Source organism: Fundulus heteroclitus, unplaced genomic scaffold, assembly GCF_011125445.2.
Source record: "Fundulus heteroclitus isolate FHET01 unplaced genomic scaffold, MU-UCD_Fhet_4.1 scaffold_61, whole genome shotgun sequence".
Taxonomy (NCBI): domain Eukaryota; kingdom Metazoa; phylum Chordata; class Actinopteri; order Cyprinodontiformes; family Fundulidae; genus Fundulus; species Fundulus heteroclitus.
In genome coordinates this window covers 1,043,910-1,293,467 of record NW_023397044.1, presented here as the reverse complement: position 1 = coordinate 1,293,467, position 249,558 = coordinate 1,043,910, and the positions used below count along the sequence as shown (strand labels likewise).

Here is a 249,558-nt window from a genome sequence, read left to right as displayed (position 1 = left end):
ATGGTCAAGAATTTCCCCTCAGCAGCAACACTGAAGCACACAGAGGTTCCCGCTGCGTCTTTACGCACGATCCAGCTGCTGATGTCTCCCTCTTTTCAGCTCAATGCACTTCTAGACTGTTACAGTTTATAACATTCTCATCACCTTTCACAGCGACAGGTTTCTCAGTCAGTCACCGCGCTGATCAGACGAATCTCTATTGCTCTCGTCAGTGCGCTCTGGGCGGTGAGGTGGGCGGATTTTACCCCCGTGCGCTGCGTGCGAGGGATAAACAGCGGGAAAATGCATAACTAAATACTGTAAAGGGCTCCTATAAAGGGAACGGGGGTACGATGAAGCCCCTGATGTTACAAGTTCTTTAAAATGACCCTTAAAAGTGCGCACCTGAATTAAAGCGCGAGGCAGCACGCCCACCGAAGCGCCACTGATTCTATGTTGTTAAAAATAAAATAGCATGAAACACAGCTACTAACTCTCCTATTGACTTTAACTGGCACACGTTGCTACCAATGTGAGGGAATTAAACGTAGTGATTCACGTTTTGAATGGTGAACGGTGATAAAAGCACCTGCTCCGAGGGAAAGGAGGGGGGGGGGGGGAAGCGCGGAGGCACAGAAATATGGTGCATGTAGTTAAAAAATGCAGAATTAAAAAAAACGAAACGTATAAACAGACCAAGTGGCGTTTTAAACTGCATCTGGTTAGCAGAACTGTTTTATGATCCTGCGTGCAGCCACAACTGGTTCTGAATGAACCGGTCATCTGACAGCAGTTCTCCCCCCGCCCCCTCCCCTCCGGTGTACGCGGTACAGGACCTTACCGGCTCACTTTCACCACTGTTAAGACTAAAATTATTCATAACTCTGATCACTCTTCCTGCTGCTCTGTTAAAAAGAACTGCAGCAGGAATTACTGATGGCCACAAGCTGTGAAAGAAGCCGAAACAGCTCAGCAGAAGGCGGAGTTTTGTCGTCAGCAGCCCAGATGGGCTTTGTGATTTTTATGCGTGAGAAATTCCATGTTTGCGTGTGAAATGTCATGTGTTGCGTGTGAGCGTGTGAAGTCAGTGAAATGCGTGTGTCACACGGTCAATGCGTGAGAGTTGAGAGCTATGGTTGTTAACTATAAATAACTGCCGAATTGGTCAAATTTCAAGTAGAGGACTTGCTGTATATTTATGACTTACCTTGTCACTCCTCAGTGCAGAAATACATTCCTCCGACAAATGACGACTTCTTAAAAAGTAATAAAAGGCGCCCCTCCGTCTCCCCTCTTCTCCATGACACTCAAATATCCCGCGAGCTGATGCCGGGTTATTGCGTTGTTATGAGACGAAAATTATGTCGTTTAAGCAAGATAAGTCTCTCATTAAAACAAGAAACTTTGCCGTTAAAGGGAGAAAGTTATATAGTTATAGGAAGTTGCCTTGTCAGCCGTCTGTGCGGCATGTTTACAGTGTCCTCCACAGATGGATCTCATGGCTGATCCAAGGTCGGTGGTGTGGGCGAGAACCCGATAGGGGGCGTGGTCAATTTGCATATTTTCGAAACATTTAGATATAACATTTAACATTTAGATATAGATTTAACATTTAGATATAGATTTAACATTTAGATATAGATTTAACATTTACATTTAACATTTAGATATAGATTTAACATTTAGATTTAAATTTAACATTTAGATATAGATTTAGCATTTAGATTTAAATTTAGCATTTAGATTTAAATTTAACATTTAGATATAGATTTAACATTTAGATTTAAATTTAACATTTAGATATAGATTTAACATTTAGATATAGATTTAACATTTACATTTAACATTTAGATATAGATTTAACATTTAGATTTAAATTTTACATTTAGATATAGATTTAACATTTAGATTTAAATTTAACATTTAGATATAGATTTAAGATTTACATTTAACATTTAGATATAGATTTAGCATTTAGATATAGATTTAACATTTACATTTAACATTTAACATTTAAATTTAAATTTAACATTTAGATATAGATTTAACATTTACATTTAACATTTAGATATAGATTTAGCATTTAGGTATAGATTTAACATTTATCTTTAGATTTAACATTTAGATTTAAATTTAACATTTAGATATAGTTTTAACATTTAGATATAACATTTAACATTTAGATATAGATTTAACATTTAGATATAGATTTAGCATTTAGATATAGATTTAACATTTACATTTAACATTTAGATATAGATTTAGATATAGCAGCCCACTGACCCTGAGTGAGAGACAATTTAAAGGCTCAGGAAACCTTTGCCAGTGTATTGAGTTGATTAGGGTGTGACACCATTAGTTTCCGATAATTAACTTTTTCACAGTATTCAAATTTTCTGAGACACTGAATTATTTTGGGGTTGGGTTCTGATAGTATCGTGTTGAAATAAAGACCTGGAATATATGACGCTATGTGATTCTATATGGTATATGAGTTTTCACTTTCTGGCAAAACATATCACACTTTTATATATTATTCTGTTTTTTATTATTATTTTGGTTTTGATTTTTTGAGATGTACCTGTAGGTTAAATTTCCTCCAGTGTTTCTTCTTGTCAGCTCCTTCTCATTTTTGGCTGCATCTGAAAACGTCTTTTAGATAAAGCAGTCTTTTGCCAAACTGGAAGTTTGTCAACAGTTGCCATGATAAGTGCTGTCTGAATAGTTCAATCAGTAAGGAAGGAGTTAGGAAAAGGAGCCTGTATATGCTTCCTCTTAAGCTCCTTTAGCATAGGAACCTTGCAATGTCCCTTATCGGCACTAAGGGGCTTAAGGAATCCCACGATCCTTTGCGTGACATGATATAAGCACAGCTAACCTCACAGAAATTAACAAAAATGGCTGGAGAGAAGAGATTATAATTTTTTTTTGGCCAGAGAGAAGATAGCGTGCACTTTTAAGTAGCACCAGTTACTCTTTTACATATTACATGACTTATTGGTCATCGATGTGGATAAGAGGGCTTTGGACATCTATGCCATCTTGTCTACAGCACAATAAGATCAAATAGCAATGTTTCAAATCAAAGGAAGCAATAAAATCAGCAGCTGTGATGTGATATACATATGTTAACCTTGAAAATTAAACTGATTATGTTGTAAACATCATTTATTTTGCATTTAACACTATTTTCTAATCAGGGCACACCATCAAGCAAAACAGCTGCAATGCTGTCATTACCTGTAAGTTTATTTATTTTCTAAATGCTGTCAATGTAAGCAAGGTGTGTTTGTAACTAAAAACCAGGTTGACTGACTGATGAGCCAAACTGCTGTCAGCTGCATGTTTTTCCTGTTGGGACAGGGGAACCAGGAACGTTATGTCGCTGGCAGCCAGCAGCATGAGGTTCCCGTGTTGTGGCCGCGCAGCTGCAATAAGCTGTCTGCCATGCCATGGTCTACTTGGCTTTGTAATTTGGTCCCACTATTTGCATGATGAATCGTGTCACCAGGTTAAATCCTTTGGTCAGCTTGACCTCACCTGTCCAACATCCTGCAACAGAAATACACTAGCCATGATACCATAATAGTGGATTTGTCATGGAGTGTTGCACTGAGAAGAGAGGTGTGGATGGAGTGGGGAAGGTGTGTGGGGCATGTTTGACTGGTTTTCGAAAAATGCTTGTTGCCAGTCAGAGTGAAATCAACTAGGTATATGTCCTAACTGCACCGAACCCTTTTACTGCGAAGGAAAATCTGGCCTGCTAAAACAACAAACTACAAAATGGTGGCATTATTTTTTTTAATGAAATTCTTTGGAGAATTTACATATGCAGCAATATCAACTACATGAAATAGTTTATAGAGCTTTTCATGTCATTTTTAAGAAGACAATTAAAAGCAATTGGACTGTTGAACTAGAAAGTCTATAAGTTTACATGCCTTCACATCTTTTGGTTTGTGTAATGATGTATATGATTGGCACAGCAGTCTGAAGCTTACTGTTGTCCCTATGAAAGGTCAAGGAATAGGAGCTAGAGACAGAAGCTATGAACTATAATTAGACATTTTTGGATGGAGCCATTCTCTTTTCCTCAGCTCTCAACCTTTCATTGATCTCAGTGTTCCACATTTTTCATCTGATTGCCACACATGATTGTCATGCCAGTTAGTTGCTGTAGCTCTTTGCCAAATTCTAATGATCCCTTGTGCCATGCATATGTCCTGCTGTTGCAAGTCTTAATTTCTATTCATTAAATATTGTTACTCAATGACTGAATGCAGAATTTAATTAATCTGTGGGGCTACAGCTGTACAGGTGCTAGGGAGTTTGTCCTGTAATTGGTGGGTTGCAGGTTCAACGCCTGCTGCAACCGTCTCAGTCATTGTGTCCCTGGGCAAGACACCTCAACCGCTTTGCCTTGACGTTGGTCATAGGGCCCGATGTATAGCAGCCTCACTTTTGTCAGTCTGCCCCCAGTGCAGCTGTGGCTACAAATGTAGCTTACCACCGTCAGTGTGTGAATGTGTGAGTGACTGAATGTAGTGTGAAGCACTTTGGGGTTCTCTTGACTCAAAACATCAAGTGTTGTGCAATTATACACTGTTTAAAGTTATTTAATGTTTCATAAATAACTCTCTGTCTATTAAGTATTGTCTGGTGATGATCAGCTCTTAAGCTGATATCAAGACAACGGTTGAAAGGGATGAATTCGAGCACTAGCGATCTTTTAACAGCAAAACCTGCACACACATAGAATAAAAGGAGTGACAACTTCTTTTCAAGTCCAAGAATTTAATAACAGAAATAAAATGAACATCCAGAGAACATCACTATGTAATGTTGTTTACCTGAATTAGCACAATATTTCGATTAATAAATCCTCTCTACTAGGCTAGTGAAACTTAACTAAACTACTAAGCAAAATTAAGATAAAAAGAAGCTAAGCTAAGAAACTATTTACAAGCAAAAACAAACAAAAGACAAAACAAAAATGGTTGGTCATGATCAGTGAATCCTGGTTCACTGCAGATCTGATTAATATAAACATGGAATGTATTTAAAACATTTGCCATGCATTTCAATCCATTCACAATGCAAAGCCCAAGTTGAACAAAACATTATTTGTTAAAATAATATTCTGAGGACCGGCTTGTCCTGTAAAATCATTTAATTCAGAATCGCTTGCCTTTGTTTATGTGATTCTACCTCCGCCCGCTAGGGGGGGCGCTACAGCGATCGTCGCTAACCTGGTTAAAACCTGTAGTTAATCTGGGTGGCATTAACCTGGCCTCTGGTAATAAAGTAAAAAATCTTGGTGTTATTTTTGACCAAGACATGTCATTTAAATCCCATATTAAACAGGTTTCCAGAGTTTCCTTTTTTCACCTCCGGAATATCGCCAAAATTAGAAACATTCTGTCCAGGAGTGATGCTGAAAAACTGGTCCATGCATTTGTTACTTCAAGGCTGGACTATTGTAATTCTTTACTGTCAGGAAGTCCACAAAATGCAGTTCAAAGCCTTCAGCTGATCCAAAATGCTGCAGCAAGAGTTCTGATGAAAATCAACAAGAGGGATCATATTTCTCCAATTTTAGCTTCCCTTCATTGGCTTCCTGTTAAATCAAGAATAGAATTTAAAATTCTTCTTCTAAGGTATAAAGCCCTTAATAATCAAACTCCATCATATATCAGAGCTCTGATTACCCCGTATGTTCCTAACAGAGCACTTCGCTCTCAGACTGCAGGTCTGCTGGTGGTTCCTAGAGTCTCTAAAAGTAGAATGGGAGGCAGATCCTTTAGCTATCAGGCTCCTCTCCTGTGGAACCAACTCCCAGTTTTGGTCCGTGAGGCAGACACCCTGTCTACTTTTAAGACTAGGCTTAAAACTTTTCTTTTTGACAAAAATTATAACTAGTGGCTCATGTTACTCTCAGCTACCTTTTATAGCTTTACTGCTATAGGCTTAGGCTACTGGAGTATATCAGGATCTAATTTTCTCACTCTATTGAGTTCTACTGTTCTTCAATTATGCATTATGTGTTGTCATTTCTGCTTTAACTTTCTGTTCTCTCTCTTTTCTCTTCATAGTAGGTACACCTGGTCTGGCGTTCTGTTAACTGTGACATCATCCAGAGAAGACGGCTCACCCGCTACTACCATCTAATGTAGAACAGATTACTAGATCAATGTGTGCTTCTGTGCTTTTTTGTTTCTCTTGTTGTGTCTCTGTTCTGTCTTCTGTAACCCCAGTCGGTCGAGGCAGATGACCGTTCATACTGAGCCCGGTTCTGCCGGAGGTTTTTCCTTCCCGCTAATGGGTGGTTTTTCTTCCCACTGTCGCTTCATGCTTGCTCAGTATGAGGGATTGCAGCAAAGCCATGTACAATGCAGATGACTCTTCCTGTGGCTCTACGCTTCCCCAGGAGTGAATGCTACTTGTCGGGACTTTGATGCAATCAACTGGTTTCCTTATATAGGACATTTTTGACCAATCTGTATAATCTGACCCAATCTGTATAATATGATTGAACTTGACTTTGTAAAGTGCCTTGAGATGACATGTTTCATGATTTGGCGCTATATAAATAAAATTGAATTGAATTGAATAGTTATCAAATTTGTCTTGAAAACCGGCATTAATATACCATATTGATGCGGGAATAAGGCAGATAACACCATCGGAGGATGGCGGAGCAGAACAGTTACGCTTTATGCTTTAAAACAAACTCCTTTTGAAATTTCTGAAACCGGATGTTAGCAAGGCTAATAGCAGCTTGGCTAGCGCGAGCTACCGGTTAGCCCTTTGTTCTTAACACCATGGGTCACAAAGGTTTACAAATCGTTTCCCAATAAACCTTTTAACTTCACCCTCATCTCGCTGCCCAAACCTGTCCTTTTCTCGTGTCAGTTCTGTTCAGTTTGGCCATTCACGGAAGGGGCGTTGAAGGTGTTGGTTTCTTCTTGGCAGGCTAGCGTTTAGCCCTGCAGCATGATGTGGCTAATCACAGCGTGGGAAGGGAATGGAGGCCTGGTCTGAGCACGTTCTCTGAACCGGTGGCAGTCCGATTTGAGCAGATTTCCTCAGAATTCCACAGCTTTCCGCTCCACCTTGGCTCGCTCCCCTGTATAGGCTGAGAAGAAATACACAGAGCTGTTTCGCATGCAGGATCTTTGCTCCTGCTACCGGTGATGATGTTAAGACAGCAAACTTAGCTCTGTGTTTGCGCAGACATGTTGTTTGTCCGGATTCAGTCAGGTCCTCTGCTAAAGCAGGCAGTCGAATCTAGCAGACCCTGGATCAAGCGTGGCTGGTCCAGGCAATCTTTTAGATGTTCCAGCAGATGAGGCCATATGGCCCCATGGTTTAGGCCTCCTCCCTTGTCCTGGAGAGGTGATCTGTGCAGCTGCTGAAGAGGTCTGCAGAAGTGGGGGTCTTTGTCTGTGGGAGGAAAGTTTTATCACCAGCAGGGGACCCCCTGGTGAGAGAAGGAGGGGCTGTCCCCGCTGGCTCTCTCTCCTCTGTGGCTGTGTCATCAGAATTCAATCTGATTCAGTCAACCATTTTGATGATCCTGGCGGTAATATCACAACACAAGTAAAGGCTATTTACCATTTAACAAAGCAGTTGGCTTGGGCAACCTGAAGCACATAACTGCTATATTGGAGTAAGGCCTTATTCATACCTTACTATCTACCTGATTAGAAATCATGTGATGTAAATGTTGTCACCTGATTTTGCAAAAGTCCAAGTCATAATGTGATTTAAAGTCCTGTACATGAACAGAAAAACATTACACACATAAGAAAAAACATCACAGACATAGAAAAAAACAAAGCAATAGGCTGAATAAATCCTTGACTAGACTTCTTTCATACATTAGCAAACATACAGAAGAAATAAGCTAAGTATAATCTTGGGGATTTCTGATCTAAAGTAATTATGTCCAACGTTTCCAAAGCTACAACTAGAGTAACTTCTTTTGTTTCATTGTTTCACTGGAACGAGCTTCTTCACTAAAAATTCAAAGCTAAATTGTTTATATTCATAAAGCTAAAGCTTGAGGTCTCTGATCTAACCTTCCTGATACTACAGCTTAAACAGAAAGCAGCATAATAAGGGAAGAAAACACAGTAGAGGCTATGTGTGTTCCTGTGTGTTTTAGTGTAATCAGATCCCATGTGTGTGTGTGTTTGTCTGTAAACTGTCCCAGATAGTATTTGCAGCCATAGTCCTTGATAGTGATGGAACGTTATCAGGCAGTCCAGTGTGCTCGGTTATAGGTCACAGATGTCACAGAGCATCTCGTTTACATAACATACAGGTGAAATTAAGATAGCAGGAGAGCCAGTTTGGATAGCAGCATTTGTTTTGGGCAGGCAGACTCTTGTTTTTCTGTCTGCCTTAAAGTCTCACTGGTACATCTCAATGGCGATTTCAAAAAAGCCAAAATTGTGGTCTGCCAGAGTCCAGCTTCAAGCTTTCTCCAAGATTGTTCCCATTCTGCCAGCAAGCTCAGAAACTGCAGCTAACCTGCAATTCTGCTTACACAGCATTTCAGTCGGAGTACTAGTAGCGGCCATATCCCTCACATAGTTCACGTAGACTTGACATGGGCTAAAACAGCCGCCAAATTTTCAGAATTTCTTGATACCCCAAGTAACTGCTAGCTCCAAAAAGCAGAAATTGTGTTATCATAAGTCCAATTTTGAACATATTTTCAACATCCTCGTCCGACAAAATTGACAGATACACAATTCTCTTCCCACTGTGTGTCCAGCTGCACATGTCCCATCGGGCACAGGGGCTCTCTTTCGCTCAGACTTCTCATTGAGAAAATGTTATAAATTGCATTGAGAGTCCAGTTGACCAGATCCATGATTTATATGTAGTTTGAAAGATGCCATCCATGTGTCCTACTTTTGCAAGTCTTAATGTCTATTCATTAAATCTTCTTACTCAACATGCTGCTCTGAAGTTCCTGTTTGCACTTTGGTCCTGCCAACAACCCCTCACTCAGGACAGTACTGGAAGTGTACAGACTGACAAATAACGGTTAGGTACTGATAAGACAGCCTCTAGTTCTTCCTGTTTCATTCACTACGGCTCGTCTCACCCGGTTTGGAGATTTGGCAGCAAAGGAAGAAAACAATTATAAGAGATAAAACACTTAAAATATACTCATATTTATTACAACTGGAATTAAAAAGGGAGACAACACAACGTAATCTTACAGCTCATGTAATATAACCCGAAGTCTGTTCCAAGCGTTTGTAAGCTATTGTCTGCTCGATGCAGCCCAGGAGCCTAATTTTAATTAGACTGAGTGGCCCCTCCCGAAATGTCCGAGGAGGGGTAAAGTCTCTGCAGACATTCAATCTCCAGGCGCAGGCCCGTTCTCCCATGCCAACTTCAGGAACTAACTTTTAACTAGTAGCCCAGGTGTTTTCTTAGGAGTTAACCGAAATAAACATTAAGAACCAAAAAAAAGCTTTCAAACCGTGTACCATTTTGAAAGGTCCCCCATAAAACCTCCCGTGCTTCTTTGTGCCTGGTATGTACAAAAGCTTGAATGAAAAAGCTAAATTGTGATCTAATGATGAGAATTTAGGTAACTTTTACTGCTTTAAAAAATACACGAAAAATTATTATATATTTCCATAACAGTATAGTCCACTATTGTGCTCATGTGCTGTTGATGACCTGGTCAAAACACAATCTGTAAATGACTACAAATATAAAAGGACGCGATTCAGAATAATTATGGACCATTTATTAGAGGAAAAACAAGACTGAATACAGACTTTGATTAATCTGTGTGGCAACAGCGGCGCAGGTGCTAGGGAGTTTGTCCTGTAACTGGCGGATTGCTGGTTCAACCCCCGCTCCAACCGTCTCAGTCATTGTGTCCTTGGGTAAGACACCTCACCTGCTTTGCCTTGATGGTGGTCATAGGGCACGTTGTATAGCAGCCTCACTTTTGTCAGTCTGCCCCCAGTGCAGCTGTGGCAACAAATGTAGCTTACCACCGTCAGTGTGTGAATGCGTGAGTGACTGAATGTAGTGTGAAGCACTTTGGGGTCCTCTTGACTCAAAGCACCATACAAGTACAGGCTATTTACCATTTAACAAAGCAGTTTGCCTGGGCAGCCTGAAGCACATAACTGCTATATCAGAGTAAGGCCTTATTCATACCTTACTATCTACCTGATTAGAAATCATGTGTTGTAAATGTCGTCATCTGTACTATTCCACCTGATTCTGCCAAAGTCCAAGTCAGAGTATAGTGTCAAAGGTATGGATGAAGAAAACTACATGTCAGAACATGAGCAGAAGTTGAAAAACGACATTTTACCTTGTTTGGTTCCTTTTATCTTCTCTACTAAGTAGATGGCACACATTATCACCCTAAGAGGCTGTAGTGACAACTTTATATCTCTGAGTGTAATAAAGCTGTTCAACTATAACAGGAAAAGTATGAATAAGTGTACTTGCTTGTCCACCAGAACAAAGTGACTCACAGAAATGGATTAGTGCAGCATCTTTGAGCTATAACTGAATTCAACACTAAAACCAAAGTGATCCTGCACCAAGAGCTGTGACAGGTACTGCTTGATTCATATACTCTTACCTTATCTTGTGGTGAATTTGGCAGCACAATAGTTTGCTGGAACATTTGGAGACTTTTCTTGACATCAGTGGTGTAACTGATGCAGGTTTATTGGCTGGGTTCCTCAAAGACACCTTTTCAGCATGGTGACCACTATTTTTCTTGAGAGGGCTTGAGAGAATAAAGCCAGGATGCACTCTATAACTAATGCGCCAACATACAGGCTAAACATTCACACATCTGGAGGTGTACAATCTTCAGTGTGGGGAGGGCAAGTCATTAGTGGTATTGTAATAGGGAAAAAGATCTTGTTCAAAGGAGCAGGGCTTACAGCTCATCATTGACATGAGCAATGTATAAGAAAAAACTCTGTTCCAGTCCTTATGCACGATGTTTAAACATGTTCAGTGCTTTAAAGACGAGCACCAAATACAAGTTGGCAAACAGTTCAAAACATTTTTGTATTGGCATAAATTTCAGGTGATGAGCCTATTTTTAAAATCTGATCCTAGAAAAATCTGGGCATACCATATGCTCCTGCAGCGTTAATACTTCTCTAATCATAACTGATTCCAACAATAAAAATAAGTTGTCTTTTTAAACAGCATTTGAATGTGCAGTTTAAACTATGCATGGTATGACTAACTGCCTTTCGTATTCAATATTGTTGTGAATAATGTAAGTCAACTTGAAATTTGCATAAAACGTGGACTATGTGGACATCAATCTTTTTAACTTTTCAAAATTAAAAGCAAAATGAATTCAAATAATGAGTTGCAGACATTATTTGTAAACATCTTTAAATCACGGCCTTCAACACCTTTTAAATACATCTTTGTAACCAAATGGTTTCTCCCTTTCCTGTTGTAGCATTCAAAAAACTATAGATGTGGCTTTTAAAAGTCATGTTAACGTCTCTTTATTTCTCTCCCTTGGGAGAAATTTACCTTGGACAGAGGGCTGACACTGCACAAAGGGATGGAACAGAAAGTGTTTGTCTAAAAACATGAGGACTTTAACTGTCTACCACTTGGTGTGGCAAAGTGACAGATGAACCATTAATAAAGGAGCCTTGTTTATCTTTTCCTTTAAGAAAATAGGTGAGCAATTCCCCCTTTCCCTTCACAAAGATAGGTCCTCTTCTCACAAAGCGGAAGCCATACTCCTTCAAAATATTGTAGCAGTCCTCCACTACCTGGGGGGAAAAACATTAGTCTGATCATCAAATAAAGATACAAACATTCAACACACAGTTTGAAACATTGCTTGTGTTTGGAATGCAAAAAATCTAAGGCAAGGCAAGGTTATTTATATAGGACTTTTCAGTAACAAGACAATTCAAAGTGCTGTACATGAACAGAAAAAGGAATAAGCTAAATAAATCCTTGACTAGACTTCTTTCATACATTAGTAAACATACAGAAATACCTAATTGTTTCTATTAATTAGAAGAAATAAGCCAAGTATATTCTTGGAGATTTCTGATCTAAAGTAATTTTGGCCAACCTTTCCAAAAATACAACTAGAATAACTTCTTTTGTTTCATTGCTTCACTGGAATGAGTTTCATCACTAAAAATTCAAAGCTCAATTGTTTATATTCATAAATCTAAAGCTTGAGGTCTCTGATCTAACCTTTCTGGTACTACAGCTAAAACAGAAAGCAGCATAGTAAGGGAAGAAAGCACAGTAGAGGCTGTGTGTGTTCCCATGTGTTTTAGTGTAATCATATCCCGTGTGTGTGTTTGTCTGTAAACTGTTCCAGATAGCACTTGCAGTCATAGTCCTTAGTAGTGATGGAACGTTATCAGGCAGTCCAGTGTGCTCAGTTATAGGTCACAGAGCGTCTTGTTTATATAACATACAGGAGAAATTAAGATAGCAGGGAAGCCAATTTGGGGATGCACAGTGGCACAGTGGGTAGCGCTGTTGCCATGCAGCAAAAAGTTCCTGGGTCCAAGTCCATGCTTTCTGCTTGGAGTTACATGTTCTCCCTGTGCATGTGTGGGTTCTCTCCAGGTACTCAGGCTTCCTCCCACAGTCCAAAAAACATGACTGTTAAGTTAACTGACCTAGGTGTGAGAGTATGCGAGAATGGTTGTTTGTCTCTGTGTTGCCCTGGGATAGACTGGTGACCTGTCCAGGGTATACCCCGCCTCTCGCCCATTGACAGCTGAAGATTTGCACCAGCACCCCTCGTGACCCACCGTGTGGAAAGAGGCTCGTGTGTCTTCCAACTGCACATGTTCCTCTCTTCTCGTTGAGAAAATTTGATAAATTGCGTTGAGAGTACAGCTGACCAGATCCATGATTTATATATAGTTTGAAAGATATGTAAAAAGAGGCTCCAAAAAAGACTGACAGAAGCAGGCAGGGAACTGGGGGAGGGAGACACAAAAGGAGAGAAGGAGAGAAAAGAAAAGTGTCCGCCTTCACCAAGAAGCAGGAAAAAAACAACAACTTTAAATGACTTAACGGTGACCATTGCTGCGTTGCTTTGGGATTAATACAATATTTTAGATTTTAAATGAATGTTTGACATTAAAGAAATATTATACTGCAACTGAATGTATAAAGGTGGCAGCACAGTGGCGCAGTGGGTAGTGCTGTTGCCTTGCAAGAAGGTTCTGGGTTCTAGTCCAACCCTGGGTCTTTCTGCATGGAGTTTGCATGTTCTCCCTGTGCATGCGTGGGTTCTCTCCAGGTACTCCGGCTTCCTTCCACAGTCCAAAAACATGACTGTTAGGTTAATTGGCTTCTCTAAATTGTCCTTAGGTTGTTTGTCCTGTCTGTCTATGTGTTGCGGTGTACATCACCTCTTGCACAGTGAACGCTGAAGATAGGCACAAGCAAGCACGCAAGCACGCAACCCCCGCGACCCAATGAGGGATTAAGCGGGTCGGAAGATGGATGGATGAATGTATAAAGTAACAAATTACAATCCTGGTTACAAATGTGATTAAGATGGTTTTGAGGACACTGTGAAAATGCAACTCCTCAGTTTGATTTTGCTCTAATTTTAGGACAGACAATATAATCTCATAGGGGATTGACTATATTATCAATTTAACGTAATCACAAAACTGATTTATTTATCCTTTTTTCCCTATAATTTGAAATTGTTCCAATTGTTCCAACATGGGATAGAGATTGACATCGCACAGTGAAAACTGTGGGGTATACAGTCCTATATAAAAAAAGTCCAGAAGTCAATGTATTCTTTTGAAAACTTAATTTTAAATTTTATTTTCTCAAACATGTATGCTTCAGAGATTTAGAACAGTTTTTTTGCTTACTGCGTTCACTGCATGCTGCATACTGTTGCATTACAAGAACCGGTTCTTGTAATATGCTGACATCATTCTGCATATCTGTTCATATATTTACATTCCATGTTTTTTTTCTGTATATTGGACTTTTACTTTATTACACATTCTAATTTTTTAGAACTTACCAAACCATACCATGCATATTCATAAAGCTCTCCTACTGTAGGTGCTGTTAAACTGCTGAGATTGCGTTAAGGCGTATTGCGTCACTTCCTGTTTTCTGTTGCTGCGGTGTGAATTGTGATTTGGTGTTCCAGGCTCTCGATTTTATCTTAAATCTCTTTGCTATGACATCTCTCTTTTTCTAACACACAAGCACATTTAAAACACATTCTCTGTTGCTGCACTTCACGTTTGGGAACTCCTTGTGTTTCACATGGTTTACTTTTCTTGGGGTGGTAAGAGGTCGCTAGCCTAGCTTTAGCCTTACTATGGCTTCCTCACCTATCCTTCCGTTAGCTTATCTATCTCTAAGTCTCCCCCTCTATCTTCCTCTCTGTGTCTGATGTTTAGTTACTCCTCTGCCTCCTTTAGTGATAATGGTACGTGTAATAAATGTAGTGTTTTTTGGAGCTTTGGAGGCAAGGGTGTCACAATTGGAGGCCAGGCTCCACGCTGATGAAGAACCAGCAGATAGCCGAGGCCCCTTAGCTAGTGCAAAGCCCCTTAGCTAGTGCAAAGTACCCATGAAGCAGGGTATACAGGCCGACTGAGTGACAATACGTAGGAAGCATAGTTCTACATCTTAACCACTGGGTCACCACCAACCCGTCTGGGTTTCTAACAGATCTTCCCCACCCACCGACACACCACCTGGAAGTCGACTTTGGTAATTGGCAGCTCCATAGTCAGAAACGTGGCACTAGAGACACCAGGGACCATAGTCAAATGCCTGCCAGGGGCCAAAATGGGGCGACATCAAATCCTATCTGAAACTGCTGGCTACGGATAAGCATAAATATAGTAAGACCGTCACACTGGTGGTAATGACACTCAGTTATGCCAATCCAAGGTCACTAAAGCTAGTGTTGCTTTGGTGTGTAAGTTTGCTAAAACAATGTTGAATTCCATCATTTTTTCTGGTCCCCTGCCTAATCTGATCAGTGATGACATGTTTAGCCGCATGTCATAATTCAACCACTGGTTGTCTAGGTGGTGCCCTGAAAACGACTTGGGCTACATTGATAACTGGTTTCATTATAGTAGATAATTATCAGATAATGCTGCATCAAACTTTAAAGAGTCTGTCCCCCTTTTAAGTTCCTCAGTATCAAAGAAATACCCAGCAGATGGCAGCAATGTTATATCTTCCCCTTCACAAATCGATGCTATTGTGGACGGTGTTTCTTCCACATTGTGATTTTCATTAGGCAACGTAGCCCCCTTGGAAAAGAAGGTAATTATTCACAGGAAGCTGGCTCCCTGGTTTAATTTAGAGCTGCATTATTTGAAGCACAATGATAGGGAAATTTGAGAAAAAATGCCGCTCTACACATCTAGAGGAATCCTACCTAATCTGGAAAAAAAGTCTACTATTCTGTATAAAAAGACCTTCTGCAGAGTTAGAGCAGTATATTTTTCATCATTAATAGAGGAGAATAAAAATAATCCTAGGTTTCTCTTTAGTACAGTTGCCAAACTTACACAGAGTAAGAGCACTGTTGATCCTTCCAATCTCTTAGCAGTGATGACTTTATGGGATTCTTCATAAATAAAATTGATTCTATTAAAAATAAAATCATTGGCTACCTGTATGTTAGATCCGATCCCAGCCAAGCCATTCAAGGAAGTATTCCCTTTGATTAAATACCTCATTTCAGATGTGATTAATCTATCCTTAGTAAATGGATATATACCACAGGCTTTTAATGTAGCCGTTATTAAACCTTTATGTAAGAAACCATCTCTTGATCTAGATGACTTAATAAATTACAGACCTATATTTAATCTTCTTTTCCTATCTAAAACTCTTGAGAGAGTGGTTGCTAATTAAAGATGTGAATATTTACAAAGTAATGACCTATTTGAAGAGTTTCAGTCAATCTGAAGTCACTCTCTCCTGACACACTTTCTTCCTCTTTATCCACTGTAATCTCTAGCTCCTGTCTTCCCTCTGATTCCACTGTCACTGATCAGGTCCGTTTTTACAACACTCTCTCCTCCTGCCTTAATCAGTTAGCCCCTCTTAAAACTGCTACAGTCTCTTTTTCCATCTCAGCCCCATGGTTAACCTCTGAACTCCACAAACTCAAAAAGAATTGCAGTAAATTTGAGCTTCTCTTAAAAAAACCTGGTCTCATTGTCCATGTCCAACCTTATAAACATTCTGTCAACACTTACAACTCAGCACTGTTGTGATATTACCGCCATAGTCATCAAAATGGTTTGACTGAATCAGATTAAATTCTGATGACACAGCCACAGAGGAGAGAGAGCCAGTGGGGACGGCCTCTCTCTCTCTCTCAGCAGGATGCCTGCTATAACACCTTCCTCCCACAGACAAAGAGCCTCTCTCTCCTGCAGCCCCAGACTTCTTCAGACTTTCTCCTGACAAGCTGCTCAGGCCACCTCGTCCTGGAGCAGACCAGGGTCCCGTTCTTCGTTCTCATCTGAGATCAAATGAGACATCCAAGATGATTTCATCCGGCTAATCATGATCTGGCTAATTGGGTTCTTCGAACACACCTGTTGTTTATGATTAGTATGGCTAGACTGAGTTATCTGAGATAACTGTGCGTTCATGCGTCGCTTTAAAAGGGGAAATGTGTCGATAGTAGAAACAATGATCAGCAACGCTGCTATTGGCTGTTCAGCATGAACAAAGAACGCCCACAGTTTTTCTCCCAAGCAGAACACAAGCTTTTAATGGAAGGTTATGCCGAATTTGAGTCATTAATTAAAACGACAGGTAACACCTCAAAGTCTGCTAAAGCCAGGAGACAGGGCTGGCAAAAAATAGACAAATTAAATGCATAAGTGCTGTCCTACTGTATGTATTTTTGCATATTAATAATTTCATATTTACTTTGTTCTCTTTTGTCAGAGCCTCCATGCGACCCACTAAAACATAGGTACGACAAGTAAAAGTGAAATACAAGAATATTCTATAAAATTGTAGCCTTTAATTATTATTCTTTATTTTAAAAAGCCACTTGTTATGGCAAAAGATCCAATATCAGTGTCATTCCTTAGACACTGGAAGTAAAGGACGCATGCAAACTGGGAATTTTAACAAAAAATTGTTTATCTATAAAAAATGAAGTTTTTCCTTTTCCAAGTCATACACAGTTTGCACGGTAAAACTGCATTGCTCTGTGTCTAGATTATCCATCCATAGTTTTTTTCTAATACAATATACAGCTCGACAGGAAGCAGGCCTTTGAAAGTAAAACTAAACTTCACAATAAAATGGCCTGAACAAATCTTCTTACTGAATATAATAAAAATAAAAAAGCAAACCATCATACAAATAACTTAAATATTTTCTATGTATGGCTCTAACACAACTTTTTCCTCTTTAAAAGCCACTGTTAAATGATGTGTTTGTCTGTTTGTAACAGCCACCAAGAAAAATCTCTCTTCAATTACACTGTCGTTCTGCGCTAAAGGATCCTGTCTATTGCGCAATACGCGATTAATTCAAGAAGCTCTGAAATTATTCTTGCACCTTTCGCAAATGGTTGCCGTCGTAAAAATGGACAAGACAAGACAGACTTCCCATCTCCTCTGCTTATAAAGCTGCGATCTAATCCTGTTTACATGAAATAAGCCTGCTCGCGAACAATCCAAGATCATACAAATTGTCAACAATCAAATCCAGCTAACTGAGTTAGCGACGTACGAAGAACAGGCCCCAGAAAACCATTTCGGACCATGGGCCCTGCACAGGCCTGCCCGTTACACAAGCTGAAGGAAGGTGCCTGGACCAGCCATGCTTGATCCAGGGTCTGCTAAAGTCGTCTGCCTGTTTCAATAGAGGACCTGGCTGAATCCGGATAAACAACACACTGGGACAGAGCTAAGTTTCACTCTGATTACAGATTACCGAAAAACAGCTTTGTTCATTGTTGTCAGCTGTTGCAGGAAAGCAGACAAGAGACTGTGGATGCCTCCCCTCACCAGACAAGCTGAGCGATCAGACTATTAAATCGGGCTGCACCCAAGTCAGAGAACGTGGCAGAGACCAGGCCTCCGACCGCGACCATGCTGTGGGTTAGCTCATGGCTGCAGAGCTAAACGCTAGCCTGCCAAGACAAACCAACGACTTCCCTGCTTCCAACGCTTCTTCCTTGGAATGGCCAAACTGAACAAAACTCACACGAGGCAAAACACAGATTTGGACAGGAAGAGCTTTGGGAGAAGTTAAAAGGTTTATTGGGAAATGTTTGTAACTTGTTTGGACACATGGTGCTTTAGAACAAAGGGCTCACAGAGGTAGCGCACGTTACCTTAATGCTATTAGCCTCGCTAACATCCGGTCCCGGACATTTCAAAAAGAGGTTTGTTTTAAAGTACAAAGCTTAATCGTTCAGCTCCGCCATCTTTTGATGGTGCTATGAACCTTATCCCCGCATTAATATTGAATATTAATGTTGGTGTAAAGGCAATTTTGATAACTTTATGCTGTAACCTTTTAGCCATCGATTTGCTACAGCGACCCCAGACGCCCGGAGAGAGAATTGCATTAACAAACTCTGTCATAAGGGTTTAAATGATTTTACTGGGCAAATCAGTCTTCAGAATGTTTAACTTGGGCTTTGCACTGTGAATGGATTGAAACACATGCCAGATGTTTTTAACTCCATTCCATGTTTTTAATCAGATCTGTAGTGAACAAGGATTCACCGGATTATTCTGATCATGACCAACCACTTTTGTTTTGTCTTTTGTTTTTGCGTGTAAATAGTTCCTTAGCTTGGCTTCTTTTTATCTTCATTTTGCTTAGTAGTTTAGTTACGTTTCACTAGCCTAGTAGAGAGCATTTGTTAATCAAAATATTGTGTTAATTGAGATAAACAGCATTGCATACTGATGTTCTCTGGATGTTCATTTTATTTATGTTATTAAATTCTTGGACTTGAAAAGAAGTTGTCACTCCTTTATTCTATGTGTGTGCAGGTTTTGCTGTTAAAAGATCGCTAGTGCTCAAATTCATCCCTTTCAACCATTGTCTTGATATCAGCTTAAGAGGTGATTATCACTAGACAATACTTAACAGACAGAGGGTTATTTAATAAACATTAAATAACTTTAAACAGTGTGTAATTGCACCACAGGACTCAAATCTGCCCGCTCCAAATTCTACTCAAACATTATCCATTCTAATTTCTCAAACCCCCACACTTTATTTTCTACATTTACAAAACTCACTAAACCACAAGATAACATTGCCTCCACATTCTCAGTAGGAAAGTTCAATAACTTCCTGATGTAACTTTCTCATTAGAGAACTTTAAATCTCATCTCAAAACCCACTTATTTAAACTTGCTTTTCTGTTGTATGATTTTTTGTATATTTCAGTTTTTTTTGTTGGAAAGCATCTCTGAGTGTCCAAAAAAGCGCTATATAAGTTTGATGTATTATTGTTATCATTAAAATTATTATTATTATTGTTATTATTATTATGGCCTGTTGTGGAAAATTTTATTGATGTATGTAACTCTGATCATATCTTCTCTGGATGCACCTGCATAACTTTCCAATGTGAAAGAAGCTCTCATGCTTACAGATTTACTACTGTGTTTCCACATCCAAGGACACAGAGAGGAGTTGAGTTAGATAAGAACTGGATCATACCAGTGGCTGCACTCCTCTGTAATTACTCCCATTTTCTTTGTTAACCCAGAATGTATAAAAGTTAAGTGTGTTCTTTTTCTCATTGCTCTGTTTCCTGACTGCGTTGGGGGACAGAGACACTCAAACGCTCATGCCTTTGAATAAATAACTTAAAGACAAACGATGCATCATTTGTTTTCATGAGGGGTGTGCTCACTTAATTGATAATTATTAATATCCATTACAGGCCCCTTACAGTTTGAAATTCTTACTCTTTAGTAATTTTGTTCTCTATAATTCAGTTTTTCTGTATTTAGAAATATCACAACTATTGTCATCTTATTCCTATGTGTAAAAGAATCAGACTTTCTTTACAGCTGTTATCAATGTTGACATTGTAACCATACCATATAATTCACACATTTAAACTACTACTTAAAGAATAGGTTTAAATTCTGCAACATATGAACATTCCAGTGGCTTAGTGGCCATTTTTGAGACTGACTGCAGAACTGAAAAGACAAATTGTTTCCCATCCCCTCACCACCTCAACCTCGTATCATTGAACATAAAGTATGCTGCGACCAGATAATCAGTTCCCAAATATGGTTTCTGTTGGTTTCTATTGTCATCTAGGCTGTGTAGAAAAGTGAGGCGCAGAGCCGAAAGGGCTGCGGCTATACTTATAGAATTTGGGGATACGACATAAAAGTGCTATTTCCTGTAGGCTTAAGACTTGCTAGTGGGTTAAAGGTGAAGCAGGAGTCCATGCTTCACTGGGTCCACTTGGAGCACAAACATAAAACATCTGCTTGGAGAACAACTTCAAACTCAGCCTTCAGCATGTGCACTTATGCACTTGGAGGCGCCCTGCACAAATAACGTCTGGTCAGGTTGGAGGTTAAGATGACAAACCTGATGCTGTGACAGGTGATGACAAAGGATAAGAAATGTAACAATCTACAAGAGCAGGAGCAGATCAGAGAAAAACTCAGCAGCAGGACCATTAACTCTAATATTGTGTTTAATAAAAGAAAATAGCAGAAGTTTTCCATTCATTAAAAAACGGTTTTGTGTGTCCTGTGTGTCTGGATTGATGATGCGACGGCAACCATTAATTAGTGACATTGCAACTTACAAATAAACTCACTTTCAACTACAATTATTTGGCCCACCAATTTTTTATTAGGCCTGACAGAAATGCAATTTCCGGCTACAGCACTGCTCCGGATGACCTAAAAACAATCTTTAATATTTCAGAAACCAAAGCAGCACAAACAATGATTTTAATGGCGGCCTATGTAAACAAGAGACTGGAGAAAAACACAAAGATATAGTGTGTAATGTCATACCATAGTCCATCTAAAAGATACCTTTAGTTCTTCACAAAACTATTTTTTAGTTCTGTTTATTTAAAATAACAAAATTTTTCTTGTTACTCCTTTGAAATGGTTATCATTTTACCACCAACGACTGCAGAGAGGTCTCAGTCAACAGGGGTTGAGAAGCTCTGCTCAGCTGTCACATTTGACATGACCACCGTCACTGATACACGAATCAGTAGAATGATGATAAACAGGGATATATCTGTTTTGTCAGCTGTAATATTTTCTTATGAAACTCAGACATAAAATGAAAGTTTTGTGTTCTGTTTTGCAAAACTACTGTCAAAAAACAACCTTTTTTCTTTGTTTTTTAAATAATAATTAATATTGCTTCCAAGAAAAAGTCATATAGCAGAAGTTCTCTGTTTATTAAAAATGGTTTTGTGCATCCTGGGTGTCATGAGAGTTTATCTGAAGGATTTGATCTTCCTCTTTCTTTGACAGTAGCTCCCAAATCGCTAATAATCCACACAATCTACTCATTTAAATATGCTGGACCAAATCTGTTTTGCATGTCTTATCCACTGGGGACGCAGTCTATGAAGATCAGGTGGAACACGCCCACTTATTGCTCACAGTTTTCTTTCGGTCCACGCAATTTCAGTGCCCCTTATTTGGAATCTTTGAAGATCAGGCCCTTTGATGTGTGAACATTGGATCTCAGATTTCTTTGTCTACTATACTTCCTTCCTCTAGCATACAACGGATATCACAAAACCTGTTTTTACTGACATTCTGCTCACATTTTAAGACATATCATGTAAAATGATCTATTATTATGAAGGTATTAATAATGACTATCAGCTGATGTTGTCTTAATGACCATATTCATAGCTCAAATGATGCTCAGATGAGGTATACAAGCTAAAACCTCGAATGTGCTTTATGTTTTCTATGAAATATTTACCTACTTAGGTCATTAGGTGTACACACATGAAAAATTATTATCCTTTTAAAAACAATTAATCTTAATTTTTTTAATTTAAATTTAAATTTTTCCTATATAGGATCCTAACCCTGTATTTGTCAAATTTTAATGTTCTTAAATTCAACGGTTTTCCATATAATTGGAATAAATGTAACAATCTCTAAATTCTTCTTCAGAAAGCTGAGGGCTGTACCTGGATGTTTCCCATCACCCCTGTGGACTCCATACGACTCGCCACATTCACAGTGTTTCCCCAGATGTCATAGTGGGGTTTCCGGGCACCAATGACACCAGCTAGCACTCCTCCTTTGTTCAAGCCTATGGGACATGGGTCACATGTTATGAATTAGATTTTTTATTTGTCACCTTTGCTTTTTATTTAGATCATTTCAGGGTTGTGATTATTTTTGTGTTTCTTGAAAAACAGCATCCCATTCGTGGTTTATTCTATTCTATTAATTATATTTAATTCAATTCAGTTTCTTTATGTACACCAATTCACAATACATCATCTCAAGGTACAAATTATACAGACAAATTGGTTAAAAATTTCCTATCTAAAGAAACCCAGCAGATTGAATCATCATTGACTTGCAGCATTCACTCCTACTGAATGAGCATGTAGCGACAGAGGTAAGTCACTTTAATTGTCATTGTCTTTACAGCAATCCCTCTACCATGCATGTGGCTCCCACTTATTAAATTCAAATCAATTAAATTTTATTTATATAGCGCCAATTCATGTCATCTCAAGGGACTTTACAAAGTCAAATTCAATCATATTCAAATAGGTCAAATGTGCTATATAAGAGAACCAGTTGATTGCATCAAAGTTCCGACAAGAAGCATTCACTCCTGGAGAAGCGTAGAGCTACAGGGAGAGTTGTCTGCATTGTTCATGGCTTTGCAGCAATCCCTCATACTGAGCAAGCATGAAGCGACAGTGGAAAGAAAAACTCCCCATTAACGGAAAGGAAAAACCTCCAGCAGAACCGGGCTCAGTATGAACGGTCATTTGCCTCGACCGACTGGGGGTTACAGAAGACAGAGCAGAGACACTACAAGACAGACAAAAAAGCACAGAAGCATACATTGATCCAGTAATCTGTTCTACATTAGATGGTAATAGCGGGTGATCTGTCTTCCCTGGATGATGTCACAACTAACAGAACGCCAGACCAGGTGTACCTACTATGAAGAAAGAGAGAGCAAAAAGTCAAAAGCTGAAATGACAACAGTCATTTTAATGTAATGCAATACAAAACTGGAGAACAGTAGAAATCAGTAGAGTGAGAAAAATAGGCCCTGATGTCCTCCAGTAGTCTAAGCATATAGCAGCATAACTATAGAGGTAGCTCAGGGTAACATGAGCCACTCTTACTATAAGCTTTGTAAAAAAGGAAAGTTTTAAGATTAGACCTAAAAGTAGACAGGGTGTCTGCCTCACGGACCAAAACTGGGAGTTGGTTCCACAGGAGACGAGCCTGATAGCTAAAGGATCTGCCTCCCATTCGACTTTTAGAGACTCTAGGAACCACCAGCAGACCTGCACTCTGAGAGCGAAGTGCTCTGTTAGGAACATACGGGGTAATCAGAGCTCTGATATATGATGGAGCTTGATTATTAAGGGCTTTATACGTTAGAAGAATTTTAAATTCTATTCTTGATTTAACAGGAAGCCAATGAAGGGAAGCTAAAATTGGAGAAATATGATCCCTCTTGTTGATTTTCATCAGAACTCTTGCTGCAGCATTTTGGATCAGCTGAAGACTTTGAACTGCATTTTGTGGACTTCCTGACAGCAAAGAATTACAATAGTCCAGCCTTGAAGTAACAAATGCATGGACTAGTTTTTCAGAATCACCCCTGGACAGAATGTGTCTAATTTTGGCAATATTCCTGAGGTGAAAAAAGCAAACTCTGGAAAGCTGTTTAATATAGGATTTAAATGACATGTCTTGGTCGAAAATGACACCAAGATGTTTTACTTTATTACCAGAGGCCAAGTTAATGCCACCCAGATTAAGTGATTGATTAAGAAGTTTATATTTTGAGGACTCTGGTCCAAAGATTACAACTTCTGTCTTTAAAGTCATCCAGCTTTTGATGTCACCAAGACATGACTGCAGTCGAAGTAATTGATTGGATTCATCAGGATTTATGGATAAATATAGCTGAGTGTCATCAGCATAACAGTGGAAATTAATCCCATGCTGTCTGATAATTTTGCCAATCGGAAGCATATATATAGTAAAGAGAATTGGTCCAAGGACTGAACCCTGTGGTACTCCACAAGTGACCCTAGAGTTTGAAGAAGATTTATTATTAACATGAACAAACTGGAATTTGTCCAATAGATAAGATTTAAACCAGCCTAATGCTTTCCCCTTAATCCCTACAGCATGCTCAAGTCTTTGTAGGAGAATATTGTGATCAACTGTATCAAATGCAGCACTGAGATCTAACAGGACAAGTATAGACACAAGTCCATTATCTGAGGCCATGAGAATATCATTGGTGACCTTCACCAGAGCTGTTTCAGTACTATGATGAGCTCTGAAGCCTGACTGAAACTCCTCAAGTAGGTCATTTACATGTAAATATTCACAAAGTTGATTAGCAATTACTTTCTCAAGAATTTTAGATAGGAAAAGAAGATTAGACATAGGTCTGTAATTTACTAACTCATCTTTATCAACAGATGGTTACTTAAGTAAAGGTTTAATAACAGCTACTTTAAAAGCCTGTGGTACATATCCATTTACTAAGGATAGATTAATCATGTCTAAAATAGTGCCACTGATCAGAGGGAATATCTCTTTAAACAACTTGGTTGGGATTGGGTCTAACATACAGGTAGAAGGTTTAGATGAAGATCAAACTTTAGATAGCTCAGAAAGCTCTACTGCTTCTAAACAGTTCAGACACTGCGCAGGTTCTAAAGATTCCTCCACAACGCTGCCTCACTTACTGAGGACGAGGTAATCATGTTTGGGAGGATGCCAATCATTTTATTTTTAATGGAATCAATTTTATTTATGAAGAATCCCGTAAAATCATTACTGCTAAGGGAATGGAAGGATCAACAGAGCTGTGACTCTGTGTAAGTTTGGCAACTGTACTAAAGAGAAATCTAGGATTATTTTTGTTCTCCTCAATTAATGATGAAAGATATGCTGCTCTAACTCTGCGAAGGGTCTTGTTATACAACAATAGACTGTCCCTCAAGATTAGGTAGGATTCCTCTTGGTGTGTAGAGCGCCATTTTCTCTCCAATTTCCTAACATCGTGCTTCAAGGAACGCAGCTCTGAATTAAACCAGGGAGCCAGCTTCCTGTGAATAATCACCTTCTTTTTCAAGGGAGCTACATTGTCTAAGTAATACTGTTAACAAAGACATCTACTTGTGAATGAGAAAAAACAACATTGCCACTATCTGCATGGCATTTCTGCAATACTGACAATATTAACAGGGGGACAGACTTGTTAAAGTTTGATGCAGCATTGTCCGATAAAGATCTACTATAATGGAACTCTCCTTTGGGGGTGGAGAACTCAGATTAAAAAATGATCAGATAAGACAGGGTTGTGAGGAAATACTGTTAATTCTTCACAATTAATGCCATATGTCAGCACAAGGTCTAAAGTATGGAGCCAAGAGTGCGTCGGTTTATGCACATTTTGAGCAAAACCAATTGAATCTAGGATAGTTTTAAAGGCTACACTAAGATTATAACATTCTGTGTCACCATTAATGTTGAAATCCCCCACTATAATAACCTTGTCAGTGTTTATCACCAAATCAGATAAGAAGTCTGACAACTGATCCAAAAACTGAGAGTAAGGGCCCGCTGGATGATACAAAACAACAAACAGAAGAGGTTTTATTGCTTTGCAATTTGGATGGGGGAAACTGAGGGTTAAATGTTCAAAAGAACTGTAGTTATTAGTTGGCCTGGGACTAATTAATAAATCAGACTGAAAGATGGTTGCCACTCCTCCTCCTCTTCCCACAGATCTGGGAATGTGGAAATTTTAATATTTGGAGGGACCTCCATTCATGGGCTACTGTTTTCACCAAACTTGGCCTGCCTAATGCCTATCATTTAGTCCGGATACACCAGGGAAATGAGATTTTGATCATTTTGAGTGTCTTGTAATGCCTTTTCGGCTCACTAATGCCCCAGCAGTTTCTCAAGTAGTGGTAAATGATGTTTTCTGTGATTTCATTAATCTCCTTGTGTTTGTTTAGCTATAGAATATCCTCATTTCCTCCAGAAACCTTGCCAATCACAAGAAAAATGTCCGCCAAGTGCTCCAACGGCTCTTATAAAACACGAAATGCGAGTCTGCCCATACTGCAGACACGTAAACAACTGGAGGTTTTTGGGCTTTGCCAATTTCTAGCACAGATTCATAAAGAACTGCAGTCAATTTGCAGCACCTCTCACAATTCATCCTTGAAGTTAAAGTTTCCGATGTGGGGGTCGACGCTGTGCTTTCTCAATGCTCTGACTCTTATTCTTAGCTCCACCCTCGTACCTTTTTCTCTCGCCAGTGTTTCCCCACAGAGATGTGGGGTACTGACAGCTCCTGGCCATAAAACAGACTTTTGAGGTGCAGCAGCATTGGTGGAAGGGTGCTGAACATCATGTGCTGGTTTGGCCGGATCATAAGAACTTGTCATATTTACAGTCTGCTAAATGCCGTAACTCCCCTTAGTCCTGCTGGTCTCTGCTCTGTTTGTCGCATTAACTTTTCCATTTCTTACCATCCTGGATCTAAAAATGTCAAGCCTAACACCCTTTCCTGCCAGTTCTACGTTGATGACGACAAGATTCCTGCTTCCATTCTTCCACCTGGTTCTGTCATCAGACCCCTGTTCTGGGGGACTGATATCATCAGGCAGGCCCAACAAGAAGAACCAGACCCTGCGACAGGTCCTGCTCACCGTATCTATGTTCCTTCATCAGTCAGAGCACGCCTTAGTAATTGGATCCCCACTGCGAAGTTATCCACGTACATGGTCCCACATAGACATAATTTTGTCACTAGACTGCCTGTCTCCAAAGGTATGACCACCATTCTTTTATTTACTCATTTTAGCTTCATCTAAACCTTCAACTTGTATGTTAGATCCAGTGTGCGATTTGCAAAAAAACAAACAGAGGGGGGGATTATTTAAAGTGTTTTATAAATGAACATAACAACAAGGTTATGTGGCCTGCATGCTGTCTGGCTCGAGACAGCATGCAACCTGTCCTGGGAGGGAGGGTGGAGAAATTGGCTGCTGCTGCTTCTTGTCTTGTGACGCTGCCTGCAAATCTTCATCATCCACAAAAAGTTTGTCCTGTAACATTACCATGGCTGTTTGTCCCGTCATCTACTCTTGACCTTTTCTGTTGATTTCTGCATTCAATATGGCGGCCACACAAAGTAATACGTCATGACGACCAAGCCCTATTAACGGCGACAAAAACAAAAATTAAAAAAAAAATTGCCGTTGTGGTCTAACAAAGTTGATGCGTTAAAACTGACAGCCCAAATTTATATACATTTTTAAAAATCCATAATATTACTTATTCAGACCAAAAGGGGGGGACTTGGGGGGAATATGTTTCTTCCCCAGGGATAAAACATGAATGACCAGAGGGGGGGACATCACAAACAGGGAGGGGGGGGGGGATTAATCCCCCCCCCCCCCATCCCCCCAGCAAATCGCACCCAGGTTAGATCCAATCCCAACCAAGTTATTTGAGGAAATATTCTCATTGATTAATGCCCCCATTTTAGACGTGATTAATCTATCCTTATTAAACGCTTATGTAGCACAGGCTTTTAAAGTAGCAGTTATTAAAACTTTACTTAAGAAACCCTCTCTTGGTCAAGATGACTTAATAAATTAAAAAAGCCAATGCAATGCAGACGATTGTCCTCTGTGGCTACGCGCTTTCACGAGGAGTGAATGCTGCTTGTCAAGACTTGATGCAGTCTGCTCGGCTTCCTTATATAGGGAACTTTTTGACCAAACTGTCTGTACTGTACGATTTGATTGAATTTGACTTAATAAAGTATCTTGAGATGACATGTGTTGTGAATTGGCACTATATAAATTGAACTGAATTGTATACATTATGTCTTGTTGTGTCTGTGTGTTATGTGTAAGCTGTGTGCATCCTGAGCCATTGTTTGTCTATTCAAAATGTCATTATGCTAATGTCTGCTGACAATAAACATTGTTGATTCTGGAGTAAAGCCTGTCAGTCAGCCTGTGACTTGGGATGGCAGTCACTTTCTAGCGGGACAATGACTGGAATCATACCGCTAAAACAACACTCAGTGGAATGAAAGAGGAAATGTTTAAATTTTTTGGAAAAGCCTCAAAGTCCAGACCTCATTCCAATGAAGAATCTGTGATTAGACTTGAAGTTGTTGTCCACAATCAAAACCATCCAACATTAAGGAGCTGAAGTAGTTTTTAATTCCAGGTGTAAGGAAAAAAAACATGAAAAATGCTAAAGGGGTGGATACTTTTTCAAGACACTGTAAATGTAACACACAGCTACTTGTCGTGCAAAGAGTTCAGTCTACATAACCAATCTGTCTGTATGATTTGACTGAATTTGAAAGTGAATTGGTGCTATATCTATTAACTTGAATTGAATTGAAATAACAACAATCAGCAGAATCATTTAAATACACATTGCCATTCATAAGGTGCTTTGCCTAAGAACCAAGACTCAAGTCAAGGATTGTGCAAAACGCTAAAAGCCTATCTATCTATCTATCTATCTATCTATATATATATATATATATTTTAGGGATGCACCGATATAACAAATTTGTTGCCGATATCGATATCAGATATTAATATTGCTGTTATGGCCGATAACCGATATTTAGCGATATTACACTTTCATACACATACACACACGTACCATATATATCCATCCATCCATTTTCCAAACCGCTTTATCCCTCATGGGGTCGCAGGGGTTGCTGGTGCCTATCTCCAGCGTTCACTGGGCGAGAGGCGGGGTACACCCTGGACAGGTCGCCAGTCTGTCACAGGGCAACACAGAGAGACAAACAGGACAAACAACCATTCACACACACACTCACACCTAAGGACAATTTGGAGAAGCCAATTAACCTAACAGTCATGTTTTTGGACTGTGGGAGGAAGCCGGAGTACCCGGAGACAACCCACGCATGCACAGGGAGAACATGCAAACTCCATGCAGAAAAACCCAGGGGTGTACTTGAACCCAGGACCTTCTTGCTGCAAGGCTACAGCGCTACCCACTGCGCCACTGTGCAGCCCCATATATATATATATATATATATATATATATATATATATATATATATATATATATATATATATATATATATATATATATATATATATATATGTATGTAGGTATATATATATATATAGAGAGAGAGAGCGAGAGAGAGAGAAAGAGAGAGAGAGAGATACTGTATAAAGATATAGATATACATCCAGGCAGGTTTCATGCATGCCAAAAGACATAGGATAACTAAAAAATCAGTTTTGGTCCGTGAGGCAGACACCCTGTCTACTTTTAAGACTAGGCTTAAAACTTTTCTTTTTGACAAAAATTATAACTAGTGGCTCATGTTACTCTCAGCTACCTTTATAGTTTTACTGCTATAGGCTTAGGCTACTGGAGTATATCAGGATCTAATTTTCTCACTCTATTGAGTTCTACTGTTCTTCAATTATGCATTATGTGTTGTCATTTCTGCTTTAACTTTCTGTTCTCTCTCTTTTCTCTTCATAGTAGGTACACCTGGTCTGGCGTTCTGTTAACTGTGACATCATCCAGAGAAGACGGCTCACCCGCTACTACCATCTAATGTAGAACAGATTACTAGATCAATGTGTGCTTCTGTGCTTGTTTGTCTGTCTTGTTGTGTCTCTGTTCTGTCTTCTGTAACCCCAGTCGGTCGAGGCAGATGACCGTTCATACTGAGCCCGGTTCTGCCGGAGGTTTTTCCTTCCCGCTAATGGGTGGTTTTTCTTCCCACTGTTGCTTCATGCTTGCTCAGTATGAGGGATTGCAGCAAAGCCATGTACAATGCAGATGACTCTTCCTGTGGCTCTACGTTTCCCCAGGAGTGAATGCTGCTTGTCGGGACTTTGATGCAATCAACTGGTTTCCTTATATAGGACATTTTTGACCAATCTGTATATTCTGACCCAGTCTGTATAATATGATTGAACTTGACTTTGTAAAGTGCCTTGAGATGACATGTTTCATGATTTGGCGCTATATAAATAAAATTGAATTGAATTGAATTGAATACAAAGGATACAATACTGTGATGATATTGATTACATTTAAGTCAACATTTTACTTGCTCATTTCTTTTTCAAGATGTCTTTACTACTGAGAATTAGCATCTGTGCCAGTAAAATTTAGAATGAGTGTAGACATAAAGGACTGTTGACATTCACAAATCTTGTGAACTGAGATAGGCAATTTTTGCACTGTTTTTCGTTGACACGGGGAAAAAAACAAAGCAGTTGCTTGAGATATTGTACAGATTGATAATGAAACGATGATTGCTTGACACACTATTGTGTAACTCTGAATAAGCTTTGATTGTTTTGCACAAATCTGGTCTGGCATAGAATCATTTGGCCTTACAATACAAGCATTACTAATTCCTAGGTAAAGTAAAAGCCGTACCAATGCGTAGCATAAAGTTGTTGAAAGACTGGTAGTTGATATTCATTAGTGTCACTTTCATGGCCAGAGCAAAATCAGCCAAGTCTGCAAGGTGCTGCCAGCGCTCTCTGTCAGACTGCTCTTCCTTCTGTAAGACAGAAACACAACAGGTCTTAGCAAAATATGGATCACAATATGTGAAATGCCAATGAGAGTGCATTATGATTTGCAATTTAGTATCAAATATTGAACTTTTACTTAAAATGCTTGATGTATTTCAATTAAATATACTTTGTAGATCGCAGAGGGAATTGAAATCAGAATTAACTTTATTCACCAGGTTTGTGGATACACATCAGGAATTTGAGTTCAGTTACCAACACTCACATCATAAAAAAGACAGACAACAAACTACGATATATAACAAAAACATTTTGCAGGGAAGACTTAGGAAACATCAGTATGTATAAGAGAGCAGAAGTATGTTTTATGTACACAGTTATTTTAAGGCATAGCTGTAAGAGTGTAATAATTATATTACAGATAGTGATTACAGAATAGCTGCCTACCTTGGATTTAAGGTGTTCATTGTTTTCATCAAAGACAGGGCCTAGTAATGAAACTGACTCTGTGTTGGTTTGTTTAGCAATTAGCACTCCGTAGATTTGACCTGAAGGTAAAAGTCTAAACAACCTATGTCCAGGATGTGTTGGGTCAACAGTAGGGCTGGGAAAAAATCGATTTAATCGATGTTGGATCGATTCCAGTAAAATTTTACAAAATCCATGTGTAGGTAATGAGATCGATTAGTTTTATAGTGACGTGAGTGACGTTGACGTTCAAGAGCAGGCGTGGGCAAATGCAAAATGGCCGACGCAAGTAACGCACCGCTCAGCAAGCCCTCCCAACTGAAGTCTGACGTCTGGAACCATTTTGGATTTAAAATAACTAAAGAGAATGTGCTGGATAAAACTAAAGTGGTTTGCAAGATCTGTCAAGCGGAGGTCAGTTATTGTAGAAACACTACAAATCTCCGAAATCACCTGACAAGGTATAATGCTAAGCTAACATCCGACAACAAACCTTCCGGAGCTAAACAAATGAAATTGAGGGACTCGCTTGCATTACCAGCAGATTCTCCGCGGACCATTAGGATAACAGAGGCCATCGCAACTTTTGTGTGCAAAGATTTACGCCCCTACTCGGTAGTGGAAAATGAAGGCTTCAAGCGGCTCCTTCATGTGCTCTAACCACACTACGTTATGGTTCGCAAACATCTGACAGAAACTGTTATCCCCATGATGTACACACGAGTGAAAGACGACATCCAAATGAAAATGCAGTTAGCAGAGCGAGTCGGCATAACTTGTGACACATGGACATCGCTGTCAACTCAGTCCTACATGACGGTGACTTCCCACTACATCGATAACGAGTGGCGCCTCGCGTCTTATGTGCTGCAGACCACCGAAGTTACTTCGAGCCACACCGCTGCAAATCTAGCCCATATGTTGACGGGGGCCATACAGAAATGGGGGATGACCAGCAAACAACCAGCAGTTGTTACAGACAATGCTGCAAATATGGTTCGTGCAGTGGAAATAACGCAGCTGATGCATGTCGGCTGCTTCGCACACTTGCTGAACTTAGCCTCACAAGCAGGTCTAAAAATCCCCGCTGTGACACGTCTGCTTACTCGTGTGAGGCGTATAGCAGCATTCTTTCACCGAAGTACAACGGCAAGCTACATACTGAAAGAAAAACAGAAGCTGCTTCAACTACCAGCGCACAAACTAACACTTGACGTGGTGACAAGATGGAACAGTGCACTGGACATGCTGGAGCGCTTTTTGGAGCAACAACCAGCCATCTCTGCTACTCTCCTTTCTCAAGAGGTGCGCAGGAATGAAAAAGATTTGTGCACCCTAACAGAGGAAGATGTAACAACTGCTGAGGATTTGGTCCGGGTGTTGAAACCGATGAAAGAAGCTACGTTGGTGATGTCGGAGGACAAGCAGCCAATTCTTTCCGGCATCGCCCCACTGCTCGCCCTGCTTCAGGATGCCTTCACCCCCAGCCTAGAAGACAGCGCTGTAGTCCAGGACTTAAAAGCTGCTGTAAAGAATAACTTGGGGACAAGGTATGTATTTATTTTTTTTTACTTTATGTGCCTTTTATAGTTTTTTAGTTGTAGGAGTCAGTGACCCATATTCCATCATGTACTTATCCTCACTCAAACTGTTACAACACGTTTTTTCCTAGATCTGATGGACAAAAGTACACCTTGTATGCAGCGTCCGCGTTCGATCCTCGCTCTAAGGCCCTTCCATTCCTGTCTGCTTCAGAACAAAATGACACCTTCTCCAGGCTGCAGGCAGAGGCTGCCACTACTGCACTTGATGTAAGTATTTAGTAATGTTTTGATTTATTAAGAGTGTTTTCACTGATGATTAAAAGATTGGATTAGAAAGAACATTACTTAATTTAAGAGTTAAATTATGCCCAATATTTTTTTTCTGTCCAATTCAACAGCAAGATGGTGGCAATGATACTGATAAAGAAGCTGAGGATACTTTGCCCAAGAAGCCAAAGAAATCCTGCACCTTGGAGTCTCTCCTTGGGACAGTCTATTCACCAACAGTAAAAGATCAGGGACTGAAAACTCCAGCAATAAGGGTGTGATGGCCACACCTGCAGCCACACAGTCGGTAACCTCACATACCACTTTTTCACTTTAAGTTTGCACATACTGAAGTATACATACGTTGATTTGTTTGGTTTTTAGTGTGTCAATATTGAAGTATATTAGTTCTAACTGTAGCGCGCACATTTGGTTAACTTTTGTATATTTAATTTTGTTACATGCTTAACATCTGTTTGTTTTCTTTATTTTGGTGTTGTGGGGAGTGCCTTCAACTGGGCTGAAGCAGAGGACTCTGGCTGGCACACTCCAATCCCTGATTGACTCACTGATTGGGTGGTACCATCTGGAGTTCCACTAGGGGGGAGAAGACCATGGAGTCCTTATTTTAATTCTGTGGCATAATCTTTCTTTTGCTTTTGTGATTTATTTATTTTGTTAATTTTTAGTTATTAGTCATTTAAGTTTAATCCTTAAACCAACTGTGTTTAGTTATCTTTGTTGTTGCGTAGATGTTCCCTTTCCCTCTTCCTCAGTGTGTTAGTCTGGTCTGATCAGCCAGTATTTAAGCCCCCTTTGTTTGTTGTATGTCAGGTCAGTTTGTTTGTTTGAGCAGTTAGTTTGAGGTTTTTGTTATGTTTAACTCTGATATTTTTGGCTTGAGTTAGCTTCTTTATTTGACCTCTTTTAAGGGCCCTATAATTATTGTTTGAAATTTTTGTTACTTTGGGGAAATAAAACCCAGTTTTTTGAAAGTTACAACTGTGTCCTCATGCTTGACCAGCTCGGTCCCTCACAAAGGGCTGAAGATGAAGTTAGAAGATACAAAGCTGAAAATCCTGCTGGGTCTAATGAGAATCCTTTGATCTGGTGGAAGTTAAACGAAAGGGAGTATCCACTGTTGGCTCGCCTTGCAAGGCATTATTTTTGTGTCCCAGGGACCAGTATTGCATCAGAGAGGGTATTTTCAACAGCAGGTGACATTGTCACTGCAAAAAGGAGCTGGCTAAGCACAGATCATGTGAATGAACTTATTTTTCTTCACAATAATCTCACAATTAATGAGAAGTGAAAAGAAAGACAATAATTTGACTTAGCAGTTCAACTTGTTTTGTATTTATTTGCCAGTATTTTTTGGCCCTTAAAATAGAAAATCCCTTGATGCAAATTGCAGTGTTGTAGTTAAAGTTAAAAGGTAAATACTTTTATTTATACAAATTTGCACTTTTGAGACAGTTTTGTTTACGTTCCCCAGGAGTGAATGCTGCTTGTCGGGACTTTGATGCAATCAACTGGTTTCCTTATATAGGAAATTTTTGACCAATCTGTATAATCTGACCCAATCTGTATAATATGATTGAACTTGACTTTGTAAAGTGCCTTGAGATGACATGTTTCATGATTTGGCGCTATATAAATAAAATTGAATTGAATTGAATTGAACATACCACGTTTAAACTGTCTTGTTTGCAAGTCTGCACTTTGTGTTTAATGTGAAGTGAAAAAATAAAATACATGTGTATTTTGCAACACAGTTGAGCCACTTTTATTATTGTAAGAGCAGATCGAATCGAACTTATTTGAAATTAATTGATTCATAGCTGTATGAATCGAAATCAAATCGATTCAGGACTTTGGTCAAAATACCCAGCCCTAGTCAACAGCTATGTTATCCTGGGCTCACACTGAATACATTGCACATACAGCTGTGGCGCTGCAAGGAACAATCTGAGGCGTGCAGGGAAGATCCCTAGCACCCCAGTCACAGACTATTTTAATCACTTCCCCCTGGTAGGAGGCTGCGGTCCATCAGGACCACAACCTCACGCCACAAAAACAGTTTTTTCCCATCTGCTACCAGCCTTATGAACAAGGCCAAGAGCCGTCTGTGAAACTGGACACTGCCTCTCTCCCCCGTTCAGGACTTACAAGCTTCTGCGTTACATTAACGCACAGTTTACTGAGTGTATATAGCTTCTGTCTGTATATATATCCTTTTTTATTTTATTGTATTTTTATTTTTTGTCTGCACCATCAACACCAAGTTGTAAGTGCAAACCTACTTGGCGATTAAACTTCATTCTGATTCTGATTTATTCTGATGAACCCAAATAATTTAAAAGGTACATACAATTGTGGGTCTGATTACTGAGGGCATGCAGCGCTGCACAAAATTCTGCAAGAAGGATGTTTGACCGGATGCTGCAGTGGTCCCCGGATAAAGCTCCTGTATTTCACGAAACAAACAGGAAACGTTGGGCGCTAGACAGGGTAAAGTCCCTGTAAATTGTTGTAAATTTCAGAATAAAATCACTGCACCAACTCACACTAAGTTGACTAGTGTAAACAAATCGGTAACACAGAAACATGAGGAAACAGAGGAATTTGGAAGATGAAATAGAATATTTATGTGCAAGGATAACAGGTTTTGTCCTAGAAAATTAAACCATAGTTATTTATTAATCATTTATGAGGGATAGCAACTTCTGTTCTCACAAGTGCCGTTTTCGCAGCTGGAGCCACAACTGGCCGCTGTTTCTCTTGGAGCAGTGTGAGTGGGGATTTGCGGCAAACGGAAACTGGATCAAGATTGTAAACCACACCGTAGTCAGTGTGAGCCCCGGGTTAGCTGTCCTTTGCTGATCATGAATTGAAGGCAAAGTCAGTCCTAGTTATTCTCTCTGCAGTTCTAATAAGTTCATTGCAGTTTGGACCTCTCTTGTTTTATAAATGAGTTGAACCACACAAAGATAGATGAGCACAAGACAGACTATATGATGGCATTGCAGAAGGTGATTAGTAGCTTCTGTTGTAAAATCAGCCAAAAGGAAAAAAAAAACATAAGATCAAACTCTAAGGCTTATCTAAGGCAACAAAAAAATGTAAGAGACTGCTGCAGTAACCCCATCCCAAGTGTCTGTTCTCACAGCAGGGGGCCCACTGTATAAAGTCCCCTGGCCATGGAAAAAAATGCTCTCTTTTCGCCTGCTGCTTGAAGCAGCATAGGGGAGCCCCGCTCATCTTGTTTGCATACTGTTCCTCAATAGCAGCATTGGAGCGATGAGCCATCACATATGCAAGCTGATCCAGCTAAGGCAGCCTGCCCTTTCAACATCAAAACTTAAACAGCAGACTGCTGTGATACAGGTTTGTAACCTTTCTAAGCTTTTGCAGGAAAGTTGAGTCAAGACGGCGCAGACCGGTCTCCTGTGGCTAAGCCAAGCTAAGAGAAAAGCTGATCTGAAGTCACCCGGTGCAACCTGTGCAGACCCGCACAGGAAGCCTCAAGACACAGAGATAACTGTCACGGTCCGAGAGCCAACCGCAAACCGAGACGACACCACCATCCCCAACCCACCCGCACACCCTCCGGACCATACACAGGGAAGAAAAGGGAAAAATAAATAAACCCTCACTCTCATGCAGACCCCTCTTCCCTAGATAGAACCAGCACCAAGAGCCACCAAGAACCAGGACCGAGACAAGGACCCAGACACAGAGCCCACTGAGCATCCCTCCCCCCACCCCCACCCCCCCTCCATCCCAACGAGGAAAAAATTCAACTAAACCCACCACAAAACTAACATTCAACAAGTCCAGCACCATCTTTGTGATACATAAGGAAGTGAAAGCTATGCAAACTATTTTTCCCCAAAGTGCTATAATCCAAGTTACCCAGCAAGCAAACTGAGGGGGAAGGGGAAATTTTACTTTGACAAGTCCTTACATATGTGGACCCAGAACCTCTCGGTCCAGATATGTAAGGATGTGGTTATGTACAGAGGTACAAGTCAGGAAATGGTTGTAATGACTGAGGAAGGAAAATGGCTGGAGTTGACCATGTGAAGATGGCAGAGACAGACCAGATGATGGTGACGGAGACAGGCAGATGACCAGATGAATAATGGCTTGAAACAGGCTGACAGGGTAAGGACGGGTGAGAACAGATATGTAGCCTGGAGAGAGCAGTTCAAAGGTTTTGGCATAGACCAAAGTCAAAAGCAGTCCTGGTCGTGACCAGAGCAAACAGTTGAGTTACCAGAAAGGGCAGGGCGAGCACTTATCCTCACAGAAGAACAATAAAGCTGGTCATGCACACAAGCACTAGATGAGTAATTAGTTAGGACAGAGCAAGCACATACAAGATATGTCAAAGATATGTGAAGCTGATTATGGTGACTGAGAAGTGGCTGAGAGGAGAGTGGAGTATATGGAATAGGGAAGAATGAGTCAATCAGCCCCTATGACACAAACACAAGGCCCAATTCATGACAGAACCCTATCCTCAAGGGTGGATTCTTGATGCCCCAAAAACAAACAAACAAAAAAACAAACACCAAATATGCTATAAATGTTCAAAAACAATCCAGATAGAATGAATAAAAAGTTTAGACAGGTGACTCGAGGCAGACCTTGGTGTAGCAGGATCTATGGCGGGCAGCCTGGAGGCAGACCTCGGCTTAGCAAGATCTTTAGAGGGTGGCCCTGAGGCAGACTTCAGCATAGTAGGATCACTGGAGGTCTTCGCCGGTGAAACAAGAACTCTGATAGGAATCCCTGAGGACCTCCCCGACGGAGAAGGGCTCAAGGCTGCCATTGGTGATGGAGCAGGAGTCTCATTTATTAAGCTTGGGTATGCACAAAATGAGGCCTGAAACCTGCATACGTCACTTTCCATGCAAAAGTTGGGATTTATAAAAAAGAATAAAAAAAGATGTGTTGTGGAAAATTTTATTGATGTATGTATTTCTGATCATATCTTGTCCAGATGCACCTGCATAACTTTCCCATGTGAAAGAAGCTCACATGCTTACAGAGTGAATTATTGTGTTTTCTTTAACCAAGGACTCAGAGAGGAGATGTGTTAAATAAGAACTGGATTGTACCAGTGTGTACGCTCGTATTTTCTCAGATGAAGGCTACTCCCACTTCCTATGTTAACTCATAATGTATAAAGGTTTAGTGTGCCCTTTTCCTCTCGCTCTGTTTCCTGACTGCATTGGGGTACAGACACATTCAAATGCTCTATGTCGTTGAATTAAATTTGCAAAGACAAAGTTGCATCTTTATCTTAATTAAATGAGTAATGTGCTTGCTTATTTGATAACTATTAATATCCACCACAGATGTAAAAATCTGCGGTCCTCGCAGCAACTCTGACCCATGCGTATGCTCATTTTGGAGACGGGAAATTGCCGATGCAGATGGTATAGTGGTGAATTGCAGCCAAACTGCTTGATGATTCCCCTCAGATGCTCAATTTCACTCCATATCAGACTTTAATTGTAAATTAACTTCATCATAAGCATTCAAAACCGCTTTGCAATTCATGCTTGCGCTGGTGACACATAACTACACATAAGCACCCTTCAAGTAAATAAAAGAATGCTTATAAGCCGTCTAAAATGTGAAATAAAGGTCCGCACATTTCATCTGGGCTTTTTACCATCCCATTCCTCTCGATGATAATCACCGGGGTGAGATTAATGGATAAACTGTGACAAGGTGTGAGGCAATGCTGTGCAGTAGATACATTGGCACTGCTAGAAGACCTGCAATTGGAGGACTTAAAATGGGAAGGTGGTTTCAGCGATCAAATGTTTTCTGCCCCATGATGATGGCTGGCCAATATGCTGCTTTACACTATGAGCATTGCATTCTGCAACTACAGGGGACCATGGCTACATTCTCCAAACAAGGCGCAGAGAAGGTGCGCACTTAGCCGAGCATCCGCATCCAATTAGCTTCCTAAACAGCTTTGTGTGTGTGTGTGTGTGTGTGTGTGTGTGTGTGTGTGTGTGTTTTCAGGCCTAATTTCACTGGCCTGAAATTAGGTGTTCAGGCCAGTGGCAAGGAAGTTGCTCTCACTCTCCTTTATGCCCACTTGATGGGCACTTTTCCATGGTCTATCCGGCTGTAGGAAGCTCAGCACTGAGCTTCTCTAGTAGGGTTGTGATCTGTGCTGTGGAGGCTGTAGCATACTTATGGATCTTTTCAGTGTGCGATTTACAAAAAAAAAAACAGAGGGGGGGATCATTTCAAGTGTTTTATAAATGAACATAACAACAAGGTTATGTGGCCTGCATGCTGTCTGGCTGGAGACAGCATGTAACCTGTCCTGGGCGGGAGGGTGGAGAAATCGGCTGCTGCTGCTTCTTGTCTTGTGACGCTGCCTGCAAATCTTCATCATCCACAAAAAGCTTGTCCTGTAACATTACCATGGCTGTTTGTCCCGTCATCTACTCTTGACCTTTTCGGTTGATTTTTCGGGCCGAAATATGACAAAATACTTGTCATATGTTGACGTTCATGCTGCCACATGTTCTCATTCATTACTTGGTTAGCTAGCAGCTGCTCTTTCAGGTAAATAGCTAGATCCAGTAGGTTAGCTTGCGCCATCTACTGTACTGTCTGGACTCGGGAGTGGGTATTAGTTGTTGTCGCTTTGAGCAGAAAACGTGTAAAAAACAGACAACAAAAAATTAAATTAACAAATGTGAAGGACACAAAACATGTACTTATATTAGGGCTGTCAAACAATTAAATTTTTTAATTTGAATCGATTAATCATATAAGGCCTGTTTACACTACACTTTTTTAACCGAGCCGAGACCAGTCCAAGCTCGGTAACCGAGATAACTCTTGTGTGTAAACGGTCAGCAGACTGAACCGGACCGCGCTAAACATAACCGGACTGCGCTAACTGCGGACCAGTTCCCTAGTAGGTCTCGGACTGTTTTTTTTTTTATCTCGGTTACCTGATAACGAAGAGCGCATGAACAGACCGCGTCATCCCCTTACAGTCAGCTGACTGTCTGCGGGTTTTCCGGCGTATCTGGCTGCACGTCCCGATTCACACTCCATTCAGACAAATTTCAGACATTCATAATAATACTAGCTTCCCCACCGTGCCACACGGTTTCCAGAGATGATTCTGCTTAGCAGTGTGATGAACCTCATTGTCTGTTGTTGTTTCCTGCGTCTGCAAATCCTTATTAGACGTTTGTTTGTCTTATCCACGTCCCAAAAGCCGACTCTATGTCTAACCATAACATCCTGAATGTTACGGGTGCCGCCATTGTGATTTGCCCGTTCCCGCCTTCAATTCCAGAGAGATGTAGTACCGCAGATCGCCACTAGGAGGCGAGGAGCAACCAAGGAACCGAGATAACCGAGATAACTCTTGTGTGTAAACGGCCGTTTTTATCCCGGTTAACTGATCCAAGCTCGGATTGGTCTCTGCATTTTTAGGTGTAGTGTAAACGGGCCTATAATGTCGATAGTTAACTCGAGATTAATTGCAAATTAATTGCATGTTTTATCCTTTTATTTCTGAAAGTGTAATAGCCTGTTTGGGCATTTTAATATGCAATTTTGCAATAAATTACACTAATAAAATACATGCTTGTACAAAAAATATTTTTATTTTGTTATTTTCCAAGCACTTTTGAGAATTGGAATGAAAACATCCTAGTGCCAAATGTTAAACTCTGGACTATAATGGCTAAATGACTAATCATGACGCCCTGATGTTTACATAATGTGTAATTAAATTTGTGAATAAACACCTATTTTCATGCCGATATATATTTTTTTTGCCTCTTAAACAAACATAGACATGGTATTAGGCATATACATATAAATTAATAAAAATTTTACATCTCAATAAAGTCATAAGTTTTATTGTTCGTGTTTTTTCACTCTCTCTCACACACACATCTAATTCTGAGCTGTCACACCAACAACAACATTTTTGCTTGCTGCTTATATCCATATTCATAGAGTTTAAGCCTGGAAAAAGGTTTTAAATTTCCAGGTCATTCCAGTCTTACACTTTGCTTGCAACTGGGCAGGAGCTTAGTACCCTGAACGAGACTGTTTATCAACTGTTTAGTAACTCCAGGTCCTTCGTTTGGCAACGTAATTCAGCCTTAGTTTGTCAAATAGAGAGAAAACAAATTAATAAGCATTAAAGTACGGTTTATGGGTTGGTTTTCTGCAATGTTATCAGCATAGCTCTCAACTCTCACGCATTGACCGTGTGACACACGCATTTCACTAACTTCACACGCTCACACATGGCATTTCACACGCAAACATGGCATTTCTCACGCATAAAAATCACAAAGCCCATCTGGGCTGCGGACCACAAAACTCCGCCTTCTGCTGAGCTGTTTCGGCTTCTTTCACAACTTGTGGCCATCAGTAATTACTGCTGCAGTTCACGTTAACAGAGCAGCAGGAAGAGTAATCAGAGTTATGAATAATTTTAGTCTTAACCAGTGGTGAAAGTGAGCCGGTGTTATGCTCAAAGTGCATGCCTGCCGAGATGTGCATCCCCTGTCGCGGGAGCGTGCCTCGCTCTGTACAAATGAATATCGACGGAAAACGAATTAAAATACGACCAACGGAGCGACTTGTTCTTATATTAATTATATAAAAACGTTTAAATGTACTTCTAGTGTGAAAAAAACTGTGTGTATTTGGCAGATTCGTTTACAAAAGTACGGGTGTTATGAACAACATTAAATCCAAAGTTTTTATCCGAGGTACGGCTGATTTATTTGTTGTGGTCTCTTGTCATTCACACAAAACAATAAACCGTGAGAGCCGACGTGAGTTTTGAAACTGCAAAGCTTTGTCCTAAACGGAAGATCAGACTGCTTCTACAGTAAACAGCACAGCGTTCATAGACCAGTGTGATGCATTCGCGACTGTCAGAAAGCTATGGTGCATTCAGGGGCATGGGACATTTCAAACTTACAAGCAAAGAGGCATAAAACGGAATAGAACTTAACTCATACAATAATCTATTTATCCAGAAACAGTGTGGGCTTTCTTACAATACTGAATGCTCTATAATTGTATTTCTGTTATGTTTTGATTCTGCACATCTGCTAGCTTTTTATTCTGAAAAATCTATAATACTACAGCAGCAAATTATCAAAGTTTTTCAAAAGCCTGTTTAAAAGCTCCAAATGGGGCTTCAGATCATAGAGCGACAATTGTGCTGTCATTGTTTTACAGGGCAGAATTTGCATTTGCTGACCCTTGTCCTTTAAGTACAGATGGATATACAGGAATACAGTCATACAAGTGTCAACTCCTCTGAGATAGCAGGGGATGCGTTTTTTGGCAATGGGGCTGCCAAAAAACGCATCCCCCTATGTTTTTAATCTAAAAATTGTCCCACACACCTGAAATTCACACTAGTAGTTCGGAACACACGTGTAAACACGTAGAAAATGTTACATAAACTACAAGTGTATATTTCTATGAAACAGCAGGGGATCCGTTTTTTGGCAACGGGCTGGTTATAAACTGTAACTGTCTAGAAGTGCATTGAGCTGAAAAGAGGGAGACATCAGCAGCTGGATCGTGCATAAAGACGCAGCGGGAACCTCTGTGTGCTTTAGTGTTGCTGCTGAGGGGAAAATGTTGACCATAAAGACTTGATGAAACTCAGCCTGATCCACCAATCAGGTTATAGATCTACAATGATAAACAAACCCATAGATGAATGTGTTACAGTGTAATAATTCGGTGAATAACTTAAAACTACTTAATTCTATTCCGTATTATTTGAACAATTGTGTGTTTTTTATGTTTTAATCCATTAACTGAACAATAAGGTATTAATACGTCTCTTTCTCTTTTTACCAAAAGTAATACATGTCTACTTCAATGTCTGGTGGGATAAAAATGAGATGGAGTTGAGACTCCACCGGCTATTCCAGGGTCCGGTTAGCCCCGCCCCAAACAAGCCCCGCCCCCAAAATTAGCATAATCTCACTCTTAACTTTTGATAAAAGCTGAGAGGTCTGGTTATCAGCATGTTAAAAACTCATCTTCAGAACCAATGTCTGCTCAAACTGGTGACCTGCACCAAGTAATCTACTTTCAGCAGTTATCACCGGTTATTGCACTGTAAACTGCAGAAAATACGTGCAGAGTTGCTCTGTCTGCCTTTACTACCGTCGGCTCCTATGGCGGAGGGATATTTCAGGTGGATACAAAGTGTCTAGTGCAGGCAGGTCTCTTAATAACCGCTGTTTCATCACTTATTTTAGAGCCCAAATAAGCGATTTCCCTTTCAGAAACGTGCCCAAAAAACCCGCAACCAGTGACTTATGAAATTTACAAGCGCCTTTAGAATAAAACAAGTCCAAAGTCACATGAAATAAACAGTCTGTGCAACAGTTTGCGCGGGTCTGTTTTGCTACAGTCTCTAGCTCTCTTGAAACTACGGAAAGCGCCGAGGATAAAAGAAACACAGTGTGGAGAGCACTGCGGGGAAAAACATTAGCGAGCGGTGTGTGTGTTTGACGCGCAATTAACGGCGACAAAAAATGTCGGCGCTGTGGTCTGACGCGTTAATAACGTGTTAAAACTGACAGCCCTAATTTATATAATTTTTTTAAAATCCATAATATTACTTATGCAGACCAGAGGGGTGAGGAATGTATCCCCCCAGGGATAAAACATGAATGACCAGAGGGGGGGACGTCACAAACAGAGAGGGGGGGGGGGGGGGGAAATCCCCCCCATCCCCCCCAGCAAATCGCACCCAGGATCTTTTCCATGGAGTCCACTGGGCCATATTCCACTCCACAACGTGCTGTTTGAGGATTTTTCGACGCACCTTTTTCCCCTAAACGGACGGATTTTTCGTTCCCTCTCAGGATATGGTGCAGTTTTATCCAGTAGAGTAGAGCTCTTATGTCAGCCAATTGCTAGTCAGGGATTGGCCATGGATGGGTGTGGCCAGCCAGCCGACAGCAGAGAGGGGAAAAACAACGACCGTGATTTGCAGACTTGGCAAAATGGAGAAGGAAACACTCATCTAACCAGTCTTTTCTGTGCATGGTAAAGAGCAGAACTGCCTTCTGCAGGAGAGATGCAGAGATCCCCCCCCCACACACACACACACGGAGAGAGAGAGAGAGATGTCAGAGCCTGATCTATGTTTTTATACCGTTTCTCACTATTTTTTCAGTTAATGCCACACTGCTTAATAGCAGCAGTGCACAAAACGGAGATGGGGCTTAAAGATACTGCGTTACTGGGTCTGTTGAAAACTAAAAGCAGTACAGTGGAGCGGAGCTCAGGCAAAACGAGTAGAGTAGTGCTGGCAAGACAGGAGCCATGGAAAAGTATGAAGGTTATTTTGTTCCAGAAGTATTTGTGCCTTGTAAGCATGGATTTGAAGTTGTAGAGAGAGTTTCATTCCAAGTTTTGTATTTGTAGAATAAAGAAAAATAAAATAATCACAAGTACAAATTTTCTTTACACCTGTTCAAATTATTATTTATATTTTTTTTCTTGAACACAAATACCAATCAATAAATACAACTGCACGAATCTGCTGCTGTGAGTCACAAATTCAACATTACAAGTTACGCCTTAATTTTCACTTTTGACACAAATGTCTCACGGGCAAAAATGAGCTGTGACTTGTGGGTAGTACCCTTGATCGGACAGCAGGGGGCGCTGCCTGCTCCTTCAAGTCTGTACTAACCGGAAATACATAAAATGGCCTACTGCCTTGTTGCCTTCCAAGGACCCTGCCCGCAAATGCCTTCGAAGGACAAGGCTGTCACTGTCACTACCCGATCCGTGGTCCGTGTACCTTCAGACCACCAAAAACGGAAACTACTTCCATTTTTCCATTTGCAAATCAAAACAGAAAACAAAGAAGTTTTTTCTTTCCTGTCACCACAATTTAGAAACGAAAAACCAGAACAACTTAATGAAAAAAACTGCCCGTTTTTGAATTTCGGCAATTCATTTTTCCATTTTCTTCTTCAGATTGAAAGACAAAGACGGTTTCACGGCTGGCCCATAAGTGCAGGAAAATATTTCAAAATAAAAGCATAGATGTACGCGTAACATAATGCAAGCCTGAAGACAAAAATAATGAAGCATAGAGATGTCTTTTGAATGAAAAGAGGACCTTTTTACGTTGCAACATGATAGTTTATCGTAAATACGTGAGCTTTATTACGCTATTGTGTGTTTTATTGTCGGCGGGTGGGGTAATGTCTGGGTAGGATGGAGGTTGAGATGAAAACCTGTTGCTGTTAAATGTGACAACAAAGATTATGAAATGTAAAAATCTAAAATTGTAATGTTCTGGCTTTTTGTTTACTATTTGTTTGAGTTAGCTCTTCCCTACCTCAGGAGTCATTTGTGCTTTTTGTTTCTGGTTCTGGAGTCCTGTTTATTGTTTGTTATCTGGTCTCTGTATTTGTTCTGTGCTTTGTTTAGTTTCATTATTATCCCCGGTCTTAGGTTTATTTTCCAGTTCATGTCAGATCTGTAATTGCTCCCACCTGCCTAAGATTAATTAGTTTGACTCCGCTCACCTGTTTGTCCATTTATTTAAACCTCACTCAGTCCTCAGCTACCTGTCGGTTCTTCACCCCTTATCTCTCATGCATCCACGAGAGCATTCCCTTATTTGGTAAGAGTTTCCCAGCACCTTGATTCCGTTTTTAGTAATCTGTTCTGCTCATTTCCCTGTTCAAGTGTTGCCTGGATGTCTGCCTTTCCCGTCATTGGATTTTTGCTCTGTTACCTGCCTGTCTGCCACTCATCATCAGCTCCTTCAATACATTTTGAGCATCATATTTTTGTGTTTGGTTGAATACCGGGTTCATCTCATCAGTAATTCATTACAAAAATAGCATGAGTATGGGGAAAACGCAGCAGGATTATGCGTAATGATGTACCCACTGCATGCTTTAAGTGCTGCGGCACTTCGATTAAGCAGCGGCGCCCATTTCTGAGTGATGTCATGTTCAGAAGCGAAAATAATTAATCTGACAAGCTGACACATCACCCCCCTACGGAGCCCTCTCTGGGACATGGGGAGTTTTTTTTTTTTGCGTTACCTCGCAATACTTTTGCGTTACCTCGCAAGGTTTTTGCGTTCCCTCGCAAAGGTTTTTGCCTTCCCTCGAGGTATGGCTGATTTATTTGTTGTGGTCTCTTGTCATTCACACATAACAAGAAACCGTGAGTGCCAACTGAGTTTTGAAACTGCAAAGCTTTGTCTTAAGCGGAAGATCAAACGTATATCTACACAGCACAGCGTTCACAGACCAGTGTGATGCATTCGTGAGCATCAGAAAGCTATGGTGCATTCAGGAGCGTGGGGCATTTCAAATTTATAAGGAAAGAGGCATAAAACGGAACCGAACAGAACTCATACAATAATGTGTTTATCCAGAAACAGTGTGGGCTTTCTTACAACACTGTTAATTTTTGATTATGCACATCTGCTAGCTTTTTATTCTGAAAAATCTAATGTCCCATGCTCCTGAATGCATTCGCGAGCGTCAGACAGCTATGGTGGCAGGCATGTACTTTTCGGAAAAATGCACTTTGCGAGGGAACGCAAAAGTATTGCGAGGTAACGCAAAAAGAAAAAAATTCCCCTTGATTCTTCACTGTGTTTTGGAGAGGAGTTCTGTTAACTGTGACATCATCCAGAGAAGACGGCTCACCCGCTACTTCCATCTAATGTAGAACAGATTACTAGATCAATGTGTGCTTCTGTGCTTTTTTGTTTCTCTTGTTGTGTCTCTGTTCTGTCTTCTGTAACCCCCAGTCGGTCGAGGCAGATGACCGTTCATACTGAGCCCGGTTCTGCCGGAGGTTTTTCTTTCCCGTTAATGGGTGGTTTTTCTTCCCACTGTCGCTTCATGCTTGCTCAGTATGAGGGATTGCAGCAAAGCCATGTACAGTGCAGATGACTCTTCCCCAGGAGTGAATGCTGCTTGTCGGGACTTTGATGCAATCAACTGGTTTCCTTATTTAGGACATTTTTGACCAATCTGTATAATCTGACCCAATCTGTATAATATGATTGAACTTGACTTTGTAAAGTGCCTTGAGATGACATGTTTCATGATTTGGCGCTATATAAATAAAATTGAATTGAATTGAATTGAATTGAAGTTATCCATCACCTTCGGCAGCTTATGCAGCATTCTTTTCTGGACAATCAGCTCAGCGGTTCCTGTAGAGAATCCTCAGCACAGGACCAGCTTTCTGGATTGTTTTTTTTCAGCAAATGAGCAAAGAATTGCACTTTCTAAAACAGACTTAAAAAAGATAGGCAATGCAGCTTATCTAGCTATTGGTTAGATTGGATCTCAGTTTTCCTATGAATAAGAATCTCCATCTATAGGCTATTCAATAAGGGAGATTGTAACACTTGTTTAGTAAAAAAGGATTTAAAAATTAAGCAAGAGGAAGCACTGAGGAACTCCGGTGAAAGCCGCTATAGATGCTTTTCTGCCAGACAGGCAACTGTTTAACTTTTTAATTATCAATTTTTGTACGACAAATACGAAATATATGAGGCATTCTATCCCCGTGGCAGTATTTGTTTTTATTTGTGGGTGAAGATAAATCAATTTAATCAGTAAAAAAAATCTCAATTTCCCTGTTAGCTTCAACAATATGTACTGTTCACTAAAATCAAGACACATATGGACAGTAATCCTATGCGAAGGTGGGTTTTTATGCGGTAAGATCACTTCCTAAATAGACTTGTACATAAAAGGATAGTTGTGTCCATATTAGTCAGAAGTTGTGCATAACAAACATTTGTAAACTCATAATAATTTAAATCATATTCAAAAGATACAACATACAGTTTAAATAGTTACAACTTCAATAACTAATAAATACAAATTTCAAGTTTAAATTTGTGCTTTACTCTTTATGAACACAAACAGCAGCGGCTGCTTGAGAATACGGATGTTTTCTTTGAGAATACGAATTCACAACAGTGGTCTGACGTCACGGTTTCCAAGGCTGGTTAATGGAGCACAGAGTGCGAAGATAGGAGCCGCGCATGCGCTCTTCAGACTGACCGTCTCAGAATGCAACGCGGCCGCAGCTTGATTCCAGACAGTCCAGAGTGTCTGATCCATACTCCATTCTGGAAGGTGGCGGTAATGCACCTATAAGTTGTTTGCCAACTGCCATTAAAAAAGGAGAAGGAGAAGAAGATCAGGAAGAAGAAGAAGAAGACAGCACAGAGATCACAGTGGTAAGTTAAACACTCCCTTTTCTGCTGCTGTTGTTCTTCAAAAGTACGTTTTCAGATCGTTTGAGGCGGGAACATTATACTTTTAAGCTTCCCTATTTACAGAGTTGGTGCGTAATTTAAAAAAAGAGTCTGATTTATTTGTTTTATGTTTATCAGTCTGATGCGTGTTGCTTTATTAACTCAATAATTGCTGGAATAAATTGTAAATGTCTCCCAAGGATGACAGCAGCATATAAAATAGTGCTGGACGATAATTTAATAACAATATATATCAGTCGAAAAACGTGTGGCACAATAAGGAAAAAAAGGGTCGATAAAAGTTGGTTATAGAGACAGTTTTCCTTCCTTCCTCTTAGCCTATATTAGTTGATGCTGCAGTCACTGCTTCCTCTCAACCAATCGTAATCGCGGACCCAGGCACGCTGTCACAAAGCCCCGCCCTCTCAAACCACAACATAGAGCATGTGAATATGTCGCAGCAAGGAGCAGCGGAGGAAATTGTCCCAAAACGAGGTTTTACTAGTTCGCCAGCCTGACGGAAATAAACCACAGTGAACTGTAAAATTTGCAAGGAACTGGTAAAAACAAAGTCTGGTAACGCAACCAACTTGTTTCATCACGTAAGCCGCTCACTGCTGCAGCAGCCCGAGCTGTGCAGCCCCGCGCGACTCCGCGTCATCTTCTTAGGAATCTTCTGGAAGTTCTTCCAAAACAAAGCAGGTATAGCAGCTAAACTCGGCTCCCTTCTTTGTGATAAAATGACAAAGCGTCCAAGTGGCGTAAGTACATCAGGCATGCAGTAACGTGCTTCATAGTGATGGATATGCTGCTGTTGTCTGCAGTTGAAAAACCTGGCTTTAAACAACTACTCGCCATTCTTGATCCGCGATATAATGTTCCGGGCTGCAAGTTTTTCTCTAACAGCGCTCCCTAACAGCGCTGGTCACTTTAGTTTATTCTTTGTCAGTATTTAATAACATCACCCAAGTCTCTTAAGTTGAGTTATTTTTCTTTTAAAAAAATCAGTTATGGTTAAAAATGTTGGGTAAATAAGAATTTAATTGGTATTGAGTGTTTGTGTGTGATATATTAAAATTAAGTCATTTAGCAATACTATAAGAGCCAGGTTTTAAATCTTTTTGATAATTATCTATCCATCAATATGCATTTTTTTATCAATATGCTTTTTTCTATGTTGTCCAGCCCTAATATAAAATCTATAAATAAATAATAATAATAAAAATAAATTCTATAAATGTTTTTCCTATCTAAGTGAGTTTCCTCTGAGTGAGGACACGAAGAATTGAGAGGAGAAAGAGGGAAAGAAAACAATAGTAACAATATATGGGAAAAAAACAGATATTTATTTTAGACAAATGTTTTAACTTTGGAACAGAATGAAGGTGTAACATTCATTCAACATCAACAAATTAACAGTTACTAACGTGGTTTAAAACAAAGAAATAACTTCTATTAACATCTTTTACAAATAGACAACACCTACAAACATACAATTAAAAATAGTTGGAATGGAAATTAATTTACTGATTATTTTTACAGGTGGTGAAAAAAATTAAATGAAGCAGCATGTGGACATGACTAGAACTGATCTAGGTTAGGTCAGATGTAGTCATGTTCACTTAAACATGCAGCCAGCTGGAGCCGCTCCCTGTCTTCAGCCGCCGGATGGCCGTCCTCCTCTGGGTCAACCTCCTCGTCCTCCACGTCCAGCTGGTCCCCTGCCTCTATACAAATATTGTGGAGGATGCAGCAGCCGGCGATTACTTTTGGGGAAAACGTCAGGCGGACCTCCAGCACCCTTAAGAAGATGAAACGCCACCGTTTCTTCAGACCACCAAAGACATGCCCAATGATGTTTCTCGCCCTGGCGTGGTGTCTGTTGTAGCGTGCCTCCACCTGAACTGTACCAAACTTAAAATGAACTTGTAATTTAGGTAATATGCTGATATGTCTTAATCTTCTATCCAATTAATATAATCTATGTATCAATTGTGTGTCATTGTTGGCTCTATTTAAGGACAAGAAGGTAAGAGATCTTACTGGCAAGCTGTTTCCCTATAGAATGCACCGCAGGCCAGCCAGTAGAGGGTCACCAGCACCTCTATCTCCTGTGGCCATCCATGGGCCTTCTGGATGGGCAGCAGCTGAAGGAGGAGGATGATGGTGGTCCTTCTTAGCCTGACGGCTGGTTTCAGGTCCCCTTCATTAAAAAATATTTGGAGGATTGGCACAAAAGTGTTTATCCTCACATATTTTGTTTCTTTTTCTTCCTGTAGATAAAAAATGCCAAATGTTAGCATAATTGTTTTTTCAATTCTCACCTTTTCACACCATAAAACTATATGTGGTTAACATGCAGATTATTATAGTTCTCAAGAAAGAAAACGTCAAATGTATAGTAGTAAATGAAACAAATGGCTTCCCTTCTCTGGTATTTCTACCATTTCACTGAAAGAATTAACTGAACTAACAGCACATAATTTATAGATTAATCACTGTAAAGGTGGGCAGACAGAAATAACTTTTCCTTAATGAACAATGCTGTGAAAGTTAATAGGTGCAACAAAGTAGCTTAACTCTACTCCCTTTACTGTTACTAATATATAAAAATTATGTTTTCATTTTAATTATTTACAGAAAAATAGTCACAATTTCAACGTGATCACATGTTTAATACCATCCTCAATGTTGTTTTTTTAAAGATAAAAGTAGGAAATAGGCTGTCAATCTTAAAAAACCTACCAGTTGGCACAGACGCTCAACGTCGGACTTTTTATTAAAATGACACATTAACTCTGTAAAAAGGCCACATAGGGAAGCTTAAAAGTATAATGTTCTCGCCTCAAACGTTCTGAAAACGTACTTTTGAAGAACAACAGCAGCAGAAAAGGTAATGTTTAACTTACCACTGTGAGCTCTGTTTGCGCTGTCTGGAATCAAGCTTCGGCGGCGGTGCATTCTGAGACGGTCAGTCTGAAGAACGTATGCGCAGCTCCTATCTTTGCAGTCTGTGCTCCATTAACCAGCCTTGGAAACCACTGTTGTGAATTCGTATTCTCAAAGAAAAAATCTGTATTCTCAAGCAGCCGCTGCTGTTTGTGTTCATAAAGAGTAAAGCACAAATTTAAACTTGAAATTTGTATTTATTAGTTATTGAAGTTGTAACTATTTAAACTGTATGTTGTATCTTTTCAATGTGATTTAAATTATTATGAGTTTACAAATGTTTGTTATGCACAACTTCTGACTAATATGGACACAACTATCCTTTTATGTACAAGTCTATTTAGGAAGTGATCTTACCCCCATAGTTTTGCTTGATGAGAAAAATATTCACCAAATAAACTTTGCTTCTATATTTTTGGTTTACAGCATCTGCTTAGTCTTTGTGTTTCATGTTACACCAATAAAACACACAATAATGCAATAAAGCTCACCTCTCTACAATAAACTATCATGTTGTAATGTAAAAAGGTCCTCTTTTTATTCAAAAAACATATCTACGCTTCATTATTTTTTTTCCTCAGGCTTGCATTATGTTAGGCTTTTATTTTGAAATATTTTACTGCACTTCCGGGCCATCCGAGAAACCGTCTTCGTCTTTCAATCCTAAAGAAAAAAAAAGGAAAAATTAATTGGCGAAATCGGAAAAAGGTGCCGTTTTTGTCATTTAGTTTTTCTGGTTTTTCGTTTCTAAATTGTGTTGGCAAGAAAGGAAAAACGGCTTTGTTTTCCATTTTTGATTTTAAATGAAAAAACAGAATTAGTTTCCATTTTTCATTTTGGTTTTCTGGAAAAAAAAACAAATTGCCTGAAGGTACACGGACCGTAGACAGACCACAGATCGGGTAGTGACAGTGACAGCTACGTCCTTCGAAGGCATATGAGGGCAAGGTCCTTGGAAGGCAACAAGACAGTAGGCCATATATGTATTTCCGGTTGGTACAGACTGACGGAGCAAGCAGCGCCCCCTGCTGTCCGATCAAGGGTACTACCCACAAGTCACAGCTCATTTTTACCCGTGAGACATTTGTGTCAAAAGTGAAAATGAAGGCGTAACTTGTAATGTTGAATTTGTGACTCACAGCAGCAGATTTGTGCAGTTGTACTTATTGATTGGTATTTGTGTTGAAGAAAAATAATATAAAAAATAATTTGAACAGGTGTAACAAAAATTTGTACTTGTGATTTTTTATTTTTTATTCTACAAATACAAAACTTGGAATGAAACACTCTCTACAACTTCAAATTCATGCTTACAAGGCACAAATACTTCTGGAACAAAATAACCTTCATAAAAAAGTCCCATTAGGCTCCCTCCAGCCACAGGAATGTGCTTCATACTGTTCCAAATCAGCTTTCCTGCAAAAGCTGAGAAAGATCACAAAAGCTGGTTTCTTTAGAGGCTGGTTCCTTACTTGAATATCTGATTCCACAGAAGACAGACTTTAGCTACTTAGCTTTGTTTCCAGCTTGAACAAACAAACATGGTGGCCTCTTCAATGTGGATGTCTTGCGGCCCACGGACAAAAAGAGTTTTTCTCCCATCCTGCTGATGGACAACGGGCAAAACAGCCTGGTGCAAATGGGCAGCAACGCCATCATCTACCTGCTGCAGCGGGCGCTCACCCACCTAAAACCACCGGAAGCGCTGTGAGAGTCATGTTCTTTGACTTCTCCAGCGCTTTCAACACCATCAGACAGGTGCTGTTGAAGGGGAAGCTGGAGGACGCAGGAGTGGACAAGCATCTTGCTGACTGGACCATCGACTACCTCACTGACTGCCCTCAGCACGTGCGGTTGCACGGCTGTCACTATTCGACACTGTTTTTTTAGACAAACAAAATCAGTTGATTGCGCTGACCAACTTGTAAAGTGTGAAAATAGTCTTTAGGGCCTGATAAGACGGCAAAATGTCCAATAGCAGTCCCTTTGCAAACGATATTAAATAATATGTTCAACTATGCTGATGTATTTTGGGTTGTTTTGAGGTTATGATAAACTTTATTGCCATAAGGGGTTTTATACACCGATGGGACATTAATGTTTGTGTTTTCTAGTCCACTCATTACACGAAATACGTTCTATACGTTTCTTTTTAAATAAGTGTTATAAAAATATTATTCTGAAGTCACTATGGCCGCATACCACTCGGACATAGGAGGCCTGCAGACATGATGGCTGTGTATAAGATCCACTGTTTGCTGATTGCAAGGCCAAATGTTGCGCAAATGCTGCGTAGAATGATTATTGTCTAGGATAGACTGTCTCTGTTTTGTCTCATGCCAAGGCCACTGTGCAGTATTAGGGGGAGCCGAAAAAGCGAGACAGGCAGAGACAGGGGAGACGAAGACTGCAGCGGGACCGTGGGGTGCGATTACTTTCCATCTATGTGATCTCTGCTCTGTTTCTCAATAAAAGAGCTGGAACTTCATCACCGCCGTCTCTTCATTGAGTAAAGATGGAAATTCAGTTGTTATTGTTTAGAATTCCCATAACACATGAGGAGAGATGGGCAGCTGAGATCTCGCGAGAGCTGTGAGCTGTGCGTAAGTAAAATGGCGGCATACATGTAGTTCAAAATTAAATCCACTCAGGTAAGTAATAACCAATAACTGAAAATTAAACAAAGTAAAGTTTAAACATTAACAATTGTCTCATTTTCACGAGGGAACAAACTGGAAGAAGAGACCTTGACGAGCCTGGAGAGCTACCTGGACGAGTGTTTTGACAACATCGTGATGGGGAAGAAAAAAATGCCGCAGCCACAAACACACCTTCACTCAAACGAACCCGGTCTAGCTCTACCGGTGCCTCAACTTCCACTCTGTCCCCCGACAGGAGCTACAGCGACGTCCTGGAATCAATCGACAAAAAGCTTTACCAGCCTGGACGCTCGCCTCGCCTTGGTAGAGGTGCTCCACAAAGAGTTTCAGGCTCTGAGAGAAGCGGTCGAATTTAGCCAAGCCCAGCTAGCTTCTGTTGCCGCAGAGAATGAGGGGGAAAGTCACGGAGCTAACCGAGGGGTTGACGCGGCTGACCGGTGAAAATAAGAAGATGAAAGAATCCATTCTGGACATACAGTCGCGAAGTATGAGAGACAGCCTCGTCTTTGCAGGCATCCCGGAGCGCCAAGAAGAGGACCCTGAGTTTGCTATACGTGGGTTTCTCCAGCAGAAGCTGAAAATACCGGCGGATCAGGTAAAAAACATTACCTTTCATCGCGTTCACCGGCTCGGAGGTAAGAAACCCGATAAAATCCGCCCTCGTCCGATTGTAGCCAAATTTGAGCATTATAAACAAAAAGTGTTTGTTAAAAGCTATGGCCGCGAATTCAGAGGAACGGATTTCAGTGTTAATGACCAGTTTCCTAAGGAAATCCTAGACCGTAGGCGAGTGTTATTTCCATTCAGAAAAAAATACATTAATGATGGCGTCAGAGCTAACGTTGCAGTTGACAAACTTTATATCAATGGTCAGTTGTTCAGGGATCAGAAGATCACTCCTTGGCTTTATTAGATGCACAAAGGGTGGATTTATAGCTTGTCACGCTTGAAAAAAAAAAATGTGTTCGGAACACGTTGATAAAAGAAATAAACGCACAGCTCAAGAGCACATTGGCACGGTATGGTTGTTAGTCACGGTTGGGTACACGAGGCATGGGTGATGGTTATTTCTCTTTCATCTTTTCTCACTCATTGCACTTTCTTAATTCTCTGTCTTTCTTTATATTATTCATCTGCTCCTTTCCTGCTGACCAGGAAATCACAAGCACGTCAGATGATGCTACCTGGGTCTTTGTATAACTATTCTTCTGAGGACATGCACTTTTCAACTTCTCACTTTCACCTATGATGAATGTAAAGTTTGTGTCATGGAATGTGCATGGAGCAGGCACCAGGGAAAAACAGCTAAAGATCTCTAACCAGCTTACAAGATTAAAGGCAGATGTTGTCTTATTGCAAGAAACCCATAAATCAGATACAACTGTAAGTGATCTTAACTCACCTGAGTTCCCCAATGTGTTTGCTGCCTGCTATAACTCTAGACAGAGAGGAGTAGCAATTTTAATCCACAAAAAGGTTAGTTTTAAAATATTAGACAAAATTATTGATCCCGAAGGTAGATTCATAATAATTAAAATATCTATTCATAACCAGAAGTTATGCATTGTTAGTGTATATGGTCCAAATGTTGATGAACCTTCGTTCTTCCACAAACTCTTCCATGCACTTTCAAAACACGGGGATTGTTCTCTAATTATTGGGGGTGACCTCAACTTTGGTCTAAATGAGGAAATAGACAGACTGAATACAACAGGGTCTCAGCGTAGTTGGCAGTCATTAAATATAGTCAAACAATACATGAGTGATTTTGGTCTTTGCGATGCATGGCGTTCTCTTCATCCTAATAGTAAGCAATATACTTTTTTTCAAATGTTCACCACTCGTATTCTCGTTTGGACTATTTCTTAATCAGCAGTTCGCTGCTGTCGGACGTTTCAGATGCTGTAATTCATTCTATCACTATTAGTGATCATGCTCCTGTTACTTTAACCCTAACAAATAAAAAAAATAACCCCACAAAACAAGAGCTGGAGATTTAATACATCGCTGCTTAAAGATGAAGAATTTAATACATTTTCCAAAGAAGAGTGGGTTTCATACTTAGAACACAATGAGCTGCCAGGCACTTCAGCATCTATACTTTGGGAAGCAGGGAAAGCAGTGATGAGAGGCAAAATAATTTCATTCTCATCTCACAAAAAGAAGTTGAAAAACAAGAAGATTCAGGAATTAGAAGAAAAACTTAAGTTACTAGAAACTTCCCTGGAAGAGGGAAAGTTGGGTAAAATCCGTAAAATAAAACTAGAATTAAACCAGTATATTGAAAAGCAAAACAAATTTCTAATAGAAAAACTTCAATTAGAAAATTTTGAACATGGCAATAAGTCAGGAAGCTTCTTAGCTAATCAGTTAAAAATAAATAAAGAGAAAACGACTATATTTGCAGTTAAAGATTCCAATGGGAATACATTACATGATCCAGAATGTATAAATAACACCTACCGTGATTTCTACAAAACTTTATACACATCACAGATAAATCCATCAGACAATGTCATCAAGCAGTTTGTGAATAAAATTACACTTCCTAAACTATCAGATAACCAAAGAACGACACTGGACTCACCGCTGACAACAGTTGAAGTTCAGGAAGCTTTAACAAGCTTGCCCAATAAAAAGGCTCCAGGCCCAGATGGATTCCCTACTGAGTTTTATAAGGAGTTCTGGAGTATTCTGGCACCAACGTTTCACAGAATGTTGCAAGAAATTCAGGAAAATGGCAGATTTCCAGCTAATATGAACTCTGCCACCATCAGTCTTCTGCTTAAGCCAGGCAAAGATCCTAAGTTGCCCAACAGCTATCGTCCCATATCCTTAATCAACGTGGATATTAAAATAATATGTAAAGCTTTTGCAAAACGATTAGATAAAGTCACTCCTTTCATAATCCACCCAGACCAAACTGGCTTTATCAGAGGAAGGCAGTCATCCACAAATACACGCAGATTACTTAATTTAATAGATTATTCCTACAGTACAAATAATAAAACTATTATAATGTCTTTAGATGCAGAAAAAGCATTTGATAGAGTAAATTGGAATTTTTTATTTGCTACTCTGCATAAATTTGGTTTTGGCAATTTTTTTATAAATTGGTTAAAAATTTTATACAGCTCTCCTACAGCCTGTGTCAGGACAAATAATCAAACATCTTCCAGCTTTTGTCTCCAGAGGGGCACTAGGCAAGGATGCCCACTTTCCCCCTCACTTTTTGCCATTTTTATTGAACCTCTAGCAGCAACAATTAGACAAACAAAGGTTATTAAGGGTAGGGTAGCTTCGATTAAAATGATGGTCTTACCTAGAATTAATTACTTATTTTCAATGATCCCCAAAAAACCATCATCTGACTGGTTTAAATCTCTAGACTCTTCAATCTCTAAATTTATTTGGAAAGATAAACCGCCCCGTATCAGCTTAAAGACGCTACAGAAAACTAAAGACAGATCTGCCAAACTTCCATAAGTACTACTTGGCAAATAGACTACAATATATCACTAAATGGATAAAGCATAATCCTTTAGACGAGACCTGGATAGATATAGAACAGAAAATATGCAATAATATCATGATTTCAGATTTGCCGTTTATTAGCTCAAATATAAAACGGCATACATGCTTTAAAAATATCAATATCAGCTCTACTCTGACAGCATGGTGGGAGTTTCTTAAAATGACAAAGTCGTCACTTATCCCATGCAGTCGTACACCCATCTGGAACAACCCTGACATCCTACAAAATAATAATATGATAAACTTTACATACTGGAAGAATAAAGGTATTGAATATCTGGAACATTTACTTGATGGAACCGAGTTCATCAATTTTTCCAAACTAAATATGCAATATGGCATTAGTAAAAATAAATTTTTGGAATATGAACAACTTAAATCTATAATTAGAAAAAAATTTAAGCATATTAAAGGTGGTTTACAAATTCCAAGTAATATATTAGAGTTCCTAGATTTAAACCCCCCCAAACTACTGTCTAAATCATACAGGACACTGACTAAAATAGATGATTCAATATCTCTTCCTATTATGAAATGGGAAGAGGATCTATCAGTCAGCTTTGAACAAAACTTCTGGGCTCAGATATGTCTAAGAACTTTCAAATTGACTAGAAACACCAACTTACAACTAATACAATACAAAATCCTTCACAGAGTACACTACACAGGACAAAGATTATTCAAGATGGGTCTGGCACGATCTAATATCTGTCCACACTGCATATGCAGTCATCCTGATAATTATATTCATGCGTTATGGTTATGCACACCAGTCCAGAGGTTCTGGACACAGATATGTAAGGACTTATCAAAGTGCTTGAGCTGTAAAATTACACCTTCCCCATCAGTTTGCTTGCTTGGTAATTTTGAGGAAAGCCCTCTGGGGAATAAAATAGTTTACATGGTTTTCACTGCACTATGTATCGCAAAGAAAACTATCCTCATGAATTGGAAAAGTAAGGAGAATCTCAGTATCAATCAGTATAGAGATCTTTTGTTGGATCATATTCATCTTGAGACAGCATCTGCATCCACATCTGTTCGATCTCTTTGGGCTCCTTTGATTACCTCATGGACCAACTCCCAGTTTTGGTCCGTGAGGCAGACACCCTGTCTACTTTTAAGACTAGGCTTAAAACTTTTCTTTTTGACAAAATTATAACTAGTGGCTCATGTTACTCTCAGCTACCTTTATAGTTTTACTGCTATAGGCTTAGGCTACTGGAGTATATCAGGATCTAATTTTCTCACTCTATTGAGTTCTACTGTTCTTCAATTATGCATTATGTGTTGTCATTTCTGCTTTAACTTTCTGTTCTCTCTCTTTTCTCTTCATAGTAGGTACACCTGGTCTGGCGTTCTGTTAACTGTGACATCATCCAGAGAAGACGGCTCACCCGCTACTACCATCTAATGTAGAACAGATTACTAGATCAATGTGTGCTTCTGTGCTTTTTTGTTTCTCTTGTTGTGTCTCTGCTCTGTCTTCTGTAACCCCAGTCGGTCGAGGCAGATGACCGTTCATACTGAGCCCGGTTCTGCCGGAGGTTTTTCCTTCCCGTTAATGGGTGGTTTTTCTTCCCACTGTCGCTTCATGCTTGCTCAGTATGAGGGATTGCAGCAAAGCCATGTACAATGCAGATGACTCTTCCAGTGGCTCTACGTTTCCCCAGGAGTGAATGCTGCTTGTCGGGACTTTGATGCAATCAACTGGTTTCCTTATATAGGACATTTTTGACCAATCTGTATAATCTGACCCAATCTTAATCAATCCCTTAATCTGGATGGCATTAACTTGGCCTCTGGTAATAAAGTTAAAAATCTTGGTGTTGTTTTCGACCAAGACATGTCATTTAAATCCCATATTAAACAGGTTTCCAGAGTTTCCTTTTTTCACCTCCGGAATATCGCCAAAATTAGAAACATTCTGTCCAGGAGTGATGCTGAAAAACTAGTCCATGCATTAGTCTTATATATATATATATATATATATTATTATTATTAATTTTTTTTTTGGGGGGGGGGGGGGGGGGTTAAAGCCAGTAGGCTTGGGGGGTGGGCTGGGGGAGGTAGAGGTGTTGGTCCTGGTGGGTGGTTGGCTGGCGGGCCCTGCGGCCTCTCACCGCTGGAGGAGAGGCCTCCTTAATAGGGCTTGTGAATAGATACAACAACGGTTCTGCTTTCCTGTTAAAGGGGAGTTTTGCTCTCCACCATCGCTTTATGCATGCTCAATATGAGGGATTACTGCAAAGCCATCAAGAATGCTGACGACTGTCCACTGTGGCGCTACGCTCTTTCAGCAGGAATGATGCTGCATATCAAGACTCAATGCAATCTACTAGGTTTCCTTTTTTTTTCTCTTTTTTTCCCTTTTTTTTCTTTTCTTTTTGCTTTTTTTTCTTTTCTTTTTTTTCCTTTTTTTCCCTACTAGGTTTCCTTAGATAGGAAACATTCTGACCAGTCTGTCTGGATGATTTGATCGTATTTGACTTTGTAAAGTGCCTTGAGATGACATGTGTTATGAAATGCCGCTATATAAATAAAATAAAATTTAACTGAATTAATGAGAAATAAAGAGATCTGCTTACCTTCATGCAAATGTAACCATCGTTGACATCAGAGGTGACACCTGATGCTGCCATATAGGTGCTCCCAATGGTCTTGATTTTTGTTATGTAGCGGAATTTAGGCTCATCCAGCAGCTGGTATTGATACAGATGACAAGTTAGGGGATGGTGTTAGCAAATCCCAATGTCCAGAGTTTTTAGGAAAAAGCTAGTGTTTTCCTGCTTGAGAGGGAGATCTACGACGGAGTGTTAGGGCCACACATGAAGGGAATTTTTTTTTGCCATGACGAGATTAAACTCGACATGTATACTTTAAAGTCGCCATGTCGACATTAAACTCAACATTACGAGAATCTCAAATTCAGAACTGCGAACCCGGGTAAGCATCACTAGGGAAAGCCGTTACGTTATTGGTAGGCCACCGCTTCCAGTGATGATTGTACAGTTGCACCACGGCAAAGACTACCTTCACACTTAATTAAAACGCAGAGACTGCAGCTGTGGAGCGCGGTTGCGCTTTTCTCCAAACTTTGGAATGTCGAGATTAAAGTCGCCACGATATATCAACTTTATTCTCGAAATGGCGAGTTTAATGTCGACAGGGCGACTTTCAAGTCGACACATCGAGATTAAAGTCGACATGACATTTCAACTTTATTCTCGAAATGTTGAGTTTAATGTCGACATGGCGACTTTAAAGTCGACATGTCGAGTTTAATCTTATCATGGCAAAAATATTTTTTCTCTTCATGTGTGGCCCTAATACTCCGTCGTAGAGATCAGAGTATAGGTGATTGTTGAGAAGGAAAATTACAATTAGATATGCAATAATACATTACATTTGAATGTCTTATATTTTTACTTCCAATTACATATTTATCTATATGAGTGTACTTACAAGGACCACACACAAGGCTAATAAGGATTACCTTTGTGCTTAGACATTGTTCATGAATTATTAAGGACACCAAAATAAGGATAAAAGGGAGAAATTAGTAAATACAAATTTCTCTAGTAGATATATATACACGTTTATAAATTGTGCATGCCACTTCACATTAGAAAGGAAATGTTTTTACGCTGCTAAAAAATTGCCAGACTTTCCAAAGTAAATGTTAAAATATGTTATATAAAAAAAATGAAACAGACCAAAATCATAACTTCTCCAGAGTAACACACTGAAATGAAAACTTTAATAAACTTTAACAACAGAAAATAATTCATCCCTTTGGAATTTGAATCTTTAAACCTTTATAAGAAACTATATATTTAATCATCATCTTTATTAATGTCAGTTATACAAAAATGTAAAATTCACACAAAGGCAAACAGGCTTAAATCTGAGGCAACCGGGCTTTCGTTCAGTTCTTTCTGAAATTGTTTGACACGTATCCAGGAGTCTTTGTAAATTCTGGATGGCTTGCACTTGTGCAACCTGTAGTTGGTGCACTGCTGTTTTTAAGGACATGGAGGCCCATCCTCCTACGCATCTGCGCCTAGGAGGATGGGCCGTTTTCAGGCTGTTTCCAGAAAGAACTGATTGAAAGTCCGGTTGGCTGCCTGTGTGCTGTTGCGATGAGCTGGATAACTGATCACTTGCACAGGCAATTCACACAAAACGATATCACTCCAGGTCCAAAGTACAGGACATGATAGTCCACATCACTTGAACTTTTACATTAAAAAAACCCTTAATAAATTCAAGTTCAAAATTGACAATGCCAAATCTTAAGGGCGTAATCAAAACATAACACTTACACTATCAAAGTCTGAGATGATCTCGTTGAGAAACCGTAGGCATTCAATGCCACCATTATTGATGCTCTCTTCTGTGTAAAAGTCAGAGAAGTTGGGAATCGAAGCAAACATAACACCAATCTCATCGTATGACTGGCTGTACAATTCCTGAAAAGAAAAAAGAATTTAAGTTTCCTTAGTGTTTTGAAATATAGTTGTGGAATTTTAGAATCAGTTTTCAATTGATATTTTGGTGTGTTGTAAAACCATGTGATCTACACAGTATAATTTATGTTAGGATATGTTGGGCTTTTTGTTCTCTCTGTTATTTTCATGATTTTAAGTTTCAGTCTTTAATTGTTTTTGCAAAAATGCCATAACAGAATATGAGAAAAAAAGCTAAATTTAAAGTTAAACTGTATAGTTCAAGAGAACAATTTATGCATATGTAATATGCAGATATTGTGCAAATAATAAGGAACAATCTAGATATAGAATGAAATATTTAAGCAGTTGATTTACAGAACAATGTAAGGAATTGTGCAATGTGCATGCATCAATAAACAAACTCCCTGAGGAGCTAAAAGTGTGCACAGTCTCCATTAGCATACAAGAGACAGTTAAATAATTCTTAATCGGACCAAGAATCTGTGGAACCAGGAGGTTTATTTGATTTTCAGGAGAGAACTATTACCATCACAGCTTTGGGAAAGTAGCTGTTTATAAGTCTATTTGTTTTTGTTGTTCCTGAATTGTCTTTTTGATGACACACACTGTGGCGAAAAAGTTTATATTTAACTCAAAACGGCAAAAGCATCCAACCAAGATTTTCACATTTGATATCTGTTATGCACAGATACTACCCTAACTTAGTAAATTAGTAAATTTAAAAATGTTCAGAAAAACCCCTGCAAGTTGTTCAGCACATGCTTTGTGTGTCCAATCTGACACCATGTCTGGACCTGCAGTCTTGTTGATGTTGATCTTCCTTAAGGTGAAGGTCACTTGGTACAACTCCAGGACAAGAGACTGCTGCACATTTGGCTAAGGAAGATGTTTAGACCTTTCACTGCTTAGAGAATCAAAGAACACAAAGATACTAGCTGCATTTCCATCCAAATGTTCATGCAAATTTTGAGTGAACTTTTAAAATATTGCAAAAAAGGAAAAGCGTACCAGACATATTTCTATCAGCTGTTTTATAGCAAATTCACCAGGCCACACAGCGTAATGTCGTTATACATTGACATTGGCGGTAATAAACAGGAAGTGGCAGTCGCTAACTTGCACAGACCAAAGATCAGTAACGAAGCGGGGCTTTAATGAACGTGCAGATTTTTTTTTCATAGGTGAGAAATGCTCACGTCTCTTAGTTGGTACAAACGTACCAGTAAATTACCAGTTTTTGAGCGTTATTGGAATGTCTGGGAAGACGGTGGCAGCAGAAACAGCGGATCATTCATGTCAGGAAAGTGTTCGCTACGTCAGAACTGATTCAACAATTGTGTTTCCATTTGATCTTTAGCACATTTACATTTTTTTATAAAGTCAAAAACCACCTCAAGTAAGAGTAAAAACTGCTTTGGAAGATTTAGTGAGTTAATTAGAATTTTGCTGTTTCCATCGACTCTTTCTAATGCAATACTTCAAAATGCCCAAACTGCCACATTGTACAGTTTATCAACCCAGTCTCACTGAAAATCATGTAATAGAGACGTTGCTCCAAAGACGGAAACATAGGATTGTCACAATTCTACTCTTCAATACCTTTAAGTCCTATGTTTCATTTGGCCTATTAATTTATATTGGCTTGCAAGATGGCGTTGCCCATACTTTATGTGGAAAACTCAAGATTTAACCAGCAAACAGGCTTAATTCTGAGGCAACCGGACTTTCACTCAGTTTTTCTGAAAAAAGTCAGATTTGCACCTGACTTGGAATTCGCCTAGGAGGATGGGTGCTTTTTTCAAGCAGTGCCCCATTCTGTAGTTGGGTACTGCTTAAAAAACAGCAGCACCCCACCTACAGGTTGCTTAAGTGCAAGCCGGCAGAATTGACAAAGACTCCTTGATTGGTGCTGAAACATTTTTCGAAAAACTCAGCAAAAGTCCGGCTGCCTCCAATTTCAGCCTGTTTTCTGTTGCGATGACCCGGATAGCTGAGAATTTGCACAGGTATGCTGTGTTACAGTTTGGGAAAGAAACCCTCATGTTGGTGCGAGAGATTGAGTGTATTTCCAGAAAGCTTCCAGGTTTCAGAACCCACCTTCGGTTCAGCCTGAGATGCAGACAGCAAAAACTGGTTCCGAACAGCATAGACCTCAAGTCCTCTATAAGAGGGCAAAGAGCAGAACAGATCATTCTGAGGGCGCAAAACCAGCTGCTCTATGGCATGGTGTTGCCCTCAAGCAACAAAGCACATATCTAGATTTCACACAGCCCCTTTAATTCTTTTTATTATTATTTTTATTATTTTGGGAGAGGGATACATGTTTTTGTCCTTTAAAAAGAGGAGTTGAAGTTCCTGTGAGGGACAGTCCTTTCAAGACGAGGAACACAGTGGTGGTGCACAGTGCCATCAATTGGTAAGTTGAATTTCACTTTTCCAGATGTTTATGTTTATGTTAACTTTAAATTAAATTATACATATACATATACATTCATATGCACTATACACTCTTTTTATATTATATTTTATTGTCTGTTTGTATTCTATCTTCAATGGCTCTAATTCTGCCCTTTGTACTCTGTATAAGCTACTGGAACCAGAATTTCCCTGAAGGAGCAATCCCAAGGGATAAATAAAGTTGAGTCTAAGTCTAGGTCTAAAAAGGTGTAAAGAATCATGTTTGATCATTTTAAAACTTCGTTTTTCATTAATTTACTGCTAAAACTGTGTTTTTTTTTGTTCGTTGACTCAGGGTAACACTATGCAGTTAGGACATTTTTGTTCAGAAAATATCACTGTACAGTGTGGATATGTGCTAGTTTCAAAAATATTGACTATAATCAATTTTAGGAACTTTAACTAACACTTACAGGAGATGGAAGGAAGAACCTTTTATGAGCAGAAGGTGGAAGTTAGGGTCACTCCCTCAGATAGTGAGGTTGTAGAGCGACAGTGGAGACAGTGAGTAGATGGTAAATGCACTTGTATTGCACCTTATCAAGTCAAGAGGACTCCAGAAGGCTTTACACTCCATTTAGTCATCCACCCATACATTCACACACCGACAGTGATAAGCTACATTGTAGCCAAAGCTGCCCTGGGGAAAACTGGCAGAACCAAGGCCGCCATACATCGGCACCACCTGGCCCTCTAACCATGCCAGCAGGCAATGTGTGTCTTGCCCAAGTACACAATGACTGAGACAGTCATGGTTCAAACTGCAAGGTTTGCAAACTCCAGGAACTCCCTAGCTCCGTGCGCCACCATCATATCCAAATGAGGAAGGGTGGATCCCTACATCGATCAAACAAGGTTATCAGGCATAAGGCCCCCCAAAAATGAGATGAAATATTTTTTCCCCAAGTAATAAAATGTCATGCCATAGAGGGCTAATTTATGTCACCTTGTGGTATAAAAGTCTGTGTTAATGGTACGGGGGACTTGGGTTTTCTTCCCAGTTTGACATGAAATTTTTTTTATTCATATAAATGTGTCATGATCTTGGCACTAGTGCTGGTCTGATTCACCATTTGACACACCTGTGCAGCTCCACCCCGTTTTCATTAGCCTTCACCTGATCCACCTGCACCTCTGACTATTTAACCAGCTCTCAGACCAGTCACTAGTGTCAGATTATTACAAGCCACCGGTAAATTTAATCCAGCGTTCCTAAAGCCTGCCTGCCTGTTACCTGACCTGTTTCCAACTTCCGATTCTCTGAGTCTGCCAAACCCCTGTCGAACCTGATTGTTGTACTGTCTGGATCTCTGACCTGTTTCTGTGCCCTGACTCTGCCCCCGGATTCTGCTATGGATTTTCCCTGGACTTCTGATCACCTGGCTTTGATCTGCTCTCGGATTTCGGACTCTGTTTATTCCCCCTGACCATCCTGCCTGATTCTGCTATCACGGTTCTGACCCTGTGCCTGTTTTCAACCACCAATTTCCTGCCAGTCCCAGAGGTAAGATCCTTCAGAATCAGAATCAGAATCAAGTTTAATTGCCAAGTAGGTTTGCACATACAAGGAATTTGACTTGGTGTTAATGGTGCAGACAAAATAAGAATACAACAAAATGAAATTTAATAAAATGGATATATATACAGAAGTTATATACACTCAGTAAACAAGTTGCCCTGATTGGACTCTGGATCACATTGGACTTCATCAGCAACGTCTCCAACCAACAGGAGCCTTCACTCACCCTCCCAGCTTGTTTCAGGATTGTGAGAAGTGGTTCCTGTCCAGGCCCTAGTGATTCACCCTTGACCTGCAGCATTTTACATCTCAATAAACTGTTTTTAAACACTGTCTGATCTTGTCTGGCTGAATGCTGGGTCCTCTGTTTCCATTCCTTACAAAATGCCATGTTATGCTACATTATACTATGTAATATGTTCTAATAGATAGGTCACAGGGTCTGAGTATAGCTTTGGCATTCTTCATTGTATTACAAAAGTAGTTTTGAAATGCCTAACAAGCTTAAAGGGCTTTTTCTGTGTTTTAGTACTTGGCAGCTAATTTGTTTTTCCTTTGCTCTAAAAAATAGATGTTATTTGCCAGATGTTGAACCTTATTGTTTTTCAACTTTTAACATCTTTTAGGAAAAAATAATTCCATTATATTAGCTTTTAAAATCTCTAATGTAAGAATATTTTTGGATTAAATTTAGACCTATCAAGTGAGCTGCAGGAAGGCCACATTTTTAAACATTTATTTCTGAAAATATATATATTATATAAACCTTACAAAACCTAAATAATTAAAGGGACAGTGGATGATCTTTTTCACTTCAAGTTCAAGAGCCGGCGGATCACCTTATCTGTTGGTTGTCCCACATGCCAGCTATTGTGATGTGATCACGTTAGCCAATGTGCATGCATACTCCTTGCTAGTTTCTGCTTGCTGGCTGTGCACTTCTAGTGCTTATGCCTGTGCAAATGCTAAGCTATCTGGGTCATTGCAACCGCAACCAGGCTTAAATCTTAGCTTTCTCTCAGTCTTTGTGAATTCTGGTGGTTCACATTTGAGCAACCTGCAGTTGGTGCACAGCTATTTTTAAAGGACATGGAGGCCCATCCTCCTAGGCAGATTCTCAACTCAACTCAACCCAAACTTTATTTATAAAGCACATTTAAAACAACCGAGGTTGACCAAAGTGCTGTACAGAAATCACAGTTGCAGAGTATAAGATAAAAACTGAATGCTAAAATACATAAACACAATGCAAAATGAAAATTTAATGCAGATAAAATATAATAGGATAAATGTTTCAATTTAAATAAAATAAATGTTAAAATAAAATATAATTTTGCCAAATGTACACCTAGACTTGATTAAAAGCCAGGGAGAAGAAATGTGTTTTTAGAGAGGATTTAAAAACCTCCAAGGAGCCTGCTGATCGAATATGCCATGGCAAGTTATTCCACAGTCTCGGTGCCGCTGCCATAAAGGCACGGTCACCTTTGGTTTTAAGTCTGGTTTTAGACATGGCCAGTAGCAACTGATTAGAGGATCTCAGTGTTCTGGCCGGGACATGAATTTTGAGAAGAACCAGTTTTTGCCTGAGTTTTATTAGGCTTGAAATTTACTGCTATGCAGAGGCGGGTAGAGTAGCCAAAAATTGTACTCAAGTAACAGTAGCACTACTTCAACATATTTTTACTCAAGTAAAAGTAAAAGGAAGTTACTCAAGAAAGAGTAAAAAAGTATTTAGTAAAGAAGGCTACTCAAGTACCGAGTAACTAATCATAACAGCTGATGATTTAATGTTTTAAAAAATATGTATCAGAACAGGCAAAAAAAAGGTTATGTGCAAATTCAAGCATTTTAAAGTAATAAATAAAAAGACAGAAACAACCTTTCTAAACCATTTTTTCAACATTAAACTTGAAAGTAATGCGTACAGTGGTTAATGTATATACAGTATGCTAGAACAATGCAAAGTACTTCCAATGACAATGTCTACTTTTTACTATATATTCATTTACCTCCAAATGGCTCAATAAGCTCAGCAGGAAGGAAATAGCATTAAAATAACAAAGCTCATGTACAGTGGCGCCTCCAGAGATTTTTCATAGGGGTGGCCAGATGGAGGCACTTAAATTCTTGGGGTGGCACACTGAAACTAAAAGCGATGATTTCAGGATTTTATTATACTGTTGTAGTAAAGCTGCCTGTAGAAAACTATCAGAAAGCCTTAAGTAAACACCTACTAATATCTTTAGGTTTATTGTTTGATTTTTAATGTTACTATTGAACTAATGTGTATGGACCAATAACAGTACAGTTAACAATTCCTTTCTATTGTGTAATTATATTAGGAATAAGGTGTAAATTGAATCCTTTATTGAAAAACAGAACACTTAGTAGGGGAAAGTAGATACTGGCAGATACAAATAAAAGCACAATAGAAGTTCAAGAAGAGCAGCTGCCTCGCTGGCAGTGCATAATGGGATGAAATGATAAACTGATCTTACTACAATTTACACTGGTGTGTGGGGTGGCCAGGACATGGCAAGCGGTGCCTGTGGCCACCCTTGGCCTCAGCCCTGGTGGCGCCACTGCTCATGTACAAATAAGTAGTCTCACTGTGAGATAAACATTAGGTTTGTGTCTCTCTGGTGCATTTTTGGTTAACACAAGTATGTTCTTTATTCATGATGCTACTCACAGATGGTAGAGTAGGCAGAAACTTGACTCAAGTAAGAGTAGCAAATCTTGAGCAACAATAGGACTTAAATAAAAGTAAAAAGTACAGTACAGTAAAACTATTCCTCAAAGTACATTTTGCTCAAAAAGCTACTCAAGTAAATGTAGCTGAGTAAATGTAACTAGTTACTACCCACCTCTGCTTGTATGTTGTGTTTGGAGAAAATTCTCCTGAGTTTCTCAGAAACTCCTGACACATATAGAATGACAATGTTGTTGCATTGCTTTGTTTTTTACTTTTTTTTCGAATGTTTTTGCATCACTAGGTATTGCATTCTAGGTAAATTCCTTTAAAAACAGCAGTTCACCAACTGCAAGTTGCTCAAGTGCGAGTCACCAGACTAAGACTCATGAATAGGAAACATATTCAGAAAGAACTGAGCGAAAGTCCATGTTTGCAACAATGTTGTGCAACATTGCAACAGCAATGTTGCACAACATTGTTTAAAGCCACTGAAATGTGAGACTTTTACAGGCATCAAGGGACTGCCCATCACAGCAGGGGTGCCAACCCTATGTACCAAGCCCCCTAGGATTTATCTCCCTCTTTTCCGGCCACATGGGGTTCACAGACTCGCCACAAATGGAGGCAGAGTCCAAGCTAAGTACATCCCAGCCCTGTCCCAACATCAGAGCTTGAACAGCTGACTACCATGGAAACAGGCTGTTTATGATTTTTCTAAGCTGTGCAGGAAAGAAGCTGACCTGGGACTGAATCACTTTGCTTTGCTGATGTGCTTGGATGTGATTTACAATCATAATAAACCTTATTTCCATAAGGGTTTTATACACCAATGGGACATTAATGTTTGTGTTATCCGGTCTGCTCATTATGACCAAATAGGGCTTAAAGGTCTTTTTTAAATTAGCGCCGAATGTCCACTAGTATAGCGCTAGTTAGCCCCTCGTAATAGCTTACGGCTACCACCAAGTAAACTACGGTTCGTTTTAAACTTGAAGTTTGTCTCGTTATGCTCCCCCATCATTCGATTATTACAGCATTAATAGGGAGCATTAATGTGAATTTAATTAATAGAAATCAAGTTTCCTAAAGGTTAGTGATTTCTACTTCGCAAATCATTCTTTGAAATGTTATTTCCTCAAATTATGTTTTAATCTAACTCAGATTTGCATTGTGAATGGGTTGAAACACATGTCAAATATTGTTCTAAATTAGTTAAACTAATTTGATCTCATTCCATATTCTTTAAGATGAACTTTGGTTCTCTAACTTGGATCTCCAGTGAACCAGGATTCACTGAATCATTCTGATGATGGTTTTCAACAGTTTTATTTGTTTTTTGTTTCTTTTGTGTGTACGTAGTTCCTTAGCTTCTTTTTATGTTGATTTTGCTAAGTAGTTTTAATTAAGTTTAGAAATGATAAACTGGTCTTATATCATGTCTGGTATGTGCTGTAAACTGAGGTTTACAGGTAAAAGTGTAGTAAAAGCATTTACAACGATAAAGGTCTTACCTCATCCCTTTTCTTGGAACCCAGGAAATGTCGAGCCACATGTTCAGGTAGCATGTTTGTTACTAGTGCTTCATTCCAGCGCCTCATTTCATATACTTTTTCCTTCTGTTCATGGACTTCTATCTTCCACAAGAAAAGAGTGCGAGCAAGTTTCTCCACCTTCAGCCATGACAGTTAATAGTAGCATCAGACATGTATATCCAGTAGATTTTAAGGTTGATAAAGACATTCCTTACATTACATGGTTATGTGTATTTTACTTATACAGTGCAGGGCTGACTTTGCTTAAAATGATAAAGGGAAAGAATAAAAGAAATCATTAAAGCAGCACTGTGTAACTTTTACTAGTGGCTAAAAGGCGCTATATGCTAAATATCAAGTAGACTGTCATAACATAGAAAGGGTTACGGCTGTCTAGGTAACAACCTTCAACTTACATAGGATAGGTTTTGAGAAGGGCACCCCCTGTGGACCATCTATACGTGGAAATGACTGTATATTGACCTGAAAAACTATTTAAAATATCTCAACTTAAGCTCATACTTGGGTCAAAACTTACTCAGTGCTGCTTTAACATAATGTTCTGTAAGCTTTTTAAAGACTTTAAGAGATTCAGCATAAATATTTTTGATGTAAATGGAACTCCTAAGATTGCTATTGAAACATTAAAATTGCACCACAGGTATAATTCTAATCAGTATGTATATATATATATATATATATATATATATATATATATATATATATATATATATATATATATATATATTAGAGATATAATCAATTTAATCGAATAATTCGAATTTACAATTCATTAAGATTTCACTTTTGGAAAATCTGGAATTTATTTTGCCAATGCACTAATTGGGCTTCCATGAAGAGAACATCATGCACTGCTAAATATATGTATGGGAAAATATATTATCAAAAATATTGTATGGACGAAACTTTTTTTTAACATAATACGAGGAGTTTTAGTTCACAAATGTACTTATTTGTTAAAGATAGTTTGAAGTTACACAAGTAAAGTGAAGCCTGTTCTTAGCTCACTGTGTAATACCACTACCTGCAAACATTTTGTTATACTATTTTCATTGTTTACAATGGCAGGACCTACCGTTTTGTTTAGCATGCATGCTTCACACCTTGTTCTTAGTTGCAAATTGAATTCAGGTCAACTCCCAGACAAAATGCTTGAAATGAAAGCAAGCTTTAAAAATAATTTATTTAATTTCATTTTGTGAAACAAAAGGACGAAAAAAAAAGATCAAAGACATTTTCTATCGCCCAGCCCATTTTCTCTTGACCTGAAACCTGGCAGATATTTCTTTGCCTGATAAAGCCACCCATAGAGACTTTATCTAGACTGTGGCAGTTTGGCCATTCACACTGTATCTGGTTCTCCTTGAATTTTTTTTTACGGCTCTCCTTTTCTCAAGCTCAGGTCCTCTACCAGCTTCCTGGGAGCTTGAGGATTCTTCTTAGGATATTAGCTGTTCTTAAGATTGCGCTCTTCTGGACTGAGATGTCTGATGTTTCTCCGGGTATCTGTTGGAGCCACTTATGCAGAGTGGGGGTTACTGCCCCGTTTGACCACGGGCACTACTGTTGTCTTCACCTTCCAGGCTCTTTCTAGTTCTTCCCTGAGCCCTTGGTATTTCTCCAGTTTGTCGTGCTCTTTTGTCCTGACGTTTTCATCACTCGGGCTGGCCACATCGATCACAACGGCTAACCTCTGCTGCTTATCAATGATCACAATGTTCAGTTGGTTGGCCATTACCATTGTGTTTGTTTGTATCTGGAAGTCCCACAGGATCTTAGCTCTGTCATTCTCCAACACCTTGGGTGGTGACTAGTCTACCTAGCCAATAGGAAGTTTAGTTTCCAGTGTGTATCTACCAATCAGAATGCAGACTGTCGCAGTAGGTACCGCCCTGCTTCCCCGTGTCTGCAGCAATGTTAAGTGCGCTGGAGAGATCTGACACGAGGATGAGACTGCAGAGCTGTGCAGCGTGAGAGTCTGTGTTAAGACGGTTATAATTCTGGATATGAAGTTGAAACTAAGCCTTTGCAATTAGAATTAATGTTGATCATTCTAAGCTGGAAATAGCTGAGCTGAAGTGCCCCACCGGACTGAGAACCATCATATTGTTGTCCCAAACGTGTTGCATTGATATCGGTCAGGTTTTTTTGTTATGCTGGATTGTTCCTGAGGTGGATTCCTCCTGTGACTGATGGCGAACCTTCCAACCTGGACCTAGAGAAAGAACTGACTTCCTTCTTTTCCATTTCGAGTTCTGCTGCACCCTGCGGTGTGGTAGAACTGTATCACTCACATCTTCATGCACAGTTGGTTATGCACGAGGCTACTGACTGACATTTTTCGCTTTTGTTTCATTCTGGGACATTGGACACTATTTTATTTGAACAAGTTTTATTTTGGACGTTATAACAAACTGCTGTGTAGGACATTCTCCTCATGTGAATGATGCTGAGTCAATTCTGAATTGGAACTGAATTTGAACAATCTGTGATCTATTACAAATTAGAATTCAGATTACCAGGGTGCACCCAAAATAGCTAAAACTGAGAATTAGCAATTGGCCAAGTATTCCTATTATTTTATGTATTTATTGTGTGGAATTTATTTTCATAATAGTGTGTCTCATACAACTGTTTGTCAATTTTATGGTTTATGTCACTAAAGTCGTTCTTTAAATTCATCCAACTGCCTTTGTTGTCATTTAAACACCCCAACTGTGCTCCAATAGCCGGACCTATTGGCCCACTTATCTAAAATATATAATACTCTTCTCTACTGTGTTACATGTACAGCCTGTGGATAAAGGATTTGGGTTGGAATCCACCATGCATGGTAGCTTTCATGTCTTAACATCAGTGGTCTGGATTTCCTCCTTTACTGGTAAGGCATAACTGTTTTATTGCCTGGACCTTGTTCTTATCATTAAGCTGATTTCTCATAACTCGCCATGCTTGTTGCAGGTATTTGTCTGTTGCTGCTTTCCTTGTGGGCACTTCATGCCTGCCATGTACTTGTGGTATTTCAAGACACTTATAGCTCTCTTTAACATCTGCTATTCTCCCTTCTGGGAGTGCATTCCCCTTTGAGTGGATTACCTCTCCTCTCTTTCTCACCATCTGCCCACATTTCTCCAACCCGCATGACATTCCGATGTCCCTGCTGTTAGCGTACAGCTTTATGTCATCCCTGTACAGGAAGTGAATGATAGTGGCCCCATTTCTGATTCAATATCCATAGCCAGACTTGTTGAGTATTTGTCAGATGGGGTTCAGGCGTATGGCCTCAGTTGGCAATAAAGGCTCTCAGAGTGCTGCTGACCTTGTACAGCTTCAGGCATTCCAGGATCCATGTGCATGTGGCATTGAATTATAGGTTTTCTCTGATATGACCTTTCTAAACCAAAGCTAAAATGGGAGAAAGCTTGAGGTCTCTGATCTGCCCTTTCTGACACTACAGCTATAACAGAAAGCAGCAGAGTAAGGGAGAAAGCACATGGGGGGGGGGGGGGGGGGGGGCGCCCATGTGTTTTAGTGTGTGTGTGAGTTTGTCTGTAAAATGTTACAGATAGGTCTCACAGCCATAGTCTGATTGTGTTGACTTTATCAGGCAGCCCAGTAGCTCTGTTCCAGGTCACAGATCTCCCAGAGTGTCTTGCTTACATAACATCCAGGATAAATTAAGATTGCAGGTTAGCCAGTTTGGGTAGCAGCATTTGTTTTGGGTAGGCAGACTCTTGTTTTTCTGTCTGCTTTAAAGTCTCATTGGTACATTTTAATGGCGATTCCAAACAGCCAAAATTGTGGTCATTCTGTCAGGTTCAAGTGTCCAGCTTTCTCACAGATCGTTCCCATTCTGCCAGCAAGTTCACAGCTGGCCTGCAGTTCTGCTTGTTGGTAGCGGACATATCCCTCACATAGTTCAGGCAGCCTTTACATGGGCCAAAACAGCTGCCAATGTTTTTAGAATTTCTCGATACTCCAGGTAACTGCCAAGTCCAAAAAGCAGAAATCCTGTTATCATAAATCCAATTTTGAACACATTTTCAATATCCACGACCCACTAAATGGACAGACACACAATTCTCCTCCCAGCATGTGTCCAGCTACATATGTCCCATCGGGCACAGTGGCTCTGCTTCACCCAGTCTTCTCATTGAAAATTTGATAGTTAGTGTTGAGAGTCCAGCTGACCAGATCCATAATTTACAATATTAAAAAAAGTGTACTGTGATGGAAAATTTTCTTTCTCTGTTTCTAAGTGTAATCCTTGTGCAAAACGATGGCATTTATGGTCTAGCCAGCAGCCTGCGTTTACAGAAGTGTAAGATTAATCAGAGTTCAGTTTATCAGTGTATGCTTACATGGTTGTAAAGCATCCTTAGAACTTTATTATATCTATGTGGGAAGGGAGAGCTGAGTCCTTCCCAGACCTTTAGGTTGAAAGTTAGGGGCCAGGATGGAGCTGTTATCTTTCACAGAGGGGTTTGTTTCTCCATGACAGGCTTCTCTGTTGTTACATCTGTTTATTTTAAAGGACAAAGTATTTTCTTACTGGGCAAACATTCTACAAGCTCTATGTGTGAATGTGTCTCAAATGCTGTTCTGCTTTCTGACAAAATAAACCAACAGACAAAACCAGGTTTTCTCTGATTATTTAATAAAGAAGTATCTCAATCCTTTGATAATCCCTTTTTTGATAACAGTACCTTTGCACACTTAGCTGCTATGATGCTATGACAGGAGCTACCATGTTGTGGAGAGACAGGGTATTGGCCGATAGTTGGTAGTGGCCGTCCCCTTCTGGGGAATTTCATTATCAGGAATGTTCTACCCTCTGTCAACCATTAAGGGTGGATCCCATTCGTTGGCAGTTGGTTCATTTGTGCCGCTAGGTGTTCATGGACAGAAGCCAGCTTACCCAGCCAGTAGGCATGGACCCGCGGCCTGGTTCTTGAAATCCGAGAGTCTTTGTTGGATGTCTGTCATTGTGATGTTCACTGGACTTTGTTTCCAGTATTGCTCAGTCTCTTACCTTGGTGAGTTGGCTCATGTGTAAGTACCCTGCCACTGGAAGTACACAAGTGGTTCAGTGGAGAACAGCCTGTTTATTGTTCTGGCTTCTATCTTCTTTGTCTATCTCTTTAGTCTGGCAGCCTCAGGTATGGGCATCTGTTTGTATTTCTGGGGAATTCCCTTTCTCGACCCTTCGGTTCTGAGCATCTCAAGGAGTCACAGGCTCTTCTGAATTTAGCCATGATCTTATCACTTAGGTCAGATGTTCTCCCATTGAGTTGTACTTGCATCATTGGGGCTTGGTACCCAATCTCTGGGGGGTTGATGTAAACCGCCCCTATCTGACTGTGTGTCCTAGTTTCCCCTTAATCTAGTGGTGAAACTATTTCTTGGATCTCTAGTTGTGAAAGCAGCTGCCATTTGTAGATGTTGGAACATTGAGTTACTAGCTGTTTCGCTGTTAGTTTAGACTGTGGGTATCAGAACATCCATGTTTCCCACAGTCTTTACATATAGCCCCGTTGACTTGTGTACTGGTGTAGTAGCATTCCAATCATGCTTTATTGTCTTCTCTAGTCCATAGTCTTTGTGTTCCAGTAGCCCATTTGTCATCAAAGTGTTTTGTTTCCTAAACACTTGACATAGACCTTGTTTCACCGAGCGACGTCTGAGCCAGTATGGTTCTCTGTTTATGCGCTCTCATCATGTATATGATATGTGATTCATATACACATCATGTATATGAGGTAGGCAGTTAGCCTTAATGGTAATGCCCAGGGACCAACACTGGATCATGTTATAAGCTCACTATATACATATATGCATATACAAACTATCTGCGATAGACTGGCGACCTGCCCTGGGTGTACCCTGCCTCTCGCCCATTGACAGCTGGAGATAGGCACCAGCAGCCCTCACGACCCCAGCAGGGATAAGTGTGTCGGAAAATGGATGGATGGATATACAAACTGTATTAATATCTATGTCTATCTCTCTCTCTCTCTCTCTCTCTCTCTCTCTCTCTCTCTCTATATATATATATATATATATATATATATATATATATATATATATATATATATATATATATATGCACACACACACACACACACACACACACATATGCCCTATGCGGGATTAGAACCCGAGAGAGAGAAAGAGAGAGAGAGCGAGAAAGAGAGAGAGAGGTTGATTAAGACATACGTGCCTCTCACACTAAGACAAAATTATTTGCAACTCAAGATTATAATACTTTTTAAATTATGGATGCCTTCTTTGCTTGTGTGGGAAATATATATCCTTGGGTTATAATGTCACGTGACAGGTTTAAGGCCCATGACACTGGTTATCTGGTCAATTGCAACTACCTTGCCATCAGTTTCTCACAAACATTCAGAAGGCACTCTTATATTGCAAACAGTAAATTACTATAACAGTAATGCCCAAACCTTTAAACATGTAGTAAGAACTTGTGAGGAAAACATTTTGTAGGAAATGTGTAGGATAAAACTATTTCAAAATTGTTGTTGTTCTTTAGTATTTTTCAAACACAATTTAGGTTATCTGTTTTACTGTTAGTCCAGCTGGTGAACATCCTTGTGATTACATTACAATTCTGTACAGAGAACATTTTTCATTGCAGTAATTGATTTTGGTAGTTTTCAAATACCTTTAGTAAAGTTCCGAACAGGTTACTTTAATATGTCCTCTGCATGCATGTGGACTTACATGTCTGGAGAAGTAATAGAAGCTGACCATCATCATGAAGATCATAACTGTCATTGTGAACTTGGAGGGAACCATGCCCGAGCTGGAAAGAAATGTCATAGTATAAGCATATCATGCTGAAAACTTTTTTTTATATCAGAGATGCTACAGTGCAAGTTAAAGGATGAATGTGATACACTAGTCTTGTTTTCAATTATGCAAGGGAGCGTAGCTTTCTGCAATAATTTTGAGGAATACCAGATTTGTGTAACTTGATGAAATATCAGAACTTGTGCTTAAAACAAAACGGAATTTTACTTAACATGACAATCTGTGTGGAAGCTCTTACATGTGCACAATCTAATGTCACAGTCTTCATGATGCTCCAAAATGTATAATTTCTAATGCTTTTTAAAGCATTCTCAGACCAGAAAAATGTGCTTTCTTTCCAAGTGATGCAAGAACAAAATTACAACATTCTTTTTAGCAGCTCTGGTTTGGACCTTTTTGCAGCTTGTTCTTGGCAGATTTTTTAGATAGACCTTTTATGCAGTGTCTCACAACTATTACACATAAATGCTACTGTGGTAGGGACCTGTGATGAATTCCAAAGAACTTGCCACTTAAGTTCTGGTAGAGTACGAAATATTCTTAACAGAAATAATTTGTTCTTGTTCCTACAACTTCAATTTACAAAACACATTTTCCTGTTTATGTGGTGTAAATATTAGCCTTTACTGTCAGAGAAAGTTGCCTTAATGGTATTTACCTGTATTCTTGGAAGCGGACAATGTCGTAGTGGTCAAAGATGTCTTTCCAACTGTAGATGTTAACGATGCCAGTTGTTGCTGTTATGAGTAGCATCAGTGTAAGCTTCACCATGTGACTGACCTGAACAAGCATGGTGGTGGCGATTAGCGCAAGCACAGCAATAAAGCTGTAATATTTAGGATTGTTCAGGCACCCTCCAAGGCTGGACTGTGAAGATGTGGACAAAAATGGAGCCACTGTGGTGCTGCCTGAATCTGGGACACGAGCTGCACAACTGAGCTAGATATTAAAGAGACATAAAGGAAAATTCGCTGTTATTTCTAAATGTTTACTTTTTCCACCACTATCCTTTGTTTTAGAGCAGCAATACACAAACAGATGTTTTTCTGATGAGGATTCTGTTAGCGTTTTCTAAATAACTGACTAGATGCATGGGCATTTTCTCTGTAAACTAGATGAACTTGCATAAATTGCTATATGTATCTTCAGGGGGTAGAAATAGGCAGAAGCAGCCTACCATATCTAGAAGGTCTGCCATGGTTAAGATGAAAATAGCTGCCATGGCCCAGGTGTTTCTAGCCCAACGGGTGTGGTCAATCCAGGTTGAGAAATACACCAACTTTTTGGGAAAGACCTTAAACAAAAAAGCACATTTAAAAAAATCAAACCTTTGAGTTCCAACATTTCTTGTGATTACTTACAACACTTAATGATAGTACATTGAAACCAGCTTCTTTTATTTATTTTTCAAACAATCTAGCTTTAAAGCCATACAAATGTGGACATGCAACAGATCCTGGACATATGATGGAGCTTGGCCGTGCATGGCTCTGGAAGTAATGGTTAAAATTTTAAAATGCACTGTAATATGAATCGGAAGCCAATGAAGAGCTTCAAAGTCATACTAAGTAATTTTTGAGCGGCACTCCCCCTATAGGGCCTTTTAAAAATAGCAAACACTCCCTCCTCTCAGCATGCCCCACTTCCACAGCACACTGTCTCTCAAAGCAGAACAATGGAGAGTAAGCGAGAGATGTGTCTATGTGGACCAATAGACATGGCGGCTCACTGTCAGCCCAGCATTGTGGGTGAGTCCATTTTAGCTCTTGTTTATTTAGGAGAAGGAGAAGGCCAAAGGAAGAGACAGCGACAGAGACAGGAAGATGTGTGTATGTGGACGGATTGTGGAGTCACTGGCTGGCTTGCTTTCTGTAGCTCAGCGGGAGCGGGTCTATTAATAACCAGTGGCTTAGTTTGTTTCCCAAATAAGAGACTTCACAGTCAAAAACAAGCCCAATAGACCGCAACCTGCGACTCATGAAGTTTCTAAGTGACTTAAAAAAAAACAAGCCGGATTTTTTTATAATATGCAGACTTGGTAACACTGTTATTGATGCCAATGGCCTTACATTGGGCTTCCGTAAAGCTGTCTAACCGTGAGAACGAGAACAGAGCCGTAAGACCGCCTCCGTTGCGGAGGCATGGAAAGTTGCAAGTGTGGTTTTTCGGTCAGGGACACTAGCAGGAGATGACAGACCCCTCAATCGTCTCTTAAACACTTAGATTACCATCACTTGGACTTATAATAATAATAAGAATATAATATGGTAAAAATGTTACTTCAATGTTTGTTTTGTTTTCTAAAGTCCAGACACAAGTAAAGTTGAAAAGAAACACATTACAATATTGATTATTTTGTTTATTTCTTTTTTATTTAGAACTGATTAGCTGATTGTGTTTTTGACAAATGAGTAATTAGTAAAGGGTCAAGGTGCACCCTTCTGGAAAGTGTGAACCCTTTGAATTTTATACTTACTCCCTGTGAACATGTCCATGTTTTGTTTTGAGGAACTGAGGGCTCGCATGACATTGATTCATCCAAAAAAAGGAAACACCTGAGTTTCCTGAGTTTGTGTTGGCAATAGCATGATGCTCTGTGAATTCAGGAATATGGTATCTTTTCTCACAATTCAATTGAAGGGTGTGATTTTTTTCCGGGTTTTCTCTCTAAATTTTGAAGCACCAGAGGCTTTTACTGACCTATCCTTCAAGATGAATAGGGGGTTTTCACTGACGTCACTGGCCAACTTCCGGTCCGCCATATTGGGTGGTTCACTTCCTTATCTCTAGTTGTCGTACACGTATTATCGTATCGCGAATGGATAAGTACGCCAGCGGGCTAGAGCGACCAGATAAGGACGTATACCTGAGGAAATGTTCCGTGATCGACCATATGGACCCATATGCCCTCCACGGTGCCTTGTTTAGCCGTAATCCAGATGCATTACCTGGTGTTCGGTGAAAACCCTCTGCACACTCTTGAGGAAATGAGAGCTTACAAGGGTCTAGAGGCTCACAACCAGTTCACATCTGGTTATGTACATCAAGGAAATCGCCATCATACGTGGACGGGTGAGTTTTAATAAGATGGTAAAAATGTAAACGATCCGACGCAAATGCGTCGCATGCTTCTGCGGTGGCTGACGGCCGGCGGCCGGCGGTGCGCGAAGGCGCTTGGCTGCAGGGCCGCTCGATGCCGCTCGCGGCTTTAATTATTTAAGCAGAACAATGACCAGTGCAAAATTAAGTTGTATTTACCGTATTGGCGCTAGGAGCTGCAGATCATAAAGCCAGCAAACAGTGGGAACACAGCAACTCGTTCAAAGGTAAGCTGTGCTCAGACGGGCTCTGGCACATGCTAACCGTTAGCGCTAACAACCACTCACGCATGTAATGTACTTTTAACTTGCTGCTATGTGTTTCAAAGGTTTAGAACACACTCTCATTGACATCGGGATACTGTGGAAAGTTATGTTCGGTCGACTTACAGCCGCGATCCAAGCGAGCCGACGACTCTTTGTTATCACTAACAGTTGTTCTCCGTGGTTGCTCCTCCAGGCAGGAAAGCGGTGGAAAATTAATCTGTTTCTATGTTTTTCCCATGGCGATCATGTGTTGCGCTGTTACAGCCCACAATATAGCAACGGTTTACCATGGTTGAAATCAAGTTAAGGTGAAATTAATCAAATTAAAACACGGCTGAGAGAGGGAGTACAGTACGGGGTAGTCATAGGCAGTAGAGGCGGCGGAGGCAGTCAACACGGCAGCCGCGGAAAGTAATAAGTCATGACGCCCAAGCCCTATTATTAATATATTCTTCTTACATGTTTTAAATACTTAACAGTTAATTACCTGTGACAAAGTGAGCACCGCAGACTCTGGCGTATTCCAGCTTAACACCGTCCAAATCGGACCTGGATATCCGTGTCAGCCATAGGTGACGGCGTTGTTCAGATAGCTGTTTTGTTTTTTCACACTGATTCACTATTACGGCTAGTAGGCGATAGAAAGAGCGTTGTTCTCCACCTCCACGGGCCGTGCAACCAACCATTAAACACGTTTTCCCCATTGTTCACTTCCAATACTGCCTAAGGCGTCATACAATGCAGGTCAACGGTGCGAAACGACTGCCACCCAATATGGCGGACGCGCTGAGTAGTCACGTGAGCGTGACGTCAGCTGAAAACCCCCTATTCTCGTATGTTTATGAACACATGAGAATCTATCTTGTACCTTTCCCACTTCAACCATTTGTAACCAAACAAAAAATGCTCCCTAGCTGCTGCTATCAGGCCAGCTGACAGCTTTGCTAGGGCCCGGGACAACGCAGTCTTTTTGCCCCCCCCCCCCACACCTGCCACCACACACACACACACACACACACACACACACACACACACACACACACACACACACACACACACCAAAAAAAAAGTCAACTTAACTGTATACTCAACCCATCAATTGAATTGAGTGTACTGGTTGATCTTTTCTTCATAAGAGAATAGCAAGCACTGCAGGCAAAATATGGCCTTTTTTGACCTGCTGTATATTAGCCAGTCCCTAAGCTTGATGTATCATGAAACTGTTGACATTTCTGGTTTTGTGATTTTTACTTTATTATTACAATTAAATAATAATAATAATAATAATAATAATAATGTTATGTTCATAGTGTTTTTTTCCTCATTCACCTCTTATATCTTTCAATCCTTATGTAATTTTGTCTGTGTTGTGTGCACCTGCCTGTTGTTTTAATCCTATAAATTTCCCCGTCGTGGGATAAATAAAGGATTAGCTAATGTTACCTTATCTTAAATAACACTTTTTAATGGGATATATGTACTGGGTTCTTTCAAGGTCCTAATTACATTTTCTGTGTGGGCTCCAGTAACATATGATAGATAATATCTACTTTGAAAGTTAACATGAACTGCTGCTGAAGATGACCACTCTTATCTACCTGGATGTTCTCAGGAGGACTGAAACGCCTCAGTCAGTGACGTCAGTCTGTGGGTCTGGGTCTGTCGAGGCAATGAGAGAAGTTTCGTCTCCATTCTCCGTTTCTGTCGCGCAATGTTTTCTTGCTCATTGTTTTTCATGTGCTTAGATAAATTTGCTGTGTTTCCACTGAATTTAACCAGCTTTTTACAAAACATACAGCTTGATTACATTTACGGTATTAAAATATAGCCAAACGGCGCTGTTTTTCCTCTTCATGTTTTTCCGCTCCTGTTGTCTCTCTCCAAGTCTGAGCAGCAGCTGCGCGGTTGTTTGTGTGTTGAGTGAAGAGAAGCTGAGTGGGCGGGCCAGGCTGAGCCTGCGTGCTGATTGGCTGGCGCTACTGAGCCATGTACGAGAAGGGAGGGGGAGAAGCAAAGTGCAGTGACACAGATGCGGAGACGTTGGTGAAGCTGCTGCATTCAGACTGACTGACACTCTGACCATTTTAGTGGTGAGTCAGAGTGTCAGTTTTGCCCCACCCTCCCCCCCTCCCCTCTGTCCTGGGCCCAGGACAACTGACCCGTTTGCCCCCCCCCCCCCTGTCGGCAGGCGTGGCTGCTATCACATCCTTTTTTTATGAATCCTTGATTTAATCTTTGAAAGAACAGCAAGAAATGCCTTGACTAGCTTACCTTCTTGTGTCTTCTCAGGAACCCTGCTGCTTACACTTTAATTTGATACAGTGATTGGCCAAAACCAACCTTTGGTAGGTGGGCAGTAAGTGCACTTTGACTAATCAGCTCAGAAAGTTCAGCTGAATGTCCCTCCTGTCCCCAAACAGATTCGATAGAAGCAGCCATATATAATGTGCAGAACATAAAGTACTAATCTGGCTTGCAAGTATAGACCTTTATACTTTATAGTAGAATGGGAGGCAGATCCTTTAGCTATCAGGCTCCTCTCCTGTGGAACCAACTCCCAGTTTTGGTCCGTGAGGCAGACACCCCGTCTACTTTTAAGACTAGTCTTAAAACTTTCCTTTTTGACAAAGCTTATAGTTAGAGTGGCTCATGTTACCCTGAGCTACCTCTATAGTTATGCTGCTATAAGCTTAGGCTACTGGAGGACATCAGGGCCTATTTCTCTCACTCTGCTCAGTTCTCCTACTGTTCTTCAATTTGCATTGCTTGTTGTCATTCAGCTTTTAACTTTTTTGTTCTCTCTTTTTTTTCTTCATAGTAGGTACACCTGGTCTGGCGTTCTGTTAGCTGTGACATCATCCAGGGAAGGCAGATCACCCGCTATTACCATCTAATGTAGAACAGATTACTTGATCAATGTGTGCTTCTGTGGTTTTTTTTGTCCCTCTTATTATGGCTCTGCTCTGTCTTCTGTAACCCCCAGTGGGTCGAGGCAGATGACCGTTCATACTGAGCCCGGTTCTGCTGGAGATTTTCCTTCCCGTTAATGGGGAGTGTGGTGTATTTACCCCCCATGATTTACCTGACTTGGTACGGTCCTGGCAGCCGGGACGTGCGGGTGCTCTTCCTGTGTTTGCCATCAGTTAGCACATAATAAAGAGACACGGATTCAACACAAGCCTCCTCTGTTTATTAAGACACAACAGCTGGCGATGAGGATATTTTTCGGAAGAGAGAGGACGTCAAGTACCAGTACTAGTGAGTACTATGGCTCAGATTTAAATGTGGTCTATTAAATATAAGGTCTCTCCCTCCAAAGACTTTTTTAGTTAATAAATTGATTTCTGATAATCAGATTGATTTGTTTTGTCTCACAGAAACCTGGCTACAAGAGGACTACGTTAGTATAAATGAGTCAACTCCCTCCAGTTATTCAAATTTCCACATTCACAGATCTGTGGGAAGAGGAGGAGTGGAAACTATCTTTCAGTCTCCTATGGAACCAACTCCCAGTTTTGGTCCGTGAGGCAGACACCCTGTCTACTTTTAAGACTAATCTTAAAACTTTCCTTTTTGACAAAACTTATAACTAGAGTGGCTCGTGTTACTCTAAGCTACCTTTATAGTTTTACTACTATAGGCTTAGGCTACTGGAGGACATCAGGATCTAATTTTCTCACTCTATGGAGTTCTACTGTTCTACAATTATGCATTACGTGTTGTCATTTCTGCTTTAACTTCCTGTTCTCTCTCTTTTATCTTCATAGTTGGTACACCTGGTCTGGCGTTCTGTTAACTGTGACATCATTCAGAGAAGACAGCTCACCCGCTATTACCATCTAATGTAGAACAGATCAATGTGCGCTTCTGTGCTTTTTTGTCTCTCTTGTTGTGTCTCTGCTCTGTCTTCTGTAACCCCCAGTGGGTCGAGGCAGATGACCGTTCATACTGAGCCCGTTTCTGCCGGAGGTTTTCCTTCCCGTTAATGGGGAGTTTTTCTTCCCACTGTCGCTTCATGCTTGCTCGATATGAGAGATTGCAGCAAAGCCATGTACAATGCAGACGACTCTCCCTGTGGCTCTACACTTCCCCAGGAGTGACTGCTGCTTGTCGGGACTTTGATGCAATCAACTGGTTTCCTTATATAGGAAATTTTTGACCAATCTGTATAATCTGACCCAATCTGTATAATATGATTGAACTTGACTTTGTAAAGTGCCTTGAGATGACATGTTTCATGATTTGGCGCTATATAAATAAAATTGAATTGAATTGAATAGATTGGCAAAATAGATGACTTCAGGCCAGAGGTTGAGCTGTGGACAGCTTATATCGAGCGTCTAGAGCAGTACCTGGAAACTCGTGGTGGTGTTGCTAAGTGTAATTGGTGCTAAAACATACGGACTTTAACAAAACTTGGTACAGCCCAGAAAACCTAAAGACAAGACGTTTGCAGAGATTGTGGACATTTTGAAAGAACACTATGAACCAAAGCCCATATTAGTTGCTGAACTATTCCATTTTAATAGATGCAACCAAAAGACAAGTCAGACTGTTGCCCAGTATGTCGTAGAGCTAAAACAACAAGCAGCTAACTGTGATTCCGGTGCGTCGCTGGATTCTGCACTGAGGGATCGGTTCGTAAGTGGAATTACAAACGAAGCGTGCCAGAGGAGGTTACTGTCGGAGGACCGGCTGACCTTCGGCAAAGCTTTTGAGATTGCTCTCAATATGGAGACTGCAGACAGAGACACTTGACGGCTGAAGGGGAATGGACTGGTGAGGCAAGCATTCACAAGGCGAGGCCAGTAAAAACAAATATGTGCTACAGATGCAAAGGAAAATATCACAATGCAAGTGAATGTCATTTCAAAGATGTCATGATTTATGTGAACCCGAACACAACCACACACAAGCAGAGCTTAGTTTAGAGAGTTTATTGAAGGTGGTGGATAGTGGAGGATGGATAAACCAACAGTCTGTACCGGGCTGGAGCAGTAGGATGGTGATGGCAGGAACTGGCAGTTCGGCAGGTGAATACTTGCAGTCCCGAGCAACAGCAAGACATCAGGGTAAATACTTGAAGGACTGGAGTAACAGCAGGACATCAGAGTGAATACTAGCAGGACTGGATTAACAGCAGGACATCAGAGTGAATACTTGCAGGACCGGAGACGAAGGAAATTCAGGCTGGCATGGAAAAGCTAGGCGAGCAGTCATGAGCAGAGGTAAACAGACGAGCCGACAGGGAAGGGCGAAATGAGGGAGGTTTAAATAGTAAAGCTGACAGGTGGATTGAGTCCTGGCTTGATTAGTGGCTGGCAGGTGTAGATGATTACTGAGGTGGAGAGGAGACTGGGGTGTATGGAGGGTGAAAAGTGCCCTGAATATGTGCATGGTGCTGCAGACAAGACTGCACCATGACAAAAGAAACTAAATGCCATAATTGTGGAAAGATTGGACACATTAGGAAAGCATGTCGAGCTAAAGTGCAAAAGAGTCATGGAAAGAGTGTGCCAAGCAGGAGCAGCAGAGAGACAAAGTATGTGACAGCTGAGGAAGACCCAGAAGAGGAGTTAGCCATATTGACTGTCAGTGCTGAGGATGATGAAAGATATAAAGCAACATTTGCAATAGACAATGTTGATTCAGAAATGGAAATTGACACAGGAGCAGCAAAAAGTGTAATTTCATATCCTACATACTTGAAAAGGTTTTCCCACCTGCCTTTGCAGCCGGCTAAAGTGAAGCTCAAAGCTTACAATGGAGGGCGTATTTGTGTTTTGGGACAGCTTGTAGCAAAAGTGGTGTATGAAGACCAAGCTGTGGATTTGCCACTGTTAGTTGTTAGAGGACATGGTGCATCACTGTGTGGAAGGAACTGGTTGACAAAACTCCGGCTTAACTGGCAGCGGATTAAGTACGTGGGTGAGCCAAAACACCTATAACTCAATGTGCTTTTGGATACTTACAGAGATGTAATCAAGGAGGAGTTGGGCACATAAAAAGACATTAAAGCTACCATTGTGGTCAAACCTGAGATGCCACCCAAATTTTGTAAACACAGGCTTCTTCCTTTCACGATGAAGGAAAAGGTGGAAAAAGAACTCGAAAGAGTGGAAAAGAGTAACATTATTACACCTGTGAGACACAGTGAATGGGAAGCACCAATAGTGCCAGTGGTAAAGAGGGACAATTCTATTCGCCTATGTGGGCATTACAAAAGGCCCGTTTACACTACACTTTTTTAACCGAGCCGAGCCGAGACCAGTCTGAGCTTGGATCAGTTAACCAAGCCAAGACGACAGTTTACACACCACACTATCTCGGTTCCTTGGTTGCTCCTCGCCTCCTAGTGGCGATCTGCGGTACTACCGCTCTCTGGGATTGAAGGCGGAAGCAGCAAAACAAAACGGCAGCGGCCATAACATTCAGGATGTTATGCTTGATATTGTGATATTTCAGCATTTGCGGAGAGTAAGGGGAAGAAGGCAACCATTGGTGAATTTATTTGAGAGAGTTGGCTTTTGGGACGTGGATGAGACAAACGAATGTCTAATATAGATCTACAGACGCAGGAAACAACGACAGACGCTGAGGTTCATCACACTGCTAAGCAGAATCATCACTGGAAATTGTGTGGCACGGTAAGGAAGCTAGTATTATTATGAATGTCTGAAATTTGTCTGAATGGAGTGTGAATCGGGACGTGCAGCCAGACACGCCGGAAAAACCGCGGACAGTCAGCTGACTGTAAGGGGATGATGCGGTCTGCTCATGCGCTCTTTATCAGAAAACCGGGCCAGAAAAAAAAAAACAGGCCGAGACCTACTCAGGAACTGGTCTGCAGTTAGCGCGGTCCGGTTATGTTTAGCGTGGTCCAGTTCAGTCTGCTGACCATTTACACACAAGAGTTATCTCGGTTACCGAGCTCGGACTGGTCTCGGCTCGGTTAAAAAAGTGTAGTGTAAACGGGCCTAAAGTGTCAGTAAACCAAGCCCTGGAAGCAGATACGTACCCTTTACCACGTTTGGAGGAACTACTGGCAACACTCAGGGGGGGAAAGTACTTCTCAAAGATAGATCTGGCAGCAGCCTATCAACAAGTGCTGTTGATTGAGGATTCCAAGAAGTACACAACTATCAACGCTCATAAAGGACTGTTTATGTACAACAGGCTTCCTTTTGGAATCAGCACAGCTCCTTCGATTTTTTAGCGCATTATGGAAAACATAATGAGGGGTTACCAGTGGTGGTCTACCTGGATGACTTGCTCATCACTAGACGCTCCATAGCAGAACATCTGAGCAACTTGGAGAAGGTCCTGCAACGCCTTCAGGAAAATGGCCTGCGAGTAAAACGTTCCAAATGTGAGTTTAACAAGCCACAAATTGAGTATCTGGGACACGTCCTGGATGAACATGGAGTCCACCCCTCAAAAGAAAAGGTGAGGGCAATACAGAACACGCCTGCTCCGACAAATGTGAAAGAACTTCAAGCGTTCCTGGGACTTGTTAACTATTATGGGAGGTTTGTGCCCATGCAAAGCACAGCCCTAGCTCCACTTTACAAGTTACTGAAAGACAGTGTGACTTGGAGATAGACTGAACCGGAGCAGTCAGCATTTGAAAAATGCAAACGTCTGCTGACAAGTGATCGGGTGGTAGCACATTATTCCTGCCACTCACATTAGCTTGTGATGCATATGGCATTGGTGCGGTTATACAGCACACCATGCCAAGTGGGGAGGAACGACCAGTAGCTTACGCTTCCCAAACGCTGTCACCAGCAGAAAGAAAATACCCCTGGGGTTGATTTATGGAGTCAAAAAGTTTCACCAGTACCTATGGGGTTGGCATTTCACCTTAGCTACAGACCATCGACCCCTGCTGATGCTTTTTGGTGAGCACAAGAACCTGCCTACCCTAGCTGCAGCACATTCAAAGGTGGGCTATCATATTGTCAGCAGATGATTACCACATTGTTTTCAAAAAATCAGCAGAACACAGCAATGCAGATGGGCTCTCTCACTGTCCTCTGCCAGAAACAAGCGACACTGGAACAGCGTTGAGGGCAGTATACTCACTGCTAAATGAGCATTTGGAAGGAGCTCCACTAAATGCTACCCAGGTCGCTCGCGCCACACGCACAGACATGGACTTGTCAAGGGTTTACAAATATGTCATGGAAGGTTGGCCTACTGTTACAGATGAGAGTTTAAAGGCTTATCACACCAAAAGGAACAAGCTTTCAACTGAGATGGGTTGTGTTTTGTGGGGAACCAGAGTGATTATTCCCTCAAAAATGAGAAAGGCTGTGTTAGACAAGATTCACTCTGGCCACCAAGGAATCGTAAAATCCAAGGCTTTGGCTCGCAAATATGTCTGGTGGCCAAATCTGGATCATGACTTGGAACAGGTCTGCAAAACATGTGAAACCTGTCAGCTGGAACAGAAGATGCCACAGCATGTTCCACTGCATCCCTGGGAGTTCCCAGGTGAATCCTGGAAAAGGCTGCATATCGACTTTGCCGGACCTTTACTCGACAGCATGTTCATAATTGTGGAGGATTCATATTCAAAGTGGCTGGAGGTATTTCGTATGCCGCACATCACATCACAAGCCACGGTGACAAAGTTGAAGAGACTGTTTGCTTCATATGGACTGCCTGAACAAATAGTCACAGACAATGCAACCACTTTCACATCCACAGAGTTCCAAATGTTTGTGAGACAAAATGGCATTTTGCACACAACAAGTGCGCCGGGACACCCTGCCACAAACGGTTTGGCTGAAAGATATGTGCAGACATTTAAAGTAGGCATGAAAAAGCTTGCCAACCGCTCATGCAGCATTGAGGACAAACGTTAAGTGTTTTTGTTACAGTACCGGGTGACTCCAAACTGCACAACAGGTCAGTCTCCAGCAGAATTGTTCTTGCACAGACACATCCGTACCAGACTGGATTTCATCAAACCTAACATCAAAGGGACTGTCCGCAGGAAGCAGTTTCAACAAAAAGCCCAACATGACTTCACTGCCACGGACCGCTCTTTTTCTGTGGATGATGCTGTGTATTTTCGAAACACAGGGGGAGGAGTTCACAAGTGGATACCAGGACAAGTCATAAGACAAACTGTTCCAGTCAAACGTTACACCTGAACTAAGTGCTCTGGAATCGAGGATGCACCCTCCTGTTTCCCCAGACCTTCCAGTGGTGGTGAGGCATTCCACATGACCACGAAAGACACCAAAACGATATCTTGAGTAACAGGCATAACGGTTATGCATGTTATGGGGTTACATCTGAGTTAGATGCAGAGGTAAAGAAAATAAAAAAAATGTCTTGAATATAAAGTAAATACATATTTGGGTTATTTTTTGAATCTACATGAAAATGCATTTAAGTTGGAATAAGTGATCTTTGTGTATTTTAGTTAATGTAGAATTTTTTTTTATTCTCATCTAAAAAGGGGGATGATGTGGTGTATTTACCCCCAATGATTTACCTGTCTTGGTACAGTCCTGGCAGCCCGAACGTGCGGGTGCTCTTTCTGTGTTTGCCGTCAGTTAGCACATAATAAAGGGACACGGATTCAACACGAGCCTCCTCTGTTTATTAAGACACAACAGAGAGTTTTTCTTTCCACTGTTGCTACATGCTTGCCCAGTATGAGGGATTGCTGCAAAGCAATGGACAATGCAGACGACTCTCCCTGTGGTTCTATGCTGCTTCAGGAGGAGTGAATGCTGCTTGTCGGGACTTTGTTGCAATCAACTGGGTTCCCTTAGATAGGAATTGTTTTTGACCAATCTGTATAATCTGACCCCATCTGTATAATCTGATTGAATTTGACCTTGGAAAGTGCCTTTAGATGACATATTTATTGAATTGGCGCTATATAAATATAATTGAATTGAATTGTGCCTATTTGTTTATGATTATTATTAACAATTTTAATTGGATAATATAATTGATATCTTATTCCAATCAAGGTAAAGCGACAATGAAAAATGTATCCAAGTAATTTTATTGGACAATCCGAGCTTGGGGCCTTTTGACAGACTTAGATATATAGATAAAACATGTTTATAACATAATTTTATTGGTAAGGGAATTGGTCTTTTTTACAATATATATATATAAAGAACAATCCTATCCCACTGATTATTGTGAACAGAGCTCCACAGCGACATCTGGTGCGGCCAGGCCCCACTGTCCCCGTATGCAGAGAAGCCACTGTTAGAGACAATACGATCACATATAAAAACCACAGACGACCACAGCTAAAATTGTTAAAATCTATTAAACCAATAATTCCCTGTTACAGTAATTATTCTGTTTAATACTAATATTACTTGAACACACCACCTACTGAATGAAAACAACATAAAAGAGAAAAATGACAACAAAGTAAAACAGTAAAGTGATGAAACTTGAATATAGAAACATTTAGGCATTTTTCTAACTTAAATAAGCCTCACTTAATTAAGCATTGAATAATCACCATTAAAACAGTAGCATATGATGTAAACAGCATTGAAATGGGTCTGGCTAATACCTGGATTGATGTGATTGTTCTTCCAAACACAGCCCTGATGCTATAATGAGCTTCAGCTGCTAAGATAAAAGCTAAAAAAATGGTGACTGCTCATCACTTAGCTAACCACAGTTATATTTTAGAAACCACAAGCATGTGGAGATAACTGAGGGGTAGCTAACTCGAGACAAAGGCTAATAGCTGACCAAACGAATGAACTTCTGTGTGAAATCCAAAAATAAGCAGAGCGAGAGAGAAGAAAGCAGGAAAAAAGTGACCGGGATTTAACAATAACGTTCAGAATAATGCTGGAGCTGACGGCGCAGCTCGTCCATTATAATGATGATAAATCCACCCAGCAACCAAATCTAGGATTTTCATGAAGTCACTGAACATTTTTAACACAGCAGTTTCTGTTTAATTTTCTATAAAACAGATTGTTATGTATTTATCAGATATTTTGTATTGTTCCAAAAAGAGATCAGTTGGTCAGACAAAAAGTTTTTTTAATTAAAAGGTAATTTAGCATTCAGGATACCATTATTTGGCAGAGAGGAGTAAAAGCTTGGGTTCTTACAAACAGGTTCAACAACAGCATGTGTATAAATTGTGGTGACATATTTGCTTTTGAGAAACAGATTGATCCACTCTGCAGGAGCCAATCAGATCAAAAACTTATGAATGAAGAATAACCACGAAAGTGAAGAAGATGAATAAATAGCAGAGAATATATGGAGCGGAGAAAATTTCCCTGATGTTCCCAATTTACTGATGTGAGTTACTGATGATAAAAAAACTAAAATCACAACTTATGGTATGATTATTGTTATTTTTTTTACATTTTCAACAAAAAAAGTTGTAATTTTTTTGTTGGAAAGAATCAGTATCAACTTTATTTGCCAGGTATGTTTACACATGCAACAAATTCTGACTTAGGATTCTGGATTCTGAAAATACAAGTATAAGTGCTTATTTATACAAAAATACTGAGTTATTAATACAATAACACAGTAGTAAAAATCTAACAGTCTGGAGTATGGAAAACACATATGAATGCCGGCAATAAAGGGATGAAAAATCATTGAAAAGTATTCAAGTGCGAGATCCAATTTGAGCTTCAACCGTCATCTTTCCCAAATGAACACTCCAAGGTTGCTTACGTTTATCACCAAAATGGCTTCTTTCACCCCTCTTCCAAACCATTTGGTCTCCCTGTCCAAAATCTTTACATCATTGAGTGCCTTTTGTTCTTGAGGTGCAAGTGGACTGCTGAATCTTGCCCCGAGCTGTTGGCCCTCCTCTACTGTGCCATGCGTTTATGTAGCTCCTGTTTAGTTTCCCCAATGTAGGAGTTTGAGCAGTCCTCACCGCATTACACAACGCCGGTTGGCTGTGGTTTGGGTGTTCTGTCTTTGGGATTAACCAGTTTTTGTGAGAGGGTGTTATTAGGTTTGAAATTTACTGTTATGTTGTGTTTGGAGAAAATTCTCCTGAGTTTCTCAGATCTCCTGACACATATGTTCACATTTAGTCCAAAATGGGCGCTGCTCTGCTGGTGACCTGGGTGCATGGTCTGCTGCTTGTGCGTGATTATTGTGATTAATTGCGGACTTCTGTGTGACCTGCACTGGGGATATATGACTAAGAAAAAGGACTACATGATGGTGTATGTTACAGAAACTTTACTGCTTACTTTGCAAATTTTTTTTAGTAAATTTTTAATCAAATGTCAAGCGATGCTGATGTGGTAAAGGAACAGACAGTCTTTGTCATATTCAATGGACGAGCCTACTTTCTCTGTGGCATTTTGGGAAGAGACTTGTTGATCCTTTCGGGTCAGTCCATGGAAATGTACCAGAGGAAATTAAATTTACTCAAAAACAACGACTCCAGAAAAGAGGCAGGAGAGGAGGCGTCCAACTGTGTTTGCGGAACAGAGGAGGTCGACCGCCTCTACCGTCTATGATCCTGCGTAACGCGAGGTCACTCTGCTACAAGATCGATGAACTACAAATTCTGGCGAGAGAATGTTTTGAGTTCCGGGAGGCTTGTATTATGCTGATCACAGAAACCAGGCTGCAACCAGACTTTCCCGATAATTATGTTGAAACAAAGGGATTTTCACACATACGCACTGACTGTCATGATTTTGGCACTGTTGTCTAGTCTCTTTCATGTCACACACCTGTTTAGCTCCACCCAATCCTCATTACTTCAGATCTGTTCCACCTGTCCTCACCAGTATTTAACCAGCTCCTAGACAAGACAACAGTGCCAGTTTATTTCGACCCTTGTGTGAGACTTATTCCAGCGTTTGTTATTGTGATTCCTGATCCTGACCTGTTTGCCTTTCGACCTCTGAGCCTGCTTGTTCCCGTCTGATTCTGTTTGCCCGATCTGACTTCTGCCTGACCTGACTACCCGCTGGATCTCTGCCCTCTGTGTATCGAACCTGGAACTGTGACCCGACTCCGTCCTGGATTATCCTTCGGTACCTCACTGGCTCTCTGACCTCCCGGCTTCGACCTTCAACCACGTCCCCGACTTCGCCTTTGGCTTCGCCCTCCCGGTTATCCGTACTGGATTAACGACCCGTCGCCTAGGATCTACTGGATCGGAACTGGACATTAAGACCAGGTTAGTGACCGACACGTTTGTGTGCAAACACTCCCAGATAAGCGTGGTCACTAACCTGCTGTCTCCTCCTGCAGAGGATCCCGCCTCCGGGTCTGATTTCAATAAACTGTTAAACTTGAACTGTTTGTCTGCCTTGAATACTGAGTCCACCTGTTCTGAGCCTGACACTGACAGGAGCGAGCTGTTGGGGAAGCGAAGAGGGGGCGGGGTCTGCTTGTATGTCAATGACAGATGGAGCAGGCAGTACGCAGTGAGAACGCAGATCTGCAACCCTGACGTGGAACTGCTGTGCGTGAGTTTCAGACCTTTTTACCTACCTCGTGAGTTCAGCAACATTATTATTTGTTCCACCTATGTTCCTCCTGGAGCCAGTGCCCCTCTGGCCGCAGCATTGGTAGCAGACTGTGTCCACGAGCAACTGCAGCACACCCCAAATGCTCCAATTTTCATCATGGGAGATTTGAATCACAGCAACTTAAATATTGCACTACCAGGATTCGAACAATATATTGACTGTGCTACTAAGCAAAGTCGCACATTAGATAAGTGTTACTGTAACATAAAATATACTTATATAGCCACAGCCAAACCACCTTTATCAAATTCTGATCACATTGTTATTCATCTGATCCCCATATACAAAACTGCCCTTAAAAGCAGGAAACCCCAAACTAATAGTTCATATCTGGTCTGATGACAGCATAGAAACATTTAAAGGCTGTTTCTACAGTTTCTACAATCTACAGATTGGAAAATATGAGGAGCTGAATTTGGACACTGCCACCGATGTAATCACAGATTATATTAAATTCTGTGTTGACATTGTTATACCAACAAAAGAAACCAAGATCTACCCCAATAACAAGCCTTATATCACAAGGGAGATTAAAGACTGCATTAACCGGAAAGAACATGCTTTTAAGAACAATGATCAACTACAATTAAAAACTATACAAAAGGAGCTAAATCAGAAGTTAAAAAAAGCAAAAGAAGATCATAAGAAGGTTATTGAGGAAAATGTGATAGCAGGATCCTGCCAAGGTTGCCCTTTGTCACTGATTCCGTTCATAACTTTTATGGACAGAATTTCTAGGCGCAGCCAAGCTGTTGAGGGGATCCGTTTTGGTGGCCTTAGGATTGCGTCTCTGCTATTCGCGGATGACGTGGTCCTATTGGCTTTATCAGGGCGTGATCTACAGCTCTCACTAGAGCGGTTAACAAATCTGAGACCATGGTCTTGAACCGGAAAAGGGTAGAGTGCGTCCTCCGGGTTGGCGAGGATGTGCTACCCCTAGTGGAGGAGTTTAAGTATCTTGGGGTCTTGTTCATGAATGAGGGGAAGATGGAGCGGGAGATCAACAAGCGAATAGATGCGGTGTCTGCTGTGAAGCGGGCGCTGTACCGATCTGTTGTGGTGAAGAGAGAGCTGAGCCAAAAGGCGAAGCTCTCGATTTACTGGTCGATCTACATTCCTACCCTCATCTATGGTCATGAGCTTTGGGTCATGACCGAATGAACGAGATCCGGGATACAAGCAGCAGAAATGGGTTTTCTCCATAGTGTGTCTGAGCTCTTCTTTAGAGATAGGGTGCAGAGCTCAGTCATCCAGGAGAGACTCAGAGTACAGCCGCTGCTCCTCCATGTCGAGAGGAGCCAGTTGAGGTGGCTCGGGCATCTGGTTAGGATGCCTCCTGGACGCCTCCCTGGTGAGGTGTTCCGGGCACGTCCCACAAGGAGGAAACCCAGAGGTTTAACCCTAAGACCCAGGACACGCTGGAGGGACTATGTCTCTCAGCTGGCCTGGGAACGCCTTGGGATTCCCCGGAGGAGCTGGCCCAAGTGGCTGGGGAGAGGGACGTCTGGGCCTCGCTACTGAAGCTGCTAACCCCATGACCTGACTACTGAAAGTAGTCATCCTGTATACACACTCTTACAAACAAAAATTATACAGGTGGATTTAGATAATAGCTAACTCCACTCTCTATTGCCAGCAAGTAGAATAATGTCTATCCCTTGTGGGGTCACGAGGGGTGTTGGTGCCTATTTCCAGCTGTCAATGGGCAAGAGGCGGGGTACACCCTGGACAGGTCGCCAGTCTATTGCAGGGCAACACAGAGACAAACAGGACAAACAACTATTCTCACACACACTCACACCTAAGGAGAATTTAGAGAGGACAATTAACCTAACAGTCATGTTTTGTGGACTGTGGGAAGAAGCTGGAGTACCTGGAAAGAACTCACACATGCACAGGGTGAACATGCAAATTCCATTCACAAAGACCCACAGCAAGGGTAGGAACCCAGGACCTTCTTGCTGCATGGCAACAGCGGTACCCACAGTGTCACATCATGACAACAATTAAAGGTATATCCCCAATATACCTCCTTCGGTCTAAGCTACCAGAGAAAAAACAAGCCACAGGGCAAAGAACCCTAATTTTACGCATTGGATCTGTAGGTGGAATTCAACACTTCTGTAACAAGAAGAGCACAGAGGTGTTGATTTATAACTCTTTGAACTATAGCCTGGTGTCTAATGTATCAGACATCCTTCCAAGGATTATAAAAGAACGCTTGACTGTGGCAAAACTCATAGTACAAGCTGAAGCCTTGAGTGACGCTGTCCAGATAAGAGAAGTCTCAAAATCTCTATTCCCACGGCGACCAGTCCAGACCGTACCCACCTCCTCTTTTTGTCCACAAAGCCTATAAATCTCTTTCTGGATTTCACAAACATGAAAGATTTTTTTTTAAGATTGGCCTATAGTTGACATTTGATAACCCTATCTCTGTGACTAAACCAGCATCTGCCAAAGGCCGCAGAGCCCCCGATCCTCTTCCTCTACATTTCAAGGAACATGCTTGTGCTCAGGACTTTCAGATGACCTCTCTGTGATACACAGCAGCACCTAGCAGCCCTAGCAGCAACCCTATCAGACATGATAGTTTCCAGTGTCAGTTTGGGCCTTTGGTCAGAGATTATGGAATATCTGTGATGATATGTGGCAGAAATAAGAAAAACAAAAGGATAACAAACAAGAATACTCTATCATACTTAAAAGTCATAAATTGTCACATGCAACTTACCACAGAAAGAATATTAATATAACACTAAGTCATATAAGATGGCTTTATTAAACATTAGATCTCTGTCAGGAAAATAACTTTTAATCAATGACTTACTGACAATAATAAATGATGTTATGTTTTTAACAGAAACATGGTTACATGAATTTAATGAATTTCTAATGAATTTTTTACGTGAATTTAACAAATTTTTCCAAGATGGCGCTGCGCAGGCAGCAGCCAGTCACATCGGCTGTATCCCTTCTTTTCCTACTTTCTCCTTTTTATTGTGTTTTCTGGATTGCTTGTATATTACTGAATACCGGATCAGGTATTCTGAGCGTAGATGCCCTGAAGAAACCAACTTTTAGTGATTATTTTTTTGTTACTTTCGGCACATTTCGATGCCGCGAGTGGAGACCCCTTTGTCCGCGACTCCGAGCGTCCCTTGATCTACACGAGGAACCAGCTTCTCGGACTACGTGACTCCTCGTGCTGCGGCCCCGCTCATCACCACGCTTAGAAACTATTCATCCATGCAGAAATACGGAGGAGCCGGAGAGGATGTCGGGGCGGGAGGACGAAGCGGAGGAAAGGTTATTTACCATCGGTTGTCACGGGAAACGTTAGATCTCTACGGAACAACACCGAGGAACTCACAGCACTAACCCGTTTCCAAAGCAGGTACAGAGACGCTAGTATTATGTGCTTCATGGAGACGTGGTTAGATGGATCTGTCCCGGACTCAGTGGTCTCTCTGGAGGGCTTTAAACTTATCCGCGCAGACAGAACTTTTGCGGGGAGCAGAAAAAAGAGAGGAGGAGGGCTGGCGGTGTTTGTGAATGAGAGGTGGTGTAACGCGGCGCATGTTCACGTGAAGCAGCAGATATGCTGCTCGGATGTTGAACTTCTCGCAGTGAGTTTGAGACCTTATTACTTGCCGAGAGAGTTCGGCCACGTGATCATGCTCTGTGTTTACATCCCTCCCTCCGCGGACACCGCCGCAGTGTGTGAGTGGATCCACGCCGCTGTAAACAATATTCAAACACAGCACCCATGCGCTCTAATGCTCATCACTTGGGACTTCAACCATGCCTCCCTCCGCTCCAGCCTCCCCACGCTCACCCAGTACGTCACGTGTACAACAAGGGACAATAAAACGCTGGACCTTTTCTATGCCAATGTTAAAGACACCTACGCCTCCGCCCCCCTCCCCCGTCTGGGACGCTTAGACCACAACCTCGTCTAACTGCTCCCCCACTACATTCCACTGGTGAGGAGACAAAAGGCACAGAAGAAGTCAGGAGCGCTGTGAGAGTCATGTTCTTTGACTTCTCCAGCGCTTTCAACACCATCAGACCGGCTGAGGTCCTTTGAAGTGAGCCGGCCTCTGCTAAAAACCTTTCTATGACTCTGTGGTGGCCTCAGCCCTCCTCTACGCTGTCGTCTGCTGGGCTCCTGGCAGTGCAGAGCGGGACAGAACGAGGCTGAACAAGCTGGTGAGGAAGGCCACTTCTGTCCTGGGCTGGACTCAGTGGAGGAAGTGGCTGAGAGGAGGGTGTTGTCCAAGTTCACATCCATCATGGACAACACCTTCCACCCGCTGCATCAGACTGTAGAGGAGCTGAGCAGCTCCTTCAGTGCAAGACTTAGACATCCTGTCTGTAAAAAGGAGCACTACCGCAGGTCATTCATTCCTGCTGCTATCAGACAATACAATGCTGCACTGTAACTGTGACCATAACATCAATAATCCTGATGTAGTGACTTCTGCTGCTATCAACACCTGAACATAAGTCAGTACACATGTATGTATGTATGTACAAATGTATACACGAATGTATATGCACATATATATATATATATATATATATATATATATATATATATGCACATATATACATAGGCGTATATATCTATACGCCTATGTATGTAGGCGTATAGATATATGTATATATATATAAGTATATATATATATGTTTATATATATATAGATCACTATGAATGTAAATAAGACATCATATGCCCATTCCTATTTCTTTTTGTATTTTTTTGGTATTCTTTTTGATCCATTGTATATATGAAGATTCACTGTATATAACTGAATGCACCTTCCCTACTCTGTACCTTCTTGTATGAGCCGATGTGATGAGTGAATTTCTCAATTGTGAGATCAATAAAGACTATCTTATCTTATCTTATCTTAATGAAGTCGACTCCTCCAATCTACAATTTTCTTTGTGAGAGCAGACAGTAAAGGAAAGGTGGAGAGTAGTAACACTGTTTAGTGTAAAAAGGTGTTTTTGGGAAAATTCGACTCTTGAACATTTGGCTCTTCAGGTAAAGAGTTTTTAATGATCTTAGTGACCTCCTATCTGTGATATGTGTTGATTACAACTGTTTAATTATTGTGGGAGACCTCAACTTTCAAATTGACAACCCTGAAGACAGAGATGCAAAAGAACTGTGTGACACACTTAGAAATTTTGGTTTAACTCAGCATGCCAAGGCACAAAGTGGGACATATTTTAGACTTAATCATCACTAAGGGTCTAAACATTTCTAAACACCCTAACCGATGTTTCCCTATCTGATCACTTTTATGTTACCTTTGAAAGCATAATTTCCAATGACTCATTTAGAGACATCATAAGAAAACGCACCTTTAAGGACAATGCCATGGAAACTTTTTTCCAAGCTTACTCTGCAACTTGAACCTTATGCTGCAACTCAGTAGATGAGCTAGTAGATAAGTTTCGGTCTAAAGTCTCAGATATCATTTACTGCATTGCTCCAATTAAAGTGAAGGTTGTTTCCAGGAAGAAAAAATCTCTGTGAAGAAGTGCTCCAGCAGTTAGAAGTGAAACATGTGCCGAAAAGCTGAACGCTGGTGGAGAAAGACTAGACTCAAGGTTCACTATGACTATAGAGATATAACTTAAAACTGAAAAATGCAAGAGAATCTTTCTTCTCTGAGAATATCAACAAAAACAATAATACTTGCGCTTTATTTGCCACGATCAACAGGTTAACAAATCCTCCTGTGTCCGTGGCTTCTGAACTCCATTCCACCAAGGCCTGCAATGAATTTGCTAACTTCTTTATTTAGAAAATCCTAAAGATTAAATGATCAATCTGTACATCCATATCAAGTTCAGAACCAAAGCTGTCTCCAACTAGAACTTATCTTGACAAAATGTCCCAATTCAGCCAAACAAACTACAAAAGCTTAGAGGAAATCCTTCACCAGCCAAGTTACTCCTCCTATTGCCTTGATGTTTTACCCACAAATTTGGACAAACTACTTTGGCAGAAGTATAGACCGAACTCAAAGCTCCCTTTTAGCAGTAAGATTATTGAAAAAGCTGTGTTTCAACAATTACACACCTTCTTAACAATGACTAGTCGCTCTGACATTTTCCAATCAGGTTTCCGTGCCCACTAAAGTACAGAGACTGCCCTTGTCAAGGTGTTTAATGACATCCATATAAATGCAGACTGTGGAAGAATCACAGTGCTGGTATTGTTAAATCTTATTGCAGCATTTGATGCTGTGAATCACTCTATTCTGTTAGAGAGCCTGGAAAACTAGGTTGGCCTTTCTGGGACAGTGCACGACTGGTTTAAATCCTATTTAAAGGACAGGGACTTATTTGTGTCAGTAGGTAACTTAACATCAGAGGTGACAAAAATCACATGTAGGGTTCCCCAAGGGTCCATCCCCAAGGGTCCATCCACCCAATACCTACATGCTTCCTCTAGCTCAGATCATAAAAAAACAACATCATAACTTATGCAGATGACATACAGCTCTACATCACCATGTCACCAGCTGACTATAAACCGATTCAAGCACTGGGTAAATGCTTAGAAGAAATCAATGCATGGATGTGCCAAACTAGAGGAGCGATCAAAAGTTAGCACACAGCTTCAGTTGCTTCAGCTAGGAACCACTGATCAAGCCTGAACTAGAGGAGCTGAGCAGCTCCTTTAGTGACAGACTTAGACATCCTGTCTGTAAAAAGGAGCATTACCGCAGGTCATTCATTCCTGCTGCTACCAGATTATACAATGCTGCACTATAACTGTAACCATAACTGTTATAACTAATGTGCAATAATCTATTTAATACACTGTGCAATAATCCTGAAGAAGTGACTTCTGCTGCTATGACCACGTGAATATATGTCAATACATATATATATATATATATATATATATATATATATATATATATATATATATATATATATATACTGGGTGCGATTTGCTGGGAGGGATTTACCCCCCCTCTGTGTGTGACGTCCCCCCTTCTGGTCATTCATGTTTTATCCCTGGGGGGGGGGGGGGGGGGGATACATTCCTTCCCCCCAATGGTCTAAATAAGTAATATTATGGATTTTTAAAAATGTATATAAATTAGGGCTGTCAGTTTTAACGCATTTTTAACGCGTTAGACCCCAACGGACGACATTTTTTTTGTCGCCATTAATTGCGCATCAAAACACACACACCGTTCCCTAATGGTTTTTCCCCGCCGCGCTCTCCGCACTGTGTTTATTTTATCCTCGACGCTTTCCATAGTTTCAAGAGCGCTAGAGACTGTAGCAAAACAGATCCGCGCTCACTGTTGCACAGACTGTTTATTTCATGCGACTTTGGGCTTGTTTTCTTCTAAAGGCGCTTGTAAATTTCATGAGTCAAGGGTTGCGGTTTTTTTTGGGCACGTTTCTGAAAGTGAAATCGTTTATTTGGGCTCTAAAATAAACGATTCCTAAGTCAGGAAACAGCGGTTATTAAGAGACCTGCCTTTACTAGACACTTTGTATTCAGCTGAAATATCGGTAGTGAAATATCGGTAGTATGAATGTAGATTACTTGGTGCAGATCACCATTTTGAGCAGACATTGGTTCTGAAGATGAGTTTTTAACATGCTGATAACATTGCAGAAACTCAACCATAAACCGTACTTTACTGCTTATTAATTTGTTTTCTCTGTATTTGACGAACTAAGGCTGAATCACGTTGCCAAACGAAGGACCTGGAGTTACTAAACAGTTGCTAAACAGTCTCATTCAGGGTATTAAGCTCCTGCCCAGTTGCAAGCAAAGTGTAAGACTGGAAAGACCTGGAAATTTAAAACCTTTTTCCAGGCTTAAACTGTATGAATATGGATATAAACAGCAAGCAAAAATATTGTTGGCGTGAAAGCTCAGAATTAGATGTGTGAGAGAGAGAGTGAAAAAACAAAAAATAAAACTTATGACTTTTGTTTATATTAGGCATATACATATATGTATATACCTAATACCATGTCTATCTTTGTTTAAGAACCAAACAAATATACTGGCATGAAAAAAGGTATTTATTTACAAATTTAATTACACATTGTGTAAACATCAGGGCGTCATTAGTCATTTAGCCATTATAGTCCAGAGTTTAACATTTGGCACTAGGATGTTTTCATTCCCATTCTCAAAAGTGCTTGAAAAATAACAAAATAAAAATATTTTTTGTACAAGCATGTATTTTATAAGTGTCATTTATTGCAAAATTGCATTAAAATGCCCAAACAGGCTATTACACTTTCAGAAATAAAAGGATGAAACCTGCTATTAATTTGCATTTAATCTCGAGTAAATAATTGACATTATGTAATTAATCAATTCAAATTAAAAATTTTATTCGTTTGACAGCCCTAATATAAATACATATCTTGTGTCCTTCACATTTGTTAATTACATTTTTTGTTGTCTGTTTTTAAAGAGAATTAATATGTTTTCTGCTCGAAGCATGGAAGTAAACTAATTATCACTCCCGAGTCCAGACAGTACAGTAGATAGCGCAAGTTTAAAAACAATAGTCTAACCTACTGGATCTAGCTATTTACCTGAAAGAGCAGCTGCTAGCTAACCAAGTAAAGAATGAGAACATGTGGCAGCATGAACGTCAACATATGACAAGTATTTTGTCATATTTTGGCCCGAAAAAGAAACAGAAAAGGTCAAGAGTAGATGACGGGACGAACAGCCATGGTAATGTTACAGGACGAACTTTGGTGGATGATGAAGATTTGCAGGCAGCGTCACAAGACAAGAAGCAGCAGCAGCCGATTTCTCCACCCTCCCGCCCAGGACAGGTTGCATGCTGTCTCCAGCCAGACAGCATGCAGGCCACATAACCTTGTTGTTATTGTTGTTCATTTATAAAACACTTGAAATGATCTTCCCCTCTGTTTTTTTCGCAAATCGCACACTGTATATATATATATATATATATATATATATATATATATATATATATATATATATATATATGTGTGTGAATGTCAATAAGACATCATATACCCATTCCTATTTCTTTTTGTATTTTTATTCTTATTTTCTCTTTTTCTTTGATCCACTGTATATAAGATTCAATATATATATGAAGATTCCCTTTTTATAACTGATGCACCTTTCCTATTTTTGCACCTTTTATTATGAGCCGATGTGGATTTCTCCAAGTGAATTTCTCCAATGTGAGATCAATAAAGCCTATCTTATCTTATCGTATCTTATCTTAACTCTGGGAGTAGTGATGGACTCATCTGGAAAACTAATCCATTTATTGCAGCGGTATTTTCACAGGTCTGCCTAAAAAGTCGATCAGACAGCTGAAGCTGATCCAGAACGCTGCTGCCTGTGTCCTTACTAAGACTAAGAAAGTAGAGCACATCACCCCAGTGCTCTAAAATACTTCTTTTAGTCTATAGATCACAGGATGGCTTAGCACCTAAATATGTAGTAATATCGCATTCATTGAAACATACATTACAATGAAATTTGCTTTCTGCATTTAACCCATCCTCTTGGGGAGCAGTGGGCTGCCATGTGTGGCGCCCGGGGAGCAATCTGGGGTTAAGGGTCTTGCTCAGGGACCCAGAATGTCAGGACTGGGGATTGAAGCGGGGATCGACCCGGGTACTTGCAACCTTCTCTGAGTGCCCCCCATACAGACAGACTTGCTATCAGTATATCAACCCTCCAGACCACTAAGGTCCTCTGCCCCCAGCCTACTCTACACACCTAGAACCAGAACCGAACACAGAGAAGCAGCATTTAGTTCCTATGCTCCACTTATCTGGAACAAACTTCCAGAAAACAATAAAAGTGCTGAAAGCCTGAGTTCTTTTAAATCAGCATTAAAAATACATTTGTTTAGGATTGACTTTGACTGTTCTAGTTAAACTGTTTTACTGAAACATCATTAGTTCAAGTTTGTAGTCCGTTTTTTTAACATTTGCTTTTATTTTCCAATTTCCCACTTGCCCTCGCTGCAGAAAAACTTCAACAAGACTTCATCCTTCCTGTAGAGTCTCTTCCACTGCGACCATATGGCTTTGCTGGCCGGGCTACATGCCGCTATACTGGCCCAAGCAGGACATTTTTCCCTTTTATCCATCCATTCCCAAACAGGTCCTATGTCAGGGTCGCTCTTTTGGGCAACAGCAAGCTGCTTGTTTGTCCAACTACAGAACAGATTAGGCTCAGGTGCATCACTCACCATGTGGATACTGGAACGAGTGGATTTCTTACTGTCACCACTTATGCAGCTTCCTCCTACCCTCACCAAAGGTCACCCTGGGGAAGTTGAAAAATCAGTTCTGACTGGCGGAATATGGGCTGCTTCACTGAAGGTCCTACTGTGGTGATGATGTTCCACGACATATGACCCAAATAATTTGGGCCAGTGGAGAACACATTGTAACGGTTACTGCAGGTGAACCCAATATTTAGCCAGACACTGAGTTATTATTAAAAGGTTTATTGAGAGTGCTGAATAGTGGAAGGTGAGGCAGGCTAGCAGTGACAGTCTTAACCGATGAATCCTGGTTGAGTTTGGCTTGGCTTGGTGGGAGAGTCTCGGCAGATGGTGCAGCAGGCAGAGATGAGCCAGATGAGGCAGGTAAGGGGAGACCAGACTGAGCGATGTAGGATGGAGAACCACCAGAACAAGCAAAGCAAACAGCAGGAACTCACGGGGAAAAACAGGCAGAACTGCAGCTCGCAGAATAGGTGATCCTCTTAGGAGCAGAGTCCAGTTGGTAGGGCACACATTAGCTAGTGGAGTAGTAGTACATCACACAAGGCGATCCTACTTGAGTCGAGTGGTGAGGAGCAGGAAGAAGTAAGATGTTCTGGCAGGGATTAGTTGGCATAGGCAGGTATATATGGGCTGGTAAACAGGTGATTGGAGTAGAACCTAATTACTGTCAGCAGGTGGAGTGATGTGGGCTAATTGACTGGAGCAGAGTGGCTAAGAGGTGACAGGCTGAAGAAAAGTTCAAAAGCAAAACAAACAAAAACCCAAATCATGACAATGCCCCTTCCTGAAGGGCGGATACCAGACGCCCTTAAAAATAATCTCAAAAGTTCAAAAAACCCAAAACAAAAAACAACCCAGACAGGGCGGGTGGAGGGAGGAAAAGGACGGGGGACCAGAGTCCAATGTTTTGAAAGGAACAGACCAAAAAACAACCCAAAAAGGGCAAACTAAGACTCTCTGGCGTACATCCTTGTGAACGACCCCGGCGGAGCCGAGTCCCTGGCGGACATCCTGGTGGACAACCCTGGCTGAGCAGAGTCTCTGGCGGGGGTCACGGTGGACAACCCCGATGTGGCAGCCTCTCAGATGGATAAGTCCAATGACCCTCTAGGTGGAGCAGGAGCCTTGGCATCCAGCGATGGAGCAGGAGCCTTGGTGACCTCACTTGGATCCCCTCTATACAGAGGGTATATATATATATATATATATATATATATATATATATATATATATATATATATATATATATATATATATATCATCAGACATCTCACTCTTCCAGATTGAGATGCCTGATGTTTCTCCAGGTATCTGTTGGTGCCACTTCTCCAGTCTGAGTTTACTGCCCCAAGTTCTCCGATGACCAAAAACAATACAGCTGCATAGCTCAGTTGGTAGGGTTTGTGACTCCTATGTGAGAGACTTGAGTTTGAATCCCATATGGGGCAGATATATAATGGGGCTATATTGTGGACTTACATCATCTAGTATTAGTGCTTGGGAAAGACCATTAAGGCTAACTGCCTACCTTATAATGTATATGATGAGAGCACCATAATTGTTTTACCTTTGTGACTGAATGTATGGGTCAAAAAGGATCATCATCTTGGCATATTTATGTTCCCTCACAGTTTGTGCATTGGATCCATTGGATCCAGTTTCTAATATTCAAATAACCATCTATCAGAGTTCTCAATTCTGTAATAACCTGCTTAACTGTGAAAAGAAAAACAAGATTTATTGGGTTGTTTTTTTGTCACATGTCGATGTGCCTCTGGGCAAGGCACTTAACCCCAAGTTGCCTACCGAGCTGTGTATTGGTGTATGAATGTGTATGCGTTAGTGAGAGCGATTGGGTGAATTTGGCTCTAGTGTACAGCGCTTTGAGTGGTTAGTATGACTGGACAAGCACTATACAAGTTCAGTCCATTTGCCATTTTATTGTTGCAAATCTGTACATGGAGGAGATAGAAAAATTAATTTTAGCGTCCTTTTCAGTGACACCACCAAGCCATTGGTAAACGCATGTTGATAACATCTGGGTTAAATTTAAATCTCAAGAAGTCCAACATTTTATTCATCATTTCAACTATATGGATAAATATTTAAAGTTCACATGAGAAAATATAAAACATGGCAGGTTGGCTTTCCTGGACTGTGACATATCTATCTCAAATGGAGGACGGTTAGAAACTTACATGTCCCGCAAACCCACCCACATAGACTAGCACTCGCAGTTTGATTCCCATCACTGACTGGACCACAAGTTGGGACTCATCAGGACCCTGTAAAACAACGCAGACAATGTCCCCACAAACCCAGGAGCCAGGAAGAAGGTGAAATCACACACAAGGCAGGCCCTAGATTAATGTGGTTATCACAACTGGGCTTTTCTCAAAGCAGACAAAAAACAGGACTCACAGCCATCCATCCAGTGAAATGGAGACCCCCAAACCCAGACCAGTTGTCATTCTATATGTTGGAGGAGTTACAGAGAAACTGAGATGTTTATTTTCTAAGAATGGCTTTCCAAAACACATTACTGTAAAGACTTGTTGACCCAAAAGATTCAGTCCTCCAGCACAATCAGAGTAATGTTGTGTATGCTGTTAAGTACCAGGAGGACTGTGACCAGTTATACATCAGGGAAACAAAGTATCCACTAGCCAAAAGGATGTCCCAGCACAGAAGAACAACATCACCAGGGCAAAATTACATTGCAGTTTGAACTCATCTGCAGGCCAGTGGTCACTGTTTCAGGAAGAACATTGGTTTGAAAGGTGATGAGAACTCAGTTTTTGAAGGAGGTGATGTCCATGTGCTCGGGCTCCGGGATGATAGTAGTGGTTTTAAGGCAAGCTGGTACAGTGGTATTTAGAAGAGACCCATTGAAAGTGTCTGTAAGAACACAAGCAAACTGATGAACAGAGTTTCCAAGTTTCCAGCTGGGGTTTCCATCTGGACCATCTGCCTTGTCAGTCTTAACAAATCTTAGGATACACACAATTTCCCCTGCCTTGACGACCAGGACAGTGCTACACGTTTCCACCTTATAGCACTCTCTCTCTCTCGAATCTCACAAAAATTTATCCAGCTTTACTTCCAGTCATGTTGGTGTGTCCCTGCTACCCCTGAAGTTTGACAGATCCTGGATTCCCTGCCACATGTGTACTAGGCAAAGTAGGGCTTGACTTTCTCTTTATAGCACATTTTCGCTGATTTTATGCCCTATTTAGGATTATGTTTGGCAGTGTTGCACATTTCTATGCTACCAGCCCTATAGGTCATTTCCTGTTCTTTTAAAAGATGTGGTACTTCCTTAGTCACTATGCTTTCATATTTTTCAAACACTCATATACGTGTTGATTTTGGCACTCTACACAGCATCTCATGAAGATTACTGATGTTGTGTACTCTTCTAGGTCTAGATTCCAGAACATACTCCAGTCAGTGCTCTGGGAGAAGTTCTGAATATGCAGTTATGATGTAGCAACTTTGCAAACTTAAACTTTGTTTAAGTTTTGAGGTTTTAATAATTATAATTAATCCTTGTGGTGGGTTTTTATTTGTTATGGATAGGGATATGCGCATGAATTAAAACAGGTGATCTGAAAGGCTGAAAGTTAGAAGACGCAAGGTTCTATAGCCTTTGGGGATATTAAAATTAACACACACCAGACTCTGGGTTTTAAGTTCACATGATTAAACAGAATGGTTGCTATGCAATGTATAGAGATTTTAGAGCATCTCCTTTTCAGTGCAGACACAAAGTTTATAAAAGGTACAATAAACAGTTAAAACACTAAACATTAAAAATACTGCAGGTAAAATATAAAAAAAATAAAAGTATATTTTTACCAGGTGAAAACTGATGGGAACAGCGGTAAAAATGTATTGCACTGTTAAAACAGAATAAACAGACAGCAGCATAAGTGCCAATGACAGTCTATATTGTACATTGTACATTATGTTGATTGATGGGATTGTTGCATGTGGGTGTTCAGGGTGGTGATGGCTCATGGAAAGAATTTGATTCTCATCATGTTTGTCTGAGCTCTGATGTATCTGTTGCACCTCCTAGAGGGCAGCAGCTCAAATAGCTGAGAACTGGAGTGTGAACTATCCTTGATACGATACGATACCAACTTTTTTTATAAAGCGCTTTAAAGAAACTATAGCTGGAAAAAACTGCTGAAACTGCATAGCTGTACACTATAAAGAAAATCAAAAACAATATATGAATATGGCATTGGGACAATAAAAGATTAAAGACAATTAAAACAAACAAGGTCAAAAAAGTCTTGCTGATATTAAAAGCCAATAAAAATAGGTTTAAGATTAGTTGTTTTTAAATAAACAATCAAGAAGCCTTTCTAATGTGCAGGGGGAGGTAATTCCACAATGAAGAAGCAGCAGTACTGAAAGCCCTGTTCCCTCAGTGCTTCCTCCTGGACGTCGGCACCTGAAGCAGCTGCTGGTCAGCTGACAGGATAGGCCAGGAAGGGAAGTAGAAATGAATAAGCATACTCTGATTGATGATTTACTCCGTTGTAATAAAAAACACCAGAGACTTCCTTGACAAGGACAATCCACAAATGGAAGCGCAGACATAGGGTGAGAGTGCTAGCTAGGCTACAATGGAACCCGTATGGATTACGGCCACTTTGTCTCCAATGCCAAGCCAAATGAAGTGGACAAAGTCAGATTTTTTTAGTGGCTGAATCAGCCGCTCAGAAAAGCTGTGCTTCAGATCGCAAAAACAGCACAAGTGAGGCTTAGCTGTTTTTACAAATAACCAGTCACCAGACATTCAAATGAAGGTTGTGAAATGTAGAGCATTTCTTTTTTACATTGATACAATACAACAGCACATTTCCAAAGATCTGTAAAAATTAATCTGGCAAGCCAGATTGATAATGTGTAGCACTCTTGGTTTAGTTTTACATATTATCAATCTGGACCTGCTCCACTTGAATCTGTCCGGGGAAAAGAGGGATGTTATTGCAAAGCAACACCTAGTGCTCAACTACAAATGTTTGGTTTTAGCCCATAATTGGTATCAAATGAAAATTTCACAAGCAGCAAGTGCCATGAAGAACTACAAGTTGTACTGGTCAAGGCACTTCTTGCTGTTCTTCTTTCAAAGATAAAATCATGGATCCTGAGAAAACTGATGTGATAGCAGCAACAGTGTGTGCATCCTCCTGCGCTGCTATGTTTATTTTGGTTCGGGCTTGACACCTCTTGCTTTTGTCACATCTGTATGTCCCGCCTTAAACCATAATACTGCAACGTGATTGGCCAACTTGTCCTGGGTCACTTCTCGAAAGGTTGCGGCGGGAGTGGGACAAGAGGGATTCTCGTGTGTTTGTGAATGCACAAATACAGTGAGAATTCAGCTTGCAGGCATGGTCATGACACATCTTTATTTTCCTGAGAAAATGTTCAAGTCTCGTAATAAATTAGTTTTGATGTTATATCATTCTGCCTTGAACCTGCATCTTTCTGTTAATTAAACAGATTGTCAAAACATGAAAACTTTCTCTGTGATCCCTTCCCCTTAACTGCTGTGGTTGTGGCTCAAAAGAAGAAAACTGCTACATGATGCAAATAGTTTGTGTAGTCAATTTTGTGTAGTCTTGTTGCTGAATTGAGGGGAGAAATAAACTAAACCAAAGCAAAGCAGCTGCAAAATATATACTGCTCAAAACATAAAGGGAACACTAAAATAACACATCCTAGATTTGAATGAATGAAACATTCCTATTAAATATTTTGTTCTTTACATAGTTGAATGTGCTGACAACAAAATCACACAAAAATTACCAATGGAAAGCAAATGTATTAACCCATTGAGGTCTGGATTTTGAGCCACACTCAAAATGAAAGTGAAAAGACACACTACAGGTGGATCCGACTTTGATGTAATGTCCTTAAAACAAGTCAAAATGCGGTTCAGTAGTGTGTGTGGCCTCCATGTGTCTGTATGACCTCCATACAAGGCCTGGGCATGCTCCTGATGAGGTGGTGGATGATCTCCTGAGGGATCTCCTCCCAGACCTCGACTAACACATCCGCCAACCCCTGGACAGTTTGTGGTGCAACGTGGCATTGGTGGATAGAGCGAGACATGATGTCCCACTGTGCTCAATTGGATTCAGGTCTGGGGAACGGGCGGGCCAGTTCATAGCATCAATGTTCTTGCAGGAACTGCTGACACACTCCAGCCACGTGAGGTCTAGCATTAGGAGGAACCCAGGGCCAACCGCACCAGCATATGGTCTCACAATGGGTCTGAGGATCTCATCTCTGTACCTAATGGCAGTCAGACTACCTCTGGTGAGCACATGGAGGGCTGTGTGGCCCCCAAAGGAATGCTAACCCACACCATTACTGACCCACTGCCAAACCGGTCATGCTGGAGGATGTTGCAGGCAGCAGACTGTTCTCCAGACTATGTCTCATGTGCTCAGTGTGAACCTGCTTTCATCTGTGAAGAGTACAGGGCGAATTTGCCAATCGTTTGAGCAGACACATGCACACTTGTGGACTGCTGGAGGTCATTTTGCAGGGCTCAAGTTCTAGTGCAGGGTTGTTGACCTCTACGGCCTCCTCCACGTCTCCTGATACACTGGCCTGTCTCCTGGTAGCGCCTCGATGCTCTGGACACTATGCTGACAGACACAGCAAACCTTCTTTTCACAGCTCGTGTTGATGTGTCATCCTGGATATGCTGCACTACCTGAGCGACTTGTGTGGGTTGTAGACTCCGTCTCATACGACCACTAGAGTGAATGCACCGCTAGCTTTCAAAAGTGACCGAAACATCATCCAGAAAGCACAGGAACTGAGAAGTGGTCTGTGGTCAGCACCTGCAGAACCACTCCTTTTTTGTGGGTGTCTTGCTAATTGCCTATTGTTTCTACTTGTTGTCTATTGCACAACAGCACGTAAATTTGATTGTCAATCAGTGTTGCTTCTTAAGTGGACAGTTTGATTGATTGAAGTGTGACTGACTTAGAGTTACATTGTGTTAAGTATTTTATTTTTGAGCAGTATAAATTGATTCCATCACTTTGCAAATCAAACCATTATTGTACTAAGTGACAATGACCCTTGTACATAAAAGAATCAAATACATTTATTGAGGAAAAGATGAAGAAAACAGAGAAGGTACCTAGATAAAAGGGGAGATTAGGATCTAGTTTTCTCACTCTATAGAGTTCTACTGTTCTTCAATGATGTATTGCGTGTCGTCATTTCTGCTTTAACTTTCTGTTCTCTCTCTTTTATCTTCATAGTAGGTACACCTGGTCTGGCGTTCTGTTAAATGGTAAATGGACTGAACTTATATAGCGCTTTTCCAGTCATGTTGACCACCCAAAGCGCTGTACACTATAGCCACATTCACCCAGTCGCTCTCACTAACGCACACACATTTATACACCGAGACGCAGCTCAGTAGGCAACTTGGGGTTAAGTGCCTTGCCCAGGGGCACATCGAACTGGTCATCATCCAGTTAACTGTGACATCATCCAGAGAAGACGGCTCACCCGCTATTACCATCTAATGTAGAACATTAGGTAACAATGTCTGGATTCCCTACTTAAATTTAATAAACACAATAATAAACTCTGTAAGACCGTCCGGATAAATCTAAACTGTTTTAGAATGATAAGGCAGCATATACCTGTTAAAGCAGCTTTGCTGTTCTTGCACGCCATGATACTTTCTCATTTATCTTATTGTGTTACTGTATGGGGTCAAGCCTCCCAGACAACAGTTAAACCTATTTTATCACTATACAAAGAAGCATTAAAAAATTATGGATCAGAAACCAACTAGATGGCATTACTGTTTGATTGTACAGAAATATAAGCTTTTAGATCTTGATAGTTTTATTAAGTTTTCTTTTCTTAAGATGATTTTTAAATGCACAAACAATATAGCTCCAGCCGTACTCTGTTCTTTTGTGACAAAAATAAATACACGGAGAGTTAACACTAGGAGAGCAGCGGGTGGCAACTGTATAGCAGAGGGGCGCAAAACCACTTTTGGACAGTCAAGTTTCTCAGTGATAGGGATCCGTCTTTGGAATGATTTACCAACGGAAATGAAAATAGAAACTGACCTGAAAACATTTAATAGAAAGGTGAAACATTGGCTGAAAGAAAATCAAATATGTGAACATGAGTCATTATGATTATGTTGGATGTAAGATGTTGTTTTGTGTAATGTTGTTAGGATTGTATACAATGTTAATGGTTGTCTTTTATAATGTACTTTATATATGATTGTGCAATGTGAGCTACGTTTTAGGAAAATGTATTTTATAAAGGCCTGACTGGGGACTGGGGTTGCAAATTAGCCTATAGGCTAGAAACCTTTCATGCAACACATCCACACATTTTGTTATGGCTCTGCCTATTACAATTATGAATGTAATAATGTGCTTGCATTGTCCCTGACAAAAAAAAAAAAAAAAAAAAAAAAAAATCAGATTACTGGATCAATGTGCGCTTCTGTGCTTTTTTGTCTCTCTTGTTATGTCTCTGCTCTGTCTTCTGTAACCCCCAGTCGGTTGAGGCAGATGACCGTTTATACTGAGCCCGGTTCTGCCGGAGGTTTTTCCTTCCTGCTAATGGGGAGTTTTTCTTACCACTGTCGCTTCATGCTTGCTCAGTATGAGGGATTGCAGCAAAGCCATGTACAATGCAGACGACTCTCCCTGTGGCTCTACGCTTCTCCAGGAGTGAATGCTGCTTGTCGGAACTTTGAAGCAATCAACTGGTTTCCCTTATATAGGAAATTTTTGACCAATCTGTATAATCTGACCCAATCTGTATAATGTGATTGAACTTGTCTTTGTAAAGTGCCTTGAGATGACATGTTTCATGAATTGGCGCTATCCATCCATCCATCCATCCATTTTCCAAACCGCTTAATCCCTCATGGGGTCGCGGGGGTTGCTGGTGCCTATCTCCAGCGTTCACTGGGCGAGAGGCGGGGTACACCCTGGACAGGTCGCCAGTCTGTCGCAGGGCAACACAGAGAGACAAACAGGACAAACAACCATTCACACACACTCACACCTAAGGACAATTTGGAGAAGCCAGTTAACCTAACAGTCATGTTTTTGGACTGTGTATTTCGGTTGACACAACAGGATTTGAAATGATAGGGTAAGCCTGAAGTTATGATCCCCTTTGGAGACAGCCAAGTAGATCACTGAAAGGAATAATAGTAAAAGAAGAAGATGATGGAAGATTTAAATAAAAAAGAAAACAAGGGATGATAATAATAGTTTTTCAGTAATTTAATCAAAGCTTTAATCTTTAATTTATAAAATTAATTTTGTTGAGGAATTTTAGATTTTCTTTCTGTTTTGCCTGAACTTTTACTTATGATAGAGTATGAACAAAAATGTCTGCAGAGGTTTGCAAAAATCATGTAGGTAGAGTAAAATCAAGGACAGATTGATATTCACAGTCAGATATCAGTACCTCCTGACTATGTCTATTGTATAATCACTTTGGGCTAGTGAAATTACAACATATAATGCAGTATTGGTTGCTTTGAAAAGCCTCAAGCACTGTTTACAGTAAGTCTATATTTTATATGGTCATGGAATTGACTGGCCTACTTTGTGTCGCCTAAGCAGAGACCATCCAAGCAGCTGTCAATATCGACCGGCTTGGTGGATGTCAGTAAATTAAATTTACATAACTAGACAAAATCAAAAGTATTACATAACACCAAAAACAATCCAACAGTTATGTTGTATACCAAGCTAATCTTAGTCAGTGATAATGGTCTGGAAGTAGGTTTGTCACTCACTCCAGGAAAGATGGCAGCAAGAGAGCAGATTGTCAGGATAAGCAGCAAAGTTTCTCCCACTGCGAATGTGATGTAGTTTATAATTAGCCTGTTTAAAAACAAACACCGAAAAGCAAAATGAGACAGATAGCAGTTAGGTAAAAACATTCATGGCAATTTTTCACAAATCTGCATATAAATGTAAAGGGAAGTGATTTTGATGTGAAACTCACCTGGGATCTATAAGTGCCTCCATCACTGTAGTAAAGAGAAGGACAGCACAAGAGCAACAGAAGGCAGCACCACTCTGCTTCTCCTTCTCAACAGAGAAACGAACCTCCAGGTCTGGATCCACAAACCTCAAGGAAAGCCTGTTGGTGTGTTTTCCCTTCAGACTGTCAAGATATTAAAGGTTCAACAGTTTCGATAAAATATTTAATAGTTTTTTGTTACCTTATATATTGTTCTATCTACTCTAAATACTTAAAAAATTCAGAGTAATACGTTTTTCTTAAGTTATGTTAACTACTAAGCAAAATTTAGATAAAAAAGAAGCTAAGGAACTATGTAGACACAGAAGAAACAAAAAGACAAATAAAATGGTTGAAAACCATCATAAGAATGACTCAGTGAATCCTGGTTCATTGCAGATCTAAGTTAGAGAACCAAAGTTCATCTTAAAGAACATGGAATGAGATTAAATTAGCTTGACTAATTTAGAACAACATTTGGTATGTGTTTCAACCCATTCCCAATACAAATCAGTTAAACAAAAGATTATTTGAGAAAATAATATGATTGGCTGAAAACCAGTCCTTTTAGGACACTTGATTTTATTAATGCAATTATTCCTCCGGGAAGCTAGGGGCGCTGTAGCAATCGGTCGCTTGATGGGTTAAACCTAAATTTATACAAAACACCATTAATTCGACATTAACCTTCCCTATTAATTATGTACTAACGCTCATAGCACTATCGAATGATGGGGTAGTGAAACAAAACAAGCATTATGTTAAAACGAATTGTAGTTGTGTTGACTCAGTGGTACCACTATTATCTAAGAATAGTGCTATGCTAGTGGACATTCGGCACTAATTTAAAAATACTTTTAAGTTCTATTTGGTCATGATGAGCGGACCGGACAACATAAACATTAATATCCCACCAGCGTATAAAACCCTTATGGAAATAAAGTTTGTTTTAACAATAAAAACCCACTCGAACCACATCAGGAAAGCATGGTTTGAAAGAATGCTAGCGGAAGCTATCTTGTTAGCTCGGTCAAGCTTTGAAAACACAGTAAAAGTGCATTAGGTAAACCATTCTAAACTTTCCCTGTGTCGTGATATTGTCTTGGATGAACCACAGCACACACACACACAGAGCTGGTTTCCAAAGTTTATTGAGACAGCAGGTAGTGGATGATGAAGCCAAAGTCATTTACCAGACGGAGTTTGCAGGGGTACGGGAAACTGGCAGACGAGAACAGACCGGAGCAGACAGGAACAGAACCAGGAGACGAGCATGAACGAGACAGGCATGGTGTTCAGGAGACTGAGACGAATCGGCAACCGGGACAAACTGAAGGTGAGTCTTATAGTGGTGAGAGCAGGTGGAGCGGGTCCGTGGCTGATTGCAGTCCTGTCAGGTGTTCCCAATCAGGGCTGCACTGAGGAAGAAGTCGGGGAAGTGTTCAGAATGCAGCCTTTAGGCTGCATCATGACAGTACCCCCCCCTCAAGGTCGGCTTCCAGACGACCCATAACCTCCTCGACTGGGCGGGTGGAGGGGGGTATCCGGACGGCGGGAAAAACAAAACAAAAAGCCTGGAACCTTACGGGCGCAGGTACTCAGGAGCGCAGGATCCCTTGTCGGCGCAGGAACCAAGAGGACGCGGGGAAGGCGTCGGAACCAATGAGCGCAGGATCCTCTGGAAGCGCAGAAACCTTGAGAGCGCCGGAACCTTTTGAGAGCGCCGGAACCAGACGAACCAGAGGCGAACGTCGCAACACAGCGACCCAGGCGAGACGGATCCAGAGGCGAGGCGTCGCAACACAGCGACCCAGGCGAGACGAACCAGAGGCGAGGCGTCGCATCACAGCGACCCAGGCGAGACGAACCAAGAGGCGGGGCATCGTGGACTACGATCCCGGCGAGACGAACCAGAGGCGAGGCATCGCAACATAGCGACCCAGGCGAGACGAACCAAGAGGCGGGGCATCGTGGACTACGATCCCGGCGAGACGAACCAGAAGCGAAGGCACCCACGGAGATCTGGGGCTGAAGCGAAGGCGAATCCAGAATCCGGCCAGCTCCTGTACCAAGCTCTGTGTGTGACCGGGTTCATCCTTTGGCCGATTCGTTCTGTCATGATATTGTCTTGGATGAACCCGGACACAGCACACACACACACACACAGCTGGTTTCCAAAGTTTATTGAGACAGCAGGTAGTGGATGATGAAGCCAAAGTCATTTACCAGACAGAGGTTGCAGGGGTACGGGAAACTGGCAGACGAGAACAGACCGGAGCAGACAGGAACAGAACCAGGAGACGAGCATGAACGAGACAGGCATGGTGTTCAGGAGACTGAGACGAATCGGCAACCGGGACAAACTGAAGGTGAGTCTTATAGTGGTGAGAGCAGGTGGAGCGGGTCCGTGGCTGATTGCAGTCCTGTCAGGTGTTCCCAATCAGGGCTGCACTGAGGAAGGAGTCGAGGAAGTGTTCAGAATGCAGCCTTCAGGCCGTTTTACTTTTGTTAAGAAGTCAAAGAGAAGTGTGAACACGTTATTGTTCAGTTCATGGGTTAAAACTGAAAGTTACACAAAACTGTTCTCCCGTGATTGTTTCAACATACCAACACTGCCTGATAAGATGAGAATCACTGCTGTTTAAACTCCAAGTAACTCAACAAGTAAACGGCTCGCTAGTCGTTTCAAGATTTCTGACAAAAATACAATTTGTTCTGCTTGTCGCTAATCTCCAGAAATTCTGTTTGCTGCCATCAAAACTCCACCTTCCCGAGTCCATTCCAGCTGTCTGCTTTATTCTTATGAAATATGGTTTGTTTCTATATAGACCCGCAGGAATGGATCAAATAAAACAGACCCCAAATGTACAAATAATCACTGAATAAAGTGATAAAGTATTGTATTATTACACTCCTTTTTTTAAGAATGGAGAACTGGTTTTTTATTGTATTCTATTAAAGAGTACCACTCATGCAGAGTGCCTCAAGGCTCCATGCTTCTTCCTCTTCTCTCTTTACTCGTCCCTTAGGAGTCAGTTATAGAAAAAAACAGTGCTTAGCCTTCTTTTTTTAGGCAAAAGACAGTCAGACTTTTATGACTAAAAAGGAAAATAGTTGCTCTAAAAATAAACTTCTCAAAAGTTTATGTTGTCTGGGTGCAGTGATGTCTCTAACATCAGTGTTGACCTGGGACCTTAAAGTCAGTATCTGACAGTGATACTTGAGAATACAGTAATCTTAACTTTGATGTACAGTTAAAATCTGTCAAGTCCAGCTTTTTCAAACTGAGACAGCTGACTAAAGATTTTAATCTATGCTTTAATTACAAATTGGTTAGATTCCTGCACGGCTCTTAACAAAACACTTGTGGCTTTGCAGCTGGTCCAAAATGCTGCTGCTCTTCTTTTAACTGGTACCAGAAAATGAAAGCACATTTCTCCAGCGTTAGCAGCAATTCATTGGCTACTGGTCTCATTGAGACTGATTTAAAAAAAATATATATTTATTTCATTTGCTTCATGACCTTTCTTTTTTTCCCCATATTTGTATTAGAAAGTAATGCACATTACAATAATAGAGATGTGTATCCATATATACATCCTTTTCACATAGGGTATCATAGCAAGTAACAATACGTACATATTGGCACCATAAAGGTACTGTGCATCTCGAAGACTTGAGAACAAGGGATATAGTCAAACTTCCAGGGTGTTTTTGTAAATTAAGTGGTACGAACAGTACACCATGCAACTAAAAGAAAATAAAACGAAATAATAAACATCGTAATAATAACAATTAAATAACAATAGATCTTAATAAGCTATAATTAAATATAAATAAAGCCCCTCAGAAGGAATAAATTGATAAGTTAAATTAAATCTAAATAAAAAAAAATAAAAATAATTAAATAAACAAAAGAAAACAAACAAACAAACAAAAGGGGGAGGGAGGGGTCAATCAGAAGGAAAGGACTGAAGAGAGCGGAAGAATGTAATAAAGGGAAGCCATTTGTCATAAAATTTACCAGAATTACCGTCCGTCCGTCTTCTTCCGCTTATCCGGGGTCGGGTGGCGGGGGCAGCAGCTTCAGTAGGGAGGCCCAGACGTCCCTCTCCCCAGCCACTTGGGCCAGCTCCTCAGGAGGAATCCCAAGGCGTTCCCAGGCCAGCCGGGAGACATAGTCCCTCCAGCGTGTCCTGGGTCTTCCCCTGGGCCTCCTCCCGGTGGGACGTGCCCGGAACACCTCACCAGGGAGGCGTCCAGGAGGCATCCTGACCAGATGCTCGAGCCACCTCAACTGGCTCCTCTCGACATGGGAGAGCAGCGGCTCTACTCTGAGTCCTCCCCGGATGACTGAGCTCCTCACCCTATCTCTAAGGGAGAGCCCAGACACACTACGGAGAAAACTCCTTTCAGCCCCTTGTATCCGGGATCTCGTTCTTTCGGTCACGACCCAAAGCTCGTGACCATAGATGAGGGTAGGAACGTAGATCGACCGGTAAATCGAGAGCTTCGCCTTTTGGCTCAGCTCTCTCTTTGCATAACCAGAATTACCTTTCACTGAATATCGGATCTTTTCTAGCTTCAGAAAAGACATGGTGTCATTGAGCCATTGGGTAATAGAAGGGGCTTTAGTCGACTTCCAATGCAAAAGAAGGCGGCGTCTGGCCAGTAATGAGGTAAATGCCAAAATATCTTGTTGGTTAGGGGTAAACCGGTTATGGTCTTCTCGGAACCCAAATATGGCAATGTGGGGGGAGACTTTTATGAACACAGAGAGTATTTTTGACATGGTATCAAAATAATTCAACCAGAAGGTGTCATGATGCAGCCTGAAGGCTGCATTCTGAACATTTCTTGCTCCTTCCCCAGTGCAGCCCTGATTGGGAACATCTGTCAACCTGCAATCAACCTTGGACTCATTCCACCTGCTCACACCTCTATAGGAACTCACCTCAGTTTGTCCATAGTCATTGGTTCATCTCCAGTCCTCTGTACACCATGTCTGTCTCGTTCCTGTTCCCGTTCCTGTCTGTGAGTTCCTCCATCCCTTCAACCTCGCCTGGTAAATGGACTCTGGTTTTCATCATCCACTTCTTGCTGCTTCAATAAACACTGGAAACTAGCTCTGTGTGTGTGTGTGTGTGTGTGCTGTGTTCTGGGCTCATCCAAGACAAATCATGACAGAACGAACCGGTCAAAGGATGAACTCAGTCACACACAGAGCTTGGTGCAGGAGCTGGCAGGACTCTGGATTCCTCTCGCCTGGATCGCTGTTCTGCGACACCTCGCTTCTGGTTCGTCTCGCCTAGGTCGCTGTGCTGCAACGCCTCGCCTCTGGTTTGTCTCGTCGGGATCGCTGTTTGCGATGCCCCGCCTCTGGTTCGTCTCCCCGGGGTCGCTGTTGCGACGCCAGCCTTTGATTCGTCTAGCCTGGGTTGCTGTTCTGCGACGCCTCGCTTCAGGTTCGTCTCACCTGGCTCGCTATACTAAGACGCCTCGCCCCTGGTTAGTCTCGCCAGGATCGCTGTTCATGATGCCCCGCCTCTGGTTCGTCTCCCCGGGGTCGCTGTTGCGATGCCCGCCTCTGGTTCCGGCGCTCTCAAGGGTTCTTTGCTTACAGAGAGTCCTGCGCTCATGGGTTCCGACGCCTTCCCCGCGTCCACTTGGTTCCTGCGCTGACAAGGGATCCTGCGCTCCTGATTTTCTGCACCCGTGAGGTTCCTGCGCCCGATGGGTTCCAGCTTTTGTTTTGTTTTTGTCCGCCATCCAGATACCCCCCTCCACCCGCCCAGGCAAGGAGGCTATTGGTCGTCTGGAAGCCGACCTTGAGGGGGGGGGGGGGGGGGTAATGTCGTGATGCAGCCTGAAGGCTGCATTCTGAACATTTCTTGCTCCTTCCCCAGTGCAGCCCTGATTGGGAACACCTGTCAGGCTGCAATCAACTTTGGACTCATTCCACCTGCTCACACCTCTATAAGAACTCACCTCAGTTTGTCTATAGTCACCGGTTCATTTCCAGTCCTCTGTACACCATGCCTGTCTCGTTCCTGTTCGTCTTCTGGTCCCGTTCCTGTCTGCCAGTTCCTGCATCCCTTCAACCTTGCCTGGTAAATGGACTCTGGTTTTCATCATCCACTTCTTGCTGCTTCAATAAACTCTGGAAACTAGCTCTGTGTGTGTGTGTGTGTGTGTGTGTGTGTGTGTGTGCTGTGTTCTGGGTTCATCCAAGACAAATCATGACAGAAGGAAGAAAGTAATGGACAAAAAAAGAACATATGGGATAAATTGCAGGGTGAGGCATGACATTTGTCACATTTGTCTGCGATATTGGGATAAATTTGTGACAGTCGAGTTTTAGAAAAATGGAGTCTAAATAGTACTTTAAACTGGATAAGCGTAAGACAGACAGACAGACAGACAGAAGTTCGTTATAAATTTTAGAGAAGGGACTTTTGAAGTGGGTCATGGTTTAATAGCTCCTCCCACTGTTGAGTTGGAGGTGCAGAAGGGAAGAGAGGAAACAAAATTTTAGCGCAGTGTCTAATTTGAAAGTATCGAAAAAGATGAGAAGGTGGCAGATGAAATTCTTCTGAGATATCTACAAAAGTACGAAAAATACCATCTTTTTAGAAGTCTTTAAAACACTTCAGGCCTTTATTATGCCATGCTAGGAAAGTTGGATCTGTAAATGAAGGTTGAAATAAATTATTCTTTAGTATAGGAGTTAAAGTGGATACTGACTTAAATTTGAAATGCCTCCTAAACTGATACCACATTTTAAGTGTGGAAAGAACCACTTGATTGTTTCTATAGCCAGAAAGGTTGGATGGGGTAGAGGAAGTAAGTAGGGCAGATAAGGATGATGAACCACATAACTGTGTCTCCAAGTTGCACCACGGCAGATTCATAAGTTTGAGCCAGTATGAGATTTTTTGAATGTGTACCTGTTATAAGAATTATTATTCTGAAGTCACTATGGCCTCACACCACTCGGACAGAGGAGGCCTGGAGACCTGATGTCTGTGTATGAGATCCACTGTTTTCTGATTGCAAGGCCAAATGCTGCAGCTGCTGAGGGATACTGATTGTTTACGATAGACTGTCTTTGTTATGTCTCAAACCAAGGCCACGGTGCAGTATTAGGGGAAGCCTGAAAAGCGAGGCAGACAGAGACAGGGCAGACAGAGACTGCAGAGGAACCGTGGGGTGCGATTACTTTCCAACTATGTGAATCTCTGCTCTGTTTCTCAATAAAAGTGCTGGAACGTAATACCACCGTCTCGTCAATTAGTAAAGATGGGAACTCAGTTACTATTGCTTAGAATTCCACCCAAAACTCCCATTACAGTACCGCCCAATAATAAAATTGGAAATTTGGAAGTGCCAGTCCACCATTGAATTTACATCTCTGAAGTGTGGATTTTCAGATTCTGGGAGCCTTTCCACACCACAGGAAATCAGAGATAATCTGATCAATTGTTTTAAAAACTGTTTGGGCAGAAAAAGTGGGAGAAAATGAAACAAAAACAGAAATTTGGGCAAAATGTTCATCTTAACTGCGTTAATTCTTCCTATTAATGAAAGTGGTAGACTTCTCCATCTTTGTAGATCTATTTTAATTTTAGATAATAAAGGTGAGAAATTAGTAGAAAAAAGAGAATTTAATGTTCTGGTAATGTTGATCCCGAGATACCTAAAGCCAGTCAGGTTTAAATTGAAAGGGATATCTGACTGTGTGAGCTGTAAGGCTGAAGCGTTAATAGGATAGCATTCACTTTTAGAGATATTCACCTTGTAGCCAGAGAATGAACCGAATCTCCGGAAAACAGATAAAATTGTGGAAATGGAAAGAACAGGATCTGAGACATATAACAATAAATCATCAGCATAAAGTGACAACTTAAATTCTGTGCCCAAACGTGAAATCCCAGTAAAAGTCGAGGAGGATCTCAAAAAAATTGACAAGGGCTCTAACGCTAGTGCAAACAATAAAGGAGAAAGGGGACAGCCTTGTCTGGTGCCACGGGATAGTGTGAAAAAACTAGACTGGATGCCATTAATGGAGATATTTGCTTGTGGACATGCATAGAGTAGGCGTATCCATGAAATGAACCCATTGCCCAGTCCAAATTTATTTAATACATTAAATAAATAGTCCCATTCAACCCTGTCGAATGCTTTTTCAGCGTTAATTGAAATTACTACTTCGGGTGTTGTTGTGGTAGCTTTAGAGTAAACAATATTTAGAAGCGTGCGGACATTAAAGAATAACTGTCTCCTCTTAATAAACCCAGTTTGCTTGTGTGAGACAATAGTTTGTACAATGTTTTCCAGGCGCGAGGCCAAAGCTTTTGCAAAGATCTTGGCATCTGTATTTATCAATAAGAGTGGTCTATATGAGCTGCAGAGATTTGGATCCTCATCTTTTTTCAAGAGGAGACTTATGGAGGCCTGCCTTAAAGTGGGAGGAAGAGTACCATGTTTTAATGATTCCTTATAAACAGCATGCAGTAAGGGGGGCAGTTTTTCCTGGAATCTCTTAAAGAATTCCACTGACAATCCATCAGGGCCAGGAGCTTTGTTATTTTGCATGCTTCTCAAAGCACGTGTGATTTCTTCAACCGTTAATGGTAAGTCAAGTTTCTTGGCAGCATCAGGACTTATCATAGGAAAATTGAGACAATCCAGGAATGAATTAATTTCAGTGGTGTCTGGTGGAGACTCCAACATATATAAAGAGGAATAAAATTAGTGAAAAACCAAATTGATGGCAGTAAGATCCTTATGCAATGAGCCAGATGAATCTTTTATCTGAGGAATCATATGTGAGGCTGCCTGGCGACGAAGTTGATGAGCCAGGAGACGGCTTGCCTTATCGCCATGTTCATAATATCTGGAGCGTGATCGTAAAAGACGTCGCTCTGCATCACTAGTGGTGTTGAGATCGAATTTAGTCTGTAAGTCAACACATTGTTTAAGTAAGCTAGGAGAGGGGCAAGAAGCAAGTTGTTGGTCCAAATTGGTGATATTAATAGAGAGTTCATGTAATTTAGTTTTACGTGACTTATTCAAGTGGGCAGAGTAAGAAATGATTTGTCCCCGTAAGTATGCTTTTAGTGATTCCCACATCAATGAAGGGGAAACTGGTTCCGTATCGTTCTGATTTGTGGAAATATAATCATCAATTTTGGTTGCAATAAATTCTGTAAAGTTATTATCTGAAAGGAGTAGTACTCCAAGGTGTGGAGTACCTGGGTCAGAAATAACAATAGGGTGATAATTAACAAACAGTACCTTAGAAATTAGTTTAGCGTCAATAAAGTAATAATCAATCCGAGAAAAATACTTATGCTTTTGTGAAAAAAATGAATATTCCTTGATACCAGGATTATAAAATCTCCAAGGATCAATGGAACCGTTCTTGGTTGCACAATCTGAAAGTGAACTCGACATTGAAGAAGGTGTCAGGGTTTGTGGGTTAGAGCGGTCTAGATTGGGATCAATTACACAATTCATGTCTTCTCCAATTAAAAGAAGGCTTTTATTCAAAGAGGGGAGGAGTTCAAATGCCTTATTCATGAAATATGGATCATCAAAATTGGGAGCATATATATTAACTAATAAAATGGGAGTATGAAATAGTGTGCCAGAAACAATTAAATATCTGCCATTACTATCTGCTATGACCTTGAAAGCTAAGAACTGAACTGATATACCAATTAAAATGGCAACCCCTCTGGCTTTAGAGTTAAAACTTGAGTGGAACACCTCAGAGAGCCATGGGCATTTGAGCCTGACCTGATCTTTAGCGCGCATGTGGGTTTCTTGTAGAAATACTATGTCGGCTTTAAGACGTTTCAAATGAGCCAATACCATTGATTTCTAAACTGGACTCCCCATGCCCTTGATGTTCCAACTTAGGAATCTCACAGAGGGCCCAAAGTGTGACAAATTAGGAGTACTAGGAATGGTGGCGATGAATTAGATTCTTAGAAATGAGATTGAACCGACTGCACACCCCAGGGAGGGAGGGAAGGAGAAAAAAAAAAAACGTAACACGAACATACCGCCCACCCCCAATAGCACTTACATGACCCCATCCCCAAACGATGGGGAACCCAGTGCTAACTCCACAAGGAGTCAGTTCCCAAAAGTAAACACAAACGGCATTTACCAAAACTAACAAACTTCAAGTTAAAGTTGAACTCCTGCAAGTCTAGCAACATTTGTCGAAGGTAAAACCAATCAAAACAAAATTAAACTGAATACAACAGTGTGTGTATGTGTAAATGGTAAACTGAAAAGAGGAAGCAGATTAAAAGAAAGAAGTGATACATGTTAATATTAGCTGTCCCTGCTTCCTAGCTGTTGTATATCATTACTTGGTTCTCTTACATACTGAGCGAATCGATGAAAGCGCTGGCCTCTTCTGCTGATTTAAACTCCTTTTCAGCACCGTTGTGGGTGATCCGGAAGCGCGCAGGATAGAGAAGACCAAAGCGAATCCCCGGTATTTCGCGGAGCCGCTGCCGAACATCATTAAAGGCGGCCCGAGCATGAGCCGTTTTCGGAGTATGGTCGGGGAACACAGAAAAACTTCAGTATGATAGTGCAGAAGGGCGATTATAGGACGAGGGCGTTCTCCGGGTCTCGGCTTCGGCTGGGGAATACGATGAGCGTGGTCAACAAGAGGCTCCTTCTCAAGCTTAAAAGCCTCCTTAAGCAGGGCTGAGACGGCTGTGGCGGTGGAAGAAGTGGGAGAATCCTCGGGAATTCCCACTAAACGTATATTATTGCGCCGTGATCTCGTCTCAAAATCTTCACATTTATTGTCTAGTCTAATCAGCTCCTTCGACAGATGCTCCACTTTAACCTGTAAGGTAGTGATGTCATTGGTGCAGGTGGAGAGCGTTGTTTCCATTTCACCTACGGTGTTTTTCACAGTGCGCACCTCAGTCTGGATGGTAATGATACTCCTAGATAACTCCGACTTAACAGCCTGGAGCTCAGTTTTGATGCTCGACAAGTTCTCAGTCAAGGCAGCTTTGAGCTCAGTTTTGAAAATAGTCGCCATCTCAACCCGGAGTGACGAGAGCAGCTCGGCCTTAAAGTCGCAGGGAATGTTTCCTCCGGCTTCAACCTGGCTGGTGGAAGGGTCCCTACAAAGCGGGGATGCGGTGTGCGAGACAGGCCGCGATGGTTGTGTAGGTGGTTTAGCTTTCGGAGGCATTTTAGTCGGCGAAAATACAACGTTAAACACGTAATATAATAGTGAGAGAGCACACACTGAAAAATAGCGACAAATGGTGTGCCTAAAATAACATTTTTAATGGTTGTTGCAGGAGCTCAGAAGAACGCGACCTACTCTATACGTCGCTAAACCAGAAGTCTTCATGACCTTTCTTACCAGGATCTGTCAGATCTGCTTACACACTCCCTCTAGTTTGCTCAGGTTTGCAGAAAGTTTTTCACAAGTCATCCAAAAAACAAAGAGTGCAAAGAGGTAACCGCACTTTCTTTGTCATTTCACAAAACTGTGGATTCAAGTAGCTTTACATATCAGGCAGGCAATTTCACTTTCTGTAATTAATGTTCTCTTAAAACAGATTTTCTTTCTCATTTTAAAATGTTAGCTTTTGAAGTTTTTATTGTTTGTTTTTGTGGATCTGCATTTTATTTTACATTTTGCTGGCTTTAACTTTTTATTCTGTTTACTAGTTTTTAGATTGTATAAATAATGTGAGTTGACAATATTATAGGATTTTAAAAAGGGGAAAATATGGTTGTTTTAAAGTTCTTAAAAAAACGTTCAACATAATACAATCTTTTTTTTTCTGACTTTAACAAGAAAATATTACAGATGATTGTAAAAGGCACAATCTGAATTGTCAGATTCATATCCAGGCAATGAAAACACCCCCGATTATCATTAATCTATGGGTTTCTTTATCAATGTAGGCCTATAATCTCAGAAACTCAGGCTGAGTTTCATCAAGCCCATATAGTCCGACATGTTCCCCTCAGCTGTGACACTTGGAGCACACAGGGGTTCAAGCTGCGTCTTTATGTATAATCCAGCTGCTGATTTTCTTTCCTCTTTTCAGCTCCACAAACCTCTAGCCTGTTTAGAACCTTTTTCGTCACCTTTCACAGTGACAGGTTTCTCTTAGTTACCGCACTGACCAGACAATATATCTCCTCTATGGCGGAGGGCGCTGTAGTCCGTGATTACGCAAGCCGAAGGTTGAGTTTGAAGTTATTGACCGAGCACATTTTGTTTGCGAAATGATTACATTCTGCTTCACCTTTAGCCCACTAATAGCCTTAAAGGTTAAATCCTATAGGAAATATAGCACTTTCTGGGGTATGCACTGCAACCCCAGATTCTATTAGTATAAGCTGGTTCCTAAGTGACTGTAGATTTTTTTTTTTTTAGCATAACTATGTCATATGTCAATGTTAAATGTATTTATATAACACACTATCCAAATACAAAGTGTACAGGTTTCCTCATGCAGCACTTTTGTTGCACTGTTAACATAAACTACACAGAATATTGTTCTTGTGACGAGTTGCATGAAAAAGAAAAACTTTTAATAAAGCCTCAAGCACTGAAATAAGTTTAATTGGCTGAACTTTTATTCTTTAACAAGCTTTACTGAGTGACTGTATTTTGACAGGATGCTGTCTCCTCATGGTGTGGGTCAGTTTGTATCATTGCAATCTTGATGTGATGGTTTGGAACGTGGTGTTTTTGGTGGTCAACTTCATGCATTTATTCTTTCTTCTGTACAAGCGCAGACCGGTGAGTTCTGCATCCCCATACCCTATACTCTGTTTTGCCATACTGTGTTCAGACTGGTTCTATGTATTTACTACAATTGGGCAAGAATATAGATACTGAAGCACAGTCTTGGGTTTTTCCATCACTGTCTAGACTATGAACCTATGTACCTCAAACATTTGATAATTAATTATCATTGGCTGTTCATGCAATTATTTCCTGAAATACGTCTCTTAGCAAAGAAGCACTTCATTATACATTGCATTCTTCACATTGATCTAATTCTGCACACATGCATTACAAAGATATTAGCCAAAAAACACCACGGTTATATATCAATGTATCAAGCATCTTTGAGCGAGAAAACATTCGTTTTAAGTCCAGGAGAGATGGTGACACTTTGAGTTAAAGTAGCTATAAGTAATAATGACTTCTAGTGCTGTGAACCAGAACAAAATATACACAATGCCTGCCATGGACAACAGCCATTTATTCAAAAGACCATTGCTGCTTTGAGACCCCACTGAATTTTTACTTACACAGGATAGGTATATTATGTTATATTCTGTTACTAGCTGAATTGTTTGCAGGCTGGTGCTTTTTTGCCAGCATAAATATCAAATGCTGCACTCTATTTTGGGAACCCTCATGATTGGCTCAGGAACCCAGAAGTAAACACAGGCTACACACTGCCAAAGTAATTCTGGACGGTACCTCTAGGTTGGAACCCTTTTCAATGTGACCATTTTAATAATCTTTGAGTTTAATTTAATTGGATTCTCTACTCCCAAATGTAGGTTTCATTATAGTAGATCTTTAGCAGACAATGCCGTAGCAAATTTTAAAGAGTCTGTCTCCTCGGTATCACAGAAAAACACAGAAGAGGGCAGCAATTTTATTTTTTCCCTTTCACAATTTGAAGCCCTTGTTGATAGTCTGTCTCCTCGGTGACAGGGAGACAGAGGTGACGTTGACCCCAGTCGGTGCAGACGCTTCAGTGGGGTCTGGCCGGGACTTGGGGAGCGCTGTGGCGGTGATCTTACGCTGGCGAGCCTGGTGTCTGCGCTGGAAAGTGTGTATAATTCACACTTTCTTTATAGTTTGGCCAATCCTGCAACTTATAGTGAGGTGTGATTTATATATCAAAATAGAACATGTTTTGAAATGGTAAATTATACTGATCAACATGAACCAAGGAGTAAACATTACCGTCTATAGCCTCAAGATGGATTTCTAGGCTTGTGAAAATGATATGTTGATCCTGTACCGCTTAAAAATGTATTGAAACTTATAGATAACAAAGACTAAACACACACTTGTATGTTGTTTCGCTGTTTCAGTATGCATTCACGCAGCAGAGCGTTACGTTGTGCAGCTCGAAGGGGGAGCCCAGACAGTGACAGAACCCCATTATTGGCCTGTCCGTTAGCTTAAAGGTATACTATGCAACCGGGGTTGATTTTCCAGCGAGGCTCCCCCCCAGAGGGCGAAAGTAAAAGTGCACTGTCGTAAAGATGCTCAGCTGTTCTGGTTTCTCCATCAAGCCAGGCGCGGTTGTTTTGAGCTTAGCAGACAGGCGAACGCAACGAAAAGTGGAAAAAACTGCAGTACAAACAATGACTAACACAGTGAAAGTATGAACATCCAGCTTCCCGCAGCGCTATCTTGGCGAGTTGGCCGCGGCGCCCGCCTCGCCAAGCCGCCGCCGCCGCCGCCGCCTCGCCAGTTTTATTATTATTATTATTATTAGGCGCCCGCCTATGCATTGAAAATGCATGGCGGAGGCCTTATGCTATGCACCTAATAAGGGTTTCTTTATTATTATTATAGTACCGTTAATACAGCCCGAACCGTAGGGTCTACCCCCACATACTATATATCGAAACGTTTGTCTCGACGCCGCGATCAGGGCTTTTTGTACTTGACGCCGTTTCGGCTTACGGTTGGAACAAAATTCACCAAAAACCATTTCTTCAACACAGTTGACCTTTCAAAAATGCGCGGCCTAGCACGGCACTGGTGTTGTGGGGGAGTGGGTTAGGTGTCATGCTGCAAAGCAGAAGATCGTAGGTTCGACTTCAAGCTGTGCCAATTTCAGAGAATTACATTTTCACCTAATATTTCATTTCCCTTTGGCTTTAAAAAACGATTTTTTCATTTAAATCATTAGCCAGATTAATTTATCCAGCATATATCTTAAATATACCAAATACAATATTTCATTTCCCTTTGGCTTTAAAAAACGATTTTTTCATTTAAATCAACAGCCAGATTAATTTATCCAGCATATATCTTAAATATACCAAATACAATATTTCATTTCCCTTTGGCTTTAAAAAACGATTTTTTCATTTAAATCAATAGCCAGATTAATTTATCCAGCATATATCTTAAATATACCAAATACTACATTAAAACAATCAAATTCATCACAATCTCTTTAATCTTACATATGAAAAGTTATCCCTCGAGCCCTGACGTCAATAGTCCGTCGATTTAAACAAAAATACGCCGCACAGTGCCGGGGTATCGTTAGTGTGTTCAGCTTGAATCAGCAGGTTAGGGTAGCAGGTCGACCGCCCCAAGATGGCGGCCGTAATTCGAGGGGCGCTGTGTATTATTCAGAGCAGACAACAAGCAGTAGTCTTTGAGTTCCGGGTCAGAGGTGAACTCCTCCATCTTGTGGCTTGCTGTGCTGTGCTGCCGTTTTTCCTAAATTACTGAAGGATATTGTTGAATCAACCCAGAAGAAGGGTGTTCCATTGGGTGTTTTCCTTGCAACTACATGACGGTGAGTCGTTTATTTAATGTCGGTTTTATATTATCGTAGAAATGCGGTGGCTAGGCTACACGGCACTGAGGGATGGCAGTAAAAGCCTAACAGCAGCGCGATCTCTCCTGCGCTGCAGCGCCGGTAAAGAGCTGCGTGAAGCTGACACCCCACCCACAGAAAAAACTCTGTTAAATAGACGGAATGGTTAGTGCTTCGTTTGTGCAGGTTTGTGCCGTTAAAATTAGCGTTTGTGCTGTTTTGGTTTTGAAGATATTAAAGAATATTTGTTAAGGTCATCCAGAATTCACCATCTCCCCATTTTGCTTCGAATCCGATCAAACTGGGCTACATTTTTTAGTGCTTCGTTTGTGCAGGTTTGTGCCGTTAAAATTATCGTTTGTGCTGCTTTGGTTTCGGAGATATTATGAATTTTAATTTCAACCGATGACGTCATCCCAGCCCGCCGCTTCAAAATAAAGTGCTACGGTAAATCATATGTTATTGCCGTCACTGGAAAAAACGTAAGTCTTTTTAATATATTTCTACTGATCATCTACCGAGCCTCCCCCCACCCCACCCCCCCTACAGCATTCTTATAAAATGATTTATATATTCCTGCTTATTGGCAAAGATCTCTTGGGACACATGTTTTTGTTTGTTTTTTTAGTTTCCTGACTGAGGGGAGAGGCTGGAACAGTCTCTGTGCAGGATGGCTGGCGTCCTTAATGATGTTCCTCATTTGTGTAAAAAGATGTGGTCAGATCTACCGTTTGGTCTCAACACTTTTCTCAAGAAAGCAGTTATTAATTTAATATTTTTCTTTTATCATGCAAGTTGTTTTAGCTGCCATTGTAAAATGTGTGTTATATTGTTTTGTACTTTATTCCTGAATAAATATTGCGATTTATTTTGTCTCATTTAAAGAACTTTACTTTAGATAGCAATGTCAAGTGACATTGCCAAAAAAGGCATTTCATTTATTAGAATGTTCAACTGCAACAAAATTGCAACAGCAAGAACTACCCCCCGGCCAATACAGCACCACTCACCTGTGGGAAATGGCACTACACACCATTTTTGTCAAATGTTGAGTTCTGGGCCCAGATTTGGTGAGGCTTAGTTGCTAAAGAAGGCCGATCTGACACATGGCCTTTGGTGAGCTTTGGTGACATTAAGTATTGGCACCCTTTTTGAGGAACTTCCCAGTACAGGATTTGGACCAAACTAACAGAGTACAATCACCCGGTGATACTGGACATAACCATGTTAGCGGCTAACGCTTAGCATGTTGCTAACCGGAAGTAGCTCTAGGAAGGTCTCACCAACTTCTGCTTCACAGAGCTTGTACTTCCTTTAGTAGTTTGTAATGCCTTTAACATTTTTATTCACATATTTCATTTTTTCATGCTACATTGAAGTATTTAATCATGTTTTAATAACACCAATTTTCCATGCTGCTTGGATGCAGACCTTCTCCTGTCGGCTGTTTTTTTTGGTGAGGCTTAGTTGCTAAAGGAGGCCGATCTGACACATGGCCTTTGGTGAGCTTTGGTGACATTAAGTATTGGCACCCTTTTTGAGGAACTTCCCAGTACAGGATTTGGACCAAACTAACAGAGTACAATCACCCGGTGATACTGGACACAACCACGTTAGCGGCTAACGCTTAGCATGTTGCTAACCGGAAGTAGCTCTAGGAAGGTCTCACCAACTTCTGCTTCACAGAGTTTGTACTTCCTTTAGTAGTTTGTAATGCTTTTAACATTTTTATTCACATATTTAATTTTTTCATGCTACACTGAAGTATTTAATCATGTTTTAATAACACCAATTTTCCATGCTGCTTGGATGCAGACCTTCTCCTGTCGGCTGGTTTTGACGAAGACAAATCCTTTTCACACTCAGAAGATTTGATTTAAAATCCCCGAGTGATAAAAGCCTACGACCAAGGAACTCGGAAGCTTTGCCTTTGACGGTTACGTGCAGAACTACCCCCCGGCCAATACAGCGCCACTCACCTGTGGGAAATGGCACTACACACCATTTTTGTCAAATGTTGTGTTCTGGGCCCAGATTTGGTGAGGCTTAGTTGCTAAAGGAGGCCAATCTGACACATGGCCTTTGGTGAGCTTTGGTGACATTAAGTATTGGCACCCTTTTTGAGGAACTTCCCAGTACAGGATTTGGACCAAACTAACAGAGTACAATCACCCGGTGATACTGGACACAACCATGTTAGCGGCTAACGCTTAGCATGTTGCTAACCGGAAGTAGCTCTAGGAAGGTCTCACCAACTTCTGCTTCACAGAGTTTGTACTTCCTTTAGTAGTTTGTAATGCCTTTAACGTTTTTATTCACATGTTTCATTTTTTCATGCTACATTGAAGTATTTAATAATGTTTTAATAACACCAATTTTCCATGCTGCTTGGATGCAGACCTGCTCCTGTCGGCTGGTTTTAACGAAGACAAATCCTTTTCACACTCAGAAGATTTGATTTAAAATCCCCAAGTGATAAAAGCCTACGACCAAGGAACTCGGAAGCTTTGCCTTTGACGGTTACGCGCACCACCAGGCGGGCGCCTTCTTCAACTTCTTCAGAAGTTGAACGATTCTAGTTATTATTATTATTATTATTATTATTATTATTATTATGTTGGCGAGACGCTACCGCCACCGCCTCGCCAAGCCGCGGCCGCCACGGCCGCCGCCTCGCCAAGCCGCAGTCGCCGCAGCCGCCTCGCCGCCGCGGTAGCGTCTCGCCAACATGCGGTTCTTTGTTCAAGTACTTTATATATAAAGTTATATATAAAGTATTTGCAGCTACAACTCAAATGTTGTAACAAAGCTTCTAAATCGGACCCTGACGTGCAATTTACGCCGCAAAATACAAACACAAAGCAGTTTGATTTGTATCCGATTTGTGTGACGAGCGAGGGAGAACTAGTGAAGCAGCAGGGGCGTGCATACATAGACACTAGGTGGTGCTAAAGCACTAGGAAGTTTGCCCTTTATCAACGAAAATGCCCTTTTGAAACACGTTTTTTTTTTTTTTTTTTTTTTATTATCAATATTCAGGGCAGTCAAAAGTAGCCGGTCAACATTTCCCTGATTATATAATGGAGCAATATTTGTGCCTTCTGGGTGAGCGCGGAGCAGACCCTGGACTGGAAGCAGTCTTCTTTTTTTTTTTTTTTTTACCTCGGAGTGGCCATCGTCCTTTTAGTACTATCTTTGATGTGTCAATCATACAATTTAACCAATCAAATCAACGACTGAAGGCAACATGCTAGCCAATCACAGCTGGAGAGGGGCGGGACACTGAATCATAGCCTTCAGTCGCCGCCGCAGTTCAGCTGTGGTCACCGTTGGTGTCGGTAGAGCGGGATGGAAATTTGGTCTGATTACCAAACAATTACAAGAAGTAACAACGAAGCAGAGAGCGAGCTGGAAGGAGCGCTATTAGTTTATGTTTGAAATGTCAGCACTGAAGTCTAAACTGGCGTAAACATTCACGCTAGGAGGGTTAGCTAGGGGACAGCTAGCAGCACAAGTAGCAGAACCAAGCACTAAAACTGCCAATCTGAAGAGACTTGAGTTACTTGCAGGTAGAAGGGAACTCTTGCTTTGTTCTGCTCCTTGTTCTCATAGCTGCTGTAATTACAGAACCTGTTCTAGTCAAAATTGTTACTTCAGTCAGTGTTCAGTAGTGATGGGTCCGGCAACACCGATGCGTCAGCGCATGTGTCGGTCTCATAGAGCGAAACCCGTGTCGATGTGTGTATTGCTACGGAAAAGTCACGTGACCGATACAGGAACTGTTTCGGTCACGTGACCAATACAGCACCTGTTTCGAACTGACTGACGCGCCAAACTGTTTCTGTTCCCTCTAAGTTGCACGCGTGTGCATTCGCGCACAGCAGCGCGCACAGCAGAGCTATGCTGCGCAGTAAAGAAAATCCAAGCTGAACTGTAAACAAAATAACGGTTAATAATGGTTAATTTTTAACTATTTTGCAACTCTGGTGTGATGGTGTTGTACCACAGTCTCGCTCTGTGAGCGCCAGGTGCTGATCGGAGCGCACCACTGATGGATGGGTTCTGCAACGCTTTTTTGGTTGGGCGGGTTGCGCTGTGCGTCTTTGTTCTGAGCGTCGTTTCAGAAAAAAACGGCTGATCTACACTGAGTAGAAAGTTGCTACTCTGAGTAGTTTTTCCTCCCTTTGTCATACTCAGCATGTCCGATTTCAGAACAGATGATATCAGTCAGGTAACTAAACACAGCGCCCGATCAACCATTTGTAAAAAAAATAAAAAAGCCAGTCCACAAGCATCCTCCTTCACATTATTTATTGACTGTATCTAAAAAAAATCAAATATATGTTTAATTCAAATGAAAATATATAATAATACAATGCAACATACAATGATTTAAATTGTATTGTGTATACTTGGTCATCAAATCAGTGTCAGTTAACTCTGTCAACCAGGTTGCCTGTAGGGATTTTTAAGGTCCAGCAGGTGTCAGTATTCAGTGACACAGTATCGGCACAGTATCGGCACAGAGTTGCAATGTGTCGAAACGTTTCATGACGCCTCATCGACCCATCACTAGTGTTCAGCCTTGCACAAGCGCTCATGTTTATTAGCGTGTAGCTTATGCTGGACTTTTGAGTTAAGACACAGCGCTACAGGTTACCCTATGTTACTGTTAGTTTCCAGTAACCCAAACCAGCATAAAACCTGCCCAACTTAAAAGAAAAAACAAGGCCAAATCTCAAACTCTCTCATGTTAAAAGAAAAAAACTATTAAACACAAGAACATGCCATTAGCACACAACTGAGCTGAAGCAAAGAAAAAAAAACTGTGCATATGGGCTCCAAACAAAATGTACAATCAGACAACCAAATAACACAAGATCTCTTTAACAATCAGGATATTTCACCCAGAAAAAATAAATTATAAATAGCTTCCCAACATGAGTTGTAAATCTACCTTTAATATGAACTTAATTTCTCTCAGTATAGCTCAATTAAACATTTCTCTTACACGCAGTCATGAAATATTTTTAAGTTGATAAGTAGAACTCAACCCCTCTTGGGCGTTTACATTGACCAAACACTTGATTAACCATTATTCTTTTCTTGTTTTATTATAACAATCAATATTATTCATTATAGCTAATTTTCATTGACGATGTCAGATCGACAGATTCAACATATTTAAAAAACTAAATAATGACTATTTTGATATATTTTGTTAGTAATTCTTTCTAAAAGCCCAACAAATGTTATGAAAAGCTTCCGAATTTTTTTACAATCTGCCCATAAGCTATTTTTTTCCCAGCTCAATGTGTTCAAAAGCCTAATTGGTTGGAAACCTGCCTAATTTGGCAACACCGACTACACTATTGCTATTTGTTTTTTACAGTAGTCACAGAGCCACTGTTCAGTCTGAAGTATATATATATATATATATATATATATATATATATATATATATATATATAAAGTGCACCCTCCTACCTGGTAGTGTGTAGCCTGCTACTGTAAAAAAAGTTTGACTGCCCTGAATATTATTAAGATCTTACTGAGGTCGGTTTTGAAATTATCTTGTGAAAACCTGAGCCATTAAAAACGACTGAAACAATGCCCCGAAATGAGCCACCTCCTTGCGCACACCCGACCAGCCTATCTCTCTTCCTTTGTCACGTGAACTCGCGCGGTCGCCTGCATCTTCTATGGAGAAGATGAGGAGCAGCTTAAGACAGAACTAAAGGTCTTCCACTCCAGCTTTACTTCAAAGAACCTACAAGAAATATGTTCAATACTGAGGGAAAACAATGGCCAGCTGATCTTTCCTGCCTTTGTCAAAATGATCCAAATATATGCAACATTACCAATGACGACAGCTTCAATTGAAAGATCATTTTCCAAGCTGAAAATCATCAAAACTAAACTAAGAAGCCTGTGTGGAGAAGAAAGGCTCTCTGACCTTCTTCTGCTTGCCATTGAAAAAGACATTGAGGTAAACCACAACGAGGTCATCAACATCTTTAAAGACATGGCACCAAGGAGCATGCTGCTTTAAAGTAGTACGCTTTAGTCTGTTCTGTTGGTGGTGTGACTTTTTTCCATTGAAAACTCACATTTAGTGAATGTTACAAATAAAAGTCAAATTTCATTCAACATGCGTGTGTATTTTATTATTATTATTTTTTGATAATTAAGTGTTCCACGTGCGGTAAAAAGTGCCCTCCCCCCCTCCTGAGCACCTGCCCCCCAAAATGTCTGTGCACGCCACTGTGAAGCAGCACAGATTAACAATAAGTCTAGCGCTCCATAAAGATGTTATTAATCAGAGAAATCTTTCTGATTGTTTCACAGCAGTTACCTTCAACAGGTAAACACGCCCACGGCAACACACCTTGGCTCCCCCAGCCCGTTTCTGTCAGAATATACGCTAAAACTGCCTCTTTAAAATTAACTGCACGGTGCAGTCTGCACCTGTCTGAATCGCAATGCAAACTATTACAGATCTGTGCGTGAGCATAGTCAAGAAATCGCGTGTATCACCACTGATCCCCCCAGGACCAGCGGTAACTAAAGTCCCTTAAATGAAAGTTGCGTCATGGGCGTTCCATTTTTTTCGGGTCACGTGATCTCATGCGGCCATTTTGGGTCTAGGTTCAGCTAAGCTGAGCGCGTTTACAACACTGCGAGCGACCGATTTCTTTTATTTTTCTTTTATTTTTTCTGATTATTTCGAGTATTTCTTTATTTCGAAAATAAGCCACCATGCCAGGGTGTTGTGCCCACGGCTGCAGCAACAGCACTGATAAAGGGACGCGGATGTTCCGTTTTCCAAGCGATGAAGAGCGGCGTTTATTGTGGATCAACGAGTCAGTCGCTTGGACCAAGAGACGAACAAAACTTGGAGACCTACAACAAACTCTCTGAGTTGGCGCAACTTTCATTTAAGGGACTTTAGCGGTAACCACAGCGGTGTGCGTGTCATGCGCGTCAGAGCTTGTCACCGGTTCAAAGTCACAGCACCTTGAGCAGCAGCGCTGTTTGTAGGCGCTGCGCGATCCATAGAGACCGAGTCACTCAATTTAATCTCATGAATAAAACTTTCGGCCCGAATAAAATTCTTCCTCTGCTGACGTAAACGACGTAAAGTCTCACCTGTTTCCCTGATTAAGTCTCACCTATTTCCCTGATTTCAGCCTATTGAGCCTATTTGCGAGAATTATTGAAGCAGAGACCACAAGCCACATGCACATATACAGCACAATGCGGATTTTTCATCTTAAAATGAAGCGTAGAAGAAGATTTCTTCTAAATAAATACATTTTCGTGTTAATGTATCGTTCCGTTATGACACCCAAGCACCAGACCGAGGTTTTGCTGCTAACACTTTATTTTTTTGGACGAACAGGACAGGAAAGCTGTCACTCCCCGAATCACGACTCCTCTCCCTGGAAGCCACACATTTCTTGCGGTATGACCCACTGATCTCTATTATACACTGGAGTGCTAATCGCTGTTAGAACGAGTCACTTTTAATGCCACCAGTCGCCATATTGGTACTCCTTATTTTCCTCCATTAACAAGGGAATATGTGCGCTACAGCATTAAATAACGGGATTTTCTGATGTTCGGGGGGGGGGGGGGGGGGGCTTAAAACTTTTAAAATGTCAAATGCCATATACTTTTATGTTATGTTCTAAAACTGAAGTACTGAGAAAGTCATGTGCTGAAATATTTTTCATTTTATTTATTTATTTATTTATTTATTTATATATGTATATATATATATATATATATATATATATATATATATATTAGGGCTGTCAAACGATTAAAAATTTCAATCGCATAATGTCGATAGTTACCTCGAGATTAATCGCAAATTAATCGCATATTTTATCCTTTTATTTCTGACAGTGTAATAGCCTGTTTGGGCATTTTAATATGCAATTTTGCAATAAATGACACTAATAAAATAGATGCTTGTACAAAAAATATTTTTATTTTGTTATTTTTCAAACACTTTTCAGAATTGGAATGAAAACATCCTGGCTCCAAATGTTAAACATTTGTTTACACAGTGTGTAAACAAATGTGTAAACAAATACCTGTTTTCATGCTGATATATTTTTTGCCTCTTAAACAAAGATAGACATGGTATTATACATAAACATATAAATTAATAAAAATTGTACATTTTAATAAAGTCATAAGTTTTGTTAATTTCTTCACTCTCTCTCTCTCACACACATCTAATTCTGAGCTTTCACACCAACAACAATATTTTTGCTTGCTGTTTCTATCCATATTCATAGAGTTTAATCCTGGAAAATGGTTTTAAATTTCCAGGTAATTCCAGTCTTACACTTTGCTTGCAACTGGGCAGGAGCTTAGTACCCTGAATGAGACTGTTTAGCAACTGTTTAGTAACTCCAGGTCCTTCGTTTGGCAACGTGATTCATCCTTGGTTTGTCAAATGCAGAGCAAAAAAATTAATAAGCATTAAAGTACGGTTTATGAGTTGGGGTTTCTGCAATGTTATCAACGTGTAAAAACTCATCTTCAGAACCAATCTCTGCTTAAAATGGTGATCTGCACCAAGTAATCTACTTTCAGCAGTTATCACCGGTTATTGCACCGTAAACTGCAGAAAATACGGGCAGAGTTGCTCTGTCTGCCTTTACTACCGACGGCTCCTATGGCAGAGGGATATTTCAGCTAGATACACTCAAATGTAGTGCAGGCAGGTCTCATAATAACCCCTATTTCGTCTCTTATTTTAGAGCACAAATAAGCGATTTCACTTTCAGAAACCTGCCCAAAAAAAACGCAACCCGTGACTCATGAAATTTAGAAGCGCTTTTAGAAAAAAGAAGGCCAAAGTCGCATGTGTCCGAGGGTAAAAGAAACTTTGCGCTCACTGTTCTGTTTTGCTAAAGTTTTCTAGCACTCTTGAAACTACGGAACCGCCGAGGGTAAAAGAAACACAGTCCGGAGAGCGCGGGGGGGGGGGGGGGGGGGGGACATTACGGAACGGTGTGTGTGTTTTGATTGTCGGCCTTAAAATGGGTTTACGTTAACGCCGTTAATAACGTGTTTAACTGACAGCACTAATATATATATATATATATATATATATATATATATATATATATATATATATATATATATAATATGAATAACGTAAAATATTTCAGCACCTAATTTCCTAGTAGTTGATAGTGTTAGTACATCCACTGACTGTAGAATTACCTGTGAAACGTTTTCACACAGCAAGAAAACTGCTTGTTGTTGCAACCAAATCCTATGGGATTCTGTGAGAGTAGGGAGTAGCAAGATGGCGGCCAGTGACTTCAGTTTTTCGGCAAAATCAGCACTCTAGTGTATAATATAGCTCAGTGGTATGACCCCCAAAGCAATCTGATTTAAAGGAACAGTAAGTTCAATTTTATATAGCGCCAAATCAAGTGTGCAACTGCATTTAGCAATAAAGTCTAATAGGGATCATTACAATACATTTTTATTGATTGATTAAATTAACAGTTTTTTGAGCTTTCCAAAACAAATGCTTAAATACACATCTTTATTGTGTGGCATTAGTGTAATTGAATAAGTTACCTTACCAGATTGTTAGTTTTGTATTTTGTGAAATAAACTTCAAAATAAATGCAATTTATGGTCCAATACGAATTATATGTTATTTTTCCTCTTTATGACACATTTTTGACTGATGCAACTTATATTCCAGAGTCCAAAAAATACGGTATATATACATATGTTAACCTTGGAAGATGTAGGCATGGATTTGACTCGGCATCATCCATGTACATTTCCATCACGTGATGACGTATGAGAGAAAAGGCTGTCCCAAATCGGCACCTAAGTCCAGATGTCCTTTCCTACTGACTAAAGAGTTTTATGGTTGACCTCATGAAAAGTCAAGGAACAGGAGCTAGGAACTATAATTAGAACATTCTAGATGTATCCCCTGTCTATGGTATGGAGTTGGAAATGTAAATGGATAAAACTAATCTCTGTACAGGCTTTTTACTTGCTAAACCAGGATTACCTATCTCAGATGAATTGCAAGGGATTGTACGTGAATTAGGACTCTATAGGTTCTTTTTTAAATCCCCTTGAAAAAATTGTTTTATACTAGCCTTATATAGATAATGCAAACTGAAGGAGCCAGTTGACCGATCAAAGCTAAACTGCTTAAAATCTAACTGGTTGCAGTGTTTATGATTCTCAGCTCCCTTTTGTTAGCAGCACATGGACAGAGAAGCCAAACACTTTATTTTGTAGTCTTTAATATAAAGTTACATCATGGATAGAAATTATCTTTCAACATCTCAACACCTTTTAAAAATTTTTATTTCTTTTTTTTTTAATTACAAAAAAACCCTTTTTCTCATTTGGAACTCAAATATCAGATAATTTAGTATCCTTGAAGGTACCTTGTACAGGATTGCCTTAGGATGTCAACTAGTGATGGTTCCGGCAACACCGATGCGTCGGCGCATGTGTCGGTCTCATAGAGCGAAACCCGTGTCGATGTGTGTATTGCTACGGAAAAGTCACGTGACCGATACAGGAACTGTTTCGGTCACGTGACCAATACAGCACCTGTTTCGAACTGACTGACGCGCCAAACTGTTTCTGTTCCCTCTAAGCTGCATGCGTGTGCATTCGCGCACAGCAGCGCGCACAGCAGAGCTATGCTGCGCAGTAAAGAAAATCCAAGCTGAACTGTAAACAAAATAACGGTTAATAATGGTTAATTTTTAACTATTTTGCAACTCTGGTGTGATGGTGTACCACAGTCTTGCTCTGTGAGCGCCAGGTGCTGATCGGAGCGCACCACTGATGGATGGGTTCTGCAACGCTTTTTTGGTTGGGCGGGTTGCGCTGTGCGTCTTTGTTCTGAGCGTCGTTTCAGAAAAAAACGGCTGATCTACCCTTAGTAGAAAGCTGCTACTCTGAGTAGTTCTTCCTCCCTTTGTCATACTCAGTATGTCCGATTTCAGAACAGATGATATCAGTCAGGTAACTAAACACAGCGCCCGATCAACCATTTGTAAAAAAATAAAAAAGCCAGTCCACAAGTATCCTCCTTCACATTATTTATTGACTGTATCTAAAAAAAATCAAATATATGTTTAATTCAAATGAAAATATAAAATAATACAATGCAACATACAATGATTTAAATTGTATTGTGAATACTTGGTCATCAAATCAGTGTCAGTTAACTCTGTCAACCAGGTTGCCTGTAGGGATTTTTAAGGTCCAGCAGGTGTCAGTATTCAGTGACACAGTATCGGCACAGAGTTGCAATGTGTCGAAACGTTTCATGACGCCTCATCGACCCATCACTAATGTCAACGTTTATTACAGCGTGCCTTTATTGGCTTTCCACCTTGTTGCCAAAACAGCCTGGCTACCTCATTGTGACAAAAGTTAGCAGACCGGTTCAACTGAAACTGCTACCAGTAAAGATACAGGTAACAGATATTGTGAAATAGCTGCAAAATAAAGATGTGGGTTTTTTTGCTATTAAGAAAGAAGGGCAATCACTATCCTGACCAGAAGAATTTCAGTATCACTGTAGTGACTTATGTTTCAAAAGGAGAAAATGTACTTACGCTTGAACTGTCTCTCTCTCCAACAAAGCCTCATTAAGCAGTTTGTTGAGCTCTTGCTCATTCTCTTGAGCATCAATCACCCTTTCAGCCAGATCCCGCAGCCGAAGCCTTCTCCTTGGATTTGGGAAAGAGGGATTCACAACCTGGAGTCCAACAACAATAAATACATTTGTATTTCACAACTGCATTTCACAACAATGTATGTCATTGTTGTAATTTTTATTTCTTTGCTGGGCTATTCATGTTTTAGTTAAAACCATGTTAAAAGAGAACCAGTGCTTAAATGAATGGTACGATAAATGTAGTTTTCATTGAATGTTAATGCTTTGATTCTTTTTTAATTAGTGTATAATAAATATACCACATAACGTTGGAATAGATTTATACACTTTTGCACATATACAGCTGTATTTTCTTGTCTATCAAATCTTTTAACAATAGTGTATGGAAAAGAAAAGAATGATATAGAACGATTCTTTATTTAAAAGTGAAAGGTGGACTTCCGGTTATGGCGGCCACGTGAGAAGACGAACCGAACTCCGCCCTGCTGCTTCTTGCTTTAACAAGGGAAAAATAACCACTGTTCACAAAAGATTAATGCAAAAAAAAAGGACAATCTGATGTATAATGCCTAGCTCAACTAAACAACATAAAGGGAAAAGCGAGGCAAAGATTGAGCCAACAGTCAAATATTAGATTTTTTTTGTAAAATGGCTTGAATATTGTTCAGTCATTTTCAGTGTGGTCCTTGTTAATCATTATACCTAAATATTATACCTAATTTTTATCAATTAAAGTGGGTTGATTATTTTGAATTGCTAAGATTTCACATTTTTCTATGTTCATCTTTAAGCCTGAAGCTTTTGAGAAAAAAGAAACTGCTAAATTAACTAAATAAATTTGATTCATTACAAATGCAGACCGTGGGCTCAATGTAGTTTGTTTGAGTGGCGTTGCCATAATGTGATGTCATCGGGAGGCGCAAGGCCCATGGAGAATTTCTTTGTAAAATTGTCCGTTTACAAACCGCAATCCCGCTATAATTACTTTAGTAAGTTGTCCAGACCAATCACAATGTTTTGCATAATTGTGCAAACGTCAAACCAATCATGTATAGTGACGTCATCAGAAGGCGCAGGGCCCCAAGCAGATCTGACCACCCGAGCCGATCTGGTACCTACACCAGAATTACTCTGGTAGTAACACTTCTTAAAGCGGAAATAACATCAAGGCATTCAATGAAACGAGTCGATTGTATTTACAAGGGTTGCCCTGCGCTGTAGTCCGTGTCCTGCTTTTGGAGCAGCCTCTGGTCCGCTTGGCATTCCCATATATATTTGACTGCTCCAGAGTTCAGTCCCACTAAGCCGAGATCTAGCTTTTGAGGCAGACCCAAGTTAACTTTTTTGGTCTGCGTTAGAGTTTGACTGCACATTCACACCTCCCAAAACAAACCAAACCTTCTGCGCAAACAAACCAATCCAATTAAAGCGGACTAAACAGGGCTGGTGTGAATTAACTCCTTTTCTTCTTCCTTCCTAATCTCTCTGAACTTCCCAGTATAACTGACCCTTTTAAAAATTTGTATTATTTAGTCAGGCCTTTACTTAAAAAGTAGTTTTTTCTAATTTCTTTTATCATATTTTATTGTTGTGAAGCATTTTGTGATTTAGGGGCGAAGGTGGTGCAAGAGTTAGAGAATCTGTCTTGTAACTGGTGGGTTGTGGTTCAATCCCCCGCACTGACTGTTTCAGTTGTGTCCTTGGGCAAGACAGTTCACCCGCATTGCCTGCTGGCTGAGTTGCCGATGTATGGCAGCCACGGTTCTGTCTGTCTCCTCCAAGGCAGCTGTCGCTACTAACATAGCTTGCCACTGTCAGGGTGGGAATGTGCGTGTGAATGCGTTAATGACTGACTGTAGACTGCTTTGGGGTCATCGGACTTGATAAAGTGCTACAGAAGTACAAGCCATTTTCCATTTATATCTGTGAAAGGTGCTAAATACTACAATATATTTAAAATTACTTAGGCAAAGATACACCTAAAAATTGCATTTGCTTTTGGGGCTTGCTGTGAGTAGTGATGGATGCACAGTTAAAGTTGATGGTAGGAAGAACTATGATTATACTACTAAAAGTGACTGAATACATATCACGGTTCTTCCTCAACATTATAAAAATAAAACGTTCTATAGTTGATGCTCTTTAGCCTTCAGGTTATGCCATGTTCAGAACGGAATGGTAAATGGACTGAATTTATATAGAACTCTTCTAGAAATACCAACCACTCAAGCACTTTACGCTATAGCCACATTCACCCATTTGCACTGACTAATGCACATACATGGATACGCAGATCGATAAGCAACTTGGGGTTAAGGGCCTTGCCCAGGGGCACATCTACATGTGACAGGAGGAGATGGAATGCACCTATAACCTTGTGATTGCAAAACAACTGCCAGCTGAGCCACTAATCTTAAACACATACATAAAAGCAAAACAATTCTACATTTATCAAAAGATCAAATCCGACTTGGTTACCCTTGTGTCCAACTCTTCTGGTTCCTCAGGTGCTTTGTTGCAGGTTGCCTCCACACTGCCATTACAGTCTGTTGTGTTGATTAATAGTGGGGAATTTCCATTAGAAGAGGATACTGAAAGCTTCTGAAAAATAAGCAAAAGGTAGGTCTTCTGTGATTTTGAGTGAAAACTTTTCAACTGAACATATGTGTCATTAGGTCATTAGGATTTGATGTCTTGTATAAAAAAATTCTAAACCTTATAACTCAATTTCCAAAAAAGGTTAACATTATTAATAAATAAATCTCTCCTTCCTCCCATACAGATTAATTATAAACAAGCTAAGAACTGGGAAGACTTTTAAAAATCTGAATATTAGCTGCGAGAGTGTCTGGAACTAACCACAGGACTGATTCCACTTTTTCCCAGATGAACTTTAGGAACAGCCACGAGGTAGGTCTCAATACCTCTCTCCCTCAAGTAGTCACAGCGATCACCTCCATTTCCTGGCTCCACATCAAATTCTCCATGAAGACACTCCATAGTACTTTGTGAGATGTGAACACGACTGATCCACAAACACAAAAGAATGAAACATTAGATAGATACTAATACATAACCTTCAGATAACTTAGACAGAACATAACTGCTTAACCAGGCGCAAGCAACAGGTCAAAACTACAAATCTAGGGCAAGATATTGCACACAACTACTATATGTCTGCATAGAAGGAGCAGAAATAACAGTTTTACAGAATTGTACTGTATTATTAATCAGGCAAGCCAGATGTATCAAGTGTAGCACTCTACGTTCTGCACATTTTCAATCAAAATATTATAATTTTTGATTCAGTCCTTAACAGTTGAGGCGGGAGCAGGACAAGATGTGTGTTTGTGAACGCATAAACACCGCAAGAATTCACCTTGCAGGCAAGGTTACCGCATTATTCGCTTGAGTAAAATACAATTTGACTGATTAAACAAAAAATATTTAGTTATGGTTATAAACAAAAATTTTAGATTTCCAATGTTATAATAACTAAATAAACAAATTATAAACTACAACCAAAACATGTTTAAATTTGCATTTTGCTAAAAATACTGACTGGTGCTTTTTAAGAAACCATCCAACATTTATGTAAAAAAAAATGTCAATAGGAGATAGGCTTTTAGAGTTTTGTCTTTTAAGGAGCATTAAACGATATTTCACCATTAGGTAATGCTTGAGCACTGTATGTAGACCAAAATAAAACCCTACCCCTTTTTTCCCTTCTCACGCATCTCCTTCTATGTGCTTATTTGTAAAGGACAAAAACACAGCAAAAAAGCATCACCTTTCGGAGGAACATTTAAAGTGAAGAAGTAAGCAACTCATAACTTTATATTACTGTTAGTAAGAGAACATTTTGATCTGCTGGTGTGCTCTCCACCATGTTGCCCCAACACTATGATGCTCTGACGGGGGTATTTTAGGGCAGGGCAGGCTAAGCCCTGAGTGGCCGCTGCTCACATGCGCGTACATGCACACACTCACATGTACAGTCATTGTTCGGCCCGGGTATGTCAACAAGAGACGGGAGGACAATGCAGAGATCTACGGTGTGATGTCATACCATAGTCCATCTGAAACATTACAATTAGTTCTTCACATCATTATTTTTTTAGTTCTTTCAATCTAAAATATTAACATTTTGCTTATTGCTCCTTTAATGCTTCTTCAATTGAGAATATTGACTCCAGTCAGTGGCTCCTTTTTGTTTGTTAGTTGAGACACTATGGATAACCAGGTAAATTTTCAACATTTAGAAAACCCATACATGCTTACAGTGTTAAACTTCTACACTGCCAGTCCCCTTAGCTAATTATTTTAAGACATTTTTATCATGCTCCAAACAGCTAAAATGTTTGTTTTTTGGCAGGCTTCTCTATTATTATTATTATTATTATTATTATTATTATTATTATTATTATTTTACTTTTTTATTATTATTTATTTATTTTTTGGCCCAATAGCCAAATTTCGAGAGAAGACTGACTTTTTGGCTTTTGGTGAAACAGAACATTTCCAACAGCTTTGACTTACTGAAATACATACAAATACCATTGCAAAATAGTACAATTCAGATTTGTTTGTGAAACCTTTACTATTTACTACAACATTCAATTCAATTTTATTTATATAGCGCCAATTCACAATACAACATCTCAAGGCACTTTACAAGTCAAATTTAATCATATCATTCAGACAGATTGGTCAAAAAGTTGGACAGTCGTCTGCAATGTCAGTGGCTTTGCAGCAATCCCTCATACTGAGCATGCATGAAGCAACAGTGGAGAGGAAAACTCCACTTTCATAGGAAGGAAAAACCTCCAGCAGAACTAGGCTCAGTGTGAGCGGCCACCTGCCGCAACAAACTGGGGGTTACAGAAGACAGAACAGAGACATAAAAAAGCACAGAAGCAAACATTGATCTAGGAATCCTATGGTAATGTTGAAACATGCTGTTTTTTGTTGTCCAGTGGTCATTATTCATGTACTTGAACTATCCAATGTATTAGAAATACCTAATATTTTCCTCTTAATGGTATAGGGGATGATTCTTCCAGAAATGTAGGTAGGAAAAAGCCAAGTCACTTTTTGAACAACTGCGCACGTGCAAAGCCATTCTACCTGCTCCTGTGCTCCTCAGGGAACGGCTGAGTGTTCTTCCACTCTCAGAAATTTTCAAGTAAGGTGAGAGCAGTGGAGCTACAACAAATGGCTGAAACTGAAGCTCACTGGATACACAGACACTAAATGTGCACAAGCTCAGCAAGAGGAAACTAGTAAGGAACATGTTGCCGTTAGGTGAGCACATCATAAAGATTGGCTTATGAGACCACTAAGATGATCCCTCTGGAATTCGAAGCTGAAAGAAGATCGTCCACTATACCTTTAATGAAGTTTTGATAAACATTTACTAAACAAGGGATTTTTGCAAATAGACACTGATGATTATGATTGAATATACTAATTCAAGAAATAAATATAAATCTGAAATGCAAAAGGTTTCTTTGGATAAGCAGGACTTGCTCTTACCCTGGAATGCCTCCAGCTTCCATTTTGTTGGCTACTGTGACGTCTGTTGACCAAACATCATACTGCCAACGCTTCTGTCCCAGCACTCCACCAAGGACTGTCCCACTGTGCACTCCAACCCTCATGTCAACATTGGTTTGAGTTTTCTCTCGAACATACCTAGGGTTGTGAACAGAAGTTCCTTTTATATTCCAAACACTGAAAACCGCTAGAACAGAAAGACTTATAATTTCTCAACTATATAATTAATCTGAATAGTGCTTTAAAAATATACGCATCACAAATATTTGACCATGTATGAAAAACATTGTATCACATATCACATAGGTAATATTTTTGTGCAAGAGTCAAACAAAGACATAATAGAGATTAAAAAAGTTTCATATTCTAGTAAAGCAATTTATAACTGCCAAGACTATGCTGCCTCCATAGTAAATATGCCACATCACACTAGGTTCACTACATTACAGAAGAACAATATGGGTGAGGTTTTCTGATGATTTTTTATGTTTTCTGTTTCTACCTCCCCATATGACTTGATAAAAATTATTCACAAAATCTGTTGCCTGCTCAGGGACCCATTTTTAGAATATCAGTGGAATAAAGATCTTAAATCACTGAGTGCATATTAGCCTGACCAAAATGTTGCATCATAATCAATTGGGATAATGATCTCTTTGTTATTCGTAGACAGTCAATAACTTTCCATCAGAGTGATCAATATAACACTGTGGGCAAAGTTACTAACAAACTCCATCATAGCACAGTGTATCCTAGCTGCAGAGAATTAATGGAGAGCGTTGATGTAAATGTGCTTATTTGGTTGATTGTTTAAATATGTCTTACATTTTTTTGATATTTTGTAGTTGAACTAGCCTCAAATTCGACTTAAACACAAACTAGTTGAAAAACAAAGATCCATTTACCCCGTTTTACTTAGATTTTGATATCTGCTGTAGTTTTTCTTTGGAAAAGAGTGAATTATCAATTGAAGAAAGCAGACTAAAGACTACAAACATGACAGATAAACACTATCTGAAATTTTTGTCCATAAGAACACAGAAACTGAAACAACCCTTGCATTTCTATCCAATGTATTAGAAATACCTAATATTTTCCTGTTAAAGGTATAAGAGATCTATTGTCTGTCAAAGTCTCAGAAAAAAATGTCTGTAGAAGGTTACTTGTTAAAAAGTAATAAAGAAACAGTGCTAAAGTATCGCAAATCACAAAAGTGCCAGGCTAGTTTTATGTGGTAACAGTTCTTTAAAAAGTATTAAATACATTTTTTAAATTTATTTAATAAAATAAATTTAACCAAGTCACCCAGGGCTGACTTGGTTCAAGTCAGCCCTGGGTTTTTCTGCATGGAGTTTGCATGTTCTCCTTGTGCATGCGTGGGTTCTCTCCGGGTACTCCGGCTTCCTCCCACAGTCCAAAATCATGACTGTTAGGTTAATTGGTCTCTCTAAATTGTCCTTAGGTGTGAGTGTGTGCGTGAATGGTTGTTTGTCCTGTTTGTCTCTGTGTTGCCCTGCGACAGACTGGCGACCTGTCCAGGGTGAACCCCGCCTCTCGCCCAGTGTACGCTGGAGATAGGCACCAGCAACCCCATGAAGGATTAAGCGGGTCAGAAAATGGATGGATGGATGGGAAAATGTACTATTCACTATAGGGAAATCTTGCTTAAAAGTGTTACACAATAAGCATTGAGTGCATTTAATATTTTTAAGTAGGATTATGGTGATTTTGTTTTGCTGGTTCCGCCTTCAATTTCAGAGAGCGGTAGTACCGCAGATCGCCACTAGGAGGTGAGGAGCAACCTAGGAACCGAGATAAGCTTGATGTGTAAACGGGTCGGCTTGTCTTGGGTAACTGATCCAAGCTCGGACTGGTCTCGGCATGGCTCGGTTTTTAGATGTAGTGCAAATGGGCCTATAGGGTTAGGCTGCTAGTGGACATGAATATTTATTTCTCTCACTCTGCTGAGTTCTCCTACTACTCTACAATTTGCATTGTCAGTTGTATTTCAACAAGGGCTGTCAGTTTTAACGCGTTATTAACAATTATTTTGTTGTGCGTTAATCGCGCGTCAAAACACACACACCGTTCCATAATGTTTCTTTTACCCTCAGCGCTTTCCATAGTTCCAAGAATGCTAGAGACTGTAGCAAAACAGAAATATCCCCCCGCCTCATTATGCGCTGGAGCGCATCCTGACATAGGAGCCGACGGGAGTAAAGGCAGAGTAGATTACGCGGTGCAGATCACCATTTTGAGCAGAGATTGGTTCTAAAGATGAGTTTTTACACCCTGATAACCTTGCAGAATCCCAACCCATAAACCATACTTTAATGCTTATTAATTTGTTGTCTCTGTATTTAACTAATGCTGAATCACATTGCCAAATGAAGTACCCTTGAGTTACAGTGTGAGCGCATGAAGCTGTGCTAAACAGTTCTCTTTCAAGGGTATTAAGCTCCAGCCCCAGTTAAAAGTAAAGTGTGAAACTCTGGAATGACGTGAAAATTTTAAACTTTTTTCCAGGCTTTAAAAAAAACTGTTTGAACGTGGAAATAAACAGCATGCAAAAATATACAAAGAAATTATTGTTGTTGGTGTGAAACCTCAAGATTAGATGTGTGAGCGAGAGTGAAAAATGAACAATAAAACTTTAATAAAATGTAAAATTAGTATTTGTCAGGATTCTGCAGGCCGTGCTGTCTGCGCGCCCTGTTCTCTACTAACTCTCCTCCACAGGTGACTGTAGTTGACAGGTGGGCGTGGCCCGCACCTGCAGCTGGTTTCGACAGCTCCGGTGGAGGTTTAAAAGGAGCGCTCAGTCAGATGAAGGACGCCGTAGTGTTAAACCGTTGTGGTATACTTAGTGGCCACTGTCCTGTCGACAGTTCTCTGTTCCTGTGAATCTGATACTATAGATTCGAGTTCTAACCTTTTGTCTCCTGTTTCTCACAGTTTGTTCGTGCTTCCTGATTCCTGGATCAATAGCCCATTTGAAAGCCCCAGGCTTTGTATTACCCCAGTAAACAAAAGCTGGACAGTTTACGTCTGTCCTGTTTCTATTAGCTAGGGGCCATTTATGTAAATCAACACAATGACGTATGGGCTGTAGTGATGAAAAACTGCAGTATCACTAAGGTCAGCAGGGGACAGCAAGAAGACGGCGGTCAAAAAGACAAATACAGAGATCCTGCCACTCATGCTGGCCTGGCACTCAAGGTGGCACTCATCCGGACCCCGGGAGAAACAGGGGAACGACACACAACTGATGGCGTTACAGAGAGAGCGAGAGTGTCAAAACAGCTTAAAATTAAATCAAAACACCAAAAACATCAAGCCAAGATTTTAATTTTTGATTTATGTTATGCTCAAATATCCTCCACCAACTTAGTAAATGCCTTGTTACAATTGAAAGCCTCTTACAATTGAAAGAGCAGCAAAACAATATCTAGAGAGGGACGCTATGTAGTCCTGTCTGGATACGTGTATGGAGAACAGGTTGTTTTTGCACTTATATATACCCTAATATATGAAGCCTCCTTTATCCCACAGCTTATTTCAGATCTGGAAAAAATTTCCTTTCATACATATTACTAGGTGGGGACTTTAATTGCACACTTAACTCAAAAATGGTTACCCCCCACCCCCACCCCCACCCCCGGCTACACACTTGCTCCCGTAAAAGTGTAAAAATGGAAAAATTATGTAAAGATTTAGACTTACAAGACGTTTGGAGGATACTTCCCCCTCTAGATAAGGACATTTTTTTCATCATCTCACAGATCCTTTTCCAGCTTAGGCTACGTTTCATCTTCAAGATATGTTTTGAGCAGAATACTAAACCGTGAAATTGGCATAAAACTTCTCTCTGAATACTACCCTATTAGTATAACTATTTCACCCCAGTATAGAGACCTAGCTTATAGACACTGGATGTTTGATACCACCCTATTAAGTAACCAGTCTGCTATTGTACATATTACATCAGAGTGGAAACAGTTTATCTCTATAAATAAAACACCAGATATCAATCCCTGTAACCTGTGGGAAACTGGCAAAGCTTATATGCGTTGGACAATAATATCTTATACATCAGCACAGAGGAAAGACGCACTCAGAAAACAACTGGATCTAGAGACGACAATCAATATGTTGGAAGGTCAGTTTAGGATATTTCGTAGTAGCTCCTTGGCAAAACAACTAGACCCACCACGTTTCGACATGAACTTCTAACCAGGAAAGAAGAAAGACAGGTTTTCTTGGCCAAGCATAGATTATTTGAATCGGGTAATAAACCAGGCCGATTACTAGCTCACCTGGCTCATGGCAGATCCGAGGCTACAGTAATTCTCTCTCTCATAACAGAAATGGAGTGCGGTGTCTTAAACCATCTGATATAAATGAAGTTATGAAACTGTTTTATAAGGACCTCCATAGCTCTGAATGCACATCTGCCCCTGAGATGAGAGCCAAATTTCTTTGTGGCATAAAAGTACCACCTTTATCAGATACACAGAAGGCAGAGTTAAGCAAGCCTATTAAGAAAGAGGATGTATTACAGGCCATACGTGTACTTAAGACCAGGAAAGCTCCGGGCTGGATGGTTTTGGCCCAGAATTGAACAAAAAGTTCAGTCAAGTTCTGGCTGGTCCACTCACAGACATATATTTTGATTCTTTTGAAAGGGGTGGTCTCCCCCTACATTATGCTCAGCTAATATTTCAGTAATTTAAAAAAAAAGGTAAAGGTAAGCCCCCTGATTTGCGTGGATCCTATAGACCGATCAGTCTAAATTCTGTTGACAGTAAACTTCTGTCCAAAGTATTAGACAGTCGATAGGAGAAACTACTCCCCACACTTATAAACCCAGATCAAGCAGTTATTTTTATGGACGCTATTCTGTTGTTTATTAAGCCGATGTGTGACAAGTGAATTTTTCCACTGTGAGATCAATAAAGCCTATCTTATCTTATCTTATTCAACCAGCAATGTCAGAAGACTTCTGAATATTAAACAGTTTACCTCACAGTGCAGGCAGAAGGCTCTGGCCGTCTCTCTAGATACGGAAAAAGCCTTTGACGGGGTTGAGAGGGGCTATTTGTTTGCGGTTCTTGGGAAATTCAATTTAGGGGGAGATATTCTTAAATGGATCAAAACTATATATCACTCACCTACAACCGCTGTCTTAACAAATGGCCGTCTATCTAATAGCTTTCCAATCGCAAGGTTTTTTTTTCAGGAATGCCGTTTTAGCCCATTTCTTTATGCCTTAGCACTAGAACCATTGGCAGAAACTATCCAATAGCATGAGGATGTTAATGGCAGTGGTGTCAAAAGTACACACATTTGTTACTTAAGTAGAAGTATAGATACTGCAGTTTAAAAACACTCTGGTAAAAGTTGAAGTATCAACTTGACCTCTTCACTCAAGTAAACGTGAAAAGGTATGTGCTCCAAAAACTACTTAAAGTATAAAAGTATAAAGTAACCTTTAAAAAAATGCCACCATATGAATTGAAAGCTTAATTTAAACACTGATTGGCCCAAGACACATCATAATCATTAACCCATTAGTAAGGAGCAGTTTGTAGAGAGAGAGAGAGAGAGAGAGAGAGAGAGAGAGAGAGAGAGAGAGAGAGAGAGAGAGAGAGAGAGAGAGAGAGAGAGAGAGAGAGAGAGAGAGAGAGAGAGAGAGAGAGAGAGAGAGAGAGAGAGAGAGAGAGAGAGATTCTGCACACACAGTGTTTGGAAATGAGAATGAGCTCTACATTACTATAAACAAATCCCTTAAGAGCTCTTAACAAGTTCTGAAAATGGTACAGAGTGGGAGAGTGCCACAATTTTGCATTCAAACTAGTCCCATCAAAAAAACAAAAACTTCAAATCCTGCTGCATATAACATGGTTTCCCCACAGTCATAACTGACGATCAAGACCCCAAGACAGCATACCCGATCAGACTACCAGAATGCTTTGTTGAGCCTCAAAAGAAGCTGATTCTCAAAGTTCTTGTGATCAATACGTGCCCTTTTTGGACAGAAGATCAGTCCCGCTACACTAAACAGTCTCTCACATGCAGCTGAGGCGGGGAGTGCAGTGTTGAGCCTCAGGGAAAGGTTGCAGATAGCTGGGAAAGTCTTAAGTGCATTCATTGTCTCCTGGGGAGCCAATGATCTGCATTGGATGGTGCACATTACGTGAAATAAATATTTATAAATATTAAACTGAAGACAAGAGTAACGAGTAACGTTTGTTTTAAAAATGTAAGGAATAGAAAGTACAGATACTTGTGTGAAAATGTAATGAGTAGAAGTCAGAAGTAGGAAGAAAAATAAGTAATGGAGTAAAGTATAGATACCTAAAAAGTGTACTTAAGTACAGTAACGAAGTACAAATACTTGACACCTCTGGTTAATGGTATAAAAATAGGTCACTTAGAACTAGGGCTGGACGATAATTCAATAACAATATATATCGATCGATAGACGTGTGGCGCGATAGGAAAAAATAGCGTCGATAAAACTTCGATAGAAAAAGTTTTCCTTCCTTCCTTTCAGCCTATCATGTTAGTTGATGCTACAGTCACTACTTCCTCTCGACCAATCGTAATCGCGGACCCAGGCAGGCCGTCACAAAGCGCCGCCCTCTCAAACCACAACACAGAGCACGTGAATATGTTGCAGCAAGGAGCGGCGGAGGAAACGGTCCCAAAAAGAGGTTTTACTAGTTCGCCAGTCTGACAGAAATAAACCACAGTGATTTGTAAAACTTGCAAGGAACCGGTAAAAACAAAGTCTGGTAACGCAACCAACTTGTTTCATCAAGTAAGCTGCTCAGCCGCTCACTCCGCACGCGCTGCTGCGGCCCCGCGCGACACCGCGGGCATGCTGCTGTTGTCTGCAGTTAAAAAACCTGGCTTCAAACAACTACTCGCCACTCCGCGAGGTATAAAGTCCACGATATAAAGTTCCGGGACGCAAGTTTTTCTCTAACATTCTGGACATTTTTCCTGATTTCAGTAATATCTCTTGATAAAAGATAAACCATGCCATTAGGAGCTCTAAATCCCACAGATCCACAGGAGAAATTCCAATTTAGATGGTTAAGTTCTTGTTTTACGTACTTGGGGATAAAAGTATCTCCAAACCTGAGGGATATGCAAAAATGAAACTTTGCTCCAATCTGCGCCTCTGTCAAAAAAAATCTGGAGTGTTGGCGGGACTTATCTTTGTCAAAGAACGGCAACTTAGATCTAGAAAGAGCTAACATTTCTGTTTGTACATCTCTGTATTAAATGTGCTATCTGGAAGGTTTGGGTGGGCTGTGTTTTTGTTTGTCTTTTACCATGCCTGTGTTCTAAAGGAAAATAATAAAATGTTCAATAAAAAAATATCTCCCTCTAACTTAGTAAACGCTTTATAGTGACTTTTCAGCCGCGATGAACATGATCCAGTCTGCCAGATATACCAGACTGTCTGGCCGAGTAATAACGCAGCTGCAGCAGATGTAACAGTGCAGAGCCTTCCCGGCCAAGTTTGCCGGACAGCAGGCATCTGCTGCTCCCGACAAGTCCAAGCAGCAGATATTAAAATTGGCCCATAGTCCTGATGAACCGACTGCACAGATCAAGTTTGAAAGTGTACTTTCTCACCTAAATCATCTTAAAACAACTTTTTGAGATAAATTAAGGTTATAAATGTGTGAGATTTGTAAACTTCCTATCTCCTTGCTCCACCCTTGTGGTGGACAGTTTTTCTTACTGCATGCAACCCAGCCATTAAGCAAAGCCCTGAGAAACCAAAGACATACTGTGTCGGTTGGGGGACTACAGCTCCAGGAAAGTAAAGCGATGGTAATTTTAATTTGTTGGGTAAATGTGTATGGAAACGCTACCCGTAATTTGCAAAGCCCTGGGCTCCCCCAAAACCCCTGGCCTTTGTGTAGCAATGGAAAGGGGCTATTGAGTGCTTCTGTGCTTTTTTGTGTCTCTGCTCTACCTTCTCTAACCCCCAGTTGTTCACAGCAGATGGCCGCTTACACTGAGCCTTGTTCTGCTGGAGGTTTTTCCTTCCTGTTAAAGGGGAGTTTTCCTCTTCTCTGTCGCTTTATGCATGCTCAGTAGGAAGAATTGCTGCAAAGCCATCAACAATTCAGACGACTGTCCAGTGTGGCTCTATGATATTTCAGGAGGAGTGAATCCTACTTGTCAAGACTTGATGCAATCTGCTGGGTTTCCTTAGATAGGAAACATTTTGACCGATCTGTCTGCATGAAATGATTGAATTTGGCTTTGTAAAGTGCCTTGAGATGACGTGTTGTGAATTGGCGCTATATAAATATATATATATTTTTTTTCAGAATTAAAAAGTTGATAAAACAATTTTGAAAAAACGTATATTTTTGAAGGGGAAAACATTTTTTAAATATGTGACTGGTCACATCAAAACAAGGAACAAGCCATTCTGGGGCCGTTTGAGATATTTACAGATTCTGAAATATTGGAATCTAAGCTTTCCAATGATTTCAAACTTGTGGAAATCAACAAAGATTTGAAGAAGATTTGAATTTGAATGTTGACACTCTGTAAAGAAGATTAGTGGAAAAAAATCAGCCGTCAAAATTTCTTTAGAATCACCCTCAGCTGGGGGTTTCACGTTTTTTTCAGTTTATGCTCTGCCTACTTGTTCCTACCTTTGCTGTGGCAGGTCACATATATTTAGGTGTAAATTAATATAAAAATAGGTAGAAGAAAAAAAATACTTGTAATAAATATACAGATAGAAAATAGAGTTCAACAAAAAGGGATGATTTGAAATCAAATTGCTTTTAGGCTTTTTATAAAGTATCATTGACTGAATGGGCAACATGGAAACAAACTACAGAGTGGGCATCCATTGTGCCAGTTGTGTCCAAAGCCATTTCGGACAACCTTGTGGGTGCCAGTACCAAATGATGCTGATTGGCAGGTAATTGCTAGGCTTTTAAGTGGAATTCCCCCAACTGTGTGGGAGCAATAGATGGGAAAAGTGACAATTCAGGCACCACATAATTTAGGTTTCCAGTATCTCAACTACAAGAGAAAATACTATGTTGTCCTTTTGCAGTTGTTAGGTATGTTTTCGGGTGTTGGATGTTGCAGCTTTTGGTCAGAACAGTGATGGACCCTTGCTGCTTCCACCTTTGGAGAAGCCCTGAGAGGAGAGAAGCTGCATCTCCCAGAAGATGCTCTTCTCCCAGGCGCCAAACACCTTGGGTCCATGCGTCATGTCTTTGTGGGAGATGAGGCTTTCCCCCTCGAGTAACTTATATTAATTACGTACAGTAGGGATTCCCAATCCTGGTCGTCAGATACCCATTCATATAAGTGAGGTGTGTGTCTAAAACAGGGGTGTCAAACTCATTTTGGTTGAGTGGCCGCATACAGCTTAATCTGATCTCAAGAGGGCCACACGAGTTAACTCATTGCAAGATTAGATAGAACTAATAAATGTGGACTTGTTGATTTTTATATTAAGTTAATTTCACTTTTACACAATATATTATGAATAACCTCAGCGTTTTTAAGAAAAGTGTGTGCAATTTCAACAATACTTTTACTCAGTTAAACATTTACTTGTGCATTATGCATAAGAACTGATCACAGTGATTATACAATGTTGAAAAACATTTATTCACCTTTTATGGAACTTAAAACAATGTCCTGCATGACAAAATACATCAAACAGATAAAAATTAAGAAATGATTTGAATTTTTCCACACCTGAAGCTTATCTGCTAATTAAAACACAGCGCCCCTCGTGGACAATATAGGAACTGCATATTTTCAATTAAACGAAGTACATGTTTTTTTCAATAATTGTTTTATTATTTTCTTCCTTTTATCTTGTCCACTTGTGAAAGTCAAATCTGATGAGCTCTTTGTGGCATCTTATTGCCACATTGCCAGACAGGACACTGGGAAAAAAAAAAAAAAAAAAAAAATTTTTTTTTTTTTTTTTTTTTTTATAATGATAATGCATTTAGCCACAGGGCCGGACTAAATTGTTCGGCGGGCCGGATCCGGCCTGCGGGCCGTATGTTTGACACCCCTGGTCTAAAACATACAGAACATTTAGGAGCAGGGTTAGGAACCTCTGCTCTACAGTGTGTAGAGTAGAATAATTAACTTTTTCTTGGGTCCTCTGAGTTTGAATCTGAACAAGAACAATCTTGTTTTCAATTTACATGCAACATCACATTTTATTAAATTGCCTTTCCATTTTTGGATTACCTGTTTTGTAGCATTGTGTTGAATATTAATCACTTTAAGTATTGGTTTATATTAAATTGTATGGTTTTGTAAAGGTAAAATTCCCCCTTATTACTGCTGAAGTATAAAAACGGACTGTGTACCACACTCGACTCGCTGATTTGCACATTTGCACATTTGTATCGTATCCTGCAAAATTGCTGCTGCACCTTACCCAGAAACGTACTGCAAAACTGTTTACAATGCAACTGTCTACTTTTAAATCACTGCTGCACCTTACTGCATATTTGTTTACATTTGTTTTACATTGTTTAGATTTTCATCTGCCTACTGTTCACTGCTGCACTTTATCCGGAAGTCAATTGAAACTTATCCTGTAAGTGACTGCGATTTATCACTGCACTTTATCCTGTACTGTAATTCACTGTCAGGTATCCTGTAGAGTTACTGCAATCTTTCTGAGCTGTGTGAAAACGAAATTTCGTTCTGTATGCACTCTGTGTATACAAAATGACAATAAAGAAAGTCTAAGTCTAAGTCTTATTTTGTTATAAGGAGGAATGTGCTGAGGCCATATCCTGTAAGAAACCTCTCCCAACCTAAGAGGATCCACTAGCACCTATCAATAGCCAGACATGTAGTTTAGAATGTCTTTGGGATTCTTGCCACACAGTGAGTAATCTATCACCAGGTGATGGAGGTCAGCCCTGAAAATGTGAATACTGTTTTGAAGGCTACATATGGCCCTTCAGAACTTCCAGAGGTGGAACTCCACAGCATAAAGTCCCATACCATTTGAAAAATGTGGCATCCCTGCACTACAACGGGAGAGTGGGCACCAACGCCACCCAAGAGGCTGTAGTTGTATGGGAGGCCTTTAACATTTACACTCACCGGCCACTTTATTAGGTACACGTGTCCAACTGCTCGTTAACACTTAATTTCTAAGCAGCCAATCACATTGCGGCAACTCAGTGCATTTAGGCATGTAGACATGGTCAAGAGAATCTCCTGCAGTTCAAACCGAGCATCAGTATGGGGAAGAAAAGTGATTTGAGTGACTTTGAACGTGGCATGATTGTTGGTGCCAGAAGGGCTGGTCTGAGTATTTCAGAAACTGCTAATCTACTGGGATTTTCACGCACAACCATCTCTAGGGTTTACAGAGAATGGTCCGAAAAAGTAAAAACATCCAGTTCTGTGGGCGGAAATGCCTTGTTGATGCCAGAGGTCAGAGGAGAATGGCCAGACTGGTTCGAGCTGATAGAAGGGCAACAGTGACTCAAATAACAACCCGTTACAACCAAGGTGGGCAAAAGAGCATCTCTGAACGCACAGTACGTCGAACTTTGAGGCAGATGGGCTACAGCAGCAGAAGACCACATCGGGTGCCACTCCTTTCAGCTAAGAACAGGAAACTGAGGCTACAATTTGCACAAGCTCATCGAAATTGGACAATAGAAGATTGGAAAAACGTTGCCCGGTCTGATGAGTCTCGATTTCTGCTGCGATAGTCGGATGGTAGGGTCAGAATTTGGCGTCTACAACATGAAAGCATGGATCCATCCTGCCTTGTATCAACGGTTCAGGCTGGTGGTGGTGGTGTCATGGTGTGGGGAATATTTTCTTGGCACTCTTTGGGCCCCTTGGTACCAATTGAGCATCGTTGCAACGCCACAGCCTACCTGAGTATTGTTGCTGACCATGTCCATCCCTTTATGACCACAATGTACCCAACCCATGATGGCTACTTTCAGCAGGATAATGCACCATGTCATAAAGCTGGAATCATCTCAGACTGGTTTCTTGAACATGACAATGAGTTCGCTGTACTCAAATGGCCTCCACAGTCACCAGATCTCAATCCAATAGAGCATCTTTGGGATGTGGTGGAACGAGAGATTCGCATCATGGATGTGCAGCCGACAAATCTGCGGCAACTGTGTGATGTCATCATGTCAATATGGACCAAACTCCCTGAGGAATGCTTCCAGCACCTTGTTGAATCTATGCCACAAAGAATTGAGTCAGTTCTTAAGGCAAAAGGGGGTCCAACCCGTTACTAGCATGGGGTACCTAATAAAGTGGCCGGTGAGTGTACTTCACCTCCTTCTTAGGTGAAATGCCCTGGCAAAACAACACAGCCTGACATGCCTACCTGTAAGTAAGTAAGTAAGTAAGTAAACTTTATGGTTGTTATCCTGTGAAAGGTGCTATATAGATAAAGTGCTTTACAATAAAAACAACCACAAAATCGCACAAATTAAAAAGTAAAACAGCATAAATGCAACACCATAGCATAAACTATTTATAAACTAGTTTAAGGCAAACTGGAAAAAACGGGTCATCAACTACTTCTTAAAAGAATTACCAATGTCAAGACAGCACAAAGATGAATGCAATGAATTCCACAGTCTGGGGGCGACAACTCTAAAAGACCAATTGCCTCTGGTCCTGAGATTAGTTAGTGGAACCAGTATTTGGCTAGGGGAATCTCAAACTACGTGAAGGGGAATATGGTTGTAGAAGGTTGGAAGTAGCTGGAACTTGGCCACTTAGTGCTCCAAAAGTAAAGACAAAAATTTTATAATGAACTCTAAAATGTACCGGTAGCCAATGTAAACAGATTGGCTGGGGTAATGTGCTGTCTCTTTCTGGTGTTGGTTAAAAGTCTTGCAGGAGCCTTCTGCACAAACTGCAGATGGCCAAGAGCTTTCATTTTCAAACACAGAATGTTACAGTAGTCAAGGATGAAATAAACTCTGATTCAGCTTTTAATACCAAAATTTCAAAGCTCTGAAATATTTCTCAGATGAAAGATGTAGTTTTTGATTAATCTGTGAGGATGACAATCTAGTGACATGGCAGAATCAAAAATTATGCCAAGATTTCTGAGCCTTGGTTTGACAGAGAACATGAAATTCATGCAGTTACTTGAGAAAAGCTCGTTCAGAGCAAATTATTTGTTTGCAATGGATAATAACATTGAGCACAGCGATCTGAATCGAAGGTGACAGGCTGTTGTTACCAACAGCTGATAGTGGAACTGACAGCAAACACCTGGAGCAGTGACGCTGCCACGTATCACCCATGGCTGCAGAACAGTAACCTGACAAAAGCCAGACGTATGTTGCTCCGCCTAGCTCCACTCACATACATCTGGGACATCGCCCATAGAAAGTGATTTCTCCAACCAATTTTATGGTCTGGCCAATCAAGACGCAGGGCTGGCATTTCATAGATGTGATGTAGTGGAGACGCGACCATGACGTGAGACTGTTTTGATAGCAATGGCGGCTATCTACCTAATATTGTTTCATTAAAAGAACATCAGGGAACACCTCTGAAGGCTTTTGTTGGTGGAAACGATGTTTTCACCCTTCTCCTGACCGGATTTGACAAGTTTTGTTTTCCGGGGCGCGTCCGCGTCATTATCATCTGGTGAGCTTGTCTCTGGTTGTATCACCTGTCAGTCCCTTATCTGGTCAGCCTATCTCAGTCATCATCACCTTGATCAGCCTGTCTTACCATTACCTCAATTGCTTGTCATCTCTCTTCTAACAATAAAACTTTTAAGTTCAACTCTATGTCTGGCTGAATCACCGGGTCTTCAACTTCTGGGGGTGCCTGTTGAGAGCAAGATGCTGAAGGATCGTGGTAGGCCACTGAAACTGCAGGGGCATAGAAAGATAAGGTAGATGGGTCCTCCTGGGACACATCAACACCTACTAGGTGTAGCAGGGTTTCACAGGATTTGTCAGAGGCCAGAGATGCAGGGGAAGGTGGGAAGCTGGGAGATACTTCGCTCAGGAATAGACCCACCCAGGAGCAACACAGCTGCCAGGACAGTAACCCACATCTGCTGGCATCGCAATAGCCACTAGAGGCCACCCAGGAGGCCCCTAAAGCCCCACCCCAGCAGGAGCCACAGGCCCTGGTGCCAGACTCACCAGACACCCCACCCTGGGAACCCCCCAGACCCAGGCAACCCCCCACTCTAGCCACAACACAAGTGCTTTCATCTAAAGTCCCATTTACACTACCCTTTTTAAAACGAACCAATGCCGAGCTCGGTCCGAGCTTGGATCAGTTAACCAAGCTGAGCTTGGTTCTGACGACCGTTTACACATCACGCTATCTTGGTTCCTTGGTTTCCTCGCCTACTAGTGACGATCTGCGGTACTACTGCTCTCTAGGATTGAAGGAGGAAATCAAGCAAATAAAAATGCCGGCGCCCATAACATTCAGGCAGTTATGTTTGGTTATATTTCGTTGTTTGCGGAGAGTCAAGTGAAGAAGGCAACTTTTGGTGAATTTACTTGACAGACTCGGCTTTTGGGAAGTGGATAAGACAAACAAACGTCTAAGAAGGATTTACAGACGCAGGAAACAATGACAGACGCTGAGGTTCATCACACTGCTAAGCAGAATCATCACTGGAAACCGTGTGTCACGGTAGGGAAGCCAATATTTTTATGAATGTCTGAAATGTCAGCTGACTGTAAGGAGATGGCGCTCTTTGTTATCAGAGAACCGGGCCAGGGAAAAACCAGGCCAAGCCCACCCCTGGAACTGGTCTGCATTTAGCACGGTCCGGTTGTGTCTGACTCGTTTCAGTTCAGTTTGCGTTCCATTTACACTCGATAATTATCTCGGTTACTGGTCTCGGCATGGTTAAAAAGGGGTAGTGTGCACGGGATAATTTAAGTTACTCAGAAAAGCGAACTGAGGTTGAAGGGGAAATATTACATCTCAGACACTAATTATTTTATTTTGACGTTAATAAGGGATATGGGACGATAGCTGGTAGGAAAGACAGGATTTTTGCCTGGTTCAAGCAGGAGACTTATGGTGGCAGAATTCTTATTTGATGGGAGCCTGTCATTTTCCTGAGTTTCCTGCAGCATTCTGTGGAATGTTGCTGCCAGAATATTCCAGAATTCTTTATAAATATGGCTGGAAGTCCATCTGGACCTGAAGCATGCTTTTGAAAGCTTCCTGGATTTCAACTGTTGTCAGGGAAGTTTACAGGGTCATCGCTTGACTATCTGACAATTTAGGAAGTGTTATTTTATCCAGAAATTGATTGATATCATTATCTGATGGGTTTATCGTGATGTGTATAAAGCTTTGCAGAAATCTTGGAAGTTGTTGTTTATACTTTTAGGTCCATATGCTATATTCCCAGTTCACTCTGTAACCACAAATATAGCTGAATTTTTATTTATTTATTTTTAGCTGATTGTGAAGAGAGAGCTGAGCCAAAAGGCGAAGCTCACGATTTACCGGTCGATCTACGTTCCTACCCTCATCTATGGTCACAAACTTTGGGTTGTGACCGAAAGAACGAGATCCCGGATACAAGCGGCCGAAATTAGTTTTCTCCGTAGTGTGTCTGGGCTCTCCCTTGGAGATAGGTTGAGGAGCACAGTCATCCAGGGAGGACTCAGAGTAGAGCCAGAGTAGAACAAAATACTTTGTCTGGGCCTCCCTACTGAAGCTGCTACCCCCACGACCCGACTCCCGGATAAGCGGAAGAAAACGGACGGACGGGAGGGTTCTAGAATCTTGGTTCCTTATAATTCCTGAATGGTTTTGTTCTCTATTTTCTTTTTATGTGATGAGGTTATTATACTCCCAATATGAAGCCCACTCTTATTTAAAATATTTCATAAATTCTTCATCTTCAGGCAATGATGTATTAAATAGCCAGCTTTTGTTTTGTGGGATTACTTAATGTTAAAGAGACAGGAGCATGATCACTGACAGATAAAGGATATGTCAGTGTCTGAAATGTCATTTAGCAGCAAGCTGCTATTTAAGAAATACAGACTAAGAATGAAGGACATTTGAATCAAAATATATTCCCTACAATTAGGATGAAAAGATTGGCATGCATCACAAAGTCCATAATCGTTTATGTATTGCATGTATAAAGAGCATGTTAAGCTGGAGGGGTTATTTGGGCAAATATTCTTCTCTTCTTTTACAAGAACCAGGAGTGTTGTATTGTTGATTAAAAAAATTACCACTTAAAGTAACTGACTGTATTAAAGATCAAAGGGGTCATTATGCCATAGCTAAAGGAATTTTACAAGGTCAACTTATAGATAGTTGGTGTATATTTTCCGCCTGCTCGTCTAACTACCTTTCTAACCAAATTACTCATTGATAGATTTCTGTACAGTCCCAAAACTGCCAAAGCACATCACACTTTATGTGAACAGTTTGGGTTAATTGATGTTTGGAGATGTATTCACCCGTCAGACAAGCAATACACATTTTTTCTCCACCTCATAAGTGTCATACCAGAATTAACTAATCTTTCATGCTGCGGACTGATTTTCATTCAGTTTTGTCTTGTGAAATTTCCAGTGTTATTATTTCTGATCATGCTAGAATACTTGGATGTATGTAATTCCTAAATCTTCCCTGCACCCTTCTCGCCACTGGAGACTTAACAGCGCTAGTCTAAAAGATGAAGGATTTATATCCCACTTTTGTATCGGATTTAAGACCTTTTTATCAGTAAATACCCCATCCGAAACAGTTTTATGGGAAACCTGCAAAGCATATGCCAGAGGTTTACCTGGCACAAAGAAGCGCCAAAAACAAGAGAAACAAAAATCATTAGAAGGGAAATTGTTAGACCAAGAAAAAGCATACATTGCCTCTCATTCACTTTTCTTGTGGGAAGAAATCACAGTGTCAGGGTTTAGTTTTTGCCTGTCTCACCCTGGACAGTTCCAGCACCTACCGCCTCCCATACAGCCCAGTCCCTCACTCCACCACTGATTCCTGCCACCTGCTGCTAATAATTAGCCGGACTCAATCCACCTGCCAACCCCTCTACTTAAACTCACCTTAGTCAGCTCTTCCCCGCCGGATTGTCTTTTCCCTACGCTTCTCTCCACAGCTCCCGACCCCTCACGACGTTCTGCCTTCCTTCGTCCCTCAAGCCTGCTGCTCTCCCCTTCCTCGTGCCTGCCAGCTCTCCACGAGCTTCCTCCGTGCCTGCCTGCCCGCCTGCGCCTTTCTCATCTGTGCTGCTGGCTCCTCATCAACCCCAACACTCCAGAAAGCTCTCTCTCATCGGTGCTGTTGGTTCTTCATCAACCCCAGCACTCCAAGAACTCTTCCTCAGGAGGCTTCCTGGCTCCCAGTGTCCGCCTCGCTCTGCGGCGCCCGCAGTCCCTTCGGCTTCCTCCCGTCCGCCCACTCCTGCCATCATCATTAATCCGCCCCAGCCGGGTAAAGACTCTCTGGTTCTCACCCCCCACTACTCATCTTCTTCAATAAAACCCTTAAAAACGAAGCTCTGTGTGTTTGGCTGTGTTCAGGTTCATCAGAACGTTATATGACACACAAGGACTAACCTGGGAAATGCTTGGCATATCTTGCTAAACAAAACTTGTAGAGTCACTCACTATTGCAGCAGTGTCATATAGGGCAGGCCATTTGGTATATGAGAATAAGCAAATAAATACATGTAGCTGCTTTATAAACTTTATAAGCAATTCTACTCATCTAATCGGCTGAATTATAGGGTTCTCTGTTTGGCTCATCATTACAAAAACAGTGAGAAAATAGCCTGAATTAAAAGTTCAACCTTCACAACAAAGCCAAAGAAGTTAATGTCCATGACATTCAAAGCCAAAAAGATGTATGAGAAGAGTGCAGTTGTGGGGAACCTGTAATTTGACTAAGACTTTTTGTTTGGCCATGAATGGACAAGTTGACCAGCCTCCCTGTTTGAGACAGATCCATCCGTTGACCAAAGTTACGCAATGTGTCAAGGAAAAAAGGCAGACTACCTGGTTGCAATCAAGACAGCCCTTGGTAGATCCTGGGGGAACTGGAGAAACTACCTCTGTCTGACAAGCCTGTTGTAATGGCAGTAGATACCATGGCGTTCATTGAACGTTAACAACATCTTGGGAGCAGTACCTATCATGAACTTCAAGGAAAGTACCTGAGGCAGCTTCTTGGAATCCTCCTAGACAGGTAAGGACTGAGAGAATGCTATAACATTAGCTAATTAGCATGGAGATTAACCGATATCAATCAATCAATCAATCAATCAATCAATCAATCAATTTTATTAGTCAACTGCAATTTGCATTACAATCGAAATTTCAGTTCCAGTACAACCGTCCATCACATACACTTAACAAACATTTTGGGGGAACGATTGACTGAGGCCTTGCGTTGCCAGGAACACACACAGTCGGCCGCTGCTACATGAGCGCTAGCCGTGAGGTGCGTTCCCCAAACTGCCCCAGACCCCGCTTTACACGGGGTCCCTAGGCGCTGCCTTGAAACTCTCGAAGAAAGAGCAACAACATGGGGGAAGAGGGGAGAGAAAAAAAAAGAGACAGATGTTTGCCTATTTATGCTCTCACCTATAAAGAGACAAACAACCGACACAAAAAAACCCTCATAGCACAAAAGCACAAATAAACACAAGACAACATGTATGCAGAAGGTAAACATTTGAGACCTGTCGCGTGTGTGTAATTCATCAGTTTTATGAGTATCAGTTATGCGTGTGTGTATGGGCGAAAGTGTTTTTCTCCGTGAACACTCTCAAGAGGCCATTGTCCTTGATGTTATCAGCCGGCCCACAGTTCAGAAAGCATCCAGGTGTCAGCGGGGGAGGTGGGTAGCCGGGGGCTTTTCTGGGCACTCCGTCATAACAATCCAGGAGTAGATAGGGAGGGAATCCAAATATGTTATTTGTTATGAGACAAGCTGCACTGCCTTTCCTGTCAGCTTTTAAGTCTTTTGCTGGCTCCACATAAATCCAATTTTCCAAATTATTGGGCTTTTTCGCGCTTCACTCCCAGATTTTATCCCATCTCCCCTTGAGTTCAACCCCAAAGTCAGTCTGCGTTCCAGCGCAGCCAGCTTTTCGGCTTGGCTCCATTCACCTGCCAGGTTTGTCCGTTCACAGCCAGAGTGAGCGCGTCATGCAGCCGGCAGCCTGATCAAGGCCAAATGGCTCCGACATCCGCTGTATTTGCCGATACTTCAAAAATCCACAAAAACCAATAAGTAGAGATCCCAGTATCCTTAATCCAATGTGAAAATTTCAAACGTCCAGGAATGACAAGGTCGAAAGACACACCGTTTTCCTCCAGGAATTTAGGGTGTATCTCACAAAATAAGTCAAATCAGGACCAGACGGGTCCCCCTTCCGTTGCCTACCCGTCGAAAAAAATTTATCAATAGTATTGAGAGACCAGCTTACCATATGATACGATATGACTAGGTAGCTCAGGTACTGATAAAAATACCCTTAAATCCGATCGACCAGCCATAGACATAAACAAAAATAATGAGTTGAAAGTAAAACAAAACAAAGAACTTACCTCAGATCAGCTACAATCACTTTATCACATCACAATTTTTTCTGTGGAATGAGTATACCTTTTGGTGAAAAAAAAGGCATAATGACTGATTGTCAGGATTTGGGTTTTGTTTTGGCTGTTTGTTAATTTTGATTTATTAGTTAACTCTCCGGCCTTTAAAATTGGTTTTGGGTTCTTTCTTGTTTGGTTTCTATTATAGCTTGTGTTTTGTTTAGTCTTAGGTTTAGGTTCTGTTTTGGTTTATGGAGTAGTTTGTTATTAAGTCACTCAGTTCACCTGCCAGCTATCTGCCAGTCTACACCCTGTCACTCCTCTTCTCCCGTCACCATCCAATCAGTTTCAGTTACTTCCAGTCACTTCCCTGTTCCTGATAAGCTCCACCCATACCAGTAATTAGGTTTCACTCCATTCACCTGCTCACTCCACTACTTATACCTGCCTCTTCCTCCTGTAATCTGCCAGATCAATTCGAGCCACTTGGTGAGTCTTATCCAGCGTTGTATTTCTGATTACCCTGTTGATACCGACCCGATTGCCTTTTTGACTCTGAGCCAACCTGATCCCTAAACCTGATTTTCTTTCCCTGTATGATTGCTTACCTGTTTTACTGACTTGGATCTGCCTTGGGATTTTCTGAGTTTGCTTCATCCTTGTCTGTACCTTTGCCTGTTTTGGACTGTTTTTCATGTACCGGATTTTGGATTGCCTTTGTAAACCATTGAGCCTTGCCTGTCCCTATTTAGTATTAAAATCCATTCTTTTTCTTAAAACCTCTCTTGTCTGGCTGAATACTTGGTCCATCTGTCTCTGGTTCCTGACACTGATGTCATAGCTTGGGGGAATAGTGAATTGCCAATGAAGGAAATATGAAAATATTGAAAAAAGTGAGAAAATGCCGATTTCAAAAGTCATATAGAAATGTGTTTTAAGAGTTATTTTGTCAGTGGATCAGTGGTCAACACGTGTTCTGTGTATCTGGAATGTATTTAGTGATAGACTACACAACCCACTGAGGATTTGAGGGAAATAATCATCTCTCACATTTTTCTGATAAAAAATAAAGTGTGCATACACTAAAATTGCCACAATATTTATTTATTTATTTTTTTTGCAATATTTCCGGCAGAGCAGACGCTGCAATTATTGGTTCTTAGGGTCAAAATTAACAGAAAAAACACAAATACAATGTATAGCACACTGTGTCAGGTTCAACCCATTTTTGAGACTTTAGCTCCCCGACTATTGACTGATCAACAGGAAAGAAGCATAGGTATAAGGTTTACTAAAACTACTACAAATTACAACTTATACACGTCAGGGGCAACAGGAGATGAATTCTCTGTTCAGAGCTCAGACAGCTTAGTCCTCCAGGTTTTGTGGCTCACACATCTCATTGTGTGAGCCACAAAACCTGGAGGATATCTTCAAGAGCATATCTTCTTTATTGCTCTTGTTTTATCTATAGCAAAGATTGTTGCAGTATCCTCGCTGTTGTTCACCCTATTGCTTACTTTGTAACAGAAGGCATTAAGCTGCTATAGGAACAGCCAATTGATTTTCCTTGTGTTACTCTGTCTGTAAGGTGAGATTTCCGCACTTCTGTTTCTCTGCTATAAGATCTGTAAATGTTTCTTCAAAACAGTGCTCTAAGCATTTTGCTAGTGTCAAAAGCTTATTCTTTGTGGAAAAATACAACAGACTAAAAGACACTTAAACCAGTACTTTATAGAACCCCTTTTTGATTAAATTCCGGCATTCAGTGTTCTCTGCTACATCCTTTTCATCAATTTAGCAAAGCTGACTAACCGTAAAAAAAAGCCCATCTCTTTAAGAACATTTTTTGTATTTCCCTATTTGCATCTTATAGCTAGGACTAAAGTTTATCTAAATGGTAAATGGCCTGTACTTGTGTAGTGCTTCATCAAGTCAGAGGACTCCAAAGCGCTTCACAGTACAATCAGTCATTCACCCCTTAATACATATATTCACACACTGACTGTCGTGGGCTACATTGTAGCCACAGTTACACTGGGGCAGACTGACAGAAACGGAGCTGCCATACAATCTGTGCCACCGGGCCATCTGACTACCAGCAGCAGGAAAGATGGGTGAAGTGTCTTGCCTAAGAATACAATGAGTGAAACTGATGGAGCAGGGGTTTGAAAAAGCAAACCCCAGCTCCATCCTGCCTGTTGCAGGGCGAACTCCTACCTCCTGAGCTACTGTTGTCATTCTTACAGGTTGTAATTTTATAATGCGCTTAACCAGTGTGCGATTTGCAAAAAAAAAAAAAACAGGGGGGGAGATCATTTCAAGTGTTTTATAAATTAACATAACGACAAGGTTATGTGGCCTGCATGCTGTCTGGCTGGAGACAGCATGCAACCTGTCCTGGGAGGGAGGGTGGAGAAATCGGCTGCTGCTGCTGCTTCTTGTCTTGTGACGCTGCCTGCAAATCTTCATCATCCACGAAAGTTCGTCCTGTAACATTACCATGGCTGTTTGTCCCGTCATCTACTCTTGACCTTTTCTGTTGATTTTTCGGCCCGAAATATGACAAAATACTTTGGGAGTGGGTATTAGTTTACTTTAACCGCATTGAGCAGAAAACGTATTAATGCTCAAACAGACAACAAAAAATGTAATTAACAAATGTGAAGGACACAAGACATGTATTTATATTAGGGCTGTCAAATGATTAAAAATTTTAATTTGAATCGATTTATCACATAATGTTGATAGTTAACTCGAGATTAATTGCAAAGTAATTGCATGTTTATCTTTTTAATTTTGAAAGTGTAATAGCCTGTTTGGGCATTTTAATATACAATTTTGCAATAAATGACACTAATAAAATACATGCTTGTACAAAAATATTTTTATGTTGTTTTTTTTCAAGCACTTTTGAGAATTGGAATGAAAACATCCTAGTGCCAAATGTTAAACTCTGGACTATGATGGCTAAATGACTAATCATGACACCCTGATGTTTACACAATGTGTAAATAAATTTGTAAATAAATACCATGCCGATATATTTTTTTGCCTCTTAAAGATAGACAAGGTATTAGGCATATACATATAAATTAATAAAAATTTTGCATTTCAATAAAGTCATAAGTGTTATTGTTCGTTTTTTCACTCTCTCTCACACACATCTAATTCTGAGCTTTCACACCAACAACAATATTTTTGCTTGCTGTTTATATCCATATTCATACAGTTTAAGCCTGGAAAAAGGTTTTAAATTTCCAGGTCATTCCAGTCTTACACTTTGCTTGCAACTGGGCAGGAGCTTAGTACCCTGAAAGAGACTGTTTAGTAACTCCAGGTCCTTCATTTAACAACGTAATTCAGCCTTAGTTTGTCAAATACAGAGAAAACAAATTAATAAGCAGTAAAGTGTGGTTTGTGGGATGGGTTTCTGCAATGTTATCAGCATGTTAAAAACTCATCTTCAGAACCAATGTCTGCTCAAAATGGTGATCTGCACCAAGTAATCTACTTTCAGCAGTTATCACCGGTTATTGTATCGTAAACTGCAGAAAATACGTGCAGAGTTGCTCTGTCTGCCTTTACTGTCACTACCTGATCCGTGCCGGTAGCACGATCCATAGACATAATATAAGAGTAGACGCGTCATTGGGCGGGTTCTGCCTATGCTGCGATGCGTCAGAGCGTCCGCCATCTTAAATGTGGCAAATCTGCAGTTACTCAGTCACTTAAACAGTATCAGAGGGACTTTAATCTCTGAATATACTTTGTATTCGTAATATATTTTTTGTAATATTACAAGTTTATTTTCGTATCCCTTTAGCTTCATTCTCCTGAATTTATTCTCCTAAAGAATAAAAATATTTAAAATAATCTAACCTGGCCTTATTACTCCAGGACTGAAATAATTCTGCAAACTGTGATTATTCTGGAAATGTTCCCCCTTAATTCTCATAATATGACGTTTTTCTCATAACATTATCACTTTTGTGTTTGTTTGTTTATTCTTACTTTATTGACCTAGGACTTTTTTCCCCCTCATATTATTAATTTTACCTATTTAATACTAACCCAAAAAGTCTGTTCCTAAAGGTTCACATGTGACACGGTTTTATGAAATAATGAAGACCACAATGTTTAGATTTAGCAAATTGATCCTTATATTCATAACACATACACACAAATGTGTGTATATATATATATATATATATATATATATATATATATATATATATATATATATATATATATATAGAGAGAGAGAGAGAGAGAGAGAGAGAGACTGTGTTACCACTCTGCAGCTTTAGTGTGTCCAGTTTTGCAACATGGTGCAGCCTTAGTTTATATAAGGCAGATACCAGTAGTGAAATCAGCCAGAATACATTTCCATGCAGCACAGGAATGAGGCATCTTCTCTGATCCATGTTCACAATAACAGAACTCAACTTTTTTCTGCCACATACAATATGGCGGTGACGTTTACGTGCGAACCTGCGCCCTATGACGCGTCTACGTATATATGTCTGTGGCACGATCCGTACCATCAGCTCATTTGCGCACGCGCGAACAGAATAACTTCCGGGTCGCCAAAAAAATAATGTAACTACGGTACTGAAAATACTTATTTTTATACTTAAATCATTGAAGAATGCTAAACTATATTGTATAGAAAATATTTAAGATTTTTCTGGAAGAAATTGATGCGTTTTACATTCTGTACGTTGCAATGCCTGACGTCATCGTTGGATACGCTCAGAAGTCCGGGAATATATTATTGCGCAACGTTTGTCTGTATTGTCTGAATACACTCTATAAGTTATATTATTTGTTCAAACAGGACTGGAAAAAATATTTTTCTCCTTAATTATAAGGTGAATTTTGTTATTTAAATAATCTTGTACTAAAAATTTGTTTTATTAGAAAGTTAAAACCATATATTAAGAGTTTAGCGCCCTCTGGTGTACAAATCATAAACAAGAGAAGACCCCGTCATTAAAGTATCCGCATTGTTTATTTTTTACAAAAACCGAACAGGGAATAGAACAAAGAGCACATAACAAAGCCAAGGCATACTTTTTTAAAATGCATTTTTTAAGTACAAAATACTCAAATACATATGCAAATCAAATAAATGGTAAAAAAAACCTGAAGAATGTTCGAAATAAAATATGTTTCTATACTCCTAAACGTGTTCATAGCTGGGGTTTTTATGTACTTTAAGTAATGGTGTATATATATTCTTATTAAATATATATATATATATATATATATATATATATATATATATATATATATATATATATATATATGCTTTATATATATATATATATTTACGTTTTTCTCTATTTATTTTTAAAATATGCAATATTTCCGCAAATACAAAGATATATAAAAAGAAACACCCGGCCCGAAAAAAGACAAAAGAATAAAAAAGTAAGAAAAACAAAATATTGCCTACCAGAAGGTATTCTGTTCGCGCGTGCGCAAATGAGCTGATGGTACGGATCGTGCTACCGGTACGGATCGGGTAGTGACATTTACTACCGTCGGCTCAAAGTGTCTAGTGCAGGCAGGTCTCTTAATAACCGCTGTTTCATCACTTATTTTAGAGCCCAAATAAGCGATTTCACTTTCAGAAACGTCCCGAAAAAAACGCAAGCCGTGACTCATGAAATTTACAAGTGCCTTTAGAATAAAACAAGTCCAAAGTTGCATGAAATAAACCGTCTGTGCAACAGTGAGCGCGGGTCTGTTTTGCTACAGTCTCTAGCTCTCTTGAAACTACGGAAAGCGCCGAGGGTAAAAGAAACACAGTCCGGAGAGCGCGGCGGGGAAAAAACATTAGGGAACGGTGTGGGTGTTTTGGCGCGCAATTAACGGCGACAAAAATAATGTTGGCGTTGTGGTTAACAAAGTTAACGCGTTAAAACGGACAGCCCTACTTTATATACATTTTTAAATATCCATAATATTACTTATTCAGACCAGAGGGGGGGAGGAATGTATCCCCCCCCCAGGGATAAAACATGAATGACCAGAGGGGGGGACGTCACAAACAGAGGGGGGAAGGGGGGGGGGGGGAAATCCTCCCCATCCCCCCCGGCAAATCGCACCCAGCGCTTAACACTATAGCCACATTAACCCAATTATACTCACTAATGTGCACAGATTAATACACAGATATACAAACCAATAGGCAACTTGGGGTTAAATACCTTGCCCAGGGCTGCCTGGGCATGCCTAGAGCTGAGCCTGCAACCTTCCAAGTGTGAGACAAATACCCACAGAACCACAGTCACCTACATAGTGATGTAGTTCATAAAAGGTGCTTAAATGCATAATCGAACATAAAACATATATCACTGATTTTTAAACCAGAATACTCACTAATGAGATAACTATACTTCTTTTTATGACTACCTCCAAGGGTTGGCTCGAGACCAACATTAGGACAATAGAACAAGAAAAAAGTAGAAGATATTGTAACTAAAACAGACATATTTTACTCAACCTTCCCAAACCTTAAGTACTAGAAACACAATATACAATAAGATAGAAGAAAATATTTTAACCTAAACATGTTAGATTAAATAGTTTTTTTGAACTTACGAGATAGCATCTACCATAGCCAGACCCATCTTGATGGAACAGGCAGCATGGTCCTCCCTGTATTCTGGAAGTCCACAGATGCAGTAATAGCAGTCTCCCAGAATCTTGATCCTCAGCTGATGATATTTCTGACAGAAATATGGTTAAGCAGTTTATTTCAAATATGTAAATGAACAAAAATCAACAAGAATAATCCCTCCAAACTAATAAATACCAACAAACTATAGTGTAAGACAACAAGAAGAAAAAAATAAACAGTACAATTATTTACATAAATGAAAAGGAATGGGAAGAAGCATAATCTTATCTAATTGTACCCCTTATACAAAACTTGTGAATAAGTTCTTCTGTTTGATTATTCTAAATCATGCAATAACTTTATTGTGCATTAAACAACAATTCATTTATATACTTGGTAATATATCAATAGTAACATTATTTTGTAATTGTTTAATGTTATTTATAGTTATGTATATAACATTAAACAATTACAAAATAAAGATACCGTTTACATATTACTAAGTACATAAATGTAAGTAGGTGTATGTATAATAGTAGGAATTTCTTTAATACTTATGAAGTAGTAATGAAATTCCTACTGTTATACATACACCTATCCCTTCTTACATATGAACACAAACCTATATATAATTATTTCAAAACATAAGCATACACGCAATGAATAATAACACCATGAAAAACATTTGAGTCAAAATCATGATAACAACATATGCACATGCATACATAATAAAATGTGCAAGAAAAATAAATGTTATTCAGGAGGAAAAATATATACAAAAGACATAAAACGTGTGGATGAAGAAGTTTAAGTGAACGTGACATTAATATTAAATAAATGCATAGATAAATAAAATGAACATTTCACTATAAGCACACGAAAACCTGAAACTTTACACTACCAGCTTATACAATGAAGACTTTCCAGAAGCTACATTTACTAGAAATCTTGAAGTAAGCAGATGCACAATTGAGAAACACAAAATTAAGATACCGCTTAAATCTGCCTGTGGACAGGTTAGCAACGAGTGGTAGGTATAACAGCGTTGTACCGAAGAAAATTATGGAAGCCAGGCAGCTTTGAGTTCCTCAATCTCCGTTTTCTTTTCTTTTATCCGGAAATAATCCAAAGGGCAAGTGCAAAAACAATGCATGGAGGTATAGCAGCAATAGTTTCCTAGCAGCACCAGAACATCTCAATGAATGACCTGGGCGCCTTTAAAAGGGTTCAAACCTAACTAGCTAAAACCATTAAAACCACTAAGGATGTACATTAGCTCTATTAAAACCAATGTAAAACTCCTCTAATAAAACCACCCAATAAACCATGTAAACAGAACCCACTAATTAAACAGAAAAATCCTAAAGCCAAACTCTATTAAGATAAATAATTCCCCAAACAATCTAAAACCATAAACTACCCTCCGCCCCTTCTTCACTGGCCCAGAAGTTTCAAATAGGTGTTTGGTCCTCCAGGGAATTCTTTTGGTCAGACACCTGGACATGAGAAGAGGGTAAGTAAAAACAACACATCACACCACGCTCAACTATTTAAAACATATGTTATGCCATCACACCATGGCTAAATTGTGTTAATTTTGAACAATGTGTGACATGGGGAAAGAGTAAAAAAAGGACACCCACAGGCACCACGGATCCGCCTTCTCAGCAGTGTCCATGCTAAAGACCACTCCCACTGACAAAAGGTCAGAGCACTTCTGACCAGACTCTCAGAAGACCACTGCTTTTTCCCTGGAGCCCTCAAGGAGAGGGGGGCTACCACCCAGTCTTCACCTTCTTCCTGCCTGAGACAAAGGAGGAGGGAGGCTGGTCTGAACCATGAGGCCTCACAAGGCCAGAAAAGCCCACAAGCTGCACAGAAAGTTCTGTGAAACTCATCTGCCTGCTTTGATGGAGTGACAAGAGCGAAAGACGGGAAATTGTTGTCCTCTGAATCCGGAGATTCATCACCTAGATCAAAGCTGTGGTGGCCTAGTGGTTAGAGCAGTGCGCTTGTGCTCTGGGAATTCCAAAAAAAAGTAAAAAACAAAACTTGCATGCTCTGGGAAGGATGCAAGTACCCGGTTCAATCCCAACTGCCTGCACTCTGGGTCCCTGAGCAGGACCCTTAACCCCCGATTGCTCCCCAGGCGCCCCACAGTGGCAGCCCACTGCTCCCCAAGGGGATGGGTTAAGATGCAGAAGTGAATTTCTCCATTGTGAGTTCAAAATGTTCAATTTATTTGTCTCCACAAGGTTTTCATACATTGATGGGATATTAATGTTTGTGTTATCCGGCCCACTCATTATGGCTGAAAATAAAGCTGAAGTCTTTAAAATTAGCGCAGAAATCCGCTAGCCAAAATGCTATTGAGCTTCTGGTTACATCCGGTTCCGGACATTAAAAAGGAGCTTGTTTTAAAGCATAAAACTTGATCGTTTCGCTCTGCCGTCGTTCGACTGCCTTATAACCGCATTAATATGGAATATTACTGTCGATTTAAAGGCATTTTGTAATGATCCTGGCACTGGAGCTGATCCGTTTTTTACTCACCTGCTCAGTCTCCACCTCTTTGCAATTAACCATTACTGGCTCCACCTGTCTCCAGCTGCGTAAAAGCCCCGTCAATTTCAGTCTCCAGTGCCAGAACGTCTCTAGCCATGCGCTGAGCACCTTCCAGCCTGTTATTGAATCAAGCCTGTCTGTTGCCCGACCTGATCTGCCACCCGTTTTCCCGAGCCTGCCGACGCCCTCTCTGATCCTGTCTGTCCGATACCTGTCTGTTTAGAAACCTTCCCCCCTGGACTGTCTCCCCGTGCGCCGATCCTGGACCGAACCTGAACCCGACCTTGGATATCCCTGCTGTACTGTTGGATCTTTGGCCTCCCCGTTAACGTACCCGGACTGCCCTTGGATTTACGCCCCTGGATTATCGCATACGGGCTCTGCCTGTCAGTCTCATAGACATAATATAAAAGTAGACCACGCATTGACTGTCGCTGCGCAGGAATTACGGCAGTCGACCTGCTACCAAATCCTGCTGATTCAAGCTGGACACACTAATGATGCATCAGCACTGTGCGTCTTATTTTTGTTTAAATTGAGGGACTATCTACGTCAAGGCTCGAGGGACAACTTTTCAGAAGTAAGATGAAAATATATTGTTTATATTTATTATTAGAATATGATATGTATGAGATACAGGTCTACATCTCCAAGTCTTTGTGACTTAGTCTCTCCAAAATTGCATCTGCTCCATGAGGGCATCAAAGCTTTGTTAGACATTATATATATATATATATATATATATATATATATATATATATATATATATATATATATACAGAGAGAGAGAGAGAGAGAGAGAGCGCCCTCGCTATATCGCGGTTCACCTTTCACGGTCTCGCTGCTTCATGGATTTGCATTGATGACCCGTTCATTCCAGTTCTCAAACATAATCGGTGTTGGCATGCCGGTTTATAAGAATCTTGTTGTCCAGAAGAAAAAAGAGCCACAACAACAATGATAACTATGTTCTTCACCCGGAAAAAAAAAAAACCCACACCTGCACCGCGGTATTTAGAATCCACCGCGGTATTTAGAAGAAAAAAATGCTACTGAGCGGAGTCAGGATGCAGCGGCTCAGTCAGAAGAGCAATGGAAATACACGCGAGTCACTATTCGTCCTACTGTACTTTCTATTTTGTTTATAATAATTTTTCATTTTCTCCAATTCTAATCCAATGACTCGGGTCGTGGTGGGGCGGTGCTGATCTCCGCAATTTGAAGCCTTCAGTTCGTATTGATGATTAAAATTATTATTTTACAGCACAGTAGTTATTTGTAAATAATAAAAAAAACATTATATAGTATTTTTATTTGTTAAACAAATGCTTTGGCCTGTAAAAAGCTATGTATTATGGAGTATTTCATTGTATATAATAATTGTAAAAAAATAAAATAAAGGTTACTACTTCAAGGATTTCGCCCATCACGGGTTGTTTTTGGAACGTATATGTACATATATATGTGTACATGTACAAATGTGTTTGTTTATATATATAAATAAAAAACCTTAAAAATGTATGAGTGGCTGTTTTGAAACATACACACATCCTGTCAGAATATTCTATTTATTTTAACCCCACTAAGATTATTTATACGCACTGGACCATTTGTTATAATAGCTACAGTTTGTCTCTTGTCTTCCATTCAGTCGTTGCCTCAGTTCTGGTCCCGTTCGGTAAGAACCATCAACACTTTGATCCTGTCTGTTGTTAACCTGTCCTGTCTGTTTTTGCCCAGTTCTGTTCGCTGTCAGTTTGATGTCCGGATGTCTGCCCTAAGTTCAGTTGGATTCTGTTCACCCATCTGTTTTCATCTAATAAACACCATAAACATATCAAACTTGATATTTCCCTCAAGTTTTAGATCTTTGAGTTCATTTGATAAAAAAGGGAGCAAAACCAAAAGTGTTGTGTTTATATGTTTGTTGAGCATAGTTTCCCTTTTTACCAGTTGTTAAAGCATCCTTATGACAGAAAAATATCATGGAGTTCTACCAACTCTTTGCCTAGGGATCTTTCAAAGCCAGGATTTTTTGAAGATTTTCCATTGACCTATACTGATAAAAAGAAACACGGCAAATTAGATTGATTGCACATTTTTGGATGTTGTCAGGATGTCGATTACTGGAGATGCACCAGGTGCTAACAAGTGAATAACATTTTCAAGAAGATATTGATGAATGAAGGTTGATTCTGGGGGACATTAGAACTGCAATAGTACCGAACATTGGAACTCTTTCTATGGAGACATTTTAACGGGACTATACACGGATGCTTTACTTTACAGGACTTGAACTAAGTTTCATAAATGTCACCTGGGTGGGTTTGCATTCTGAGAACTTAGTTAGAACACACTCCTACACTCTTGAGGGAAGAACTTTTAAATTTGGTTATCCAGCAGCATGCATCTTTGGCCAATGAGACGGCAACTAGGACCTCAACCGACTTGATGTGGAGAGTCATTTCACACACAGGGTGTGTGGAGACAACCAGGACCCCAGCTGCTGTGGTTTGAAACTGGTATGAATTTATTACAGCTGGTGAATGTGTATCGACAGCCAACATGCATAGGACCAGGTAGGACACAAGAGAGGACAAGGCTGTCCCACATGCACTAACATTGATTGTATTTACATCAGAATAAAACCTTCTTTGTAGTGAGGTGTCCTGACCAGGTCCATGCACAGACGCAAAGATCTAGTTGCAGAGGTCCAGACTGTAATGCCAGAAGCTGGTTGAATATGCTTATTATTATTATTAATTATAATTTGGTATTATAATTTAAATAATAAATCATTCAACTCAAAATTCCGCTATAACACAATATATTTCAAATGGTGGTGATGTTAGCTATAAGCTTGTAAGAATTTATACCACTAATGCATTAGTTAATTTGCTGTTATGAACTCATTTATGCTGGAATAAATGATCTGGTCGGACTTTTAACCGACGAGGTTTATCCGGCAGCTGTGAGAACCCCAATGTAACTGCAATTAGAGTTTAAATCCTTATTCCTTATCACCATCCAATGATATGTCTCTGTATAAATATCAGATGTTAACTCCAAAGGAGGTCAGCTCTGAATTCTGAATAGCCACACAACTGTGAATTAGATTGAACACAAAACAATGTCTATTCTGGAGTCGTTGGTTTTATTGAACCAAATGCAATTCCCTGTTACAGTAATTCTCTGATTCAACAACTTTTGAATTCTTACTCACTACTAAAACTAAAACATGCAAAATATATATGTGGAAATAAAAGAACAAAACAAAAATAAACAATGGATTAAAATGAGCGGTTAGCAGATCTTAACTTAACTCACAGTTGTTTAACACCGCCCTCAAAACACCGGCATTTGATGTATCAGCATTGACAGACAGAACAGCTTCGGGTCTCACTGGACGCTTTGATGTCTTACCAAAAGCTAGTTCAGCTAAGCTCCCTACAGTTCAGATACACGTCACCCTCCCAAGATGGCTGCTACGATGACGTATGAGGGGAGGTCCTAATGACGTAACCACGCTTACGCTGATGGGATAATGCCTCGCTTCGAGAGGGAGCGGCTAACTGGGAGTTTAAACAAAGCCCGCGAATTGAGCTCGGACAAAGAGATTAAACTGATAAGAAGAAGCGAAAAGAGAGAGGGGGGAAAGCAGGGAAGAAGATGAAAAGAACTGAAGCAGTGACCCACGGCGGGGTTATTGATGAATCACAAATCAACACAGCAAAATCAATTGTAAAATGCATGCACATACAAAGAAAAACATTCAGCAAAATAATTCCCACTTCGTCGTGGAATAAAAGCATTAACCTACACCTACAAAGTTCTAACGTCTGCCCAGGCACTTCTAAACATCCTATGGATGAAAAAGAAATAAAAGGGGAGAACCCCGTTACTTTGAGGTGGTCCCGAATGAAAGTCCTGGCTTCGGGTTCGTGAGAGCTCGGAATAACGCGGCGTCCTGAACGCACCGGCGCGGGCAGCAGCAGGAACAGGCGAGAAGGCTCTTTCGTCTCTTCCTCCGGGCTCACGACCGCTTGGCTCGGCCCAGCACAAGCGTAGTCCTCTTTCGATCACTAGGCGATAAGGCGGCTTCTAGTATTTGATCAGAGGGAATTAAAAGTACCTTTTTAAGTCGACCTCCTGTCTGTACAGGGAATAACGTTGCTCCGAGAAATCTCGGTCCAGTGAGAAACTCGAGCACGTGGCGTGGGATTGCCCCAACGGAGTGAAACAGCTGTGTGTCTTCTCGGGTTGGCAGGGCGCCAGGGAAGAAGAAAGATTGTCCTGCGTGGCCGAGTTTTATCAACTTTTGCCTAGCAACGTTATCTCTCCGCTCCGTTGTTAGGGCGGCAGCCATTTTGGGCTGCGTTGCATGATGGGAGTTGGTGGCCATTTTGACCACATTGCATCATGGGTAATGCGGTCCGTTACGTCCCGAATTAATGTCGTTTTTGTCACGTCCCATAATGGCATAACATACCCCTCTTTAGCTTTGAAGAGTGGGATGCTGGTCACAGTCTTTAAAGCTACAACCAAGTCCATTCTGGCGTGACGAAAATCCGTTGTGCATGAGTGGAACAACCTAATAGTGTTTCTAGTAGTCCTTCGGGATTCATGCAGTTCCGTTCATCATCCAAGACGAGAAAAAAAAAAAGCATTCATTGTGCCTGGGTCAGTGACCTAGCCTGGGCAGACTAAGCTATAGCTAGTACTTCCTATTGGCTAATAAGGCAAACAATTGAAAAAAAAAACGAAAATGCAAACTTCACAATCACCATTGTCGATACATTCATTGGTCATCAGGTTTGAACTTTGAACTAAAGAAAGGAGAGAGGGAAGAAGGGAAAGGAGAGAGACAGCGGTTCGTAGTCTAATCAGCTTGTGGCCTTTGGGAAGCTGATGTTACGAACCTGGGGGCGACGAAGGTGAGGGTCAATCCTGGTTTGCAACTGTTTGATCTGCTTGTATGCTGCATACGCCATCGCAGTAGTGATGGCCAATCAAAATACAAGGAGAACCACAATAATGGTCATAATGTGAGTGTCGGTCGACTCTGTAGCTCTGGGGAAGCGAAGCAGAGGGACCGAGCTCAACTCTGAGGGGGTGAGACTGAATTTAATCAGCTGGGTGCCTGCAAGTAAAAGCTGTCTTTCAATGCCGACATCAATGCTGAAATTGTATCCCTTAAAGACATCTATTATTTCAATCTCTGAGTCATACTTGTCAACGTCAAGGTGATGCAGAACCATGTTTCCAATGTGGACTACAGCACCTTGAGGTGGGGAACAGAAAATGGTTTGGTTGGGCAGTTTCAGTCTAGTAACTGTGTCATGCTGCTCGTAGGATAACAGGGCTTCTGCCTCCGGGGTGCTAACGAGCCAGCGGTTACCTGCCCGCTCAATTTTGGTTTCCACACCTGCATCTTTAAGGGTCATTCTAGCCTGACAGTTCTGCTCAGGGGATTCATTCCTTAGACCACACAGGTAATGGGTAACGTCTCTGATAAATGGGTTGCTTGGGCATACCCAGTGGATGTCTTTGGTTTTGGTACACAAATCCAAATTAGGGACTAAATAAAGTTTGGGGTCAGCATCATGATAGGCCAATATTGAGGGGGTTTGTAGGTGTACGTGGGTCTCACCTTGCCAAAAACCGACATTCAATACTGATTTAAGCCTATACACATTAGCTTTTTCAATGATGGGAAGGTTTAGCATAAATCCTATCTCCAAGTTGTCGGGATTTACAAATATTGGAATTGCACTACCTAGGCTGTACGCCAGGTGTGTTTGTGGTGGTTGCAGTGTTTCACTAGAGGCAGATTTGAGAACCTTTTCAACCAAATCTACTGGTACCAGGTACGGAGGAATCCGTCCTTCAGCAAGGCTATTTATGGATGAACTAACCTCTCGAGTGAGGTCCTGCATTAAATCTCTAACAACCTGAGTATACATTGTTATGCCATTAGCTGGTTGAATATGCTTATTATTATTATTAATTATAATTTGGTATTATAATTTAAATAATAAATCATTCAACTCAAAATTCCGCTATAACAAATATAGTTCAAATGGTGGTGATGTTAGCTATAAGCTTATAAGTATTTATACCACTAATGCATTAGTTAACTTGCTGTTATGAACTCATTTATGCTGGAATAAATGATCAGGTCGGACTGTTGGCCGACGAGGTTTATCCAGCAGGCTGTGAGAACCCCAATGTAACTGCAATTAGAGTTTAAATCCTTATTCCTTATCACCATCCAATGATATTGTCTCTGTATTAATATCAGATGTTAACTCCAAAAGAGGTTAGCTCTGAATTCTGAATACCCAGGCAACTGAATTGGATTGAACACAAAACAATGTCTATTCCGCAGTCGTTGGTTTTATTGAACCAAAAGCAATTCCCTGTTACAGTAATTCTCTGATTCAACAACTTTGGAATTCTTACTCACTACTAAACTAACATGCAAAATATATATGTGGAAATAAAAGAACAAAACAAAAAAAAAATAAACAATGGATTAAAATGAGCGGTTAGCAGATCTTAACTCAACTCACAGTTGTTTAACGCCGCCCTCAAAACACCGGCATTTGACGTATCAGCATTGACAGACAGAACAGCTTCGGGAATCTCACTGGACGCTTTGATGTCTTACACAAGCTAGTTCAGCTAAGCTCCCTACAGTTCAGATACACGTCACCCTCCCAAGATGGCTGCTACGATGACGTATGAGGGAAGGTCCTAATGACGTAACCACGCTTACGCTGATGGGATAATGCCTCGCTTCGAGAGGGCGCAGCTAACTGGGAGTTTAAAGCAAAGCCCACGACTTGAGCTCGGACAAAGAGATTCAATTGATAAGAAGAAGCGAAAAGAGAGAGGGGGGAAAGCAGGGAAGAAGATGGAAAAGAAACTGAAACAGTGACCCACGGCGGGGTTATTGATGAATCACAAATCAACACAGCAAAAATCAATTGTAAAATGCATGCACATACAAAGAAAATGTTCAGCAAAATAATTCCAACTTCGTCGTGGAATAAAAGCATTAACCAACACCTACAAAGTTCTAACGCCTGCCCAGGCACTTCTAAACACCCTGTTGGTGAGACAGAAATAAAAGGGGAGACCCTGTTACTTTGAGGTGCCTCGGGGCTGGTCCGGAGCGCTCCGAGTAGTGTGGCTTTCTGGACGCGTCTTGACGAGCGCAGTTGTCCGCAGGCTGCAGCGGGACAGGGAAAAAGCTGCTTCGTTTCTTCCTCCGGGTTCACAGTCGCTTTGTTGGCCAGACAAAGCGGGGTCCTCTTCGATCACTGGGAGATACGGCGTCTCTCAGTCTTTTGATCAGAGGGAATTTAAAAGTACTTATTTTAGTCGACCTCCTGTTATGCAAAGCAGGGAATAACCGTTGCGTCGAAAAATCTCGGTCCAGCGAGAAACTCGAACACGTGGCGTGGGATTGCCCCAACGGAAACAGCTGTGTGTGTCTTCTCGGGTTGGCTAAAGCCAGGGAAGAAGGAAGATTGTCGTGTGTGATCGGGTTTTATAGCCATCACCATAGCAACCTTATCTTGATCGGCGGCCATTTTGCCGTGTTGCATGATGGGAGTTGGTGGTCATTTTGACCACATGAGTTGGTGGCCATTTTGACCACATTGCATCATGGGTAACGCAGTCCGTTACGTCCCGAATTGATGCAGTTTTGTCACGTATGAACTGGCACAAAAACATCATGTCATTATTTACCACTTCTGTGAGCATTTCCAAAGCAATGCATGGTGTTATGGCTGAGTGTGAAATTATAGACGTGAAGTTATGTATGGACATTTGCTTTGTTAGTGCATGTTTAAAATGTCCTGATTGAACATGCACTTGTCCTATTTAATGCTATGCATTGTTCTCTTCGGCAGGGGCGGAGCTAGGCTCCGTTCCCTGTGAGGAGAGTTTAGTGGACGGTTTAGTTTGGTTCGCTTGAACCCATGTGTACTCTGGACTTTGCACGCGGGCTTCTAGGTTCTTTCGAGGCCACGCGAAAGTCGTTCGGAGACGGTCTTTTAAGTCAGCGACGCACTGGTGTGCCGTGTAGACGGTTGTCACACTGACGTCTTCGGGCTGGTAGATGAGATTCAAGGGAAGTGTCCTTTGTCTTCCTGTCATCATCTGGAAAAGTGTCACCCCTGTGGAGCATGGTGAGGTAGAGTGGATTAGCATTAGGACAAGGGGAAGCTTTATGTCCCAGTCCCTGCCATGGCTGCTGGCATGTTCCTTTGACATGCTGACCACAGTGCAGTTCATTCGCTCCACCTGTCCGGATGACTGTGGGCGGTAGGGGATGTGGAATTTAACTTCCACGCCCAACATATCAGAAAGTACGGTCAGGATGTTTGACGTGAAATAAGTTCCTCTGTCCGAGTCGATGGACAGGGGAAGGCCCCACCGGCTGAAAACGTGATTTAGCAGCAGGGCTGCTGTGTAGACAGCGGTGTCATTCGGTGCCGGCAAACATTCGACCCATTCTGTGAGGCTGCATGTCATTGTCAAAAGATATCTGTTACCTCTTGACCATTTGGGGACTGGACCGTTCCAGTCAGTCTGCAAATGTGACCACGGAAATATAACCCCCCTTCGCTGAAGCAGGGCTCGGTCTGGCGGTCGTGTGGGTTGTAACTGGCAGCAGGTTAAGCAGCCTTGTACATACTCCTGGGTGTCCTGGGCCGTTGAAGGCCGGGACGTCACCTGTTGGAGAGTTTTCAGATTAGCTTTGCAGCTTCTGTGTCCTCCTACTGGTGAGTCATGGACGTGTGTCAATGTGATCCCAAGTTCGTTTGAATCTTTGGGCTGAATGGGCTGAAACTCATAAAACAGCTCCTTCAGTGCTGTTTCCTCTGTTTCAGTGGTCAGTGCATCAGCTTTTCCCAGCTGTTGCATAATTTCTGTTTCGAAGCCAGAGCAGGGCTCAGTGGGTGAGTCCCGGTTCTCTGGTTGATTTGGTGCTGGTTCTGTTGGGTTGGTTGCTGTCGCATACACCAACAGGTTTCCTTCAGCTTCAAGCGTAGCACCACAAATGGATCCAGCAGGCCGAGCTTCATGTCGCCTGATTTGGATCATGTTGGAAGGAAAAGTAAACACGGTGTCTGGAGAGTCCTGACTGCCGGTCAAAGATAAGGGCAGGTCTCCAATGATGGGAATGCTCAGCTCAAAGTCGTGGAAAGAGCTTTCGATGAGCACCCCAAGAGGTTTCTTCGCCACCACTTGGATCGCCATGTGGGTTGGATTCTCCACTAAAAGGTATGCTGAGCGGTTGTTCAGCTTAAGCAGGAGTGTGCCCCGGATGACCAGGTTGGATTCCTGGAAATAAGAAAGGGGTTGAAAGAAAACCTGTGTGCTCTGTATTTGTTGTCCTTTCAAGATGGCTAATCTAATAGGTACACCTGCAGACTGTGGTGGAATTAGCATGGTTGTCTCGCTAGCCACCTGGCAGGCCTGTGGGATGGTTTGCCCTGATCGCATGGCTTCAGGGGTGCCCAGGAAGGAACTTGGGGTCACGTGAGCTTGGGCCCACAGTACCTGGTTACAAGTGTCCAGCTGTGCACCCAGCCGTACCAGAAAATCAGCACCAACAAACACTGGAGGATGCAAATTCTCCACAATGCTGAAGGGGTGAGAGAGCTGTCTTGTGCCAATCTGTGCATAAAGTATGCACATCCCCGTTGCTATCAGAAGCCGGCGAGGCCAGTCTGCTGAGAGCAAGTAGTGGCTGTGTTTTGTTTCAGCCAGATGGGGTTTTCCACGGCACAGAGAGCTGTACAGATCTCTGCTGATCGCAGATTTCTCTGACCAAAGAGCCAGCAGCACGTCTGGCATGAATGTGCTTTCCAGGTGCACACCTTCAGCCACTCTGGGGTTATAGGGTTCAACTCCAGAGTGTTTAAGTGAGCAGAGGAAAGATGTGTGGCTGCAGAGAGAAGTTCTCTGATCGCTGAGAAGCGGTGGTGTGTCAGAGGATTTGGAAATCGGCTCTGTTGAAGGCAGAAATGGTGCCAAGAGTTCTTTGGGCTCTTCGGAGCATGCCACCTGGTTGATAGGGACGGACGGTCCACTTCCAGAAGTAAGAGGCTTGGGAGTCCCCACTTGGGCCCAAAGGTGACCATGATGGCAGTCAATGAGTGGGGCTAATCTGTTCAACAGGTCCTGACCCACAAGAAAAGGTTCTGTGTCCAAAGTACATATGTAGATGGGGTGCACCAGGGTCATGTCACGGAAAGTGATGTCTAACCACGCCCGTTTGGTGATGCATGACTGATCCTGAGTGTAGCTGGTGATGCCCACGTTACAGGTCTCTACCTGGAACGGTTTCCCAAGAGACACCATAGCTCTAGTCACCTCATCAAATAAATCTGAGCACATTAGACTGATCTCGGAACCCGTGTCTAAAAGAGCATTTGCAGTTACACATCCTCCTATGACTGTTGAGCAGTATAAGCGATGCGCATTTTCATGATGGTTTAGCTCACCTAGAAACCTTAGAAAAGGGGTTTTCTGATCACCTGCTGATGGGATCTTAGAAAGTTGTTGGTGAATTTTCGGTTGGTTCCCCCCCTTAATCAGATAAACTCTGTTAGATGGGGGAGCCTGGTCCACGCCTAGTCATGCTGGCGGGTGTTTTGAGCTTGGTTTTCCAGGAGGGTTGGCTGGATTGGATGGTGGCTGGTATGGCTGTGGCGCGATCTGACGCACTGTTTCGGCTAGCAACCTGCGAAAAGTCTCCTCCATCTCCTTTCTCATTGACTCCTCCATGCGCAGGTTCCAGCCTTTGTTGTCATGTGTGATTTTCGGCTTTTCTGGCCTGTCAGTTTGCTTACCGTATCGGGCTGGATCCGGCCTGTGCCATTTTTGAAACCTCTCACCTTCCATGCTGCCATGCTGACCTCTCCTATCCTGAGAAGCTTTCTTCTGCTGTGGCTCAAAACCATGTTGCTTCTTAGGGCCAAATCTAGTTTTAGGTTTGAAGGGAGGCATCTCATGTCCCTCCAGACCTAAACTGTTTTCTGGTTCGGCTTGAATCTGCAGAACCTTTTTATCACTGCCGGCTCCTTTGTTGGGCCGGACACGTGTTTCCCATGCCACCTGCGCGTATTTCCTGATTTCCTGCATGGTAAGTTTCTTGGTTCTACAATGCATGGTAACCTCATAACGCACACTTTCGTGAAGATTATGGAGGAACAAAGATTTGAAAGTGTGGTCTTCCTCCAAGCCGGGAGCACTTCGTCCCTGAAAGTAAGCAGCCCGCAAGCGACGGTAGTACTCTTTTGGTGCTTCAGTTCTCTTGTGCTGAATTGCAAAAGCTCCAAGAGTCGCCGAAGCTGGGTCTGTAAACACCGAATATTCTTCTCTTAAAGCCTGACAAAGAGCTGAATAACGGTCACGTGTAGCTGGAGGGAGGCTTTCTATGAAAACATGGACACTTCTGGACGTGGTTTTCCAGATAAGCCTCAACTTTTCTCGAGCAGAGGGGCTATATAAGTCTAGCAGACAGCGCTCTACTTCTCTGAGATAGTCATCAATGGTGGATTCTGTATTGCTAGGATCAAAACGCTCTGTGTCTCGGGCCAGGGACTCAAGTTGACGCATCCGCAGTCCCTGTTCAGGGATCGGAGCTGGTCCATCTGAGTCCTCTCCTGACGACTCCTGCCTGTGATAACCACGATAGGAGGAAGGCTCCATTTCTGACCACCTACCTGGCAGAGGCGGCCGTTCGTGGGACGCCGGGGGACCCTCCCTGTCATGAACTCTTGTCCGTGGACGCAGTTCAGAGGAGTGGGGTTCACCTGTGTCCCAGGAACGGTGCTCTCGTCGCCCTGGTGGGGGGAAAAGATCATAGCGGACAGTGTCAGGGGTCGGGTGGGAAGCAGGTGTTGTTCCATGATTTACATCATGTGAATCAGTCCTGTTTCCCGCCTTGAGTTGTTTAGGCATTTCTTTCCGTATCACACTGCTATGTCTGTACTGACCTTCGCTCAGAAGGTGTCTGGGGGCCCAGTTCGTCCAATGTCCTCCAGGTGTGATCCCCATGTTTCCCTTTGGGGTTCTCATACTCAGATCCTTCTGTCTGCAAGCTAATGCGATCCTCCTCTCGCTCCTCTTTGAGATGACAGCTGCCCTGAACACTTCTCTGTTCTAGCTCCCTGATTCTTTCCTCAGCTAAAACACGCCTCTCAGTTTCTATCACTAACCTTCGGTGGTATAATGCAGATAATTCACCCAAGACATCTGCTACCAATCTACCCTTTGGCTTGCTCTGGACCTCCTCCACCAATTCCTGAATTCTCCTCTCACAGTCCTCTATGTTAAACTGATTGAGGCGGGTTTGTTCGTCCGGTGTCATTTTAAGCAGTGAGCTAATGACACCCTGAGCCTCCATTCCAATGGAGGGGTCTGAACCTTCAGCTCCTTTTACTGAGGAATCTTTACTATCCATTCTTTGTCAGCTATGGATAACAACACAACAAGTAACAACACTGTAGTTTAGCTCAGCGCTAAACGACAGACAACAAATAACAACGCTGTATTCTAGCTTAGCACTAGGCAACAACGCATACACTTTAGTTTAGCTCAGCGCTAAACAACAACTGCTAACACAACTGTTAAGTGGCTTCACTTTAACTGTCAACAGCAAACACGCACTATGACTGACACTTTACTGCAGGAAGTGGGTTCAAATATGTGCGTTTAATTAGGCTGCGCAGGGGAAAATCAACCCTGCGACTTACAACTCCTATGTTTTAGGAACGGTTAATATGCTTGTTTAACTTTCAGAATATTAACTTTGAGTGACATGGACCACTAACCTTTCGGCCAGTAATTAAATGATAAAGCTGTGGCTTTGTTTGTGATGTAAGTTATTTAAGAACAGGCACTCTACACATGTGTGGAAAATAGCAAAGTGTTTTGGAGCTTCAGAGGTGGCAAAGAATGACAGTTAAAAACCGCTAAATTGCAACCTTAGTTTCAAAATCACAGCTCAATTTTGACCACTTATGATGAGCAGAAGGGGATAATGGAGGAAAGAAAAGAAAAATTACCAAAATAAAAATAATAATAAAGAAGTAAATAAAAAAAAATTCAAAAGGGAAAAAAAAATTAAGATATGATAATAAGTAAAAAAATAAAAATAATAAAATAAAATTAAAAAGACAAAAAGGGCGTAACCATAAGGCAAGTTTTTTAGAGACTGACTTTCAAAAGCTGTCTTTAAAAACCGTGACTGCAACTACCTATCCTTGCCACCAGATGGAGGCAGGGTGCCCTTCACTTTGGGAAGACTGAGCTGTAATTACACACAATGTCCAGCCGATGGGGAATCGTGTCCCTCTTTAAAAAAAATATGCTGCAATTACACACAGCGTCCACCAGATGGAGGCAAGGTCTCTCTTTTCAAAGCAGAACACGACACAGACTGATTGATAAGTAGCAGACGCTGGCTGCTGTCTATTTGTATCTAGCTGACTTCCAGTCCAGAAATATCAATATTCAAACCTCAGGTTAACAACCTCAAACCACCACAAACACGTATATATTTAGTAATGATACTTCCTTAATCAATTATGACTGAATAGCCCTTTTGGCAAGGTGAGCAGTCAAAATGCTGGAATATGGATTGTGTTCATTAAATTCATAAGTTGCTGGTTATTCGATTTAGTCTAAAGGAACGGCAATAAGTAGACTAGCCCACCCGGGCACGCCAATTAAATGTTATGCCAGAAGCTGGTTAAATATGCTTATTATTATTATTAATTATAATTTAGTATTATAATTTAAATAATAAATCATTCAACTCAAAATTCCGCTATAACACATATAGTTCAAATGGTGGTGATGTTAGCTATAAGCTTATAAGTATTTATACCACTAATGCATTAGTTAACTTGCTGTTATGAACTCATTTATGCTGGAATAAATGATCAGGTCGGACTGTTAGCCAACGAGGTTTATCCAGCAGGCTGTGAGAACCCCAATGTAACTGCAATTCGAGTTTAAATCCTTATTCCTTATCACCATCCAATGATATTGTCTCTGTATTAATATCAGATGTTAACTCCAAAGGAGGTTAGCTCTGAATTCTGAATACCCAGGCAACTGAATTGGATTGAACACAAAACAATGTCTATTCCGCAGTCGTTGGTTTTATTGAACCAAAAGCAATTCCCTGTTACAGTAATTCTCTGATTCAACAACTTTGGAATTCTTACTCACTACTAAACTAACATGCAAAATGTGGAAATAAAAGAACAAAACAAAAAAAAATAAACAGTGGATTAAAATGAGCGGTTAGCAGATCTTAACTCACAGTTGTTTAACACCGCCCTCAAAACACCGGCATTTGACGTATCAGCATTGACAGACAGAACAGCTTCGGGAATCTCACTGGACGCTTTGATGTCTTACACAAGCTAGTTCAGCTAAGCTCCCTACAGTTCAGATACACGTCACCCTCCCAAGATGGCTGCTACGATGACGTATGAGGGGAGGTCCTAATGACGTAACCACGCTTACGCTGATGGGATAATGCCTCGCTTCGAGAGGGCGCGGCTAACTGGGAGTTTAAACAAAGCCCGCGAATTGAGCTCGGACAAAGAGATTAAACTGATAAGAAGAAGCGAAAAGAGAGAGGGGGGAAAGCAGGGAAGAAGATGAAAAGAACTGAAGCAGTGACCCACGGCGGGGTTATTGATGAATCACAAATCAACACAGCAAAATCAATTGTAAAATGCATGCACATACAAAGAAAAACATTCAGCAAAATAATTCCCACTTCGTCGTGGAATAAAAGCATTAACCTACACCTACAAAGTTCTAACGTCTGCCCAGGCACTTCTAAACATCCTATGGATGAAAAAGAAATAAAAGGGGAGAACCCCGTTACTTTGAGGTGGTCCCGAATGAAAGTCCCGGCTTCGGGTTCGTGAGAGCTCGGAATAACGCGGCGTCCTGAACGCACCGGAGCGGGCAGCAGCAGGAACAGGCAAGAAGGCTCTTTCGTCTCTTCCTCTTTCGATCACTGGGAGATAAGGCGGCTTCCAGTATTTGATCAGAGGGAATTAAAAGTACCTTTTTAAGTCGACCTCCTGTCTGTACAGGGAATAACGTTGCTCCGAGAAATCTCGGTCCAGCGAGAAACTCGAGCAGGTGGCATGGGATTGCCCCAACGGAGTGAAACAGCTGTGTGTCTTCTCGGGTTGGCAGGGCGCCAGGGAAGAAGAAAGATTTTCCTGCGTGGCCGAGTTTTATCAACTTTTGCCTAGCAACGTTATCTCTCCGCTCCGTTGTTAGGGCGGCAGCCATTTTGGGCTGCGTTGCATGATGGGAGTTGGTGGCCATTTTGACCACATTGCATCATGGGTAATGCGGTCCGTTACGTCCCGAATTAATGTCGTTTTTGTCACGTCCCGTAATGGCATAACAAGACATATGGACACAAAGATGCTTCTGTACAAGAGTCCATTTAAGTCACCGAAACATTTTGCCACTAGGGCTGGACAGAGAATTAAAACAAGGGAAAATCAATGTTTAAGTTGTAAATTGTTCTCTAGCGTCAGAACTGGGTTCTGAGCACGACGGTTAGACCAAGGTGGTATTAAAATGAATAGATGGTTCCGTCGAACCAATGTCTTGGTTGTAAATGGGATCAGCGCTGTGTGTGAGAGCTTGAGAGAAACTGGTGGGGCCTGCGATCTGCAAAGAGTGGGTGTTTGTGTGTGGGTTTTCTGTGTGTGTGTGTGTGTGTGTCTCCAGGATGGTGTGAATTTCTTCACGTGCGTGAGCCTCAAGATAAGAGCAGTGACTGTGGAGCAGATTTAATTTTGTTAAGTAAAAAGTGATGGATAAAATATGGGTAAAAAACTAAAGGGGAATTTGGAAATCATTGGAAAAAAGGTTGATGCATTAATGATGTTTGTTGGAGTGCAGGAGAACTTTCAATGCATTAAAGCATTTGAGGTATTGGCTGCAAGGTGATTTGGTGAGTTGCATCGGAGAGAGAGCACGGCCGGCTGCATCTTGGTGAGTTTTGGAGAAAACTTTTATTTTAAACTGTAGCCTAAAAGTTAGAAAGAGGTTAGAAGTTTGGAAAAGTTGTTGAAAATTTGGGAGAACATTAAACATCTGTTTGAGGCATTATAAATTGGGAAAAAACAAAAAAAGGGAAGATGCCTTCTGTAAGAGTGTAATTCTAACTAGCGTTATCTATTGCAAAATAGCATTTTAAAATGCCTAATGAATGTATACACTTTCAGAAATAAAATATAATTTGCAATTAAAATATGATTAAAAGGTTTCCATTGTTTGATAGCCCTAGGTATAATAGATAACTAAATAGATATAATCCGTCAGACTTCAATCTAGCTGATTAATAGAGAGTAGTAAACCCTATCAGCTTTTGCTCATTTGCAGGCCTGGGAAAACACGAGTAAGCAGAACTACAAAAGAGTTAATAGTTAAGGTCAAACGGTACCTTAATAGTGTGGGCAAAAGGATATTGCGCCTGATTTGACAGATTTTGTTAACCCTGCATTTAGTCATGAGTCAGTTTTGAGGTCATCCTCAAATGCAGCAGCTACAATTGAGGAATCTCAATTGTAGCTGCTGAGAACAGATGTTCTCAGCAGACTCAATGTCTCAAGGAAACTTAGAAAAAAGGTTGGTCCGACCCCTGCTTGGAGCCGTCTGTAGATTCAAAAGTATGGTACGAACATGTAAGCTTTGAGACACACTTAGGACACAGGCAGAGAACGTTAAGGTATTCGCGGCTGTGATAAAACTTGTAAGTGTCTCCCACTTTGGAATTCCAAATTGTAATAAATATATGTTTAACTGTTTTTTGCCTCTGAATTCACTGTATCTTCTCTTTGTGCCAAATCATCGACCGGGTGAAACGAGACGGGCCGTTAGGTGAACGGGCCCCACATGAGTCTCGTTAACAGACAAGGGGATTCTTACCAGAGATTAAAGTATGTGTGGTTGCTGCATTTTCTTACAGGACAATCAGAGGCCCAGCGTAAGGAAAGAGAAATTGCGATAAAGTGTCTCATTAACTATTACATTTATAAAATAGGTTTCCCATAGGATGGAGATGGAACAATGGAAGGTGGTAAGGATTAATAGGGATAATTCTAAACACAATTGGCTAAAATTCTGTGCACAGTACAAATTGAAAAGGGGGTCAAAAGCTTTGAAGTGTGTTTCTTGTGGGAGTGTTCAGTTAATTTCATTACAGGATATGATTCCATATGACTGAAAGGAGCTTTTCGGGACCGAAGTCAACCTCCGGAATTACAGGTAGCACACAACATTTGATATCTAAAACACTGTCGTGTAAGTTTCACGTTGTATTGGAGACATAAAATTAGGAGAGTCCAGGAATGGAAGGGGGTTTCCACCGACCCCCGAGCTTGAAGGAGTGCTCGCTAAGGTCATCAACAGACAGATGTGGTGGGCCAAAGGGTCAGGGGCCCATCAGAATTCCAGAGCCATGTGTGCCAACCGCCAGAGGGTTCAAGGAAGGATCACCAGAACAATTTTACGCGCCGATTGCCACTCGCAGACGAGGCTGCTGGATTTTTATTTTGTTTCTGTTTTTTTATTTTTGATAAAATGATTTGCATACAGCTCTGTGGAGATCGCGGTTGGAACACTGACTCAATAACCCATCTTCTTTAAGGGCAAGGAGAAGACATCTCTGAGACGCAAGACATCATGACAAAAATTGAATGCATTGTGTAAAAAAAGGAAAAAGAATTTTGTAATCACTGTAATTCCCATATGAGTTACATATTCCTTGGATGTTAAATGCTAGTACTGTTAGAATCTTGGTTTTGCATTGCATGATAATCTGGTTTTTATTCTATGGTTTGATCTGAGTGTAGTGCTTTTACAGGTTATATTAATTTCTAAAAAGATATCTTGTTAATCTAGGTTAGGTCCCTTAAAGTCATTTTTAGATCATATAACAGTTTCTGGTAGTTGCACATTTATCTTAGCCTTGCACCTCTCGGATAAAGGTGCTTACTTTTCTTAATTCTAGTAGGTTAGAGATTCAGACAGGTTTAGTAGCTTATTAGCTTATACTTGGGTTACTTTACATTTAAGCGGTAAATTTGAACTTAATTTGATTTCATAAGTCACCAACAGAGGGAAAGTGGGTTACAATATTACATCTTACAATTTAAACTATGTTTAAGGGTTTCAAGACATGGACTTAGTTTAGCCTAGTTATTAGTTTGATCTGTGAGATCAAAACAGAGGGAAATGTTAAGAAAATATTTTAGTTAAGCAGAGTGGTGTCTGTCTCCCTGCTCCAGCGTAAGAAAACATGCAGCTTCAGTTTTACTGCCCCCGAGGGGGTGGTTAGAAGGAGAGGGGGTTAGTCCTCCTCCCCCTGAGCAAGCAGGAGGAGTTTTTAAAGTTGATAAAAATCACTTATCCCATGCAGTCGTCCACCAGTCTGGAAAAACCCTGACATCCTACAAAATAATAATATGATAAACTTTACATACTGGAAGAATAAAGGTATTGAATATCTGGAACATTTACTTGAGGAACCGAGTTCATCAATTTTTCCAAACTAAATATGCAATATGGCATTAGTAAAAATAAATTTTTGGAATATGAACAACTTAAATCTATAATTAGAAAAAAATTAAGCATATTAAAAGTGGTTTACAAATTCCAAGTAATATATTAGAGTTCCTAGATTTAAACCCCCCCAAACTACTGTCTAAATCATACAGGACACTGACTAAAATAGATGATTCAGTATCTCTTCCTATTATGAAATGGGAAGAGGATTTATCAGTTAGCTTTGAACAAAACTTCTGGGCTCAGATATGTGTAAGAACTTTCAAATTGACTAGAAACACCAACTTAAAACTAATACAATACAAAATCCTTCACAGAGTACACTACACAGGACAAAGATTATTCAAAATGGGTTTGGCACAATCTAATATCTGTCCACACTGCATAGGCAATCATCCTGATAATTATAATCATGTGTTATGGTTATGCACACCAGTCCAGAGATTCTGGACACAGATATGTAAGGACTTATCAAAGTGCTTGAGTTGTTCTGCATACATTCCACCATCACTTAGTGGAATGGGGGGCGGTGGGTTGCTTCCTGCAGGGCGCAGTGGCTGGATGGAGGGGTTCCTGGGGCTCTGGGGGCACTCGGAGTGGGGCGCTTGGTGGGTCTGACTCCAGGGTCTGGTGCCCCCATCTGGGAGGAGCTTGGGAGGCCTACGGGTGGCCTACAGCGCCGCTTGCGGCGCTCTTGGGGAGCTACGTGGTGACGGACGTGGGTTACTGACCTGGTAGCTGTGCTGTCGCTGGGTGGGCCTACATGAATGTGGGGGCTTATGTTGTGTGAGCCTCGCCTCGGACAGCTCCCTTCGCCCCCTCTCGCATTTAGACATTGAGAGTTCTGGGTAGTTGCTTGGAGAGGGGGCGCTGGCACCAGCTTCCTTCCGGAGGGGGGGTGGGCTGTGCCGTGCACCCCCTTCGGTGCTTCCAGTTTTAAACACACTTGAGATCAACATGCAACAACACAACATCTGAGCGGGCGTAGGAAGGATCGGGGGTCTTTTGCACACCCCCGATCTCTGATCGCGGCACGGAGTCTGGGGCCTGGAGGAGGTGCAGGCCACTGGGTCCGGGGTTTTGGCGGGGGGCTGCTGCGGGTAGCCAACGGCTTGCTGGGTCTGGGGCTGACGCCTCTGCTCTCCCCAGAAAGGGATGGGGGGCAGGGGTGGCTAGGGTAAGGTCGGGGTGGGAGGGGGTTTATTAGGTATATAGTGGGTGAGGGGGGGTTCTGGTCGGGTGGCCCGTACAGGTCGTGTTCAACTATACAATTCGTATAGTTGAATTGTGGTGACCCCCCCCCCCCCCAGTTGGGATTTTTGGATGGGAATGTTATGTGGGAATGTGTGTACAGCGTCCTTTTTTGTGTCTGTGTGTGGTGAGTGGGGCACTAGGGAGGGATGGTGTGAATGAGTTTTTTGTTTTTTTTCCCAGGTTCGGGTCCGGTCCGCTCCCTCTCCCAAGAACATCTCAAGTCTCCGATGGGTGCGGAGCCCATCCCCCCACGTCCTGCCCTCCTCCGCTGCGTTGGCAGGCGCCTTGGCCCTCTGGCGCATTGACGGTCCTCGGGTTTGGGGCGGGATCCCGGGTGGGCGCCAGCCAATTCCCGGCGCCGGCTTCGCGGGGCCTGGCCCCCCGGAGGGCGGCTGGGGCCCCTGCCACGGGGGCGGGGTGCCCCTGGGGCCTCTGGCCCCCAGGCCCATGGCCAAGACCACTTCAGTGCGGCTGGCTGCCGGCGGAGCCCACGGGCTCGTCCCCGCGGCTCTTGGGGCGTCGGCATTGCGGTGGCTGGGGGATTTCCTCTGTGTCGTCTCTCCTCTTTCTTTGGGGGGGGGGGTCGCAGATTTCCTGTGATGGCCTCGCACTGCTTTGGGGGCCCCTTTGGGGGTTATGGGTCCCCTGACCCCTGCCTCTGTTCTCGGGGAAGGCGGGTCTTTGGTTCTCCACAACCACTATCGAGCTATTTCCTTCTGGATAATTTTCACCTAAACTAGTGCTCTCTCACAAACTCCCACAGGTGCTGGGTCCCAGGTATTAAATGTTCACTTATATACAGAAAGCCTATAATTTATTTATTTATTTTCTTTCACTTTCTTTTTTCAGGTATCACATTACACATGTCAGTTTAAATAATAATACATATGATTTAGCAATGGTATCAAGGTGTTACTCGATTGTATCTGTTGCTTTATGTCTGTTGGTTGTGCTGTTCTTTTTGCGTCTCTTTCCAGGTGATGGAGCAGACAGAGGATGTTTTATCATTCTTTCCCTTTTATTTCTTCTTTCTTTCACCTCTTCTCTTTCTTTTCTTTTCTTTTCTTTTCTTGTTCTTCCTTTACTCTCCTACTTTCCCATTGTAGTGTCTATATAATTTGAAATTCTCCCTGCAGGAGAATTAAAAAAGTTACAAGGTGGAGTTGTGGGGGAAGGATGCGCAGGCTGTTTGGGAAAGGCATCTCGTTTGGCCACTCCACGTTGGTTTGGATTGGCGATGCCCTTGCATTGTTTAATTACGGGGGGTTGTGTTATGAACAGAAACGGAGGACCCAGAATTCAGCCACACAAAATAATCAGATAAAGTTAAGAAAACAGTTTATTTAAAAAAAGCTGCATGTCGCGGGTGAACCACTGGCGTCAGGGACAGGAACCACTTCTCACAATCCGGGAGCGGGCTGTGAAGGTGAGTGCAGGCTCCTGTTGGTGCAGACTGTTGCTGGTGATGCCCTAATGCGATCCAGAACTCTTAGGGAAGCTCTCAGGGTTTTACACCTGGGACTGCCAAGAGCTTGGTGGTGAGAGGGCAGGCAAAAGGTCAGAACCGTGATGGCAGAGTCAGGCAGGATGATGAGATGGAATAAGTCCAAGAGCAGGTCCAGGGTCAGAGCCGGGTGATCAGAAAACAGGACAGTCCAAAGCAGAATCCGTAAGCAGGCCACAGAAACCGGTCAGAAATCCAGGCAGCACAATAATCAGGTCTGACGGGCTTGAGAGGCTCAGAGGGTCAGATGACAGAAAAAGGTCAGGAATTCTACCTGTATGTTAGACCCAATCCCAACCAAGTTGTTTAAGGAGGTATTCCCTCTGATCAGTGGTCCTATTTTAGACATGATTAATCTATCCTTGGTAAATGGATATGTACCACAGGCTTTTAAAGTAGCTGTTATTAAACCTTTACTTAAGAAACCATCCCTTGATCAAGATGAGTAAGTAAATTACAGACCTATATCTAATCTTCTTTTCTTATCTAAAATTCTTGAGAAAGTAGTTGCTAATCAACTATGTGAACATTTACAAAGTAATGACCTACTTGAGGAGTTTCAGTCAGGCTTCAGAGCTCATCATAGCACTGAAACAGCTCTGGTGAAGGTCACCAATGATATTCTCATGGCCTCAGATAATGGACTTGTGTCTATACTTGTCCTGTTAGATCTCAGTGCTGCATTTGATACAGTTGATCACAATATTCTCTTACAAAGACTTGAGCATACTGTAGGGATTAAGGGAAAAGCATTAGGCTGGTTTAAATCTTATCTGTCGGACAGATTCCAGTTTGTTCATGTTAATAATAAATCTTCCTCAAACTCTAGGGTCACTTGTGGAGTACCACAGGGTTCAGTCCTTGGACCAATTCTATTTACTATATATATGCTTCCGATTGGCAAAATTATCAGACAGCATGGGATTAATTTCCACTGTTATGCTGATGACACTCAGCTATATTTATCCATAAATCCTGATGAATCCAATCAGTTACTTTGACTGCAGACATGTCTTGATGACATCAAAACCTGGATGACTTTAAATTTCCTGCATTTAAATTCTGACAAGACAGAAGTTGTAATCTTTGGGCCAGAGTCTTCAAAAAATAAAGTTCTTAATCAATCCCTTATTCTGGATGGCATTAACTTGGCCTCTGGTAATAAAGTTAAAAATCTTGGTGTTGTTTTCGACCAAGACATGTCATTTAAATCCCATATTAAACAGGTTTCCAGAGTTTCCTTTTTTCACCTCCGGAATATCGCCAAAATTAGAAACATTCTGTCCAGGAGTGATGCTGAAAAACTAGTCCATGCATTTGTTACTTCAAGGCTGGACTATTGTAATTCTTTACTATCAGGAAGTCCACAAAATGCAGTTCGAAGTCTTCAGCTGATCCAAAATGCTGCAGCAAGAGTTCTGATGAAAATCAACAAGAGGGATCATATTTCTCCAATTTTAGCTTCCCTTCATTGGCTTCCTGTTAAATCAAGAATAGAATTTAAAATTCTCCTTCTAACGTATAAAGCCCTTAATAATCAAGCTCTATCATATATTAGAGCTCTGATTACCCCGTATGTTCCTAACAGAGCACTTCGCTCTCAGACTGCAGGTCTGCTGGTGGTTCCTAGAGTCTCTAAAAGTAGAATGGGAGGCAGATCCTTTAGCTATCAGGCTCCTCTCCTGTGGAACCAACTCCCAGTTTTGGTCCGTGAGGCAGACACCCTATCTATTTTTAAGACTAATGTTAAAACTTTCCTTTTTGACAAAGCTTATAGTTAGAGTGGCTCATCCCTGAGCTATCTCTATAGTTGTGCTGTGATAGGCCTAGGCTGCTGGAGGACATCAGGGTCTAATTTTCTCACTCTACTGATTTCTACTGTTCTTCAGTCTACTGTTCTCCAGTTTTGCATTGTATTACATTGAAATGACTGTCATCATTTCAGCTTTTAACTTTTTGCTCTCTCTCTTTTTCTTCATAGTAGGTACACCTGGTCTGGCGTTCTGTTAACTGTGACATCATCCAGAGAAGACGGCTCACCCGCTACTACCATCTAATGTAGAACAGATTACTAGATCAATGTGTGCTCCTGTGCTTTTTTGTTTCTCTTGTTGTATCTCTGTTCTGTCTTCTGTAACCCCAGTCGGTCGAGGCAGATGACCGTTCATACTGAGCCCGGTTCTGCCGGAGGTTTTTCCTTCCCGTTAATGGGTGGTTTTTCTTCCCACTGTCGCTTCATGCTTGCTCAGTATGAGGGATTGCAGCAAAGCCATGTACAATGCAGACGACTCTCCCTGTGGCTCTACGGTTCCCCAGGAGTGAATGCTGCTTGTCGGGACTTTGATGCAATCAACTGGTTTCCTTATATAGGACATTTTTGACCAATCTGTATAATCTGACCCAATCTGTATAATATGATTGAACTTGATTTTGTAAAGTGCCTTGAGATGACATGTTTCATGATTTGGCGCTATATAAATAAAATTGAATTGAATTGAATTGAAACAGGCAAGCAGGCATACGGAATTCAGGACGCTGGATTAAACTCACCGATGGCTCGTAATAATCTGGCATGGATGAGTAGGCAGAGACGGGTATAAATGAACTGGTGATCAAAATTTAAACTAACTAGAAAAAGATGTTCCTACGCAACAGCGAGTGAGAATGCTAATCTGCAGAATGATTTGAGGAGAAGATGCAGAAGAGAAAAATAGCTGAAAAACATTGAAGAATTTGAGAATTTTGAAGAATTTGAACAATTTTAAGTAATTTGTAGTAGTAGTAGTAGTATTAGTAGTAGTATCAGTAGTAGTAATAGTAGTAGTATCAGTAGTAGCAGTAGTAGTAGTAGTATCAGTTTTTAAAGAATTTGAAGGAATTTGAAGAATTTGAAGGAATTTGTAGTAGTAGTAGTAGTATTAGTAGTATCAGTAGTACTAATAGTAGTAGTAGTTGTAATATTAGTAGTAATAGTAGTAGTATAAGTATTAGTAGTAGTAGTATCAGTAGTAGTAGTAGTAGTAGTATCAGTTTTTAAAGAATTTGAAGGAATTTGTAGTAGTAGTAGTAGTAGTAGTATCAGTAGTACTAGTAGTAGTAGTAGTTGTATTAGTAGTAGTAATAGTAGTAGTATCAGTAGTAGTAGTAGTAGTATTATCAGTAGTAGTAGTAGTATCAGTTTTTAAAGAATTTGAAGGAATTTGTAGTAGTAGTAGTAGTAGTAGTATCAGTAGTACTAGTAGTAGTAGTAGTTGTATTAGTAGTAGTAATAGTAGTAGTAGCTGTTACGGTGGCAACACAGCAGGGGTGAGTGTCCTGTTTTCTTTTTGTTTATCTCAGCATTTTCTGTGTTATTTTCTTTGGCCCTATGTCTCGCCCCTCCCTACGGTTCTCTTCCCTGCGTTCTGGAACCATCCTCCGCCAAGCCACTGCCTTCTGCCACCTTCACACCTGAGACTCATCATCATCACACGCAAGATAAAAACTCGGTCAATCTCACCACTCATCACTGGATCGTCTGCTGCATTCATCCTGGTGCCGCTGATTCTCCTAGAGCTCCCTGCGTCTAGACAAAATATTTCCCTGGTGTTTCTCCCTTGCGCTAATCCCTTTTCTGTGTTTCCTTTCAGGTTCACTCACCTTGCTGATCTTCAGCCAGCTGGGCTCGTGACCGATTCTCCCCTCCTGGACGCTGCCACTGCGGCTCAACATCCACTTCCCAGTTGGTTGCTCACCGGCCGGTGCCCTCCTCCTCTGGGCCTCGAGTCAGTCATTCCCGGGTCGCCTGGGTTAGTCCTCCTGGTCTGCGTTTCCATCCACATTCCTGCGCCCTCCACCCTGGAGAACCGTACACCCCGCTGTACTTAAATCCTTTACTGCTCTAATTAAAAGAAACCGTTTTTCTGAGTGGTTGCCTGTGGGTCCGTTCTGTCAAACCTTAACAGAACGATCCAGTCAAACATGGACCCAGCCCACTCAGATCCTCCGCACTCGACACCTTCCTCCGCGCATGAGGTCGCCTGTCGCGGCCCAGGGCGCGCGCCTCCAACAGCAGGCAGATCACATCCAGTCCCTGACTGACTCCCTGCGCGAGCTGGCCGCCGAGGTGTCCCGCCTCCGCGCGCCCGCCTCCGCGCGCCCGCCTCCGCGCGCCCGCCTCCGCGCGCCCGCCTCCGCGCGCCCGCTCCTGACCCCGAACCTCCCACTTCTCCTCCCGTAGTCTTCACCGAAACACCCATAGCGATGCCGGATAAATTCGCTGGGGTTATGGGGACTGTCGAAGGGTTCCTAGTCCAGTGCTAGCTGGTGTTTAAAAGACAGCCTGTCACTTTTCAAACCGATGAGGCCAAGGTGTGTTACATCACCGGACTGCTCCGCGGCAACGCACTGGCCTGGTACGCAGCAGTCAGCGAGGTTTCCTCGCCGGTCCTCTCCTCTTACTCGGCGTTCGCCACCGAGCTTCGGCAGGTGTTCGATTGCCCTGTAAGGGAGAGCGACACGCCGACGCACCTCATTGCGCTGCGCCAGGGGGGCCGCAGCGTAGGGGAGTACTCGGTAGACTTCCGCATTCTCGCCACTCGTTCCGGGTGGAACACTAAGTCTCTCCAAGATCTTTTCCTCTGTGGCCTTAGCGATGATGTTAAAGATCACCTAGCCGCTCAGGGCGTGCCTACAGAGTTTAACAAGCTGGTTACGAAAGCAATTCAGATTGGCAATCGTTTGCGCGAGCGAGGCAGAGAGCGCGCAATGTGCACGTCTCTCTCTGCTCGTCCAGCAGCACAGTCCACTGGTCTCACTTCTCCTCGGCCTGCAGTTTTAAGCTCTCCCAGCGGCCTTTCACCTCCTCGTAGTTCTGGGTTACGATCCGTGCCGAGCCCTGGCCCCTCCACTGAGGAACCCATGTAGCTGGGTCGGGCCAAACTGTCACCACGCGAGCGTGAGCGCAGCTTCCTGGAGGGAGTCTGTATATACTGCGGCCATCCCGGTCATTATTTACGGTCCTGTCCGCAGCGCCCAAAAGAGTAGGCTTGCCCGTAGCAGTGGGGGTTCGAGCGAGCCGTTTTTCTCCCCTGGTTCCCTGAAAATTACCAAATGCTACCATCTCCTGGGAGGGGATTGACCAACCGCTGGGCGCATTAATAGATTCCGCTGCGGATGAGGGTGCCGAGCAACCCTTTGTCATTTGGACTGACCACAAAAACCAGTCCTACATCCAGGCTGCCAAAAGACTCAACCCCCGCCAAGCCCGTTGGGCTCTATTCTTCTCCCGATTTAATTTCACCCTCACCTACCGCCCCGGTTCCAAGAACCAAAAACCCGACGCCCTGTCCCGCATCCACTCCACAGATCTTTCCCTAGATTCCTTGGACCCCATCCTACCTCCCACCTGTCTCATTGCCACAGTGGTCTGGGAGGTGGAGTCCCTCGTGCGCCGTGTTCAGTCCACTGAACCGGACCCTGGCAATGGCCCCCCGAATCGCCTATATGTCCCCGCCAGCGGCCGTTCCCAAGTGCTACAATGGGCTCATGCCAGCAAGTTTGCTGGCATCCCACCCAGGGATGGCACGGACACTGTTTCTTCTATGGCAACGTACTCCCCTGTAATGCCAGTTCAAACGTGACGAGACTGCATTAATTCGGGACATGACGGACTGCGTTTCCCATGATGCAATGTGGTCAAAATGGCCACCAACTGCCATCATGCAACGCGGCCCAAAAAGGAGCGGAGAGATAACGTTGCTATGCAAAGTTGATCAAACTCGTTCACGCACGAAAATCTGCCTTCTTCACTGGTGCGCTTCCAACCTGAGAAGACACACAGCTGTTTCACTCCGTTGGGGCAATCCCACGCCACGTGCTCGAGTTTCTCACTGGACAGAGATTTTTCGAAGCAAACTTATCCCTGCATTAATTATCAGATTAGCCATCCTGAAAGGACAACAAATACAGAGCACACAGGTTTTCTTCCAACCACTTTCTTATTTCCAGGAATCCAACCTGGTAGTCCGGGGCACACCCCTGCTTAAGCTGAACAACCGCTCAGCTTACCTTCTGGTGGAGAATCCAACCCGCATGCCAATCCAAGTGGTGGCGAAGAAACCTCCTGGCGTGCTCATCGAAAGCTCATTCCACAACTTTGAGCTGAGCATTTCCGTCATCGGAGACCTGCCCTTATCCTTGACCGGCAGACAGGACTCTCCAGACACCGTTTTTACTTTTCCTTCCTACATGATCCAAATCAGGCGACATGAAGCTCGGCCTGCTGGATCCCTTTGTGGTGCAACGCTTGAAGCTGAAGGAAACCTGTTAGTGTATGCGATAGCAACCAACCCAACAGAACCAGCACCAAATCAACCAGAGAACCAGGACTCACCCACTGAGCCCTGCCCTGGTTTTGAAACAGAAATTATGCAACAGCTGGGAAAAGCTGATGCACTGACCACTGAAACGGAGGAAACAGCACTTAAAGAGCTGCTCCATGAGTTTCAGCCCATTCAGCCCAAAGATTCAAACGAACTTGGGATCACATTGACACACGTCCATGACTCACCAGTAGGAGAACACTGAGGCTGCAAAGCTAATCTGAAAACTCTCCTACAGGTGGCGTCCCGACCTTCAACGGCCCAGGACACTCAGGAGTACGTACAAGGCTGCTTAACCTGCTGCCAGGTACAACCCACACGACCACTAGACCGAGCCCTGCTTCAGCGAAGGGGGGTTACATTTCCGTGGTCACATTTGCAGACTGACTGGATCGGTCCAGTCTCCAAATCATCAAGAGGTAACAGATATCTTTTGACAATAACATGCGGCTTCACAGAATGGGTCAAATGTTTGCTGGCACCGAATGCCCCCACTGTCACCACAGCAGCCCTGCTGCTAAACCATGTTTTCAGCCGGTGGGGCCTTCCCCTGTCCATCGACTTGGACAGAGGAACACATTACACGTCAAACATTATGACAGAGCTTTTCGAAATGTTGGGTGTGGAAGTTAAATTCCACATCCCCTACCGCCCACAGTCATCGGGACAGGTGGAGCGAATGAACTGCACCGTGGTCAGCATGTCAAAGGAACATGCCAGCAGCCATGGCAGGGACCGGGACATAAAGCTTCCCCTGGTTCTAATGCTAATCCGCTCTACCTCACCATGCTCGACAGGGGTGACACTTTTCCAGATGATGACAGGAAGACAAATGACACTTCCCTGAATCTCATCTACCAGCCCGAAGACGTCAGTGTGACAACCGTCTACACGGCACACCAGTGCATCACTGACTTAAAAGACCGTCTCCGAATGACTTTTGCGTGGCCTCGAAAGAACCTAGAAGCCAGCGTGCAAAGTCCAGAGTACACATGGGTTCATGCGAACCAAACTAAACCGTCCACCAAACTCTCCTCACAGGGAACGGAGCCTAACTCCTCCCCCGCCGAAGAGAACAATGCATAGCATTAAATAGGACAAGTGCATGTTCAATCAGGACATTTTAAACATGCACTAATAAAACAAATGTCCATACATAACTTCACGTCTATAATTTCACACTCAGCAATAACACCATGCATGCTTTGGAAACGCTCACAGACGTGGCAAAGAATGACATGAGGTATACTCCGGTGGTTAGAAACTTAATGCAGGACCTCACTCGAGAGGTTAGGTCATCCATAAATAGCCTTGCTGAAGGACGGATTCCTCCGTACCTGGTACCAGTAGATTTGGTTGAAAAGGTTCTCAAATCTGCCTCTAGTGAAACACTGCAACCACCACAAAACACACCTGGCATACAGCCTAGGGAGTGCAATTCCAATATTTGTAAATCCTGACAACTTGGAGATAGGATTTATGCTAAACCTTCCCATCATTGAAAGAGCTAACGTGTATAGGCTTAAATCAGTATTGAATGTCGGTTTTGGCAAGGTGAGACCCACATACACCTACAAACCCCCTCAATGTTGGCCTATCATGATGCTGAACCCAAACTTTATTTAGTCCCTAATTTGGATTTGTGTACCAAAACCAAAGACATCCACTGGGTATGCCCAAGCAACCCATTTATCAGAGACGTTACCAATTACCTGTGTGGTCTAAGGAATGAATCCCCTGAACAAAACTGTCAGGCTACAATGACCCTTAAAGATGCAGGTGTGGAAAACCAAAATTGAGCAGGCAGGTAACCGTTGGCTCGTTAGCACCCCAGAGGCAGAAGCCCTGTTATCTTACGAGCAGCACGACACAGTTACTAGACTAAAACTGCCCAACCAAACCATTTTCTGTTCCCCACCTCAAGGTGCTGTAGTCCACATTGGAAACATGGTTCTGCATCACCTTGACGTTGACAAATATGACTCAGAGATTAAAATAATAGATGTCTTTAAGGGATACAATTTCAGCATTGATGTCGGCATTGAAAGACAGCTTTTACTTGCAGGCACCTAGCTGAGTCGACCGACACTCACATTATGACCATTATTGTGGTTCTCCTTGTATTTGGATGGGCCATCACTACTGCGATGGCGTATGCAGCATACAAGCAGATCAAACAGTTGCAAACCAGGATTGACACCCTCACCTTCGTCGCCCCCAGGTTCGTAACATCAGCTCCTCAAAGGCCACAAGCTGATTAGACTACGAACCGCTGTCTCTTTCCTTTCCCTTTTCCCTCTCTCCTTTCTTTGGTTCAAAGTTCAAACCTGATGACCAATGAATGTATCGACAATGGTGATTGTGAAGTTTGCATTTCTTTTTTTTTATATTACTTTATTGTTTGCCTTATTAGCCAATAGAAATGACTAGCTATAGCTTAGTCCTGCCCAGGCTAGGTCACTGACCCAGGCACAATGAATGCTTTTTTTTTCCTCGTCTTGGATGATGAACTGAACTGCACAAATCCTGAAGGACTACTAGAAAGACTATTAGGTTGTTCCACTCATGCACAACGGATCTTCGTCACGCCAGAATGGACTTGGTTGTAGCTTTAAAGACTGTGACCAGCATCCCACTCTTCAAAGCTAAAGGGGGGTATGTAATGCCAGTTCAAAAGTGACAAGACTGCATTAATTCGGGACATGACGGACTGCGTTTCCCATGATGCAATGAGGTCAAAATGGCCACCAACTGCCATCATGCAACGTGGCCCAAAATGGCCGCCGCCCTAACAATGAAGCGGAGAGATAACGTTGCTAGGCAAAGTTGATAAAACTCGTTCACGCACAAAAATCTGCCTTCTTCCCTGGCGCACTGCCAACCCGAGAAGACACACAGCTGTTTCACTCCGTTGGGGCAATCCCACGCCACGTGCTCGAGTTTCTCGCTGGACCGAGATTTTTCGAAGCAAACTTATCCCTGCATTAATTATAGCAGGAGGTCGACTCTAAAAGGTACTTTTAATTTCCTCTGATCAAATACTGGAAGCCGCCTTATCTCCCAGTGATCGAAAGAGGACTACGCTTTTGCTGGGCCGTGCAAAGCGACCGTGAGCCCGGAGGAAGAGACAAGGGAGCTTTTCCATCCTCGCCGTTCCTGCTGCTGCCCGCTCCGGTGCATCTAGGACGCCGCATTATTCCGAGCGCTCACGGATCCCACCGGGACTTCACTTGGATTCACCTCAAAGTAACGGGGTTCTCCCTTTTTATTTCTTTTTCACCCACACCACAGGGTGTCTAGAAGTGCCTGGGCAGATGTTAGGGATTTTGTAGGTGTAGGTTAATGCTTTTCACTCCACGACCAAGTTGGATTTATTTTGCTGAATATTTTCTTTGTATGTGCATGCATTTTATAATTGATTTTGCTGTGTTTATTTGTGGTTTATCAATAACCCCGCCGTGGGTCACTGCTTCAGTTCTTTTCCATCTTCTTCCATGCTCCCCCCCCTCTTTTCGCTTCTCCTTATCAGTAAATTTGATCGCTTTGTTTGAATCTTAGTTCGCGGTTGTTCTTTAAACTCACCCGTGAACCACTCCTTCTCAGAGCGAGGTACCGCCTCACATTAGCGTAAGCGTGGTGACATCACTAGGACCTCCCCTCACGCATCACGCAAGGTTGTAGAGCTTACGTCATCATAGTCGCCATCTTGCGAGTGTCTCAGAGCGTGTGTCTGCTCCCCAATGCTGCGTCGTCAAATGCCGACGTCTCTGAGTGAGGTTTAAACAACCGTGAGCTGAACTTAGATTCGCTAATCGTTCATGTTAATCCATTGTTTATTTATTTTTTGTTCTTTTATTTCCACCTATATTTTGCATGTGTAGTTTTAGTAATGAATAAGATTTCCCAGGGTTGTGAATCAGAGAATTACTGTAACAGGGAATTGCTTTTGGTTCAATAAAACCACCACTGCGGAATAGAAATTGTTTTGTGTTCAATCTAATTCACAGTTGTATGGTTCTTCAGAATTCAGAGCTAACCTCCTTTGGAGTTAACATCTGATATTAATACAGAGACAATATCATTGGATGGTGATAAGGAATAAGGATTTAAACTCTAATTACAGTTACATTGGGGTTCTCACAGCTGTCGGATAAACCTCGTCGGTTAAAAATCCGACCTGATCATTTATTCCAGTATAAATGAGTTCATAACAGCAAATTAACTAATGCATTAGTGGTATAAATACTTACAAGCTTATAACTAACATCACCACCATTTGAACTATATTTTGTTATAGCGGAATTTTGAGTTGAATGATTTATTATTCAAATTATAATACCAAATTATAATTAATAATAATAATAAGCATATTCACACAGCTTCTAGCATAACACCCCGCTGTACTTAAATCCTTTACTGCTCTAATTAAAAGAAACCGTTTTTCTGAGTGGTTGCGTGTGGGTCCGTTCTGTCAAACCTTAACAAGTAGCAGTAGTAGTTGTTGTAGTAGCAGTAGTAGTAGCAGTAGCAGCAGTAGTATCATTAGTAGTAGCAGTAGTAGTAGTAGTAGTAGTAGTAGTATCAGTAGTAGTAGTAGTAGTATCAGTAGTAGTAGTAGAATTATCAGTAGTAGTAGGAGTAGTATCAGTAGTATTTGTTAAAGAATTTGAATGAATTTAAAGAATCTAAAGGAATTTGTAGTAGTAGTAGTAGTAGTGGTATCAGCAGTAGTATCAATAGTGGTAGTAGTATCAGTTATAGTAGTAGTAGTAGGAGGAGGAGGAGTAGTATCTGTTGTAGTAGTAGTATTAATATCAGTTGTATCAGAAGAATTAGAAGGAAATTGAAAAATTTGAAGTATTTGAACCATTTGAACAATAAGAATGATTACAAGAATTTGAAGGAATATGAAAAGTTTGAAGAATTTGAAGGAATTTGCATTCATTTCAATGGGAGAAAAATACGCACAAAAAGTACAAATATTTTAAAAAGTATTAAAGTTGGAATAATGATGAGATATAGCAGGAATGTCGGGAAGTAGCTGGACATTTTGACACCAAAATTGTTGAAATCGGTTGAAGTATGTGGGAGTAGTTACACGCCGACGGAATAATAATAATAACTAGAAAAAGCTGTTTCTACGCTACAGCAAGTGAGAATGCTAATCTGCAGAATGATTTGAGGAGAAGATGCAGAAGATTCATGCAGAAGAGAAAAAATAGCTGAAAAACATTGAAGAATTTGAAAAATTTGAACAATTTGAACAATTTGAAGTAATTTGTAGTAGTAGTAGTAGTATCAGTAGTAGTAGTAGTAGTAGTAGTAGTAGTATCAGTAGTAGTAGTAGTAGTATCAGTAGTAGCAGTAGTAGTAGTAGTAGTAGTAGTATCAGTTTTTAAAGAATTTGAAGTAATTTGAATTAGAAGGAATTTGTAGTAGTAGTAGTAGTAGCAGCAGTACTAGTAGTAGTTGTAGTTGTATTATTAGTAGTAATAGTAGTAGTATCAGTAGTAGTAGTAGTATCAGTTTTTAAAGAATTTGAAGGAATTTTAAGGAATTTGTAGTAGTAGTAGTAGTATCAGTAGTACTACTACTAGTAGTAGTTGTATTAGTAGTAGTAGTAATAGTAGTAGTATCAGTAGTAGTAGTAGTAGTAGTATCAGTTTTTAAAGAATTTGAAGGAATTTGAAGAATTTGAAGGAATTTGTAGTAGTAGTAGTAGTAGTATCAGTAGTAGCAGTAGTAGTAGTAGTAGTAGTAGTAGTAGTAGTAGTAGTCGTAGTAGTAGTAGTATTAGTAGTACTACTAGTAGTAGTAGTTGTATTAGTAGTAGTAATAGTAGTAGTAGCAGTAGTAGTTGTTGTAGTAGCAGTAGCAGCAGTAGTATCATTAGTAGTATCAGTAGTAGTAGTATCAGTAATAGTAGTAGTAGTAGTAGTACTAGTAGTAGTAGTAGTTGTATTAGTAGTAGTAATAGTAGTAGTATCAGTAGTAGTTGTTGTAGTATCAGCAGTAGCATCAGTAGTAGTAGCAGCAGTAGCAGCAGTAGTATCATTAGTAGTAGTAGTAGTAGTAGTATCAGTAGTAGTAGTATCAGTAGTAGTAGTAGTAGTAGGAGGAGGAGTAGTATCTGTTGTTGTAGTAGTAGTATTAATATCAGTTGTATCAAAAGAACTACAAGGAATTAGAAGAATTTGAAGTATTTGAACAATTTTTAAAAATGTGAAAAATTTGAAAAAAATTGAAAAAATTGAAAAAATTGAAAGATTATATCCATTTGAACCATTTGAACAATTTGAACAATATTCAAAATTTTAAAATGTTAAGAGGAAGTGACTGTGCGAAATTCAGGTTCCTACATTAATCACAGCCACTGCAGGGGATGTTGAAAGTTGCCATTCTATCCGAATGGAGCCTGTCCCTCTGGCCCTCAGAGTTCCGTCGTCAGGAAACTCATTCACATCTGCAGCGGGCCAGTCTACAGAAGTGCAGAGACTTTGCTCAGACTCTGCCTCATTGGGTTATAATGGAGAACGTTGCCTCGAACAACGCTCCATATGTCCTGATCCGTAAATGGTAAATGAGACGTAATTCTTTCAGCGTTTATTTCGTAACGGATAGGGGAAGAAGACAAGCTATCGGTTTTTGCTGGAAAAAGTTTAATAAAGGCGTAAAAAATTATGATATAAAGGGGATTTTTAGCAAATTTCAGAAATCCTGTAAAAAGGTTCCCGAACAAATCGCTGTAGCTGAAAAAGTATAAGAGATATCAAAATAATTCTTTCACTGTGAGTATCAGCAGGCTTTTGAGGACTATGGAGCTCATTTTTATGTTTGTACAAAAATCGGTGTCGGCACAGCGACGATGTAAAAAAGGGGATGATGTGGAAGAATGAAGCTCCAAAGCGTTTTAAGGATTTTGCACATTTGCTACTCCCGAACAAATTGTTCCTGTGGCAAAACTGTAACAGCTATCGACAAAATTCTTTTTTTGTGAGTGCCAGAAGGGTCGGGACATTCATGTGTGAAAGTCTCATGCCTGTACATAAAGCGGTTTAGTAGTAGCGACGATGTAGAAAAGTGCCTCATTTGGGGGGATGGAAGTCTGATCCTGTTTTAGCATTTTCCCAAAACGCTACTCCCGAACAAATTGTTCCTGCGGTAAAACCGTAACATTTATCGACAAAATTCCTTTTTTGTGAGTGCCAGAAGGGTCTGGACATGAATGTGTGAAAGTCTCATGCCTGTAAATGAAATGGTTTAGGAGTAGCGACGATGCGAAAACGTGTGATGTTTTGGACTTTCAGGTGTAATTTTTGAAAACCGCTCCATAGGAAATGAATGGGGAAGGTTTCGGGTTAGTGTCGCTTAAAGTCCCTTAAATGAAAGTTGCGTCATGGGCGTTCCATTTTTTTCGGGTCACGTGATCTCATGCGGCCATTTTGGGTCTAGGCTCAGCTAAGCTCAGCGCGTTTACAACACTGCGAGCGACCGATTTCTTTTATTTTTATTTTATTTTTTCTGATTATTTCGAGTATTTCTTTATTTCGAAAATAAGCCACCATGCCAGGGTGTTGTGCCCACGGCTGCAGCAACAGCACTGATAAAGGGACGCGGATGTTCCGTTTTCCAAGCGATGAAGAGCGGCGTTTATTGTGGATCAACGAGTCAGTCGCTTGGACCAAGAGACGAACAAAACTTGGAGACCTACAACAAACTCTCGCTTGTGTGAGGTATGTGGGCTTTTTTTTTTTTTTTCTGAAGTCAGGGTTTCCCGCAGCGCTAAGTTTGGCGGCCGCCTCGCCAATATAAAAACAAAACAAAAAAACGCGCAGAGCTTGTCTCTCCCCGCCAGTCCCCAACCGCTAAGCCGGGCATACCCTGTACGAGTTTTTCAGTGGTGGTACTAATATACATCTCAAACTGTACGATGGAACCGCGGGGTTTAAAAAGTTCACCGCTCACGATCTGTGCGGCGCGACGCTCGGACGCGACCGGACTGCGTGCCCCCTCTGGGACCGCTCGCTGTGGTGGCAGAGGCAGGCGAGCGACGGTAGGTGACAGGGACCCAGAGCGCGGGGTCGAGGCCAGCTCACGCACCGCACCGGCGGCCGCGCGGCACGGCAGGTCGCCCGGCCCGCCCCGCGAGCGGAGGCATGCCGAAACAGGCGGCCAGCGCGTCGCGCGGACCGGAGCGCTTGCCCTCCCCCCGCCCCGCGAGCCGACGTCCGGGCCCCGCGGGTCCCGGGCCGGGCGAAGGTCGCTTTGGGGATGCCTGCTCCCCTCCCTCCCCTGGCGGGGACGGAGAGGAGGGGAGGGCGCTCCCTCGTAGCTCTGCTTGAACAGCAGGATGCGCTCACGAAAACCTCACGACGGCCGACTGAATTTCAAACATGTTTGATTTTCACCGACCGTCCGATTTTTTATGTGAAATTTTCTTCTGGACTTCTTGCTTTATTTCATTGTGCTGTAGCATAATGTGTGTCTGATTTTTGTCCTATGAGACCAATTCTGGACTTCAAGACAGTAAAAGAGAAGTATACAGTTCACTTAAAAATGTCTCTTTAAAAGTATTATTAAAATGTAATATCAGCTTTTCTGGATGCCTAGTAGGTGATCATCAACACTCAGTTGTGTTTTATTCAGAACACCTGCCTGAAGGGTATTAGAAGGTGCGAAACGCGCATAACATAACAGTGTTAAAGCGCCTGCCTGTGGCAAGTTTAGACCCAAAATGGCGCCACTCGCTGAGTTGGCGCAACTTTCATTTAAGGGACTTTAGTGTCGCTCTGAGGTGATTTGCGAAAAATCTATAAATCCCACATCAATGATGGTTACATTTTCCAAATCCAGACAAAAATTCCTACGTTTTGATGTATAATTTATGTGGATAGGGTGAAATTTGAGCGAGTGAGAAGAAGTTGTTCGGAGAAGAAGAATTTGTTAAATTTCTTTTCTCCTTGACGACCATAGCAACGCATGTTATTTGCTGAATTTCTTGAAAAGCCAAAATTATTTTAAAGACGTACTATACGAAAATGGTAAAAGATATGAAAAAGCTGAAACATACCATAATAGCCAATAGATATCACTACATTTTAAAAGTTGAATGCCGTTTCTAGCTGAAAGTAGGCTGAAGCAGTAAGCTGTCAAAAAGCTGAAATATTTGAAGAATTTGAAGGATTCTCCATTCAATTTCAATGAGAGCAAAAAACACACAAAAAGTTAAATATTTTAAATATTATAAAAGTTATAATTACAAAAAGACATAGCAGTAATGTCGTGAACGAGCTGAACGTTTTGATATGAAAATTGTTTAAATCGGTTGAAGTATGCAAGAGTAGTTAGATGCCGAAAAACGTACGGAATAATAATCAAGACCTGAAGGAACTTAATAAAGAAAAAACAGGAAAACAATAAGTGAGAATGCTGTATAGCATTCTCACTGATTAGTGGCAACAGGTGGAGCTGATCAAGAGAGGGGTAGTGGCTGGAGGTGGACTGAGCTGATTGGGTAATGGCTGGTGGCTGAGAGGTGAACAGGCTAGCAGGGAAAGTCCAGAAAAGCCCAAAAGCAAAATAAACAAAACCCAAATCATGACTGATTGGGCTGTTAAGGGTTAAGAGTGGGCTGTATGTTTATATATTTTTTTCCCATTGTACCATGTGTCTTTATAGATGGATGTGCCAAAACCTTTTTCAATTGAATAAAAACAAAACTGAAGTAATACTTTTTGGACTAATAGAGGAGAGATCAAAAGTTAGCACACAGCTTCAGTCACTTCAGCTAGAAACCACTGATCAGGCCCCAAATCTGGGTGTATTGATGGACTCAGACCTGAACCTCCAAAAGCATTTTATGACACTGACAAGGTCGGCCTTCTATCACCTGAAGAACATTTCCAGGATTAAAGTACTAATGTCTTAGCAGGATCTGGAAATCTAATCCATAGGGTTTTTTTTTAGTCAAACTGATTACTGCAACTGTATTTTCACAGGTCTGTCTAAAAAGTTGATCGGACAGCGGCAGCTGATTCACAACGCTGCTGCCCGTGTCTTCACTAAGACTAACAAAGTAAAGCACATCACTCCAGTTCTAAAGTCCTTACACTGGCTCCCTGTATCTCAAAGAATAGACTTTAAAATACTTCTGTTAGTCTATAGATCCCTGAATGGCGTAGCACCTAAATACATCACAGACTTATTGTCAGTGTATCAACCCCCCAGACCAATAAGGTCTTCTGGCTCCAGCCTATTCTGCATACCTAGAACCAGAACCAAACACGGAGAAGCAGCATTTAGTTCCTATGCTTCACTTATCTGAAACAAACTTCCAGAAAACTGTAAAAGTGCTGAAAGCCTGAGTTTTTTTTAAAATCAAGATTAAAACACATTTGTTTTAGGATTGCCTTCAACTGTTCTTTGTACTTAAACTTTTGTTAAGATAGGAGCTGTGTTAGTGGGATGGACCGCCTAACCCAGGAACTGCATGCCCCACTTAGACAGCACCGACACAAGGAGATGACACAATCTGTCAGATAGCATCCCGGAGGTGACACATTTTCTCCACTGATGAATCAGTTAGGAAGTGTACAGCCCTTGCATGGGTGTGAACCACTGAGCTATATTATACACTGGAGTGCTAATCGCCAGCTGTTAGAACGAGTCGCTTTGAAGCCACCGGCCGCCATATTGGTACTCCCTATTTTCCCCCAGTAACTAGGGAATATGTGCGCTACAGCATCAAATAACGAGGATTTTCTTATGTTCAGGGGGGGCTTAAAACTTTTAAAATGTCAAATGCCATATACTTTTATGTTATGTTCTAAAACTATCAAGTAATGAGAAAGCCATGTGCTGAAATATTTTGCATTTTATTTATTTAAATATATATATATATAACATTTATAAATATATAAATAACAATATACAAGAACATATATTTACATATATGTATACATATATATACATATATACATATACACATACTTATATATACATATATATATATATTTAATATGAATAACATGTAAAATATTTCAGCACCTAATTTCCTAGTAGTTGATAGTGTTAGTACATCCACTGACTGTAGAATTACCTATGAAACGTTTTCACACAGCCAGAAAACTGCTTGTTGTTGCAACCAAATCATATGGGATTCTGTGAGAGTAGGGAGGAGCAAGATGGCGGCCAGTGACTTCAGTTTTTCGGCAAAATCAGCACTCCTGTGTATTATATAGCTCAGTGGTGTGTACCTAGTTTCCTTTTTAATGCTTGTGAACTCTTGCAAATCAAGAGCCCTTCAGCACTGATCTGTCTTTAGACATTTCTCTGATTTTAGTAGATTAAATAAGTATACTTTTCTGTTTAGAGCGTTTTGCATCCAAAACAATATTTAAGTGGGGGTCGCCTGATGGGTAAAACGAGCTGGGTCCACTGACGGCGTTTCACCGCCGACCAGGTGAGGTAGCTTAACACTGTTTTACTGAAACACCATTAGTTCAACTTTGTAGTCCAACTGTTTTTAATATTTGCTTTTAGTTTCTATTTTCCCATGTTTTATCTTGTTTCCACATTTTATTCTAACTTGCTTTTATTCTGTTTTATTTTCCAATATTTCTATCATGTAAAGCACTTTGCATTGTCTTTTTATTGACATGTGCTATACAAACAAATTTGCCTTGCCTTTATTTATTTTCTATCAGTGTCACACTCATGTCTATGATGGTATTCATGAAGCACTATGGAAAGCTCTGAGCTGAGAACTACAAGTTGGAATGTCCAGGGACTTAATAAGTTGACGAAGCAGAAGTAGGTTATAAACAGACTTAGAAATGTATGCTCCAAATGAATATTTCTCAAGGAACATCTTCTGACAATTTCTGAAATCAAACAAATACAACAAATGTGGCATGGGAAAGTTGTTCATGCAACCTATAATAACTACTTTTGTGAGGTTGTTATTCTTATTCATAAAACAATTCCCTTTTAAATTACTATTATTCAGGATCCTCAGGGACGGTTTGTTATTGCTCAGGGCAGCATCCTTTCTATTGCATTGAACTTGGTTTGCTTGTGCCGCCGATATTTTTTGGAATTTGTTTTTAACCTTATCTTGTTTGCGTGGCCAATACATTATAGGTGGGGATTTTACACTACACTATAACCCAATAGGTTGTGTATTTGAATCTGACGGAATTGGAATACTCATGCTACTCAGGAATACACAAATCTAGGTCCCAAATTGACTATTTTTAGTATCACAGGAATTGGTATCAAAAGTTACAAACTGTTGGTATGAATGTATAGTTATATATAGTACAATGTCTTTATTCAAATTTTTGGAGAAGCTTAGAATGTTCCTTCCTAGATGGAGCTTGCAATTCAGATGGCTTAAAAATCTAACATTTGTTAAAATGTAGAGAATAAAATTTATCTATACTTTGAAATGAATACTAATCAATCATACTAATGCATCTATGCTATGGGAAGCGTTTAAAGCATACATTAAGGGGGGAAATTATGAGCTTTACAAATGCCCAAAATAGGAAACTAAATGCAGAAATCACACCATTAGAGAAACAAATAAAATCCCTAAAAATAAGCATAAACGATAAGATGATCCTGAATCATCAGGGATTTCATAATATCAGAAGTGCTTAATATAATCCATTGCAATAGTAATAACAAAGACACAGCACTACTATGGTCCGATTTATTCAAAGTATTGCATAGATACAGACTTCGACGAAAATTTCTAAAATGGATACAGCTATTATATACCGATCCTGTAGCACGCATGATGACCAATAGCAATTTATCAAGTCGAATAACTTTGGAAAGGTCAATATGTCAGGTCTGACCTCTCTCCCCACTGTTGTTTACTTTGGCTATTGAGCCATCAGCCATGTGTGTTAGAAATAATGTTAGCTTGTCATAAATAACTATTGGAGATCGGGAACATAAAGATTTTGCTGTATGTGGAAGATGTGATACTTTTTTTTATCTATATTGTCAATTACCATCCCAGCCATTTTACAGCTGGGTTAAAAAACAAACCTATGTAATATGAGGCAGAGCACAAGAATTTGAAGAAGTATGGTTTACCTTTGGTTGATTTTCTTAAGAAACATTAACTCGGTTTAATTTATCTTTTTTGTTTTTGTTAATTTTTTTAATTATCTGTATACGTGTGTATCTATATGTACATGTGTGTTTTACATACACTTCTGATGTCATTCCTTGTTTGTTTTTTATTTTTGAAAATTTTATTTAAAAAAAAAAAGGATAAGTAGGCTGGTGACATGATATATACTCTGTTGTGACTTCCGGGAGCTGTGGCCTTAAGGTTATTGGTTTCTGTCGCAGTGGTGAGGACCCGAACAAAGGACATTATCTAGCAGTGGAAGGAGAACTTTCAGGATCTCCTCAATTCGGTCACTATGTACTCCTCATTGGATGCAAAGCCTGAAGACTTGAGAATGTGATTTCATCACTGTGGCAGAGGTCGCTGAAGTAGGTGAAAAGCTCCCTAGTGGTGGCGCGCCAAGTGTGGATGGAATTCAGTCTGATTTTCTGAAGCTCTGGAAATTATAGGGTTGTCAAGATTGACACAACTATGTAATGTAGCTTCAAAGACAACAATAAAACTGCTGAAAAGAAAGAGAACCAGAGGGTGTGTTCCAATTATTGAACGATCACACTTCTCAGCCTCCTCTCCTTTTTACTCTCCTCTGACGCTGTGACTTCAGATTGACAATCTGAGGAGGGAAGGAGACCATGAGGAATGAAAGGTTTCCCCCAGATGATAAAGACCTCCAACCACCCCCCCCATCAAAAAAACGAAAAAAAAAAAAAAAAAAAATATATATATATATATATATATATATATATATATATATATATATATATATATATATATATATATATATATATATATTTATTTATTTATTTATTTTTTTACTGTTACATTTAGCAATTAGGTCAGGGCTTGGTCTATATAAAGTGCTTTAATAATAAAGAGTGGATGTTGATATTAAAAACAGACAACCATATACAATATTTTCTAGTAATGTAAATTTTGGCAGTCAAATTGTTGTTAAACAATGTGCATATGCATCTGGATTAGTTGCTGTCAACCGGAGAGAAAAACTTAGCAAAACAAGCACTATTACTCAAACAAAGTGACATAGTTTACGGTTGCTAAAATTACCCAGAGCCACGTGTTTGCTGATCCATCCATTCCCTTAGCTCTTAGCAGTAATGACTTTATGGGACTCTTCATAAATAAAATTGATGCCATTACAAAAAAATAATTGGCATTCTACCAAATATGATTACCTCGTCCTCAGTAAGTGAGGCAGCGTTGGAGGAATCTTTAGAACCTGCACAGTATTTGAACTTTTTAGAAGCAGTAGAGCTATCTGAGTTATCTAAAATTTTATCTTCATCTAAACCTTCTACCTGCATGTTGGACCCAATCCCAACCAAGTTGTTTAAGGAGGTATTTCCATTGATCAGTGGCCATATTTTGGACATGATTAATCTATCCTAAGTAAATGGATATGTACCACAGGCTTTTAAAGTAGCTGTTATTAAACCTTTACTAAAGAAACCTTCTCTTGATCAAGATGAGTTAGTAAATTACCAACCTATATCTAATCTTCTTTTCTTATCTAAAATTCTTGAGAAAGTAGTTGCTAATCAACTATGTGAACATTTACAAAGTAATGACCTACTTGAGGAGTTTCAGTCAGGCTTCAGAGCTCATCGTAGCACTGAAACGATGGACAAGTACGGACTTGTGTCTGTACTTGTCCTGTTAGATGTCAGTGCTGCATTTGATACAGTTGATCACAATATTCTCCTACAAAGACTTGAGCATACTGTAGGGATTAAGGGGAAAGCATTAGGCTGGTTTAAATCCTATCTGTCAGACAGATTCCAATTTGTTCATGTTAATAATAAATCTTCTTCAAACTCTAGGGTCACTTGTGGAGTACCACAGGGTTCAGTCCTTGGACCAATTCTCTTTACTATATATATGCTTCCGATTGGCAAAATTATCAGACAGCATAGGAATAATTTCCACTGTTATGCTGATGACACTCAGCTATATTTATCCAGAAATCCTGATGAATCTAATCAATTACTTCGACTACAGTCATGTCTTGATGACATCAAAAGCTGGATGACTTTAAGTTTTCTGCATTTAAATTCTGACAAGACAGAAGTTGTAATCTTTGGACCAGAGTCCTAAAAAATAGCTTCTTAATCAATCACTTAATCTGGATGGCATTAATTTGGCCTCTGGTAATAAAGTAAAAAACCTTGTTGTTATTTTTGACCAAGATATGTCATTTAAATCCCATATAGAACAGGTTTCCAGAGTTTCCTTTTTTCACCTCCGGAATATCGCCAAAATTAGAAACATTCTGTCCAGGAGCGATGCTGAAAAACTAGTCCATGCATTTGTTACTTCAAGGCTGGACTATTGTAATTCTTTGCTGTCAGGAAGTCCACAAAATTCAGTTCAAAGTCTTCAGCTGATCCAAAATGCTGCAGCAAGAGTTCTGATGAAAATCAACAAAAGGAATCATATTTCTCCAATTTTAGCTTCCCTTCATTGGCTTCCTGTTAAATCAAGAATAGAATTTAAAATTCTTCTTCTAACGTATAAAGCCCTTAATAATCAAGCTCCATCATATATCAGAGCTCTGATTACCCCGTATGTTCCTAACAGAGCACTTCGCTCTCAGACTGCAGGTCTGCTGGTGGTTCCAAGAGTCTCTAAAAGTAGAATGGGAGGCAGATCCTTTAGCTATCAGGCTCCTCTCCTGTAGAACCAACTCCCAGTTTTGGTCCGTGAGGCAGACACCCTGTCTACTTTTAAGACTAATCTTAAAACTTTCCTTTTTGACAAAGCTTATAACTAGAGTGGCATATGTTGCCCTGACCTACCTATGGGGATGTGCTTCTATGGGCTTAGGCTACTGGAGGACATCAGGATCTATTTTTCTCACTCTATCGAGTTCTACTGTTCTTCAATTATGCATTGCTTGTCATCATTTCTGCTTATAACTTTTTGTTCTCCCTCTTTTTTTTCTTCATAGTAGGTACATCTGGCCTGGCGTTCTGTTATCTGAGACATCATCCAGAGAAGACAGCTCACCTGCTATTATAATTTAATATAGAACAGATTACTGGATCAATGTTTACTTCTGTGCTTGTTTGTCTCTCTTGTTGTGTCTCTGCTCTGTCTTCTCTAACCCCCAGGCGGTCGAGGCAGATGACCGTTCATACTGAGCCCGGTTCTGCTGGAGGTTTTCCCTTCCCGTTAATGGGGAGTTTTTCTTTCTTCTCCAGGAGTGAATGCTGCTTGTCGGGACTTTGAAGCAATCAACTGGTTCCCTTATATAGGACATTTTTGACCAATCTGTATAATATGATTGATTTTGACTTTGTAAAGTGCCTTGAGATGACATGCCAATTCATGAATTGGCGCTATATAAATAAAATTTAATTGAATTGAATTGAATAATTCTCATAGATAATCATTGTCTCTGGCTGGAATTTTGACCACAAATTGATTAAAATCAGTAAACAATGGGGGAATATAAAAGACAATCAGATTTTACACTATTGCACTTCACCTGTACCTGTAATTGAGCCTTGCATTACAAAACAGTTAAACAGAAGCAGAAGCATTATAAGCAGGCCTTATCTTTTCTATTGTGGTACACAGTAAAAATAATTAATTATATCAATTAAATCATGAACTCACTGCAGCCAACTTGTCAAAGCGTGCAAAGAGCTCATTGAGCAATTTCACCAGCTCCTGGGCACTGCAAGATGATGAAAGCTGCGTGAATCCCACAATGTCTGCAAACAAAATACTACAAAACACCACAAGACAACGCATTAATACAGCTTGCTGTTACAGTTGTAAGTAACAATCAAGCACATTTCCACACTTTGGAATGCTAACATTTATTGCATAATGTCAATCTTCCTTGTAGGCCCATTTGTAAAATGAATTAATATTTTTAAATAATCCATCCTCCTCCTAACTTTTCTCTTTTCTTACAGATGTATAAATAGTATAACAGTAAACATGTGATACCATTTTACATACAATCGGAGATATGTATCATTCAAACTGTAAGAACAACTGCTATGACTTTATTGTATTCTATTAAGAGTTGTAGATTCCAGACTAAACAAAGTGAGCACTTTATTGGACACAGACCTAAACGAAACATTCTGATCCGTTCGTATATCTGTGCATTGGCAATGTACTAAATTTAAAAAATGTTGAGATACATTAAGAATTCTGTATTGATAGACATATATTTAATATTGTCTAAAACAGTGATAGACAGTTTTGAGATTTCATAACATTATCAACAACCCAGGATTTTACATACTGGAAGCTCTAGAAGTATGTATCACTATAAAATAATACAATTTACTATCAATCAGAACTTGATAATAGAGTGACATTCGTTGATTGCTATGCAGTAAATTGTTCTCCACTAGTTATGGCTTTCTTTTCCCTTTTTTAGGAGGAACAGTTAAGACAATATCTTTTTAACTGTGTATTCATACACAAGTACTTGAATTTCTCAGCATATCACTGCTCAGAATCTCAGAATTGCTATGCATTTGACACTCTTCTCTACTACAGTAAATGAGGGTATTTTGCCAAGGGTGGTACCCGCACTTATGACATCAAGATGCCATGGGTTTACAGTACATGAGAAAAAGACAGTACCTGTTATTCCTAAGAGATGACTCAAAAGACTGGCAAAAAAAGATTACACAAAACTGATTAAAATAATTGTAAGCATTTACAAAGTAATTATTGGGGGGAAAAAAACACTACATATTTTCTTTGGGCTTCACTTGGCAACGCTATTAATATAATAAAATTATGATTAAATGTGGCTAAAAGCCAACTCACTATACATCGTTAGTGCAACAAACAGCTTAGTTACCTGACATTTTCATGCCTATACATGTACATGGTGTTGAACTGTTGCATTTCCTTTTGGCTAGGCTCCTTCTTCATATCTTTAAGCATCTCATCTGCAATGTGCTTCGGAAGAATGGAGAGTAGGAGACGTTCCTATGATGGTTAGATACACAAAAGACATAACAATAAATCACAAACATGACCCTTAAAACTTAGCACTTAATGTGCCTTTGCTCAACACTGGAGCTTAAATTCATGTTTTCAGTGTTTTGAAGCATGATGAGGACCGAATGGCTGTTCCATATCCATAGACACGTGTTGTGCAATCAAGCCATGAGGAAACATTAAGTTGTAAGCAACAAAATGTGAGACTTTTACAGGTACCTAGGAACTGCTCCTCCCACCCTACCCCCCACAGAGCAGGGTGCTATTGCTATGAAGCCAAGCACCCCCAGGCTCATACAACTGCCACGAAACAGACTGTTTAAAGGCATACTATGCAACATTTTTCAGTTAATTAATGTGTTCCATACCGTTTTGGATGATTAAATGAGTCATTTCAGGTCGAACAAAGGTTTTCTCGGCCGCACTGGGGGTCTGTGGGGGAAATACCGCACTTGCAATTGCAAGAGCTCACGGCCCGCACACAGAGAAGTCTCGCTTTACAGCGAGAACTCCATGTATTTTTGCCCTGCCATTCACTATATGCACGCGCAAAAGCAACAACAAAGAACCGCGTGTTAACGTCAAATAAACATGCAAGCATATCGAGTTTTATTATTATTATTATTTTTTATTTTTTATGTTGGCGAGACGCTACCGTGGCGGCCGCGGCGGCTGTGGCTTGGCGAGGCGGCGGCGGTAGCGTCTCGCCAACATAAAAAAATAAAAAATAATAAATAAATAATAATAATAATAATAATAATAATAATAATAAAACTGGCGAGGCGGCCGCAGCCACGACCGCGGCTTGGCGAGGCGGCGACGGCTGCCGCCTCGCCAAGAGAAGCTTGATGTTCATACCTTCACTGTGTTAGTCATTGTTTGTACTGCCGTTTTTTCCACTTTTCGTTGCGTTCGCCTGTCTGCTAAGCTCAAAACAACCGCGCCTGGCTTCACGGAGAAACCAGAACAGCTGAGCATCTTTACGAAAGTGCACTTTTACTTTCGCCCTCTGGGGGGCGCTTCGCTGGAAAATCAACCCCGGTTGCATAGTATACCTTTAAGGAGAAAGGTTGATCCGGGAGCGAGCCACACCTGCTGCAGCCCCTGCAGCGTTGAGCTTCCTAAGGCCTGAGGCCCATATGAAGGAGTGGGAGCCGCCTCCTCACAGCCCCGTTTTGAGATAGCCGGCTGCTCACTCCTGAGACAACCAGTTTTACCTTGGAGTAATTCATTGCAACCAGACGTCCCGTCACCACAACCAGAGACATCAGGAGAGGTTTGTCAGCTGAAGTATATGACCATTCACACTGAACCTGGTTCTGCTGGAGGTTTTCTTTCCTGTTAAAGTGGACTTTTCCTCTCCACTGTCACTTAATGCATGCTCAGTATAAGAGATTGCTGCAAAGCCATTGACAATGCAGGCGACTCTCCACCTTGGCTCTACGTTTTTTCTGGACTGCTGCTTGTCAAGATTCAATGCATTCTGCTGGCTTTTCATAGATAGGAAACGTTTTCATCATTCTGTACGATTTGATTGAATTTTACTTTGTAAAGTGCCTTGAGATGACGTATTGTGAATTGGTGCTATGTAAATTTAATTGAATTGATTTGAATTGAACTGAATAACCCATGTGCATGAATATATTATATATAAATTTAGAGATGGAGGAGCCCAGAGATTAGAACCAGTCAAACTATAGTTTATGGAGGATCGTTAAGAATAAGTAATTAATTCTAGGTAAAACCATTATTTTAACTGAAGCAACCCTTCCCATAAGTGAAATTGGTGTAGATGTCCATCTAGGTAAGATTATCTTCTATCTTCTTTAAAAGATGGATGTAGTTTAAGTGGAGGCCCCAGGGGCACCCCTTAGTTTAATACTCCCTGACTGTAGTTGTATCTAGAGGGTTCTGTAAACAGCAGTTAATTGACAGTACTGTAGATTTTGACCAATTTATAGAGTAATCTGAGACTTTTGAAAAATATTCTAGTTATCTTATTACTTCAGAGAGAGAGAGAGAGAGAGAGAGAGAGAGAGAGAGAGAGAAAGAGAGAAAGAGAGAGAGAGAGAGAGAGAGAGAGAGAGAGAGAGAGAGAGAGAGAGAGAGAGAGAGAGAGATTTAAGTGCTGGGATACAGTAATACATCATCTGCATAAAGACTGATTTTATGCTCTATTTCCATGCATTGTATACCTTTAATATCATTAGTCTGTTTAATTGTTGCATCTAGTGGTTCAATAAAAATAGCAAACAGTGAAGGGGAAAGTGGGCCTCCTTACCTCGCGCCATAAGCTGGAAAATGTTTGGTTATTTGTCCTGACACATGGTGTTGGGAAACTGTACAAAGTTTTTGACCAATTTATAAACAAAAGTTCCAAAACCAAAGTTATGTAGAGTAGCACACCACCTTTCCAGTTAACTCTATTAAATAATTTTTCTCCATCTATAGACAATAAATTGGATTAAAAGTTTTACTATAGGAAAAATTTACTATTAAGTAATCTGCGTATATTTCTGGATGACTGCCTTCCTTTTATGAAGCCAGTTTGATCAAGGTGTATTATGAGAGGAGTGATTTTATGTAATCCTTTTGCAAGCGCTTATTTTAATATCAATGTTAATGAATATGGGACGATACGGTAAGAAACACAGGATCTTTATAGATCTAAATATATATATATATATGTCATGGTTGAGTTCTGGTTTGACTTCATTTTTCTGTTATTTTCATTTTTTCATCTCATTTTGGTTTGGTTTGACTTTATTTATTGTTAGTTTTCATTGTCATCAGTTATTTTCTGTCATCTTCCCTTCACCCCCTCAGTAGTCAGTCACACCTGTTAACAATTTACCAGTCAATTAGCCAGACCCTTGTTCCACCTGTTAAGTGCTCTATTTAAACCTCCCTCTGCCTTCAGTTCAGCACTGGGCCGTCTTCTGCTATCCACCACTTCATGCCAGTCCCTCTGTAAGTCTTTGTATTCTGCTGTTCGCTCCTGGAGAAGCTCTGCTCTTTGTCCAGGTGTCTTCTGTGAATTGCTAACTTGACAAGCTGCTCTGGAGAAGCTCTGCTCTGTGTCCTGGTGTCTTCTGAGAACTGCTAACCTGTCAAGCTGCTCTGGTGAAGCTCTGCTCTGTGTCCTGGTGTCTCCTGAGAACTGCTAACCTGTCAAGCTGCTCTGGTGAAGCTCTGCTCTGTGTCCTGGTATCTCCTGAGAACTGCTAACCTATCAAGCTGCTCTGGTGAAGCTCTGCTCTGTGTCCTGGTGTCTCCTGATAACTGCTAACCTGACTAGCCACCTAGAAGAAGTTCTGCTCAGAGTCCTGGTGTTGCTATGAGGCCTGCTAGCCGAGCAGCACTTAGTGAGTGTAGACTCCCTCTCTCCGGGCCGTCAGCTCCTGCCATCACCTAAATCCCTGACCTTCTGCAGTCCTGAACCTCTGGTCTTCATCACTCACCACCCAGCATACTTCCTTCAATAAAAACTCAAACTTCTAGTCCCGTGTGTGCGTCCTGAGTTCATCGATAAACAAACCCTGACAATATATATATATATATATATATATATATATATATATATATATATATATATATATATATATATATATATATATATATATATATATATATAATGTGTATATATGTGTGTGTGTATGTACCAGGTTCAGTTTCTGAGATGACTGGAAAACAATTTGGCCTTGTTAGTAAACGGGCTTAGCCTACCTACTCTAATGTAAAATTAAAACAATGTGCCTAAAATGAACCTAAAATATCCTTTACTTAATTAGTTGAACCCTAAATTAAAGATAAATGCTAAAACTGTGGTCTTGAGTGACAAAATTTGAATTGTATGTTATTCCTCCTGATTATCGGTAAATGTTTCCATTGATCTTTTCCAACCCATATATCTGAACTGTTTTGTTATGATGTGCCTTTTAGACACATCAACAGGGGGTCTGTTAAGGATTATGAGGTTATAGCTGCAGAAAGCAGTTAATGGGGAGACAACAGATAACTCACGGACACTATGGACTCTGACATACTTAGATTGGACAAAATGGACTTATTATGGAGACGGAATCAGCCAGTCACTTCCAGAATATGATGAGCTATTGTCCACCAATGCCATGCAAGGAACAATGTCATACGGCACACTCCTTACAGAAGTGTACACACTTGGTTCTACATAATTCTTACATTATTGATGATCGTGGCTCTCAATTTCCTTACTTTACCTGTCCTGTCTGCTGCACCCTGAACCTTTCCAAAACCTTCCATCTTCCACCCAGCTCTGTCTCCACTCTACTAATCATCCTCACTTTTCAGCTTTCAATCAGCCCGGACTATTTCCACCTGCCAGCTTCTCCATAAAAGCCTCCTCAGTCAGCTCCTCACTGCCGGTCCATCTTCAGTCTTCTTTTGTACCTCAACCGGAGATCTTCCCACGTCCAGCTGAGCGTCAACTTCCTTTAGTCTGGCTCCTGAAATTCTCCCATGTCAGGTGGTCAGAGTTCCCTGCGTCTGCCTGCACCTCCAACGGTTCCCCCTGCTGCATTCCTGGTCCTGCTGCAGCTCTCTGCGTTCCAAGAACTCCGTCTCTGCTGCTGGTCCTCAGTTACCTCAGTACTTAAACTCCTGCTCCTCCAAGAACCCTCTCTGCTGCATTGCTGGATTCACTGCAGCCCGAACGTTCTGTGGACTGTTCCTCTGCTGCATTCCTGGTCTTTCTGCAGCCATCCGTGTTCCAGAACTCTCTGCTGAGCTGTGGATTCTCTGCGCTGCACCCGCGGCTCTCCAGCATCCTCCAGTCCTCCAGCGTTCCTCATCCATCTTCACCACCATGGTATAGACTCTGGTTCACCACCTTCACAATCCATCCATTCTTCAATAAACTCTCTCAAAACTAAGCTCTGTGTGTGGTGAGTTTGGGTTCATCAGGACAAATCCTGACAGTCCTGCATTGTTTTATGTATGAGAATCCAGTACTGAAACTTTGCCCTTCCTTTGGCTTGTTTAAATGTGTTAAAGTGTGTTTTTTTGTTTCAAGAGTCATTTTATAACTAAAGAAGTCTACTTTTACAGTGAAAGAACCTGGGAGAACTGCAACTGGATATGGTTAATTCTTTACAGCATTTAGTTCTTTATATGTCTCAATATATATCATCCCCAAAGTGAAAATGTCCTTTTTGTGTCCCACTTACTACCATAAAATATGGGCTATAGGCCTTCTGACCTGTTGCTGGCTTTGCTCCTCCAGGTTAAGTTTAACCTCCAGTGACTGTCTTGCCTCCAGAAAAGCCTTTCGATGCTTCCGGTCAGCCATGTAGTACGAGGTGACACCCACAAGGATGGCGCACATATAGATCATAATGTTGGCCAGCAGCTTGAAAAACAAAGAAAAATGAGAGTCAAAAGGTAGAACTCAGCATAAAATAAAAATAGGTGTAAAAACTATTGTATGGTATTACAAGGGTAAAGATGTCTAAAATATGTTATAGAATAGGAGTAGCGCTGACAAAAAGTTGTCAGTCATTCTCAAAATGATCAGTATATTTAAATTAAAATCCAAAGAGTAGGCAGAAGAGGTTGGAAAATTTAAAGATGTTTCAATTATCTTAGCATTCTCAAGATAATTGAGATAATAGATCGGATGATCTATAAAATCTTAGAATCTGATGGCATAATTTTACATGCATCCATTATGACCATAGTTAATAATATTGGCTTTTAATGATTCTTTTTAACTTTTTGTTATTGAGGGGAATATGTTTATGCAAACGAGAATTGCACAGTGCGCAGGATAACTTTTTGGGAAATGTTCTCCAATCCTTTTTTGTGTCCTGTCTGGCAATGTGGCAATATGAATTGTTATGTTAGTGCCAAAGAGCCCAACAGATTTTACTTTCACAAGCGGAGCCTAACCCCTTTCGCCATAGTGCTCCACTTTATGTATACATGCAAGAAGCTTTATTATAATCTATGCAGGGAATATTTCATGTTAAATGGACACTGAAACAGGAAGGTAGAATCGAAAAAAGGAGAAAAGGTGAAAGACAAAGAGGAGAGAAAAGGGAAAGAAAAACACATCCTCAGTCTACTTGTTCACCTGCAAAGAGAGATGCAAAAATAACAGCACAGCCAGCCGATAAAGTATTACAGATACAATCAAGTAACATCTTGATACCATCACAGAAGAATATACAGTATTAAACAATACATGTATAAAGTGACAGCTGAAGGTAATAATAGGGATTTTCTGTATAGAAGTGAATCTGTAAGTACCTGGATCCAAGCACCTGTACGTGTTTGTGACAGTGCACTTGTGTATGTAAGGTTTATCCATAAAAAATGTTTAATAGTTGTTGTGAAGAGCCTAAGAATTTACCGCCAGAGCACCCCAGATGCCCAAAGGGACCTTCAGAGTAAAGGTGCCCAAGAGGGGCCAACACAGGAAATCTGCCTCCCCCACCCAAGGGAGAAGGAGAAATGGCCCCAAGGATCCCCCCCCAAAAAAACAACAACACAGTGCTGAAACCCCCAGGAGCCACGGGGACGAGCCAGTGGACACCGCTGGCAGCCAGCCACGCCGGAGCGGATCCAGCCATGGGCCCCAAGGACCTGAGGCCCCAGGGGCACCCCATTCCCCGGAGGGGGCCCTGACCAAGCGACGGAGGGCCAGGTCCTGCGTAAAAGCAGCCAGGATCGAGCTGGCCCACCCGAGCACCCAGCCCCGGACAACGAGGACCACCAATGCACCAACGGGCCAAGGCGCCAGCCAGCAGATTGGAGCAGGACAGGGGAATAGGCTCCACACTTAGTGGATACCTGAGATGTCCTGGAAGGGGGCAGTACAAACCCAATCTGACAAATAAATGAACAGAAAACTACATACACAGTCACATTCACTCGTTCTCACCCTAGTGCCCCCACATGCAAAAAAAGGGGACGTAGTACACACACTCGCACTTACCACACACATCGTATATTCCCAGGTCCAGGAGGCGGCACTAAAATCAAGATGGAAGGGGGGGCAGCACCACAATCCAACCTACCCGGTTCATTCTTCGGTCCTGACCCCCCATACCGGCCCCAGACCCACCCACCCGGAGATGGGGCCAAGATGAATTGAACGGGCCAATCAACCAGAGCCCCCCCCACAAATTCTTAACTGCTACCACTCCCTCCATACCCTAGCCACTACCTCCATACTCCAGAAGACAGCAGAAGCACTAGCAAACCAAGACCAACACCACCACCCACCAAGCCACTCAGCCTACCTCCGGACCGTCCCGGGGGGGAGAAAAAAAACAACTGGTTAGCCAGCCCGCCCAAACCATGCAGACCCCGGTTCCCCGGATAGAACTAGTACTGAGAGACAGCAAGAAGTGGGACCGAGATAAGGAGCCGGGCACGGAGCCCTCCAAACATCCCCCCACCCACCGAGGAAAAACAATTTAATCCCACCCCAACAGTAACATTCAAACAACTCCCAACCCACATACAACAATAGACACTCAGGCTGGGTTCTCCCCCACTCCCCCTCCCTCCCATTCGCGGCTAGCAGAATGCACCCCCTGAAGAGGAGAGCATCTGCCATGAGATGTTAATGTCCACCCCCCCCCCCCCCCCCCCCAGCTCAACAGGCCCCATGGACCCCCAGCACACCAGAGGTCCCAGTAGGGCCAGATACCCGGGCATACACCGGCCCAAACCCCAAGCGACATACTCCACAGCACCCAAGCCCCTGAGGCCCCACCAGGACACCCACCTAAGGACAACACACCCCAGGGACCCAGAGCCCTGGACCCACCCTAGACCCACCCAGCGGCAGCACAGCTACCTGGGCCGTAACCGATGTCCGCCAGCGCAGAACCCCCCAAGAGCATCGCAAGCAGCTACCGGAGGCTGCCTTGAGGCCCCCTCAAACCCCGCCCAGGTGGTGGCCAAAGATGCCAGGGCTGGACCCAGGGCTGGACACCCCACTCCAGGCACCCCCTCAGAGCCCCAAGACCCAGGCTCCCCCTGAATCAGCCTGCATGCCCTAAAGAACACACCCACATTCCCCCAACCCCACTAAGTGATGGAGCCGATCAAGTGGATACCTGAGAGATTGATCTGATGTGGTTACAGATGCTGTCTCAAGACTTATATCATCCAACAAAAGATCTCTATACTGATTGATACTGAGATTTTTTTTTTGCTTTTCCAATTCATGAGGATAGTTTTCTTTGCGATACATAAGCTATGCACATGTTTTTTCCCCAAAGTGCTTTCATCAAAGTTACCCAGCAAGCAAACTGAGGGGAAGGTGACATTTTACAACTCAGGCACTTTGACAAGTCCTTACATATCTGGACCGAGAACCTTTGAACAGGTGTACATAACCATAGTGCATGGATATAAATGTCAGTATTATTGTCTGTGCACAATAATAGGAAGAGATATTGAATCATCTAGTTCAGACAGATGTTGTGCCATCAAGCCTAGACTGATTAGTAAACAAAAGAATTTCACACTGCTGCATTCACATGGATCTGACCCCTCAGCAGGGTGCCATCAGTGCTATAAAGCTTTGCTCCCACAGACCTCAGTTCTGTGGCTCCTGCCTCGAATGACAAAGGGGGGATTTCTCTTCGTCCAGAGGACCTAACTGGGCTCGGAGAACTGCAGGCTGGATTGAAGCTAAGTCTGCAGTCTAACTTCTGCATAAGAGTTAGAAATTATAAAGAAAGTTCCAAAACCATATTTATGTAGAGTAGCAAATAAAATGTTCCATTTACCTCTATCAAATGTTTTTTCTGCATCTAAAGACAATATATTGAATTACATTTTTTTACTATAGGAATAATCTATTAAATTAAGTAATCTGCATGCTTTTATTAATAACTAGCTTCTTTTTATGAAACCAGTTTGATTAGGATGTATTATAAGAGGAGTGACTTTATCCAATTGTTTTGCAAGAACTTTACAGATTATTTTAATATGCACATTAATGAGGGATATGGGACGACAGCTGGTAGGAAACACAGGATCTTTGCTTGGCTTAAGCAGGAAACTAATTGTAGCAGAATTTATATTTGCCAGGAAACTGCCATTTTCCTGAGTTTCCTGCAACATTCTGTGGAACGTTGGTGCCAAAAGATTCCAGATTTCTTTATAAAACTCAGCTGGCAATCCATCTGGTCCTGGAGCCTTTTTATTGGGCATGTTTTTAGAGCTTCCTGAATTTCGACTGTTGTCAGCATTGAATAACTTAGGAAGTGTTATTTTATCCAGAAATTGCTTGATGTAATTATCTGATAGGTTTATCTGCGGAGTATAAGAATTTGTAGACATCTCGGAAGGTGTTGTTTATACTTTCAGGATCATATAATGTATTACCAGTTGAGTCTGTAACTGCAAATATACTGCCTTATTGCCATGTTCAATGTTTTCTATTCGACATCTTTGAATTAAAAACTAACTTTATTTTTCAATATATTCGTTTAATTCTAATTTAACTGTAAAATGGATTTTACCCAGCTTTTCCTGGGAGGTTTCTAGTAACTTACATTTTTCCTCTAATGCCTGAATCTTTTTGTTTTCTATCTTCTTTTTATGAAATGAGAATAAAATTATTTTACCTATCATCACTGCTTTCACTGCCTCCTAGAGGATAGATGCTGATGTTCTTGGTAGTTCCTTGTGTTCCATATATGAAGCCCATTATTTTTTAAATATTTGGTAAATTCTTCACCCTTAAGCAATTATGTATTAAGTCTCCAGCTTTTGTTTTGTGGGGTTACTTTTTTATTTATTGGGGTTAAAGAAACATGAGTATGATCACTGACAGTAATAGGATGTATTACAGCATCTGAAATGTCGGACAGCAGCAAGCTGCTGATTAAGAAATAGTCCAAATGAGAGTAAGAATGATGGACATTTGAAAAGAAAGTATATTCCTAACTGTTAGGATGAAGAGATTGCCATGCACCGCAAAGACCAAAATCCACTCATGTATTGTTTGACTACATTTAATGATTGCCAACTGTGCTGAGTCCCTGTTGTATTCAACCTGTCTATTTCCTCGTTTAGACCAAAGTTGAGTTTGCCCCCAATAGAGAGCAATCCAGGTGTTTTGAAAGTGCATGGAAAAGTTTGTGTAAGAATGAGGGGCCATCCCAATCTGTATAATCTGACCCAATCTGCATAATCTGATTAAATTTGACTTTGGAAAATGCCTTGAGATGACATGTTTCATGACTTGGCGCTATATAAATAAAATTTGAATTGAATCAACATTTGGGCCATATATATACTGACAATATCTAACTTTTGGTTATGAATAGATATTTTTATTACTTTTATTAATCTATCTTCAGGATCTATAATTTTGTCTAATATTGTAAAACAAACGTTTTTGTGGATTAAAATTGCCACTCCTCTTTGTCTAGAGCTGTGGTTCTTTTTTAGCCGCGCAGCCCCTTCTGTGTCGCGACCAGGTTGGCGTACCCCCAATCTTCAAAAACAAATATATGCAGCAAGATTTTTTATAGCCATATTAAAGATGACATGTTTAGTCATGCGCAAATGACCAGAACACACAAAACAAAAACAAAAAATAAAATAAAAATGATGGTCAAACCACCACAGAAAGCCTGACATGTCTGAAGCAGAGACCATCCAGGTGGATTCACGGACTAAATTATGATGATCTACCTGTGTGTGTTCTTACTTTATTTATATTATGTACCATCTTCTAAAGCTGAGTGTCACTCACTGCTGGAGGAAACCACAGATTGTTCAACAAACAAATGAAACAGGACTCTTACAGGCACCAGGATCTGCCCCCCTCAGCAGGGTGCCATCGTTACTATAAAACCAGGCTCCCACAGACAAATGTCCTCAGTCCTGTTGCTCCTGGACCAACAAAGGGGGGAATTCTCTTCATCCAGGGGACCTGACTGGGCTCGGAGAACTGCAGGCTGAGTTCTTCTACTGTTCTCCAATTTGCATTGTTTGTTATTTCAACTTTTAACTTTTTTTCCTCTGTCATTTTTTTCTTCATAGTAGGTACACCTGGTCTAAAGATGTCATCCAGGGGAGGCAGATCATCCACTCTTAGCATATAACATAGAAAGGATTCCTGGATCAATGTGTGCTTCAGTGCTTTTTGTGTCTCTGCTCTGTCATCTAACCCCCAGTCAGTCAAAGCAGATGGCCATCCACACCAAGCTTGGTTTTGCTGGAGGTATTCCTTCCTGGTAAAGAGGGGTTTTCCTCTCCACTGTTGATTCATGCATGCTCAGTATGCGGGATTGCTGCAAAGCGATTGATGATTTAGATGACTGTCCACTGTGGCTCTACGGTCTTTCATGAGAAGTGAATGCTGCTTGTCAAGACTCGATGGAATCTACTAGGTTTCCTAAGATAGGAAACGTTTTGACCAATGTGTATGATTTAATTGAATTTTACTCTGTAAAGTGGCTTGTAGTTTTCCAAGCTTCCCACTTTACATGGTTTATCCTTGATAAACCATGATTGTTAAAAGTACACAGGGACTGCCCCTCACTGCAGGGGGTCTCACTATATAAAGGATTGCTGCCCACAGACAATTGCACTCATTTCCCACTGCTACGTTGGAGCACCACAGGGGAGAAACTCTCATCCTCCTCTGCAATGCGGAGGATCCGACTTGGTTTGGAGAACCGCAGGCTGGATCGAAGCTAAGTCTGCAGTCTATCTTCTCTGTAACCAAACGGCGGTGTAAAAAAATCCATCTATGCCGAAAGCAGCCATGGGATTTTTCCCAAGCTGACTCAAGACGGCGCAGAGCGGTTTCATCTTGTGTGCCCAAGCCAAACTGAGGGGGGGGGGGGGGCTGCTGATCTGAAGTCGCCCGCTGCAACCGCCACAGGAGCAGCTACGCCAGGGAGCCGAGTCACTATCCAGCAGTAGTGACCCGATAAAACCCGAAGCTGCGTTCTCAACTTCCACTTGCTCAGCCCAGCAGCGCTGAGTTTCACAGGCCTGAGACCCACCTGAAGGACCCAGAGCCACGTCCTAACAGCCACGTTTGAGCTAGCCACCAACTAGCCATTACGCAACCTGCTTCAACTTCTTCCAACTGGATGCCCAAAGTGAACCAAACTGACACGAAGGCACAGATGGGCATGGCAGAGTCAAGCCAGGAAAGTTAAAGGGTTTATTTAGAATGGTTTACTTAATGTTTACTTAAACATTAAACAACTTAAACGGTGTGTAATAGCACAACAACGGACAGCATTGACTGTGGCAACATACCATGGCATATAAACCCTGTGAAGCAGATAGCTAGAGGCGCAATCGTTGAACAAGCAAGCTTAAGGACTTCTGCCGAAATATTGTCTGAACCACATGCTTTGTTGTCAGCCAACATGTGCATAGCCATAGTTCAGCAATACTATCTGACCCTGAAACTCCATCTGTGGTACCAGATTGAGGCAACTTGCACCTATGCAGTTTTTTTATTTCCTTCCAGAAATCATTATTATTATATTATTACTTAACAGGTTTTGAGCCACCGAATGAGCCCTTACCATATTCTCATTGTTCCTGATAAAGCGTGACCTTCGTATGCTTAAACAAGGGTCCCTGCCTAGGTCTACTTGCCATAAACCATGTCCATGCTGTCTCAAAGGCTTCTGTATGATAATCTGCAACATCTTTATTGCAGCCAGGCCTAGAGATAGGCCTCTTTTCTTTATAAATGTAAAAAGGCTTACTAACTACATTCAATGCACACAATACATCATTATACATCAACAATTGCAATTCCAACACAGAATTGCAACATTCAAATGCATAGGTGTTTTAATATTGCATTATGTCATATCAGTAGTGAAGGAAAGCTAGACAGTCCAGTGTTGCCAACTCAGCACCTTTGTTGCAATATTTGTGGACTTTTCAGACCCCTCTAGCAACATTTTTCACCAGAGCGACTAGAAAGAAATCTTTTTTCTCTGTGATTAGTGATTTCACGCGAAAGCAGCAATTGGTTGTTATGGAAATAGCTAATCGGTTGTTGTATTAATCAGGCATTTTTATGAAAGCAATAAGTTACCTAAGTTGTAATTACTAAACTGTGGGGCTTGGAATTTACAGAAGATGGAGGGTTCCAGATTCACTCAAAGCAATAAAATACACCCAAACATTTTGTGGGATGCTAGGCAGAGTAGGAGTCACATGGGGTTTTATGGGGGTCCTTTCAAGATGGTTTACGGTTTGAAAGCCTTTTTATTGTTCTTAATGTTTTCCCTGGTAGAATTCTAAAAACACCTGGTCAATGAATTAAAAGTTAGTTTCTGAGTTGGCACTGCAGTGAGGATCTGTTTTGCTTGTGGGAAGATAGGCGCCATAGTGACTGAATGTGTGCGGGGACCTTACCCTTACCCCTCCCCGGACACTCTGTCGGGGGCAGTTAGTCAATCAAAAGATGTGACTCTGGGCGGGGTTCTTCAGACACTAGCTTAGAACCGGCATGGATGGGTGGACTCAGGGTTACATTACGTGAGCATTATGATAATGCTTGCAAGTGTGTGTCTCCCTTTGTAATTCCAATTGAAATAAATATATGCATATGATAAGTGTTTTGTCTCTGATAACCGTTTTTCTCCTTTGGTGCCGAACCGGGTGAAGCGGCCGTAGTGAACGCAACAGAAGAACTAGAGGCCGTCTTAACATGTTCTACCATTATTGTCTCACAACAGCAGCAAGAGCTGTCGTGAGTCCCTCCCTACTTCCCTAAGCATTGTCTAACAGGACTAGGCAGCTGCCTCATCCTCAAAGTCCTGCATGCAGTCAGAGCCAAGACAACAAAGAGAAGATCTGCTCTGTTTTCATGTTGCAAATGTATAAGACTTGTCCAAAGCTGCCGATGATTCCACTCTGGATTACAAAGTGGAATATAAATATCATGTAAATAAAGTTTTTAATCTAGTATAGTTTTTATCTGAAACTGTTGTATTAAAAAATAATGACCTGATTGCCACACAGCTTGGATCATTTACCTCGTTCAAGGAGTGTGCTTCTGATTCCATCTATTTTTTATAAAATTAGATGTATGAAGTATGGATTCATTCAATTTTAGCTTCATCTAAACCTTCTACTTGTATGTTAGATCCAGTCCCAAACAAATTATTTCAGGAAGTATTCCCTTTGATTAATGCCCCCATTTTAGACATAATTAATTTATCCTTAGAAAATTGATATGTACCACAGGCTTTTAAAGTAGCTGTTATTAAACCTTTACTTAAGAAACCTTCTCTTTATCAAGATGACTTAATAAGTTACAGACTTATATCTAATCTTTTATTATATAAAATTCTGGAGAACGTAGTTGCTAATAAACTATGTGAACATTTACAAAGTAATGACCTATTTCAAGAGTTTCAGTCAGGGTTTGGAGCTCATCATAGCACTGAAACAGCTCTGGTGAAGGTCACTAATGATATTCTCATGGCCTCAGATAATGACTTGTGTCAGTAATTGTCCTGTTAGATCTCAGTGCTGCATTTGATACAGTTGATCACAATATAATCTTGAACATACTGTACGGATTAAGGGGAAAGCATTAGGCTGGTTTACATCTTATCTGTCTGACAGATTCCAGTTTGTTCATGTTAATAATACAACTTCTTCAAAGTTTCAGGGCACTTGTGGAGTACCACAGGGTTCAGTCCTTGGGCCAATTCTCGAATCCAATCAATTACTTCGACCACAGGCACGTCATTATGACACCAAAACATGGATGACTTGAAAGTTTCTGCTTTTAACTTCTGACAGAAGTTGTTATTTTTTGACCAGAGTCCTTGAAAAAAAAAACTTCTTAGTCAATCACTTAATCTGAATGGCATTAAATTGACCTGTAGTAATAAAGTAAAGGTAAAGGTGTTATTTTTGACCAAGACATGTCATTTGAATCCCATATTAAGCAGATTTCCAGGGTTTCCTTTTTTTCACCTCCAGAATATTGCCAACATTATAAATAATCTGTCCAAGAGTGGTGCTGAAAAAACAGTTCATGCATTTGTTACTTCAAGGCTGGACAATTGTAATTCTTTACCATCATAAAGTCCGCAAAATGTAGTTAACAACCTTCAGCTGATCCAAAATGCTGCGGCAAGAGTTCTGATAAAATTCAACAAGAGAGATCATATAACATAGAAAGAATTACTGGATCAATGTGTGCTTCTTTGCTTTTTGTCTCTGCTCTGTCTTCTCTAACCCCCGGTGGGTCGAAGCAGATGAGCGTTCACACTGAGCCTGGTTCTGCGGGAGGTTTTCCTCCCTGTTAAACGGGAGTTTTCCTCTCCACTGTCGCTTAATCCATGCTTAGTATGAGGGATTGCTGCAAAGCCATCGACAATGCAGACGACTGTTCAGTGTGGATCTACGCTATTTCAGGAAGAGTGAATGCTGCTTGGAGAGACTTGATGCTACCTGCTGGGTTTCCTTAGAGAGGAAACTTTTTGAACAATCTTTCTGTATGATATGACTGAATTTGACATAGTAAAGTGAGAGATGACATGTGTTGTGCATTGGTACTATATAAATAAAATTTTATTGAACTTAGGCAACGTATAAACATTCATACATTATTTCATAAAGTACTCTTAACATATGTTGCATTTCAATGACATTTTAGCACAAAATCACATCCTGAGCTATTTCTGTTTTTAAAGTCTACCACACGTTTGGGCAGACAGATATGTGTAGACCTCAGTGTACAGGACCGCATATGCAGTCTCACACTATTACTGCTTGGCAGTAAGAAGTCTTCACATGGAATTGTTTTGTATGTGACACCAAGCTTAGAACACTGAGCTGCTCCAAGGCAGTGACCAGGATTGGTGGCGTCACAGGCTCTCTCTCTGTGTCGCACTGACAGATGTGCAGCAGGTACCTGCTAGAGAAGAAACGGCTCTAGGTGCTCAACTAGCTCATCAAACATGCTACTATCCGTTGCCCTGCTCCATCCCATGTGCAGAAAGTGTGAGAAAAGCAGGAATTAGTCACAACAAATGTAGCCATTAGGCAATAGGTACACTAGACTATGAAGGGTAAAATGGAGGTGCAGTTGCAGGACAATAGCTTCAGTGATGTTTGGAAAAGCCCAAAAACTACTGTTTTTTCCACTTTTAACTTGAATATTTCATCTTTTTTACCCAAGCAGGCCATAATATAAATAATTATGCAATATATACTCTGGCATTTAATTTTTTAACTGTTAATTTTAGTGTTTCTGATAAAGCTCTGTGCTTTAGAACTAACTTTAGATTAGATTAACTTGTTTTTTCCCTACTATAAACTGTCTGTGTCTTTGCCACTGTTACGCCCGAATTTCCCCATGGTGGGGCAGTAAGGTATTTCTTATCTTAGATATCTGCACGGAGTCAGTGCAGCTCAAAGAATGTGCCGAGCACATGTGAGTATGTGGGAGGCTTTAGTGTGTCTCCTAAATTAAGTGGTCACTCCTCTACTTACAGTTAAGAGTCACTGCAGTTCACCCACAGGTAAACTCACACACCCTGCAGGAGAGAGCATGAAGTCACAATATATTTTTGCCTGCTATGGTAAACATATGTGTGTTTAGTAAACGCACCCAGTTTCTGAGGATGGGTGCACTAAAGGATACCACAGAATTGAGAGCACCAAGCAACTACTGGCCATGCAGATGCCAGTGGAGTCTGTTGGGGGGACATGGGACGTGCATTAAAGCACTTATTGCTTTAAAGCATGGCACAATTTGTATCCCTTGTGTCCAGAGGCGGCACAGGATACAACAGGATAAATGTGTCCTTTTCTGCTGTAGTCTACAACAGTGTTGTAATGTTGTAACACGCTACAACACAACCCCAACTCCAAGACAAAATTTCTAGAGGAAACACTGCACAGTAGCGATATACAAAGACTTTCTACATCTACTAGGTCCCTTGATCTCTCTGTTACCGGTCTATATAAGCACATTAGATGTATGCATGCTTACACCCAGCTCAGAACCCTATCCTGCGGAGCATACTGACTTAAGCACAAAGAGCCCCCAATAAGTGCATTTTGTTTTTGTTGTTTTCTATTTATTTTTTAAGGATTTATTTAATGCTGAGTTGTGTTTTATTTTTTCAGTTGCTGTGGGTTTCCCAGAGTGTGAAAAGCAGCCATTTTACAATATTGGTAGAGCTTGGCCAGTCCTCCTTCAGTTGTCTGATGACTTAGCAATGCAAGTGCATGCAATCCTTTACACTTGACTAATGAGCTAAGAGATAAAATATTCTATTGATAAGTTGGTCTGTACATCAGAACAGACAGACAAAAATATTGACCTTGTTTAAAATTACCAATTACAGACAGTCCTGTGGAAAATAATGTCCCTATGTTGCACAAGCACTTTCCTAAATTTAGGAGTATTTGGACAGAGTGAGAGAATGAGAAACAGAGTAGAAGCACAAAAATGTCAAATGCTTAAGGGTTTAAAGAGGTAGAACCCTGAATTTTCACACAGACTCACAATTTGCAATGGGTATGAATTAAATAAATAAAAACATTGTTATCTGAAACCTACTGAACATTGTAGTATCATGTTTTGACATGTTTTGATATTTTTCAGTGATAAGAAACATATTGTTCAAGTTAAGTTTTTTCTAAAACAAAATGTACCAGTGCTACGACTATTTTGGGCTTGTCTGAATGTTTCTATTTTGTTTTTTTAACAAAATATAATGCAATTTATCATGTTGAAAAGCTTTCATATTTACTGTTTTCATGAAATACATTTTACGTTACGTTCTTTAGCTATTTGAGTTAAACTGCCTCTGTAATTGCCCCCAAATTTATTGGTTGTGCCTGCCTTCCTTATAGTTTTGAAAGTCTAAAATTGTTAATGAATTATGAATTGAGTAAAAATCTACGGTTTAATCCTTCATCTTTGTGAAAACAGGATCATCTTTTAATGAAATCTATTATACCAGTTCAGTTTAAAATAATCCCATTCACCCCTTCAATTTTTACCTGTCTGGCAAGTGTTGACCCCTGGATGTTCTCCTGCTGTTGCTGAGCGATGGTGACTCCAAGAACCAGCGTGTGGACCCCACAGGATACAGTAGTAATAAGCACAATAGGTGTCAGTCTCAAAGGGAGAGTGAGGAAAAAAGAAAAGCTGAAGAAGGCCTGCCAACCCACTGTGTCACTGGCCTGGTGGAACCGAGCATAGTTTAGACCCAAGTGACAAAATATCTGCACTGCAATAAGGACCCAGAGAGAATAGGGCACAATACGCCTGGAGATTCGGTCCGGTAACAGCCCAAAACGGCATAGCAGGTAGAGAATGATATCTCCTGCTAATCCCATAGATGCCACAGAAACGGAAGCAAGCTTCTCTGTGGTGTAAACCACTGCACACATGATGAGAATGTAACTATCAAAAAGAGCAGCAAACACAACAAGCACCAAAAGTGTTTCATGTCTCTGTCTTCTGAAATAGGTCTGGTAGAGATTCTCCAAAGACTCAGGTGCAAATGTGAGGCGCATAAACCGTGGCAGGCAGAGGCAGGATCCAGAATTTCGAACTGTAACCTCATGTGTTCGCCCAACAGCCTGCCCAGGATCAGAGGGCAATGTCACAGAGCAGTCTGCAGAGTACTCTACAGAGTACTCTGGTTCAGAAAAAGCTTGATTGCGAGGCATGTTGAGAAGCTCAAAACCAAGTTCTTCTGTCTTCTGCTGTGTTGTCCAACAGCACGGGACTAAATAAAAAAAAAAAAAGTTCAAATTTACCACGTTTTCTTTGCAGAATATTATTGTCTCTTCCTCAGAGAACTGACGATTGCATCTGTATTTATAACAGCACTGAAGAGATGCGTCACAGCACCTGTGTGCTTAGTCCAATGCAATCAATTAATGCAATGTCACGGCCACAGACGGAACAGTTCTATTGCAGTGATGAACCAGTGCTGCTTAGGTACTTCACTGTTGATCAATACTTCTGCTTGTCTGCAATATAGAATCCAAATATGTGAAAAAATGCACAATTTCATTCTTCAGTATTCTTCTGAATTGGACAGTCTTTTCAATGTCGGCTTTCCATGGCTTCACTCTATATGCCTTGAATAAAGAAAAACAGAAACCTTATCAGATTGCCATCCAATATTTGTTGTAGGTGTATAGATAGAGAAAATAAAAAAAATCCTTCCTGGATCCAGTTTAAAACTGTCCTTCTCTCTCAGTATGTGCATACACACACAAACAGACAGACACACAATACATATATATATATACACATACATACAGACACACACACCCACACGGACACAGTGTGTGTGCTTTCATGTTGACGTTGGCCTGCCTAGCAACATGTTGTTTCCTAAAGCAGAGGTCTAAAAGCAGTTCTCCAAATATATTAAACAGACCAAGCATATACATTGTTTTTAATGCTTTCACTGCTTATCGACAAGCAAACCCCATCTTCGCTTGGTAGAACCTTTCTCAATTAAAAACTAAGCACAAACTCATCTGAATGAATCTGGCTCGTTATTTCCCAAATACAATCCCTATGTTTTAGTATTCATTCGTCGACAAGGCTGGTTCATTTTCATACGATGATCCGGATGCTCGGGAAATTGGGTAGTTACATCATATGTCTGCTACATCCACTTACCTTCAATGACGCCAGATTTAGTCCCATTTTGAAGCTAAATCTCACTGCTGTTAGAATAACGAGGCTTTTCGCTCGTTACTGGAAACGCTGCAGCTCTCAATTCTAGCACATGCGGAGGGGGATTTTTTTTACAGAGAGAAAAAAGTCAATGAAACGTCAACCTGACACTCGCATGGCTCCGAGAGACGTTTGTTTGTTTGTTTTTGTCTATATTGTCGGTAAATAAAACAGAAGCACCCATGCATATACCCGGCGATGTCAACTTGCCTACTGCTGTTGATCGGAACGTTGCGGCAATACCATCGCCATCTTGGTACGGGTTAGCGCTCCCCCATCAAGCGCCCCAATCTGATGGAGCAAAGATGCAACCATCTATCCATCATCCATACCCGTTCACCCGTGCATGGTCGCAGGGCGGGGGGAGGGAGGGCTGGTTTCATGGTTAACGGGTGAGAGGCGGCCAGTCCATCACAGTGGACGAAGATTTGAGATATATATATATATATATATATATATATATATATATATATATATATATATATATATATATATATATATATATATATACACACACACACACACACACACACACACACACACACACGCCACCACCAGCATAACCTTACAACCTGCAGGTGTATTTTGTGCCCTTACCAGGGTTCCTGCTCTGAGTGCTTTTCCCCACCTCCATACCAGAGGTGGGGAAACTAACTGAATTGACACTGCTTTTTGGTTAGAAAATAAATAAATAAAAAATTAATCCAAACCCCATTTTCTTATTTACTATTTAATGCATTGGTTATATTCACATAACAAATATTTCTTAAGGTCAATGGGATTTGATCTGGTTAAACAAAGCAAAATACAATAATATTTTTAGAATTTAGAATTTGAGTTTATGCAGGGTACAGTACATCTGAATTTAAGGACATTTTAGCATTTGATTTCCTTTCCATTGGCTGTTTGTTAACCATATGGGAAAAATTTCAATACCTTAAAAACTTTGTTTAACTGAGTCAGTTTTGACCCTTGGTTCCTCACCGTGACACTGACCTCCTTAATAAACTATTGTGCAGGATAGCCTGCTGGCCTTTTCACTGTTCAACAATAGTGTTTATGTCTTGCCTGCTCCTCTATGGGGGAAAAATCTGTTTAGTGCACTTTGCTGTCCCAGTGGCCAGTGCAACTTTCTGTGTTTCTCTCTGCTCTGCATTTGATACATTTTTGCAAAGTGCAGATGGAGTGGAGATTCAAAATTCTTTGCTCTGTCTGCAGGCGTGTATGACGCTCCATATGCTGCGTTTGCAGACAGGATGAGGCAGCAACAGCTGTCTGTGAGACTGACAACAGAAGTCTCCCTCAGGTCACCAATAACACAGAAAAAACATGAGAAGTAGATTTTTTGAAAACAAAAATATCGGTGGAGCAGGGGTCTGAAAAGTCACTAACAACAACAACAACCCTATTGTACAGAGCGTCATCCCAGGGTTCCATGTAACGCCATAGAGCCGCAATTTTGAAGCCTCCCAGGCTGTTCTATTTTTGCCACTTTCCTCGCCAACTCCACGCCAATCTGGAGCAGAACGGATCGTTCAGCCAGGAACTCAATTGATGAAAAGCAAAATAGATCCGGTTCAGTTTAAAATTACCCAGGGGCGGTTCTAGGCAGGGGCCAACAGTGGCCAGTGCCCCTGTAGAACTAGTCCTGGCCTGTTATGCCCCTGTACTAAATACATAATATTAAATACATTTCTTACAATGATATATACTGACAAAGATACCATAACTGATTGGTCACTTGGACCAATTGTATTTTTTACCCTTACAGTTTTACTCTAACAATAATTTTAAAATTAAGCTGTTTCACATTCAGCTCCAGCCTTATTGACATAGCATCAGGGGTCTGCAACCTGTAGTTCAAGAGCCACAATTAGCTGTTTGGGTTACTTAATATATGAAACCAGGGATTTCCAACGTGTGGTGCGCGCAAGCTGCTGCTAGGGGGTGATGAGATGAAAAATATAAGGGCTGTCTGACAGTGTTTTTTCCCCCAAACCATAAAGACGTGTAAATAAACATTTTCTTTATAAAAATAAAAATCAAAAACTGTAAATATAATAAATAAATACAAATGTATTCACATGAAAATTTATTTGTTTAGAAGTCTTCTTCTACACTTCATTTTTAGATGAAACAAAGAAGAAGTTATCTTCTTATACGCATTGTATTGTATATGTGTGGTGGCCATGTTATTTCCAGTAAAAAACCTAATGAGTCCGTCAACGCCAAACTAGGAATAAAAAACAGGGGTGAGCAGTGTATTTAAAACCATCCGTCCATTTTCCGTCACATCTATCCCTTGTGGGGTCACGGGGGTTCCTGGTGCCTATCTCCAGAGTTCACTGGGCGAAAGGTGAGGTACACCCTGGACAGGTCGCCACAGAGACAAACAGGACAAACAACCATTGACGCACACCTAAGGAGAATTTAGAGAGGCCAGTTAACTTAACAGTCATGTTTTTTGGACTGTGGGAGGAAGCCGGAGTACCCAGAGAGAACCCACGCATGCACAGGAAGAACATGCAGACTCCATGCAGAAAGACCCAGGGTTGGATTTGAACTGGGTGTGACCGCCCCTTTTCTTCCTGTCTCCCATCACTCATGATGGGATACACCTGTGTAATTAGTCACTGGCCACAGGGAGGGAGTAGGAACCGGTGTCTCCTTCAAAAAGCATGCACAAAAAATATAAAACAACCGTGTAACAAAACATGCACATAAAACAGCCACCTTCCTACATATGTGCACCTAGCTTGTGGCTTCTACTTTAATCATTCTTGCAAATATGCTCAGTTGGTTGAAGTCAGAAAAACTGTCATGCAGGTGAGACATCTAAGGTCAAAGCTAGTGATGGAGGAGAGGAAACAAGAGATAGTGAGCAATTTTTGTCTCTGATTAACAACAGCTTTATCCAAGCCGGCGCTCTGTTATTACTACTCTGTGCTGCTCTACCAAAGTGTTCATTCTCTCTCTCTCTCATTTCAATAACCCCCTTGCCCCTTCCTAAATCAGAATTAAGTAGGGACGAGCGAACTCCAGCCCCTGGGACCATGCACAATGCGACAATATAAACGGGTATAGATAATGGATAGATGGTTGCATCTTTACTCCATAGGATGGCCCCCAAAAAACACAAGCACGGACACCACAAAAGAGTTGAGAAAGAGGCTGGGAGTAGGAGCAGCAGTGCAAGGGCCCAGGCCATCAAAACTTTTTTTCTAAAAATGTTGAGAATAAAAATATCAAGGCCACATGAAAAGATTAGCCTACTTGTTCATTCATTTTACGTTTGTAACATTACCTTTGATGGGACGCAGGCTAGAGCCTATCTGGCCATGTTACACTCTGGACAAGTTGCTAGTTCATAAAAAAAAGAGAGGGAAGGAATTGCAGAGCAACGGTTCCGAGAATAGCTATAACTGAACGTTATGGGGCTACTACAGTGTTTCAGACGTATCACTGTTGGACGGTTTTCCCACTCAGAGGCTGCATTGAATTGTATTATTGTCATGATTTGTCTTTGGATGAACCCGGACAGAGCACGTACACAAATAGCTGAACTTGAGAGTTTATTGTAACAGTGGATGAGAGTCAAAACCAAATTAATCAAACCAAGGCGGACCAAAATAACAAAGAAAACGCAGGCAAACAAGAAAGCATCTAAAACACTGAGCAGACAGACAAAGAGTGTAGGAAACGCGGGGGGAAAGCAGGTATATGAGAACGCCAGAGGGAAGGACAGGCGTACGACAACTCCAAAGGGAAGAACAGGCGTACCAACGCCAGGGGTACAACAGGCGTACGGAAACGGCAAGGGAAAACGCCGGGCGTGAGGGAAACACCGGGGCGTAAGGAAACAGGAACATTTAAAAACATCAGGGAACAGAGAATAACTAAAACGCCAGGAACCAGAGGGCGTCCTAACATGCCAGGGAACAGAGGGCTCTAAACGACAGGGAAACAGAGGGACTAGGAGGACTCGAACAGGGAAACTAGGGGAAACCAGAACAAAACAAAAACTACGGAGGGTTAGAACCAGACAAAAATTAAGGGACACTAGAACCGTACAGAAACTAAGGAGCATGAAACTAGGGAGCGCAGGAACCTAAACGAGTGCTGGGACTTAATGAGCGCCGGGACCTTAATGAGCGCTGGGACCAATAAGAGCTGGGAGAGCGCAGGAACCCATAGAGCACAGGGACCAGAGGACAAGACAGAAATTAAAGAACCAAGCCAGGAACTAGAAAACAAAGGCCGTAACTAGAAAACAAAGGCAGGAACAAGAAAACAAAGGCAGGAACAAGAAAACAAAAGGCAAAAACTTAGAATACTAAGGCAAAAACTAGAAAACTAAAGCAAAAACTAGAAAACTAAAGCATGAACAAGAAAACTAAAGCATGAACTAGAAAATTTAATTTAATTTAATTTTATTTATATAGCGCCAATTCATGAAACATGTCATCTCGAGGCACTTTACAAAGTCAAAATCAATCATATTATACAGATTGGTCAAAAATTATATAAGGAAACCAGTTGATTGCATCAAAGTCCCGATAAGCAGCATTCACTCCTGGGGAACCGTAGAGCCACAGGGAGAGTCGTCTGCATTGTACATGGCTTTGCTGCAATCCCTCATACTGAGCAAGCATGAAGCGACAGTGGGAAGAAAAACTCCCCATTAACGGGAAGGAAAACCTCCGGCAGAACCGGGCTCAGTATGAATGGTCATCTGCCTCGACTGACTGGGGGTTACAGAAGACAGAGCAGAGACACAACAAGAGAGACAAAAAAGCACAGAAGCACACATTGATCCAGTAATCTGTTCTACATTAGATGGTAATAGCGGGTGATCTGTCTTCTCTGGATGATGTCACAGCTAACAGAACGCCAGACCAGTTGTACCTACCATGAAGATAAAAGATAGAGAACAGAAAGTTAAAGCAGAAATACACATAACACATAAACACATAATGCATAATTGAAGAACAGTAGAACTCTATAGAGTGAGAAAATTAGATCCTGATATACTCCAGTAGCCTAAGCCTATAGCAGTAAAACTATAAAGGTAGCTGAGAGTAACATGAGCCACTCTAGTTATAAGTTTTGTCAAAAAGGATTTTTAATTTTTTCTTTTCAACTTATTTACACTACACTACGGATAAAGATGCACAATTCTTGTATTAGACAATTTGATTTTGGACAAAATCCATATTGGCAAAATGCTGGCAGAATTCCTTGTGGTTTAGACACAACAATTGGAGAAAGAAGATTCATGGACAATGCTCGTCCTGCAACGATGATGTGCTGCTGACTTGGGACATGAGGACTGAAAATGGACAACTAATTGCGGGGGCAAAGACAGAGGCATCGGATAACCTTCAATGGACCGCAACACAAAACAAAGATGAGTTGGCAGACACCCCTTCTGCATTTCACATCAGATTTTCCTGTACACAATTAAAAAACAAAACACACATTAGAAACAAACACATTGGCGGATGCGCTTAGGAGAAAACTTTCAGATTAAAAGCAATCAAGATTATTATTAAACCCCTAGGATGTTAATTGTTTTAAGTCAGAGCTGTTATTAGCGAGCTATAAGAGGGTCAAACGCATTCGGACAAGAGGTTCTAGTCTGGAAACAAAGATGGTAGAGATTTTGGGCCGCCGATAAGAAGGATTTTCTTTTACTTTTCTAACAGAATTTTTATTTAAATCATCTAAAACATATATAGATATGTTTTGGAATTTTGTTAGCCCCACAAGGGGTTTGACTAAGATTCAAAGAGGCGCTTTAAGATACAACAAGCTTCGTAAAACACAAGGTGCACGGAAAGAAATAGGGGACACCGCTAATAGACATTCATTTTGCACCAAAATGTTAAGTTACGTGATGAAAGCATAGAGCAGCATAAGAAATTATGCTAAACCTAAACAGGTTTGACAACTTATAAATATTGGTGATTAAAGTAAGGAGTGGGATACATAGAGGGGCCGTTTAAACGTAAAAGGAAAGTGGATAAGAACAATGTATGCAATTCAGACGACATAGGAAAAAGTACATTTATGTCAATGGGCGATAAATATGATCATGAAAAAACTAGAGGGTGAAGAAGTTGAAGTAGGCATTACAGCAGCAGTTAATAGCATAAACTAATCAATGAATGACCGAGTGAGCAAGCTAATTTTTCAATATAAGCAGAATAAACTCTGAACCTTTTAAGCTACCTGTTGAAGCGAAGGAGAAATTGTGAGCACCACATTTACTGGCTATCTTGAAGTAGGCAGAGGCGCAAATAAGGACCAAATAATGACTGTTCTGGGAGAGGGACAGACTGAGAGTTGTCGTTCCACTGGTTGATCATTTTTGGTGATGTGCCATTTTGGCACATCATCAGGGGGTCTGTTAGGATATCAACGAGGTCAAGTGGAACGAGCTGTTTATCCCAGAACTGCATGGCACACTTAGATGGCACTGACCCAAAAGATTGGCACATATCTATCAGATACCACCCTGGAGGTGACACAGTTTCTCTGCTGATGTCCCAGTTTGGATGTGTACAGCCCTTGTATGGGTGTGCACCTAGATACCTATATAATGTTTGTATGATGAGCAATCGGGGCTTCCTGCCGATCAGGAGCCCATCAGCGCTGGTGTGACTTTAACTGTTTCTCTGTCTTTACATAGATAAAATATAACCAAAAGTATACTTGTCTGTTTTATGCGTCCTACATTCAAGGTAATAAGTAAGTGGGGGTCGCCTGACTGGGTAAAATGAGCTGGGTCCACCGAGGGTGTTTCACCGTAGACGGGGCATGGTGAAAACAATAACAATACCAAGACTGCCTTTTTCTTTTATTTATTTTATACCATTCACGCAGACTGCCTCAAGACTGCTTTGCCCCTTCCTTTTCTCGCATTACCCTGTCCCTTTGGAATCTGTGTTTAGCCAGTGTTTAGCCTTCTGTTCTTAGGCAGAAGACAGTCAGACATTTATGATACTAAAAAGAAAAATAGTTGCTCTAAAATTAAACTTCTCAAAAGTTGATGTTGTTTGGGCGCATTGATGTCTCTAACATCGGTGTTGACCTGGAACCTTAAAGTCAGATTCTGACACTAACTGCAACAGACCAGAGTGTAAGACTTAAGAATTTGGTAATCTCCCCAGCCACCCTCTCCTCCAGGTCTCCAAGCAAGAAGTGTGAAGAGTCTGAGAAGTTTGTCCTGTGGGAGCAAAATTTTATAGCACTGATCAAACCCTGCAGAAGGGGCGGGTCCTTGGTGCCTATAAAACTTATTTTGCTTCCAATTCAATGATTTTGTCCATGGCTCTGATGGTATAACACTCTATTAGGGAACATATGTAGACAAACAGGAGGTGCCCACTCTAAATTACCATCACCCCCTCACTTGTTTGAATGAATAATTTCTATGCACATTTTTGCACATAAACCTTGTGCAAAACATGCTGGTCCGTTGGTGGTGCTCGGTGTTTGGGGATGGATGCCCGTGCGGGTGCCGGCTCACTCCTGGCGGTTGCTTCACAGGGCTCGGTCGGGGACCCCACTGTGGGGCGGGGCGCCCCTGGGGCCTCGGGTCCTTGGGGCCCATGACCGGTTCCACCTCGGCATAGCTGGCTGCCGGTTTACACTGCTCAGGGCAGTGTAAACCGGCAGCCAGCTGATGGCTTCGTCTGCCATCAGGGGTGAGGGTTCTGGATAGGTTGCTTGGAGTGGATGCGCTGGCACCAGCTACCTTTCGGAGGGTGGTGGACTGTGCCGGGCACCCCCTTTGGCACTCCCAGTTTTAAACACACTCAAGTACAACATGTAACAGCACAACATTTGGCTGGCGGTTGTTGTTGGGCCCGGGTAACTTGCCGCGATTGGG

General features: G+C 41.1%; 2 protein-coding genes across 14 annotated transcripts; one reads left to right on the top strand and one right to left on the bottom strand.

Moving 5' to 3' along the window:
- Positions 1 to 9,148: 9,148 nt before the first annotated feature.
- adcy3a (adenylate cyclase 3a) lies at positions 9,149 to 242,075 on the bottom strand. 11 transcript variants are annotated; one of them, XM_036133327.1, is made up of 21 exons: positions 241,608 to 242,075; positions 239,963 to 241,054; positions 227,172 to 227,321; positions 221,793 to 221,923; positions 220,580 to 220,691; positions 173,448 to 173,575; positions 147,205 to 147,363; positions 144,529 to 144,694; positions 144,148 to 144,270; positions 141,608 to 141,750; positions 114,352 to 114,513; positions 114,140 to 114,227; positions 78,281 to 78,397; positions 77,762 to 78,042; positions 77,014 to 77,095; positions 70,231 to 70,389; positions 61,899 to 62,045; positions 60,162 to 60,275; positions 30,729 to 30,855; positions 22,202 to 22,326; positions 9,149 to 11,786 (listed from the first exon to the last, which is right to left on the bottom strand). In XM_036133327.1, the coding sequence occupies exons 2-21, from the start codon at positions 240,635 to 240,637 to the stop codon at positions 11,607 to 11,609; spliced, it is 3,369 nt and encodes a 1,122-aa protein (XP_035989220.1). In that variant the 5' UTR covers positions 240,638 to 241,054; positions 241,608 to 242,075; the 3' UTR covers positions 9,149 to 11,606. The 11 variants fall into 11 exon arrangements, with proteins under 11 accessions (XP_035989220.1, XP_035989221.1, XP_035989224.1 ...); XM_036133328.1 differs by having other exon boundaries at positions 220,580 to 220,640; XM_036133331.1 differs by lacking the exon at positions 22,202 to 22,326.
- Positions 22,561 to 34,604, top strand: LOC110367329 (zinc finger BED domain-containing protein 1). 3 transcript variants are annotated; one of them, XM_036133339.1, is made up of 4 exons: positions 30,862 to 32,847; positions 32,970 to 33,108; positions 33,240 to 33,415; positions 33,602 to 34,604. In XM_036133339.1, exons 1-3 carry the CDS (start codon positions 31,970 to 31,972, stop codon positions 33,387 to 33,389), a joined length of 1,167 nt encoding a protein of 388 aa, XP_035989232.1. In that variant the 5' UTR covers positions 30,862 to 31,969; the 3' UTR covers positions 33,390 to 33,415; positions 33,602 to 34,604. The 3 variants fall into 3 exon arrangements, 2 of the variants coding, with proteins under 2 accessions (XP_035989232.1, XP_021168494.2); XR_004929947.1 differs by adding an exon at positions 22,561 to 22,641 and having other exon boundaries at positions 32,640 to 33,108; positions 33,240 to 34,604; XM_021312819.2 differs by having other exon boundaries at positions 33,240 to 34,604.
- Positions 242,076 to 249,558: the final 7,483 nt, after the last annotated feature.

Excerpts from the sequence above, each read along its gene's own strand:
- adcy3a (XM_036133327.1), bottom strand. The coding sequence starts at position 240,637 with ATGCCTCGCAATCAAGCTTTTTCTGAACCAGAGTACTCTGTAGAGTAC. Across the intron at positions 144,695-147,204 it reads GAAGCTGGAGGCATTCCAGG|TCGTGTTCACATCTCACAAA; the intron begins GTAAGAGCAAGT and ends TTTGTGGATCAG. Across the intron at positions 114,228-114,351 it reads GAGGCACTTATAGATCCCAG|GCTAATTATAAACTACATCA; the intron begins GTGAGTTTCACA and ends GTTTTTAAACAG.
- LOC110367329 (XM_036133339.1), top strand. The coding sequence starts at position 31,970 with ATGGTTCGCAAACATCTGACAGAAACTGTTATCCCCATGATGTACACA. Across the intron at positions 32,848-32,969 it reads AAGAATAACTTGGGGACAAG|ATCTGATGGACAAAAGTACA; the intron begins GTATGTATTTAT and ends GTTTTTTCCTAG. Across the intron at positions 33,109-33,239 it reads CTGCCACTACTGCACTTGAT|CAAGATGGTGGCAATGATAC; the intron begins GTAAGTATTTAG and ends CCAATTCAACAG.